The 219,369-nt window shown below is 40.8% G+C and overlaps 16 protein-coding genes across 38 annotated transcripts; 10 read left to right on the top strand and 6 right to left on the bottom strand.

Annotated features, from left to right (window-relative positions):
• The first annotated feature begins 2,764 nt into the window (after positions 1 to 2,764).
• On the top strand, positions 2,765 to 27,581 carry LOC125020833 (connector enhancer of kinase suppressor of ras 2-like). 8 transcript variants are annotated; one of them, XM_047606365.1, is made up of 22 exons: positions 2,765 to 3,258; positions 6,888 to 7,051; positions 8,813 to 9,015; positions 9,909 to 9,996; positions 10,693 to 10,734; positions 10,826 to 10,945; positions 13,392 to 13,451; positions 13,602 to 13,670; positions 16,171 to 16,317; positions 17,709 to 17,842; positions 19,057 to 19,259; positions 19,432 to 19,521; positions 20,337 to 20,527; positions 20,641 to 20,689; positions 20,803 to 20,981; positions 21,071 to 21,144; positions 22,277 to 22,348; positions 22,559 to 22,626; positions 23,485 to 23,585; positions 23,678 to 24,161; positions 26,117 to 26,316; positions 26,396 to 27,581. In XM_047606365.1, exons 1-22 carry the CDS (start codon positions 3,195 to 3,197, stop codon positions 26,441 to 26,443), a joined length of 2,850 nt encoding a protein of 949 aa, XP_047462321.1. In that variant the 5' UTR covers positions 2,765 to 3,194; the 3' UTR covers positions 26,444 to 27,581. The 8 variants fall into 8 exon arrangements, with proteins under 8 accessions (XP_047462321.1, XP_047462320.1, XP_047462319.1 ...); XM_047606364.1 differs by having other exon boundaries at positions 20,638 to 20,689; XM_047606363.1 differs by having other exon boundaries at positions 9,891 to 9,996; positions 17,724 to 17,842; positions 20,638 to 20,689.
• A 2,749-nt stretch (positions 27,582 to 30,330) lies between these two features.
• On the bottom strand, positions 30,331 to 31,780 carry LOC125021596 (olfactory receptor 1-like). Its single transcript, XM_047607718.1, has one exon. The coding sequence runs from the start codon at positions 31,778 to 31,780 to the stop codon at positions 30,833 to 30,835; it is 948 nt and encodes a 315-aa protein (XP_047463674.1). The 3' UTR covers positions 30,331 to 30,832.
• A 3,843-nt stretch (positions 31,781 to 35,623) lies between these two features.
• Positions 35,624 to 37,527, bottom strand: LOC125020838 (olfactory receptor 52N2-like). The gene is made up of 2 exons (XM_047606379.1): positions 37,391 to 37,527; positions 35,624 to 37,153 (listed from the first exon to the last, which is right to left on the bottom strand). The coding sequence occupies exon 2, from the start codon at positions 37,137 to 37,139 to the stop codon at positions 36,177 to 36,179; it is 963 nt and encodes a 320-aa protein (XP_047462335.1). The 5' UTR covers positions 37,140 to 37,153; positions 37,391 to 37,527; the 3' UTR covers positions 35,624 to 36,176.
• A 7,688-nt stretch (positions 37,528 to 45,215) lies between these two features.
• rnf167 (ring finger protein 167) lies at positions 45,216 to 51,291 on the top strand. The gene is made up of 10 exons (XM_047606372.1): positions 45,216 to 45,615; positions 46,556 to 46,686; positions 46,776 to 46,856; positions 46,938 to 47,075; positions 47,145 to 47,232; positions 47,332 to 47,422; positions 47,544 to 47,649; positions 47,828 to 47,921; positions 48,610 to 48,690; positions 48,907 to 51,291. The coding sequence occupies exons 2-10, from the start codon at positions 46,582 to 46,584 to the stop codon at positions 49,335 to 49,337; spliced, it is 1,215 nt and encodes a 404-aa protein (XP_047462328.1). The 5' UTR covers positions 45,216 to 45,615; positions 46,556 to 46,581; the 3' UTR covers positions 49,338 to 51,291.
• Positions 51,292 to 55,328: 4,037 nt separating this feature from the next.
• srrt (serrate RNA effector molecule homolog (Arabidopsis)) lies at positions 55,329 to 62,613 on the top strand. Of its 3 annotated transcripts, none has more exons than XM_047606369.1 (20): positions 55,329 to 55,434; positions 55,990 to 56,112; positions 56,306 to 56,434; positions 56,516 to 56,668; positions 56,874 to 57,062; positions 58,450 to 58,619; positions 58,753 to 58,937; positions 59,009 to 59,119; positions 59,207 to 59,366; positions 59,470 to 59,618; positions 59,714 to 59,775; positions 59,908 to 59,986; positions 60,329 to 60,520; positions 60,624 to 60,794; positions 60,940 to 61,093; positions 61,340 to 61,533; positions 61,701 to 61,857; positions 61,964 to 62,056; positions 62,136 to 62,238; positions 62,363 to 62,613. In XM_047606369.1, the coding sequence occupies exons 2-20, from the start codon at positions 55,994 to 55,996 to the stop codon at positions 62,436 to 62,438; spliced, it is 2,646 nt and encodes an 881-aa protein (XP_047462325.1). In that variant the 5' UTR covers positions 55,329 to 55,434; positions 55,990 to 55,993; the 3' UTR covers positions 62,439 to 62,613. The 3 variants fall into 3 exon arrangements, with proteins under 3 accessions (XP_047462325.1, XP_047462327.1, XP_047462326.1); XM_047606371.1 differs by having other exon boundaries at positions 62,136 to 62,249; XM_047606370.1 differs by having other exon boundaries at positions 55,362 to 55,434; positions 55,978 to 56,112.
• A 382-nt stretch (positions 62,614 to 62,995) lies between these two features.
• Positions 62,996 to 66,666, bottom strand: mogat3b (monoacylglycerol O-acyltransferase 3b). Of its 5 annotated transcripts, XM_047606376.1 has the most exons (9): positions 66,439 to 66,666; positions 66,134 to 66,259; positions 65,618 to 65,708; positions 65,366 to 65,473; positions 64,911 to 64,981; positions 64,343 to 64,547; positions 63,802 to 63,976; positions 63,535 to 63,719; positions 62,996 to 63,453 (listed from the first exon to the last, which is right to left on the bottom strand). In XM_047606376.1, the coding sequence occupies exons 3-9, from the start codon at positions 65,697 to 65,699 to the stop codon at positions 63,299 to 63,301; spliced, it is 981 nt and encodes a 326-aa protein (XP_047462332.1). In that variant the 5' UTR covers positions 65,700 to 65,708; positions 66,134 to 66,259; positions 66,439 to 66,666; the 3' UTR covers positions 62,996 to 63,298. The 5 variants fall into 5 exon arrangements, with proteins under 5 accessions (XP_047462332.1, XP_047462331.1, XP_047462330.1 ...); XM_047606375.1 differs by having other exon boundaries at positions 66,134 to 66,666; XM_047606374.1 differs by having other exon boundaries at positions 65,618 to 66,259.
• Positions 66,667 to 68,624: 1,958 nt separating this feature from the next.
• Positions 68,625 to 94,253, top strand: LOC125020832 (neuronal tyrosine-phosphorylated phosphoinositide-3-kinase adapter 1). 2 transcript variants are annotated; one of them, XM_047606359.1, is made up of 7 exons: positions 68,625 to 69,195; positions 82,622 to 82,861; positions 87,201 to 87,568; positions 87,647 to 89,581; positions 89,681 to 89,923; positions 90,773 to 90,876; positions 91,448 to 94,253. In XM_047606359.1, exons 2-7 carry the CDS (start codon positions 82,674 to 82,676, stop codon positions 91,877 to 91,879), a joined length of 3,270 nt encoding a protein of 1,089 aa, XP_047462315.1. In that variant the 5' UTR covers positions 68,625 to 69,195; positions 82,622 to 82,673; the 3' UTR covers positions 91,880 to 94,253. The 2 variants fall into 2 exon arrangements, with proteins under 2 accessions (XP_047462315.1, XP_047462314.1); XM_047606358.1 differs by having other exon boundaries at positions 68,628 to 69,195; positions 90,770 to 90,876.
• Positions 94,254 to 95,007: 754 nt separating this feature from the next.
• atp1b2b (ATPase Na+/K+ transporting subunit beta 2b) lies at positions 95,008 to 104,404 on the top strand. Of its 2 annotated transcripts, XM_047606380.1 has the most exons (8): positions 95,008 to 95,430; positions 99,177 to 99,305; positions 99,390 to 99,497; positions 99,702 to 99,907; positions 100,135 to 100,194; positions 100,433 to 100,459; positions 100,685 to 100,780; positions 100,915 to 104,404. In XM_047606380.1, exons 1-8 carry the CDS (start codon positions 95,340 to 95,342, stop codon positions 101,080 to 101,082), a joined length of 885 nt encoding a protein of 294 aa, XP_047462336.1. In that variant the 5' UTR covers positions 95,008 to 95,339; the 3' UTR covers positions 101,083 to 104,404. The 2 variants fall into 2 exon arrangements, with proteins under 2 accessions (XP_047462336.1, XP_047462337.1); XM_047606381.1 differs by lacking the exon at positions 100,433 to 100,459 and having other exon boundaries at positions 95,009 to 95,430.
• Positions 104,405 to 105,757: 1,353 nt separating this feature from the next.
• Positions 105,758 to 110,747, bottom strand: gltpd2b (glycolipid transfer protein domain containing 2b). The gene is made up of 4 exons (XM_047607923.1): positions 109,625 to 110,747; positions 107,542 to 107,600; positions 107,206 to 107,384; positions 105,758 to 107,071 (listed from the first exon to the last, which is right to left on the bottom strand). Exons 1-4 carry the CDS (start codon positions 109,692 to 109,694, stop codon positions 106,456 to 106,458), a joined length of 924 nt encoding a protein of 307 aa, XP_047463879.1. The 5' UTR covers positions 109,695 to 110,747; the 3' UTR covers positions 105,758 to 106,455.
• Positions 110,748 to 113,458: 2,711 nt separating this feature from the next.
• Positions 113,459 to 122,874, top strand: chrne (cholinergic receptor, nicotinic, epsilon). Its single transcript, XM_047607003.1, has 12 exons — positions 113,459 to 113,677; positions 119,280 to 119,413; positions 119,640 to 119,684; positions 119,819 to 119,928; positions 120,032 to 120,187; positions 120,299 to 120,399; positions 120,470 to 120,670; positions 120,859 to 120,973; positions 121,080 to 121,194; positions 121,289 to 121,496; positions 121,683 to 121,816; positions 121,923 to 122,874. The coding sequence occupies exons 1-12, from the start codon at positions 113,608 to 113,610 to the stop codon at positions 122,088 to 122,090; spliced, it is 1,557 nt and encodes a 518-aa protein (XP_047462959.1). The 5' UTR covers positions 113,459 to 113,607; the 3' UTR covers positions 122,091 to 122,874.
• Positions 122,875 to 124,573: 1,699 nt separating this feature from the next.
• Positions 124,574 to 142,743, top strand: pld2 (phospholipase D2). 5 transcript variants are annotated; one of them, XM_047607036.1, is made up of 25 exons: positions 124,574 to 124,810; positions 127,647 to 127,687; positions 128,247 to 128,407; positions 129,793 to 129,920; positions 131,141 to 131,283; positions 131,429 to 131,522; positions 131,951 to 132,016; positions 132,111 to 132,169; positions 132,265 to 132,510; positions 132,606 to 132,749; positions 132,840 to 132,923; positions 133,065 to 133,143; positions 133,265 to 133,375; positions 133,474 to 133,662; positions 133,753 to 133,909; positions 134,012 to 134,130; positions 134,601 to 134,714; positions 136,503 to 136,607; positions 136,960 to 137,048; positions 137,324 to 137,437; positions 137,984 to 138,030; positions 138,308 to 138,442; positions 139,293 to 139,446; positions 139,827 to 139,944; positions 140,071 to 142,743. In XM_047607036.1, the coding sequence occupies exons 3-25, from the start codon at positions 128,275 to 128,277 to the stop codon at positions 140,293 to 140,295; spliced, it is 2,853 nt and encodes a 950-aa protein (XP_047462992.1). In that variant the 5' UTR covers positions 124,574 to 124,810; positions 127,647 to 127,687; positions 128,247 to 128,274; the 3' UTR covers positions 140,296 to 142,743. The 5 variants fall into 5 exon arrangements, with proteins under 5 accessions (XP_047462992.1, XP_047462990.1, XP_047462993.1 ...); XM_047607034.1 differs by lacking the exon at positions 127,647 to 127,687 and having other exon boundaries at positions 124,575 to 124,810; XM_047607033.1 differs by lacking the exons at positions 124,574 to 124,810; positions 127,647 to 127,687 and adding an exon at positions 124,882 to 125,385.
• A 460-nt stretch (positions 142,744 to 143,203) lies between these two features.
• Positions 143,204 to 172,321, top strand: mink1 (misshapen-like kinase 1). 3 transcript variants are annotated; one of them, XM_047607168.1, is made up of 32 exons: positions 143,204 to 144,483; positions 149,595 to 149,660; positions 149,954 to 150,136; positions 150,226 to 150,336; positions 150,420 to 150,510; positions 150,600 to 150,730; positions 150,824 to 150,878; positions 152,874 to 152,952; positions 154,137 to 154,312; positions 154,440 to 154,509; positions 154,593 to 154,803; positions 156,572 to 156,679; positions 157,168 to 157,254; positions 158,946 to 159,122; positions 159,210 to 159,380; positions 159,700 to 159,966; positions 160,358 to 160,437; positions 160,555 to 160,658; positions 160,756 to 160,847; positions 161,121 to 161,144; positions 161,556 to 161,707; positions 161,862 to 161,979; positions 162,874 to 162,990; positions 163,255 to 163,366; positions 164,272 to 164,421; positions 164,966 to 165,109; positions 165,382 to 165,516; positions 165,652 to 165,752; positions 165,871 to 166,020; positions 166,106 to 166,265; positions 166,371 to 166,510; positions 167,171 to 172,321. In XM_047607168.1, the coding sequence occupies exons 1-32, from the start codon at positions 144,427 to 144,429 to the stop codon at positions 167,252 to 167,254; spliced, it is 3,903 nt and encodes a 1,300-aa protein (XP_047463124.1). In that variant the 5' UTR covers positions 143,204 to 144,426; the 3' UTR covers positions 167,255 to 172,321. The 3 variants fall into 3 exon arrangements, with proteins under 3 accessions (XP_047463124.1, XP_047463125.1, XP_047463126.1); XM_047607169.1 differs by lacking the exon at positions 157,168 to 157,254; XM_047607170.1 differs by lacking the exons at positions 157,168 to 157,254; positions 161,121 to 161,144.
• A 907-nt stretch (positions 172,322 to 173,228) lies between these two features.
• On the bottom strand, positions 173,229 to 182,767 carry gnb2 (guanine nucleotide binding protein (G protein), beta polypeptide 2). The gene is made up of 11 exons (XM_047607171.1): positions 182,077 to 182,767; positions 180,389 to 180,468; positions 180,246 to 180,284; positions 179,236 to 179,342; positions 177,408 to 177,471; positions 177,029 to 177,191; positions 175,802 to 175,868; positions 175,501 to 175,702; positions 174,649 to 174,865; positions 174,235 to 174,383; positions 173,229 to 174,192 (listed from the first exon to the last, which is right to left on the bottom strand). The coding sequence occupies exons 2-10, from the start codon at positions 180,443 to 180,445 to the stop codon at positions 174,277 to 174,279; spliced, it is 1,023 nt and encodes a 340-aa protein (XP_047463127.1). The 5' UTR covers positions 180,446 to 180,468; positions 182,077 to 182,767; the 3' UTR covers positions 173,229 to 174,192; positions 174,235 to 174,276.
• A 1,644-nt stretch (positions 182,768 to 184,411) lies between these two features.
• Positions 184,412 to 194,818, top strand: slc12a9 (solute carrier family 12 member 9). The gene is made up of 14 exons (XM_047607274.1): positions 184,412 to 184,878; positions 187,234 to 187,465; positions 187,568 to 187,702; positions 187,808 to 187,945; positions 188,051 to 188,353; positions 188,499 to 188,606; positions 189,638 to 189,749; positions 189,849 to 190,006; positions 190,080 to 190,162; positions 190,251 to 190,375; positions 190,861 to 191,053; positions 191,148 to 191,322; positions 192,587 to 192,733; positions 192,829 to 194,818. Exons 2-14 carry the CDS (start codon positions 187,270 to 187,272, stop codon positions 193,659 to 193,661), a joined length of 2,706 nt encoding a protein of 901 aa, XP_047463230.1. The 5' UTR covers positions 184,412 to 184,878; positions 187,234 to 187,269; the 3' UTR covers positions 193,662 to 194,818.
• Positions 194,819 to 196,521: 1,703 nt separating this feature from the next.
• hsd20b2 (hydroxysteroid (20-beta) dehydrogenase 2) lies at positions 196,522 to 202,436 on the bottom strand. The gene is made up of 11 exons (XM_047607275.1): positions 202,192 to 202,436; positions 201,062 to 201,108; positions 200,804 to 200,879; positions 200,584 to 200,694; positions 198,314 to 198,381; positions 198,172 to 198,216; positions 198,006 to 198,040; positions 197,828 to 197,909; positions 197,673 to 197,738; positions 196,867 to 197,016; positions 196,522 to 196,785 (listed from the first exon to the last, which is right to left on the bottom strand). Exons 1-11 carry the CDS (start codon positions 202,340 to 202,342, stop codon positions 196,651 to 196,653), a joined length of 966 nt encoding a protein of 321 aa, XP_047463231.1. The 5' UTR covers positions 202,343 to 202,436; the 3' UTR covers positions 196,522 to 196,650.
• Positions 202,437 to 206,593: 4,157 nt separating this feature from the next.
• On the top strand, positions 206,594 to 217,578 carry gucy2d (guanylate cyclase 2D, retinal). Of its 2 annotated transcripts, none has more exons than XM_047607854.1 (19): positions 206,594 to 207,013; positions 208,626 to 209,645; positions 209,766 to 210,067; positions 210,208 to 210,580; positions 210,691 to 210,775; positions 210,867 to 210,981; positions 211,106 to 211,225; positions 211,338 to 211,418; positions 211,592 to 211,768; positions 211,851 to 212,007; positions 212,100 to 212,249; positions 212,428 to 212,576; positions 212,660 to 212,823; positions 213,344 to 213,536; positions 213,644 to 213,818; positions 214,220 to 214,318; positions 215,057 to 215,151; positions 215,277 to 215,359; positions 215,545 to 217,578. In XM_047607854.1, exons 2-19 carry the CDS (start codon positions 208,781 to 208,783, stop codon positions 215,627 to 215,629), a joined length of 3,468 nt encoding a protein of 1,155 aa, XP_047463810.1. In that variant the 5' UTR covers positions 206,594 to 207,013; positions 208,626 to 208,780; the 3' UTR covers positions 215,630 to 217,578. The 2 variants fall into 2 exon arrangements, with proteins under 2 accessions (XP_047463810.1, XP_047463809.1); XM_047607853.1 differs by having other exon boundaries at positions 206,594 to 207,034.
• The last annotated feature ends 1,791 nt before the right edge of the window (positions 217,579 to 219,369 follow it).

Below are 219,369 nucleotides of genomic sequence, written 5' to 3'. Positions count from 1 at the left end.
CTTACCACAATGGCTGGTATGGTAGCTGGTGGAAAGAAAACAGGGTGTTAAAACAACCACAACACAAATCCGTGATTGCAATATTTCCCAAACAGTGCTAGATTGCTTAATTCGGTGTCTGGGATTATGAGGGGTTGTGCTCTTACTGCAGCACTCTTTCCAGCTGGCTGAGGCTCCTTTGTGGAGAGCGTGTGGGACACATTAGACTCATAAAAGGATCAGACAAGTTAAAAGATAATTGATCCACTGATCTCCATTTGAGTGGCTCAATGCAAGATTTATGTTAGACTTTTCTCATTGAAATTGTGTGCATTTCACAATATCACTGATAACATACATATTTTAATTAACTAAGAAAATTTCAAACAAAATTTTTACAATAGCCAAAAATGCAAATGTCATGTTTGCTGCCTCTAGGTTCTTAAATGTGGGAATTCAGTGCTATTCTTGTCTTAGATGTCTAGTCTTTCATTCTAGTGGGTTTTAGGGTGGTTGACTGGTTGATGGACAAAACATAATTTAACGTTATCAACTTAGGCTTTAGGATACTGTGATGACCGTTTCTCGTTGTTATCAAACAATTAAGGGGAACATTATAGGTGAACACAGCAAACATTATATGAAATATTACATGGGAAGGCATGAAGCCATAATTCGTTTGTACTTTTTTGTTGAGATACAGTGGATATAAAAAGGCTACACACTCCTGTTAAATGCAAGGCGTCTGTGACCAAAATAGATAGAGTTACAGAACTTTTTCCACCTTTATTGTGACCTTTAACCTGTGCAACTTATGAATAATTTAGGGGGAGAGTAGAAAAGATAAAAAATAAAATGATGTGGTTCCAGAAGGTCAGAAATGTTCGCATCTTGACATGACAATATTTTCCCACTCTTCTTGCAAAAATGTTCGAAATCTCACAGATTGTGTTCTGTGCACAGATTCAGGTAGTACGGGCCCCGGCGGGGCCATTCCAGAACAAATAATCCTATTCTGGTGAAGCCATTCTTTTGTTGATTTGGACGTATGCTTTGGGCCACTGTCATGCCAAAAGATGAAGTTTCTCCTCATCTTCAGCTTTGAAGGTTTTGTGCCAACATTCCCTCCACCTTGAGGCCCCAGAAGCAGAAAAACAGCCCCAAAGCATGATGCTGCTGCCACCATGCACTGGTGTAGTGTTGGTTTTGCACCAAATATACCCTTTGGAGTTATGCCTAAGTAGTTCATCCTTGGTTTCATCAGACCATAGCACATTTTACCACCGAAAAACACATTTGTTGTGTTAAACATGACATTTAACATGTGTGTGCAGATTTTTTATATCCACTGTATGAGACTCCATGTTTTTGTTGGGGGTTTATGGACATCTGTTTCCATCAGTCCATGGATACAAAAAAAAGAAAACTTAAATAAATATACAGTGTCAGCAAAAAATATTTGATTCCTTGAATGTTTCATGGCCTGTGGATATGTCTCCATCTACCTTGCACATCTGGACACTACAACTTTACTCCATCCTCATACCGTGATGCTGTCAGGAGCTTTTCTGGTGATGTGTAATGTTGGGAGTCCATCACTACAAGTCTAGTATGTCTCCCAAATGCCTATGGGGCATGCCTAGTTGAGATTTAATTTCTCTTTTTGTTTTTCTCGCTTTTAACTCCTTCGGAGTAGTCATGGATGTCTTGAAGGCCTCCCTCCCTAGTCTCCCTCAGATTTATTCATATGCCATATTCCTTCCCTTATTTTGATGGAGTTAACTGGTACGTTCAGTATGTTCAGTATGGTTTATATTCATAACTTGGCTTACACTTCTCAATAATATTTCTGAATGATATTTGTTATTGTTGTGTTGTTGTTTTTTTTGTTTGTTTTTTGTCTTTGTTGCGTAGCCAACAATACCGATAAATAAGTGACTGGACATTCCCGACACTGATATCTTCGTAGTAGCATACCCAGGTGATTTCCATTTCATTCACTGTGACTGTCACTCACTTTAAAGGGGATATTAATGTAATCACTTATTACATTATACCATATCATTTTACTACACAGTATATTTTTAATGAATTGACATTACATGTAACCTGTTATGGCAGTTTGGCAGTAAAGACCAATATATTTATTGACCATGATTCCATTAATGAAAGGATCACAGGGGAACACTTCCTAGACACTTAGTATTACTGGAGTGAAAATTCTGTCACTGCTGGTTATGTACATTAATATAGTTGTTTCTTGTATTAAAGCTTAGAGAGTATTTTGGGCACTTTCTTTTGACTAATCTGGAAAAAAATAGAAAGCAATGTTAAATCTCAAAATTGACTTGTGGATGAAAAATTGATTTTTGCCAGTATTGTCTGTAAGAACCAACGGCTGAAGGAAAAATGAATAGGATTACACAAATTTGTCCTCACAGATGTTACATAACTATTAAAAAGGGGCGCGGGCCACCATGCATTGGAGGAGATGTCCATTTGCCCTGCCTCTGGTAGGACAAAGAGTGCTTAAAGATTTTTTGCTTAACGCCATTATTTAATGACGTGGTAAGAATTTTAATGTGCTGGTTCACCTCTGCCTGTTCATTTTTGAGCTGCAGTGTAAATAGGCGCTTTATATGCACCCACCTTTTCTCATTATAACAATCATGTATAGCCTGGACCCATTTATTCCCACTGCTGCCTTGTGGTGGCATTAATCACCCCCCATACATACATACTTCTCATGGTGTGGGCTGCGAGGGCTATGACTCCATGTCTGTATACGAGGGAGGATGCTCAGAGCGAAAGCAACCTTTCCAGACACCAGTGAAGTAACAGTCTGCGCGTTGTTCTCTGCTCTGGATGCTACTGCTGGGATGTGTATTTTGGAAGACGGGTCGGGCAGCAGCCACCCAGCAGCATCCCCGTCACTGAGCCTGACACGAATGACAAGTAAAAGAGCGCTTTCAAGCAAGTGAAGAGCACAGGAATGTGCACAAGTCTGCCGGGCTCCTCTCAGGCGTCTCTCAGCGACATTTTGGACCTTTTGGACCTACCTCGATTTGTTTGGAAACACCCAAACCCAGTAGAGTAGAATTCGCAGAGCAACTGAATTCGTTTTATTTTGAATTTGCATTTAATTTCGTTGTTGGGCGGGGAGTTGGTTTGTTGGGAGTGTTTTCTTTTGTCAAGCGCCAAGACAAACTTCTACCATGGCACTGGTTATGGAGCCTGTGAGCAAGTGGAGCTCCAGTCAAGTGGTTGACTGGATGAAAGGTAGGCTTCAGGCACGATGATTGACTAATATTATTTACTATTGTGTTGCTGTGAATACAACTGTTCTGCGCATTTCAACACAGACTGACTGGAGATGCCAAAAGAGAACAAAACACCTGCTGAGCCTCGGATTTGCGCCTCATCGGCATGCAGCTCCTAAACGCTCTTAACCACAGCCTTAAATCATTTCATCGATCTCTCCTATCAGTCACAACGTGGGGACTGTTTGTCCTCGCAGACACCGGCGTTCTCCAGACCTAAAGACATTCAAATCGCTCCAAACGCTTTAAAACCTCTATTGTGTCCTGCGGTGGTCATTGTTAACGCAGGGCTGCCTCGCAGGAGGCTGGCAAACATAGCAGGGATCCAGTAATTACACATAAATAATTACCCTTCTTTCTGGAGCTGGAATCAGAATCTGTGTTTAGAAAATAAAGGGTTTAAGTTATCCGTTATTTCTATACGCCCGGAATAAAATAGGGAGATATGATAGCATCAGCGCTTGTGCAGCCATCTGTGCCAAATGTGGATCCACAGATCGTTAAGAAGTCACTGCTTACTTAGAGGAGCATCGTGTGAGACTGCCTCCAAATACTTTAAAAACCTCATAATGCACGAGATGCGCATAAGCAAGAGGACAAGTGTTTTGGCTCTTGTGTGTGACATTTATTTAGGCACAAGCAGCATCAAGGTGTCGCATCAGATACACAAGAAAATATTACATTCAGCTTAATACTGAGACACTTTCTCCCATGACAGAGATGTTTTGACTGTACTGTCATTAATGCAGGGCTGGAGAGGGTACAAACTGTAAGTGAGAAGAAATCCACTTGCAGTTATAATTAATTTATCATTCACAAGATTTAGTAGCTGTGCCAGATGAGTGGTTCCTTTGAGGGAATTTGTGTCCTTATTATGTCTCCAAAGAACTCTAAATGTCGCAGACAGCTGTGCAGTATTTACTTCCACAGCTGGTCACCATACTTTCAGGGCACAGATTCCTCCTTAACTCTGCTGCTTTTTTTGACTGTTTGCATTACAAAGATACCACCGCGAGGAAATGTGATAGATGCAAGTGGAGATGTTAGACTCAGTAGGTGGATGTTATCTGAGGCAGGGCATTCGTCTTCTAACACGGCAGTTGTTTCAGTAATATGTGTGTTGTTTTGCAGAGCCACGTGCTCACGTGTCAGGCCCCCGCCTTCTAGAAATGCTCTAGATGAGACATCTATAGGCTACAGATTTACTGCCTCAACAAACACGCACACACACTGCACATATGTCATAGTAATTCTAAGCCTGTGGGTCATTTCTGCTGGTTCAGATATGTCATGATTGCAGGGATCTGACCTCTGTCTAGTATCTGTTGTGCATTACAGAGTATACCTGAATCCGATGCGGCTTCTTAAAACAGGGTGTTATGGTGAGTGTGCATGCTCAGTATAGAAACAGGAAATATATAGTGTTATGGAGGATTTATAGATAGACAAGAGGGATGACACAGGCAGGAACAGAATAACCACAATTCAAATGAGATTCAAGATGATCTGTGGCTGGTGGCACAAATAAGAAATGCAGGGAGTGAGAAGTGGAGATTGGATAAGAGAGAGCGGATTCTTCAGTGTCCCACATCTCACAAGTGGAGCAGAGAGTGTTCTTGAGCCCAGAGCCCAGTAATGGTAATTTAAAGTGAGGGACAGAGTGGCACAGAGAGGAATCGATGGAACGGGGGTTTCATTCTTGTCTCACATCTATTCTCAGCCCAAGACGACTGGCAATGTTTTGTCTTTAGCATTCACGGGTTCCATTATTAGCATACCGCTCCATGATGTCACTGGAGGCCAAATGAGGGGACCCCGTGACCTTCCCCACAGTCCCACTCTCCACCCCCCGTTAGTGTTTTGTGTGAGCTAGACGCTCTATTCCCAGCTGTGACAAAGCTGCTTTAAAGAAGAGATTCTCATCACAAAAGAGAAAAGAATTCCAGCCTTGACTTAAAATTTGTTCTTGACATACCAAGTGAATGGTCTCTGTGCAAACACAAATCACATGTGCACACATTGCAGTATTTTTTTGAATTGTCTGGGAGTTTTAAGACCTACTGCAGACTTAGCTTACCCTCTTCTCTTACCCTTCTGAGGTTACGCATTAAACCCGCTCATGATTTGTGGAGTACATCAGTTTTATCTTTGCACGCTAATTCTTCCCTTGTCTGACACACACGCCAGTAGTGATCCATTACAAGTCAGATTAGTACAAATCCATCATAACATTGTAAACAAAATGAAATAGCTTTCTTTCTGCATTATCTGTGTTATTATCAGTGGATTATCTAGGATGGAGATCAGCATGTGTCAGCGCTGTGCTTGTAATTTCACTTTAGCCTTCTTGACAATCTGAGTTATTTTATCTAAATGTCTCCTGCTACGACCTCCCTTTGCTAATTTCTTTATTTTTTCCTGGGGCCAGGGAAAATCCCTGCCAAAAACCTGCTTCGTGGTTTCTGTGGCAACGTGGGGAATACTCCACTGACATAATGAGTCTCAATTAACTTGGTAAAAAGGCTGATTAGTTAAGCCCCGAAAAACTCTGAAACTCCCTATGTTTCCTCTCCACCGCTCAGCTGCCAGCTGAACCCGGTGTGAATGCTTGATCGGGTTTAGTCTCACTACTGAGTCGCATACGTGCGATTGGTGCGCAGCGATGAAAAGACAAGATGATCAAAGAGTCGTCTGTGTGTGTGTGAGAGAGAAATAGGGCCGGAGAAGATGCAAACAGGCCGTGTTTATAGAAGTAGCCAGACAAAAGCCACACTCTCTGTCTCTGCTGCTGAAAGGACAGCCAGTTAGCACTCAGCGCACATTCACCCATGATGTATTGTATGTATTATTTACAAAAATAAGTGTTAGTTTTTCCTCATACGAATGTGTATTCTGGAAAGTGTACAAATTAATGTAAGTAAGATTTTAAATCAGATCGATCGTATATTTATGATCGTGCACACAGAGAATGGGTATAGAAAATGTCAGTGCTCCTCAAGTGAATAACATCACCAGGTTACTCGTGTTTACTTTCGTGTCAAAGAATTTTTTTTATATATATATATATCCCTGGGTCTTTTGTATACAATTTTGTATACCAATGTATGCCAATACCAATACCAGAGTTTCCTGTCAGACATTTCAGAGGAATAAAACCAGACAGGAGGTGCGGAAACCGTTCGTTTTTGTCTGTCGCACTTAATCAACTGTTTCTCCAAAAGATTTCACACCTGCTGCAGCAGTGAAATATGTAAAACAAGCCGAGCGCGGATGCATAGCCCTTTTTAGTTTTGACTTTAAAGCTGGAAATGCAGCTCGGGATCGTGGTCAAAACATAGCTCTGAATGTGTGCGATTTCTTAAATGACGCACAACGTTTCACACTTGAGCACGACGACAACAACAACAACAAAAAAAAATAACCTGTGCTCACACTTTACAGACTTCCAACACACATTCTGGAAAAGAAATAAACCCTCTTAGAGCCTACAATTCAAATGAAGGTTTCTAGTGCTGTTTGCAAAGTGAATTTGTACCATTTTCAGTATTGAGCTGAAAGTTTTCCTGTTGTCCTGTGTTGTGTCTCCAGGCCTGGACGACTGCCTGCAGCAGTACATCAAGACCTTTGAGAAGGAGAAAGTAGGGGGTGACCAGCTGCTGCGTATCACCCACCAGGAGCTGGAGGATTTGGGAGTGTCCAGAATTGGCCACCAGGAGCTCATACTGGAGGCTGTGGACTTACTCTGTGCTTTGGTGAGTCCAAGTTTCCCACGCCGTCTTCCTACCGCTCACTTCAAACAGTCATAAACCACTGCTGTCAGATGAACTTTCTCAAGAACATTCGGTGCCTCCTCAGAAAAAAAGAAGATACTTTGAATTTGTAAGATTTCCACTGATCTCATCTTGGCTGTGTTTTTTTGCCTCAAGTCAGGGTTGCTTTAGGCTCCAATTTTTAAACATAACAGCAAATCTACCAGAGTTAGTAATCTGGCCAAAATATCCTCTACACGCAAATCTTACAACTGTCATTAGTGCTGACAAGGATTACAGCTTTCTCTTCAAGTGATTTCTGCTCTTATTCCCAGAAACACAAGTTGTCTGGCGTCAGCATGATGTTCTGCTATTTTGGCTAATGTGCTGCTGAAGTAGTTGGAGCATAGTATTTTTTCAGATTGTAACTCTTAGTTCGCAAATTACTGCAGCGGCCGGCGTTTAGTTGTGATTCAGAACACAAATTCTTGTTCTGGAAAATGCAACACCGAGTAGATCCTGATGGGAGACTGTAACGCAAATTAATTTAGACCTGTGGTTTATAACATTGAAAATGTGAGAAGGGTGTTCAAATAAATCCATGTGAAATGAAGTTATTTGAACCCTAAGGGCCACACTGAGTGCTTATTCTGCTCTCTGTGCACCAGTTTGCATGAGACAGATTTAGTCCATTTGCTCGAGCAGAATGAGAGTGTTAGTGCAAGCAACTTATCAGATGCCTGTTGAGCAACTCCAAACGGAAACTTAAAATTATGACATATTTCACCCCTTAAATCACAATATAGAGGGGTAAATATAGACATATTTTAGTATATATATTTAGGATATATAGTTTATGTCTTTCAAAACCTGCACCTGCTTTAAGAAGAGAGGATTCCGAAAATCTGCAATGCATTTAATAATATTTGCTTTAATTTTGCGTCGCAGGAGAAACAATGTTAAGTTGTTTGATTGATTTGTTTTGTGTACTGCAGTTTGAAATCTTTGCAAAAATTTGGATTCAAATTAGATTCAAATGCTTTTTTACTTTTCCAGATTCGTTTTCTTTGTTTGCGACCTCTAAATCCACACATAGCCGACTATCTGCTCTGATCATTAAGTAAATGTTCTTTTATAATATCCGGCACTAAATACCTATTTGCTGCTCTTACGCCACAATCATTGAGGCTCAAAGGACTATAAAATGAAGAGATAGAGAAATAGATGAGGAGCGGGATGGATGGACATGTGTTCACCTTTGAGAACTACAGAGAAACTAGATGGAGATTTAGTGGGACGAGGTCACAGATGCAATCTGAATCTAAAGTCCTCTCATCGTATGTGGCTGCACAGGGGTCCTGCTTCAGCCCCAAAGCTTCTTACATAACTGGGATTTAGTTTTAAGTCTTGCAGGCACTGCTGTATTAAATATGATTAGTGGCCCTCCTGCTGCACTCTATCCTCCCAAGTAACTCTGATGTGATAAATGCCTACAGGCCTGCACGTGCAGTTTGTCGTACAGGGTAATAAGTGTTCATCTATCCCTAGACATTCAAAGTGACAGCTGGTTTCTCACATGTTGTGTCATATGTGCAGCATCTCTGTTGTGGTGGGTGGGTCAGCCAGCGGTCTTATTTTTCACAGACCACTGTGAAGGCAACAATTGGTTTCCATGCTGGAGAAATTCTTCGAATGCGTCACAGTTAAAACAAAAACCGGCACACTGGTCAAACACGGTGGAATTGCTTCCCCCCCCTTTTCCAGAATTACGGGCTCGAGACGGAGAATCTGAAGACGCTCTCTCACAAGCTTAACGCGTCTGCCAAGAACCTGCAGAACTTCATCGCAGGCCGGCGGCGCAGCGGCCATTACGACGGCCGAGCCACCCGCAAGCTTCCCAACGACTTTCTTACCTCTGTGGTGGACCTCATCGCTGCTGCCAAAAGCCTCCTGGCGTGGCTGGACAGGTGAGATTTGCAAAAAGGTGCAACCAGTGAATTTGAACACACATTTGACACACATAAAACACATTGATACATTCATACACAAAGTGTTTTCCTGTTAAACTGGGAAACACTTTTGAAAACTTTCAAAAACAGTGGTCTTATGTACTTATATTGGGAAAGTGTTACATTGCAACATGCTGATTTTCTACTGACTTCAAAAAGAAACAGCCCAGTCCTCTTTGTCTGACGTCATGCACGAGTTTAGTCATGTGTTTTGGGTATTCTAGTGTTATTGTATTTTGCCAGATCCAGACCAGTTTTGTTTTTTTTGTGTAATGCCCATGTCCAATCAGCTTGCAAGAAAAGATGAGTAAAGGCCTTATATAAGTAGACTGGTGGCCAAAAAGACACAGAGCAAGTCTATTTATATGTCGCTTTATCCCCGGCTTCTCTACGGGATTGTGCCAATGTGTGCGTTTGTGTCTGCTTGCGCCTGATGAATTTGGAAGTTCGAAGCTGACAACGTTGAACAGAAAGAACACAAGTGACTTACCATTTCTTTTTCCCGCATAGCAGACGTCATTTCCAGCTTTAATGCTGATTAAAATGCAGCAGTCTGTGGTTCGTTTTTTAATGTCTGGAAATGCAGAATTTTTGACAAAATGACGCATAGAAAAATGTGTGGATTAAAATGAAACCGACCGCTGCCTGTGGGCATTGTGTAATTGTAGGTTTGTAACTGTCAAAAGAAGATCATAGTTCATTTTTGCTCTCTAAAGAAATCTGACTTTACATTCTCCAAAATGACATTGAACAGGAGAGGAACCCTAATAATATTTTGGAAATTTACCAGTGATTTTGTCTCAAAGGAAGAATGATCTAATGGTTCATTCCAGGTGCTCCTTCTTTTTCAGGTCTCCATTTGCTGCAGTAGCAGATTACTCCGTGACCAGAAACAATGTGATCCAGCTGTGTCTGGAGCTCACTACGATTGTACAACAGGTACTTAAATGGCATGTTATCATATCATATGGTTGAAAACCTGAAGCTTTTCACCACAGAACAGCTCCTGTTACTTGCACATGTTGCATCAAAATCTATATTCATAAGTACAAGTGAAAGGTTTAAAAAACAAAGGTAAACGTAATTTTGTTCTGTTGATGCTATTCAGTTATGCATATGGAACAGCTTCAGGTTATTTTTTTACTGAGACAAAAATGAGTTTCTACACACATTTTCTGGTTTTCTAAATTATAGTTGCCTGCAAAATACACATGAATTCCTTTTAATGTCAGTATATTCATCTTCACGTGGATACCTGTAAATGGGGACTGTCCTGTACGACTCAGAAAGATCAGCAAATAATGAGAGAAGTGATACCTGATATCTTTTAGCATGGGAGATAAAGTTTATGAGGTTAGGATAAAAACGTAAGTGGAAAGAAATTGAATATGGAAATAAGGTTAAAGGGAGGGAGCTGAAGGCTGAGAGAGAGGAGTAGAGGAAGAGAGAGAGAGACATGCCTCCGCATTGGTGATTCATTTGTTATGTGTTTGTGCATGCCTTGTGTGGGAGTGTTGGGGGTTATAGGTGCCAAGCTGCTTGGTTTCTGCTTATATCCTCCTACAGCAGAAATTCTTATAATAACTCCATTTTGACGAATTCTCTTGAGGTAACAGTTCTCTGATTGTTCCCCAGGACTGTTCTGTGTACGAAACGGAGAACAAGATCCTGCATGTGGTGAGTTGTGGGACGTTGTTCCTCTGGATAGAGAATAAACTTATGTGCACGCCCTTGAAGATCACATTTGTCCCTTATTTGTCCTTTCTAGTGTAAAACTCTGTCCGAAGTGTGCGACCACATTATCTCCCTGTCCTCGGATCCAATGGTGTCCCAGTCTGCACATTTGGAGGTTGTGCAGCTAGCTAACATAAAATCCACTGAAGGCTTGGTAAGACTATCCCTGATTTAGACTTTAAAAAACATTCTCCCCAGTATGGTCTGAGAGGATGCTCCGTGTTTTGTTGTTGTTGTTTGTTTGTTTTTGTTTTTTGTGTGTGTGGCATTACTGAAGTTCTGCAGCTCAGTGCATTTCACATACAAATATCATACACATGAATTATTAGCTTTATGCTACAGCTGAAAGGACTGAAGGAAAAACCTACTTGTAGAACCGACTGCAAGGTTGTATCTTATCTGACTTCATGTTAACATTAACAGTAGCTACTCAGAGATTAGACAATAATTAACCCCAAACTTTCCACCATTACATATAATTCCTTTGACGGATACAGATGGGATTAAAATGAAAACACAGTGCTTACCTTCTGATGACCCGTAAAGTTTAGGTTGCACCAACTTGTTTAAAACACCTGAACACATGAACATGTGTAAGAGCCACAAAAATAGATAGTGAAAAATGTCACTGTAATTACCTTTCTAAAGACTATTAGAGCAGTTTTCTCTTTTTTAACATTCTTCTCCAATCTTGAGTGCAGCCTTTCACTGAAACACTCTTGTAGTTTCCATGTAATAAATGAAGTATTCTGCGATATTAAATGTTGCAAAGTTCCATCTTATTGCTTTGCAGCATGTACAGTAAATTAAAAAGTTAGATATGTAGACAATGAACATAAAATAACAATGAGGGATGACTTTTTAGAGATAATGAGCCAGTCACATGCTGAGTAGCTAAATCACATCACATATCAATACCCTGAATTGCACCATCAAAACAGTCTCAGTCTACTCTTCATTAATTGTGATTTAGTCTACTTTAGATATCAAGATATGAAATTGTTTTCCAGGTTTGATGAAATGAACGCAGAGAAAAACTACCAAAAGAAGTAAAGTACAAAATTACTAATAATGCTGGATGACGGTGCCAGTTACAAAAATCATAACAGCATGCCTCTTGACAGCAAATTTTGTTGGATTCAAATATGGCACGTGCAAATTATCTTGCAGCATGTCTTCCACTCACTGCAGCTTAATCACAATACTAACCTCGGCTGGTTTACTTCTGCCAAATAAAAGTTTAAAGAAATATTGTTTTGGAATTCTAACCCTGTACACATACGGATGTTTTTTTCTTTTCTTTTTTTTTGAGCCTGAAGTGACCGAGTACACATGCTATTTTAAAGGCTCAGCTGACCCACATTACAAAAATACATGTCTGCTCCTTTACCTCCAGAGGTGTCAGATATTTCTGGTTTTGTCGCTCATATTTTGTAATATAACACCAGCGTTATGGACATAAATTCCATGTTATTTGATATTTCAACAGAAACCTGTTTTTACAGAAAGCGAGCCCTTGTTACAAGTGGTTAATCTGTTCTTTTGATTTTTTTTTAAATTGTCCTTTTAAGCATCAGTTTTATAATTTCTTATTCGGAAACAACTGGAATGTTGCTGTAGCATCAGAGAGACCGTGAGCTGCTGTAGCTGTCCCGAAACTGGGTTTTGCATAGCTGGTGGGCATGTGAGTCAGCTGATTAAATGCAACACGAAAATAACATGTTTGCCATGATGAAATGAGTGAAATACAGTGCAAGTGCAAATGGCAATGGAACTGACACAAGTGTGTGCACACTTACTCTTAGTAAAACTGACATTCGGTATCATAGAAGAGTTTTTTCTTCCATTCTGTCACCATCAGCACTTTGTAGGACTCCATCTTGGCACTGACCTACACTCAGGCAAAGGCTCCCTGCTCGGGGCAACAATAAAAGCCCCACCCCCACTGAAATGCTAGCATTGGGCATGGAAGATTTCTCATCCGTTCAGTGAAACTTGAACACAACAGTGGGCCAAGTGGCCTAAAAATAAACCTTCTCCACTCATGTTGAAGACTGGCATGCTGCTTCTACGTATCTGCGTGCGACTGCGCGTGTGGCAAATGGGGATGCACGTGTACTCGTGCATATCCGTGTGCATCTCTGGTTGTGTGCGCTTGTGTGTTTGTAATGCACTTTAGGCCCCCTTTAGTGAAAGCTTGGAGTTGTGTTTTTTTTTTTTTGTTTGTTTTTTTCAACAGACCAATGGTATTTGCAGATAAATTATCCTGCATGTTTGATTTAATCTGCTTGGAAGGGAACTTGAGTGGGACTCGTCACGTGGTATAAATTCAGATGGTGTCAGTGATATTTTGGGATTTTTTAATATAGAAAAAACCTCAGTGTCTTTTACTGTTGGTAAAAATAAACTGAGATTTGTACCCATTTTGTACTGTTTGTAGATCAAAACAAATACGTTTCTCATTTTTTAGGCCAAGATTTGGATAGATGCAATGACCCTGGTCTGTTGATTGTGCAGCTGAGCTGGGATGCATTGAGTTTGTGAGCCTAACAAGTTTTATTTGAAATCTAATCCTTTGCATCACTGCTGTATTCTCACAGGGTATGTATATCAAATCAACGTATGATGGCTTGCATGTAATCACTGGGACGACAGAAGGAGTAAGTACAAGCTACAGTGTGTTCACCTTTGTGGATCATTACATCACTGTTCTTTTCCTTGTAGTGTAATTTATATCATGAGTTGTGGTACCTATAGTGCAGTACTCTGTGTCGTAGCAATTAATAAACCTTCCTCTGTCTCTTCATCAGTCCCTGGCTGACCGTTGTAAGAAAATCCACGCTGGAGATGAAGTCATTCAGGTCAATCATCAGACAGTGGTAAGACCATATATGTTTCAGTTGTTTTATCTCAGGCATGTTTTTCATTTTTGCAGTCTGATATCGCATATGCATTTTTAGATGTATTTTTCATTTTCATTTGCATAGTGTTTATGCAAATGTATTTCATTTCTGCATACTCGTTTTGCATACATAGAACAACCTGACACAGATTGTGTGTATGGGCTCAATGCATGCAGTCTACAGCTGTAGTTCAGTATATATTGTTATTAGTTCTGTGGGTGGGTAGGTTTTGAAACTCTGCATGTTTCTATGAATTCTCCTTATTCTAATATAGGTGTTGGGTGACCTCACGTTGTTCTCAGGCGTGCCCAGCTTCACCCTGTACACTAATTAGTGGCAATAATTGTCCTTTCATTGTTTTCACCGCGTCAGACATAGCTGCTCAGAGTGCCACTTGCTGAGGTGCACATACAGAAGCATGGTATACATTCAGTGGGAATGAGAGGGAAAACATCCTGTGGGGCAGAATGCAAAAATAGCACCCTTTGTTTAAAATAATTGCTACTTGTGTGTGTGCAACAGCAAGATGTGTGATAATTACACAGCTCAAGTCAGGATCATTTCAGTCAGTCAACTCACCCACAGAATCCTGCCATTTTCATAGAGAATAAGTGGAAATTCAGAGTTGATTTGAGCATCAGGACTCTTTCATTTCACTGATGTGCCTATAGTTTAATGGCTGAGCAGAGAGTCCCTCTTGTCATTAATGATCAGGCCATGTATGCACACTGAAACGCCTAAATGGAACGTAGAGAGGATTTATGATATAAACTGCATCAGTGCTTTAATGGTTGGATTTGCTGCGGCTTCTCAAAGTTGCTGCTTGTTAATCATCTCTTATTCTGTTTCATCTGATGTCAGTAGGAGTATGAAACAGTACATTTATTTCTGAAAATCTAGTTGGAGAAACAGTAATAATTAAGACGATTATGTTTTATTTACTGTAAAGTTGTGGTGTGTGGTGCAGAACTGGGACACAGGTGTTCTCAGGCGGAGGCTGCGGATGGAGCAGTGAATGAATGATGAGTGAGTTTGACAGCTTAAGTGGGCGCAGTATGTAAACACAGTTGACACGTCTACTGATCCAGAACTGCGCTGTCACTCAGAATGACTGCCATCACCATCTTAAATACTGTTAAAGCATTTAATTTAATTTAATGTGGCTTATAGTTTAGAGCAAATTGATGAGGGCTGATTGATCGTGAACATCACTTTAAGGAGCCAAGAAGTTTTTTTGGATGGCGCATTGAACCTCAAAAGTTTAGAAACAATACCAAGTAAAGAAGAAATAGTGTAGGGATGTATGATTAAGGCAAAGCAAAGTTCACAGAATTTGGGCATGCCTTTCCATATGAAATAGACCTAGGAAAAGCTGCTGAGGCAAGTAAGTTACATCAACCAGAGGCAATGAAAGAAGAAAATATCCTCTGAGAGAAAAAAAAAAGCCTTGATCTGCCTTATCTTTGAAAACGCATGTAGATTACGCTAATAAAAAGCTTATTTGGAGCCTACTCGGCAATGTTCAGCACAGTGTCAGAAATAAATAACTCAAGGCAGCATTGATCGGGTGAATCTGTGTCACAGGAATCACAAATAAATGCTTCAAACTCTTAAATAACAGATGCACAACAATAAATGTGAACACCAATGAGTTTAACCAGGCAGATGAATCAAACCACTGACTTGATGTTAAGAAACAATCTAAAGCAGTAAGATCTTCACTAAGGTGGGGGAACAGATAGCTGAAACAAAAAAGGCTAAAACTCAATTATAGAACAAAACAGGTTTTAAAAGTGTCTGTTTCAGTCTGTGTTTTCCTTTAATGCAATTTCTGTATGAAAAATGTCTGTGTAGTGGCTGTCAAGGTGAAAAATGACTTGGAAGGGAACAAAGTGATTGCCAGGTCAGACCCTGAAAAATGCCCGGTTTCAAAGGCTGCTTCGAATATAAGTATGGAGTGAAATTCAGTGCAGTCAGCCAAGCGGGAGAGGATTTTTTCTCCACAAACTGGACCTGGCATATTTGGTTCAACGGCAGACAGTGTTTCTCTGGGCGGGATGTTTTTTGTGCCAAGTATCATTAAAACTGGGTTAAAAACTATGTGCGAAGCTTGCAACTGTTCACAACAGATGATCTTACCACAACATGATAGGAGGAGGAGCACAAGATGCCCCTTTGAATGCAACTTTGCAATTAACATCAACAAGAACCTCTGACACCAACAGTTCCCAACCACGACGACCCATGTGTATTATTAAAAAAACAATTACTACAAACCCTTGGATAAAATGACTGCCTTCCTAACTCAACCTCATGGAGTGAACCAAACATGGAGAAATCGTCCAAATCATGTGAGATTAAGATGTGTTAGTAGCTAAGTGGATGCCCATATTGAGCTCATTATTTCTGCAGTCTGAGTCACAGAAATGCCTGTACGTGTTAAGGAAACCCGCATCATGCTATTATTGTTTGCTAGGTGGGCTGGCAGCTGAAGAACCTGGTGAACTTGTTGCGTGGGGACCCGGCTGGTGTCACCCTAACGCTGAAGAAACGCCCACAGAGCACGCTCACATCAACCCCTGCTCTGTTAAAAAACATGCGATGGAAACCATTAGCTCTGCAAGTATGAACGCTGCTTTAATTCTACGCAGATGTGTTATGGCTCATCCCTGTTTCTCTGTGTTGCATCTATGTTATTTATATCTGTTTATATTTGTGCCCCCATCCTTGGTCTTGCTGAAAATAAGGCGGCGTGGATCCTGACTGAGCACCAAAATCACACATCAGCCCATGAATCGGCCAAAACGTAAAATAAAAAGTGGAATGGGGTGGTCGACTAACACAAAAGAACACTTCAAATAGCATTAGCTCAGTAAAACTCATGATGTCTCTGGTAAAACATTTTCAGAGAGATTATTTGTGGGTAATAATAATGATAACACAGCTTCTAAATTATACATACTTTGAGTTACGCTTGTGACTAACTGGTTGAAGGCTTCAGCATCGTCTATTCAAATGTTGACATTTCAGCCTTAAGTGGCATCTGTTGTCCTACTTTAGCCAAAGCAATTACAATATTGGGATCATGTGCCTGAGCCAGGATGGGTGGAAATGAGAGGGACGTGTATTAAAGTAGTCCAGCCTTTCTTTGAGTCCCATTCCAGAGAAAGTGTTTTCCCCCCCGAGGCCATGAAGCTCGGTCCTGCTCAGCCTCCTCCCCCTTCGCGTCCTCGCATTTTTCTCCTCCACCTAAATCTCTCCTGCTGGCATTTTTCAGGACAGAAAAGGTGAAAAGGGAATATAGAAACTGTAACATTCTCTGATCTGAGATGTGTCTAAAATTAAGAATGTCATTGTAGTGTGTTAAGATATTAATAAGAGCATTTCTCTGTCAGAGCCCTGCAGTAGCTCCTACTAACATAATGGTGTTACGATGGAGCACACAGAGCCACCAACAATACAGCTTTCTAAAACTGGTCAGCTTTGAGTCATGCAGCCTATTAGCATAGTTAGAGCAAAGACGGAAGCCCATGTTTTATCAGTGTAAAGCGGTCCTTTTATGATTAGATTACATCTCTGTGACTTTGCAGCTCCCTATGTTGACACAGTAAATGTGACAGGACGATTATACTGCGATAAAAGACATTTTAGATGCATTTATGATACATAAAGAAGGAACGATTTTTCTTTAACAGACTATATAGGCTACGGCCACATTTTCCTTGACCTCAATGAGAGGGACAACTAGACTGCACACCAACCTGTCTTCTTCTGTGCACCAGTTAGAACTGGAGCATCGGAAACGTACAGGACGCTGCTCATTTCACGGTTGAGATGCTCAGTGGCACAGACTGAACGGAACGATCGGTCCTTGTCTGACTAAGCCGCTGTAAACTCCGAATTTCATTCTGTCAATCACTGTTAACTGTTTGTCTTCCTCTTCCTCTCTGTCCGCCTGTCTCTCCCTGTCTTTCACACATGCTCACACATACACATGCACTCACTCACACACAGCCAATCTTCCCTCAGAGCCCCAGCAGCAGCGTTGCAACGCCCACCAGCACTTTAAGCACTCCATCCAGGAGGAGTAGCTGTGCCCTGCAGGACCTCTTCATCCCCCCTCCTCCAGCAGAGCCCTACACCCCCAGGTGAACGCAAGTGCATGTCAGACCCGTGGAAGTTCATGTGTAGTGCTTGTTTTTCCAAATATCAAAGGATCCCTGTAAAGTTTTGACCACCAGCAACACTATGGAGCAATGTTTTTATGTGCAGACTCTCATTTTATTTGGATCATCCAGAAGGACACACATGCTCATGAAGACTCTTGGCGCAATTCCTTCCATCAGTTCATGTTACTTCAATGACTGACAATGTGCAGCAATGCATCAACAAAGTAAACACTTGATAAAGAGGGATTTATGAAGATAGAAATACATTCTTCCTGTTCGTAAGACCTCATGGGTGCATATTGAGTCCAAACACAATGTAGATAACCCATAATCTATGGGTTATCTAAGAATTTATGAGTCTAAATAGTTGCAAGGTATTTTGCCATGAAATTTAATATAGCGTTAATTACCCCCAGAGAATGTATTCCACTGGCTTTCTTTTTCAGTTTAAATAAATAACTGCAAAACTAGTGACATTTCTGTTAGCCTCAGTCCTAACTGTGCTTGATGTAAATTTTAGCGACCCAACATGCTAAACTAAGCTGATGAACATGTAAAAAAGATACAAGCTAAATATCATATGTCAGCATCGTTGTGCACATCTTAGTATCACTAAGCTCAAATCACTGTTGGGTTTTGATTCCTGTTTTGTTGTCATGGAGATTTTGATTGGGCATTAATGTAAAGCCTTGTGATTTTCTGTATTTTTATTTGTAGACCAAAACTAACAATGGAAATAACAAGAATTGCCTAAGTAGAAACCACCTTATTTTTCCTCTGTAACAAGAGAGTACCTATTACAAACACGCAAACGAGTCATGCCTCGCACTGGGAGAGTATTTACAGCTGAATATACTCCTATTTGAGTAGTGTTTGCCAGAAACTGGAGCACATAGTATTTGTAGGAAGCAATTTATCCATTTTAAAAAATGCAGGTGAATACAAATATTTTATAGGAACAAATGGGCTTGAGCCTGACAGCCACTGGCAGTCTGGAAAAATGAGAAGATACTGAGTGCTGAACGGAGACATGGCTGGTTTGTTGACACCAAGAATCTAGAGTATTCCTGCTGTCATGCATGAAACTGGTTTTGACTGTTTACATGCCGAGAATGCTTTACATTTTCATGGCTGTTTAGTTCGTCCAAACCTTTACCAACATTGAATTTACCTCCTACTCTCTGTCACCAAAGAGATGATAAAGGAAATCTGCCCGATGAGGATCCTCAGTCGGACGTGCCTGTCGCAGAGGGCTCTGAGTCACCAAACTCCTACCTGGACCAGGAGTGCCGGCGGCAATTTCCTCTGGTGGAGGAGGATGCTATACTGTACTGTTATGAGTATGACCAGAACCAAGAGGCGTCCTCAGTCCGCAGGGGGAGCACTCCCACCTATGGTAAGACCTCACCTAAAGACTCAATCTCATAATTGTGACAGCCAAGCGCTGAAGGCCATGCGGATGTGACGTCTGTATGTTTTGAGGTGACTTTGCGATATCTGCAGCTGTGTGTGTGTGTGTGTGTGGGCAGCTGTATAATATTGACGTTCCCCGCGTATCCTTGCATCAGGCAGGCTTAGGCCCATCTCAATGCCAGTGGAATACAACTGGGTGGGAGACAACGAAGACATGGCCAAGCCGAAGAGAGAGAGCAGGAGAGGTGAGTGGGAAGCAGTGGGAAAGAGAGAGAAAAAAAAGGGAAGCAGAGAGGGACAGAGGGAGCAGAGGTGAGTGGGTGGATATCTCATAATATCCTCACCCTCTCAGATCTCCAAGCCAAAAAGTAGAAGGATGAGCTGGCCTGTCAAAACTGATAACATGCTGGATATCAGTTCCTGCCTCGATTTCCTCCATATGTTCATAATCCATCACTGCTCCCTTTTTTCCCTTCATCCCTCTCTCCCTGCTTCTCTCTTTCTTGCACTCCGCTTTGCTCTGTGTTTGGATATAAAAAGTACACCGTTGCTTTGGCAACTGTATAAATATATTTTCCTGAGATTTTCACATTTTATTGGTGTCGGTTGAGCTAGGTGGTAAATGGAGTGGGAGGAGACCGAATTGCTTTATTTCAGTTTTAAAGAAAACTTGAGTGATGTGTTTGTTTCCTCTGGGGATGGTGGAGAAATGTTGCTCCTTTGGGCTTTTCAGAGAAAAAGCGATGGCTCTATATTTATCTACAAGAGACAGTATTTGGAAGTTTTGAGGGCTTCCTGCCTGACAACTGATTCCTCTGTAGATGGTTTCCTATTGTACTGGAAGTCTTTTGAAACATCAGCCTCCACTGATCACAAACTGGTCAGTAGATTACTTTGATTTTGATCGATTTCAAAGATACTTTGGTAGGAACTCATTTGAGACTAAAGGGGGATTTTGTTAGGCTGAAAATAACTACACTGTTCCACACAAAGAGTATGAACATATACAGTAGTATCCTATAGGTTTATGAATACACAAAGTCTACTTGTGTCCCTGCAGAAAATTCCCTGCTACGTTTTGCGAGTGAGGACAAAACCCCTGGGGAGGACTTCCTACTGGGCCGCAGTCTGAGTCAGAACAGGAGGAAGACTGAGCGAGGAGGCAGCCCCACCCACTACACACTTGTCCCCGCTCTGCAGATGGAAGTCTCCCTCTCTACGTCCAGCTCTGACTCTGCATCCCTGTATCATGTCAGTCCCTTATTCCTGTGATAAGTTGCTGTCATAACTCTTCTTGAAGTAGGAGCACGTGGCTGCCTCGGGATTCTCTGCTTCCTCTCATCATTCTTTTTTTTTATTAGCAGGTGTTTGAGCGATCTTCACTGCTGTCAAGGTCTAAGAAGAAGAGCAAAGGTACCGGAGCATTTATTTACTCGAGTCCTCTTGTGTACTCAAACTCAAACACAAGCAGGTGTTCCTTGAAGTCTGTTTTTTGACCCCCTCCTCTTTTCTGCTGCCGCCTGCAGCTGGAAGTCCGATGTCTTCAATCAGCAAGCGGCGGATTTCCTGCAGGGACTTGGGTCAGGGGGACTGTCAGGGCTGGCTGTGGAAAAAGAAGGATGCAAAAACCTATTTTTCACAAAAGTGGAAGAAGTACTGGTTCATCTTGAAAGACACGTGCCTGTACTGGTACATGAATGAGGAGGTGAATATGATTTCTGTAAAAGAGAAATTAAGGCTTAATTCACAATAGGGGTCTTTGGTTTAACTCTCTGCTTGCTCTCTGTTTGCCAGGATGAGAAGGCAGAGGGCTTTGTCAGCCTTCCAGAGTTCAAGATTGATCGTGCCACTGAATGCAGAAGGAAGTTGTGAGTACCAGTTTTCATCAGACACAGCAAGGATCAGGGTTCCCTGTTTGCCAATTTCAAATTAAAGAAAACTAGACACGAAAACATTTATAGGATGCACTTCTTAGAACAATAACAAGAGATTTCATGTTGAATATTATGACATGTCAATCAATAGACAATCTTGTTCAAGTTACTGAAAAATGTTTATGTATATATGTAAAACTGTATATGGAAGATGGATGTAGCTACGGCCTCTGAAAAGTGAAACCAGTGCAGAAGTGTCTTCAACTAATGTGGTTCTCTAGTCAGCATTATTTTTTTCTCCTTCACAATTACAATGTGGTTGGCTGAAAAACACTTCTTCTTTTTAGTATGTTTGTGGTCATATTTAAAATAATCCCATTATTACGTTCACATTAGGTCACAAACATAGGCATGTTTGGGTCTGATCTAGGGGTTAGATCCACATCTCGCTCCTCCCGTTCATCCAGAAATTGGTTCTACTGGCTCAGGAAACAAACAAACAAACAAACAAATCAAAAAAACAATGCCAAATAAGAAGCTTTGGCTTACGATTACACTTTTGAGTTAAAATTAATTTAAAGACAAAGTAAATACATGAATTAAAACACTATTATAATTGTGATTAGGCATTTTACTGTTGTAGCTGTTAATCTGTCAATTATGAATGTAGATTCTGATTCCTTTAGTGATGGAGAAAACTTTGTAGGAGTTGTGAGGATAAAATGTGGCTAATGACTTTGTCGAGGATCATGAACACAAGTGAAATTAAAATTTAAACATAAAGAGAGCAAGCAAACATGTCACATGACAACTTGTGATATTTTCCAGCAGACACAAACTGTTTTATTCCATAGAGAAAGGACAGAGTACAAGAGCTCTCTTAAAAAAACAAAAATGCTAAAAACACGATTGGGTTAAATGACAGGCAGTTGGTGCCATCACCAGTCATACAGACAATATTCATCTCATGATGCAAAGTCCTGCTGTGTTCATGTCAGTCTGACTTAGCTAGTCTTAATCATGCATCAGCTTATCTTGACAGTGTATTCACACGTTAATGTGTGCAATAGATTCTATTAAAGATGGATACTTGTTCTTACATATGGCTAAATTGGTTCCCTTTCAGCGCTTTCAAGGCTTGCCATCCGAAGATAAAGACCTTCTACTTCGCTGCAGAAAATGTAGATGACATGTCCCGGTGAGTTAATGAGGTTTTGATCGCCGTGTTTCATACTCCCCCAGTCCCGCATTTAAACCCACCACTGCTGTCCGGAAATTGAATCCCTCAATTGGATTGCCCACTCACTTGGAAAAAAAAGAGTTGTTTTTTAAGGTGACACATACGAACACGAAATTTTTTATTGAATGTGGAGCTGCAGTGCGTCATAACTGTTATTCTCCCCCACAGGTGGCTGAGTCGCCTGAGCATGGCAGTGGCAGGCTACTCCGAGCAGGAGAAAATGCGCCAGGACCAAGGTGAGATTAGTCACAGTCTCTGTTCCTCATGCTGCAAAAATATATAAAAAATATATACATATAAATAACATGACGCTGTTGAAGAATTGTATAGTTCACTTTGAATACAGCACTTTTTTTCTCTTCAGGTTCAATAAGTTGCTATTTGAGTGTCAAAGTTAATAAAAATAATCAATAGATTACAATGAAATAAACAAAAATTTGAATGGCTTGAAAATCAGATTTATGCGAGTTAATGCAATCAATTAGTAAAACAGTATCTGATCTTTGATAACTAAACCCGATTTCTCGATCAGTTGCAGAGCTGTTCTTTCTTCTGCTGCTTCACAGCATCATCACATCATCCTTTATATAAATACTAATGTTAGGAACAGAATGGCATGCTTGTTATTTTCATATTTGTGCGTTCTTTTACCTCTTATAAATGGACAGGAAACAGCTAGATCTTGTGCTATTTAGAAGAACCTAAATAGAAAGCTTACTGAGGTGGGCGTGTGTGAGCAGATTTCTCACAGGTTGCAAGAAGAGAGGACCTTTTCCTTTATAGACAAGTTTCCAAATTAGATGCATAACACCTTCAGAAGACTTAACAGGAAGCTCTCATGTCTTAGATTCATCCTTCTTCACAGTCTCTCTGAACAGCAGACTTAGACTAATACATCTCACCTACGCTGCACAGACACGGCTGTTTTTGTTCCTCTATTAGTGCATCTATTCAGAAATTGATCGTCCTAACCTGATGCTGCAGTTTAGATAGGACAACATGTGTGAGAGCTCTAAACATGTACCTACTCTCACTAGAAAGAGGTTCTCCTCAATGCTGTTTAAACATATTAACACAACATTCACTTTGTGCAGATTACTGGAGTGAGAGTGATCATGAAGACATGGAGATGCCTTCAATGACCAAACAGGACAGTCCACCACCACCTTACGACACATATCCCAGAGCGTCTTCAGTGAGTCTGTTCACCTGTAGTTAAAGAATACAGCAGATGTCACCTTATTTGGAATGCCTCTGTTTTTACTTAGAGCCATCTGTTTCGTTTAGGTAAGTCCCTACCTGGAACCTAAACGTGGCCACCTCTCCTCATCTGACACATTCCAGTCACGTTCCTCTCATGAGGAATTCCACTCTGAGCCTCAGGAAAGCAGCAGCAACAACGGCGTCTCCCCCGGGCAGAAGACGAGCAGCCACCGAAACTCGTGGCAGGACCAGATGGAGAGCAACACGAGGATGCACTACCTCCAGACGTTTCCCGTGGAGGAATCCCTGCTACATGAGGATAGAGACCAGCTGGCGATGGAGTACCGCAGGCAGTCCACCCTGCCGGCGCAGCGCAACCTGCTGCAAGAACAGTACAGAGCGCTGCCTCTGCCCCTCAGGGCCAGTATCGATTCAGATGCAGGGGGGAAACCTCGCAGCTTCACACTTCCCAGAGACAGTGGGCTCCACGCTATCCTAGCTGCCACCGCTGCTGCAGCAGATCAGAGAGAACCGCAGCACTACCAGCTGGACCGAGCCAGAGACTCAGGTAGACAAGAGCTGTAAACACAAGAGTTGTACTTGAGAAATAGATGCAACTCACTTCCACAATTTGACATTTCTTTTCAGTTAATTAATTATTGAAATCTTTTTTTCTTTAGTAGAAATGTTCATTACAATCTGCCTTTTCATGACTACACTAATCAATTCCAAAAACCTGCTGTGTCTGAGACTAGACCCAAAAGTAAAAACAGATAGCTAGAAGACACCGTTGATGCAACAGTGGAAAAGGGATTGATGAACGATTAAAATGTCCATATTCTGTCATTCTGTCAAAACATCTCTCAGTCGGCAGTTCAGAGATCAATGCATTTTTTTAATACATTTGTTTAATTAAATGCAATAGTAGTAGATTCAAATACACACAGTTGGAATATGACAGGTGGTTCTTGAAAGGGCTGCTTGAGATGATCTAACAGGGGATAAAAAAAAGTCAAAGAAGACCATTAGAGAAGATCAGAGTCACACTAAACAGTATCACTAAATCCCTCCTGAATCGTCCTGATGTACGGACCTCTCTTGCACAGGGTTGGACGCCTATCAGGCTTTTCATCTGCACAGGGTTGAGCGAGTGCGCCTATTTGTCGTCCCTCGTTTTATTTAAGCCGCTAACAGGCAGTCAGAGCCAGCAAATGTCAGAGATTGAACACTCGCCTTTACTGCTTTATTGGACTGGATTTGAAGCCAGCCCATTTGCAGTCCTTCATAGACCTCCAGGGCAGTTGTCTAAGTGAGATAAAATTTAGTGTCTTATTTGACTCTGACTTGTCTTGTCAGCCAACACACACATGCAAACTTACACACATTCTTTCTCTCTCTTTTTTTCTCACTGTCTTCCCCGCTCGAGATTGTCGCCGTGCCTTTAAGCAGAGTTTTGATGGGGGGGAGAGGAGGAATTCTTTCAGACCATGTTAATGTTGACTTCTGAATGGGATAAAGAAACGTGCCCAGGGGTCCGTCCTTCTTGTCCTCATTTATCTCCCCACCGCTTGTAGTAAAGATGAGGGGGAGACGGAAAACAGGCGGCAAACAAAGCATGATACATTTCAGAGCACGGCCTCAAAGCTTCAGAATTCACCACCCGACCTCTGAAGCACAAAACAGAGCGACAGCAGAATCAGCGCTTTAGTGTAGTGTTAGTGTCATGCCAGCAGAGAGCAGTGTAGACAAACAGGAGACCAGAAGGAGGCCTAGTGATTTATCAGAATGATTTATGAGGTGCTTAGTGCCGTAGGTCTGAGAATAAATGTACTGCTCTCTCTGAAGAAAATACCATAATGAAGAGACACACTGCAGGATGATGCATTAAAATCAACTGAAATGTTCATCCTGTGAGTCTCTGAAGAAGACCATTCAATGCCTGAGTAAACAGAGGGGATCGTTTGCTTGGGTATAGTGCAGTCTGTCTCAGATTGTAGTACGCTGAATAATTTTTAAGTCTGACCATCATGTCATTTATCAATATTTTCTGACATTTGACAAACCAAAGAGTTTATTAATAACCAGGCGATTCATTCATAATTATCATTATAAAAAAAAAAAGTACAGTACGCACACGTTTCTTCAAATCACTGAAACCACCTACGGATGAATTTGGTTTGTTTGTGGTGCTCACAGCATGAAATGTTTGAAAGAAAAATCTTCTAACGCAAGATAAATCCATAGATGATATAGAGTCCTTGCACCAGCCACGGGTTAGCTTCAGCTCTCTTCCATCTACTGGTGCGGTTGTACGGACATGTGGGCAGAGGGAGTCTGGCTGTAGTTTCATATCATGGTGAGAAATTCACTGCTAAAATCATTTGGTTGAAATGTGTGGGTTCAGGTTAAAAGGGTGAGCATTTATGAGATAGTGCTGTTTACTTGCACCCTGTGGGAACGAGAGAAATCTCCCCCTTCTGTTCAGTTTAATGTGAAGTCTTTGCTGGTTCTCCTTCCTCCCAGGTCACAGACGAGAATGCAGAATGCAGACGGACTCTCTGGTGGATTTGTACCGGGCTCTGGAGCAGACCAATTTGTCCACCTCTGCCGACCACAGATCAGCCGGCCGCTTGGAGTACAAGCGCTCATTTGTCCGCCGAGTTAATGACCCCTTGCTAAATGACAAGCTTCACCGCCTGCGGATCCTCCACAGCTCGCTGAAGGTAGCAACGTCTCTCAACTTTTATTTTAACATACATGTGGTATTTACTGCTTACTAACATTGCTTTTGTTTCCTTACAGAATGTCCCTCTTCAAGACACGAATCGGTCGTTGGGTTTCTTAGGGTAGCCTGTCAAGGACTGGCTGTGTAATCTCTCCCTGTGCCTCATGCTGCCAGCTTCCCACTGCTGGAGATAAAAGGCACCGTCTTTTACCTGCTCGGCTTTCCATCCCATCTCCTTTCACTGCTCCTTTATCTTCTCTCACCCCGCAGAAGCACAAAGACTTGGTGTCCCTCATTGCCTCATCTCTCTCTGTTTTCTAATGAGGGCTGTGCCAGGAGGCAAAAAAAAAAGATGTGTGGTTTGACTAAACAGCTAATAGACTTACAGGGTTTATAGCAAATAAGCACTTTGTGTCCGTGTCAAAGATTCGTCAGAGAGATTTTTAACTCATCGTCACATGCATGGCCACCTCCCGTCGCTTCTGTCGAATCGTTTTGAATATTATGCTGGAGTTGTGTGCAGCCGCTCACGTTTTGGATGTGCACAACATTTCATTATGCATGTATGTTTGATTCCTGGGAATATTTGTTCTATGACTGTACAGGTTGTTAAGCGTATATATATATACATATATATATATATAAACATACATTATATATTTAATATTGCATCACGAGAACAGTGACTACACAATGTTTTGGGGTACTTTATAAATTGTAAATCCAGTGCTGTGCCTCAGTGATAGTGAATGTACGCTGTACTTTTCCAGGCGAGACTAGAGAAGCTATAGAAAGGAGCTATTCCTCATAACAGAGGCACAAAAATACAATGGTTGGCAATAATGAACTAGTATAGTAAATTACAAAGGAATGATCAGAATAGTTGTCTATTTTTGTATGCATGCTGTCTACCTGATTGTTTGTAGAACAGTTTTGTATTTCTAAGTGAGTTTGTTCTGGAGAATACTGGTGTCACCCCTGATGTCACCCACCCACACCACACCCAACTCCACGTGCACACAAGTGCAACAACCAATATGGTGTTTTTTAATTCTTCTTCAACAAACCGTTTTTTTTTTTTAAGTGTTCATTATAAAAAAGAGGAATAACTGTATTTATTAAGTGTTTAATGTACCAGCATGCTTTGTAAGACTAAAACACATTACCATGCCATTTGAAACTGACTCACATTGCACATCTGTGCCATATTGTAGCGACATTACTTTTTTTTTTATTATTAAATAAAGTATGGTATGGACACAGGTAAGAGACTGTTTTTTTCTCACAACACACGTTTTCTAATTTTCTCACTGCTCCTATTCTTTTATAAAGGTGCAAAAATAACACACAGATCATTCAATGTATCCGAAGCATCCTGTTTGCTAAGTCTTGTGATTCCCTAACAAAAACATGGAAGACGATCCAAAATTGAACGGTACCCTATTTCCAGTGTAATAATGTAGGGCAACATCCAAAACGGAATCTTATATTTCTAAAAGCACTGGAGCCAACTAGGGAATGTGACACAAAAATATATCTTTCTACTACTTCTGGTTTCAGATGCAGAGATGTAAAAACTCTAGAACGTTCTGCACTCCTTTAATTAATACAGGAAATCTGCAGCACGTTGTCTTGAGACTCATGTTTATTTGATGTGAGCTTTATTTTATTTTGAATATATTCAAAAGAAAAGGATAAAAAAATAGAAGGAAGACACATCCAGTATATTTGAAAAGGAATGGAAGGAAGTAAAACTAGTCCCACTCCTTCTCCATGAGTAGTTTAACGTAAATGCTTCCATATTTTATAAAAGGAAAATGGTTTCTCACTCTAAAAAATGATGTACTGGATCAACATAAAAATTTGATGTTTGAGTTAAACAAACTTAATTTTATTTGTGTTACAATAATAATAATGCATTGGTTTTTTATAGCACCTTATATTGAATACATTACCCTGGTGGTGTTAAAAACTAGTCAGAGCTGCCCTGAGGCAGGCTGACAGAAACATGGCCGCCTCTCCGACCCCCAGACACAACGGACAGACCAGGGATAGGGAATCAAACCGCAAAGTTTTCAGTTATTGGACAACTGCTCTTCCTCCTTAGCTACTGATGCACCTGAGGGTCCTTCACCAGAAATTAAGACTTATTTCTTTTCCTTTCATTCTATTCAAAAACGTTCATGGAATTGTTAAATTATTTTCAATTTCAATTTCAAGTTGTGCTTAGTAACCTCTATGTTGAATTAAGGAAGACGTATCTGTTGAAAATTATGTTAGGACTCTACTGCCTCCAAACGTTTCCGTGGGACTATTTATTGTCATTTAGAACAATGGGTTAAATTAAATTATCAACTCATTATAATGTATACACATAACAATGTTATGTTTTATGTTGTTATGTTTTTTATGCAGAAAAGCTCTTGATTTTGAGCTACACACTCAAAAGTGATTCATGGGGAGACCATGAATCATTTTTTAGAGTGTATGCCATATTTAAGTGATCTAACAAAATAAATAAAACAATAACAACAACGACCAACAAAGCAAGGTAATAACTCTTAATTTAGTGCGAGTCTTCCTGTTTCAATTATATATCAACTGAGTATTACATTTTTATACATAAGTCTGAGCATTGCTTTAGATCTATCTGTTACCCATTCCATAACTGAACACCACTTGTGAAACACAAAAGCTTTTCATTCTGGCCCATGACCTGTGAAATTTAAAATTAAAATCCCCAGTTCTAAAAATGTTTTGGATCGTAGATGGTAAGGAATTATTTTTGGCCCTGTACTTGTACTGTTTGACTTTTACTAGCTTTGACCTTACAAACAGTGAATTGGTGTGTTCTAGATATCCAACCTTATGAATGATTCTTTTTGTTAAATTGGTGAATGTAGTGAATAAATGAAATTTTATAGTTGTTGCCATTGATGGTCTAGATATGAGATGGGAATCGCTGTTCTCCAGATGACAAACTGTGAACCAGGAAATTTTGCATTTGAAAGAAGATGTAGGCCACAGTACTTTTTATTTCATGCGGTGTTCTTCATATAACGCCTTTGTTGACAAGCCTAGTCAACTCTGGCCAAGCACAAAGAAAGGAAAGACAGTTTTATTTGTTCCCCTTGGTTTTTATCCAAGATTTCCTGGAACACTATGTGCACATATATCATTTCTATGATTGTTTTAAGATGTTGCAGCTTCCCTTTACAGATCCGATAATCTGTGTAGAAAGGGCTTTTCATTATAAAATTTCATAATTTTCTGACTGAGCCTTTATCTTTATGCAGAGTCTTGCACAGCAGAATACTTAGAGAGAAGAACACTGAAGACCACCACAGTCAGTCATGCCGTTCTGTTACGCTCGACTACCACCTTCCCTTATAATAATACACGTTGCATAATAAATTTTGTGACTTGCAGATTTAGTTTGTTTCTAGAAATAAATGGTGATAACACACGATCAGCACATACATATTATTTGTACAGATTTCAGCAACCTGTAGCCTGTATTGTATCGTGTGACTACGCAATCATTGGCAAACACAGTGATCTTTCCCATCATGCTTCACAGACAATGCAAGAATGAAGATGTTCATGTCATGAGCTGCGTACTTTCATTTACACAGAAGCACTGAACGATAGAAAGGAAAATCTCAAGCAGAACATTTATTTTATTTATTTTATTAAGAGTCACACATAATGCAAAAAAAAAACGGGACTTCTGCAGACTAGAATCTGCATAATCACATTAAATATACAAGCCTTGAGTCAGAGTGAGAAAAATAACAAATGAAAAATCTGACCTGAAGTGAAGTACTAAAAGACCAGGATGAGTATGCATTAATCCTGTCAGTAGTCAAGGAAGATAACATACACTGCATACACTGAAAGACTGCAAAATGAATATGTAGATAAAGATTTAAACTGCAATTCGACACACACATTTAGTTATTATTATAATGCAATCATTTTGGTGATTTAAACAGCAGTGAGTACAGTAGGACAGTGGTCAGCTATCCCAGCCGTGTGAAAGGCAGGGTACAACCTGGACAGGTCTCTAGTCTATCACAGGGTTAACACAGACAATCATTCACACTCACACCTACAGCCAATTTAGAACCTAACGAGCATGTCTTCGCACGGAGGGAGACCCCACAAAGACACAGAGAACATGCAAACATGCAAAATCCACACAGAAAACAATGTGCTAACAGTGCTGACCACCACACCACTGTCCTGCCCAACATGATTCAAATCAAAAGAATTTAAACAGTCAAACAAATTAGACATTTGAGTGTCATATTTAAGTTGTGCTCTATTGGTTTATATACCTCTGCAAAACAAATTAAAAGCAGTGAACACAGAAAATCATGTTTTTAAATCATTACTGTGACATGGCCCAGCATGCAAGGAGGAACAGGCGCAGTGGCAAAGAATTCAGCCCTCCAAATGTTTTTCTTGCCATGCTGGACACACTTTTAACACACAACAGCATCAAGCCTCTGTCACGCATTAACAGTATTCGGTTGCATTTTTCTGCAGAGAAGCTTCAAGAGCCGTGCCCTTATGAGCTGATTACTCAAGCCGTAGATAGCTGGATTAAGGAGAGGGGGAAATATCAAAAAGTACAATGACAAAATCAGCTTGGCGTGATAAGACAAGTGACTGCTGTTGAATCTACCTTGTACTGTTTCAAAAACACACCCAAAAGTGTAGTTAATAATTGTTAGCAAGTGGGGGGTGCATGTCCGAAAAGCCTTGAACTTGGATTTAATGATGAATGACAATAAACATATCTTCAGGATGTGTGTGTATGAATAAAAGATCATGATGAGCTGTGGAAGTGCAAAAGCCACTACAGAGAGAAGACCAACTATGTTAACGGCAAATGTGTTTGTGCACGACAGTTTCACCAGTAAGTAATTGACACAGTACACCTTTTCTAGGACCCTGTCACAAAATGAAAGCCGAAGGGTAAAACTGAAAACACTGAGAAATGCCAGCATGGGGTACAGCCACATTAAGACGATTAGTTTAACAACTCTCTGTGACATGATTGTATGATAAGACAGCGGATAACAAATGGCTACATACCTGTCATAGCTCATCACTGCTAGAATTCCAAATTCAGCGATGGCATATGTGTGTATAGCATAAGTCTGTATCAGACAAGACGACACAGACATCTCATATGTGCCCGACTGCATGTTGACCAGTAGAGCCGGCAGTAGTGCAGTGCTGCCCCACAACTCATTCACAGAAAGGTTACACACCAACAAATACATGGGCTCATGTAGAGTTTTTTCGCGATAAATCACTCCGATCAATACAAGGTTTGCAACAATGATGATTATGTATATGATGAGGAAAATGCAGAAGTACACTGGCATCTGGTCTTCCATTCCACGGTATTGGGACAGATAAACAGATGACACTTCAGAGAAATTCCTCATCCTGCAACAAAAGTTTCTAAACAGACGACGTGAAATAGGTTTTACCTGTCTGTGCAGCCCCCTCCCACGTTCACTTAACAGAGCTGAGAGGCTTTAATACTTTCAATTTATTCTCCGGAGCAATAAGGGCATGTCATCTTAGAGGACGAGCAATGATTGAACAAGGCTCTGTCAGGTCCTCCAATCTTCTTATTTGACAGTTGAAAAGGTAGATTGTGAAGTGCTGTGTCAATATATCATTTTAGGCAGAGAATTTAATCTTATCCACATTATAAGTCCTGAATAGTGTGGGTTAAATATTCAGTTGAATAATATAGTGGCATGATTTGTATGGAGGGTTAAATGACATTAATTAATTAATTGATGAATTAAATATGGAATTATTTTATTAAATTACAAAATGAATTAATTGATTGATTGATTAATTAAGTCACTGTTGGCTCATACCATGAATTTATTTTATCTGTCACTGTGGCTTTTCAGCTGACCTTTACATCTTATTGGTTACCCTGCACAGCCAGACACGATATATCAATCCCAGAGAATGGATAAGTGTAAACTTTAAAATTGCTTTTGCCTTTCAATGTTCTGTTCAGTTCCAAAAACTTTTTTTTATTATTTGTTCCATGAAAACACAGCATGGAGCACTGTTTCCAAACTGCCACACAGCCCATCTAGATGCTTCCCAACTAATTCTAGACACCATGCAAGGCTGCAGTATCCTAGTTTCAGTCTGGTCAAAACCACACAGTCAGTCCACCTGGATCTTATCCTCCGTCTATTGCAGTTTACAGCGGGCTGTAAAGAGAAGTAATGTTTACCCCTCTGTTCCACTGTCCACTCTTCCTGCCACATATGCTCCAGTTTGTCTTTAATTATGCTATTCACTCTTCCCCAGATGGATGTTCAAATCTATAGCATTTTTTGATAACCCCTCCTTGGCCAAAGAATCTACAATTCCTTTTCCCTCTATTCCTGGATGGCCAGGAACCCACAGAAAACCACCAGATATCCTGACCTTTCAAGGCCCTTGACGTCCCTCCCTCCAAACCCTCCTCTTTCCATTCTAGTGCCTTAAACTTGCCAGCAAATCAGCAGAGAAAACTGACAAATTATATGGCAGTATCGGACATTTAATTTCAATCTACCACCAACCCAGATCTCCCAGACTCCGGGTCCATTGAACCATCTGTAAAAATCATATAATATTAATTAAACTGTGTCTGACATCTTGCAACAACATTACTAGGAACATTTGTCTCCATTTCTAGCAGCTGAAGATATGCCTCAGGTTCAGGAAGAAGCCAGAAGGGAATAGGGTAGTTATACTCACTTAACCTTGTTGTAGTCCCGTCTTTATTGCCAGCTGCTTATTCTCATGGAAGAAGTTTGATTTTCTGTCTTTGTCAACAAATTCCCAAGAAAAAGTGGTACATTCCTGCAAAGCTGTCTAACTAATTTACCCCAGTAGTGGAGCCCCAATGTCCATCTCCTTATTCTCAGAGGTAGTTCTGCCATTAATGCAAGGATAGGCGTTATGGTCCACAGCAGACTATTAAGGCTTTAGCTTGGACTCTGTCTAATTTACATACTAACGATTTAGCTGCTGATCCAAATATCACACACCTGTAATCTAAAACAGACCTTATCATAGTCCTCATGTGGCTATTAGAGTGTCCCTTTCAGCCCCCCAGTCACTTCCAGATAGGCTACGGAGAATATTCATTTCCTTTTCACATTTCTAAATTACTTTACATCTATATGACACTCCCATGTAAGCCTTTCATCCATCCATGCCCTTGTGAATTTATATGCCTGTATATTATTTGACTCATAACCAAAACCCATCTTGGTTTCTTTATCCCAATAATGAGAAATATACTGTTGCGTTGTGAACTATCCAGTATTGGTGATAGTGGTACCGCTGGAATAATTTTTATGTGTACCATTTGAAATTCTATTGCCTTTTTTGTGGCTGTCCACACAGAGCTTTTTGTTTACTTCTTTTCTTTTTCCCAACATGGTTTTAGGCTGTTTACGATGATCTTGACTGTGACCCTGTAAATTAGCCCAGTAACTCAACGAGAACAAGCTCAGGACGTCTATCCTCTTGATAGCATCCCACCTTGTCTTTTTAAGGATGGCTGAGAGCCAGTATTGGGCCCTGGGTTATGGATCTGAGAAATGCATCTTTGATGTCTGGGTTTGTTCCTGCTGCTATTAAACATGTTGTTCAACCCTTCATAAAAAACACAATCTTGATCCCACTGTTTTATCCAATTTTAGGCCCATCTCCAAGCTTCATTTTCTTTCCAAGGTCTTGGAGTATGTGGTATTTGAGCAGCTGCAGTTTCATATTAATATTGATCAAACAGTATTTCTGAAAAATTCCAGTCTGTTTTTAACCCAAGCCATAGCACAGAAATGGTGCTTTTAAGAATGTGATTTTCTTTTCATTTTAAATGACATGCTGATTCTGGTAACTTGCAGTCCTGGTGCTTTTGGATCTCCCAGCTGCCTTTGATATGGTCCTCCTATAAAGTCTGAATACTTGTGTAAGCATTAAGGGGACTGTTTTTAAGTGGTTTGAGTCTCACCTCACAGTCGGGAGTTTTTCTGTCCAGCAAGGCCAATTGCCCTCTGAGCTGTGTGTTGCCTCAGGGTTCCATTTTGGGCCTTTCATTGCATATGTTGCCCTTGGGGTCCTTGGGGTATTTCACAGTCATAATGAATCATCTCATTGCTTTGCAGATGACGTCTGCCAATAAAAACAAACCAACCAGCCTCTGTTCAGGTTTTGTTAAATTATCTCAGCGATATTCATGCTTGGATGGAAGTATTTGAACAAGAATAAAACTAAAATAATTTTCTTTGGTCACCAAAATATTTTTTATAGATATGGCAATGACATTGGCACACTTTATTCATGTTGCCATGGCTTTGCTAAGAACCGCAGTGTCATCCTGGACACTGGCATAAGTGTGAAAAACAGAGAAGATCTACAGTAACAACAAGCTTTTAAGAAAAGTTAGGACTTATATCCCAAAAAAACTTTTTGAGAGGGCTATTCATTGCCTCATTACATCACGCTTGAAACTGCTGCATTTCCAGTTTCCTATGGGGCAAGCCGCCCCCCGAACAGTCTCTAACATGAAAAAGAGTGCTGGCAACCACAGACTGGAATAAGGGCAGAATAAGATGTCTGTGTCCAGTCGAGCTGCATCCCTAAGAACTTATAGGTTTACACCCCTTCCATGTCCTCCCCTCTGATGCTGATACTGGCAGGAGCTGTTGCTTAGACCTCCTAAAGTCACATAATTAAGTGTATGCATGATTGTTTTGCACTTCTGTACACTACTTTTGTCAACCAAGGTTGTTTTTAAAGGTGCTTTAGACAAACTTTGACTTGACTTGACTTGAAACTCCAGATTGAGATCACTTAGCCAAAGCCAGAGGAGCATCTGTCAGCTCAGTCTGCAGATGTCCAGCCCTCTGCCTGTTCCACGGCCTAAATATTGCACATTACATGCTGCAGATTTTCTACAGTACATAATAGAACAGCATGTATTTTATCCTTTTTACCCAATTTTGCTCTCTGTTTAAACTCCATTCCCCCTCTTTGAATGAACACGTGGGCATTTGCCAACAAATGTCACAAATATGGTGGAACAAACTGAGGCGATAATAGATATGTGCATCTTTATTTTATTTAACATCTTCTAGTCTTCACTAAGTCCTAACATTCTGTCTCTGTCAAAGTTCAAAGGTCAAATTTTCCCAATTTATCATTTCAAAAAACAACAACAACAAAAAAAACCCTCACGATATGTGGACACTAATGGAATGAGTGTACGGACTACAAACATTTTGTCTTGTTTCCCATCTGTCTGTGATGAAGGCACATCCACATCCTCACAAGAAGGTTTTCACAACGTATCCTAAAGTTTAATATTTGAAGTTAAACATTTAACAAGCTTATACAGACAGATGCAAATCAAAATCAACATTTAGCTAAGAGTAAAATCCAAAACCACGTACACTTAGCCTCACATCTTGTACTGTATATATAAGTTCTTGTTTCCATGAATACATACAAATAAGACAAAAAAAGCCTTGATTCGGCAATCCCACTGCATGTTCATGTGCATTTTGTTTTCATTTGCAAATCTGAATATAGCATTGCACCACAGGACCTGTAAGTCATTTTTCTTGTCCACAGTGATAAAGATGAGAGGAGAATCCAGCAGAAAAGGCTGAAGAAACTCACCTCACCTAGAGAGAACAATCCCTTAAAAGCATTGGTATTAAAAAGAACTTAGTTTAATACTATCCTAAATGATTAGATTACAGTGACTAAATCACTAATAAACATTGTCATTGCAATTCATAATAGTACCTAAACTGTAGCTGCAACATTTGCTAACTTTGTCGGTAGGATCTTGTATCTGATAAAGGTCTTTACTATACAAACTCTTACCATATGAGTGCCCAGTCCGTACAGCATTGGGTTAGCGATTGATGGAATAATGACAAAGTATAAAGACAGGAAGATCTGAGTGTTCTGCGGCACATGACTCATATTAAATCTTGTTTGAATAATCTCAAACAAGGCACCGACAGTGTAGTTTATCAGTGATAACAAATGAGGGATGCACGTCTTAAGAGATTTAATTTGAGATTCTTTTTGTAATTTCCTACACACCCTTGCAATCTGCATGTAAGAGAACATGATTAACACAACCTGGGGGACAACTAAAAGCAGAATAAATACAAGTCCAACGATACTTATGTGCTGTGCGCTTGTACATGAATTTTTGACCAGCTCCATGTTCACGCAGTACAGCTTTGGTATGACTTTTCCACAGAAGCGCAGCTGTAAGGTTAGTGAGAAAAAACATCCAAATACGATCAGTGGGTACAGACTTGCCAGTGCAATAAGCTTGCTTATTTTTGAATTGGTCATGATGTTGTGGTAATGAAGTGGGTAACAGATGGCAACATATCTGTCATATCCCATAAGTGCTAGAATACAAAACTCCAAACACCCATATGTATGGAGGAAATAGACTTGTGAAATACACCACTTGATGTTTACTTTGTGTGTCTCCGATAAGAGCACAGCCATAAGTGAAGGTAACAAAGCACTCGCGCCATATATCTCATTGATGGATAACATACATGTGAAGACATTCATAGGTTGATGCAACTCCTTGTTGTGGTATATAATAGAAATTAGCAGTGAATTCAGAGCGATAGTTATGAGATAGAGCAGCAGGAATGTACTAAAGATCTCATATTTGTTGTTTTCCATAACAGCGTACGCAGTCATTTTGAAAGTCACTGCCGTCATGTTGTCCATGTTTCAGGATAATTCTATAATTGAAAAAAAAAGAAAAATAGAGCATTTGAAACATAAAATACCATCAGTAAAACTACAAAGAAACAGTGATGAATTAATTAAATAATTTTTAAAGAATTACAATTATGTAATGTGAGCATAATTGCATTGTTATGAACACAACCTAGAATTTAAACCACACACTTTAGTCTAAACTTACAGATAAATCTGCAGAAACATACATTTAGAAACTCTTACTGACTATACAGTACCTGATTGTCTTCCTCACCTGGCAGAAGAGTGTAGCGCTTAGCCTTAGCCAGCCTTTTAACATAGTACAGGTTCTCCTGTTCCCATAGTTACCAAAACACGACCATCCCAAACTTTCCCTCCTTTCCTTCCATGCTTGTATTGATTTGGAATTTAAAAAACAACTAATTGCGCAGCTTTCAGGAGTCTGGTATTGCACCTGTCTGGTTCAAATGTACACTTGTTGTAGAGGCCTGTTCATGGAATGCTAACATTGTGGGGCAATTTTGTTGACTTGGTTCTGTAGCACCCAGCATAAGAATTACAGAAATGTCCTCAACATTCCAAACCAGCACAACTAGAGACAGCAAAAGACTCAAAGGAAGCTGTTGCAGGAGGAATACTAATACTAATACTAAATAGTAATAATAGTGGTAATAATACTAAATACTAATACTTATAAAACTGCTGAATGCACAGTGGATGGTGTTAAATGTATACACAATTGAACTGTCCATACAGATTTAAGAGGCCGAAATAAAGACGCCGGATAGCTGAATGAACTAACACACGTCATGATGAAACTAGAAAAAAAATACTTTTTGGTATTTACGCCTGGCTTTCTGAAGTGATGAGACAGATGACTTGTAACAGGATATTGTATTTTTAAATAAAGGCAACATTTTTAAAATTGTGTGATGATTAAAGTCAGTAATTTTACATTTTACGTGTATTTGGATGTCAGAGTATAGTTTGGGGTTATCAGCAAGAACCACTGCTGGTCACATGGAATGAAAAAATGTCATACCATGAACTTGTAAACACATTAAAGGTCATTAGGCCACTTTGTGATGCCATTTCTCTAGAAAGCAATTAGACACCAGTGTTTTGCCACTGGTGTGGCCTCTTTGGACAGCACCTGGAGAATAGAGAGGAGAGCTGAATGGAAAACAGTAATGACTTCCCTTTGGAAAACACTGATGTAACACTCATCAAACTGTGTCTGAAGTGTTAAGACCTTTGACATAATGGAAAATTTAGTTTGGGTACTTCTAGTTATACCACTCAAACAAGAATGAAAGTGTTTTTCTCAAATAAAATATCTTGACACAGTGACCAGCCATACTATAATTTCAGGTTTATTTCATTTATAATGTATTTGAAAAGCAAACATACTTTATACAAGAGCATTTCAGGAGATACACATGTGGATAATTCACATTTGTGTGAACTAAAACAAGGTTACATTTACACTACTATTACTTTAAATACAACATACAATTTGAAAGCATCAATAGCCCTGTCAAAAGGCTTTTGGGAGAAAGGGGCTGCTAGAAAGACCGCAGTGTGTGCTATACAACTGCTCTTATATGGGTATTAGAACACTCATTTAACACTCCTTTAATCTTAATTTAGTTTACTTTTTAGACTAAAAAAAATTTAACCTAGCATTCAAACCTTCTCTCTATGATCCATATGTTTCTGTGTAAAGTTCAGTTTTCTAGCGTGCAAAACTACAAAAAAGAAAAAAACTAAAAGAAAGAAGGAATTTTAATCCTAACGTTGTTTACAAGTTGCTCCCTTCTGCAAATAGATGCGTTAGTGGCAGCTTATGACAGGCTGCCTTCTCATACGTTCAGTGTGGAAAAGAGAGTGGGCTTTGTGCTTTTTTTCCGACCCCAATTTCAGAAATCAGTGAGGGTTGACATTGTGCATGTGTTTTAAATCAGACGAAAAAGGCAGATTCCGGGGAATGTTTGTGTCTTGTCTCATGACAGCTCCTGGTCACGGGTTGGCCACAGTAATGTAGTTTTCTTAAATGTGATTAGGAGAGGCATGTTCTCTTAAGGATGCTTATAAAGCTAGTGACTGGTATGCTGCTGCGTATTATATCCACTCCTCCCATCTGATAAAAATTCAAAGAAACCCAATCCCAGTCCGCACTTTGGAACGATTCTTGTCAGACGCAAACATGTTCTCCTATCGTCTGGCTGTTTTGGCACTCTTGGTTGTCTTACTGGTGAATGGTAAGTCTTGATGGGGTACCTGTGGTTTTTGCAGCATGTATCTGCCCATTTTTATACTTACACAGCCTATATTCAATCCTACAGATCTTCTTTAACACAGTTTTCTTGTGTGATTACAGTTGTTGAAAATGAGGCTGCATCATTTCCTTGGTCTTGTCCCAGTCTAAGTGGGGTGTGTAGAAAGGTTTGCCTCCCAACAGAACTCTTCTTTGGACCTCTGGGCTGCGGGAAAGGCTTCTTGTAAGTGTTAATGTCCACATGCAGTATGTGAATACACTGCGTTAACGTAGTTGCTGAAGAAACCTAGTAACATATCGTGTCTTTCATTTAAGGTGCTGCGTGTCTCATTTTCTTTGAGGGATTCGTGTCTGGTCTGCTGGTCTGTCACTGAATTTCAGAAGTCATTCAGTCATGCAGACAGGCAGTCAACAGAAGTTGAGACGAACAGGAAAAACTGACGTCGACGATGCTTTCTAACTCTCATGTAACATAGTGGACTGTGAAATCTTGAATTAACTTTTTTTTTTGCCTTTTTTAACACAGCTTTAATGGTTGGAGTAAAATGTTAAAAAAAAAAACTTCACTTGTTTGTATTTATTCACACATATAGGCAATTTCAGATTTCTAAGTTCTGCTACTTTCCTTCAGTGTATCATGCATTTGTAAGGCATTCATCTGCACTGTTTCGTTACAAGTCTATATTTGGTTTTCATTCACTTTTGCTTCTTGTCCATGAACACTAACATAGGCTGTATCAAACATGTTTCTGGGGACACATATTATTAATTATGTCCCAACAGAATGTGAACTAAAGAGGACGATCCAAGACGCACAAACTGCGTGGACAGGCCATCAGTAAATATCACATTTTAAAAATTAACTGGTGAATCCTCTCGATTACTTATTTAGGGTCCAGTGAAAAAAAGAAATACATCGACTCGTATGGTAATTTAATGAACAAAATGTTTTAACGAGAAGAGGAAGTAGAGCTTTTTCCATGTGTGATCTAAAATACATTGACAGCTGCAGCAGAGCAGTATGCCTTATTGGTTGTCGTGATCATGCATGTCATAGCAAACAATTTTTTTTTTTTTTTAATTTTAATTTAATTTTAATTTAAAACAAATATTGACTGGGATTGTTGGGTACCACTGGCCTACAATACATAAAGCTCTCAAATAGACTCTCATACAGCCTACGTTGTTGTAACTTCATTTGCAATAGGGCCATTAAGTGCTCTCAGCGACAAGAGCCTGAACCATGTATACATAACACTGAGCCGTACTGAAAATTAGTAAAGAACTGCAGACAAAATCTACAGGTAGGAAAAAAAAGTGGACATGACATTTCTATTAATATACTTTAAAGATAGTTATATTGATCATAAATACATGTGCGTAATACGCACATTCTCAGGAGTATTTTTGAGTTTAATCTTTCTTAATGGATTTCTTTTAGACATCGTGGAACATGTTTCTCTGTTGACTGTTTGCATTATGTCATAATCCAGTTATATTTATTTGATTATGTTGACACAGTAATTCTCGAAACATCTAGTAACATAAGATGATGCAACTGGAAAATGGCAACTGGAAAGTGGCATCATTTAGCAAAACACTTCTATTATCTGTCTCTAATCACCTGTGGGTCCGGCCTGTACAGACAGCTCCGGGAGCCAGAGACATTGGCAAGTGTGGACTAACTCTCAGATGATGTAATTATGACTCCCAGAGGAAAGCAGCTTCGTTCATGGGAAGTTTAGAATCAGCATGTTTGACATGTTTTTTTTTTTGTTTGTTTTTTTTACCTTCAGACACAGTAAGGCAGGATTAAAACTTATTGTCACTCAAATGGATAGGCCTTGATCTTCTGATAAAACATGCAAGAAAAAAGACAATATGCCCACACATGTATAAGGGTATGTCGATGTCTGAGCAATTTAGAAAAACTCGTTAATCCATTTTCCATCCATTTTCCCATCCAGAGTTATTGGAGGGTTTGAAGTTATCTGAGCACGGAGTAGTAAACAAGACACTTAAGAGAGGTTGTGATCAAACGTTTTTATCTGCTTTCAGTCCACAAAGTCTAGAGTCCAGCTGCAAGAGCTGAAATAGTTTATTTAGTTACTTGCTAAAACTACTATCCAAATTGACCTTCATGCTGTTAATTTCCCCTTGTAAACATATGATTTCAAAAACTAATTGGCAAACTAGCAGTATATTAATGTTTCCTAGATAAGGAATATTCTGATGCACACATCCACAAGTTGCTTCAATAGCCTTTCTCTGCCTTCTCTGTAATAAATCCTACATTATTAGCCCCACTAAAAATTAAAGTGGAAAAGATAAAACGTGACATTGTTGTGGGTTTGAATCCACGTCTCCAACTCCCTACCAATCATATGTCCAGCCTTTCTGATCAGTCTGGTGATCCTACAGACGTCTTTTTTGCTGGTACTACTCCCCCAACAAACCACAGCAAAGTACAGGGCACTCGTTCAGGTATGTTATGCCTGTTTTCTTGCACATCGAGAGCACATGAGGGACCAGTAACCTAATAACTGGTTCATTCCCCCTGAAAATCCTCTGTCTCTGGATAAAGCAAGCAATAAGCTCTTTCTCTCTAAAAAGGACAAGATTGCAGAGAATCATAAAAGCAATGGGATATGGGTTTATTTTATAGAGCTGTAGCCACAGCCGCATGCACCACTAATGCTGTGCATGAGATTTACGTTTTGACATTAGCAGTTACCTGACTCCAATTACATGAGAGATAAGTGAGCCAGTGTCCTCAACTACCATTTGCTTTGATGAAGAACATCATCTGCTCATCTGTTCATAATCGTACAAGTTGAAAAGGATAAGGAAACTGAAACATATATAGCTACAGATGTTTGTTTTTTTTTTTGTTTTTTTTTATCAAAATGCTCTTCCATTGTTTCATGACCATTTTAACAGACTGGGAAAGGAACTGTTTCATATTCTGATGACTAACCTAACACCACAGGGCCATTATCTAATTGTGATTATGGATCATGGTGTACACTTTGCATGTATATTTATTGATGTGTGTGCTAGAACATTTGTATTAGCGTCTCCTTGCTGAAGAATCATTTCTCTGAATGCCTGGTGATCATCTACCCCAGCTAATTAAACATCTGAGTATATTTTATTTTTTCATTTGTACTGCATGTTTTTATTCAGGCAATCACAAAGACACAGTCATAGCAACAGAGTGACAATAGTGAAAGCTGTGTTTGTGATACTAAAAACATCCTGCCACTTGAGGGCAGCACTGAAGCAGCTGTGGTGGTTGAGCAGTCTGTCTTTTTGTACAGCATTGCCCTCTGATGGTTGCTCTGCGCATAGCTCTGCGGTTACATTTAAGGTTAATTTCCTCACACCCACAGGATTTCAAAACAAATCAGGAAGGGGAAGCGGGTTTACAAGAGGAAGTTGGAGAACCAGTTGCAGCAAGAGTCTGGAAGGGCCTTGAAACTATCTCTGGCCATAAGGGAAACAACTGGTAACCTGAGGGGAACCAGAAAAAAGTGAATGTTCTGAGTATATTCTTCAACAATCTCTGCTGTATTCTGATTGGATGTTTGCCACTCCCATCACTTCCATCAGCCTTCAGAACAGAACCCAGCTGCAGAGCACTGTCTCAGTGTGCTTTAAGATCAAAGGTCTTTCACACTTTAACGACCAACAGACACTCAGGTTATCAGGTAAGATCACCAAAGAAAGACCCCTCCCATGTCCTCTGCACTGTATCCATGTTATTCACTTTATTCTTATATTCATATTTATATCCTCCATACATGATGTGGAAAGAAAACAATATGCCATACTTTGTGTATTCTTCTATCTTTTGTTCCTTTAAAACTGACTGTCATGCTGACAACCTGGTGCACAAAGGAATGAAACATTACCTGACATCCTGGATATTGGATTACCTGACTAACAGACCATAGTATGTGAGGACTATGATGGGCTGGTCTCCAGTACTGGAGCCCTCCAGCAAACTGCCCTGTCTCTCTTCCTTTTCTCCCTCTGACTTGAGGCACCTCTCAAGCAGCTGTCATTTGCACAAATTCTCAGATGGCAGTCATCCGCCTCATCCAGGGAGGATGGAAAATATAGAGGATAATATCTTTAGACTTTGTAGTCTGGTGCAAGGAAAGGTGCCTCCGGCTAAATGTGGGTAAATCCAAGGAGCTGGTGGTGACACAATAACAAACAAACACCACACTCACCAGTGAACATCCAAGAAATGGACATAGAGATAATGGACTCTTAAAAGTACCTGGGTGTTCACCTGAACAAAAAAATTGACTGGATTAACTCTGTTAGGGCAGTGGTGATTTTGATTTGGAAATTCTGGTGGGGCTATGCAGAAAAATGTTATAATGCATAATCAGTACCGTCACAACAAAAACACAGTAGCAAGTGAGAGGGGGGACTACAGCACCTGACAACAAACAGATGACAACTAAATTTCAGCTGAATAATACATCACACAAACCATGCCAATCTGCCGACATATATTGTCATATCAACAGCACCACCAAACAGCAGTGTTCTAAATCTCACTATATACTAGATACTCAAGATCAAAACAATAATGTGACAAAAATAAAAAACACAATGCACAGCTCACACCCAATACACAGCAATCAATATACAAAGTCACCACAAACATTATACCACAGACAGTCATTTCAGCTCCACGGACAGGTAACAGCTCTGTGGGAGGCCAAATAAGTCCTAAATCATATACTATCTAAGTAGTCAACTCGATTTATCATGCAATGAATGAATGAAACATGAATTAGCTACCGGTATGTTAAGTTACTAGGTTAGCCGAGCTACCCAGACCGGTGCAGTCATGCATGCGCATGCACATGCAGCAGTTCACCAGTCCACAACACTGCCCCACCGAGCAGAAACAGAGGAGACAGAGCATCACAATGAACTAATCACACACAACTACGCTACAAAACGTGTCTACTGAGGGAAAACTCCAGCCATTTCATTGGAGACAGAGTTGTTGAATTTATTATTAGCAGTAGCACCCTCTGGTGGGGCCAGTCCATAATGCAAAGATGACACTATGCTAGGGCCATTTATAAATAAGGCCAGAGCACTCTGCTAATAACACCTCCTTCAGAGCACAGGGAGCACTGAGTCCTTTTGTGACTGTGGTGGCATTAGCCATCTACATTGGAGTGGTCTGCAGGGAGCATTCGGCAAAAAGTCACTGGTGAAGAATGCCAGATCTGTTCCGGGCTGCCCTCTTGGGCCTTACGGAAGTGGTGGGTGTTTGGAGGATAGAAGCAAACCTGTCATCCTTGATTTAATTTGCTATTAATTATTTAATGTTTACTTTTCCTTCTCTTGTGTGACCTGTGAATTAAATGATTATTTTATCTTAATCCACTGAACACAGTATACTGAGAAACAGGAAGCACATTTGAGACCTGTGTTTTCTGATCTGTCTAACACCGGCTGGCAGGTGGAATGCAGGGAAACTGGTTTATCTGAATATGTGCTAACCTTCATTTCCTCTGCACTTTTTCATTCATTTGCATGTGAAATATGTTGTTCTGTGAAGCTTTATACACTCGCCCTTTATAAGATACCATAATTACTCAATTAGGCTTTCATTAGACTTTTTCAGATTAATTAAAACCACGGGTGACCCTGGAAAGCTGAGAGTGTGCGTGGATTTCTATGATAAACGCGAAGCCTGCGGGATTTTAGATAATTTCTCTTTTTACTCTGGCCGCTAGTGGCGCTGTGGATCAAAGTGTGTTTGGAAAGTCTCCCATCAGTGCGAAGAAGAAGCGGGGAGCAAGAAGCAATAACAAACAAACATAGCCGAAGCAAGCTAATGCAAAGAGGGGAAACTTATTTCATGGGACGTCGTGTTTCTCTAACACCGACATATTATTGATTTATATTTCGATAGCTGTGTCTGAAGAGATGTACACGGATTACAAAAAAGACGTACACTAATCTGTGACGGGGAGTAAGTGTTACCTAACGTCTGCTAACACTAGCCAAACGTCAGCTAAATTAATCCTTCCAATCGTTTTCCTGTTGAATTAAATAACTGTCCAAGAAAAAACAAGGCGAGTCGTACATATGAGACAACGGGTGAGACCACTGGAATAATTTAGATTACAATCGTCACTGTGCTGACATCGGCAGGACACGGAGGTATGTATCACAATAACATCATGTAACTTACATATATTTAAGCAAAAGTTCGGTCTAAATGCTAACCGCAGCCCAGCAAGTCACTAACATTAATTGACAAATCGTTTGCTAACGTCGAAATGAAGTCGTTTCTCGGAGCTTGCTGATGAAGCTTTAGTTACATTGTTAACGTATTTAACATTGCGACAGAAGCAACTCCAAACAGCGCATTATTCCTTTACTCACTTCCTGGATTTAGCTACTAAAGCAAAATGTGTATGTTTGCAAGTTTTATGTTCTTCAAACAGTATATTGGGTTAGTAGCGAGCGGGTGTGGCCTAAATTACGCACATATATGCTATATACAAGAAATCAAAGTAACTGTCTATTTAGTTTTTACACATTTAGCTATGTGGGTGATTTCTGAATCTGGGCCAGTCAAACTCGTGACTTTACACAGGATCCGGGTAGTCGAAAGTTGAAATTTATACACTGACTGATTTTGTTTGTAAAATACTCAATAAGGTTAGCTGTTGTGGCACAACTTGACAGTAACTTGCCAAATTACTCAGTTAAGTTTAACAGATAAACTGTATGTTTATAGTTAGAGGTAAATATGGTCAATACAGTGCACTTAGTTTTTCATGCAAGCTGACCTTTAGTACGTAAAAAGGGAAGTTGTGAGAGGTACTTCGAAGTCTGGCAAAGTAAAGTAATAAAGTACCTATTATTCGTTTTGCTTTGCTAATCCATGAAAATATAGCTTGTGTTTATGCTGTGCTTGCGTTTGCATATCCATGTTCATATTTACTCAGGATTATCCCATGAATTGGCCCTGTATATTAATATGTTAATGCTAACTGCAGTTAAACTGCATGAACAGCTTCAGCCTAAAAACTGAGATGTTTACCTTCTGATAGGTATTAGCCTAGTAACCTACCCTGTTCAACCTATTTTTCAGATTAGTGCAACGACAAGCAACTGAAGATGGTGCTCCATAATGTGGGGTGCATGGGAACTCAATTGAGTGTCCTTGTACTGGTTTTCTGCAGCATACTGGTTTCCTCACCCACACACGCCTATATATATGCTGTAAGTAATCTTTGAGATTTACATCAATAAATATTATTTTATCCATTAGTTTCCTGAAACATACGCCTGTTGTTCTTTTGTTTTGGCAGCACTATAGCAACATGACCTCCATGTTGTTTGAAGACCTACCTGCCTTGTTTGGATCTTCACTCCCTAAGGATGGATTAATGGTAAGTGTGTTAGTGAGTTCATACGGAAAATCATGGGTTAAATTGTATGGGTTACATGATGTTTTTTACTATGTGTGACAGGGAGTTTTGGTGGCGGCCCGTCCTCTTAATGGCTGTACACCTATAGAACCTCCTCCTCCACTGCCAACATCCTACGATGCCAACACCACCAAATTTGTCGTTCTCATCAGACGCTATGAGTGCAATTTCGACATTAAGGTCGGTAGTGTTGATGTTGAATCATTTTAGGTGTCTAGACATTGGTCTAATGTGCTGAACTGCTTTCAGGTTTTGCATGCGCAGCAAGCTGGATACAGTGCAGCAATCATTCACAACTTGTATTCAGACACTCTGCTCAATATGAACTACAGCAACGGTAATTACTTAACATATGTACAATTTCAAATGTAATGTATGTTCACACACACGAAGACGATAAAGATTTAAATAAGGTTTTGTTTTTTTCTTCTTCTAGCCACTCTTGCTGACCAGATTGAGATCCCCTCTGTATTTACCAGTTTCTATGCATCCCAAATTCTCAGGAATTTCATCATTCCAGAACCAGGGTAAAGGGGAAACAAATATTATTATTTTTGAAACTAAGCAATACAGAACAATCAGCATTAGATTTGCTCAAACCAATTCATACTAATGTTTTTATCTTATGTATTATTTTTTTTTCTGCAGGGCTTATGTGATCCTCAAGCCGGAGTTTGCGTTTCCACTGTCATACTACCTTATTCCCTTCACTGGAGTTGTTGGCATGATTATTCTTGTGATGTGTGTCGTTTTGGTGAGTAGGCACACTCGACACGTCTCTTTATTTAGTTTAGCACCTGGAGAACCTATTTTAGAAATGATTATTTTGGCATAATGGGGAAGTCCCACATGAACACAGAACAAACCCATCAGTTGGTTAAATGTTTCATAAACGTCTTTCCATCCGTGATTTTACCTTTTGTACTGTTCAGGTTATACGATGCGTGCAGTACAGAAAAAGACTGAGGAAGAATCGTTTGTCCAAGGAACAACTGAAACGCATTCCAATACACAAGTTCAGAAAAGGTAAGAAGAGTTTTATGTGATTCATTGTTTTTAAAAATATTGAAAATCCTCTGATATAATTCCCAGCACAGTAATTTGAAGGCTGTGCTGTTTCTTCTTTCTTACACTGATCAGGCTTAACATTTTGACCACATCCCTAATATTGTGGTCTCCATTGTGCCTCTAAAACAGTTGTGACTCATCAGGGAATGGGCATGATGGACCTTCTGAGGGTGTCCTGTGGTGTCTGACAACAGGATGTTCTTAGTGGGGGCCTTTGGGTCCTATGGATTGAGGGGAGGGGCCTCTGTGGATCATCCCACAGATACTTGATCAGTTTAGGATCTGGTGAATTTGGAGGCCAGGTCAACACCTTGTGCTGTTCTTCATGTTTTGTTTTAGTTGTTCATAAACAGTTTTGTGTGTGTGCCTGTGTCAGGCTGCATTCTACTGGGGATGAAAGCTGGAGTGTGATTTTTATGGGGTTGACATGTGTTGTCTGGGGTGGTACATGTCTAAGTAACATCCACATGAATTCCCAGCAGAATTTCACAAGATGTTGTGTGTTGTGGCTGATATAGGTGTATGTGAACCTTTCGTTCATCTGTTGACTACAAAATTGTCTTTAAATCCATTGAATTCCACACCTTTCACATTTTGTTCTCAAGTCCCAATGATTTAAGTTACTAAATTTTCTTCTGTATATCAGGGGATGACTATGATCTGTGTGCAATCTGCCTGGATGAATATGAAGAAGGAGACAAGCTGCGTGTTTTGCCTTGTTCACATGGTAAATATTTTCATTTATATGCATAATGTGCACATCCTCAAACAGATAGGGGGATGCAATCATTACTGGAACTATAAAGATAATAGAGTATCTAATGTGTATGATGTGCTATTTGACCAAAACACTCCACAGTAGGATCTGTGTTCGCTTTTGAACACATGTTTGTTCACTCATTTATTACAATCAATAAAACTTTTATTGATTCTTTGTTATCAGCCTACCACTGCAAGTGTGTGGACCCGTGGCTCACACAGACCAAGAAGACGTGTCCAGTTTGCAAACAGCGTGTCACTCGGAACAACCAAGAGCACTCTGAGTCCGAGTCCGAGGAGGAAACCGGAGGCCGTGGAGAGGAAGAAGGGACAGAGGGTGAAGCTGATTCAGAGCGCACACCTCTGCTTCGGCCCTCCAACCCGGGGTCGCCCTCAGGGAGCCCAGGGGCCTATTCAGCCACCACCACCACCACCACCACCACTGCCCAGTGCCTCGCCTCTCCTGCACACTGCGACTCACCCATCGTGGCCTATGAAGATTACTACTCCCCACGGGAGGACACAGACTCAGAAAGCGATGACACAGGAAACGACAGGCACCACACCGATGATGACACCGCTCAGCTCATTGGTAGGGATCGAGTGGAGATCTGATGTAGCTGCAATGAGATTACCTAGTTTTACTTAACAAGGATCTTTCTATCATCAGGCGTGCTGTTATTGCGCGCTACTTTAAAATAGTTTGCAGATTTGTGGTTAGCTTGACCTTTAGAATACCTTCCACATTTTGTTGATTGTAAGAGAATCTTTTACCCATGAACCAGAGGAAGTCTGCTTGTAAGTGTCAAAGCACATGTAGCATTTGCATTAACGGTTTTTATCAAAATCCAAATTCTGTTTTCACTAGTACCCTTGTTGGTAACTGCACTTTTTTTTGATGCATGTTGTAATTTATAACTTCATCATGTCACATGAACTAACCACTAATGCTGCACAAAATGAATGGCCCACTTAAAAGTCCTTTTAAGCAAGAGTATAACTCCTCTGTTGAACGTGTATAGCCAAATTTATCACTCTCAAAGCAGATTTCAAGGTTTTCTTAGTAAGGTTAGTGCAGTTTGAAGGCTCTGTGTTTTTGTCTTAATCTTTTTATATGTGGGTCCTTTTACTAACCTTGGTCATGTCCTCAAAAGGATGTACAAGGGGAAGGAAAACATGTTTGTTTGTTTGTTTGTTTTTTATTTTAAATTACTTTTACTCAACTTTTCACACATTTTAAGTTGCATTTCTATTTTTTGTAATATAAAATCCATCTCAAATTGAACAGTAAGTAACGCTATAGTGGAATATTGCAAAGATCTTACATGATTCTGCTGCTTGAACATTGTTATATTGTTAATGCTGAGTTGACAACACAGAAAAGGATTTTTAGCTTTATCCAGTTTGTCAAGCTGAACAAACTCAGGTTTATAGCCAAAAAAATAAAATAATTAAAGGTTACTTGTAAGCAAATAATACGAGAAAACAATGTTTTTTGGACTAGTAAATTGTTTTAGCTTTTAGTTTTTCTTGGAATCTGTAAAACGTAGATTCAGAATTATTTAAATGATTTTTCCATTTTTATATCTATTACAGAATGATAAGAAGGAACTGTGGAGCCCTTGAGTTGTGTTTAGGAAAAGGCATTGCCTTACGTTGGCCTTGAGTTCATGTGTTTGTTAAATGTCTGGACACTGAAGGGACAAGACTGACACTCCTGTTTTACTGATGTTTTACCCATCCCGTCAAGCTGTACTATCTACCCACTGGTTTGACAGCTTTTATGGAAACTTGCTTCACCTTTATTTGTGCTTTGAGCAAGAAGCAGAAAGCCAGTGATTGTGCTGGTGTAATCAAATAGCCCGCATAGTCCTGCTTGATTTGCACGTGAAAATTCTGACAAGCTCAGCAGTGATCACACACGTTACTGTTTGCTTCTCCTCTTTATAAGATGTGTGTTGGCCTAAATGCACATTTTTATGGACACTAACTTTACTGGGTGGAGAGATTAAGTACTGTCAGAAAGGTGTTTCCTCTCTGGTAATGTTAAAATTCTGCTACCAGGGATTCACTTTTGGTAAGTTCCTTTGCTAGAGGGTAAAAATTAGAAGGAGGGCTGTGAAATCACAACATTCCACCTTTATATTTTCGTGCTGATTGCTGAAGACTCCACACCATCACGCTTTGATCGGAACTTGTCTGCATTGTAAAATAAAACCAGATGTTTTCCTATTTACAGCACGCTTCATTTATCTTTATGTACTGTACCCAGTTTGTTAATGAGACTGTTGACAGAGACAAATGGGAAAATATCATTCCCAAATTTAAAAAATTTCCTCCTTCTTTTAGAGTGTGCCTAGATTGTTACACTTCAGTAATAAATGTACAGTGTCAAGTGTAATTCTTTTGTGTATATAAGGGTTGAGAATCTTTAGGATGTCCAAACATGTTGTATGGAAAGCTGCATTTGTTGCGTGCTTTGGTTAAATGATATTGAAATGGGATTGAGCTGCCATTTATTTAGAAAATTACATGATCATTCTTAATAATAAAGCCACAATGGAAAATATTGTTACTGAATGTGTATGCTTTTAGCATATTTGTTGTAATTTTTAAGCAACATTGGCTGAGGCCAGTGTTACGGTATGCAACAAATCTCATACACACACATCACAAATGATATTTCAAACTACTCAGAATCACATTAAGAATGAACTACGTTTGCTGGAGTGCACACATGAATGTGCTAATGTCCAACTCGTATTGAATCAATGTAAGAAAAGTGGTAATTCAACTATAAGATCGTTTTGGGGGATGTCGTCTGTGGAGCTGTTAAACTGGATGGAAATGAAAAGACAAAAATGATTTCTGTTATATAGTCTAGCCCTATTTTAGCTTTGTTTGGGTTTTTGGTTGTAGATTTTATTATCATCTGCAACCTCTGCTGCTGATGGTCTTTATTTTGAACAGAATTAAAAAGAAGAAAAAATCTGACATAAAGGAAGCAATAATCAATGCCGCAAAAAAGAAACAACAACTTAAACAACAAAATTTTGGCCACTGATCATGCTTAACCCATGTTCAAAGTACGAAGAAGTAAAAAAATATATATATTCACTCCTACCCCTTTTCTGCATGATAACAATAAATGTACAAATTCAACACACACACACACCCACACACATAAAATAATATACCCCATTCAAAGCCATTTAATCAACATTTCCCTTCCTCCAGTCCATAACAGTTTAAGATATATATTTTTTGTACATCCTCTTGAATTGTGCAGTATTTGGGCTTTGTTTGAGTTCATTGTCCAGACGATTCCTTAAAATGACCCCACATATTGTCATACAGTAACTTTAACTGTGCAAAAAGAGAGTTTGTGTGTTCCATGTATAAATATAAAGTTTCTGTGAATAGGCTTCCTAACTAATAAAATGTTAAATAAGTTATGGTCTTTAATCTCAGTGGCACAAACTAATTAGAGCCAGGAAACTCTTGCAGCACACTCTGTATGCACATTCTCTAATAAGCTGTGAGACTGCAGTTTGTTTTTTTTTCTTCTGCAGTTTGATACTAATATAATTATTCTTGTTCTCCTTCCTTTGAAAGGGAGTTGTATAGGTTCACCATGGCATAATTGAGAAATTATTTAATGAAGTAGATTTAAATATAGTTGTACAATGGCGGCATATTATTAATATACAGTCAACTACCTGTGGGTCTAAAAGTTCTTCATTAAGACTTCCTGGATTATATGAATTAATTTCTTTCAGTCTTTTTTAATGTCACAGTTTTGTGTGCTTTTAGTCATGTTACCCACTAGGTTAAAGAAAAGGCCATTTATGTTGGAGCTGAATAAGCCAGATACAAGGTTTACGTACGTGAGCCATTAGCTGGATTATGGTGTGTCTGTGTGTGTGTGTGTGTGTGTGTGTGTGTGTGTGTGTGTAGGAGAGAGAGAATAAAGGCTGGTGAGTTTATTTTATATTGAACTGAGAAATTAATAATGGCACAGCAGTATTAATTTCACATTTCAGTGTTTCACACTAAAGCAAAAGAACATATAAAGGGCCTTCACAGGAAACGTTGCAAGCTTGGGATTGGTCTGCTGCATTTGGAAAACATCACAAATTTACAGATTTTGCTGGAGTCCAACCAGCTCAGTGGGAAAGATGGCGTCTCACTCGTCTGTGCTGAGATCTTCGTCACTGCTGTTCTTCACTCTTACTTTATTTGTGCTGGAGTCCAGAGAGATCCCTCAAGACCACGAGGTAATGAGCAAACTTATATTTACGTGTCCATTTTTGTTGTTTCCATTTATTTTGTCACCACTGAGATTTCACATTAATTTAATAAAAAAAAAAAAACTAACAAAGCAGGGGCAGCTCCTCAGTAGGTGGAGCAGGTTATCCACAAACCAGAGGGTCAGCGGTTCGATCCCGGAAATGCGATATGCTGAAATGTCCTTGGCCAAGACACTGAACTCTCAGTTGCTCCCAGTGCCACTGGTGTGTGAATGTTTGTCCTTGTGTGAGCGGATGGGTAGATGTGTCTGTGACTGTAAAGCGCTTTGAGTACCAATAGGTAGAAAGGCGCTATATAAAAACAAGGCCATTCATTTATCATTTACCATCATTATTTTTTGGATATATTTTTGTTGTAAGTTTCATGTTAATGCCGTCTTTCCTTTTTAAGTGGATCTGAAATTCCAACAAACACAAAATGCGTTATTTAAAATCTAACATATAATATAATATAATATAATATAATATAATATAATATAATATAATATAATACATTGATGATACACATTGGTGATAACACCAAGACCACCAAAAAATGAAATACAATGGTGGCTCTACATGTGTGGTCTACTGGGAGCAGGCTTGGTCGTACAGCCTCACAGCGGCAGGAAGGAAAGACCTGCAGTAATGTTCAGTTAATTCTTTAAATTTAATTATTATTTATATTCAATTTTTTATCATTCTTAATATTTGTGACACACAGCACTCAAAAATTAGTTCTGAAAATGAAAAAGAACAACAATATTCAAGCCATTTGGACTTCACTGTCAATAGATGTCATTATAATAGCATGAGCAGTTAGCAGTTCCTTTTGTTAGTTATTGTCACACACCGGAGTTTGCTGTTTCTAAAATTAAAAATATACTATAATAATATTGTGCGATGTAAAGATGGATACTGTACTTTTTTATGGCACTGGTTACATCTGCTCTGAAATCCACTGCATTACAGTATTTATTGAGTCATTAAGTATAGGCATTGTTTTAACTTTGTGTATATATCTTTTATGACTGTATTAATTGTATTATTTTATTCTTAGGCATGCTTATATGTAGGACTTGTTTTGTGCGCTGCTGGTCCTGAGTTCAAATTTTTTTTTCATGGGTAAGCTTGTAAATGACAATAAAGTAATCTTGACCTTAACCGTAACTCTATGGTTGGTTCCCATCTTCATAGGGATTTTTGGATAGTCCTTATGGGCCACACGTCATCTCCACTCCTTTGGAAGCCAATGGTGGAGCTGGGGAAGACTTTGCCTTCGGATCCAGAGAGGGCCATGCCTTTCCACAAGTGGAGTCAGCATTCATCATGGAGGATGAAGCGCAGGCTACTCAAGTGTGGCCACGCGTTATCCTGGATTACATGAGGCACCAGTTAAGGTTCAGAGGAAGGACAAAGAAAAGCACGAAGAAAGGATATATTCATCAATTTACTGTAAAATAAGAAGTAAAATAAAAAAAGATATCAGTCATTAAAGTATGAATGCCAAAGCCCTTCACAAGTTTTTATTTGTTGTTTGTTTTGTTTTTACGCATGTTCTATAAAACTTAAAATGTGACCATGAAGATATTAAAAATCTTAATTCAATAGTTCCTATAGAGTGGATATAAATAATAAAATGCTCTCAGTTATTCTTATTATTAAAAATAGCGCTGTCAAATGATTCATATTTTTAATCAGGTTAATCACAGGGTTTCTGTGGATTAATTTTGTTTAGTCACAGTTAAATTTCATTCATTGTTAATCTATATTTATTGTATGTTAATGTGTTTTCAAAACATCAACAACTTGAAACTACTTAACTCACTGGATCAACTACCCATGTGCACATGTGTGAAGGTAACTCTACTTGGACGAACTGTCCGAAATGTGTTGCCAGAGACGGTCAGAGTCATTCTGCACTGCAGATGGGTTAAATTTTTAATCAGATTAATCATGATGATGGATTAATCCACGTTTACACGTTAATTCACGCATGTACTCCACAGACAAGGACCTACTTACCATTCCCCATACCAGACTGAAAACCTATGGGGATAGGGCCTTTTGTGCAACTGCCTCTACCCTATAGAACAATATACAACATCCGCTCTGCTTCCTCTCTCATACTGAAAACATTCCTCTTCTCTATGACTTACTCTTCTTCTACTACCACTACCCATTCACACTCCCCACATGCTGTTGAAATGAGCTTTTAGTGTATATTATTTACGGACCCTGCTATGTCAAAGCGTTAAATTGAGATCCTGAGTTAGACTCCAGACCAGTAGATGGCGGTATGATCCCATTCCGTTAACCGCTTCTGTACAACCTCAAGAAGAAGATTCAACGGCGAGGAAGAGAGGAAGAGAGGAAGAGGCGCACGACGACCACGATCATTGTTCGTGGAAGTCACTTTAAAGGTATTACATTGTCTACATTTCGCGTGTTGCCAGGCGAAGTTAAACTGATAAGTAAACAGGTAGTCTGTTATTCAGGATGAGCCCCAACTTTTGCATGGAAGCCGCCTGCAGTGTTCATTTTTAGCTAGCTCACACAGCTAGCATGTTAGCTAGCCGCCTCAATTATCTAATCCGCACACACACAACTCACAATCTTTGTTTTGACTTATTTTTATGTAATTTGGTAATTTGGATATTAAGACCTCGATGCAAAATTAGCTGTGCTTGACAAATGCCCACGCTTCTTTAATTTACGGAAGTAGTGTCTTTCAACCATTGCATTTGTAGTATCCTTGTCCTTTTTTATTGCTTTTATTTATTTTTTCATTCCTCTCCCCACAGTCGTTTTAATTAGCACAACGTGTAGCTTTTGTGTGTTTGTATCACTTGTATGTGGTAAAGTACTCTTGCAGGCTTTTGTTTGCATGTGTAAGTACTACGGCATTATTCAACAGTGACTAAGCTTATTATCAGACCATCGTCAATCCATCCACAACATTTCAGCCTTTTTCACAGAGACATGGGGGACAGTGATGATGAGTATGATCGCAGAAGAAGAGACAAATTCAGGCGGGAGAGGAGTGACTATGACCGATCAAGGGAGAGGGAGGACAGACGCAGAGATGACTGGAACGACAGGTAAGAAAGCGTCACTCTTTGGATTTAGTTTGACCCCAAACTTTTTTTGGGGAAAAAAATTGCATAATCAAAAAGTTTTCAGAATTTTATTCCTTCAAGTGTTGTATTTAACTTTGTGCTTACATTTCATGTTTGTTAAATTTGTGTACGGTTTTAAATTTGTGCTCTTGTTTCTCTGAAATCAATGTTGCAGGGAGTGGGACAGAGGCAGGGAACGACGTAGCCGTGGAGAGTACCGGGATTATGACAGAGGTCGCAGGGAGAGATTTACCCCACCCAGACACGACATGAGCCCCCAGCAGAAACGCATGAGAAGAGACTGGTGAGATTAGCAGGAACACTGCTCCACAATCTTTACTACTGCCGTCGCATTTTACTTAACTGTTTTATCTCCTCCTGTAAGGGATGACCATGGTGGAGACCCTTACCGTGGTGTGGGATACGACTTGGGTTATGGTGGTGGAGGAGGGGGTCCCAGCTATGGACCACCACAGCACTGGGGCCATCCTGACCTGCACCTCATGCAGCCTCATCATGGCATCCCCATTCAAGCAAGGTGAGAGATGGAGTCAATTAAATGTTGTTTTACACCTCTGATTACTGACAGTATATGTTTGTTGTTCTTTATGTAATCTATTTTTAATCAAAAACACAATGTTATGAAGAATCGTGTCATTTGACATTCCACCTCAGACTCTTTGAATGTGGCTGCATGAGAAGATGTTTGCTTTACACATCCAAACTTGTCTCTCTTCTGCCAGGCTTGGTAACATCCACGACATGGACTTGGGTCCTCCTCCTCCAATAATGAAGAGCTTTAAGGAGTTTCTGCTGTCCTTGGACGATTCTGTGGATGAAACCGAAGCAGTCAAACGCTACAATGAGTACAAGATTGACTTCCGCCGACAGCAGATGCAGGACTTCTTCTTGGCTCATAAAGATGAAGAGTGGTACGATCTCAATTGATCTTTCTATATAAGCCCTAATTATGATTATTATTAAGTTTTAGGTAATCTCTATAGTCAGTCTATGATTTTTCATCACCAGGTGTTCACAGCTGCTCTGTTTGGCTAATTGACTTCATTATTTTAGATAAAACTTCTTTTTTAGAGAGAATCTAATAGTTTGGCCCTGGTCCTATGGTGGGTTTACATAGGGATATTACTTATACAGTGTAGCATATTGTTTACAATAAGAAAATTAAGCCCTGGGCCTTGTGCCATCTGTTATGGGACAAAGTTCTGTTAAGTAGCACTTTACATTGCACTTTTTACAATGGTGTAATTTTTGCATTACACCGTGCTGTTAATCATTCATTATTTTGTCAAGTATTTGTGTATAGATTCTGTTCACAGTCATTTAGCTGAATTCTAAAGTTAATCCTTTTGTTCAGTTTCATGTAGCTTTGAACAGAAAGTCATCCTCTTTCTTTGGAATAATTTTCATATGAATTGATTTACCATTGTATATTGTCTGTTAATGCCTATTACACTTACTTCACAGGTTTCGTGCAAATTGTTCTGTTTTGACATAACCCGCTTTTCCTCCCTTCATTTCTACTACTACGTTGACAACGATTTTTTCCAAGCTGAGAAAAAGTGGAGCTCATCCGCAAGAATCGGTTTAGATAGAAAGGGTATGCACTGCGCACAATGCAGTTGCTCTTAGACACACAGTACCAGGAATTTTAGATAGACAGCCAAGTAGTTTTCCGCACATGGAGATTTTTTTTTCTTGTTTTATGGTTTTTCTACACGATTTTGTTTTTATATTTGGATCAAATCGAATCCCAAAACCGAATTTGTGTGTAGACAGACACACCATTGGGGTGAAGTGGAGCGCACTTTCACAGAAGAGACCCCCCTCTCTGTATTTAATTGTTATTAAACTGGCAGAGCAAAAGGTAACTGTAGTCCACTCAATGATAAACATTTTAATGTGACATTTTGAATATGTTAAATGCTTAAATATATCTTTGTATGTTTTTTTTCCTTATTTTTGGTGAGTTAATCTGAAACTTTTTAATTTGGAATAATTAGTTATAAAACATGCATACACTCAAACACCTAACATATGAATGCAGAAAACAAATTATAATAATTTGGCCTCTTTTGAGTTTTCCCAATAAACCATTCCTGAATCTGGACTTCAAATACACATAATTTGTTTAAAATCTGGTTACAAGAAATTGTAATAATGCAAATAATTTTTATGTTTTCACAGATATTTTATATGGATGTATAATATGTATTTGTTCTCTAACTTTTGCAACCCGTTCATCCCAACCCCCCGTCATTCCCTCCCCCACTGTTTTGCGGACACTAACTCCGGACACAGGTTTAGGTCCAGGTACCACCCAGATGAGGCCAGTCGACTTAAGGCAGAGGCCCAGAGTGCCCTGCTCAACCGCCTGAACGTCTTTATGTTCCTGATGGAGAATAGCTGGTTTGATAACTTCTCCTTGGACATTGAACAGACTCCAGCCATCATCAAGGTTCTGGACGCAGGTGAGACCTTAGAGACATTATAAAGAATGAGCGGCTGCTGTCGTGTGGACCTAATATACTTATTTTTAGAATAATTAATGAAAAGATGCCATCATTATTTGTCGCCTGAACCGCACGCCCTCTTCTTTATCAGCTGTGATAAAAATGGAAGGTGGGACGGATCATGATCTTCGTATCCTGGACATGCCATCTGAAGAAGAAGAAGAGAGGGAAAAGTCGGCATCTGTTCCAGGTGGTGCTGAGCCTCCCAAGAGAGAGGACCTCAAATCACTGGGCAGTGACCGCAAACCCTCAGTAGAACAAGAAAAAAATGAAAAGGTGTGTGTTTTTCTCTGTTAGACAGTAGAGATTGTATAGTGCTGTGCTGATTACAGTGAACTGTGCCACAGGAGGAGAGCGACTCTGCCAACGCTGAAAGGGCTGCCACAGCAGAAGGGGATGATGTGAAAGAGGAGACTGAGAAAGAAGCTGCCAAAGTAGACATGCCTGAACCTAAGAAGGTTGGTGTTTAAATTACTGAAATGACTTGCTGACAAGTGACAGAAATAAGCCAACTAGCCATGATTGTTGTCATTTTCACTTGTTAGCCAAGAAGAAAGAGGAAGCGCAGCGGAGACAGCGATGACGAAGCCAGTGCCTCAGAGAGCGACTCCGACTCTGACTCAGACTCCAACTCTAACTGTTCTGACAAACCTGTGAAGAAGGAGGAGGTGGAAGACAAGGATGAGGAGGAAGAGGAAGGCGAAGGTGAGAATTCAAATAGCAGATTTCACTTTCAGAACAAATGTAAATGTTTATATACTTTTATGATTATTGGCTGAAATCATATTTTTCTTATTGAATGGCTCAGAGGAGAAACCAAAGGAGAACTCTGAGGAGGACAAGAAAGAAGAGAAGAAGCCAAAAGATGACGCTCCCAGACCACGGCCTCTCCACAAGACTTGCTCTTTGTTTATGAGGAACATTGCCCCCACCATTTCTAGGGCTGAGATTATTGCTGTGAGTTGAACACACAGCGGCAGTGTTCACGTTTCCAGAGCTTAGTGCACTAAAGTGTTTGAGTCCTAAACATTATATCTGTTTGTATCTCTCAGCTGTGTCGACGATACCCGGGGTTTCTGCGTGTTTGCCTGTCTGACCCACATCCTGAGCGCAGGTTGGTTTAAAAAAAAAAAAACAACCACAAAATAAATTCTTTTAATTTTCTAATCTAATAATTAACTGGTTTAGTCAGGGTTGTCTGAAGCAAGAAACTAGACACATGGACATGAATTCTGTGCTGTTTCAGGTTTTTCAGACGTTGCTGGGTGACGTTTGACCGTAGCGTGAACATCAAAGAGGTCTGCTGGAACCTTCAGAACATCCGAGTACGTCTGTTAACTGTTTCACATATGTTTTGTGCCTCATAGTGGTACGGATGGCTCTAGACAAGTAGAACCAAAACAGAATAGTTTTTTGTTCTGTTACGTTCTTTGTCATTACATTTTTTTGTATTGTTGTATCACCAACGTGTTGGAAAAGAGCATGTTGCTGGAATGAGATTTGCTGTTCTCATTTCAAGTTCGTGCATTGACTGTGATGATCCGTTTTGTCAATGTGTGCGAACTGCTGTTGTTAGGAGAGACAGGCGTTCAATTATAGTACTCGTGTGATCTCTCAAATAAAAATCGAGCCAATTAAAACCGCCTGTTGCTTTCTAACTTTGACAGCTGCGAGACTGTGAACTGGCACCAGGGGTGAACAGGGACCTGGCTCGGAGGGTGCGTCATGTTAATGGCATCACTCAACACAAGCAGGTGCTCCGCAACGACATCAAGCTGGCTGCCAAGCTCATACATGCCTTGGATGAAAAGGGGGCCCTGTGGAGCATTAAGTCTCAGGAAGAAGGGCAGAGCACTGAGGTATTAAAGCAAATCTCTCTTCTTTATGTGCGCGTATCTCTCTTTTACAGCGATCTTGCTGTTAGTGAGTTACTTATTTAAATGTGGTGTGTGATTTCCAAAGTTGCAGGCTCAGAACCCCATCTTGAAAAATATTACCGACTACCTGATAGAGGAGGTGAGCGCTGAGGAGGAGGAGCTTCTTGGTTCAGGGAGTGGCATGGATACTGAGGAGAGCGCCAAGGAAGGCAACCCTGCTGAGACCACTGTGGAGAGGGATGACAAGCTAGCCAAGGTCTGACTTTAGCAACCTCAGAGAATGAGTTATAAATTTACATGCTACATATTTCCTGATGAAAAAGTATTTTGATTTGATATTTTTATTTATACCGTCAAGTCTTAATGATCTTTAAATGCTATGTTTGATTTTTTTTCTCCAGGTTTTGGACCGTTTGATCTTGTATCTGCGTATTGTGCATTCCATTGACTACTACAACACATGTGAATACCCCAGTGAGGATGAAATGCCCAATCGCTGTGGCATGATCCATGTACGTGGACCCATTCCTCCAAACCGCATCACACATGGAGAAGGTTAGTGTTGCCCTCATCCACTTGAAAGACAAATGAAAGTAAGCGTGTTGTTTGTAAAATAAGGTTGACCACTTATCTTTGCATGCTGAAGTGGAAATGCTTGTGAACTATTGATTTTGCTAGTTAAACTTGGATTTGATGTTATTTACAAGTTCTAAGTAAAAACACATCTGGGACGTCTGTTGAAAGAAAGGCAGCACGTTGTCACACATTTTAACCTCTCGTTTTCTTGTTAACTTTAAACAGTGCAACAATGGCAGAAGATGATGGAGGAGAAGTTGATTCCCTTGTTTAGTTTGAAAGAAGTCCTGTCTGAGGAAGAGGCGTCAAAAATGGGCCGCAAGGATCCAGAAGAAGAGGTGGAAAAGTTTGTGTCTGCTAACACGCAAGAGCTGGGAAAGGACAAATGGCTCTGTCCTCTAAGTGGCAAGAAATTCAAGGTGAGTTTTCATAAAGCCAAGGATTCAGGACTGTACAGCTCAATAAGATGCTGTGGTTTTTTTACAAAAAATCTTCCAGCACTTGAAATGTTTTGATCATTTTTATTTGCGCTGGTAAATGATTAAAAGACTCGTATGTTATCTTCTATTTCCATATAAATTTCAAGGGCCCAGAGTTTGTGCGGAAACACATCCTGAACAAGCACGGGGACAAGATCGAGGAAGTGAAAAAGGAGGTGACATTCTTTAACAATTTTCTGATGGATGCTAAGAGACCGTCACTGCCAGAGATGAAACTCCCTCCTCTTCCAGGCCCAGGCCAAGGTCAGCGCAATGTTTCAGCTCATATGTTCTACATACTTCCTTAAGATAGTAAAAAATACTAGTGCACTGGAACTTGAAATAATGATATGTATGTTTTTGTTCCCAGGTTTGCTTTCTCCCACTATGCCATTCCCTCCTCAGGGCCCACAGGGTCCGATGGGTTTTGCACAACCTCGTCCACCACTCATGGGCTACGGTGGTATGTTCTGACTGTGCTTTTATAACATTCTGAAAGCTGGAATATATCATTTTAAATATCTGAATCCTTCTTTTTACAGCAGGTGGACCTCCTTACCCCCCCAACCAGTATGGAGGAGGCAGAGGCAACTATGACAACTTCCGTGGACAGGGAGGCTACCTAGGAAAGCCACGCAACATCAGGTGAGACCACTGTACGTGCAGTCTTTGCTCTGAGGACTCTGTGTTTTCTGCTGTTGGAGAATGATGAAACTCAATTTAAGGTCTTTTCTGTTCTGGCTATTTGTGTTCCTCCTTTCACTCTCAGAATGTCACGAGGTGATCCACGCAACATCATTGAGTACCGTGACCTGGATGCACCAGATGACATGGACTTCTTTTAGAAGGATCACTTAGCCCTTTCAGTCGTCACTCTTCGTCAGTGTTGTTTTGCCCGCTTTTCGTAGTAATGTAGGTTATTTCTTTCTTAAATATCTGATTTTGTAATTATTGTGCAAGTAGAACAAACTTCTGTATTGCTGTTAACTGCTTCCTCAATAAAGTTGTGATTAAACTACATTAATATGTATGATATGGATTTTCCAGTAAAATCAGGTTGTGTGTGGCTTCAGACAGATCAGAGCAGACCAGTCAGGCTCGAAGGACAAGGTACAGTAGAAGAAAGCCGTTTAGGAAGTCATCCCAGACACCCAGACACCTAACATCCGCCTGTGATTGGGTCATTTAATAACTCGAGCTTACACTATGCTGTACAACGGGGTTATTGAGCAGGGCTGTTGATGTACTGCATTCTGTGTAAATACACAGAAAAACATTCAATTTCATTAAATTGTTCTGTTCGTTCTAAATGTCAATAAGATGCATTGATTTATTTAGTTCATGAAAACACATCAGGTTGGGATTTTCTTTTTTTTTATAATAGCGGAATGAAAAAGAGACATTTTGACAAAATAGCAATTTATTAAAGCATTTTTCTCTCCAAGTATCTAGATCATTTATAAACTGATGAAAAACACATTTTAGAGACTGCTAAACCAATATATCCACCACTTTCATGCCTTTGCAAATACATCACTCCCATATAATGGCCCTCATGTCATCATTATTCAATACAAACAGCATAGTCACGCTCAATATATTCAAATACTCTAGCCTACAATCTTAAAGTGTTTTAGATCAACCCTGTCACATCAGACCCACTTCCAGAAAACCTTAACAGCAGTGCAATTCTTGTTTAAGACATCTAAATGATCCGAAGCTTGTGACTCTCAGACAGTCCGCAGCTGACCTTGTGTTCGTGGAACAATTTGGACAAAGCCTCCATATAAAGTCTATGATAGTGATCAACCTCCTCTTCGGTAGGTGTGGCACTCTTAGGCACTGAGATCGGACTTCCCACTGAAAAAAGTAGGAGGATAAAATGGTCACAGTGCACCAAATGAGAGGCCGTTTTTATATGAAGAATGATTAAATACTCACCCACGGTAGTGACAGGGGTCCTGTAGGGCAGGAATGCAAAGCGCTCGCCGACAAATAGGCAAGGGGCAAAACCCACGATCTTTTTAAATAAGTCCTGTAAGTTACGACTGAGACTGCCCTCTGAGAAAATCACCTGCTGAAAGAGTTCATTTTCTCCAAATGAGTAAACAGGCACCAGATCAGCCCTGTGGAGAATCATCAGGGGTTATAGGAGTGTGCAGTAGAGGAGAGTACAACAACAGACTGCTATTTCTCATGTGCCCTCACCCAAACTCGAGCGCCATCCTGACAAATCCTTTTCTTTCCTTTACAACCACTGTGTTGAGCCCAGGAGAGGATGCCAGAGACTCAGCAGCACCCCCTATCACAATCACCACTGCATTGCCTTTACCCCTTTTTGAAAGGAGGTGGACAAGGCTCGGTTTGCTGACTGGATAAAGACCTGATCACACAGAGAAAGTAAGAGCATCAACAGGTCGGCTGTGCAGGGACAAGAACAAAACAGAGGACTTGTCCAGTTGTGGAAAGACGGCCGTCACTGGAATTAGTCGATTTTTTTTTTTTTTGATGCAATGACGGTAGAAACTGGTCTGAGACTTTGCCACTTTCTGTATCAGTTGGGGGTTTATGCGCAGCTTCAATTTGCAATTTAACAAAGTGAAATTCTGTCTTTAATCCCCAGCACATATACAGTATATTCCAAAAGTGTAGATATGGTTTCTGCAGTGACATCAGCAATGTTTTGGTGTAACGATTCATCAGATGAATTGACCCAGTTTTTAATTCCCTTTGTTGATGTAATAATTACCTGCACACATTATATAATCCCTTAAGAGTGGTATCCTGAAAAGGCCTGCCAGTATCGCCAAGCGTGGTCGCACCCCAGGAAATGCCTCGGCGAAGCCACAGCTATCTGTGCTGAAGCAGCTGAAGGCCCCGACACTCATGATTCCATGCGGATGACATCCTAGGATGTAGTTTTTGTTTGGGTTCAGCTCAGCTGTCTTCACCAACTGAGCAAAAAATTTGACACAAAAGAAATGCTGATCACAGCTAGTCCCTTACACTTGATCATAAAAACCAAGCCCAGCTGTATCATATACTATCTGATTAAATGAGAACATTATGTGAACAGACTCTTGTAGGCCACAATTAAAGGCTCAATACGTTATCGCAAAGCTGCATCGCTGTATTTGCATTAATAAAGCGTCACAGCAGATAAGACAAGATTGAACACAGAAATAGATTCATGCACATTTATAGGAATTGTTCTGAACTGTATGTGGTGCGTGGTATTTTTTGAGATCCAGCCATGTCTTACGACAAAATATAAATAAAACAGATTATGAAAAGAACAAGTGCGAAGCAGAACTTACTTTAATTGGAAAAAAGTCTCTGAAGTGCTTCCATATCCTCCACTTTCTCACAAATACAGTTTTCCTGCCCCCTGATGGAGACGGAGAATCTTAGAGGCACTGGGTATGTTCCAGTTATACTGCATACTAACTACGCTGTTTTTCTGTCCAACTGACAAACGTTTCAATTTATTCTTAGCAGGTGTGTTAATATTAGAACAGTACAATACATAGTAAAAAAATATATATATATTACAGTGATGCAATGTGCAAAGAAAATGCAGGGGCTGTTTTTTCTCCTGCGAGCATCTGCTACATATTCATTTGTGCAATGCATCATGGGAAACTTACTATAGAGATTTTAACTTAATGTGTCCACCTTCTATGTAAACACACTAGTAACCTGTTTGAAATGATTACAGTATAGCATAGTGACACAGAGGATGCTGCTGTTTGTCTGGATGTGTGTCCTTTACCTCTTTCAGGGGTGTCCCAGTCCATCACCAGCCATGCAAAGTACAGAGTGGGTAGCGGCCACAGAGAGGTAAACATAAGATACACCATCAAGATGACAGCAGTCAGCCCTGAAGTTGGATGTTTGTCGCGCCATGTCGGGCATCGTGAGAGTCCGTATGTTGGGGGTACAAGACAAGTGTTGCGTAAGCTCATATTTTAACATGATATTTTTTGCAAATGCAGGAAGTGGTAAAAGTGTGGTTGTATCTTACCAAAAAACAGAAATGTTAGCACCCACTGGAGAACACAGATTGCCTCCAAAAACTCCTTCTGCTGGGTTTTTTCTTTAGCCATTCTTGGAAGCTGGAACCACATCAGTCAAACATTTGTAAATGCATTGTGACTCAGTAAATGTCATGGATATGTAACATAAATGATATAATGTTTTCCTTTAGAAATGATAAAGGTTGCTTTATGGAAGATGATAAAATGTATGTTAGATGTCATCATGGCAGAGATCACATTGCACTGGTAATCAGCAGCCTGTGCTCTTAATCTTCCTTTAGGGAAGACTTAAAACTTGTAAAACATGCAGCAGCCTGATCAAATGACTTACTCATGAACATGCTCACAGGCAAACGGAGACACAAGATTTTTTAAACTGCCACAAATAAAACTGTTATCAGTCAGACTAGTATAACCACAAAACACCGTTGGCTATGAATCATTAAGGAAATGAGAAACAGCTCTTTTGATCACACTGCTAAAAATAAAAGACCGTACTTTACCTGACCGGAGTTTATTCACGATTTAATTTGAATGAATGCAGATTCTCTGCTTGTCAGCACAGCCTAGCAGTATGCACTTTGACCGGATCACGGAAAGCTGCTGATAACAAATCCACTCCCCTGATACTTTGACACAGAAACCAACTATATCATTGATTAAAAACGACAACATTTTATAGTGGGATGCTTTTCTTAGTACGGGATATTTATATAATATGACAAGATGGTTTCATGGTTAGACTGACGTTACTTTTCCGTTTTGTTTTTAGTCACACTTGTCGTAAACAGGAAAACGCACCACTTACTTAGTACTGCGAATGTCACACAGCTTTACAGCCACAGCAATGCTCTTCCCTCTGATGATGGATATTTGCCGCGGTAGCGTAACACACATAAAGCAGAAGCTCCAGTGTCTCTCTTAGAAGAAATACTGACACGGTGTCATTGATCAACATATTGTCCAGGCTCACTGGTTAATCTCAATCAATTCCACATGCCCCACAGTTAGTGACGCTCAACACTTCCTGACTGTGTTTCACACAACAAGAGTTTTAGGAAGTGAAGGGTTGCTGCCTAGTCCAGCATTGGGGGACTTTTAAGGCAGAGGAATGAGGAAGCTGGTCAAACAGCAGCAACAGAAAATAACACCGCACCCTGGATGGGAATATGAAACAAAGAGGGTTCTTGTTGTGATCGTTTTTGTGTAAAATTGTTTTGTGCAAATGCCACAGAAATTTGAACAATTCAACTGCTTTGCATACACTCACGTCGCTGCCCTTTTACCTCATATTTGCTCCTGTGGATCAAAGATAAAGACTCTTGTGGAGATAGTGGCCACGTGTGATAGTGTGGTATAAAAATCAAAAAATTAGCTGCATGCGCCGCTGAGCACGCTTACTGAAAAGTGAAAGTTAGCAGAGTTTCCTGTCTATATCTCAGCTAAAAAAGGTCATCTGCTCCTAACCCGATCAACCAAATTTTTGCTGCCCTCAAATGGACATGTGTACAAGAAAATCCTTTTGGTATCATGACAAAATATTCAGTAAAGACTTTCGTACATAGTTTTCTATGTTGACACCTTAACATTTTTACTCAGACAAGGTGATAGTCATTTTGGAGAACGCCCTGAACACTCACCAGTGTTTTCCTTTGTCACCTCAGTGGATCAGACCAAAACCTTCTGCTTTGGCTAACATAATCGCCTACTACGACAACTCATGGTCAGTGTTAAACGTAATGATTTAATGGATTAGCATATTTGTGAATGTGCAGATTATTTTGATAGTTTTTGTAGTGTGTGTGTTTTTCTAACTGTCCACACTTGGTGGCACATTTGGGACTAACCCCAGGTTTTATGCAAGGATGTTCTCTTGAGGCTGAAACTGCACAGGACACCACTTAATCAAAATTGAACTTGAACTTTGGATTTACATGCGGCGGTGGCGGTCCAAAGATAATCACAGATATAAGCGTGTTTCTCAAGGGCTAGGGAGCGATCCTAATCTCTTACCCGGTTGTTGAAACTTTTTACAGTTTGTCTTTGGCCTGCTCACCTATCTAATCATCCCTCGACTTTAGGGGGCGTGTCAGCCTCAGGCCATGTGTACCACTTTAGTCACCTGACACTAACCCCCCACCCCCCCACCCACCTCCATCCCCCAACCCCCAACGAATTGTTTTGTTGCTGTTGCTCATGTGAAGTTACACTTTCAAGGTGTCAGAGTCAAATACAAATAGAATGAATTAATTTATGAAAAATATTTAAAGATATAAAGAACAAAAATAAGATATAAGCCGGTATAACGGAGGTAAAAGGCTACAATAAGTAAAAAGTGATAAGAGTGACCAACACTCAGCGGGAGGATTTATGAAGTTTGATGGCCACGGGCAGGAATGAGCTCCTGTGGCGTCCTGTGGTGCATTAGGGAAGGATGAGTCTATGGCTGGCCTGTGTGTTGTGGAGTGTGTGGCCGGAGTGGTACAGGATGGTCTTTCATTTACCAACACTCTCGCTTCTGACAATATTTGTGTTCTTAATTAATTATTTATAGAAACACTTGTTAAGGTGATTTTTCTTGTATGTGGATTTCTCACTCAGTTATACAGCTGTTTCTCATTGGCTGAAACTGCTGGTACAATTTTAAATGGTATACAATTATTCTATGATGGCTTAGCCTACTTTGTGGTACTCAGCTCTGGGTTTATGGCGAGCTTATTTTATAGTTATTAGTGTTTTTATCCCTTGTTACATCACTGACAGCCACATAGCAGCTTCGCATAGGTACGCTTGATTTTAGTGTATCATATTTATTCGACATAATTATCGAATAAATTTAGTCTAGATTTACCGAGGTTGGGAAAAAATGTTCCCGTGTCGAGAATCTGTTCTATTAGTGTACAGCTGATTACGTGCAGAGGATTTTTATTTGAGTCTGTTGATAAGGATCGCAGTTGGACTCAATGACACCTCAGCTGCTTTTTTTTTTTCGGAAAACAGCCACTAGTCTGCTCTCAGGAAGTACTGTATGAATATTAATATGGATGCAAATGCTCAGCGAGGATGCCCAGCGCTTGAACCAACGCGGCGCGCTGATATCTGCGCATTTTTGTTTTGACGTTTTTTTTCCCTCTCCCCTCATGCGTTCATGCCTGAGCTGGAAGCATGTTTTTCTTTAGCGGAGGTCGTCCGTGCGAGGATGATGTTTGCAGAGGAACATTTTGTAACGTCGCATTGAATTGCATCATGGTTTTCAATCAGATCTCACGCCGGTCAGTCAACGCCGAGGCTCGGTAGTACAGTGCGCTGTTTATCATAAAAATGGAAGACCTTTCACGTCAAGAAAAGGCGTCAGTCCGGTGATATGCGTCGGAATATCTGATTGTTCATCTCCGCGTCAATTGACACATCTGGGGAAGGATTTATTTTTTCCCCTCCTGTCTACCAAGACAGCTGTGTCATCAACAACCGGCGTGGTTTTGTTGTTGTCTGATTTTTACGAGTCTGGGCAACTGGATCGGCTCAGTCTACCTCTGCGCCAGCCATAGGCTTCACATTCAGTAAGGTAGGCATCACACATTCTTTAAAGCTACGTTTTGCCTCTCCTCGGTTGCTTGTATCATCTAGCCCGTGCAGCCAGCTGTCACAGTCGAAACGCACCGTCTGCCTAATTAGCAGAACAAAATATGATGCTGTATTGCGGAGGGACGTCGGGCCTAATGGCATTTTAACGCGTAAAATTCGTGGAATGGAAAGGTTGACAGTAAGCCGCCGGGCGCCCACAAGCCAAATTATTCACCCTTGAATCCTCACATCCCATATCGGTGGATGTGAGGCCCGTGTTTTGCCCCCCAAACACAAAAGAGGTAAAAAGATATGACCACATCCCCGCGCACTGTAACCCACAGCCCGTGTTTAAGTTCAGTCGTGACAAGCCCTTATAAATATTTCACCAAAAAACAAGCCCCCCCACCATCAGCTGACTGGTGTTGCCGGAGTATGCGCGGCGTTATTAAGCAAACATCTCCAACACAGCAGTGGCAGGGGTGTCACTATTAGGAGCCACGATCTGGATGGAAAACATCCGCATGTTTACGAATAAAAGAAGAGTCCTTAAATACAGGAGAACTGTGTATGTGTGTGTGTTTGTGAATAGGCGATATTACATTGATCATGTGTATACTGCTGAGGTGTAATGTGTGTGTGCGTGCGTGTGTGTGTTTGTGCAGGGCCAGGTGAGGATGTGTTGGCGCGTCTTCGAGGTGCGGGAGAGGCTCCTCAAAGCCGTTAGATGTCTTTTAAAAGGGAAAGCCATCTGGTGATTAATACCCCACCGACTGCCGCAGTATCCCACCTCAGATCATTTATAAGACGATTCAGAAGCGTCGAGGACTTCTGAATCAAACGTGAAATTAAGGCTAGTCAGCACTGTTTTCTCGCCCCCCCTTTCTCCGGGCGTGACAGCCACTCCAAGTGGCCATCACACCTGCTGAGAGATTTCTTCTTCACCACCCCACCACCACCACAAGAAGAGTGTTATTAGACTGATCAAATAAATTAATTTATTGTTGTTACTTCGCAAGCTACATGTGGGCTACATGGCTAGTTTTAATAAGTATTTTTCAAATTCAAGGAAAAATCAGACTAGGTTGCCTGGCTTGGCAACAGAATGATCCATCCATACTGAATATGCATATTATTCTGACATAAGCAGTCATGTGAGTCAGTCAGCTTACCGTCACAAAATAAATACAACCTGATCATCTAAAAGAACACTGCAAAAACACAGACCAGCTGTTCAAATGCAGACATAATACAGCGTTTTGTCTTTAAATATGGTGCACCAGCATGTTGGATCTGCTGGAAAATTGCAATTGAATCTAATCACTGGCCAGTCTCAATTGACCTTGGAGCTGAATATGACAAAAACTGTTCTTATGCATGCCTTTTAAGCTTTCCTGTTCCAGCAGATACACGGGGTTGGGATCTGATAATGTCTCTTGTGCTGTTTGGTTTAAATGCTCTGAGGTGTAGAAGAGAACAGGGATGGGTGAGAGCAGCTGTGACTTTGGGGTCATTGAGTGCAGGCTGTGAGCTACACATACTGTGCAGTGTGTCTTGAATGCAGAAGCAAACTGGGGCTTACACCACCTGTCATTGACTGTTGTGCTCTCCCGGTGTTCCCAAAATTCCTTCCAGATATGTGATTAAATCAGGAAATAGCGACTCTGTGTTGCAGCACAGTCAGCTAGTGCAATGCAGTATGAAAGTAAATGGAATATTTCCCTCAAACCCTTACGTCCTGACGGATTTCTGCCCTAAACTGGAACAGGGAGCTTTTAAAATTCATAAAAAAAATAACTGCTTTGACTAAATGAAATGGAACAGAGGTCATGGTTCTCGTGTACTGAATAAAAATAAAGACACTTTGATTTCTAATAAAAAAGAAAGGTTTCTCACTGCATTTGTGCTGGAAACGGATGATTCAGTTGCTCTGTCCGGCAGTGTGCATCAGGTCTCATTCCAAGAAGGGTGAGAAATTCAGTCTGGAAGACTGAGAATTTGTGGACGCAGAGAGGTCGAAGGATGGGCCACACTAGTCCAGAAACGAGAAGGACTTGTAGGAAGGGTGGAGCGTGAGAGGACTGATGGATGTGAAACAGACATGGCAGATGCTGACATTTTAAGCCCGTTTCTCTAGTCGAGTGGATACTACTGTCTGGATGAGCACTAATGGATTTTTCTTTTTCTCAGAACACCCAAAGAGATTGTTTCCATATAGAGACTGAAAAGGAGCAGGTCAATAGGTTAGTCAAAAATAATACAATTGTCTTCTACTCGCACAGGTATGTCAGAATAAATGCAGCTTTTGTTATGATCAGCTGGCTTTAAAGTACATTGTTATTTTGTTCTGGGTAGAGTGCAGGGCTCTTCCTTCTGTGGCTCAGCTTTATTCTTAAGACACCAGAGAGGAGGAGGATGATCCTACTGCAGCATGAATGACTGCAGTCAGTTCAAAAACATAGATCCACAAACTTTTCTTTTCTTTCTTCTATATCTGACTACTTATTCCTGAATTCAGTCATGCCACATCTCCTCTCACTCTACTTTTGAGTATATATCTGCATACAGAATATAGAGAGAATATAGAGTTAGATGATTAAAGGGCCGGTGTGCAGGATTTAGGGAGATTGTTTGTGGTTAATAACTAGGTTTATCAGTTCCATGATCACTTGTAAGTAGGAAATGTTATTTTGATTGTTGTTTTGATTGTTTAGTTGAAGTTGTTGAGCAAAAATAATTAAATACTGCTCCACAATTTCTACTGAAATGGAAGGATTTTCTTCATTTCTTTGTCGTATTTAACTATGAACTGTATTTGAAGGTTGTGTATTATTCTGGATTCTGGGAGGTTATGTCTGGGATATTTCACAATTGTTGTAAACAATTGCTGTAGCCTTTTTAAAGATATAATTTGTTTCTGACTTTCCAAAGGCACAAAGACAGTTCAGCATGTTTGTTTACATCACCATATGCCAACAGATGAGTAGCGAGATATGTTTCAGCATGAGACCCTGTGGCTTTGAGTTTGAGCAAATTCTGTAAAATAATCCGACCCTGAATTATAGTTGTTTGCTGAGTACTATGACACTTTTGTGTGTCGTATATATTGACAAAGTATCAAACATCCTTGAAACACAATTGTTTTTGTCATGTTACTATATTATGTTATTATATTTCTGGTGTACTAACAGTATAGGAATTCAGATATTTAGAAGAGAAAGACCATAAAGACCGTCATAGTCACTCATCGCTCTCCAGCATTTTGTGCACTGTCCTTCCACATTACTCACATACTTGTGAATGGTGAGGCTGAAAAGCTACGATTTCTATTCTTTTAGACCCCAGTGAAACTTACTACACATCCCCAAATTCTTCGCTCCTCCCTGGTAAACTTTATTGTCTTGGTTTAAAACACAGTTTCCATGACCTAGCTGAAACAGAAAGGTTACTTGCACAAATGTGATTTAGCTTGAATGAGCCACAGGAGGCATAATTCAGTTGTTATCACAGACTGAGAAAAAGTGGAAGGTCTATAAAATTACCTTGAATTGCTCTTCATGACTCTTGCTCTTCATTCAGACATTTCAATCAGTATCATATTGCGACTTCTGATCAGCTTCAATCTTAAACCCTTTGTGTCTAGTAAATCAAAGCCACTTTTTCATGTACATGAGTCGGTTACAGCACTGCATTATAAATAGGTCTAAAAGTAAAGGTTCTCTCTGGTGGCTTCTTGATTAAAGGGCATGCCATTTACCAGCGATGTGTACGAATCCAGCCTCGGACACTGTTAGATGCCTACCTCCTTTGTCTTTTGTCCAGCAATAGAACGAATAAAACTAAGTTTATTAGACTTCCTCTGTCCTTTCTGAATTACTTCTTGCTCAATACAGATACACTGAACACTCTCCCACAAATTACTATTAATCCTTATTTTGTAGCTCTGGTATTTTTTAATTTTTTTGTCTGTGATACACTAGACACAGAGTCTGAAGGAAAAAAAAGTCAAGGTAAAATTGAAATGGGCAGACAGCCCCTGCATCTGCTGGAGCGAGAGGAGGTGGAGGGGAGCTCCCTCTGCTGCCACGATGTTTAATATTGTTGCTCCCCTAGTGTGCCTCACATAAAAAGCTCATGGATATCTCCTGTTTGGCCAGAGGAGTAGCATGTATCCGGCCAAATTAACCAATGGAACTTTAAATCTTTCCTTTCTTTCTGGACTGCATGTATCTTGCAGCATCCAGTTTTCACTGCAGTGTGTAGTCAAGAGTAATGATGTGTGGTAATGATTTCCTTGAGGCAACTCATCTTTGTTCATTTCCCCTCTGTTTTCTTCTCATTAAACCTTTCAAAGTCATTTGCATGGTAGCATGCAAAATAAATAAAGTTGGGAGCCAACAGTTACTCCTCTCTTGTTGGCACAGAGGTCCCAGTCTCAAGCCACGGTAATCACCCTGTATTTATCTGTATCATGGCAGCGTCTTCCACTAACGTGCAACTATATGGGGCAGAGAAGAAATATATTTACATACGGTGTGTATTTGTGTCATTAAATGTATCTTTTTTTCTCAAGAAGCCTTTAGCAAAGTCATTTCAGTTTTATTATGTGGGAGCAGTAATTGCGAGATCTGAAATTACAGATGGCACTCACTGCAGCTTTTTTTTTTAATTATACATGTTTAGGCATGTATAAATGGACCATAGTGGTCCAGATTGTTATGTTAATGTCCCTGCCCTCATTAATGTGCTACATTTATGCTGAGAACCTTCAAAAGACCTTGAATAATGTTCACTATATCATTAGGAGGCAGCAACGTGTTAATTGCGCCAATTGCGTGTGACCAGCACTGAAAAGTAGATTATGTTCCACAAACATGGCTGCCTTAACATGTCACTGTATCCTGTTAAAACATTGTTCTCAAACTGATGGGGAGCATAATGGCCCGAGAAGCATCACACTGTGATAATTTATTGTCTGCAACACAGCGAAAGGTCACCGTAAACCAGCGAAAAACTCAGAGTACAGCAACAGCGTATGAAATAGGTGATTGTACACAGTGACTTCAGAAATGCAAATCTGAATTGCAGTATGTCTTAAGTGTGCTTTGTAAATGTCAGAGCAATCTTACTTTGTGCTGAAAAGAATCCCGGCTGCTCAGCTGGTCGTCATGAAAAGGAACTCCAACTCACTGATTTCAGACACAAATGAGGTTAAGAAGAACCAAGGCCTCGGTTGTGGCATTTGCTTTGTTATTCTCAACGCAGGTACTGTGGATCAGACAGGGGTTTTAAAAAGTCCTCTCTTAGACTGGCGGTGTTTGAAAGTTGACTTTGTATAATTATCCCTTTAATATTTCAATGTTACTGTTCAAAATGTCAATTTTTGATACACAAATATTAGCAGTTTAAAAGGCTTAGATCAACATGCCGAGAACAAGACACGAGCACTTTTATAGCCGATGTTGAAGAGATGCTAGGCTCTTGTCTCTTAAAGTCAATGATATTTTTCCCCCTGCTATTTTGGCCATGTGTCCAGCGCAACCACCAGAGTACAGTGTAAGAAAACACTGCATGGATCAGACACCATGCTGTGTGTAATCTGCTATCACCTGCCATTTGCCCCAGTTAGTGCCTTTTCATTTCATCACTGTCAGTGCAGCGAACAGCGGGGATGACAAGAATAAGAATTGCTCAAGTGAGACCCTGAGCTGAAAACCTGCCAGTCACCGCTGTATGGCCAATAAACCTGTGTATTTTGCTATTTCTCTTGCGTTTCAGCTTGCTTCACAGACATGTTTGATTATCAGCAGCTTTCAAAAGTACAGGTAATGTAGCTTTCACCAGCTAATTACATCTTTGTACTTGTTAAAATGTCCTCAAACATCTCTTCTATTGAGGTGCCATCATGCTGGCCAACACTGTGGGGTTCACATTACCAGGCCAGAAGAGACGTGATCTGTATGTAATGAGGTGAATGAGTGGGAGATGAACTGTGTGTGGGTATGTGTGTGCTCATTCTCTGCAACCTACGCTAGGACTCGCTTGTCGGGGGCTTTTAAGCATGAGGAGTAGGCTGATTCAAACGTTGGAAGACCACTTGTGGCCTACCTGGCTTTGCTGATCATGCCAACACTGCTGCTGCTGCTGCTTCATCTTTCGGTTTCAGTCAAAAGGGAGCTAGTCGGGTGCATCAGCACTGCTAATGTTTTCATTTTAGTGTGGTGATGTTTTGATATGAGTTTTCCACTTTTTGTAGGTTTTGTTACCACGGGCTCCATTTTTTTTTCTTGGTTTGCGTGCACTAGCTCTTGGAAGATGTGGAGTCGAGACCACTATGAGCTGCTGTGAGGCGAATCATATGTCTAGCTTACAGTGATGTTCAGCTGATCCCTGTTTTGCTTTGGGCTATTGGACTTTGCTTAATTGTTGCTGAATACTTTATGAGGTTTGTCATGTTGGAGCAGGGACAACCTACAGTGCTGCGGGCTGTTGTGTTTAGGGCTCCTTTTATAGGTGAATCAAACAAATGCACTGTGAAACAACATTTTAACCATGCATCCCTCCTTAATAGTGTATCATTGCATCATCGGTTTTATCTGTCAGTCTTATAGATAAATATGTAAAATAAACATTTGAATCAGACAACCTAACAGGCAAACTCATGGTTTCAAAGAGGTAATCCACATCTTAAAACAGCCAGAATTTAGTTAGGGAAGGATGCTGGCTTAGTCAAGCATGTGCAGCTGCAGAGTGGAGCTCTTCCCCCCATGCACAAGGATGAGCATTAAGGACTTTCAATTCTCAGTGTTTTCCCTGCAGCGCTATACCTCGCAGTCTGACTTTCAGCAGCCAGATGAAAACAATAATAAAACAGACGTCACATTTCCGTGTGATGTGATTGCTTTCTTTTTTTTTTTGCTTTTGATATTCTGACAGGGGAACTCTACAAAAATAAGGCAACCTTGAAGGGACCCTTGCGATATTTTGCGCTCTTTCGTCTTCCCACGTCTAGTGACAGCGCTCATGCTACTCACATTCTTAGCACACTTCTTCCAGTTACACTCTTCAGTCGTCATTCCTTCTCCTTGTCTGGCTTTTTGCGTCAGTCCTGGTGAAAACTCTGCCCTGGATGCTTCTTTTCTATGTGATTTCATGTGATGTTTATGCAACATTTTTTAACGATGCAATGTAAGATCAGCACAGCATTCTACAAATGCTTGTGAATCTGTACACTGCTAAGTGCTCATGTATGCTAAGTGCAGTAGGTCACCTTGGTTACTACAGATTACAGTAGGAGATGACGATGACAATGGCAGGCCAAGGCTGGAAGTGGAGTCTGGAAGATCACTGACTATGTTTTGATCAGGGAGAGCTTTTTGTGTGTTTTTTAATTCCTCATATACTGGCCAAAAGGTAAAACCCAAACCTACACTGAACTCCACTTTACACAGACTTGACTTATCAACACACAGGCGTCGAACACAATAGATTCATTTGTTTGTAAGATAGGATACAAACAATGAGCATCTCTGAAAGTTTGTTGTGACTCAAGGCTGTGTCCTGGTAGTACAGGACACGGAGGATCGGGGAATCAGGGAAAGCTTTTTGTAGGATATTTTTGGTAGCAGCCCATGAAAGATTTAGTGGTCACTCAATTCGTACAACACTAAGGAGGAGAATCCAAAGTGTGCGAAGCATTCTGCACATGAATGTTTAACTGAGTGCATTTTGGTTTTAGTGTTCAGTATTTAAGAAGGAAACACAATGGTCCAACAGCTCTGCTAGAATAGTTTTATTTATTTCCTTTGTAATTTGTATTTGTATTGTTCCGAGCCCAAAACATGAGAAAGAGATCACAACAAAATTCTAAAAATGTATCTACGCCTCTCATGTGCCTTCCATCACTGGCCTGGAATGATACATCTTTCTCCTCCTCCTCCTCCTGTCCATTCTCATCAGCCACAGGCATCTCACTGCACAATGCAATATTGTAGAGCATTCAGCACACAACAGTGGGGCAAGAAAAAAAAAGTTAAAACATCCTCTTGCATCAAAGCAAAGAGCTCCATTTAACCTTAGGGTTAAAATAGTGACTACTGGTTTAGTGATGCACAGTGAGGAGATTATCTGGAAAATCTTTTTCCCCCTACCACAGATACATATCTATATGCATGAATTCTGAACTGGCACAGTGCCTCTGAGCCTCATTAGCTGTTTGGACCAAAACATTAACATTTTTAACAGAGCTAGGCCCGAGGAAACTGGGGAGGTGAATAAAGCTACCACCAGTCTGTTTTCTTGGATCGTTGAAGACTCAGAAAGGCTTGAGCAGGAACAAATCTTACCCCAGGTGATTCTCTGATAACTGCTGCTTTTTATCCTGAAAAGTGTAATATAAAAGGTTTTTAAATGTGAAAATGCCATCCTGTTAACGGTGGGCATGCTACCCACATCAGAACCATTCTGGAAACACTGACTGGGTGTGGTAGAGCATAAATTATTTCATTAATCAAACGTTTTAGAACAGCTTCTCCCAAGGCAAGTCGAGCTTCTGCAGAATAAAAGTATGAGAAATCTGGCTAAAATGTTCAGTTCATCAGTCCATAAAAGGTGTAAAGCAACTGTACAACAGTACAACTCCATTTCTCATGGCTAACTTAGCCTAGCACAACGGCTGCAAAAGCAGCCAGCTTGAGTCTGTACCAAGGATAAAAAAGAAATCTGTCTGCCTTCACTGCTAAACTAATTAACTAAATGTGATGCAAGGTGTTAATTAGTAATCTTTAGAGAGGCCAGTAGGCAGATTCTGTTACCTTTGAGTCTCTGAGCTACGACAAGCAAAGCTAACTTAAAATGGTTCTGGCTTTAGCTTCATATTTACCATGCATATATTGGACTAGTATTGATCTTCTCATCTAATTCTCAGCAAGATATATTTCATTAATTGATTACTCAGTGTCCTTCAGTTTCCCTCCATTAATCAAGTCAAATAAAGCGTTATTGTCATTTTGACAGGACAGCTCATGTGATACCACTGCTTCCAATTTAGCACCATTTTATCAACATCATGCTTTTAAATGGTAAATGGTCTTATTTTTACAGTGACACATCTACCCATTCGCTCACACCAGCACACACACACATTCACACATTAGTGCCAGGCACTAGGAGCAACTGGGGGCCAGTGGATCCAGTATCTTGCTCAAGGACACTTTGGCAGGTGCCGCATTCTAGGTATCGAACCACCAACCCTTCTGTACGCGGAAAACCCACAGCCACGCTTTATCATCCTGACAACGCATTAGTTGTTTATTTAGTTGTGAAAAAGTAGATTAATGCCAGCTGTTGCCATGAAAATAAATCCCCTGTGGTTCTCAGCTGTGGTCAATATTTTCTGTTCTCTTTATAAAAGCTTCTGCTCAAGGAGATGATGACGTTCTTAGATTTTCATGTTGGTAAGCTAAAACAAACCAAAACCAGAAAATATGTGCCGTGTCTGCAACTGACAGTTCGTTCAGAGAGCATCACGCGGGGTTCATTTAAGCTAAATCAAATCAAAGCCATGAAGATGTCTCGTATGGACAACTCACATGGTTTGTGCTGAAATAAGCAATGAGCCGTTTTACAAAATGAATTCTGTGCTCATCGTCTGGTTTAGTCCAGGCTGTCCTGCACACGTTACTAAAGCCGGTGTCTGCGAAGCCGGTGTTTAGCCATAAACTCACCAGCTTGTGTGACAGTAGCTTGAGAGGAACCAGGTGTGATTTCATGCAGCTCCTGTTTTAGTTTTCCACTCTAAGTATTATCAGCTGGCAGAGAAACTCTGGCAGTTTACTCAGTTAAAATCTGTTTCACTTCGCTCTGCTGCAAACATATACACTTGAGTTTCATGCTTGATGTCTGGTATGATTATTTCTTGTATCCAGACTCAGGGATTCAGGTTGAATACATTTAAAAGCATTTATACACAGTGTCATGTCATTCCATGGAGTTTAATTATATAGCACCCGTAAAAGTGGCAATCTATGTAATGTCTCGATTCCGTGCAGCCCAGTACACCATGAATGTTGTTAATGGATCCAGAAGCTATTACCAGAATACAGATGCTATTACTTTCAGATTTTAATAATGGAGGATCAGGTGTAAGTGAAGCTGCAGTGAAGTTTAACCCAGAGATCATCACGTATGATGGGGCTGACGTCCTGCTTTGTGCATATTTAGTGGCTAAGGAAGAGATGCATGCTGACAGTGTTGCTAGGAGACCACACACAGCGACTAGTGAGAGGCTTGATTTCACCTCCCTCCCCCATTCTTGTAGTCTGGCTGCCTTTCACTGTTTTCCTATCCTCTCTTTGTCGCGCTTGCCTCCATTTGCTTATTCCCTCCTCTCTCGGAGTCCCTGTCTCAATATTCCCCTCCATCCATCTGCCCGCAGTACGTTTTCCGCCTAATCATATTTATCTTCTTCCTGGCTTGATGTCTCAGTGGCTCTCTATTTATTGGCTTCTCCCATTTTTTCGCCATGCCCCCTCCCGCCTCCCTCAGTCTCTCCTCCTCTCTCCTCTGTGTGCGCTTCAAGCTGCTCGTTCTGCTCCCGAACGTTTCGCTTCATCCTCGTGCGCTGCCTCCCTGTTAGTTTCTCTGGTTGGGCTGCGGCGCTGTGTCTGGCCTCAGTGCTGTGACTGTGGGGTCAAGATGCTATACAGTGGAGGTACGGTTATCCCGGAGACACCACAAAAGAACTCAAGCATATGCAGAGTGAATTGCATATTCAGTATTTTCAAAAGCAATATATACATACATTCTTTCTTTCATCCCCAAGAACCCTGGTTGGTATTTGTAACCATAAGCCACATCTTTGCAGATGGCTGGAAAATAGAAGGGAATAATATACTCTGAAGTAATTAAATATATTTTGAACATGCTTTGCTGAAATTTTGCCTCTTCGTTGAAGGCCAGGCTTCTGCTGTGATGTGTCCCTCCACTCTGCAGTGTTGGTCCCTCACTCCCAGCGAGGTGCTTCGACACTACTGGACCACTTGCTGAGCTGGAGGCTGGAGGGCAGAGGGCTGCAGCACAAAGCCTTCCAGGAGTGTTAACTTCAGCAGCACTGATGGAAGAAAACATTGTAGACACGGGACACCTTCTTCTAACTTTGTCCTTTCCAACCCAGAGATGAAACTCCAGTTGTTTACATTTCATTTTTCCTTTAGATAGTAATTTATTATCTCTCTTATGTCATTAGTAACCCACATTCAAATCAGGTGCAGCGCGTCTGCAGTCATTTCACACCCTATTTGTATGTGTGTGTTTATGGTGTATGCTGGGTTTGAGTATGTGTATGATGTATTTGCTTATGTGCATGAATGAGTAGTTTGCAGCATTGGTGCAGCATTGATGCAGTTCACGTTACATGAATCATGGCTCCATCTGCTTCCTGGTTCTAATGAGGAATTCAAGTGACTACTGACCCTACAGATGTTCATGAAATGCTCTAAATGCTCTGAATTTATTTGAGTTTCAGAGTGTCTCGCTGGTCTGATCGCAGCCATTTTATACAAGTGCGCTGCCTGTAAAAATCTTTGCAGCCCAATTTGATAAGATAAACCTGTAGGTGTAAGATGTAGGTCTCCTGGTTTCTTTTAGCTTGGCTAATTGTACAGCAACCCACAGCGTGTAATGCGACAATTGTGGGGCTGTCAGCTCAGCTGCCAGGTCCTAGAAACCAAAATCAAAGCTCCATTAAACAAAGGCCCAACCTACAGTCGCAGCTTTCCTAACCTAATTAACATTGAGTCAGCAAACATGGCAGCAGCGGTGGTCGAGGTTGTGGTCAGGGCTGTGGGATACAAGAATAGCAGTAGCCACGCTGACACGCTGGATGACACACTGGGCTGTGACAAAAGAATCACACACAGCTACACAGATCAACATGCCGCCTGGCCCAGGTGACAGTGCCTGCTGCTCCCACTGTGTATTTTTGTCTTTAGAGTCAGATATAGTTGAGGTATTGTGCTAACATTATTCACTGATCAGCTACAACATTAAAAGCACCGACAGGAAAAGTAAATATCATTGTCAAATATCATTTGTCTGACACAGACACACACACAAAAATCCTTAGCAAAAACTGTAAAAACATGAAAAACAGCACAAGGTGTTGACCTGACCTCCAAATTCATTCAAACTGATCAATTGTCTGTGGGATGATCCACAGAGGCCCCTCCCCTCAACCCATAGGACCCAAAGGCCCCCACTAACAAGTCCATTCTCTGATAAGTCACAACTATTTCAGAGGCCCAAGGGAGACCTATACAATATTAGGATGGTGTTCATAATGTTATGCCCGATTGGTGTAGATTCTGTGTGTGTTGGTAAATGTGATTCAAGTGGTCCTAAATGTACATAACATTAGCGGAGGAGTTGCTCTGCTAGAAAATGTGAATATCATGTATATTTTATGTCTATTTCCTGCTGCTTACGTCCTCAGTAAGATGTCTTTATAAGTATAGTTCAGACCTCATTACACTAGATTTGCATGTTGTTTCACTGTAACATGTTCTGAATATGCAACTGACTTTAAAAAGGTTTCAAACTGCGAAAGCATTTCCTTATTATGATATTTCGCCTTTTCTCCACTTTATAAGGCAGATGACCAACTGACCTATTTCTAACCACTGCAGTTGTCATCAAATAATCAACTAAGATTCAGTGTTGTTAACCGACAGTGCTATTCAACTCCACACACATATCCCAGAATCACCAGTGATAACTCTTTAGTGTCCACTAGCCCACTTTCATAGTGTTTCTATTTATGATGGAAAAACACTAGCATCATGCATCAGCTGACAGCTGCACTTTCCTTAGCCAATTGTGTTGCACACTCACATTCTCCAACATGAAATATCTGCCCCACAACAAGCCTGGCTTCTCATGGGGTAAGCGAGTAGGAAGCTGTGCATGCGCTACATATGACAAACCACATTACTGTCTGGCTAGCAGACAGGCTTAGATAGGCCATCCCAGGGCCTGCAGCCAAAGATGCTCTGCAGCTGAGTTACCATGCTTACTCAAATATTCATAACTGGATAATGAAAGTATAAATAGTTTTCATGTGATCCACTAGACGTTGGGGTAAACAAAACAGCTACCTCCATCATCATGCATCACCGTGTCTTTGCTGTGACGGCTGCCAGTTGGAGTAATGGGCAGGATTGTTCCCTGTGACACTGAGAGAGTGATGAACTATGACTCTTAAAGTTTTGCCAGTAATTTGGGTTTGATTATTTGTGTTTCGTACTGTGTTGCCACATCACAAAGCAATCACTGTCAAGCTTGTCAGCAGGAAGCAGGCTGGGAAGTTGTTTAACATGTTTTTTTTAAATGATTAATGTACTCAAACATTGCCCTTAATTCTTCTTGTTTAGAGGAGGGCCGTCTGTGACACACGTCCCCTTCTCCCGAGTCTTCTTCTGTACCATGAGCTCTGGCTCTGCCCAGGATGTGGCAGTCGAGCATTTCCTGCGTGACATAGAGAGGCGAAGCAAGCGGCTACACTGCGCTGTGATAGGCTGCGAGGAGGAGAGACCCCGCAACGACATGAACCTTCTGTATCGTAAGAGCCGCTTGGACTGGAGGCAGAGAGACCAAGAGGGAAGTAAAAAGAGGTGAGTGGATCAGCTCGCAGGAGCAGTGCATATATGGTATTACAAAAGGGTTCAGTTCAGTGGGAATATAAACCTCTTAGCCGCTATGGATGAGTTTCATTTAAAAATCTTAATTCCAAGTTCCACAGTTCATGAAGTCAGAGGGGTTCGCTTGAAAAGTCTCATATAAAGTTGCATTTCAGCAGTGCATAGTGCAGTTAGTATGTTCACAGATAAATGAATATGTTATCAGGCAAAAAGTCAGAGTGCATTTCAAACACACATTCCTTTAAATTGTGTGTATGGTCTTCCAGAGGAGATGGAGTGAATCAGGAGCCTGTACCTGTGATGTGCTTGTATGAAATTTTTATCTTATTTTGTTGTATTTTTGCAAGTAGAGAATCTGAACTGTCCTGCCGGTGTCTTAGTAAGAATGAGGAGATGCTGATAAACACAGCGCAGTGTGCGTTCAGGGCTCTAATTTCTCCACCGTTACAACTCAGTTAATTGCTGATGTATCAGGTCCAGCTCCTTTTATTGGGTGTCTGCCAGCACTAGTGAAAAATAATCATAATAAATCACTACACAGACTGCGTGCTGGTCTCGTCAATAATATTAATAATAAGGATGATGGTGGTAATTAAGCTTTGCTTAAATATTATTATACGCGTGGAAAGATGCCCATGATACTTACATGGCAGTGTGGGCATGATCATACTGTCTCTTATACAGGAGTCACCTATAATTCACTAAAATTCCACACAGCGTGGAGGGCTGTTGGAGGAGTTGGAGAACATCAAACGCAGTTCAGTCTGTTCGCAAGTGCCGTCCACTGTTTTCTGACTCACAACCGTAATTGGAGGCCAGTGTGCCGGCAGCAGAGATCAACGTCATGGCAGCATCAAGCCAGTGGAGGTGTAGGGCAGCAAGCAGGACAGCGGGACACAATGAGTGATGAAAGCAGAGCCGAGCGGGGCCATAGCAGCAAAGGTGGGAGGCAGGACACGACCGGTGATGATTGCGAACAGGGCAGGGTCAGGGATAAAACCGCACAGGGACGCGAGGATGGCAACCAAATGGACTCAAAGCAGGACAACGTTTTCAGGGATGGAGGGGGCGGGGTGGTGAAGGGCGCTGGCAGACAGTCTGAGATCTTGAGGCCCTCAGGAGAGAAATCCCATTTATAAAATAGAAAGTGCTGTGGAGGTACAGAATGGTAAATAGGTGAGTTCAAGTATGAGTTTCAAAAATGGAGACCGTTTCCTATTGCTAATACATGCAGACTGGTGGAAGAAAACCCCGCTATAAACCCAGGTTTTATTAACATTATAAGAATTATACACATAGTCTTACACATAGCACATAACACAAGTGACAACTTCTGGGCAGAAGAGCACCTTCAGACAACCATATCCAAAAAGTTACATGTTTAAATGAATACCATAAAAAATAATTATTAATATTATTACATTTTTAAGAAGTAAAACAGCGTTTTAAGATTTAATACCTCTATTTCTCCAAACCAAAGCCTCATTATCAAAGAATGTATTTGTCACATAAACACCAAACATCAAGGTTAAGATCAGTATAATATATAAATGACCAAATTAGTTTTGACCAAAAAAATGCAATCTCTGTGTTCATGTGATGGGTCACAGGGAATCATAAAAGTAAAGATTTGATGGTTGGTTGCCTCAGGGTAATTTACAACTGTGTGCCATATGTTAGAAAACAATAACATAATAACAACATTGTAAGAACAATCAGAAGCTTTGAGTTAAACCAGTGAAGGTTTTACTTTTTTTTTTTTTTTTTTAACAGCTACCAAAGATGAATCAGATTAGTTTAAAATCATGCTAGAGACAACCCATAACTTAAGGCAATTAATTAAAATGCCATGTCTTGTGTCAAATATGTCAGTGAGGTCCAACAGAATGAGGACGGCTTCAAGCTCAAAGTCAACATTCAACCTTAACCCATCTGAAACATCCCAGCTTAGATTTGCCCTCGAACCAGATTGAACGCTCTCGGAGATAATCTCGTTCAGCCGCTTAAACGTAACTCGCTCTTAAACTTTGCTCCAAAAAAGGTAAATTAGAAATGGGGCGATATCTGCTAAGGGCACAATTATCTAAACTGGATTTCTTTGGCAAAAGCTTTGTCACCTCACAGTCTACAAATCTTCTGGGAATATTTTGCACTCTGAGGAGGAGGCATTAAAGAGTCAATCTAAAAAGGAATCTACCACAGGTGTTGTACGACTCAACAGGAACGGCGGACTGCCAAAGACAACGATGTGCGTGTCTTTCTACTTAATGGTAATAGATAGATTCATTTGTGACCTTCATGGCTTGATGGATGCCATTCTGATATTTTATTTAAAGCATGAAGATCGTTTGTATTGCTTTGTCTTGAGACAAGTGATACCTCAAATGTTTCCAAGTATATTACCAATTTTGAATACATGCTTAATCAGTTTATCAGAGATTGGGTTTTTTTTTGTGATTTTAAGGGTGCAATCAGGGCAATGGGATCCCCCACTACGCTGTAAGCAACTCATTCCCTAGTACAGATCTTCATTTAGTGGGGTTTAGAGGTGCCAGGCAAGCAGTCTCACCCTGTTTTCAGTCTTAACTAAGCTAATCAGCTGCAGACTGCAGTTGAGTGTCGAATGAGCAGATATGACAGACATAAGCATGTTATTGATCTTCCTATTTAACTCTCTTCTTTGGCTACTGTAGTTTATGGGCTACATGTAAAGCAGCAAGAAAGAGAGAGTAGATAGGGAGCTGAGATTGCTGATCTCATTTCTGAAGTAGTTGGGAGCTTCTGCCTTAAGAAGAAATAATAATAATAATAATAATAATAATAATAATAATAATAATAATAATAATAATAATAATAATAATAAAACAACAACAGAGACTTCAAACTGCTAGAAGGAGACGCTCAGCCTCTGTTCTGGGCTAAATTTGGCCCTGTAGTATCTATGTCGATTGTGAGGAGTCACCAGAACATCTCCACTGGCATTCAAGGGCATAAACATACTTGTACAGATGCAAACACTCTCTCTAAGTATACCGCACACACTGCCTCACACATGAGCAAGAAGACTGGAGCCTCTGTGGTCTGTTTGATGAGCAGCCTCAGTGCTTCTTCTGCTGCGCCTGCAATGTTGAATACGAATGTAAGCTCCAATTGTCTTCGTCTGTGCTTCAGTGCCTCACAGGGATCACAGCTGATATAAAAGGAAACTGCCGCATGACTTGTGATTTTATGTCACCATTATGTACTACGACAACTCTCTTATGCTGAACCGTCGAGCATTTGTGCCATTTCATTACACACCCAGAAACTATTTCTAGATATATGAATATCTGCCCTGCATACAGGGCAGGGATTTATGTCAAGCAACATGAGACCTGTATTGAATAGGACACCACATAAGTGCAGCACCTGTCTCTGAAGCGGAGAAGCAAGTTATCAGGTTATCAGAAGCCATTTTTAAGCTTTTGATGAACTCACCAGAGCAGTGAACCTCACAGTTTTCTTTGAGCAGCTTTAAACCGCTCACAGTCATTTCTGAAATTCAAATTCACATTTAGAATTAGTTATTCTAATTTTTTAATGTTATTTTGCTTTTTGTAATTTCAGATCTTAACTATTTGTGAATATTAGAAATAGTTATCCACGGCAGATGACTGAAACGCACCTGGATTCAATGGTGATTATGAGATACTGAGTATATTTTACATTGTCAACATATACATCCAAGGAATGCAACTACAGCTGCTGCTCTGTTTGGCCGCAACATCTCGTCAGATATTCTCCCTTTGTCAGTTTTATTTATTGTTGTGAAAGCTGTATAATTGATGATTTCAAAAGTGAGCTATGAAATACCAGAAAATCACAACTGTTCCCATGGTAACAGATGAAATGCGTATGGCCATCCTGAAAGCAGCCTTCAGACGTGGGCTGAGGATATAACATGGAAAGAATACGGGAATTCCAGCAGCAGAGCGTAAACTAGTACTATGCTTTTGACAAGGGAATTGATTTTCTAATTGAATGTGTTCGAGCGGTGAGCAGATGTGGAGGAATTCAGATGGAAAGATATGTGAATCCGAAAGATGGAAGAGCCTCTAGGGCTTTCCTTTTGCAGCAAAAGCCCTGCAGGCACTTCTTTACTGCACAAATGATGTTTGAAGACCAAAGAGAGAATGAGGATAGAAGAAGGTCAACATAAATGAAAGTACATGAATGTTTTTTTTATTTTATTTTTTTATGTTACTATGATTTCTTCATGCCTCACGTGTTGTTCTACCACCCACGCCTTCTCAACTTCATCTCCAAATCGCAGCTCAACCCAGAACGACCCCTCAGCTACTGTCGGCAAAGTCAGAGACTTGGCTTCTTTCCGTCGGCACTTCCGGATGGGTTTCATGACTATGCCCGCCTCCCAGGACCTGTCCCCTCACTCCTGTGCCTCTGCCATGGCGCCACGCTCGCAGTCCTGTCATGCTGTTGGTGCCGGCGATACAAGTTTAGAGAATGGAGATTACTCTGACACCCAATCTCAACATGGGGGCCGTTGCCCCCCAGCCAAACCCAAACGTCATCCCAGTACTCGCCTCAGCTCCTCATCAGCTGACAGCAGAGGACCTCCTGAGACTCCACCACCCCCTCCACCCACTCACTCACAGTCAAAACACTCGGACAAGAAAAACGGTAAGAAATGTGTTAAGTGGTGTATATTCTGCAGAGAAAAGAATCTCTTTTCTTGACATGTATTTTTGTTTCCAACAGCCATGAAGAAGTCTGACTCTGGAGACATTGGTTCAAAGAAGGTTCCTCCTTTAAAGCCCAAGAGAAGTCCCAGTACGCAGCTTACCTTTGACTCTCTTCCTCCACGTGTGCCTGCTTCTGCAACATCGCTGCCATTCCAGGCAGCAGACTCTCAGATTCAGACAGGAGATGGAGACGATGAGCCAGTATATATAGAAATGGTGGGCCAAGTGTTCACCAGAGACAGCCAGACGGCCACGCCCCACCCTGTCACCCCTGTGGCCACTACACCGGACTCTGACTCAGACCAGAGTGAGGCCATTTATGAGGAAATGAAATATCCGATGCAGGAGGACAGAGAGTCCCACAGACACCTCCCTCCCAAACATGAGAAACTAAAATCGAAACATTTCCATGTCACGCCTTCGTCCTCCAGCAGCTCCTCATCTCTGCCACGCCCCTCCTCTTCTTCCCCTTCCTACTCCAAACCCAAAGCTACGGTGTCAATATCCCATTCATCTCCTCTGCCTTCCTCTGCATCCTCCACGCCTGTACCCCAGGTCCTCTCTGCCAGCCCCCACACGCCACGGGCTCCTACTCCGTATCTCTTGCAAGGGAGTAAATCTGAGTCTGAGTCCAACACAAAGATTCCAGCACCTTTCCCCAATCTTCTACAGCACCGGCCCCCCCTGCTCGCCTTCCCTCAGCCCGCTGCAGCCTCCAGCGGGGTCGGGGTGCAAAACAAGGCGTCTTCTGCTAAAATGGGAACCCAAACATCAAGTGTGACAACTCAAGCGAGCACCTCCTCCTCAGCTTCTTCTAACATCTCTGTATCCCTGTCAGGCTCCAAGGAGTCGTCAGGAGGAAGTTCATCGCAGCAGGACAAACACAGCAGAGACGCCCAGTTAGGCCCTGCTCCTGGACTGAGAGCCAGGAGCCACTCCACACCCCTGCCGCCCTCCTCCAAATCCACCTCCCCCTTCTCTCATCACCATCACCACCCTCACCATCGGCCCTCACACTACCATCACTATCGCAAGCCAGAGAGAGGAGACTCGCCCGCTCCAAATAAGAGCAACTCTCAGACTTCAAACCAGGCCACAGTCCAGACACAAACCTCAAGTACAGGCAAGGAAGGCAAGTCTGTCAGTTTCCTCTTGAAGTCTGATAAAGGAGAGAGGGATAAGGACAGAGACAGAGACAGAGACAGGGACAGGGACAGGGACAGAGACAGGGACAGGGACAGGGACAGGGACAGGGACAGAGACAGAGACAGAGACAGAGATCGGACTAGAGACAGGGACAGAGAGAGAGACAGGGACAGAGAGAGAGACAGGGACAAGGAGAAAGATAAGGATAGAGACAGAGATAGAGAAAGGGACAGGGATCGGGATAAGGACAGAGAAAGAGAAAGAGAAAGAGAAAGAGAAAGAGACAGAGACAGAGACAGAGACAGAGACAGAGACAGAGACAGAGATCGAGATCGGGATAGGGATAGGGAAGGAGGGCCACACTCCTTACAGATGGATATTTCTAACACCTCCAGCAGCCAAACGCCTCAAAGCAGCACCAGCTCGACCCCTACGCCATTATCGTCATCCCAGCGTCCTCATTCTCGCCCACATCTCCGCTCTCACACTCCTCATGGCCTGCCAGCATACAAACCTCCCTCTTCTGACAGCCCCCTGCTATGGACCTACCCCTCCGGTGGCTTCCGGAGACCGCCGGCTTACGATAGTTTGAGAGGCAGCTCTCAGACACCGTCTCTTCAGCAGCCCTCGAGTCTTACTGGTGTATGTGAGGGAGGATCCAAAAGCAATGGAGGGTCTGCATCCCTCCAGTCAAAAGTTGGCTTCATGCCTTGGGACAGCAGTGCCAGCTTAGCTGCAGATGAGGGGTCTTACTGGCCTATGCAGAGAAAATTGTCCTTCAGCCATGGGAGCAGAGAAACAGAGAGTAAGTCAGAGATCACTTTGGGCACAGAGTGCAGAGGCCAAAGGTATTTTGAAAGGTATTTTAATTCTCGGATATACTCATTCTGTTGACTTCTTTCAGAGGATGAAGGGCGGGCGTGGAATGGCAGTGCTGATGCGCTGTTGAGGATGGATAAGGACGAACTAGGGATGGGCTCTCGAGGAGGCCAATCAGGCATCCCAGTTCACTTCAGTGGTGCCACCAGTAGGGCCCTTGGTCACAGTGAATCGCTGGCCGGTGTCGACAGCAGCCCAGGATTCAGAGCTCTGCCTAGAGTAGGGCTGCCTCTTCCCTGCCAGACTTTTCCTGCCTGTCGCAATGGAGGTAGGCTGTACCCATAATCTTTTAGTCAGCTTCTAACCGCAACATCCTATTTAGAAAGCAATGGATTTACATGGAGCTTCTTTTGCTGGCTCTGACGATTGACATATTTATTGTCCTTGTTCGGCTCATACAAAATGTTTTTCTTTGAGAATTAAAGAATAAAACTCCATCCTCTCCTCTCCTCTCCTCTCCTCTCCTCTCCTCTCCTCTCCTCTCCTCTCCTCTCCTCTCCTCTCCTCTCCTCTGACTAAAGGCTAACTGCAGCGCCAATAAAAGAAGCGTTCCATAAATGGGCTCACATCCCTGAGCAGACACACATTCATGAGCACTGGCCCCATTTCATAATATTTACAGTGTACATTGTGACAGTCTTGTTGTTTATTGAATCAAATTTAATTTTGTGAGCTAATCATCTAAATGGTGCAATTTATAGCAGATAAGCCCATCACTGAAGTGATACTGGAAGATAGATCATCAGTTCTGTCCACTCACAATTATTTTGAACTCAAGTACATCTTTTGTTTCATTTCACTGATAAGTTTATTTTTGACTGTGCAAATATATTATTTTGTAGAAGATGTAATTATGCCTCTGTCACATTTGAAGTACAGATATGCAAAAATTGATGATTTTGGCAAATTATAAACCCTGAAATATTTATTGTTCAGTTATAAGAGTACTTTCGAAACTTTACTAGCTTTAACTATAATGAGCACACAATGTACAGAGGTCCTGGCACAAATCACAAGTGTAGTTAGGAATTGAGAGCGCTGTGTGCTAAAATGCAAAGTTATATTCTACTGTTCTCATTAGCAGGCACACAATGTTATGTTTGTTTCCCCACAGAAGTGGGGCGGCTGGGCCGCTCCTCCTCTGCTGCTGGAGTGAGACAGGTGGGTGGAGGAGACGTCCAGAGACAGAGCAGTCTACCAGCACGAGAAGCCCTGAATCAGGTGGATATGTTACGCCAAGCCTTATAAATGCAAACTCTGTTAACTTCATACATGGTTGATGTGTGTGAGTGTTCATTAATAGCATTCTCCTCATTACTTTCCCTTCTCCTGGAGACACTGCTTCTGCAGATCTATTTATAGCTGGTAAATATGCCCACTGAGCAGTATAAGGTTCTTCCTGCCTCAAAAGAAATGATTTATGACGTAGGTTCATGTATAATCAGTAACTGTGAGACAGTTGTGGATTAGAGAACATACTGTACTCTGTCTTGGAGTGGTGAGCTGCAGTCTTCTCGCAGCATATTTTGCCTAGTTTCTGGCTTCATCGCAAGTGCTGACGCAGTTTGAGTGTGCTGCAGAGACTGTCTGCATGCGTCTGGTCGACCCTCCCTCAAACTGCAATAGATGCAGCAGCGCTGCATTCTGGTGGCTGTCCATAGGAACTGCAGTTTTATTCAACATGTGCAAGGATTGGCTGTCACTTTTAAAAGCATTGCAGTAATCATGCAGGTTTAGGCATTCATATTATATCATAAAACACCTCATACTTTACTTTTTCCCCTGTGTTCAGCTGCACAGTCTGGCCCAGCCTCAAGCGCCCTGCAGTCCCAGCGGCCCCAACATGTCTCGGCAGCAGCAGCAGCTTCAACTTCACCAGCAGCAGCTGCAGTTAAAACAGCAGCTCCAGCAGCTTCAGCATCAGCACCACCTGCAATTGCAGTTCCAACACCTTGCCCAACTGGCGCAGGGGCAGCCTCCTGTCAGTGGAGGCTCCACCCCGTCCACAACGCAGACCCAGAGAGACGGCAAGCTGCTAGAAGTCATTGAGCGTAAACGCTGCCTGTGCAAAGAGATCAAGGCCCACAGGCGCCCTGACAAAAGCTTGTGCAAGCAGGACAGCATGCCCATCCTCCCTAGCTGGAGACGGACACCTGAGCCTCGAAAGACTGGCACGCCACCCTGCCAGAGGCCGCAGGCGGTCGTGTGGGACACGGCTATCTGAGCTGGAAAGACAGGCCAGTGAGTACAGCTCCTGAAGAAAGACAAAAAAAAAAACAAAAAAAAAAAAAAAAACACAAATATGCTGAAAGTAGATGAATAATGAAAAGAAGAAAAATTGATAAAGTAACTGGAAAATCCTCTTAAATGTTGTGGTGATATAATTACCACAGAGCAACAAGACACTTGTGTGATAAACTGATATGAGAGCAGTAATAAAAGTTACTGGGGTCTGAACTCGTTAGGGAAAACCTTTTTAAAAAGATAGATAAAGATGTGAAGAATAAGTGTTACAATCAGACTAAATTCATTTCTTACCCAGTTGGTTTGTACCGGCTCTGTACTGTGTACTACTCTGACGTGTTCCAGTTGCCAATCATTTTTGCCACAAAACACCAGTATTATTGCTACACAAAGAAGACACCAACTAAATAATAATGGGTGGGTTGTTTTCCGACGTTGGTGTTGCCAAATTTCTTCCTGACTACTTGAGACATAAAGGAATCATGTATTTTCTCCAACACTCATAAAAACTACTCTGTGGATGAGCAAAGGCAGAACTCATAGATAAGTTGTTGAAGTGTTTCTTGAAATCGTGAATGTATATGAGATGTCTTGGTATCAATAGATTGTCATTGTGGATGCAAATAATAATCACCGAGGAGTAAAAGCTACCTACTGTATCTGTTTGCATATTTGTAATGTAAATCTATTTACTTTCTCAACGTTTCTGCAATTTTATAGCAATATGTTCCCAAAGCTGGAGCAACATAATTAAAACTTGTGTCAACTAGCCTAACATACATATCTAAGACTTGAATAAGTCATATTTACTGTGTCATTCTCTGCATGTCATGATAGACATACAGTATTGTAAAAAAAAAAGAAAAAAAAAGAAAAAAAATCTGTGTAGAGATGATCATGTCAAATTTTTACATACAGAAGATCTTCACTATGATAATGTGTGGTTATATAAAAAGAGGTTGCTGGGGGGATGGGGAGGGGGGTCGTAAGGAAAGGTGTGACAGATACAGGCACATACTGTGCAGTCCAGCCAAATATAGACACAGATCAATGGTACAAAAACTTCATCACTCATGCTTATCCACAGTTGCACATTAGTGATTGTTCCACCACTGAAAATCAAGCACTGACACCCATCAACACAGACTGTGCAATATGGTGCAACTGATAAGACTGTGAGTATTGATCACCTCAAACAGAATGCTGGAACAATCTGCACAAATCATCGTATAGGAGAAATTAAACCCTAATGTACTGTAAATAGATATGTACAACTGTATTGAAAATGTAGCAAATATTTCCATTTTCATACTTGTAATCAATACATATTATGTAGCATATACTGTATAAACATAACTTTCTTCACTTGTTTTTTCTAAAAGAATTAAGTACTTTATCTGCTGCAGCCAGTCCATGCATTACTTATAGTTCTACTAATAAACAGTAAGCCCTCTACAGAAAGGCGCAGTCCAACATTTGTTAATTTAAATTTATGCAAGACTCCCTTTAAGCCGTGTTATTAATTCATTTACGCCCTTTTTCTACATTCATTTTTATTTGTGTACAGATTTCCACAGCTTGTTGTCTTGACAGTTTTTGAATACTTTGCTGCTATCTTGAACTACTGGTGTTGTTCATTCAACTACATGGTGGTACCATGAGAAACATTATCAATGTAGTGGTTATTGTTACATGATTTGTTTTCTTTCCGAAAAGCCACGTGAAATGACGTTTGTACCTTGAAGAGTAAGCCCTTCTGTAAAAGTATTAAGGCGCTTGAATGTCTCTTGGTTGTTGTTGTTTTTACGATAGTTAGCACCAAACTGTACAGTACAGTACACCCAGTGAAAAGAAGACCTATTTAAATGTTTGAGAGTCACTGCTTGGCCTTTTTTTTAAAAAAACAAACAAAAAAACAAACAGACAAACAAAAAAAAAAAAGTTATTTCTGTTCCACCTGCTTGTGTTTGAGGGTCAAAGTTTTTCAAGCTTACCGAGTCCATTTTCAAACAAACACACGTCAGGTTGAAGGAAATGGGCAAGTGCAATGCATGCAGAGATTCTTAACACTGAAATGTTCCAATGATCCTTAGTATTGTGCCCAATTTCATTTCAGATACTGAGTAATCACTTTACTACAATTCCTTTTCACAGACTGATATGGAGCCCTACCTATAATTTCCAAAAATAGTTTACAGAAGCTGTTGGTTTTTGTGTGTCTACTAAAACAGTGGCCATTATACGAGTGCCATACTATATTGATATGGTAAGATACGGTGTACCTTGGAAATCACTGTAGTGCTATATTTGCATTGATATTGTCATTGAAAATAAATTTTATATAATGAACTTTACACAACAAACAGAACTGTCCCATGTTTTCATGCAACGTGTTGTCTCAGAGTGGGGTCGGTGGGGAAGTGGACAGCGTGTTCCCACTGCGCTAATGCAGCAGGTGCTGCAGTGCCTTCTGTTGCAAAATGAGGGCGCTCCCACCATTCCTGCTGCGGCGGCTATGACAGTAAGAGCATCAGTATATCTCTCTCTCTATAGAGAGAGTAATACACCGAGTACAGTTTAATTTGAAAGAATCCAGACTAATATACTCATTTATAATCTGTAGAGTTGCTCTAATACTCTGAATAATTATCTGAAGCGTGATTCTCACTTGTTATGACCGCAAAATGAATATTAAGAAGATTCTCTCTGTATTTTGTAGCAGAATCTGATAATGCCATATAGACATATATATAATCCAAGATAAATGAATCGCCACAAGTGGTGCTATTAACCAATTAACAGACATTTTGTGATCCTTGAGGAAATGCCAGATGCATATCTCCTTGATTTTAATTTTTCCTCGGATGTGAGCTGATCGGAGCACACGATTTGCTAGGAGGGCTGTCTTTCAAGCGTAGGGCCGGTGTGGAGTGAGTATGCGGCGCAGATGATTGGCCAGACTGGAGCAGGAGGGCGCGTGTGTGCGTGCACGCGCGTGTGCGTGCGTGTGTGTGTGTGTGTGTGTGTGATGGTGGGGTGTGTGTGATGGTGGGGTGGGGGGCAGGCTTGTAGAGGGAGGCGGAGGGAGTGCTTTACCGCAGTATCACTACATTTCTGCACCACTCATCAAAACTCTGCGGCATGCAGACAAGAGCCGGGGGGGAGGGCACTTACTAGGTCTGTTCAGACTATAGGACCGCTGCCTCTTCTGGCAGTCTTTAAGTTCTTCTTTATTCCAAAGGCTTCTGTAGTGTTTTTACTTTCATTTGTGCTCGTTTAAGTAGCTTTCTTTAGCTGCCGGTCTTTTGCCATCACCGCGGTGGTGCAGCAGGGCTCTCTCTAGTCTCCTCTGCTGTCAGGGTAAATTGTTTTACACCGGCTCTTGTTGCATCAGGCAATCATTTTTATTTCACGCTCGGAGTCCAAACTTGTATGACAAAATGGCAAAGGATGGAGAAAAAGGCGAGTGGAAAGAGTATATATGGAACCCGAGGACGAGGGAGTTTCTGGGCAGAACGGCGAGCAGCTGGGGTAAGTAGTAGTTTCCAGCTACAGCAATGCAGCAAACACGGTGTCTCTGCTCCCTAACAGGTCTCTGTCATATTGGTTTAAGCCTTAATTAAAATAAAATGGCATGCCACTGCAGGACAGCGTTCCGTCATAATTGAACTAATATGAATGTGACTAATTGAACTTGATCAGTTTAAGGGTTAATGCTGTGAATGAGTCGACTGTCGCTGTCCACCGCGGACTGGTGCTCAAATCTGACTGCGGCGCCGCTCCCGTGGAAGCCGGCGGATTCCACCCCCCCTCCTGCCCATTTGCTTTATTTATTAATTTATGGCAATGCTTTCCCTGCGCATTGCGCTCTGCATATGGGTGGAGGCATGTGGTTTTATTTCACTTTGAATTCACAAGTGCTGAAACAGGTTCCACTCTGTTGCAAAGTGCATGTCATCGGTTCTTGTTAGAGAGTGCTTTGGCTAGCTTTAACAGGAATTCTGCTGCAGAGGAGGCTGCCTCTAGGAAATGGGCTTACTGAAGTTGGGTAGAAACTGCTTTGCGTGTCTGTAGCTTCATCAAACGTGCCTTCAGCATGATGTCATTCATTTCCAAGCTTTTCCCCAGAAGGTTCCGAAGGAAGAAGAGGACAGTCCCCGTCTGTGTTTAAACCCTGTTGCCATATTCTGTCCCCATTTTTCTGCCAAACAAAGGCCCTACAACTATTTGAAAGATTCATGAAATGACAGGGCGCATATGGCTCTGTTCTAATGACATTGGAGCATTTTAATCTGGGTAAAGCCGAGGGCCAAATGCTATTTGTATCACCTCCAACCCAGCCCCTCCCAGTGTGTGTAAATCAGTGAGGGATTTAATCCTAATCTAATGACTTCATTGGCTGATGAGGAAGGTATCAATTCAGGGCATTTTAACAAAGTAAAGGACTTTCAGGAACTAAGGTTGAATTTGAGCTTTTCAATTGGAACACAATCTCAATCTCAACTCTTACGTTGAGTGATTGGGGCTAGACTAGTGCTGAAATTAGTTTCAGTATAATTATGTTTCATTAATGGACATCGTGTGTCTGGAGGTGGGAATCATTGACTGTGTCTTCCTTTGCCGGAATCCTGGTACAACTTAATCCAGCTCAGTGTGTCCCAGGTGCTTTCAGGTCTGGTGGCCTTTTTAAGCTGTGCTCTCTAAGGCTCGTTAATTAGGCTATTTCTGTAGTTAGCCACTACACATAGGCCTGCTAAACTTGGCATTTCACTGCAGCACTTCCTCAATTCCTAATACTGTACACGTAGCCTGACACCATCGACTTCTTCCATTTTCTGTGCATGTACATCTTACTCCAAGAGTGGGACGAGGAAATGGTTTATGTAGGTTGTTAGTCTCTTTAAAAGACAAATATGTTGTTCACACTAATTATGCAGTATGCTCGTTCAGAGCATTAGATCAAAGACTTCTTTGAGGATGAAACGCAGAACATTTCCCTCCGTGTTCTGCTTTGTGTAAAGAGCATTAATGATGTGGAAATAGCCTTGATAAAGTACAGTCCTGCAATTTCAGTGTTACACACACCACCAGCTGACACCAGTTTAACATGGCTGAACAATTACCTCTATTTAAAATAGGAATAATGACTGCTCTGCGTTCCACTTGGAATTACAAAAAAACCCCAAAAGACTCTAAATACATCAAGGGAAAAGAACCTTCACATGAACAAAATAATGATGCTGCTCTTACTGTAAGACCGGATAATGTATACATGATAATAAATGGTTTTACAGTAAAAGAACCACAGTTCAAAGCTCCAAACCTTATTAAAGATTAGTTCAGAGGTCTGTTTGATCACCAATTCACAAAGCAATTAAACAGCGTGTGCTCCCAATTGATTCTGAAAGGAAAGAGACACCTCCTGCCATTATTGCTGAAGAGAGAACGGGACGCTGAACCATCAGCTCGTCCTTTTGTTCCTTGCTTTCAACTGCCATCTGCGAACAAAACCGAGGTGAAAGAGAGATGCTTGGCTGTCCATCATCAGGTTGGGCTGAGAGGGCAGACTGTAAACCTAACACCCACTTTGCCAGGGGGAAAGCCACCCCGCCTGCAGGCTTGGGCCTGTGTGCACGTGTGCACATCCAGTCTCCCCTGGGTGGTGTCATATTTGTGGTTTGCACAACATCCCCCCCAAGACGGTAGAGGAAAATACTTCAGTGCTCTGTTTTGTCACAGCTCCTCTCGCATGGCTCTCTCAGTGCAGTGCCTCCAACCTGGCCGCAGTCTAGAGCCTCTTTATATTTAATAACTCCTCTTGGGTCTTTTCCAATCTTTAGACAAGATATTCGCTTCTGTCTTACTTAGCCATGTACCCATTTTTACTTAGAGTCCAATAGGGCAGGCTATAAATCTTCAAGAGAGGCCTCCTTTGTAATTGGCCCCCAAGGTGCAGCTTCCTCTTGACATTTTGTTATGGATTCCTGCAAACCTGGCTGCGTGGGGAAGCAGATGTGACGTGGAGCCTGGTGACAGAGTGAGCGAGCGCCATGCTGGGGGCCATCCAGCAAAGGCACAGGGTCATGGCACTCAGCTGCTACCCAGTGTTGGCCTCAGGTGCTGATGCTTAAAATGGGGAATGTGTCATAGAACGTAATATGTTCTCTATGTGCACAGCAATGATAGCAACATATGACGTTTCCGTGCAAGAAAACTCAACGGGGTCATGCATCAGAGAGGGCTTATCTTATGTTCTATGTGCATGTGAACATACATCATGTAAATGTAACATCTGAAGGTTTAAGCGCTGGTTGGACTGTGAGCAATGAGAAGATGTCAATATTTCCAAACCTTTAAAGGAGTAACCACAAAGATTCATTAATGAGACAAAAAATATTATTGAAATGAAACATTGTGAGACATTCATATATAAGCCTCTTCTCTCGCCTGTAAACCCCTGACTATGTGGCCCAGTCTCCAGGGGGTCCTTGTTTTCTCTCCCGCTGTATACCCCTCTGTCACTGCTTCTTCCCCTCTGTGGACAGGACAACTTGATAATGAAATGAATCACCAGACATTCAATCCTGATTTAATTTCCCTTATTTCCAGCTTTTTGAGAGACCACAGTTCTCAACTGAATGCATGCAAGAGTGTGACAGAAACGAGTACTAACACCCCATTTATGTTTTTGCAGTTAATTGAATTAATAGATTACGTTGTGCAGTGAATGATGTTTCTAGCACCAGAAAGGCCGGTGTTCGTGAGAGGGAGAGTGAGACTGAGGCAGATGTTGCAGCTTGAACAAAGCGCCTCTAGTTTAATGAGGATTAACTGGAATCCCTTGGATATGTTTGGTCGAAAATTGACCCAGCGGGCGCAACACACCATCAGTGGCATCTGACTGAAATAAACTGATTTTATTACCAATTCAAATGGATTGATTTTTCATACTTACAGTTGTGTTTGTGCATTACTGTAATTGTGAAAAAGACTAATGCAGCCCTTTATGTATGAATTATATATATAAGTCTTCTACAGTAATGCCCAGCCACCACTAGTTCTAAAAGTCAGCCATGTTTGCGCCGTGTATTCTGGACATTTTTGATACATTATGTATCAAAAAAGCAGCCTTGCTTTCTGTGCAATGGAATAGTGAATGTTTGCTTTGATTACTATACCACCATAACATGATCGTCTACAGTTTGAGCCATTATGTGCATGTGTATATTTCATTTTTACTCACACAACTCTCACACAACTCTCTCTTTTCTCTGCAGGACTTATCCTTCTCTTCTATTTGATTTTCTACATCTTCCTTGCTGGCTTGTTTGCTCTCACCATGTATGTCATGCTGCAGACCTTGGACGACCACAAACCAACCTGGCAAGACAGGCTCTCCACACCAGGTACACATTCTATAGATACAAACTGCACTGACACACATCGCAGTCTGTGCACGGTGCCGTAAAACTCCCTGCTGTCACTCACAGGCATGGTGATAAGGCCCCGCACAGATGATTCCTTGGAGATTGTCTATAATATCCAGAACACTGAGAGCTGGGACATGTACGCTCAGGCTCTGGACAAGTTCCTGTCACGTAAGTCTAGCCCTTGTACTCTCATACAATGGTTCAAAATGCTTACTGCTGTGGATTATGTAACCATCCTGAATGAATTGTTTTTACCAAAATCCTTCACAGTCAGCGAGTAGAAGATTGCCTTGCACTAGGGCTTTAGTTGAGTCATAAGCCCTTACAAACAAAATAACCCTCACCCCACCCCCACTGCCCTCACCCCTGCAGCCTACAACAACTCCATCCAAGCCCAGAAAAACCACGAGTGCACCCCGGATCAGTACTTTCAGCAGGAAGACAGTGGCGATGTGAAGAACAACCCCAAGCGCTCCTGTCAGTTCAACCGCACCATTCTTGAGGACTGCTCTGGAATCACGGACCGTTACTATGGATACCAGGAGGGCAAGCCATGCATCATCATCAAGCTGAATCGGGTATGAAAGAAAAAGAGGGAAGGGAAAGGGATGGTGTTGCTAGGAGACATGGAGTGACTGAAATAATGGATGTGGTTGGGAATATGGGAATGATTTTATACAAAGACATTTGTTTTTTGGTTTCTGATGTATCTTACACCAAATTAAAAGATTTGTTCTGTTTCTCCTTGTTGGCATAACAGCGAAAGAGAAATGGTTGGATATCTGTTGTCTTTGTCTCTAACCAGGTGATAGGGATGCTACCAGGAAAGGATAGACAGGCTCCATATGTGACCTGTGGTGCAAAGGTAATTCCTGTTTGTCTTTCACAATCAAGATATAATTTGGATTTCAGCTCGTTCAAATCTATTGTGCCTTGAACTCATTCGTGATATGCCGTCTCTTTTGTCGTATCTGTTGTATTTGTTTTTGTATTACTACAACCGTCAGATATGCGCTGCATGCTGCCTTTGTCATTTGCGCCAACCTGAATGTATTGCTTCTTCTTTTTTTATCCACTGTGCTCCATTACTTGTCCACTTATAGAAATACAAAGTGGGGAAAGATGAATGGGTAAGAATAAATAGCAGCTGTGTAACGTAAATAGCAGTAGCTATACATTATGCACAGAGTAGGTTGTTGTTTTGCATTAAATAGAAGTAGACGGTGGACACACTGGAAAATGGGATTTAGAGAAGAGAATTAATGAAGACCACCATCTCCTCTCCTATAGTACATGTGGTGTACAAAATAATTAACCAGCCTATGTAACTGATGAAACTGTTTTTGCCCTCTCAGAGAGAAGACACTGACAAAATTGGACAGTTGGTTTACTATCCTCCCAATGGCACTTTCAATCTCATGTACTACCCTTACTATGGCAAGAAAGCTCAGGTAAGAATGTAAACAGTGGCGGTAATAGAAGTCCAGCAATGGTTTAAGACCAGTTTTAGTTATCAAACATGCACCAGTAACCAGCAGCATTTAAAGATGTCTTTTTTTACCTTTTTTTTTTTTTTTTTTTGCAGGTGAATTACTCTCAGCCTTTGGTCGCCGTCAAGTTCCTCAACATCACTGTCAATGAGGACATTAACATCGAGTGCAAGATCAACGCCAACAACTTTCCCGGTGGTAACGATAGAGACAAGTTTGCGGGAAGAGTGTCTTTCAAGCTGAGGATCAACACCAATAATTAAGTTGACCTTTTTCCCCTGAAAACTACTTCCTTCATTCTCTGCAACACAGCACATGCACAGAAAAAAAATGGCAGCATTCACACCCTTTGTAGCATTTGTTTACAAACCCCTCCCCTGGCATTGTGGGGGGAAGTCTCCAGTTGTGCGATGAGTTGAGGCAAGAGTAAAAGGGTGGTAATCCTGTCATTATTTCTGTCTGTGAGCATTCAGACAAATTATTTTCTGTAAATTAGTTTAAGGTGACGTCTATTTATACTGCATGACAAACTAGGGGATATAAAGGATGTGTTTTGAAAGTTTGCAAGGATCAGCAACATTACCACTATATTGCTGCTCCCCTCCCGCTGCCTCCTTATAGAGTGTCCCTCTATATATGAATATACACGAATCACAATACAAAATGTGTATTTCTAAAGTACTTATACGGTATCATAACCTTGTATCAGTACGTCTATTTTGTTGCACTTAAAAGAATAATCCAACAAACTAGCATATATCTCGATGGATGGATGCAGAGATGAAGCCATTTGCATGTGTGTATTGTCTTTAGTGTGCTACGAGGGCAGGAGGCCCCTGCGTCCCTCCTCTCTGCTAAGTTTGAAATAAGGCGATGTAAAACCACTGACCACCAGGAGGGACCGCACAAAAAGATGCGGCAAGGTCTCCAAAAAAGACACACAAAAAAAAAAATCAACATGAAGTTAGACAGCAGAGGTGTAGAAGTGTGAAGAGTACAGGAGAGTGTGTGTTTCTGTGTGCGTTTGTGTTTTCCGTTGACAGGTCCTGTTTCATACTGTAGGTCGGGAAGTTGCATGCAATGTGCAATATTCATTAAGTGGCATACATTATGAATGCTTGAGGCCATTCATCAGATGACGTTTATTAAATAGTAATCATTTTGGATCATTTGATATTCCTGCCGCTTGCCTGACCCGGGAGTGGCTAATAAAACAGATGTTATACATATCTGGGAGTTGTTCTATTAACACTGCTGATGCCTAAATGACATCAGTTATATTGCAGACGTTATAACAGTCTAACCTTAAATTAACAAGAAATACCTTAATCAAATTGGGGGCCCCAAAGCTCCCACATAGTTTCTTTTAGTCTTCCAGCCCAGTCCACCATGTTAACATCATACACGTGCAGCACAAATAATCCTTTTGCTGCACAACGTCATCATCTATCACACTAAGTTACACTAAGAATTGCTTTCTTGTGTCTCAGTTTTAACATAAATATTTAGAGTTTTTTTTGTTCTTGGGTGTATTGCATCTATTTTATTTGTACCAGAAATAGATGACACTGTGACATTTTTTTATTGTCTTGCACTGAAGTGTGCTATTTTTCCTATTTATTCATTCTTTTGTGAAGAGGTGAATTAATGTATTTACAGTTGTGGAGGAAGAGGAGGAGGATGTAGAAAATGTGTTTTTGTTCCCTTTGTTTCATTCAGATTCATGATCATCCTCTAAAGTGTTCATCCAGGATGTCAAACCAGTTGATATCAAAATGTAAAGTTGCGTCTTCTTTTAGAGGTTACTAGAGATTTGACCGACTATATGAATTGTTAGTGCACCCAAGCTTTGGTTTAACTGTAGTGAGTGACTTGCGATTGGTTCATTGACCACATAGTATAAACAAATGTTTTCATTAGTTTGTTTTGTTGTTAAGAATTTCACTGTTGTGTGAATGAGTCTAAAGGAGACACTATCATGATAACAAGGCCACCTCTTTCAAAGTCATTCATTTGAACTTATTTTTGGTGCGTAACGTGCGTTCACTGTGCTGCACAGTCACACAGATTTGTAAGAAGCTAATGTTGGCTGGAGAAATCTGTGGAGTCACACTTTCAAACTCAGGCACATTACCTTGGCACAGCCACAGAACTGGACCAGTTCGACTGTGATCCTGCCATGTCAGTGCAGCGTATGTGGAACACAAGCATCTGTTCACTCACATTAAGGTCTGGCTTGACTTCACAACTTAATTTTTCTCTCGGCAACATGTTTCGCAGCATGCTAGCGTCTAAATAATATAGAAATTTAAAGAAATTTGTTTTAATGTGCTTCCTTCATCTATATCTGAGGGGGTCATTCATAATGAAGGATGTGCTCTAACAGTTGTACAAGGCTGTTTTTTTCATTTGCATTTTCACTGAGTCTCCACTGACCGGTTCACATGTATTTCTCCTTTGGCAACACTTACTTAATTTCACAGTAATCTCTTAATCTGGTCAGCTAATCCAGAACAGGCACGCTGAACTTCTTTACCTACTTTGCTGCTCCTCCTCCTTGTGTCAAACGCCCGCTTCAAAACCCAACAAAGCGCGTTTCACTTCATTTCATTTCAATGGCCCCGAGCCACTTTTGCTTACAATTATTAAATCCAGTGATGTCACAGCTCGGCCAGTAAAATGTTTTGCTTCATCGCCTGATCGGACAGTCATGTTTTACTCATGTGCAAGATTGCTCCTTCAACCAAAGATCTTCCTGACAGTTTAAATTGTATTTATTTGTGCTGAGTTGACACATTCTCAGCAACTGATCTGAGTAAGAATCTCGTGCAGAGATACTAGAAGACCCAGCTTGTTGAAAGGCCTCCTCTTATATAATAATGATACGCACAAAAGGAACATTTCACTACGACGTAAGAGTGCCTCCTGGTGGACAGACAGTGTTGTTTCCCAGTGTCACAGAATGTTATTTCCTCTGGTCTCCATTTATCCGTTTTAGTTTATAATTTATTTATTTATTTTTTTTTTTCTGTGATAACTTGGAGATGTCCTCAAAAAGCAATATATTTATTTCTTGTGTGGCTGTATGACTACAAAAGGGTATAATGAAAACAACACATACCACCAAGAGCAAGGAAGGAAAGGGAAGGGACATATAGTGTATTATTATTCAAATGAAACAATATAAAAAGAATGGCTTTGTCTATAAAAGAATATTTTGTTGTAAAGAGGTTTGTTCGTTTATGTCACCATCTGATCTACCTTCTCAAAGCTTCTAAGACCTTGCAGTCAAAGTCCTAATGTAACTGCAAAGGGGCTCAATGCAAATGTTGGACAGCGTTTATTGAGAGTATTAACTCAATAAGAATCCCCCACCTTTAAGTTAAGTAGTCCACTTGCATAAGACTGCAGTGAAAAGATCGCTCAAGAAAGACACTCATGAAATTTGTTCCAATGCTCTCGCCCAAACGGATGATAAAATATTCTGGATCTTTATTTTTTGCTCTTACTCTATGTATATTTTTGCTCATGTTTACTGCAAACCAAGATAGAAAAATTAATAAATGTCATTTAAGGGAACTCAAATTTCCTTTCGCTTCTGCTTTGCTGTCATTGTTCCTTGTATTTCCTGTTGTTTGGTGTTACCATAGAGCAGTGTTCCTCAATTCCAGTCCTCAGGACCCACTGCCCTGCATGTTTCCCTCCTCCACCACACCTGATTCAAATGTTCAGCTCGTCATCAAGATCTGCAGTGGCCTCATAAGGAGCCATTCATTTGATTCAGGTGTGCTGGAGGAGGGAAACATTGAAAACATGCAGGGCAGTGGGTGCCGAGGACCGGAATTGAGAAACACTGCTATAGAAGGAGAGGGGGAGGGAAGGGTTTATTACCCATGGACAGACTAGATGACTTAATGGCAGTTTGAACCTTTTCACCGTGACTCATGAATGAGTCAATGAGTCAAAATCCCGTCATCATGGACTGTGTAGTGTCTCCTTTGCATGTAACTGAAAAGAAGGCCAAGGTAGCGTCAGGTGGATTTAATCTAATGTAATCTCATTCACCATAATCCCCGCAGCCTACATCTCCAGTGGATGCCAAATGTCAAATGTTAGCACACATGCTAAAAAAGATAAACGAGGGCCCTGTTACCACATGGTATGATCATTTTGTAAAACCAGTAATGTCTGCATTTATTTTAACACGATTATTAAGAAGAAGGGGATTTTCTGGAAATACAAACTGCATCCACCTACACACATCATGTATCAGAGGTTAATAATCATCCGGCTGAAAGTTAAATGCAATTTAATTCCACAAAGAAGGAAAAAGTAGGTTGCTCCTTTGGGAGATGTTTTAATACAGTGTACCACCAACTGCTTGACAAGATTATAGGTGAAGTGTACTTCCGCTTGCTGACCTTCACTCAGCTCCTCTCTCCTGTGTTCTCTCTCTGCCTTTGAGCATTCTCCTCAGCTTTCTTTTCTTCACTGCCTCTTCCTCAGAAAGAGGGAGTGCAGTGCAGGAAAAAAGGAGAGAGCCAGGATTACGTAGCATTAGAGGATTTTGCGGGTTTAAAATAGTTTGATCAAGAGTGGCACCGGTGACCGACGCTTGCACTTGCTTCCCTCTCTTCTACACATATGTACATGATGTATATTCCTAAATATTCTGCAGCACTATGACATTTTGTAATAACAAAAAAAACCCACCAAAGATGGTTTTAGGGAGATGTTACTCGTGTTTCAAAAACTGGTTTATGATTCCACCATACCGCGATAGTGGAAAATGTGTCTGCTTAAGAGTGTCACAGAGCAGATTATGTCCACCAACGAACAGTGTGCAGCAAACACTGGAACCTCTGCTGGTTAGTGGACAACATTACACATTAGTTCAGTGGCATTTAAATGTCAAGTCATTAAATCACTGGACCAGACTGTGTTGGAAAACTGCATCGTCTCTTGTAGATTTTTAATCATTCAGAACATGATACAAAAACTTTCAATGTATCTAAAACACACAAATGAATAATCCACAAACATTTACTTTGAGGCACCATATTGTCTTATAATTGTTTTATGTAATACCTTTTTAGTCAGGACAGATTGGTCCCTCTGAGAATATAGGGCTATAAGTCCTCTAGACCTATGAGGTAGCATATAAAATCACCAGGTATAGACTACGTTCAAAACAGTAGATATTTTTTTAGTACAGGAAATACCGGAAGATTACCAATCATGTTGGTGAGAGCAGGCACGAAACATTAACAATCCAATCTAAAAGAATTACCTCCCCTGTGACATATGTTACAGTGGATGATTATATTCATGTTACTGCTTAAATAGTTCACAGCTTAAATGCATTATCAGCTGCCTTAAAATGCCTCTAAGATGAGGAGAAGTCAAGGCATTAGCTCTTAAAATCTAATAAGGAATGTCAGACAAAACTCTAGTATCTGTTGATTGTCGACACAGCACTTTGGTTGATAGGAAAAATATGGCACATATCAATTTGAGCTGAAAAATAATCCAGTTCATTCGTGTTTCCTTGAGAATTTTACACGTTATCATGAGGACAGTGCAAAACACGGTAAACGTCCATTCTGATGGTCCTCTTTTTTTTTTTTTGTCTTTTTTTATGGCAAGTCCAGCATGCCATTTTCCTCCAGGGCTTCTTGTGTCCTGTCATAAACCCCGCCAATGGCCTCCACCACTCTGTTCAGCAGAGAACTGAACTGCTCCTGGTTTTGCACGCACACCAGCCTAAAGAAGAAACTCCGCTCTGGCATTGCGATGAAGGCCAGTTCAGCTGCCCTGCGAACAAACCAGGTGTGGTGGTTTGCAAGAGTGCTCTGGTAGGCCTCACGGCACAGCTCTGAGGGGCTCCTGTGTCTGCCGGTCTCTGGGTTCTCAGCCAGCTTCTCCAGGAAGAGCTTCAGCCAAAGCAGAGCACGATGTAGGCGCAGGAGAGTCCGGCACCCGGAGTCTGTCTGATGGTGGAAGTCCACGAGGCCTCGTTTCAGCTCCATCGAGATCATGGAGCGCACAGAGTGGTACCCACCAGTGTGGTGGGAGACCTCTAAAGTATTCTTTGTCCCAAATTCTGTGTTAACAGAGATTATTGAGTTTAAATCTGGCCCCAGCTCTCCTTCAGGTTCCTTTTCCAGCAAGGCCAGTTGGCGGATTATAGAGGTCTTAGTCTCTATTTCTTGGGATATCAGCCCCACCATTGGTCCCAGAGCCTCCATGAACCTGGAAGTAAAACAAAACAAATCAGCTTACAGAGACCAGGTAATACATTAGACCATTATTTATTTCATTCTTTCTTATGGCTGTAAATTAATTTATTTCTCTCACTGTGCTACTGCTTTATCAGAGGATCTTACTTCACAAGCTCATCCCAGCTGGACAGATACGGCTGCAGCAGCACGTCAGACGGGTAGGTTGATGCAGCCTGCAGTTGAGAGAGCAGCTTTGACACCTGGAAGGTCTGACCAGGGCACGCGTCCAGGACTAACGCACCCTCCGCCCCATTAGTCCTGCTGCTGTTGGACAGCTGGTTAAGCTGATAGTGGGGGGGATGGGATGTGTGTGAATGTGGGGACAATCAATGGGAGACAAAAGGAAGGAAGTAGACCAATGAGATTCATTCAAGCAGCCCATCTGCTTCATAAAATCATTCTTGTAATCTGCAAGCATGGAACCATTTCTTATACTCTTACCTTATTTAACTGATTATATCCTTTTAAACAAGAATCCCAGTGATAATCCAGACTTCCTTCTGGAGTGGGATATTGTAAAGAAAAGAAAGTCTTACAGTTAGTGTTTTTACACATCAAACATCAGAAGTCAATTATTGACACTTTCCTCAAGGAATGACTAACAAGTGTAGCTAAAAGGTACACTTGTTAGACAAGTTGTCACTATAATCGCATAGTCGTGTTTATCTTACGTTTCCTGCTGAGAAACTAGTCTGTGGAGAGTTTTTTAAGCTCTTTTCCCTTAAAACAACAATGCGAAAGCTGAGGTGAGTAAACTATAACTGTAAAGTTACCTGGCAACTAAATGTGAGCTAACACTTTTAAGAGTCAACAGAAACGTAAGAATCAGGTAAAAATTCAATGCCTAAAACAGCCCTTTTCACGTTGTTGTTTTAATACACAGAAATATTGTTTAAATCTGGGAGGATCCTTTATTTTACGGTTCAAGAGCAAGACAGCTGTATTACCAGATTAATTTGACACCGGTTGGGAAAAGGCCACCTCTGTGTTTGAGTTTAAAAGTATACTTTACTTGACTGTTTTAGGTACAACATTTGAATGCTGCTTGCATTTGTAATATAAATCAAACGTGATGGTACATAAGAGCAGAACACTGAGGGTGACTATTCAGGTTCTTAATGACTACTTTTACGTCAGTGAGGTTTGAAATCTAATTTGTAATCTAGATTCTTTTTTTTTTTTTGAAGTAAAATGCTTCTTCCACCACTCCCCATGTAAAAAGACAAGTATTCACATGACTGCAAATAACATTCTTCTGAGTTTTAATCCATTTTAATCTTATTCCAGCCTTAAACAAAGAAAACCCTGTGATCTTAATTGATGCCCTCAGCCTGCATCATGTGTGCAAGTTGTTGGTGTCAGTTTTAAGCTCACATAGGTTCACATGCCATAAGATCCATATGGGATTTCATTATGTTATATGAATGAATGGAGATAAGTTGTTGTTGTTAAAACAGGGTTCTTCAAACTCAAGTATTGGTGTTTCATTTTAACTGAGTGTGAATGTCTGGGTTCATCTAGTTCCTCTTATTCCCAGCATACATTCAAACAAATGTCAGGAAGGGGTCATGAACTTGTTCAGCGCAGCTGTGGTATGTAGACAAGAGGCAAGTCAAACTATAGTTTAGTTTCATATTTTAAGGCATTCCTTCGGAGGTCCCTCTGGGTTTCGGCTTCACACATTAGGGACCACCTGCAACAGGCAGGTTTAAATCAGCAGAAACATCCCAAAACATTCAGCTGAACTTCGGAGCTACTAAAACACAGTGCCTGCCTGACTGCCGTCAGAAATATCTTTCCAACTTGACAGTGGCCTTCTACCAAAAATGCTAGAGTGATGTAAAGGCCACAAAAAGAATCTAAATTTAAGCTTCCTAACTGAGTTACTGCAATTCTACAGGGGTGACAGGTCATGCTTACGTCTGAAAACCAGCACCAGAAATGTGAATTTAATCCAGAGTGGAACAAGAGATAACACGGTCTCAGTTTTTTTTTTTTTTTTTATGAATGGGCATTTCTCTTTATGAAAGAACTCTTTTACTAACCTCTGTCATTTGAATAGAATGATTTTGTTGGAAGGAAGAAGTACTTTAAAGTAAATAAAGTATAATTTAATTTTTAATAAAGTATTCTTTATTAAAACCTGAAAATATACATCATAGACATCCAGACAAGATCCCTTCCCCGAGAAACGTTGACTACAGAAGATCTATTTGCACAAGTTTACATTCTGATTATATTTTATATGCTCTGGCTGAAGAACAGTCATTGTACAATCCAACAACCCACTAACATGTTAGATCCCACACAAATATTTATGTGACGTGAAAATTTTTTTTTTCATCATGAAGAATATACCAATCGTGGTGTGACTGCCATGCTGCAGCCACCACACCATGTGACACATTCCTGATCTGAAGCAACTGCATATCAGACAAGGGAGGGATTGTATAGATTAATGATACAATGCACAGAACCCACACAGAACTCACTCATATGTACACACACACACACTAGTACTCACGTAGCCAGAGCGAGCCGAGGAACAGCAGCAGCACCACGATCGCTGCAGCAGCCTTGCTCTTTACACCCATGCTGAATTCCAGTTTGGGGTCTGTTAGTCCACCCCAGCTCCTTCTCTGTGTCTTTTACCTTTTAATTCCTCTGTGTCTCACATGGGTGCTTGTCCCCTTGCACTGGCTGTCACCTAAATTACCTTCTACCGGACTCCTGCCTCTGACCCCCTCCTACTCTCAAATCCTTCATACTCCTCCCCAAAACTTCAAAATAAAAAGTTCAGTCCTGCATGCTGCCACTATCAATGTCTTTTCTGCGTCTTGAGCTGCAGTTTTCCCTCATCACACGCTCTGGTCTGTTGCTGCTCTTTGACTCTGTAGAGCATGCGGCTTCTGTCTGTCCTGCCTTTGTCTGACTTTAGAGCTGCTATTTCTTGTTGTATTGCTCAATCTGCGAGTCCAGAGATCATCTGAGTGCAGCCAGTAGCTGATAAAGCAAAGCCAACGCAGCTTGTACGACAGATACCTCCTTCCTCCAGATTCATCTTCTATATATGCACTATATTCCGGTCAGCTCGAGTAAACACTTGCTGCCTCGCCTCTCTTCCTTCCACCCTCCCTTTTCCCTCCTCCCCCTTCTCTCTCTCTCTCCGTTTTTTCCCTTGCGCTTCCTCTCTCTCTCTTTCTCTCTCTGTCTCTCAGTCTATAACTCATATACACACACATATACGTACACACACCCTTAAGAGCACCCCATACCTGACCCTCAGTCCCGTCCAACACTCACTAGACACATTTGCACTATTGCCTGCTCTTTTAAAATGCTGTACTACATTCATTTGTCTGCTACTGTGTGCTTATATTGTATTTCATTGTGCATTGCTGCCATAGTTTTTATCTTTATACGACTGAAGTTTTAATTATTATTGCTTCCGAACCATAGAGCTGCTCAGTTTCATTGTATTACGCTGGAATATAACTTCTTATCGTATTATTTTCATTATGACCACCAATAAAGCAGTGCTGACACACTTTAAACTGTAGACCTGCTAGTGTCAGAGAGTATGTTGTGATTAATTAATCCTTGTGTAAAAAGTCATGACAGCCTTGAGTAAATCCATGATATTGATTTGTGACCACCAACTCTCTGTTTGGAGGTTGAATTGTGATGTGATACCAAATCCATGTTTGCCAATGAGTAACATCTAAGTAAGTTATCCTTGCTGAGAGGTAGCAAAAGGAACAAGGATGTCGATTTGTGCTAATTTAATTCTAGGAATGACAAAGGTCTACAGCTCTAAAGGACATAGAGGATGCCAACAAAATGACTCTATGTTGGAAAAATGCTGTCCTATCTTTTACAAAGGTTGGTTTAGATCCTGTAGCTAATTGCATTTTGGACTTTGGAATGCAGATTATTTAATGATTACTGAAGTCTAAAGTCTGCAGTTAAACAGGAGGGATGAGGGTGTTTCTATGATTATCACCCCTGATAGTACTAATCGTGGAAATTCCTGTGATTTGTCCCTATCAGTGGGGTTGCTGTTGCATCTATGGGGGAGGTGAACAGACGTTGAACTCAGCGTTCAAGCCAGACCACATGTGTGCTCATGAAGAGAGACTTCACAATTGTATTTTTCTGCGGAGGAGCGGGAAAACAGTGAAAGCAGGGGCATTCATTTCCTGGGAGGGGGCAGGTCACGGGGCTTTTATTTTGTGCAGCCAATGGGGACAATCCCTTCTGAAAAAGGCAGCAACTGACAAGGGGAGGCAGAATCCCTGGGAAAATGCTTGACCTATTCAAAAGAAAAATGAGCTATTAAACTACACAGAGCTTGTTCTCTTTTATTCGGATGCAAGAACATAGATTCAATAGATATATCTTACAGTTCTTTATGGTTGTTTTTGAGGCAAATTTCTAACATGTGTGCAGATGGTAAGAAGACACATTGTGTCACTTAATGTGTTTATGCATGGGCATTCAGCAGAGCATCAAAGGGGTATATTTGATACAACCGCATTGGAATTTCCCACTTTCTGGGCTGAGAAACGCATGTGGACGCAAATTGTTTAACCACAGCACTGGAACTACTTCCGCTGCAGTTGTAAGAATTGTTCCACAAATGTTCACAGGACAGACACCTTCCGAGCTGGGTGACTGGGTGTACTGACAGAAGAGAACAGATTTGAAGGCAAACGAGAAAATGATGGTTATTGATTTTTCGGTTAAGTCTTCTAATGCCTTGTGGGCTGAGGTTTGTCTGATGTTGCAGATTTCTGTTTGCAAAAGGCGTTCAGAATTTCATCTGAATCCATTAACCAATGATTAAATAGAAGAAGTGATGGGCCTTTGTAATATCACTTTGTATGATGTAAGACGTAGGCGATGTAAGTGATTACTGCTATGGTTTTAGACTTTTAGAGTTAGATAGACTTTAATGATTCACATGGGAAATTGCTTGGTCACAGCAGCTTAGTTGCACATGCGAGAAACACTCTTAATAACCACAAGTAAAAAGGAGGATATAATAAAATAAGATTAAAATAAAAATAAAATATAAGTAATATCTAGTAAAATAAAATAGAGTAACTTGCTACATGGCTCCAAAGCATACACAGCATACACTGCCTGTTAAAAGAAAGAAACAAACAAAAAAAACAATAAAAAAAATATTGGTCCAACCACATTGACTCTACAATGCTCTGAATCCCCAGCTTCACTGGACATGGCTATATTTATAACATTAGCTATAAAAACAGTTGTCCCGGCTCGTCTGACATTTAGTCACCGCTGATCTTTGTGTCAGTTATTTTGAAGAATTGACAAACCTTATCAGGTGGATATGAGAGAAGATTGTTGGGTTTAGCTGTACAGACAAAAAAAAGAAGAAAAAGTAAACCCTGTACTTGCCCAATTGGTTGTTGCGGGAAAAACCATTCACCTAAGCTGAACATATTGCTAGAAGATTTCTCTGTCTTCAAAAAATGCTGTCGCCTTGCTTTTGTTTGGTATTCACTGTCTCTGTGAGGCTGCTCTGCTCTGGGAGAGAACGGATGGCCTGGACAGCTTCAGACCTTCTCCTGTCACTGAGCTCCGAGTGTGAGACACACAATCTGCCTTCTGAAGGCTCCAGTTACCTTAAAGAAGCTCATCTCTGTTTCCCTAACTGTATATTTAGAAGTATATCACATACTATGCAACTCACATGGCACATTCCAAAAGTCAGTCTGTTGCCCTTGTCACTGCAGAGAGACATGACTTATATTACTCACAGCACCGATCAGAGTGGCAAATCTACATTTGAACTGAAGTAGTAAAACATCCTGAGAATAAGTCACGTGTTGTGCGAGCTGTGGAAATCAGAAAAGTTAGCTGACTTATCTCAGGGCAGATCCCGGTGTCAGTCTCCATGGTTTAATATGTTTTATGAGCATTGTCTGCCTCCAGCACTCTAACCCCACCAGTCAGCAGACAATCTCTCACTACCAGAGTCCTGCACTTAAAGTGGTAAGGGCCTGCTGTATGTATTAATACCCCAGAGACATAGCAGGGCTAGAGCACAGCCAATCACCTGTTTACCTTGCTGCACCCCCAGGTTTATGCATGTCACATTGTTTTCTCCAAACAAATGCGGGACCAGTGAGCGGTACCGACAGACAAGTGCATGACAAACATGCAGACTCAGTATCACCTACAGCTGGCACCATCACAATTGTTGTCTAATTTTGTAGTTGTTGACTAATGATCATAATGATGATTACTGTGGGTGACCGGAGTGTGACTTGACGTCCTGGTTTAGTGCGTCCAGCTGCTGTGTAATCTGAGCCAGGCATAGCGGCAGCCGGAGTGGGCGACAGTCAGGGTGTTTGGTGGGGGGATTAAGGGCTCTTCCTCCATGTCTTTACTCTCGCTCTCTTTCTTTCTCTCAGACTTTATATTTAAATATAGTGCAGTCGAGTACAGTGCAGGGCAGCGGAGAGGTCTTGGAACATGATGGCAGCGCGACAGTTTGGGATATTTTTTGGAGTTGCAACGACTCTCGCAGCTTTAATGGGTCTGGGTAAGTGGCGCAGAGGCAAACTTTTGGCACATCCTATCTGACAGGCAGGCGGCCGTCTTATCAACATAATGTCCATAATGCTTTCTGCCTGTCATGTGGAGGCAGTGAATCAGTGCTCAGAGACAACTCTAAAAGTCTTGCCATGGTGATTGTGGCAGAGTAAAGAAAACTTTCCTCACTGAACTCATGAAAGCATGTTAAACTTTATACTAATTTGAACACATTCTTAATCATTTTTTCTGTTTCTACTCAATATAGATAGGTATTACTAATATCCATCAATAATTATTCCATACTTATTGTCTGATGTGGCCTTTTGCACACATGTGCACTAGACCGTGGTCTTAATTTATGGACTTGTACATCTTCTTAAAAGAAAACCAAAAAAACAAACAATTGGTGAGTAATACAAAAGACATGCAAAGCATTAATACATTTTGTCCCCACCCATGTATATTTATTGCGTATTCAACTCGTGTCTGTTCCTCAAAGCAATGCATTCACATGAAGTAGATACTTTGTGTTTTGTTATGAGAACAATAGTGCCGCAGTACTGTAAAGATGACTTGCACAGATGCCACAGGGGAATAACATGGACCAGAAATTTGCTTGGGAGAAAAACTGACACCTGGATATGATGATTCTAAAATGTGATTTGGAGCGCTTAAATCATTGTTCAAATCCACTTATGGATTGTATTGGAAAGGTAAGACCAGTTTGGTGGACAATGCTCCTTGAGTCCATCTCCTTGAACAAGGTCACTAGTGTGGTTAGAAAATTCCCCATGAGAAGGTGTCACATTACACAGGAGCCATCCTGAATGCAGACAGTAAAGCAGCCACTACTTTCTTAATGAAAATAACCACAGGAATGTGGCAACCAGACTGACATCACAGTTACCATTTGTCCTCTACAAGTTGAAAGCTCACAATCTTTTTTGAGTCAAGTCAAACTCAGTCCAAGTGTGAGTCTAGGGATGAGAGTGTAAGGCCTTTATCTGTTCTTTTTTATGATTACGGCACAATGAGGCACCTGACCGATAACTGGCTGACACGGCTGAAGCGGGCTCCTCTCGAAAAGGATGCTTATTGGCAGATGAAACAGACGCTTTCTTCATCTCTCTTTTTGTCAACCACATTCAAATTGACTTAAAGATGAATGCATTGGACAATGGGAATAAGTCATCTAAGGTTAGCTTGAATTACATTTGCCACAGTCAAACAGTGATGTTGTAATGTTTACCTGTATGGCGCTGTTGGTGTGACCATAATGTCACATGCCTCCTTATCTGCAAATAAATAAAAGGTAAGACAAATCACAGACAAAAAGGCCGAGTAAATCACTGGATCTGAACAGTGATTTAAACACTCCAAACCACATTTTTAAAACTTCAGCAAGAGAGTGATGATAATAAAACCAGGCCGAAGCAGGTCTCTAGTTTCACATCACTGTCGAGTATCGGTTACAGGAAGGGATGAGGTCAAAGTACTCTCAGCAAATATAAGCTGCACTTTGCATCCACGTGTTGACATAACTGATTCTAGAAAGTTGACTGAATGAACTGTAATTAAAAGTACAGTGTGCACGGTGCAACTGATGGCACAGTTTTACTCTTTGCAGCTTATTTCTAGTCGGATGAACTGTGTCTGTTTTTCTGATCATATCAGAGAAAAACAATGTTTACAAAAAAGCTGGCCTTACTGCAGGGTTGCAGGGCTTTAAAACACAAACTGCATTTTCACATTCAGTTTTTTTCTGGTTTCTGGTTTTGTTGTGTGCGTTTTCATGTATCCAGGGAAACATTTCACAATATTTAATCACTAAAATTGGCAAAGCCTTTGCACTGTAAATTTTTATGGTATTTATCAAATATATATAGGGCCCACCTTGTTTTTGTAAACTTGTTACCTGCTACACTCACTAAAAATAAGTAGAACAGGACAACAACCAAACTCATTGTTTTTAACTTCTATCCTCTTACAAAAAGTATGGTTTTTGGATAAAGAGCTTTTTTGATCACAGATCGGTTCACTTCTACTTGCTGCCTTTTTAATTGGTTTCATTAAAGTTCTGAAGAAATTTATTAACAGAACTGAGTGAAAAGAGAGAGCGTTCATTTGACTAAACCGGGTAAAGCAAATGCTGCTCTTCAACATTTTTTCTGTCTCCACTGAGATACAGCGTTGACATCTGCCCACAAACAACTAAACAAAGTGTTTAAGTTTTTATGTTCAGGAAAATAATGAGTTAAATAGTTGACAACAGTTACTAAATGATTGTTTATGTTGTGAATCTATTGGTTGGAGCGTTGACATCCAGGCCATGCTGACAAGGCAGTATTACTGTGAAAAAACAAACATGTATTTTTGTATGGCTATCTCGGGGTCATGCAGTTTATCGGTGGTTAACTCACTGGGATTTTATGGTCTGAAACATTCAATAAAGTGAACTGGTTCATTTAAGTCACTGACCAGAAACACTAACGCAAGTCGGTGAGCCATTTCGGACAAATCAGTTAATTAGTTGTCTTTTCCCGAGTCTAACTCGTTTTGTGTACCTATTAGCAGCCAGTCAAATGACTCACGGATTCATGGTTAATGGAGATTTTGGTATCTCCAGGACCAACCAGTTCTAGTAAGGCTGAATAGGCATGAGAGGTTCACCTGGATCGCTGTCCTCTCTCACTGCTGGAGATGACCTACATCATGGTACAGGGTGCTTTCACCTCCAGTTTATCTCACTCAAATTGCCATTGGAGCCTTCTATATATTTTATTACAATATCCCACTGATTTATTGTTCATTCATGGTCTGTTGTGTTTTAAGTGTTAAAGTGTTATCTAATTGGCCATGTAGTTGGCATGCAAATTATGTCAGATTTTAATTTTATTTGATATTTGATACAATTAATCTGAACTACTGAGTGAATATAATTAAGTTTGAATGTAACGGTTGATTTGAGAAGGGTGCAAAGTAGTGTACTCTGGGGGTTGAATGATGTCTTATTGTTAAGTATGGTGAAATATGTGGTGAAATCAAGTCGACACTAAAGTAATACAATTGCAACAATTAATATTAACCTGAATATTATAGCGACAGGGGCTTTTCTGCAAGTTTAGTGACGCTTGAACATGGTATGCCAGTGGCATTATACCAAGGACTAAATTAAAAAAAACACGCTCTCCAACCTCAGGAACACATGAGATATGTATAGCTAATTTAAATGAACACCATCGGTAGCATTTAATAATAGATTAGTGCCGCTGGGTTAAAAAAAAAAAAAAATGCATTATTTCTCTAAAGCCTTCCCCATGTACTGCAGCTAAAGATCTACTACCTTCGTATTTTAGACCTTGCATGTCATGGTAGTACAGGCTTCATCTTTAGTCAAGTATTTCCACATGCTTGATGAACCTCAAGTTTGCTCCTCTCAAGTTTGTGTTCTCAGAGGTGCCCATGTTGTTATTTTATTTTATTTTTTCTCTTTACTTGTGGTCAAGAGCGTTTTTTTCTTTTTTTCTTTTTCTTTTTTTTTTAATGTGCATCTCAGTTACTGTGGCCAAGCAATTTCTCTTGTGGAAGTAAATCTAAACATAAGTCAAGTGATCATGACTAGCTGACATGATGCTTAGAGTGTCATGGTACAGCAGTGAAGTCGACTAATTGGCTCATCAACTAGTCTGTACAACCCCTAGTGGACGCTAAATGAAATTAATTAAACAAACTGAAAAAAAGTCATGTCATTGAAGTAGTAATAATTCAGTAGGATTTAAACTAAACAACTTAACTCTAATTCACCACGTTAAGTTTGCTTTACTTAGTTTTTTGAGGGAATGAGTTTGCATACATTGAAATGCATTTTTTGCATGCATTTTTTTGTTTTTGTTTTTTTCAAATTGATTGAGTAAAATCAATTTATAAGTTTTTACAGTGTGGGGGTGAGATTGTCACGGGTGTCATTACACTACTTGTATGTAAATCATCCCTTGGGATCCCTTGGGCTCAAAACAATGTGATGTTTTTCTGCTTGATTGGACTTGGCAGACCCAACGATGAGCTGCTCACAGGGGATGACATCTTTACTACATTCTTGTTTGTGTTACCCACATTTTTGACAAATGATGATTATTGGAGATGTCCCCAGTGTGACTTGAAGTCCCAGTTTAGAGTTTCCCAGCTGCTGTGTAATCTGAGCTATGGATAGTGACAGCTGGGAGGGAAGAGTCAAGGGTTGGAAATAAACTCTAGACTCTCTTGAACTTTATACAAAAATGTAGTGTAGTAAAGGAGTACACTGTCACTGTCACTGTTTATAGACCTGGCATCTCTCTGTCCTCTGGTGGTTGTTTTTCTTGCGCACGTGTGAAAACATACTGCCCAAATTTAGTTCAAAGATACTATAGGTTTAGAAAAGTATTTAAAATTCAAAAACGCGTGCACATGTATGCAGACAACAACAGCACATCATCAAATGATTGTCATCAACACAATACATCTAAAGAAAATATATTATCTGGAGGTTAAAAAAAGTTTGGTTTAATATGGGTTGAAGGAATGCAGGGTATGCAGGGTATGCAGATGAAGCCATGGACAGGATTGTAAACACAGTATTTATGTTCACAGTTTATCAGCATAACTATCATCAGAGTACTATATGCATGTATGGAAATGAGATACTCCAAACTTGCCATGATGTAAATTGAAAAGACTTTATGTAATCTTTATGTAAATATGCAATCGCTATAGCAGCCGACAGTTTTATGCTCCTCTGCTGATAATGAATCAAGGGATTCATTATCAGACTTTCATGTAACACCCTCAGCTTTATCTCCTACATGTACACTTTAGTCAGATGTATGTATCTATAACAGATGTATGTTTATCTTGTATCTCCTGCTGCTCTCTTCTCCTCTTTTCCTCTCTTCTATCTTTTTCTGTCTTTACCCTCAAGCAGATGGTCCCCCCATATGAGCTGGAATCTGCTGAAAGTTCCTTCATGTTAAGAGGAGATTTTCTTGCCACTGTCATCTTTGTGCTTGCTCTGGGGGGTTTCAGGCTGGTAGTTAGAAAGGGTCTTGAGACAACTTGTTACTGATGCTGTATAAATTGAATTGAGTGGAACTGATAACTGATTTACTGAAGTGCCTGAGTATTTCTATATTCTATTTTATGTTTTTTTCCAAATTGATTGTTGTACTTCAAACTCCACCAAACAATGAATAATATGACAAACCCTTAAAATGCAACATATGTCCAAGATTACATAAATGACTTTTGATGTCTTTGACTATAAAAACCTGTCGCCAAACATCAAAAATCTGAAAAGAGATATGAGTTTGAGGACTTTGTTTGTTGCCTACTTTTCCATTACTCTTCTCAAAACCCCTTACATTTATTTGCTGCTTAGACACCAGTGCTTCAGTATGAATGATCAAATGATGTCACGTACATTAATCAGTCAGAAGGACCAAACCAACAATTATTATTATTATATACCATTGAATAAAGCAATACTGTAGATATTTCTGCCCATGTCATATTAACCAGACATAATTCCACACCTAAACACTAATCCTCTATTTCTCATCTTTTTCTTCATGTAGTGCAATGTAATGAAGAGTCACAGCTGATCGGCGACTTGTTCAAAGGCTACAACAAGAATATTCGGCCAGTAGTTCATCCTGAAGACCAGGTGCAGGTTCAGATCAAGTTAACCCTCACCAACCTTATCTCTCTGGTAAGAACTCTTCCTGTTTGTTCCACACAAAGCGTGACTGCATTATATGAGCATTAGCAGAGGATTTAAAAGCTCTATACGGAAATGACATGTGACTCAAGTACACCATGATACCCACAAGATGATCATTAATCATCATTGTGGCCTACATTTTAACACAGTGTTGGTGGTTCACCATGTGCACAATCAGCACAGCTCAAACCATCATACTCCTCTTGTTCTACAGAATGAAAAGGAAGAGACTCTTACAACCAGTGTGTGGATTGAGATTGTAAGTTTTCTCTCTTTTGATTCATTTTGTTTTGTTCGTACAACTCCTGACAAGGCTTGACTAGCAGGAGGGTCATTTTCCAAAGCCCCTCTCTCTCAGTCACTGATGACCTTCCTCTCAAATGTCATCTACAGCAATGGGTTGATTATCGCCTCACCTGGAACACATCTAACTATTATGGCATTGATGTTATTCGTGTCCCATGCAGGACTGTTTGGCTTCCGGACATAGTCCTTGAGAACAAGTAAGGTCCAAACAAAGACGAGTGAAATCCTTCATTTCTCCCTGACTATGCAAAATTTAAGTTTGTGGTAACTGTTTCTGCTCTTTATCCTGTTTCTCTGCAGCATTGATGGCAAATTTGATGTGAATTACTATGCCAATGTATTAATCAGCAGCAGTGGGTGGTTGTACTGGCTGCCTCCTGCTATCTATCGCAGCACTTGTGCCATCGAGATTACCTACTTCCCATTTGATTATCAAAACTGCACGCTAGCATTCAGGTGTGCTGAAGATTCTCAAACCATGAAAATTACATATTCAGTGTGTAAATCCCAATTCATGACCCAATTCATGGTTTCTGTTCTATTCCACGTCCACTGCCTCAATTCCAGATCTCAGACGTACAGTGCCAGTGAAGTGGACCTCATGCTGGCTGTTGGAGAAACAGGAGAAACTATTGAGTGGGTAGACATCGACCCTGAGGCTTTCACAGGTATAGTGCATCTACACCCAGTACACCAATACACAACTGTTCTCCGACTCATTACATTTTCACATTTAAGAGAATGGCGAGTGGGCCATCGTCCACCGTCCAGCCAGGAAGATGATCAACACGAAGTATTCACCAGATGACCTGGAGTATCAGGAGATCACGTTCAATCTTGTCATTCAAAGGAAGCCCCTGTTCTACATCATCAACATCATCCTGCCTTGCTCCCTCATCTCCTCACTGGTTGTATTGGCCTACTTCCTACCTGCACAGGGTAAGTCAAGACACTATTTTTAAATTCTTGCGTCTCTTGAACAGTAAAATAAAATATATTCATTCAGTTTTAGCCAAAGCTCTAACTGAATACGACTAGTATAGTATTAGCCATTACATAAAAATGTAACAGCATTGTATGCTGCACAGACGTTGTGTCTCATAAACACTCTGTTGTCCCATTCACAGCTGGAGGACAGAAACTGACAGTGTCCATTTCTGTCTTGCTGGCTCAGACTGTCTTCCTGTTTCTTATTGCTCAGAAAGTCCCTGAGACCTCTCTTTCTGTTCCTCTCATTGGCAAGTAAGTCAGTGTGTGTTCTCTGCTGACCTCTGCTGGTTTTGTTTTTCTTCGACCCAAACACCCTGAGTCTCCTCATCAATAGCGATCTCTTCTCATGTCTCCTCAGGTACCTGATCTTTGTTATGTGCGTCACTACTCTCATTGCTACTAATCAAATTGTTGTGCTGAACTTCTCGCTGCGCAGCCCCAGCACTCATACCATGTCCCATACCATCAAACATGTAAGCGCACCCCATCCAGTAAAGGCAAATTTGTCCATTCAAGAGTTTTTTTTTCTGTTATGTGTCTGACTGTTCACATTTCTGCCTCTTGCAGGTATTCTTGGAAATGGTTCCCCGCGCCTTGGGCATGTCCCCTCTGGTGGATGACAGTGAGGTGACGACAGAGATGAATGGGTTGAGGGAGCGCCGCCGCAGCTCCTTTGGCCTACTGCAGAGGGCAGAGGAATATGTCCTGAAACAACCACGCAGTGAAATGATGTTTGACAAACAAAGGGAGAGACATGGTCTCACACGATCTATTGGTAAGATATTTATTTTGTAAAATGTAAAGGCTCACAATGGGCGCTTCACTGGAATTTACCCTCAGTGGATCACTGTGTTCTGAAAATGAATGGTTTATTTTAGTTTTTACATTCTAGTTTAATACAAATTTGCCTTGGGTAGTTTTGCAGGAAGCTGTCATCTAACTCAGTATCTTCTTTCTCCAGTGGACAATGTAGATGTCAGCAGTACGGCAAACCTGTATAAGAGTTTGGCTCAAGCTGCACCTGAGATTAAACAATGCGTGGATGCCTGCAACTTCATCGCCGAGAGCACAAGGCAACAAAACAACACTGGATCTGTGAGTGTCAATTTAAAAAATGTATACGCTGTTTCAGTTATATGTATGTATATTTTATATATTATATGTTTTTTTTTTTGTTTTTGTTTTTTTTTACTATATACAGGAAATTGAAAGCTGGGTCTTGATTGGGAAGATGATTGACAAGGTGTGTTTTTGGGCTGCCTTTTTCCTCTTCATCATCGGCACAGTTGGGATATTCCTAACAGGACACGTCAACCGGGCACCAGAGTTTCCATTTCCTGGGGAGGATAAGAAATATGTTCCGAGTTAAGAGGAAAACAAAAATCAGTGCTTTCTGTTGTTTTCTCTTAAAACCTTTCCAGGTTAATTGCACCTCGTGCTGTCTGTAACGGTGAACAGTCTTGCTCATTGTTTCTTAAAAGGCTAAAATTCACGTGTGATTGTAGTCTTTGCAGCAGGGCTTTGATAACAGCAAAGCTGCCTGACACTTGTCAGGCAGCTCAGGGGTTTCATTGAAAAGTAAAATTTCGTTCCACGTTTGTCAACTTATTGGATTTGGTGGAACTGACTGGTCAGGTCTAGTTAAAAAACACAATCACAATAATTATTACCATTACCATCATAAATATCAGACGAAATATTTTAGTTTTTGTTTTATGATAAAAATATCTTAGCTGTATGAGTTTAAGTTCCGGTCATAGGTGCATTGGGAGGAAAATGTCACTTGAGAGAGTGTAAAAACCTGTGTTTTATGTTACGTGGAGCTATAGATCAGGGCTGGACTGTGTTTATAAACAGACGCAAAGAAGATTTATTGACTGATTTTATTTATATGCTGTGTGCTACTGTTGCCTGTCTTCATTAGCTCATAAGAATGACCAGTTTAGTGGCTTGACTAACTGGTCATGTCTCCTTGCCCATATTATGTCTTACAGGAAGAACTCGTGCATGTAACAGCTACAACTCAGAATCAAAGCCTTATTCTTCATACGATGACTTATTTATTGAAAGGTCTTGTTTAGGGTAGATGGGTCAGTGGAGTCTTGATATTATTGTGCCATGTTTTTTAAATAAATACTTTATTTTGTCCATCATGACTTGTTCAATGTGTTTATTACAAAGTATGAGCTGTGTAACACATGACACATTAGGAAATATGTCCCACTGGGATATATTGGTTATATGGAGAAATTATGACAGGAACCTTAGGCAACAATTAGCAAAAGAAAAGTAATCTTTTCTTCATTGGTTTTATTTCAAGATTCAATATTCTTTATTGTCACTGTCTTGAGCATTCAGTAAAGATTCAGATGCATGGTTTCTCAATATATACATATGTAAAAAAGTATATGATGGTGATGGCTTGGGGGCAGAATGTGTTTGTATTTCTCTTCATCTCCAGTTGTTAAACATTACATCATTTGATATTTGAGAGAAAAATTCTGAAAAGGTCATTACACCATGTGATCGCGTAAAAACGAGAGGCACACATATTCGAAAAGTTGGAATTTTAATATTTCTGAACTAATTTAAAACCTTGATGCAACCTGTGAAACAAACGGGAAGACTGGGTCCTCAGCAGCCCATTCTCATTGTTGTATGTTTTAAAATTCTGAGACTTGTGGTGAGGGGGTGTTGAGCACTGCCTTGTGGTGTGGAGCTGTACTACATTGGGAAAGTTTCAATAGGGGGAGATACAAACAGCAAGGACATTGGCAGTTATAAAAATACACAAACAAATACAGAGAAAGCACAACAGCAGAAACACATAGTATGGGGGATTAGTATGCTGAATTTAGCAGGATGAGTAGGATTTAAATATAAAAATGAGAAGGACTGTTCCCTAAAAGTAGGTAATAAAACTTTGTAGTAGCGCAATCAAGAGCCAAAATGCCATAGTCATGTTATAACTGTTATTTATCATTATTACTGTGATTATCATCATCATCATCGGAATTATTATTATTATTATTATTATTATTATTATTTGCAGCAGCAGCAGCAGTAATTGTAGTAGCATAAATGTCATCGTCCATCGTCAGTATGGTACCTTTGTATTGTCAGTAAAAAGTCCTGTCCAATGCCTGTCCAGATTCGGCTCAGTTTTCTGTCTTAGTAGTCGTTTCGGGTCTCACTGCGGGATATATGGGAACCTGCCATAACCTTAAGTTTTGCGTCATCATGACGTCATGAAGATGGATGAGGATAGGGCAGTAGTTATCGTTTCCTGTCTGTCCCAGCGCATTGGGAAAAAAAGGAGTTCCATATAGTTCATAGTCGTTCGTAGTGGCAGTATTAATGAATGTAAAATCGAATCGTGTTATGTACCGCATTCTAATCTCTAGTCCGTGTCTTCAATTTGAAGACTGTCGTGGAGCTCCATGAAATGACCTGTTATGGAATGCGACGCAGCTGCTGGATACACAACTCCATTATAGTAGCATCCACGTTAGTATTTCCCTAGCGAGACTTTATTGTGAAATTGCTAACCGGAAGTTGAGTGCTGCAGATAACCAGCAGGTTTGGGCTCCCCCCCAAACAATCATCGACTTTCCTGCTGAAGTGAATGTTTTCATTGCTGGCGCCCGGTCTGGACATGCCAGTGTCTGTGTTATGCAGACCTCTCAGTCATAGAACAACGTACACCTGCTTGTGCCTGTATGATTTACACACACACACACACACACACACACACACACACACACACACACACACACAAATAGCCCCACTGTATCGCATCTTGACACGAACGGTTGTATCTTTGTCAACAAAAGGAGAATAGTGCAGCAACCATTTCCACATTTTCTGTTCCACTGGACACCCGATGGGTGGGACTAAAGAGCGCATCACCTACAGGGAACACAACTGACTGAGTCCTCTCCTCTCCTCTCCTTTCTCAGCGAACAGGGCGGGCGGCGTTGGGATATGTTTAAATCTTCCTTTTAGTTTGAGTGAATGGTTGATTTCTTAGTCCTGCGTGTGGAGTTGCTGTGCTTGGTTTGCTGAGCCGCGGATGGAAAAAAAAGTAAAGTAAGTACCATTCAAGGCCCGCATCAGACGCAAATTTCCCATCGCTTTGCAGTCGCCGTGTTGCTGGTTGTTGCCAGCCCAGCTGCAGTTTTTACATCTCACAGACACCTGAACACATGTTGTAGTTTAGAGCCATTGTCACCTGTCGCCTTAGATGGGCCACATTTTACATGTTTTGTGAGCCGTCGTGTAGTTTCTCTGAGGAATGCGGCGCCGTAGGAAATCAGGGAATGGGTGGAGACGACTCAAGCCCTCAGCCTTCCCTGCCTCCACAGCGAGAGTAACGTTACGATCCGGGCTGTGAAACGGACTTTACAGGTCTGCCAGGTTGCTCGTGTAGCCTGAGCAATGTCACACACATAATGGATGTGCGAACAACGCTAATAGAATTCACGCGCAAATGATTATTTTCTCTTACAGATTGTGTTAAAAAAGTTCTGATTCATTGTTGCGAAGTTTTAGGAACATGGCGAAACACTGAGCACGGCGACAAAGAATCGCTATTTCAGACGTGTCTTGATGCATACGGCGGATATCCGAAGGGCACGGCTGTCGACAGGAGTTGACTCAGCTCTGTAGGTACCGTCATGTGGGGAATTTTTTGTGACAGTGGTCGCCTGCTTCGTGGTCTGGTGGCATTCATGCATGATAGTTAAGGGACTTCTGATAAACACAAACCACAGGGAATAAAACACGTGAGTTTATTCAAAGTTCTTTTGAAATGCACGTTACACGCGAACACATTCAAGAATGAATGCACAGATAAGTAGCTTTTCCGTAAACTGAGCCATTTGTTGAGGTGGTTTTGCATTGAGTGCACAGACTCCTGTTTTAACTGTAACCATGCTCAAAGGGTGCATGTCATCATTGCAGAGCTTGACGAATTTAAGTAGTAGAGGTCAGGTCAGGTAAAAGCAATAGAGCAATAGAGTTTCAGCCTCTTTGAAGGCTGCACCATGAGGCTATGTGTAGTATTTACAGAAGATTATGTGATAAAATGTAATTATTCTGATATATTTACTGTAGCTTTCCTTGGTAGAGATATCATAAAATCTCTGTATGTTTAACTGTTCATCTGCACTGTTGTTTTTTTTTGATAACAGCAACCATAGACCTTGAAATCCCATATGCAGTACAGGAAGGGCTTAAAAACCCTCATGGTTCTTATTAGTCACATTAGCAACTGATTCTGTGTTGTTTTGTTGTTGAGAGGTCGATGACACGATTGATGAAATGAACCCTGCTCATACTGTTCACACAGGATGTGTTTTTTGCGGTTTCAATAACATAATTCTATTATTTGACAAACATTTTGTTCTGCAGGCTAGGCTAAACAACAGAAAAACTTTAGTGTTTTGTGTTATGTTAGAATATATCTTTGTTCACTAGTGTACCTAATCTTGAGTAGCTGTCTGTATGTTACGTTTAAGATATGAACTTCTCCCTCAGAAACACATTAACAATTTCATCACAATGTTCTAATCTTGAATTCGCAGATGGCCGTAACTGTTACCATGTTCAAAGGGTTCATGTCATCTGTGCAGAGGTTGACGAATTCAAATAGTAGAGGTCAGGTCAGGTACAAGCAAGAGTTTCGGCCTCTTTGAAGGCTGCACCATAAGACTATGTGTAGTATTTACAGAAGATTATGTGATAAAATGTAATTATTCTGATGGTATCCTATATTCAAATATTTACTGTAGCTTTCCTTGGTAGAGATATCATAAAATCTGTCTCTGTATGTTTAACTGTTCATCTGCACTGTCGTTTCTTTTTGATAACAGCAACCAGAGACCTTGAAATCCTGTATGCAGTACAGGAAGTGCTTAAAATCCCCCATGGTTTTTATCAGTCACATTAGCAACTGATTCCATGTGGGTTTGTTTGAGAGGTCAAAGACCTGCTCATACTGTACACGCAGGATGTGTTTTTTACAGTTTAATTCCCTTTTTGGCCAACTTGATTCAAGCTAAGTAGACTAGTTTCAAGTTAAACATGAAGTTAAGACTGCTTGACTGCAACAATGAAATCTTGTTAAGTCAACACTAAAGCTTTCTGCTTTAAAGATCAAACGTACAATGTCAGTCTGCTGAATGGCTGGATTCAATGATTAAACAGTTTCTGGTTCTCTCATGTGAACCAAGGCACTGTACATTTCATGTGTATTGGTGACAAGTACAAGCATGCTTTTCTTCTGATGGCAAAAAAAAGGGAGATTTTATTGGGAAGCACAGGCCTGTGAGTATTAGCCTAATGCCAGTTAAGCTCCACCTGAGATTATTGTATAAATCTGATAGATCTTGTAACTGTAATATGATCATTCCTAAATGAAACAACTGAGATAATAAGGTGTTTGGCTTAAAAGATCATTATCAAACATCTGAGTGTATTTTTATGTAGCAGTGAAATATGACAAATCTGTGACTGTTAAGTTGCACTCAATCAGCAATGAGATGAGCGGACACTTGAGGTATTTGTGGTCCTCCTTGACTGGTATAATATCATCCTCAGATATTGCAATCATCTGTCACATGCAGTTCGTTCTCTTTGCCAATAACCTGTGACTTTTACAGCACAAATCATGTTCCCAGCATTACGTGTCACTTCTGCCTTAACCACTTTTTTATTATTCAGGCCCCTGTTTTGTCCTGTCTTGCATGTGTTTTGCAGTTGGGGAAACACTGGTGTGGAAAATGGCAAGTCTCTTATCCTGCCTCTTTCCCTGAAAATGTTTTAGGACGTATAATGGACACAGTTTCTGTTTCAAACCCTCTCTGTCTTTCTCTCTCCTTCACACACATGCTCCCTCCCCACGGCCCATTGCTTCGTTTCCCAGGAAACGCTTTGCCATTCAGAGGCTTCCAAGCCATACAAAAGGTTTCATACACACCCTTTTTCCCCTCTCACTGGTTGCTGTCCTAAACTTCTCGCATGTCGCAATATCCATGACTTGATTAACAGGTAGATTCCACAAGACCTCAGGTATGTGGAGGCGTTTGTTTTTGGCATTTGACAGCGTTGTGTAACGCCTGGTTGTATGTTCGTCACATGCCATCCTCCTTGAAGATTAGAATCACTTAAAGATCCTGCACATCAGATAATTTCTCATCAGACTGTTAAACCTCATGACCCAGTTGCGTTTATTGTGACTCTTTTGTAGCTACAACAACTGTTTAACCTGTGACTGTGCACACTGCATGTTTGTCTAATTGCGGCTTCTTTTACAAATCTTACAATTTTTTTTTTCATTTGACACAAATAAACAGCTCCAGATAATCAAATATAATGTAACAGGACTTTAAAATCTTAATCTGCTTTAGTATGTATGAGACTGGTCTTTGTTTCTGCTTTGTCAGTAGTACTTTTTTCTTTTACATGCTGGTGTAGTGCCCACATTATGTATGCTCAGCAGCGAGAAACTCTGTTTCTGCTCCAGGGCAGCTGGCACTTACAACAACAGCACGATGGCCAGTCCAGAGGATGTGATCGAGCCCATGGTCGAGAGCTCAGCAGCCCAAAACCTAGACAGAAGGCGCTTCTCCAGCGACCTCCGCAACTTGAGTCCAGATGTCATAGATGGCCTCATGTCAACTAGTGGTAAGGAAGCATGCAGATACATGTGTATACTATTTGTGTATATATATGCAGTGTGAATATTTACTGTTGGGCAGTTACTTTTAAAAAGTAGTTATAGTTACTAGTTACTTCTCCCAAAAGGTAACTGAGTTAGTAACTAAATTACTCCACTATAAAAGTAACCAGTCACCAGGGAAAGTAACTATTGCGTTACTCTTCCTTTTTTAAGTTTAAATATGTTTAATAATTTGATCTTTTTCTTAGCAGATTTCATAACCCAGTTGCATAGAGTAGAATTGTATAGACACGTACTTATACCGAACTTTTAATATTTATCGCCCCTCAGACCTCAACCTTTCGCAAAAGTCCCGGGTCGGACCTCCCGCTGTGAGAGCTGCGTGTGTTTTTTCCTCCCTCATACGTCATCACGTACATTGCAGATACAGTTACAGTTGTTGATGACCTGAAGATTGGACCCGTCAAACCCCCGCTCTTTCTAAAGGCTGCTGATATTACAATAAATCACTGTGTCCTGTACAGAGCCCGATAAATGCCGCCAAATCCCCCTTTTCTTGGATGCAGAGCGCTGCTACGATCGTTAAAGTGGGAGATGATATCGCTATACAAGCTTTATACAAACACAGTCGCCGTTCGCCTATGCGCTTCCATTAACGGTCGTGTAACAACACATTTGATTTGTTTGAAACAAAAAAATTAACAACAATCTCTTCCTTCAGAGATCGGTCTTTATGGGAGTAGATCACAACTTGTTTTTGAGCTAAAGCTTCTACAATGGTACAGTCTGTCAGGCCTCTAGTCAGAATGTAACAGGCAGATACAACAACATCAGACCGAAAAACCCAGGTCGACCCGGTCTAGCCAGTGACAGCTCGCAACTTTTTCTCCACATTAAGCATTGCTGCCGCTTACCTCTGCTGGTTGGGTGTGGGTGTGATTTGTGTATAAACTGAACACTGTCTGTGATTGGCTTATCGTGAAAGCCTACTCCACCTTAGCCAATCATCACCTATGCGGTTGTTTCGCTCCTCCCTCCTCTCCTCGCAAAAAACAGTTTCCCGGCTCCCATGGCTGAGAACCAAGTAACGCGCCCATTTAATTTTCAGTAACGGAAACAGCGTTATAGAGAGGCTGTGGTTTGTAGTATGATGAATTGCATTGTGCTGCACCAACACGTTTCTATAATTTTGACAAACGCGTTTTAGTCTGTGGACTAGGCTAAATAACAGAAACACTTTAGCGTTTTGTGTTATATTAGAATATATCTTTGTTAACTAGTGTACCTAATCTTGAGTAGCTGTGTTTGTATGTTACATTTAAGATATGAACTTCCCCCTCGGACATGCATTCACGATTTCATCGCAATGTTCCAATATTGAATTTCGCAGATGGGCGTCCTTTCCTCGTGGTGCACCACCTTCCTGAAATAAAAGCTGAAGGTATACCTTACTTAATTCCTGGTACTCCCGTTACATGCAGAGTGGACAACACAGAGAAATACACCACTCGCTCAAAGGTACACCTGTTACGTTTTCTTCTTATTTATTTATGGCATACCATTTACAGTTTCTCTTTTGGGAGTCATAGAAATGTTCATATCGGCCTAAAGTGAAAACACAGCCATATGGCGTTAAATAGCCAGTCTTTAAGATCAAGACTGTCTTTAATGTTTAATGATATTAAAATTAAAAAAAAGGGATGTTTGAGCCAACTGGCTGTTGTCATGAATATAATATACCACTGGCAATTGCACAGGGAGTTTATTTGTGTTGAGTGTAACTCAGAGTATAGGTGCTATGTAATGGTGGAACAGACCAGTATAGTGTTTGATACTGAAATTGACTTTTTTTTTTTTTTTTTTTGCCTCTGCACTGGTGACAGTGTGACCAGTGGAAAAGTATTTTCGAGTAGTCTGGATGCAGTATTTCAAGAATGCTTTGAAGGAATTTCTTCATTCACATGGTGAATGAACAATTTGTTGGTCAAAGGTGAAGGTCAATGTGACGTCACATAACAAGTTTCAAACTAAAATTTGACATAAAAGCCTAACAGCATAGCCTGAAATACCCACCCTATCCAAAATTCACTGCAGCATTATGATGTACTACAAAAACACTTTTCTTCCAATTAGCCACATCTTTCGCTTCATTGCTTCTTTGCGGGAACATCCACACTCAGACACTGTGTTCTCTTCAGAATGGTGCCTTCTGCCAGGCTTGTGAACACCCTTTCTGCCAGTAAACTCACACGCTAATGCATTAGACAAAATGCACAACAAAAACAACAAAGCCTTAACAAAGTCAAGTCAAATTAATTTCCACTTTCCACAAAGTCCACTTTATGACTGTGACACACATACTGCACATTTGCACATTGTGTAATTGTGTGTGGAACCAGACAAGCGCCGCATGCTATGTTTTCTACAAAGTGACTCACTTAAAATGTAGAAGTATTAGTAACAGCTGAGTTATGTTTGGGTGGCTCAGTCAGTTTGCATATTCTTTCCATGTCTTAGTATCCGCATGCTCAGAGTTTTCCTCCCATAGTTCAAAGACACATATTGTACTCATTGACAGTATTTCAAACTGGTTCACATGTTAATATGTGAGCTGCATATACGGTATCAACAATATGAACATAGTGCAACAAAAACTGTTAAATACAGTTAATTTATTCTAATTGTAATTTCCACATGCCATCATGCTCCTGTGTATAATTTGAAAAACCTCCCCACAGGTCAGAGTAGGAACCCTGTACACGGTGCGGCTAACACACGGCCACTTCCACTGGACAGTGAAGAGAAAGTACAAGCACTTTCAGGAGCTGCATCGAGACCTTCACAAGCACAAGATGATGATTCACCTGCTGCCCCTTGGAAGGTCGGTGCGCAAATCTGTTTCTGAATCATGCAAATCCACCTCTCGCTCTGATGTATGTTTGAAATCTGATTGATGTGCTGCTTTGAGTTTTTACAGTCAGCTCTCAATCCCTCAATAGTTTGAATATTCAAATTTCTCTCAAAAGATTTGCAAAGGACAGGCATCAGCTGAGAACCTTGTCAGAGGAAATGCCCAGCCTGCATGGGACTGAGCGGACCAGAAGAACCTCCAACAAAATGGTACTAAATAATCATATTGTGCACATTGTTGTATTTATTCAACTTAACTTTTGTAGCTACTGTTAACCTTTGCACTGAGGGATCTACCTTGACAATTTCGTTGTTTCCAGAGCAATGACAATAAAGGGCATTCATGTATTCATTCATTCATTCATTCATTCATGATGGGCTCAGAGTTGAGGCGAGACTTTGTTGAAAACTGTCATTTAAAGAACGTTGATGTTTTCAGTTAACATTTAAAATGAAGGGAAATAAGACGCTATTTTAAGAAACACCTATTTTCATTCATTTTGTGACAGCTACATTTCAGCTAAATGTTAAATGACTCACAATTTCTATTTTTATTGGAAGGAATCTTTGTGCCAGTATTCGACAGGATGGCCCTTTTATTTTTCACACTCTTTCACCCTCTTTCTTTTGTGATGCAGAAATACCTTGAGGAATATCTAAACGCTCTGCTGGAGAACACATTCTGTAGGCATGACCACAGCATGGTACAAGTCTTTGAGTGAAAATAAATCCGAATATATTCAGAGAAGGTACATATAATGTAGTATGTTAACGTGTCTTATTTTATTTATTTTTCAGTTGGAATTCCTATCTGTCGGTGCTCTCTCCTTCATCACTGATCTCGGACCCAAGGGCTTGTAAGCAATACACTGAAGCCATGTATGTGCATGATTTAGATGGATGGAGGTGCATGATAGAGTTTCATTGTGCTACACTTGTGAACTTGTTTCAGGGAAGGACCTATCTACAAGAGGTCAGGAGGTCACCGTATCCAAGGCCTGAACTGCATCGGCCATCATCAGATCTGTTTCCGATGGTCACGCCGCTGGTTGGTAGTCAAAGACTCTTTCCTGATGTACATGGACCGAGACCATGGCAAAATCAACTTTGTGCTGCTCTTTGACCCGGAGTTTGAAGTTAAAGTGGGTCGTGCTCACACGGACACCACACATGGAGTCTGCATTGAGAATTTCACCCGGTGGGTTAGCTTCGTTTCGTGTGTGTGTCGTGAGAACTGTACACCAGAGGGTTATACTTTGTTTTCTGATGAATGTCTGGTTTGTTTTGGAACAGGACATTGATTATCAAGTGCAACAGCTACAGACAAACACATTGGTGGAGTCATGAAATAAACCGGCTGGCACAAACCTGTGACTTCCTCAAAGTGCAGCGCTTCGGTGGATTTGCTCCGCCACGAGAGAACACACTCACAAAATGGTCAGTGATGAAGTTTGTCTAATATGGACAATGACTACATTAAGCTTTAGCGTTAGCCCTCATTTAACTTTTTAAACCTTTTATTTGAAGGTATGTGAATGGAAGTGGCTACTTTGCAGACCTGGCTGATGCTCTGGAACAAGCCAAGGAGGAAATCTTCATCACAGATTGGTGGTAAGTGTCAGAACGATCTGGAACGTTCCGGATTTGCTCATCTACTGTACAACTGTTCATGTAACTTTACCGTTTAAGCTACTTTCCAACTACCTTCATTTATTATATTCCAAATGTAGAAACATATTTTGTTTCTCTCAGGCTCAGTCCTGAAGTGTTCCTAAAGAGACCAGCGACAGATGACTATTGGCGACTGGATGAGATACTCAGACGCAAAGCAGTAGGGACTCTCTCTCTCTTGTTCTTCTCTTTTAAGAATTTCTGTGATTTTCAAATGTCACACTACTTGTGCTGATTGCTTCACTAAATGGCATTGCCCTTCTCTGAACCCTTTTGCACAGGAGCAAGGAGTCAAAGTGTGTGTCCTGTTGTATAAAGAGGTGGAGGTGGCATTAGGCATCAACAGTGACCACAGCAAGAGGACTCTTATGGATAAACACCCAAATATCAAGGTCTCTGAATATTTTTATATATGGTGACCAGCTACACAATTGTAACTGCTGAATGCATCCTCGCCCCATGTTACAATTTTGACTCTTTGACCAATCAGGTAATGCGACATCCAGACCATGTGTCATCTATGCAGTTCCTCTGGGCTCATCATGAAAAGATGGTCGCCATTGACCAAACAGTAGCCTTTGTAGGGGGCATTGATCTGGCATTTGGGAGGTGGGATGATAGTCAGTACCGGCTGACGGACCTGGGTTTGACTGAGGAGAAGCCAAATGAAGATGTGGACGTAAGCATGTGTTACTATTAGCTCAATATATTTCCGAAATAAGAAGCAGAACCTAACCTGACGAACCTAATGGTTGACCGTGTTAACCAGGGTAGCAACGTGGCTGGTGGCTCAAAACCTTCTGAACCGGATGAGCAAGTAGAGCAGAGCACATATGATCTGACTAGCAACACTAAGCTGTGGCTTGGCAAAGACTACAGCAACTTTATCAGAAAGGACTGGGTCCAACTGGACAGACCGTTTGAAGGTACGTTATCTAAATCTTCTCCAGTATCACAAAGCAACACACTGGGAGTCTCTGAACGGTGAGATTAAAGGATTTCTTTTTATGTGTTATTTTCCCTCCCAGATAACATTGACCGCACTCAAGTTCCTCGCATGCCTTGGCGTGATCTGTCTGCAGCTATTCATGGCAGAGCTGCCAGGGATGTAGCGCGTCACTTCATCCAGCGCTGGAACTTCACCAAGGTCAGACAAAAAAAAAAATTGAGTCATGGTAGTACACTTAATGTCATAATATTATAAACAATTTCATTGTTTTAGAGACATTAGAGCTCTGCTGGGATCTTTGGATTTTTTTGGGTCTTGTACTTGCACGTCATGCTGTTCACTTCTGCCTTAAATTAAACAAATACATTGTTCTGATCTGAATTATATAGTTTCATACTACAGATATTATCATACAACTATCCAAAGCAGTTATTTCAGAACAGAACTGAGTGAATATAGAAATATAAAAATATTTACTCACTCTCTATATGGAACTACTTGTGTTGCCTTTGCCCAGCTGGAATTTTTTGGCTGTTGTGTTGAGCTTGTTATTTACTATGTTAAAAGTCCTACTTAAAATGTACAGTTATGTAATTTACTTTAAGTATGACTATTAATATGCATACTGCAGGTAATACATCCGTAATACATTCCTTTGTCTTCTTTAGATCTTCAAGAACAAGTACAAGGATGACTTCTACCCTTACCTCCTTCCAAAATCTCACTCTACTGCTGACTCGCTCTCGTTCACTGTTCCTGGGTCCAAGAAAGCCAAAGTGCAGGTATTTATTCACATTCACGTAAATGCACACAGACACAGAATATTTGTATTGGTGTTTTTGTGAAGACGTTTATTGCTACAATGCATTCCCTAGCACTTAACGTAACGTCTCAACTAAGTGGCCAACCCCGTAACTGTAACCAAGTCTTAACCATCAAACTGGTGTGAGGACTGGCAACAAAGTTCCCCCACTTTTCCTCATTTTCCAAATTGCCCTCACCCTAATGGAGACAAAGACTCAGTGGTTCTCAGTAGTAGACAAGAGGAAACACACAAAAACTACTGAAAAAATAAATACCTGTCCCAAGACTTGTGCAAAAGTGAACAGTTTAATTTAACATGTAGTTCTCCAAAATAGATCAAAATTGGGTTCATGTGCTTACAGGTCAGAAGACGAGGTGTAGGAAAAGAAACACTTCTGTGCTGTTCACAGTTTATTTTTACTCCCTCTTGCTCATGAAAGTCACAGCAGTTCTCTTCGTAATGTTGAGCTTTTAACCTTACTTTCAATTTCAAAGACTGATCCTAGGTGATGAAACTGTGCCAGATACAGCATTCCTTCTTTCCAGTCAACATGAATGCAGCAAACAGTGGCCTGCTAAAAAACAAGCTCCAAAAGGAAACCGGAGTTTCTAGCAAGAAGATAATCCCTAGTTCTGGGGCAACGTGAAGGCTTTACAGTAAGCCATGCTGTAAAGACTCTGATGCCTTGTGTGTATGTGAAAAAGAGACTTTTGTTTAACAAAAGCTACAAGCTCCATTGGGATCTTTTAAAAGAATACTTTCAACAATATCAGTGTTGGAAACCTTCGACTGGCTTTTGGTGCTGGTAGTCTCTAAATGGATAGAAAAAAGGGGGAAATGACTTTAATAACTGTTAACACACAAGCATTGCCAAGGAGATTAGAGGCCCCTACTGACTTCTACTCTATTTTACATTGTGTTTGCCGGGATAAAACTAACAGGAAATCAGATGGATGCCTTTACACTACGACAAAGAGACACTGTTCTGCCTTTTGAAATGCATCTATTCAGTATTTAGGTTTTTTTTGCTATGGCAGATGGTGGAACAAAAGTAAAGCCTGTAGATGAAAAACACTTCCAACATATTTATCCTGTTCAGTAAAGCCAGAGAAAATAAATGTGCTGCCAAGTACAGAGAGAGATTGCTAGTGGACACATCTTATTTGCAACAGGCTTCATGGGAACTGTGGTCCAGATCACGAGAGACAACAGCATCAGCAGCATAATGAGTCTAACACAACCCTAAAATAAAGCTAAAGATTCTACTGTACGTTGTAAAGATGCATTTATTTTGATGACGGAATAATTTAAAAATGAGACAACAAACACAATCTGACATAATTAACTCTGAACTGATAAAAATATTGTTCCCAGTCAACACTGAATGCTACAGCTCAAACAGTGCGTACCATTGTAACAACACAATTCTCTTGTGGGCGGTGGTGTGTAACTGTATCTCCCTCTCCCTATTATGTTGCAGCTTTGCTCTCAGCTTGTGGAGCTCCTTTATGCAGGTTTCAGGGCCTCAGTTGTCTCATTTTGTGTTCTAACAATTAGGCTCCATTTTTGTGTGTTCGCTATGTTCCTGAAACAAAACCTCTTATTAATTTATTCATTGGAAGACACATTCCTATTGTGTGATCATGGCGCTCACTTAGAAATACAGTAATGGCAAATAGGCACCTCTGAAAAGTGGTGAAACATAATTACTACTGCTTATCTGATTTATTTGAGTTATTTTGGCTTCTGTGTGTCATTTTCTCAGGTGTTGCGCTCTGCTGATCGTTGGTCCACTGGAACCTGTGAGAATTCCATCCTTAACGCCTACATCCACACAATCGAGAACAGCGAGCACTTCATCTACATCGAGGTAACGCACCATTAGCATAGCACTTTACAGACACAAACTGAAGTCTCAGAGTCCTGGCTAAATTATGTTGATTTGCTGTGCTGTATTACCAAGCAATCCAAGGGCAGCCATGGCAGAACGATATCACCTCGAACTGTAACCCATTCATTTTTGTTGTTTGTTTCTGCATGTAATCCTTCCATACAGTATTCCATTGGATTTCACATTACTGATAGATACTGTAGCCAGTCTGTGTCTGACTATGTGCTTTCATATATCCGACTGCACTCGTAGTTTCCTTCTGTGCCAGCTACGTACCTGCTTTGGCCCTCAGCTCATGCTGAGCCACCATCTGTCTTCTCTCTGCCCTCAGAATCAGTTCTTCATCAGCTGTGCCGACGGGAAGAATGTCCACAATGGGATTGGTGATGCAATTGTGGACCGAATCTTGCGTGCGCACAGGTCTGGTTTGAGTGCACCAGCTGGATTTAGGATGCATTCCATGCATTTTGTATTCATGCATTGTTAAACCTTAAATACATAAAGCAGTGTTTTAATTAAATTGGGTTAGAAAGTGGCTTTTGATACTGTGTGTCAAACAAAGCACAAAGAAAAGTCGACAATTATACAGTATGTGAGCTAATTCAAAGAAATCCTAAGTAACCAGTAAATGATTCATAGTCTATATAAAGCCCCCTCATTAACAGTCCATATGTTGATGCTGTGCTTTATTTCAGAGAGCAGAAGAAGTACAGAGTGTTTGTGGTGATTCCTCTACTTCCTGGGTTCGAGGGAGACATTAATGCAGGTGGTGGAAATGCCATTCAGGCTATTCTGCACTTCACTTACAGGTGAGAGCCTAATTCCCCATTATCGTTCTGTACTCGACTCACAGACCAGAAAATGCGCCATAACTTAGGACAAACACGGGATAACACAGATTTCTTCTGGCTCATATTATGTTGATGTGCGGCTGATATATACAGTCATCAGATCTTTGTACTGCTTATCTTCAAATATTCCATTCTGTGTGTTCAATATATAATATTTTTATATCCAGTTGGACACAAATATTTAGAATTTAGAAAATGAGAAATAATTGTTCCTTCAGTGGACTATTGTTATTATGTGATTGACTTGAATGCAAAGTTGTTTATACTTGCATAAATGTGAGGTTTCCATTAACCCAACTTTTTATTGTTAGAAAAGAAATATTGTGAAGAATAATGTGTTTGTGAAATTAAATCTGCATAAGCTGTTAATGCATATAATGCAATATTGCAAAGGTTACTTACTGTACACCTTGTGTATAGTTATATAATAGTATTGGTTTATCACTTTTATATTATTGTTCCATGTAGTGTAACAAACTAACTGTAATTCATTGTATGTCATAGGACCATGTGCCGAGGGGAACACTCCATTTTGTCAAGACTTAGTGAAGGTGAGTTCTTGGCCACTTCTCATCTTTGTTTCAAATAAATCCACCTGATGCCACAACCTACAGTCTGATCTCTCTTTAACACGTGTCTTTCTTTCTCTTCGCGTTGCTCCTTAAATCTGAAGCCACTGGTATTAGGTATCTGCCTTCCATTCTCAATTTTCATCCTTGACTTCTTTTCACATCCATTTTACGAGCCCACTTGTGAGTTCCTTGTCAAATTTTCCCAGTATTTTTGCATTAGCTTTAGTAAATAATGTGACTCTGCTCTGTTCTCCAGTGAAAGACCAGTGGACCGAGTACATCACACTCTGCGGCCTGAGAACGCACTCCCGGCTCTCTCAGTCCCTTGTCACAGAGCTCATCTACGTTCACAGCAAAACTCTCATCGCAGATGACCGCTGCTATATCATTGGTGAGTGAGTCATCCCCGGCGAACCCATTCACACACAGATTATCATTGTACCCTAAAGTCTGTAGCTAATCAGCAATGTACTTTCACAAAGTCATATGTGTGTGACAGACAGCTGGCTTTAGAGGTTTCTTGCATAATGTACTGTGACGTAATTGTGGCTTTCAAAGTAATTATGAAACTACAGTATGACAGTTTATTTAACTGTAGTGCAAAAAGACTTGTCACTGTGGTAAATTTAAAAACTGTGCATGTGAAGAAATATGTAGATAAAAATAAATGAGCAGGAGGATGACATTTAATAAAGTTTAAGCTCTTTCAACAGGGTGTACAGTCAGATGTTAATTAATTAGAATCCCATGTTTGAAGCTGATTCACTGTCTTTTATTTAACCTCACTTTGTAGTAGCTTTCATTCAGAGCGCACCGTTTACGCACTAGTTTCAGTTTGAATTCACACACTTGCTAGATATTCGCCTCGCTGTGTACTTTTCACTCTCCTAACACCATACTGGAGCGGTATGTAAACTGCTATGTAAACTCCTGCTAAGGTACAGTGAAGATTTTCTTTAGCTGCTCATTCACATGAAGCTGGCGAGCCATGGAGCGGCATTTATTGTTTTTGTTGTCTAAGAAGCAGTGTATTTCTCACCCAATTAGCTATGAAAGTGGCTCTTAATCAAAAATGCAACCAGGAATGGAATGTTGAAAAGTATAACTTTGGTTTTTGATGGTAAAACATTGCACAAAATTTCTCATTTCAAACAACATGTCGTATATCTTACAGTAGTTTGATAGGAATCATGCATATGGAAGGACAGACTGTAAATAAGTGCTCACCACATGTGTTCCAGGATCAGCTAACATCAATGACCGCAGCATGCTGGGCAACCGAGATAGTGAGCTGGCAGTGTTTGTGGAAGATGAAGAGAGGGTCCCATCCGTCATGGGAGGGGAAGAATACGAGGCAGGACCACTCACACTCGCACTGCGCAAGCAGTGTTTCAGGTCAGTTTATGTTGAAACAATGTAAGAAAGGTGGTAATACAATTGTGTGATCATTTGAGAGGATAGTGTTTATGATGCTGTTAAACTGGACAGAATTAAATACTTAAGTTTCTGTTATTTAGACTATTTGCATAAAAACACTAGGACAATAAAAATCCTTCTTCTTTCTTCTATTATTCAGCTGGATAAACCTTTTAGATTAATAGTTTTCACTGTATTGTGTGTTGATAACCAAACGCAAACTGGTTAAAAGTGGAACCTATCTGAAGAAAACATATTTTTTCAAATGAAAAACACACAGTTTATTTCTTACTACGCTATATTGAATACACTACGTGTGCTGATGTTTTGGCCACCGTTTAATTCCCCTACTGTAACAGTGTTCTCGTTGGAGCTGCTTCAGACCCCAGTATTAATGTTGACGATCCAATCAGTGATGAGTTCTTCTTCTTGGTCTGGAATGAAGCTGCTAAACTGAATGCAACCATTTATGACAAGGTATGTGTTTCTTGTGTGTACTGACAAAACAAATCATCTATCAATGAAGGCAAAGATGGCATGTCTTGCTCATCATTACATTTTGACCTTTTAACCACTCCTTCTTGTGGGCTCTTTGTGCTTCAGGTCTTCAAATGCCTGCCCTACGAAAAGGTCCACAACATGCGAGAGCTGAAGGAGTATACCAGTGTGGATCGCCTCTGTGACACAGACCCCGAGCAGGCCATAGAGGAGCTGAAGGCTGTCCGAGGCCTGCTGGTCCACTTCCCCCTGAAATTCCTGTGTGAGGAAAACTTGATGCCTGCACGGGCCACTAAGGAGGGCATGGCTCCCGTAGAGCTGTGGACATAACCACCGTTTACATCAGAACACTACAGGACAGTGAAGCTCCTCCTTGTAGTCTCAGCTCACCTGATATTGAGCACAGGACTAAAGTAGTTATAGCACTAACACTTGAACGTGGAGGAAGACGTCACTTTAACAGCATTTATTTGTTAATCATCTATGTTCTATATATTGTCTTGTTGACTTACAGTAGGCTAGTCTGGATATAACCACTGAATGATGATTGATAATCTCTTAGAACTGTAGAAGATTCTGTACCGGCCAGTTGGTCTATGATGGCAGTGCCTGCTTCATACCTTGTGCAAGCTGAAGTGCATGGCTGCAGGTAGTGGAAAGCACACGTAAATGAATGTATGAGTCAGGAGAGGATGCAAGGTTGTACTGGAAACCAAGCACCTCACATGATCCAGAAACATAGTGTACATTTATTAGTGCTAGATTTTTGGGTGGGTGGGTGGATGGCTCCTCTCTCTCACACAGTATTTCTATCTTTCTCTCCCTCTCCTCCTCTCTCACTCTCTCCCTCCGAGCCTTCACCTCTCACTGCAGTGCCAGAAAATCTGTCAGAACATTTGTGGTTGTTATGGTGACGGATATAAAGAGATGACTGGATTGTAGCTGAAATAGAGACTGGATAGGGCAGAAAAAGGACTGCTGAGAGGGATAAGTTACTAAATTGGGTGTACTGGAAAACCGGAGGTAATATGTTGATAGGCCTCACCATTTTTGTGGTTTTCAAACATGAGGTATAAATGATCAGGTAGAAAGAAACTGGTGGTGGAGGGGAGCAAGGACAAGATAATTAAAGGCTGCTAGGTGGATTTGGGGATTTACTGTTAATTGTTGCCTCTTTTTTTCTAGTTACCATGACAACCAAGTGAATTATTATTTCACCATGTTGTCAATAGTCCAGAGCAGAACATTCCACTTTCCACTTGCCTGGCCATTGCATTTCTCAGCTATTTACATGTGGTGTCCAGGTGCCATAATGTCTCTTGCATGCCTTTGTTACATGAACTCACAGGCACGGGTGAATTACATGAAGCCATAACGGTTTAACTGAGTAGCGACGTGGCTGTTACAGTTTCCACTGACTGTTTAGAATCTCATTTCGTAGCATCAGCAGTTTATATTTTATTCTTTAAGGGTGAATAATTTTAGGTTTTGTTTAATGTTAAATCATCCCCTGAAATGCGCTCAGTCCCCTCTCGTTGTAAAAGTAGACGGCCTTCTTTAGAAACACTTTGATTTTGAAATATCTTGTAATAATTCAACATACGCTGCCTTCCTAATGAAGAAACACGGAGCGTGGGTTACATTGGTGTCCAAAAAGGAGGGAGGGGAAACTGAAATATCTGTGACCTAGTATTGTACACCCTGTCATTTTTACATTGTCTAAGAGTTTGGAGCGGAGTTTTATACTATGCACCTGAATTACCGGGTATTTTAGAAATCAACCAGCAACATGACAACACATGAAACTTGTGACTGGGACCTTTTGTTTTGTAATATGTGGAGAAAAAGCTGTCCAGTGGTTTAAAACACTTTCTGGATTAAGTCCACAAATATGCAATCATGTTTAACTTCGTAAAGACTGATGTAAAAGCTTCTGATGCTTCTGCATGCTAGAAATCAACAACACTAACTTGGTGGTTCAAGAGCAGGTTTGTTTGTGAACATGACATATGACAGGTCCCCCATGTGAACACTGCCTCACTCTCCACAAAGCAACATTTACAGAGAAGCCAGTAAAATCATCTGTGTTTAGAAACTGCTTTGCTTGATTCGTACTCCTATTATTTAAAGGGGGGGATATTTAAAGCCACAATTGCCATTGCACACTGGTAGCTGGGTATTTGCTAGCTCCCTTTATTCAGCACATAAAGGTTGCCTTAAGTGATGTTCTTTATTGTAGGTTTTGCAGGTGTGTCTGCGATATACTGAGAAGTTACAATGTACTGTTATCATGAATTTAATTTTTTTTATTGGACTAATAGCCAGCATAACATTACATTTTTAATAATTGTCTGTTTGTGCACATCGTCCCTAACTGTCACTGCATGAAAACTATATTTTTGCAGATCTAGGTCATTATCTAAGACTTCTATTTCTATGGACAACTAACACTCAGGGGTAAAGAGATAATAAATACTCTTACTTATTTGCTCAAGTATAACTATAGTTATGAATAACTTGTACTTTAAAGTAAGTTACCTTTTATGTTTTCTCAATAAAAGTGTTTTTTTATGGAACTAAATCTCTATGTTTACTTTAATTGGAAATATGTAAAAAACAAAACAAAATATATTTTGATTAAATGACAGGCATGTTTTGATGGAGAATTGTAACGTCATTCAAACTGTTGGTGTAATCTGGATGAAGATCATTGTATGCATTGTTCACAACCACAAATACAGACACAAATTGGAATAAAGCTTGCAAGTTAACAAATTATGTGTGTGTATATGGGAGATTTAATACAAATATGAAATAAAGATTGTAAATGCTTAAATATATATAGAAAATTAAAATTCACCAGTTCAGTTTATTGCCATTTAGCCTCAGTCATTTATGACATACCAAAGTGGATAGTGAATTATTTGAAAGCATTATGAAGCGAAGGAAGCTTAACCTTAATGCACATGCTGTATAACTATAGCCATCATGACGCTGTTAGGAAGGAAGACACTTAAAAAGAAAACCAAGATAAGGAAGATAAGTCACGTTACGCTCTCATTACAAAAAACACATGATATATAATATATGTTCTGACCAAGGTCAGTTCAGGACTGGCAGACAGAGGCTGCTGCTGCGTAGGCTGAAGTCGACTGTAATGGTCCAGGTAATTTGTCCCTGATGAATCGCCGTAGCCATTGAAGAGGAGAAAACACTTGAGGAGTGTTGTGTGTGTGTGTTCAGCCAATCCTCAGTACAACCCCGCAGGACTACATCAAGGCAGCGAGTGGGAGGGAGGACTTGGGAAGCAAAACATGGCGAAATAACAAGTTTAGCTGATATCCGCAGTTAGACACTGCACGTATCTTGCAACGTTGGACTTCAACTAAATCAAAATAAGACGCCGGAGAACGACAGCAACGCCTAACTTGACAGAGACGAGTGCTCCAGCTTACAAGTATTACGGTGGCTGGCGAGAGAAAATAGTGCCTGCCTGCCTGCCTGTCTGTCTGCCTTGTGTTTCCCCCGGAAGGTTGGCACTGCTAGGCGCGACTGTCAACATAGAAAATGGATGAAGGAAAGTTTATTCTGGAAAAGACATTTTAGTTCGCTAGCTTAGCTACGTTCGCTGGTCATTTGACCGCGCACACCTGTATTGGAATTACCGGTCCGGTCGAAATTGAGGAATATTTAAATCGTGTTCACAAGTTTGACAACTGCAGTCGCGGAGAATCGTGCTTCCAGTGAGGCCTTTATTTTTCGCTTTTCCGCTCTTATTCTGCATTTAAGATTAATAATGACCGCCTGACAGTCGGTTCTGGTGCGGTGTGGACAGATCCAGACGCCATCACATTAGACGTTGCGTTTTGCCCCAAAAAAAGTACCATCGCGTTGCTGCCATAAATGTTATGTTATACTTTATTGTCGTGACTAAGGACGTTTAATTGGCACATCAGAGCGGTTTGATATTTTTTTCCAGCGACACGCATCGTTGTACCGTACATGACATTAGCTGGGATGTTGTACAGCAGCACAGACGCGGCGTCTTGTCAAAATGAACGCAGCAAGGTGTTCAACAACAGCGGAGGTGCGCTGCATTTAAAACCTGCCAGCGGTTAAATCGCTGCTAATGGCCGGCTAACGGAGTTTGTTGAAATCTCTCATTTTAAGTTGTTTTGGCGAGATATTGCTGCCGGCATTTCTGTAAAACAACTGCGGATAAAATTGAAGCTCTCGGCCAGAGTTGACGCGAGCTAGCCAGCTGGGTGCGTCTATCTATCTGCGAGGTGTTCGCTAATCCAAGTGCTACAGCGTTATTCCGCACCAGCTCCAGCATTTTGTATCGTTTGCTACGTTTTCTCCGTCGTTGGCCGTTTTTAAGCAGCCACCGGAATTGTGTACTGGTGCTTCTTGTCACATTACTGGCTAACTTGGAAGCTAGCGTGATAAGTTTCGCCAGCTATGTCTGAAAACGCCCCCACACGAAGCCTGGATGACATAGACCTCGCAGCTCTGAGGGTGAGTATTGTTATTGCAACATAAACCTGCTGCACTTTCATCCGTGTAAAATGATAGGAGAGGGGCATATTAGGTGTTGTGTCATGTATGCCAGTCCGCCTCTGACACAAGCACGACCATTTAACACCCACGCAACAAAGTTAGGGGTGTAGAGCCCGTGGCCTGGTGCTACAGGCAGCTATTCTCTTTGGCATCACAGAAATCCATCAAAGTTATTTCCTGATAATCAAAGGAATGCTCCAGCGCCAAGGCCAAGGCCATCCTCTTTCCCGTGATTATTTTTTATTACATTACATTCAGCAATGAAGATCACGTTCCTCATGTTATGGTGAGTCTCTTTTTATACTTTGAGCCACCATTTTTCCCCCAGTTTTTTTTTTTTTCCTCCCCCGTTGGTGCTTTTTTATATGTCAGCCTGACAGTTAGTGATCATCTAACCCTACCCTTGTGAATTTTTGTTTTTGGTCTTCTTGGTTTGGGAATTGTTGTGTTTGATTTATCAAACACAACATATCAGGCTCAATTGGTTTTGAATCATTCTTTCAGTTTGATATGATCTCCCCTCTAGATGTCATTCTTAAAAGCTGCCTGATGTTTTTTGGAACATTAGAAACATTTTCCAGGCATGAAATGAAATTAATTTAAAGAAGCAAACCTCTGCCAGCCAGAGAATCATCCTCCAAATATATGGCTTCCGAATAAATATTACAGTTCTGATATTTCCTTTTGAGTAAATATCTCCATTTTGACAACTTAAGTTTTGAAAAGGTGCATATTATTTTTAGCAGCAGTAAATCCACTCAAGAAAGACATACCCATTTACAAATGTGCAGATGAAGAAGATGCATTCTGCTTGTTGAAAATATGAAGTACAGCATTTTCTCACCTATCAATGAACACATTATGCACATGAACATCATATTGATTTTATTTTATCGTGTGATCTTTCTTCACAGAGTTTAGAGTTAAAGTGACCAAAATATTACTCAGTGGTAAACGCTGCTGTAAGAACTGAGAATATGAGGCAATGAAGCCTGTGGAAAAAGTATGTGCGTCACCTAAATTACTGTTGAGCAAGTCCTAGGTAAATAAAATGTAATTTTCCCCATTAAAAACTCAGAAAACTTTGTAGCAGCTAGTTTATGGGGCTCTGCAGTAGACCCAGACACTAAAAGCAAATACTTATTGTTTGGTCCTACCTTGTGGTTTCACAATGTTTTTTTATGTAATTTCTGTACACAGACAAATTTCATCCAGTTTTTCAAAACAGATGAGGGATTTTGAGGAGGCAAACACACTATTGTAATAATTTCATGTTATGATTTTGACATGCTGGCCTTCCAATATAAAAACACTTTATTAGGAACGTGTTCTCTGTTGATATGCAGGAAGCGTGTGACATACGATTTAGATCATTTCCAACACTGTGAAAGACCCTGTCACACACACAAAACTGACCCAGTTCTTCATAATGCATCTTACCTATATAAAATAAAAGAGGATGTCCGTTGTATTGTCCTAAATGTAAGCAGAATTGCATTCAGGAACAGGACCATCAATAGATTCACTGCTGCTGAGATGAGGAAATGGATACTTGCTTATCTTTGGTTGCTCATTCCTGGTAAGGGATTCAACTGATTAGAGATTTTGTTATAAGTGCTACAGAACAAAAAAGTAAAGTTACTGATGAATGTGTACTGTTGAAATTCAATTGATTTGCACCCATTTTAGTGAGATGTTTTTCTGCCTCTTTAGCCATATATGGCAAACAGATGAGAAATATTTTTGTGAATGGACTATGTAAAGGTTCACTGCAGCATTCTTGAAAACAAATATTCAGAGTCTGTGTAACCCACCATCACACAGTGTATGTATCCTCGCGCTCTAACAAATGTGTTGAAGGTACTAGCTAGTGTTCTTCTTGTTAGACTTTGTTTCCGCATTGTAGCTTATCTTGTGTGATACGCTCACCTGTTGAATAATGGAACTGTGTCAAACTATTGGCAGACTCATGCACTTTGTCATCCATGTGTGTTCATGCTTGTGGAATTTGTGCTTCTGATCAAGGTAAATAAAATGGGCACCAGTAGAAGTTCTTGTAGAGGATTAAAGACTAGTGGCTCAATCGCTACATTTTCAAAAGAAATGTGCTACAGAGTACAGAAGGACTCCAGCATTACATAACAACAGCTCGCTGCACACAGGCATCAACGACACATTTGTGCAGAAACACTTAATTCAAATGCCAACAGCACTGGATAAAATTGTGTCAACTTAACAAGAGTGTTGATTACACGTGACATAATAAATTATACGTTTAGAAATAGGACAACATAAAATCTCAGAAAACAATCAAATGTCAACTATTGTTCATTTGAAGCTATGTAAAGATATGTTTATCCCCTGTTTAAAACAACAATTGTGATAGTGTTTTGATCATATTGGTCGCTGATTAACAAGGAAAGCCAGTCCTCTTGAAATGAAACTCATGACTGAGTCTGATTTCCTTGAGTTGTCCTTAGCTGCTTTTTCTTATAATTCTTATAACCATAAAAGTTTGAGAAAGATTATTGCTGTATGTTAATAAAATGATTAACTAGTAATGAATCAGTATTGGTTTGCATTATGCAAAGCTTCATTTGAAACACCACTGATATGATGGATTTAGAGGGTTAAAAGAGGCACACTAATAATTTCATGTTATGATTTTGAATTTACATGCCTTCAAATTTAAAAACACTTCATCGTAAACTTGTTCTCTGATGATATACAGAAAGTATTTGAGTTGTGATTTAGATGATTGCTGCTGCTGTGAAAGACTTCTCTTGTCAGCTAAGTTGATACTCACGCAGGAAGTGTGTTGTCAACTTCCCCTTGGACTATTTTCAGTGTCTTTGAGAGGGCTTACCCCGATGAGCTGAGGTTGCTCTCTATATAGCAGGCTTTGAGCAGCTTGACATTTGATCTGGGGAAATGTGGTGTTTACTTGATTTTACGCCTTTCCATTGAGCTTATACATTAGCATAGCATCGTTCTATCCACACAAACTATCAGAGCTGCCATTTTTATGGTTTAAGCAGTCAGGCTGAAGCTTTTCTCTTCTAGTCAGTCTGTTGTTTTACTGCTACATTTTCATTGTTTTCGCAGTTATTGCAGACAATTTATTTGACTGTGTGCTAGTGGTGCTGCTCCTCGAACATAACTGTACCCTTCCCCTTCTTTCACCTCATTCCTCTCATCCCACTCTCCGTACTGGACGTGGGTGAAGCTACCGCCTCTGTGTTGCCACCCACTCTTATCATTACATTATTCCCTTCTATACCATAATTCTCTTGCCTTGTAGTTTACGTCACGATTGCCCCTCTTTTGTGTCCTTATACATAACATGCTTCAGAATGTGTGCAGTATATTTATGTCATCTTGGAGCTCTGTGTAACTGCATTACATATGTGGTCATTTCTCAGTTTTACTGCTAAATATTTCCTATATATTTTCTGTGTGCGTGTGTATGTATATATATATATATATATATATATATGTATGTGTTATTTTTCACATAAATTCCTTGTCCTGAAGGCACAGCTAAGGAAAATCTTTCCCTAGTTGTTGAAAGCAGAAAACCCATCATTGGAAATGGATGAAAGCAGGATAGGTCATGGTGTACATTCTAAACCCAAAGCAGCAGTCTCACCACCCACACATCTTCTTAAAGCCATATTGAAATTGCATGAAAGTGGAACTGCTTGTCATTTCGCCTTGTCTCTTGGGGGAGGGGGGTTGCATAATTGAGTCAAAGCAACCTACTCATTATTAGTGTCAGTAAAATATGTGTACACGGAACTGAAACATAAAGTGAACAAATCAGAATAGATCAGAACATCTTTCTACATCTCATTGAGTATATTTAGTGTATCTGAGTGTCTGCTTCTGGCGTATGAAGTTCTGTGGATGGGGAGTGAGTGGGTGGACAGGAAGATTGAGTTTGGATGATTTGTATGGAAATATTGGCTTTAAATAGCGTTAATGTGCACTGTAGACATTATGATCCTGTTACCATGTATGATTCCTTCTCTACAGAGGCCCGTATGTTTTTTATATATATATATATATGTTTTTATGACAACGTTCTCGATGTAATCTCTGGATTTACAGCTATGCTCATTTTAATGAACAACACAATTTTGGAAATTAAAGTGCAAAAGACATCAAATCAGATCATTAGGGCTGGGTATCACTACTGATTTCCTGAACGGATTAAACTCCAATTGATTGAGAGATACACTTTAGTTTCAAAACAAATACTTGCTGAAATTTGTGATATTTCCATAGTATTTTACCTTGAATTGGTACGTTTTGCGTATGACTTTTGTCCTCATACTTGTTAAATCCAGAATGCTACTATGAAGTTGTATCTGCTGTCATATTTCATCATCTTGACATGTGGACTAATCTTGTTGTGCGAGATGCGAGATTTATGCCAAACCCGTCACTCTTGACTGCAATGAGAGAATTCAGAAAATGGCCCATTATGTGAATTGATATCCGGTCAAATGAAGCTTGATTTGAATCAGCGAATTGATCTTTTTAAACCCCGCCCTACAAATGATGCAGACAGACCTAGTTTTATGTTGTGTTTTCAACAGTGCCTTGTATTCAGACCTGTTTGAATTCTGCCTTTGTGCCAATAAAACAGCTGCCAGATTGCAGAAGATCCTGGAACAGGTGCAGCTTAGATGGATTTTAGTATTTAAGGTTGACTCTGAACTGAAGAAATATTAATGTAACAACATGAAATGCAACCTCCACTTAGGGCTGGCATTGAAGTGTAAATGTGGAGGACTCAAAGAAGAACAAAGCAAGCTTCACCCATTTAAAAACGAGTATAAATATGGTGTGCATTGAGTGTAATCTTTTTCGTTTTATCCATTAACCAAATAAAAAAACAAACAAACTGAATGTTTTTTTTTTTTAACAGGCAAACTTTTTTAAGATTGCAATTGCAAGAAAGGTCTTTCTGTATAGCAAGACATAAATTATGAATGCTCTGCTGTATCTGATCCTCTTGTGTCTGTCTGTTGTATGACAAATGAATGTGCCCCTGTCTCCCAAAGGATCCAGCAGGAATCTTTGAGCTTGTCGAGGTCGTTGGCAATGGGACATATGGACAGGTGTACAAGGTGAGCGACGTCATATCTGAATTAAGCACTTTGTCTATTAGAGATTGAAACATTGGACGTGAAAGTCGTCACTTACACTTAGCTCACTCCTATGTCAGTACATTTTCCAGCCATCAAGCTATTAAGTTTAAAGTGCTGGTGACAGAGAGATAAGAGACTCCAGTTAAGGAGAGCAGCAAAATGACATGAAGAAGCAATTATCCATGCTTAATATTTTAGAAATATGGAGCTTGAGGTTCTTTTTAAACTTCACTGAACAGTATTACAGTTATTCCAACTTGTTCTTTAATCAGGGCCGTCACGTGAAGACGGGCCAGCTGGCTGCCATCAAGGTGATGGATGTTACAGAGGAGGAAGAAGAGGAGATCAAAGCAGAAATCAACATGCTGAAAAAATACAGCCACCACCGCAACATAGCCACGTACTACGGTGCCTTTGTGAAAAAGAGTCCTCCAGGACACGATGACCAACTTTGGGTGTGTCTTCTCTTGTAGCTGGTCTGATGGTGTTATGACAGTAAGCCTCATTAAATCTACTTACTAAGATTGTGATTGTGTGAACACAGCTGGTGATGGAGTTTTGTGGGGCGGGATCAGTGACCGACCTGGTGAAAAACACCAAGGGCAGCTCTCTGAAGGAGGACTGGATTGCTTATATCTGCAGAGAGATCCTAAGGGTGAGTGATGAAGGTCACAGATGTCTTAACAGGCATGCAGCAGAGGGAAGTACTTACTGACCAATTTTAACTTCTTTGAACAGGGCCTTTCACACCTCCATGCCCACAAAGTCATCCACAGAGACATCAAGGGACAGAACGTGCTCCTAACAGAGAATGCAGAGGTCAAACTTGGTACGTTGAAGTTTGAATTATTAAAGTAGGTCTCTGTGCGATCATTTACAGTCTCACACCTTTTATCCTGTGATTACGTTGTTCCGCAGTTGATTTTGGAGTAAGTGCTCAGCTGGACAGGACCGTTGGGCGTAGGAACACCTTCATCGGCACACCCTACTGGATGGCACCTGAGGTCATTGCCTGTGACGAGAATCCTGACTCCACTTATGACTACAGGGTAACAGCTGCAGCACAGCCTTTGTGTGTGTCTAGTATGTTGTAAGAGAATATCAGGGATGAATACTGACTTGGTCACCTGTGTATTTTGCAGAGTGATATTTGGTCCTTGGGGATCACAGCCATTGAGATGGCGGAGGGAGCACCTCGTAAGTCTATTCACTGTTTTGCAGACTCATTTTACAAGTTTGTTGAAACATGCATGTCTATGTACCAATTTCTCGTCATCTCAAATCCCATCCTAAAAGACCTTATGAATGAGTCTGTCTTGCATATGCAGCCTTGTTGTCTGTGTGTTCAGATGGACAGCTGACTCACTGTAATCAAGGTAGTGTAGTCGTGAGCTGGCAGTTGGCCTGTGGAGGCTGATTGCACAAATCTTCCCGGCCTGCTTAGTGGGGAGATCTGTCTGCCTAGAGATTTGGTGTGAAACCACAGAATCAAAGACAATCTCACTGAAGTGTAGCAGCTAAATTGTTTGGAGAAGATGGTGAAGGAAAATTTGCGTTGATGGCGTATGTATGCAGTGTGTTACCACATTTCTTCACTCCACCTCAAATCTCAATTTAAGTAAATTAGTAGGTAGGTGCCATTTTACTAATTCTTCATTCTTCCGTTTTGTGAAAAAATACATGTTCATGTGTAATGTATGATATCTGGAGAGGAGCTTTAATCCTTAAATTTTTGGGGCATAGTTTTCTTTTTTTAGTCAAAATAAATTTGTGTCAACATCCCATGGAAAGAAAGGCTTTATTCACATTGCTGATGGAGACTGCAGAGGTCCTATAGATCACGTTGCTGCTTCTGTGAATGACATATAGGGCGTACAGGCCAACCGCCAAGCTGCTTGGTGTTGATGTGCCATTATAAATTATGCAATGTGTACTTACTCACTCCATCAGAAGACTACTTCCACTAATAAAATTACTTATGTCTTATTATTAGATTAGCTGTTTGGTAGTAGTGTTAAAATATTCATTAAGTTATGATAGAAAATATCGGATGGTACCTTCAAAATGCACTTATTACTCTTTAAATAATTTTAAATGTATACTTTATGCTTTATTTAATTTTGCTTAATGGGATAAGAGATGTCCTGACACCACATTAAGGTTGGATAACCTGATAAATCCTATGAAAATATCATTTTTATTTTGTTGATTAATCAGCAATGAAAATGATCATTAGCTTTAACCTTGTTGTTTTATTCTTGCATATTAATATCAGTTGTAAGATTTCTAAAAACACCAATTGTTATTTTCAGTCTGTATTTTATCCCTTAGAATATTTGTACTGATCCCATGACCTACATTTGCTGAGACTGAATCTGTTAGTCGCCAGTAGCTTACTTTTCCTATTGAGCAACATATGAATTATTGAGCATCTTTTGGCACACTTTTTAGAATTCTGTTCACTTGCTTTGTTAACAGACACCTAAGTGTACCTTGGTTTATTTAAGGTATACTTAAAAGAAAATAAGAGCTGTCAGGACACTGACTAAAAGGTAGATATTTACATATAGAAATCTTGAACTGTCTTGTCTGAAAGCCTAAACAAACAAAACAATTCACTGCAGGTATGTAATTAAGTAGTAGATGAGACCCCAATAAACCTATTCCTCTGACGGGTTAATAACAAAACTTCCAACAACCTATCAGTGGGTGCTCAATTCCTTAAGTCAATGCATGTTGCACGAAACACACATCATCAGTTTAACTGTAATTCTTGTCATTTACTGGGGCCCTTAAAATGGTGAAATATATTTTCCCCTTGCCTTTGGCTGTCTTAGTCACATTGCATATGTCCAAAAGACCGAGTACAAAAGCTTATTTACTGTGAAACTAAAGCTAACCAGTCAGGTTTAGCTTCCTACCTACGCTGGGAACACAATGACTCACAGTCCTTGCTCTTACATTCAATATAACAATAAGCCCGAGGCACCGGGAAAGATTGGATAACAGCAGCTATAACCATGTTGGAGGATAGAAAAAAAAAAGTGTGTAATGGTGGCTAGCATTATTTACAAACTACCATGTGTGGGAATAGATGATAGTTTCTCTAACATTAAATGCGTTTTCCTTTGTACTGCAGCTCTCAGCATGGGCATGGGGATTTAACTCTTATAATCCCCTTTATTCCTGCAGCCTTGTGTGACATGCACCCGATGAGAGCCCTCTTCCTGATTCCCAGGAATCCCCCTCCAAAACTCAAGTCCAAGAAATGGTGAGTTAGCAATCATCTTACTGTCCACTTGAATTGCTAGAAGACATTTAACAGACGGCTTTCATACTTATTAAAACAACACATATTTCTTGTGAAATTATACAGAGACATTTGTATATAGTTTAACACAGAATCAAAAAGCAGATGATCTCATCATGGAATGTGTAAATTGCAGTTAAACATTCAAATTTTCATTAAAGCTTTACTTTCCATTAAGTTGAAGTAATTCTCCAATTATTCATTACCTTAATCCAGAAAATGAATGTTATCTAACAAATTTGGGGAAAAATAGGTCACAGCAGGAGCCATATTTGCGTGCGGGGTAGTAGTGGAGTTATTTTACTAATCAGGTTACACCAGTACAACAATGACTAGGATAATGTCATATAAAACGCAGCTAATGAGAGCAGAGCAGAATGAGAAATATTCAGATTTTACAAGAAGTTGGAGGAATATTTGTAGATTCTCGAGGTGGATGTTTTATTTCAGTTTACTCTGGGCCCTTCACTAAGATCCCAGTGTGTAAAGGTTCATGTGTTGAGGCAGAAGGTTGATCATCATTTTTGTCACTGATTCACAAGATCCTGTAGATATTTAAACTAATTTATCACGTTCTGTTTCCTACCCTGTGCTTTTTTTTTGCTCCCATTACTTTCCCTACTACTCTTTAATGGACCCACTTAGGGAGTTCATAGTCCCACCACATTCAGGATGAATGAATCTTCCACTTTCATAGCTTTCATAGCTGTCATTTACTGTTATACAGTAAAGACGTCAGTAGGGGCTTGACCCAATTACATGGTCAATGGAATTTAATTATTATACATTGAATTCCATTGGTAACTAACTATATAGAGTTACAATGCAATAAATATTATTATTATTTATTTTATTTTGTTATTTTTTGATTCTGTTACATTATTTGATCATGTAGCAAAACTAAGCTGGTGATTTCTCAGATTGATAATGAAAACTGAATCATCTCTCCTAGGACATTGCACAATTTCACTCAAGAGCAATGTCTTTTTGCTGGAGTACTGATGCACATGAAAATGCTGAATGTGTGAAGGTTGCCAAAAACCTTGTTTCACTTAAATTTCCGGGTCGTTGGATCAGGATTCTGGTCCCTGCCTCCCCATGTCCCTCTCAAGTTTATTATCCTCTAACCATCCCCTTCCTAACAGGTCCAAGAAGTTTATTGACTTTATAGAGGGCTGTCTTGTGAAGACATATCCCAGCCGGCCGTCCACAGAGCAGCTGCTCAAGCATTCTTTCATCAGGGACCAGCCCACTGAACGCCAGGTCCGAATTCAGCTCAAAGACCATATTGACCGTACGCGTAAGAAAAGGGGAGAGAAAGGTAAGGATTTAAAGGCTGTAACAAATGCCACATTTTTAGACCACTGACAGTGATCTGCTGAAGTATACTGTAAGCTTGTATGCCACAGTATCTGTTCATAATACTCTATATCGTGTTTTCTTTGTAGAGGAGACAGAGTATGAATACAGTGGTAGTGATGAAGATGATGAAAATCGTGGGGATGACAGAGAGTCAAGGTAATTGCAATTTATCTCTGTCCGGGCAATGTGAATCTTCCACTTGTGCCAATCATTCACCTGTCTTCAATTTTGGTCATCAGTTCAATCCTCAACGTGCCCGGTGAGTCCACCCTGCGGCGAGACTTCCAGCGGCTACAGCAGGAGAACAAAGAGCGCTCAGAGGCTCACAAGAGGCAGCAGGCCCAACTGGCGGCTCAGCGCCGGGACCCTGAGGAACACAAGAGGCAACTGCTGCATGACCGACAGAAACGCATTGAAGAGCAGAAGGAACAGCGTCGTCGACTCGAAGAGGTAAGGGGTTATGTTTAGGGAGTTAACCGTCATGAAAAATACTCACTTAATAAGAGACAGCTCACAGGTTTTGTATAAACTGGATAAAGGTGATACATCCACGCTTGGTAGAAATGGTAGATACATCGTTGAACTTGACAACCAACGTAATGGTTTCTCCTTGGTTCAGTTCTTGGTTCTAGTTTCAAACTTGTCACACAGACATGCCTCTGGTATCAGTCTTCACCCTTCACCCTCTTACTGTCATTTAAGCCCAAACAGACAAAGGAAGCCTACTGTATTTTTCATTAATTGAATTCATTTTAACATTATTTATGTCTTGAGATTATATTAGTAAAGTGTAAACAACAGGTGTACACATTCATAAAAATGCCACATGGTGCACTTGGTACACATGGTACACCCTATGTTTTGACAATAAACATTTTGTTGTCAGGTGTTTGTGATTTATTTGAGCAAATCTGATCAGTAGCATACTGCACTTAGTACCACAACAGATTCCTCATTCTATAATCATTTTACTCTTGTACAATTTACCCGTAGTGAACATCATTGTACATTATATATTATACGTTATTTATTATAAGTCTGTACGTTTTAAATTGAAAGCAAAACTACTAAGCAATGAAGATAAGAGTTTTGTCACCTATCCCACTTCTCTTCATTCACTCTCTTTTATTTGCTCTTTATCAAGTCCATGATCTTGACACCAGCGTTTTCATTGCCACTCCTTGCTTCTTTCTGAAATGCAAAACATTTATGTTTCACTTTCATTGTCTATGAACGTAAGTAATGAAATATAAAAACATGAAAGCATGATATACTTTGCACAGCTTAGGTTTTGAGGTTTGTAAAAGGAGACCTAGGCACTACATACAGAACATACCTGTACTCTGTACCATTGCCAACACATTCCTATCTCCAATTCAAAGGCCTCATGACTAAATATCCAAGTACTGATCAAAGGATCAGGTCACCTACTCTGACAAGTGTGTCTTCATACAGTTTTGTTCACTGTCATTCATAGTTACATAAAGGAACAACAGTAGGAAATGAAGATTATTTGAAGTGGGAGCCCAGCTCATAGACCTGGGCAGTATCTGTGATCTTTTCATCTCTTCACATTGTACTCAATATCCAGCTGTAGTACCTCACAGTACCAAACATGAAGCAAATGATTATTATCACATGTTGGTAATCTCAGACCTGGCTTGTCTTTATATGTTTTATTTTAAGGCCTTCACCCACAACATTTCTGGACAGAAAAATCTTTATTGTTGATTTTTCGTTGTCATTATTAAGTATATATGCAAATACAAATATTGGGTAAATATTGTGGCAGTTGAGAGAAAGTGTGACATATCCGCTGCATCACCCACTGTTACCATTTTCTAAAATCATGTCTGACATTACCTTTTGGCAAGTATACTGCTTAAGAGTTTGAAAGACATACCTATGTTACCTTGGGTTAGTTACTGTGCAATCTTTTAGGAGTTATGTGGGATTTGAATAAGGCACGCATAATTGCACCTGGTTGCTATAAATATCTTGCAGTAGTTTACCTGCATTAAGGAGGTATTGTCCTAATCTCCCTTTACCTTCCCAACGATCTTATCTGCTTCTCTTCTCTGCCCTGCAATCCTGCTCCCTTTACTCCCTAGATACAACTCTTCTGCAGGGGAAAATTTGCTTATATGCAGGTAAAATCGTCTGTGCAGCCAGAGCCTCTCTGCTCATTTCTCTTTTCCCTGTCACTCTTCTCTCCCAGCAACAGAGGAAAGAGCGAGATATGGTGAGGCAGCAAGAAAAGGGTCCCCATCGGAGACTTGACGATATGAGACGCGAGGAAGATAGAAGGCTGGCAGAGAGGGAGCAGGTAACCAACCACAGGAGGCGTGGGGCTGTAATCATCCAATCGGTGTGAAGTGTGGGTGTGTCCAACACCAACACTGTGCAAGTTGCTCTGGTAGTGAAAATCCATGAGTAGGTTGCCATAGCAGCAAGGGTCTAAATTAGTGTATTTACTCAGAGATGAGTTTTCTGTGGGTGCGCTCTCTGCATCGCTTATGCTCTGCTTCCAGTCTACCCTCAGAAAAACAAGAGTCTGGCGTCATAGCACCATAACCTAATAGGGCCAAATACATATTTTATATCTGGCTTCAGTCACAGTATACTTCTATATGTTTTAATCATTCTAAATCTAGTGATTTATCACAACCTGATGATGGTGTTGTTTTGTTTGAAGGAATACTACTTTTACAGTTATTACTGCATGAGAGAAACATTTCTATTCCTGGAATGACATTACATAACTCTTATCTGCTTCTTAACACTTATCATTCCTGCCTCCTCACTTTTCCTCAGGAGTTCATCAGACATAAGTTAGAGGAAGAGCAGCGGCAGTTAGAAATCCTTCAGCAGCAGTTGCTTCAGGAGCAGGCACTGCTTATGGTAATTAGTACTTACTACTCATTAATCATTTTTTATTTTGACTACAGAGGTTTCCATCTTCACCTCTTAGTTACAATACCTCATCAATAAAGGAGGTTAAGTGATCAGCACTGACTTATATTTCACCAATCAAGATGGCTTACTTCTGTTCTCATAAATCAAGCACTGCAGTGTTTATAAACATGCAATGACCTACATTTGTGGGGCAGTTCCGAGAGTATAAGTATCTTACTTACATTATATAGTAAAATTGCCACATTCCTGACATTATTGTTTTAGCTCCCTCCTGTGGAACGTAGGAGTTGGCTGTAATAAGAATTGAACTCTTTGTTCAGGTTGAGTAGAAGGAGGAATAATCCAGACCTAAAGTATAAACTGTATGTTGGAGGCAGCTGAGACTATTTTTCACATAACCCTCCAAAGATATACAACATTTTTGTCTTTATACATGTTTTAATAAGGACCAGAGCATGGACTCATCCACAGAATACTGCCCCCACTGCAGTTTTAGGGGGTCAGTGCAATTAACAGAAGATGATGTGTTCAGCAAACTCTTAGGAACAGTCCTCACAGCCGGAGCAATGTTCAGTGTATGCACCTCGTAACCAACTTTCTTTATAGCACTATTTTTGTATTTGTCTTGGAACACAGCATCCAGTTGTCCTCATAGAGCGTTTTCTACACAATAGATTCTATTCTAATAGATTTCTACACAGCCCTTACAAGTGTTGGTTCATAATTGTAGACATACAGTACATCAGCTCCCTGCGCTATTTTAGTTCTATCTGCAATTGCAAACAAAACACTTTCTGAAGCTATTTCAAAATAAGATGGTTTTCTGTTATGCATTTCATTACACAGTGAAGGGGTTAGCTGGCAAAATATCCGTCAATGGGCAACACTCAGTAGGAAATACTGGACAGCTTTGACTGACAGGTGCAGAAAATTAGTTACAGCTCATTAATAGCACTGAATAGAACAGATGTTATTCTCCATTCTGGAACAAGTATATTTAAGTGTAGTGATACATTTAAAACACCCCTTTTTGGGTGAGTACAACATATATTTAACTATGGAAGGTGTTTTTCAGTATTTGCATCTAAGCTGTTAGATATTATCCAAGTCATGGTACTTCAGTTTTATACAATATTTACATCTACATCTACACCTGGATGACTGAGAACCTTCACAAACGTATTGTATAAAATGTAACTTTATACCAGGCACTTGATCTAATTTCGGTGTTTTATAAAAGAAGTGCAGTGCAGCCTATATTGTGGTGACTCATGGCTCTCATTTTCATCTCAGAAGCTTTGACGTTTCTGTTTTTCCTTGCTTCTTTATGAATGCAGTGGCAGTATGCTTGGTGGCCCATGCCTACATCTCACAATGAAAAAACCAATAAGTCAACTGACTCATTTTCACACTGTCTATATTGAACACAAACCTCAAGTTACAGACATGATCAATATTCTCTTCATGTGGTTAGGTAATTGAGTGCTGTACTGAAATAGGAGTACTTCTGTATCACACAGCCCAAAACATTTATCATTTGACATCTACAATGCAAACCTCTACCTTTAGTTGAAAACTCATATTTTGCAGATGTGCTTATGAATGGTCTGGCCTGTCTGTTGAGTGCATTGTTAGGGAAGCAACATCTTGACTATAGTGTGTTTTTTTTTGCCCAGGAGTATAAGCGCAAGCAGCTGGAGGAGCAGCGTCAGTCAGAGCGGCTGCAGAGGCAGCTGCAGCAGGAGCATGCCTACCTGGTGTCTTTGCAACAACAACAGCAAGAAAAGAAGCCCCAGCTTTACCACTACAATAAAAACCTGGAGCCTAACAACAAACCCACTTGGGCCCGTGAGGTAGAAATTTCACCCACATCTGAAGCATTACACTCCACAGTCAAACTATTGCACCGTACAGAGTAAATCCCTCCTTTCCTTTTCCAGGTGGAGGAGCGAAGTAAGCTCAACAGACAGGGTTCACCTAAAATCTGTACCACCGTCTCTGACACTGCCATCCAGTCACGCTCCGACTCAATCAGTCAGTCAGGAGTGGTCCAGTCTGCACAGACTCCACCAATGCAGAGGCCAGTCGAACCCCAAGGGGGGCAGGGCAAGGTGGGTTTAAGATGCTGTTCATTATAACAACAAAACATACAACTGCTTATGCCTTTCTGTTTCTGAACCTTGAACTTCTTTATCCTTAACTGTCGATACCTCCTTATTTATGCCCTCTTTTTCTTCTTTTCCTCCTTTTTTTTCCTCCTGTTAACTGTTTCTACGTGTTACAAATTCACCTTGAAACTCAAACACAACAATGCATTCTTCAACACTTCGACCTTCTTCTCCGGCTGTCTTATGCACTCATTCCTTCTGCTCGGCTACTCCCCCTTTCTGGTGTGCTGCTGCTGCTGCCGCTGCTGCTGCTCCTGTGCAGTTCCAGATGGCTCACTTGGTCCCTCTGAAGCCTTATGCTGCACCTGTCCCTCGCTCCCAGTCCCTCTGTGACCAGCCCACTAAGACCATGTCCGCCTTCCCCACCCAGGATCCCTCCCTCACCCCCACACCCCGCCCCATGCACTCTAGAGAGCTGGTACGCCAGAACTCAGACCCAACCTCTGAAACCCCGGGTCCACAGGCACATCAAATCCGAGAGGATCGTGGCCCCTGGATCCGCCTGCCAGATGTAGAACTCCCACCCAAGGTCAGATTCAGTGGATGGTTTAGACTCGGCAGTAGGTGTACAACTCAAAAGAGAACCCCAGTTCGCACTTTTTCCTCAACTCTCTTATCTACAAATAAGGGTCATGTCAGTTGGACTACAGTTTGTCATTTAAAGGTTTCCCTTTTAAGAAATAAAACCCTGCCCTCACACAGTTACTTCCATCTCATTAAAACTGTTGACCGGTTGAGTGTTAGAATTACGTGCATTACTACATAAATTCACAGAGGTGTGGCTTGGACCACATGTCCATATACATGGCATCTGGAAAAGTAGTGTTATAGCTCATTAAGTGTTGTATTATGATTATATGAAAAACATCTTCATTTTCTTTCTACTGGTAAATGTGACAATATGATGTTTCTGTCCTCAGATTCCCCAGAGGACAGCCTCCATTGCCACAGCTCTTAACACCAACTTAACCTCTGGCATTAGGCATCCAGTAAGAGCCAGGTAATCAATACCTCTTAGATCAGATATTTTCCTCAATTAGAGTCTTTTTAAATGGTGGTAAGTTGTAATGACAACTTGAGATAACTGATTTGTATCCTCATTCTATCCTCGTGGCAGTAATCCAGATCTCAGCCGCAATGATCGCTGGGAGAGAGGAGACAGTATGAGCATCATATCCAATCTACCCCAGACTGGCTCTCTAGAGAGGCATCGTATTCTCAGTGAGTCCCTGCCTCCCCATTGCCATTTTTTCAGCCGATTCTTTGCAGCCTGATAACAGAGTTATAACTAGACTCTACCAATTTGTTTTATTTTTAGGTTCCTCTAAAATGGATTCACCCATTCTCTCTCATGACAGTCGTCATAAGCCGGGGGAGTCTCGAACCTCCTCCCGTCCTGGACGCCCTGCTGTAAGTGGTGCTTTCAGACAAAACTTACATTGGCTGTCTTTCACTAGCCCCTCCTTGGAAAATGTACTGAATGAGTCTGTGTCTCATACAAGCTGTTAAAAGTATAGAAATAACTAAATTGGTAATCTTAGCTTGATCTTAAATGCACCTGCTATCTAAATAGACTTCTAGTATACTAACTAAAGATTTTCTCTGTACATTAGCACTTCAGGCTCTACTCATGTATCTCCTTTTCTCAAATCCCTGTTTGTTGACTTTACATCAAATATGCAGAGTTACAAAAGAGCTATAGGGGAGGTTAGTATCACTGTGTCTTCCTGTGTTGTACGATGCTCATTGTTCATGCATGAGCTTGTATTTGCGTTCATTAGCTGTACAATATTCATACAGATAGGCATGCTCTGCACTATCGGGTAAATCATTTCCCGTGTTTGAATGAAATTCCTTTCCTTATATAACAGCCTTTTTAATGTATTTGCATTTATTCTGTTGCTGTTTGCCTCGTAACCATTCCAAGTAGCTTACCGATGGATTGCTGAACTCCTCTTCATAATGCCCCCCTCATCTTCTGTTGTGTTTGGGTTGTCTTTATGTCAGTCTGCATACATTAGTCCTGCCTTATTTTGCTTCTTTGTTCTGCTTATAAATCATGTTTAAGGTACATTTTAAATTAATTCCTAAAGTAAGCGTTGGTGGATGTGTGTGCAGGACCATGGCCTTTTTGCCAAGGAACGTGCTGAGGAGCCACCAAGGCCCCCGGTCAAGGCCAATGATTATTCCTCGTCTTCAGAGAGCAGCGAGAGTAGTGAAGAAAGTGAGAGTGGCGAGGGAGCAGAGGAGGAAGAAAGCCCCACAGATCGGTAACACCAACAAATACTGACAGTTCAGGAAGAAACAAAATGTTTTTTGCATCCGTATTATTTTGAAATATAGAATTCAGTGTTTCTGTCGAATGTCCACATTTCCCTTATAAAGCTGACAGTCTTTGCTTAGTCCTTGATTCTTTTCCTTCAGCCACAGGGACGCAGACACTGATTCAGTCAACACCATGGTTGTTCATGAAGATGAGGGCGAGGGGGTAGAAGGAGAGCAAGCTGGAGGCTATGGGGATCAGACCATGTTGGTGCAGAGAGTAAGTCATCTTTCTGTTATGATGCCTAAAATGCATTGGAGCTTCATTGGGAAATTAACAAACATGAGGATTAAAAAGCAGCAAGAGAAGGGTACTTGGTCCACGTTGTTCCCATCAACTCATCAGAGACAGTATGTTATGTTTCCTACACATGTTTAATAAGGTACTTCTAAAGTCTTATAGCATCTTCTAGCCACAGCTTATTTATTCTCATGTGTAGTTGGTGACTTTCGGGCCATTTTTTATTTTTTTTATTTCATACATTGCCTGAAGCCACCTTTATGCCAACTGCAGTTAGCTTGGCAGACATCTCAGTATTTGCAGAGACAGCCATATGACATCATACCTCCGTCGGTGGCTCATAATGAGTTGAATGTGAGAAGTGTCACCTTTGCTAAAGTGCAATAGTTGCACACAGAAGAAGAATTTTGATTACTTTCACTCATAAAGTGAAATATGCTTTCTGCTTTTAAAGCAAGTTTTCTGACAAGTCTCACTGACGCTGCAGCACTCAACACATTAGAACAGTAAAAGCTGTAGCTTTAGACTAGAATGGCCTGTAAATAATGTCAAGGACTCATTTCATGATGTTGTACAAATGAGTCTTCACAGTTTCCTCCTCCTTCCCTTGGTTTGCATAAGATATGGTTATAGAAAATTAGAAAGTGTAGCTTCCAAATAGCTTCATAAAGTAGACCCTGATTTAATCTGGATCTTTCTTAGAGATCATCATATATGTACAGTTTGTGAAAAGCATACATTTAATACTATCAAAAACTGAGAACGCAGCAGGGCAGCCTAGATCTATGTCTGACGCGTCATTATGTGCCATTACGTGTTTGTGTTCATATGTGTGTGTGTGTGTGTGTGTGTGTGTGTTTATTTTACCTGAAGACCCCAGAGAAGCGGAGCCATAATGGATACACTAACTTGCCAGATGTGGTGCAGCCCTCTCACTCCCCCACTGATTCAGCGACTCACTCCTCCCCTGGGAAGGACTCTGTTTATGATGTAAGTTTTGCTGATGCTAAGTATATCAGTCCTAAATTCCTAGTTTATTTTTATGTGTTCCATTTCGCCATCATTTGAGCCTTGAAGGGCCACCCATAACAGATCAGATAGTCACTTCAGTTTGTTAGTGCACTATCATCATCCTATAATGGTCTTGATGTCACAAAATCAATCTTTAATGTTTAGTTATACAATATAAAATCTCCATAGACACGATGTTTGCTCAAGCACTGTCTAACTCATCTACTCTCTCTGCTCCTTCAGTATCAGTCCAGAGGTTTGGTTAAAGCATCTGGCAAGTCTTCCTTTACCACCTTTGTTGATCTGGGAATGTACCAGTCACCAGGAGGTACAGAGGATAACATGTCCATCAGCGGTAAGTCAGAAGCTTTGCAAATGTCCAGTAGCCTCTCCTTGCAATTCTAGTAACGAGGAAGCTACACCTGAAATCAAAAGTATTGACTACTTTTGGTGCTATTACAACATAGGTTTTAGGACAATGCCCCTTATTAACAGAATATAATTAAAAGCAACAAACTATAACTTGTCTTGGTGGAACCTGTTGAATTAATTAGCTGTCAAATGATTAAAAATTTTAATAAGATTAATCACAGGGTTGCTGTGGATTAATTTTGATTAATCACAATTAAATTTCATTCATTTTTAATCTATATCAATCGCGTTTCATTTTGCTTGGGCAAACAGACTCAAGAAAGAAGGAAATATGACTGTTTCAACAAAACAACGTGAAGCAACTTTTTGTCTCCTTTTTTAAACCAACATTTCTTCACATTAATGTGGCCTTGTTCCTCCTCTTTGAGCAGCTAAGATGAGCTAACTTGTTGACATTGTCCGAGAGGAGAGCTGACTGCTTCTTTTTTAACAACAGTCTCACAGTGAACAGTGGTTGCAGGAGTGGCCAGATATTTAAAGTCAGCATTGCCAGCTTGTCTTTATCTCGATTTGCCTCAAGCTGAAATGCTAGCATAATCCCAGACTAATGTATGCACCAAGTTAATGCGGTATTGTAAAGTGGAAGTGCTTTGGTAAAGAGAAAACCCCTGGATCAACTGCACATTTGAACATGTACAGCATTAACTCTACTGGGACAAACTGTCTGAAAAGCGTTGCCGGAGACATTCAGAGTCACTCTGCTGCATATGGGTTAATTGCGTTAAAAATTTGAATGAGATAAATCATGATGATGGATTAATCCATGTTAACATGTTAAATTTGACAACCCTATAATTAATACCTTCCCCTTGGTGCCTCTTCGTATAGGCTCCAGGTTTGAGCAGCTGAAGATGGAGGTCAGGAAAGGATCCATGGTGAATGTCAATCCCACCAACACACGGCCCCCCAATGACACACCTGAGATCCGCAAGTACAAGAAGAGGTTCAACTCAGAGATCCTGTGTGCTGCACTCTGGGGTGAGAACAAGTTCAGTGCTAAAAATGATTAAGGTGGATGGTTAGCTTCAGCTCACTGATCATTAATTATTAATTAATTATGCTATATATACATTTGGAAATATGGTCAGTTGGATTATTGGATGTGCTGCACATCTATTAGTTAGTTAGTTTTTTAACTTTTTATCTCTAGCTTTTTCAAGCACACTGGTGGCAAACATGATTGAAACTGAAAACATTTAACTAAGAAATTAAATGTGTGCTGGTGTTGCACTTTTAATTCCGTCACTGTGACATTAAGAATTTGAGAGAGTGAATGAGAGTAGTAGTGTGCCATGTGATGACTCTTTTTATGTACAAAAGGAAAACATTTTCAGCACAGTTTTATTTGTATTTGACAAACTCAATCTGCAATTGCAATGGGAAATATAAGCACGGTAGACAAGAGAGTTACAACACAGGTGTCCTGCAGAACTGTTTTTAGCTGTGACTTGTAGAGAGACAGAAATTTCAATTATTCTATTCAAAAAAATATCTGTTTATTCTTGCATGTGTGTGTCCCCAGGTGTGAACCTGTTGGTAGGCACAGAGAACGGTTTGAAGCTTCTGGACCGTAGTGGTCAGGGCAAGGTTTACCCCCTCATCAACTCCCGCAGATTCCAACAGATGGACGTCCTGGAAGGCCTCAACCTGCTCATCACCATATCAGGTCAGAACTGTGGCTCACTGCCAGTCTGCTCTCACTACAGTTGGTTAAGGCTGACTGTGCTTTTTGGCATAAGATGACTCTCTGTAAAGGGATCCCAGATATTGGAAGCCAAATTGGGCGGATATTTTCAAAGCAATAATTTCATTTCGTATTTTTAACTTGGCAGGATACAGTATGGTAGAGTTAATATAGATGAAAACAATATTGTTGATATTTTCGTCAGATGTAGTAAGATCTGGTAATATTGTATGTCTCCTCATTTGTCTCTCAAGGCAAGAAAAACAAAGTGCGTGTTTACTATCTGGCGTGGCTGAGGAATAAAATACTCCACAATGACCCTGAGGTGGAAAAGAAGCAAGGCTGGACCACTGTGGGGGAAATGGAGGGTTGTGTACACTACAAAGTCGGTGAGTGACAGATAGTCGCTATTTATTGCTGCTGTCTATTCCACTCCATACAAATTCTGATGAATGCATTTGGCATAGTGAATTATTGATCACTAGTGTCTAATACCAGATGGCCTTTGTGGTTGTTCTGTGTAGTGAAATATGAGAGGATAAAGTTCCTGGTGATTGCTTTGAAGAATGCGGTGGAAGTTTATGCTTGGGCGCCCAAACCCTATCATAAATTCATGGCCTTCAAGGTAAGTCTCCCTTTTCCTATGAGCGGGGTCAGTTATATGGGATCAGTCTACATCAAGAGCATTCAAGTTTATCGTCTACTCACTCTCCTTTCTCTTCCCCTGTGCCCCTTTACACTAGTCTTTTGCGGACCTGCCACACAGGCCCGTCCTTGTGGACCTGACAGTGGAGGAAGGTCAGAGGTTGAAGGTTATCTATGGTTCATGTGCTGGCTTCCACGCTATTGACGTGGACTCTGGAAACAATTATGACATTTACATCCCTGTTCATGTAAGTGGGGCAACTGTCAGATAGCAGTGTTTGGGAGATATTAAACAAGATGAATTAACCCCCCCCCCCCGTTTGACTCTCACAGATCCAGAGCCATGTGACCCCACATGCGATTGTGTTCCTGCCCAGCTCAGATGGCATGGAGATGCTGCTGTGCTACGAGGATGAGGGCGTCTATGTCAACACCTATGGACGCATCATCAAGGATGTCGTCCTGCAGTGGGGCGAGATGCCCACTTCTGTTGGTATGAGACGAACCCAGCAGTGTGCACTTGGATAAAAATGGATGTCTCATGTGTTCAACTCTTAAGTAGCTCGGCCTCTATTAATGTTAACACGTTGCTCTGCAGCTCATATCTGCTCAAATCAGATCATGGGATGGGGAGAAAAGGCCATTGAGATCCGATCAGTGGAGACTGGCCACCTGGACGGTGTCTTCATGCACAAAAGGGCTCAGAGGCTGAAGTTCCTTTGTGAGAGAAATGACAAGGTAAGAGACAGAAACACTTGCATGAAAACTTAAGAACAATAACTCTAAGGTCACCAATAGAAGCCTTTTTATCAACAACTGAAGAAAATCAATATTAGTCTTCTGGCTGTACGCTAAATATGAAACTAGATTCTACAGCTGGTTAGCCCATTTGTTTAATCAGCAGAGAACCAAAGGATAAAAAGGGAAAGTTGTGGTTTTACAAGGAGTAGCATGTCTCCATTGGTTGCCTGGCAACTTCACTGATGACCAGACCTCAGATTGTCACTGCCTTCAGCAAGAACTGGTCCCAGGATATAACAAGCTAAGTTATTCAGCCACCAGATGATAACTTTATTTATGTAACTCATTCCTGAAATAGTGCTCAGTGTGCTGAACAATTACAGAGTACAAAAGCAAGTGGACAAGGACAACAGTTATATAAAAACCAGACGAAACAGTGGGGTTACAGCTTCCATACATGTGAAGAGCAGTGTTGATTACCTTAAGCTAAGCTAATAAGATACTGGATGTAGTACATGGACCAGAAATGTTACACAAGCTTTGTCTCCACTGTATCTTTTTATGACGGGTTCTCCATGTAGCCAGTTAATGTAAGTTGACATCATCATACAGTGTTTTTCTGATATGCTTGTCCTGTGTGCCTCTGCTGTTCCTCAGGTGTTCTTTGCCTCAGTGCGGTCTGGAGGCAGCAGCCAGGTGTACTTCATGACCTTGAACAGAAACTGCATCATGAACTGGTGAAGGAGCAGATGCTCTGGTCAGTGTGTGGAACCCAGCAGGGCTCATAGAAGGAAGTGCATCTGAAATTCTTGCTAACGCATGCACACAAATGTGAACTTCTCTTTCTCTTAATCTCTAGCCTGCTTACACTCAAGCACTCATGCTCCAAAGACAAACACACACAAACATATAGTCTCACAGACAAATACCCACATGCACCAACAATCTCTAAATCCATTCCAGGCCTACACTCCTTAAAATGCAGTTTCTACTGAGGCCCCCTGAAAACATTATCCCTGGAATCAAGAAAGATTTCTGAAGAGCTTCAAATGTTAATACCATCTATTAATTTGTACTGTATATATTCTTGTCTTGATTTAATTTACTTGGTGGACCTGTGTTCAGTCGTAACTATTTAGTTCCTTATTGTGAAGTATGTTAACATTCCTTGATGGTTCCACAGTACATTTTGAGGAAGGCATTATTTATCTATACTGTATGTCAAAATGAAGCTGTAAATAGATAGCGCCTGACTCTTAGAAATGAATCATTCAGCCGTCGTTCACACGGACATCAGATAAATATAATGCTGGAATGCCCATGTACAGTGGCCTGTGGTCCCCAATGTTTTAGGGCCCCTACAGTTTCAGGGAGGCTTCAAGGGAGGATTTAGCACACACATTAATTACAAAGGGACATTCAAGATCAGGGCAAAGCGGCTTGTTTAAATCTTTTCAGTTATCAACAGTAGACAGTAACCAGAAGTCCTGCTTTTCCTTTCTTTTTCTAATTAAGTTGCAACTCTTAATCACAGCAACTAAGCCTTGAATTCTTGAAAAGCAAAGACAATTTCAGATCAAAAATAAATAATAAAACTATTCTAAAGTCTCATTATGTGAAATTCCGCGCTTTGCCTTTTTTCCAGTTAAGGTAAAACCATTAATTATTTGTCTCATCAGGCTTGTATCTAAACTTTTTGTTTTATGAAATACACAAATTTGATATTTATATGTAGTGATTCTGTATTGGTATTAGCCTACTGGTATTCTTAATTTTACTGTAATTATATTGCCATTATATTGCAATATATACTCTTCTTGTGAAGTCTTTGACAGGGGGAGTTTGTGTATTTAGCTAGTAGTTACCAAGTAAGATGACAACTCTGGAGAGGAGAGATGGGACAGGAGGTTTGTCACTAAAGGAGGACGTTGTTTGAGAAATGTGGGAGGAGGCTGTGTTAGCCTCCTCCCACAGTGATCTACTCTACTGTATTATATTTTAGTTCTTAGATGATTTTGTTAGCGTGGATCTTCTTGTGAGACGTGTTTGTCCAGAGAATTGCAGTAGAACAGCTCTCTGTGTGGTATAGTTCATATTTGTCTTGGGCCAGTAGAAAGATTTAATGTGTGGGGACTCTGCCGCCACAGAGGACTCCAACTCATCAGGCACTTTGGAAAACACGGCTGGAACTCACGAGACTTAATATATTTTATATCTATACATTCTGCCAAAGTTCACACTATATTTTGCAACAGGGGTATGGTTCAAGGCCAAAGTAAGAAGAGAGTAAAATGGCGACTATAGATAGTGAAGAAGAAACTATTCCTGCTAATCACTAACCAAGGTTCCTATCAGTATAGAGATCCAAAAAGTGAATAATATTTTTTTTTGTGCTGCTTTTTTGTTTTTTTGTTTTTTGTTTTTTTCTTTTTTTTCACTAGTGCACACGGAAATTAACTGTGTACTTTGCTGCATAAGTGAGATATTGTGTGCTCTTACACCAGACAATACAGTAAAGTATGAGGGTGAAGCAGGAAGTAGCTTGACGAATGAAAAGTTTTGCTCAGTGAGTCGCAGCAGCACTTTCCTCTGTACAGGTGAATGTTTTGAAGTCACTTTAAGATTGCTGGCAATGAAAATTCTTTGGAAAGGAATCTTGGTTAGTGATTAGTGGATGGTCTGCTTAAGCTCACCCTTCAAGATGAGGATATATTTTATCAAAAAGAAAGCTTTCAAGAATGAAGCATACGTTCAGGGCTGAGAGTGTTTAATCAAAAGGTATACAGATAGATGGTTAACTAAATGGGGATATTATAAAACGACTTGTAAACGGGGATAGAAAGCACTTTCATGTCAGTAAACATACAAATATATCTGAAGAAGATACTTTGGTGTGCATGTAAGCCATTGAAATAGATGATACAGTACTGTATCAAAGTTGTTTGCCCCTTAAGTGAATGTGTTTTTATTCTTAAATATATTTTACGTGCCATGAACCACATTTCAAATTTCTCAATTACAATCCACCAGGCGCTCTGGCACCCATGCTTTTTATCATCAAAATAGTTTTTTTTTTTATCAATCTGCCATGTTTACAGTTTAAGCAGTGCCTTGGAGTTGGGAAGGTGAGAGAGTTTAGGAAGGGTTGTGAGTGCCCTACCCCCACTTGTCTCTTACTTGAAATCACATGAAGAAGAGGCACAAATATATTCGCTCCCTCGTTATGATTAGTGTTATGTGCCAGTTAAGTGCACTTAAGTCAAATCCAGAATATCCCTTAGATGGACTTGTTATGCTTGTTTGGCACCACATGTAAAAACTTAAAATGATAAACAGATGATAATCCATTCTGAAAGTTGCAATAATAAAAAAGTTGTGTAATGAATCCAGTGTAATGTATAACACTATCTACTCACAGTGGGAGCCAGCATAGAGAAAAGCCATGAACATGTTTGTAGAGAAAACTTAGTTGTTGTTTGCAAATCAAATTAAACTCACTGTATGATGTGCACTCAGAAAATGTAGGTTGATGCTGCAAAGACGAAATAATTCTTAATGGTGTTGACTGTGTAATCTCGTAGTGTGGAGAGTAGCTTGATATATTCTGAGAAGCCTATTTTATAAATCATGTAAATTAGTCTATATTGAGAAATAAAAGTGAATGTACATCTACATGACAGATTTGTATTTATATATAACGTGTTCCACTCTATTAATCTAAGCACAATGTATTTTAAGGCAGAGATCAAAGCTATAATTGAGTGTAACAGAGATGGATTTTTTTCTTCTTCATTTGATCAGTCGTTAAAGTCGTCAGCGTGAAACCAGTCTAAGGTCTAGTTAAGCGAGTAGTCAGCTGTGTGTATGTGGACGGATGCTGCAGAGCCTCTGTTGCGTTATCTAGACAGAGATAGAAGTCTGTCCTCTTGTGACCAGAAGAGTCAGATGTGGCTGTGATTCACACAATTGTGGTGACTCACAGATTGGTGTTGGATCTGGCCTCTGGTGTTAATTGCCTACATGGAGTTGACAGGCTGTTAATATTCTCAGGTGATGACGGGGATCATCATGAGGGCGTTGCGGTGCAGATGTAACGGGCCTAATGGTCCTCGTTGTGGAGCTCTGGGCTTTGGAAATGTACAAAAACAGGCAGCCTTTAGCAAGTGAAAAGCGCATTTATTAAGTATGTAGTTAAAAATATGGAGCCTGAGTCAATAATTAGTTGTTGACAACATGTATAATAATACACATCAATGCCTGTTTACAGGTGTTGGGGGGGTATTGCTGCCTCTGGACCTGTGCCTAGTCTGATAAATTCCTTTTTGTGATTAGGGCAGCTGTAACAATCGTAACATTTTAATTGATGATGACAAAAAATGTGATTAACTGTTTGTCACTGTCAAACTTGTGCAGCATTTCTTTAAATGGTTGGTTTCAAACCATCTTAAACTAATGCTGTATTTCTTTGGCTAAATACATTACAGTCACCATATTGCACATTGCTAAGAAAACATTTTGACAAAATAATGAATATGAAACGCAATGAATCAGTTATGAATCTCAACCTATGAGTCCAATCCAGTATTGTCTTACTATTTTTAAAAAAGTCTTAGTCCACCTTCTAGTTGCTTTGCAGTTTAATTAAATAAAATGTACAATGCACAAACAGTACACAGGTAGTATACAACTAAACACTGTAAAATTAAATTAACAAATTACGCTGCCTTTACAAAAAAAAAAAAAATGTTGAAGAAAACAAAAGCCATGTAATCATTTATGTCATTATCATAACTGCACTTCTCCAAGCATTGCAGTTATATTAAGTAAAAACTCTTAAGGCTCACTATATGTTTTAGTAAGTCAGGTTAAAAATATTAAGCTTGTTTTATTTTACGCTGCATTCATTTCTATAATGCGCTGCAGTTTGAAACACAGAAGAGCACTTGTCAATTTCCCTAAAAGCACCTTAAGATGTGAGAGCGTTTCGTTTGGTGCCACGGGGCCTTCAAAAGAGCTGAATCTCACAACTCACACAGGTTTCGGGAAATTTGCATCAGTTTCACTCCAGATTGGTCGCTGAATTCATGTCAGCAAGTCAGCTCTGAACAGCCAAGATGAAAACTGGTCACCAGAAGTTGGCGCTGCTGAGTTGTAGTTTTGGAGCATTATCCTGAGAGATGGTGTTTTATTATAAGCAATACATGCATTTAAACAAATCAAAACCCTGACTGTCCATCTCATTGTGACTTGCAGGTAGTGAATCTTCAGTGGCCTTTGGCAGACTACATGTAGGCGGATTTGTGTGTGAATCTTTCTGTACCTTTTATTTCGTTTGTGATCACAAGAAAGAGTTGCTTTTCTCTGTTGGTTCAACACAATCACCTGTTGCTTGTTATATTAGTACCATCCCAGAAACTGCCTTCACAAACTCTAAAGTATCTATAGACTGATGATAGATAATATTCTGACCAGGCATTCTTCTCTCATAGCTTGTATTTCTAATCACTACGAATGGATTAGCAGCTGTAGCTGAGAGTGTGGCAGATCAAACTTTGGGGAGCTCTAAGATGACATGGATCTTTGACAGAACTACGATATCTAATATTCTTTTTCAATGACTTTTTTTTTTTTTTTTAAAGACGTTAACATCTTTGCAATGTTATAGTGTGCGCGCGTCTGTGTTACTTGTGAGAGGTTAACTCCAGATTGTATTTCATAGACTGATAAACTTTAAACTTTCAAGAGATTGTGTTGAATGAATTCATGTCTTACTACAGATTGTTTGAAAAATAAAATACCTTGATCTCACTTAGTCTGAATCAACTGTCTTTCTTTGTACCGTGAAAGCTGTTTATGACATTGTATTTTAATTCCATCTCTTAAGCTATTATCACTAGAGTGATTATTAGTGACTCTCCAAAGTAATAACTGTCATACTTAATAATCCCTATGGCAGTGGACGAAGTAAAAATGTACTTCAGTGTTAAACCACATCATGGTGCCAGTATCCTCCTCTGGAACTTGTCCCTGTCACTTGATCACTTTTACTACTAAACTATTACACAGAAAACTAATTTTTATATTTATGATTATATTTATGTCATTTATTCATGTCGTTTTTGGAGACAAATCGCTTCATCGTCACTGAGTCAGAGATGAAGAGTGAGTTGCAGCACCCCCTTGTGGCTGAAGACGAAAACATCAATTTCACTTACATTCCCTACCTGAACCATGTGATTCTATTGTCAGTGATCAATAATATATTTATGAAGATACTAAATTACACATTATCATAATATTTAAGATCATAAGTGTTCAGGTTCTTACCACACATGTGATCAAACAGACAATGTTGATGGTTATATTGGGTTAAAACCATCCAAGTAGCCTGTTTAGATCAAAAACGAACTTATATTTGGTATTTTATGCAAGTTATTTTGAGCAGTTTTTGCCAAAGCATGCCAGTCTTGATAGATGTAGTGAAGTTATTCTTAAACAACTAAAATGTATCTTTTAAAAAATGAATTGCTTAAAATTCAATGATGAATGTGTGCTAAAATGTAACCAAGAAACTATACCCATGATATATTTTATATTTAGTGAAAATACCAGACGATACATGCTTGATTTTATTGACTGATTGATTGATTCCAGTGACTGACTGCATCCATACGTTATCCTAGGAACACCACCTTAAGAAAGGAACCACAATAACTGGCAGGAGAGTCTATTATTTATTAATAATATGTACAATTATACCATAGTAATGACCAGATAATACAGTGACGAAGTCAAAGTATGAATACTGGCTCCTGCCCACTGAGATGTGTCTTATAATGCTTTAATTTCTTATCTTTATCTCAGATTGTTTTGAGTTCATTTAATTGTATCAGTATTCTCTATTAATAAGTGTATCTGAGGCACACGGGGAGAATGTGAAGAAAAGAAGTGTAAAAAAACAAAACAAAATAATAATAAGCACAACAAAAAAACTAAAGCTTTAAACTGAATATGGGGGTTCTTAACTATAAAAACCATGACTACGTTATGTCCAGATGAAGGAATCAAGATTTTCCTAGGACTCTGTCGATCACGGGTCCATCCTGTCTGTGAGTGATGTGATTTGTTTCAGTGTGAGTCTTCTTTCACATCACCTTTTGCTGAGATGCTTACAGCACTGAGACAAAAACAGAAAAATTAGTCTGAAGTGCATTTTGGACATTGTAAACAAAGACAGAATTGTCCAATGACGTCTTCTCCTCCGCTTAACTTGAGGAGCAGTGTCTCTCAGGAAAAAGGTGTGCGTCTGTGTGTGAACTGAATGCATGTGTTAAAAGGCTTCAGGTTACAGTGGTATGTGTGTTTTTATTTGAGTAGCTGGACACTGAGCTGTATTTGGTCACATTTTACAGACTCTGTGTGTGTTTGTGGTGCGGTGCGGGGTGGGAGGTGGTGGTGGGGGGGGGGGTTGCTGTAGTCTTGCTGCTGTGCACTTAAATCAGCTGCAGGTCATGTGGGCATGTGTCATCTCGTCCTGCATACAGTGTTTCTGTTTGCGTGTGTAAATTCATACCTAAGTCATATATATTATGTACAGTACAATGTTTGTCTGTTGAATCTTACATACAGTGTGAATACAGGGTGCAAACTGTGCCCCAAGATAGGAGCTGTGTGTGTGTGTGTGTGTTTGTGTGTGTGTGTGTGTTTGTTTGTGTGTGTATGTGTGTATGTGTGTATGTGTGTTTGCTGTTTATGTGCATGGCTCAGTTCCAGATCTTAAGGAAGCTGTCCCAGGACCCAGTGCACACTGCCATGCCGTCATCCGTCACACCCAGGCAGCTCACACGATTGTCATGGCCGGCCAGGACTCCTACGGGAGGGACGAGGAAAAACAAAAGGTGACTTTGTTACTGTGAAATGTTTTGCTCTGCAGATTGCTCTGAACCTTTTTTTTTTTTAAACTACACAGAACACAGTGTCAGAGTCACATGGCAGCGCTTTGTCCTCAAAATAAAAACCCATATAATGAAACCGTCTCATTACTGCGAATGGAAAATTTGGACATTAATATTGTTGTGCTACAGCCATAATGATCGCAGGTACAACATAGATATTTGCAAGCCTGTTCTGCCCACCTGCTCTGTCTCCCTTCATGGCGTCCCAGATGTTACAGTTAAAGTCATCGTAACCGGCCAGCAGCAGGCGGCCGGAGCGGGAGAAAGCCACAGAGGTGATGCCACAGATGATGTTGTCGTGGCAGTAGAGGCTGAGCTCCTGGTCTGCACGCAGGTCGAACAGCCTGCAGGTGGCGTCGTCGGAGCCTGTGGCGAAGGCGCTGCCATTGGGAAAGAACTGAGGAGGCACAAAGGAAGACAGATAAGTGCAGGAAGTAAGCAGGAAGTGAATGCCCTTTTAAAAAAACAAAAAAACAACCATAACACGATACCTAATAACAGTGCCTATACACATACAAACACATTACAAGAAAGAGATTCTGTTCCATTATTTCCTTCATGTCCTAATATGACAGAAAACTAGTTTTGTGTTCTCTTCCATTGTGTTGAATCTGATCAGGTTGAGACATGGTTTATTAGAGGAACTGTCCACCTGCCACACTGTCAGATATCCCATATGCTGTTTCCTCCGGACAAGAGATGGTCGGGGTCTTAATGTTCACAGTGTTCAGATATGGTGTTAATTGATAATCTTGTTAAACCTGCAGTATGCTCCCAGTTTAAATCCCTCCCAAAGCTGGAGAAGAGACATTATGTAACGTCATCAAGACAAATCCTGCAGCTGTACTGTTAGACTGTTCCTTTAGATCATCCGGTGCTGACGGGAGTGACAAATATTCAGAATTTGATGGTGAATAAATGTCTAAAGTCTCAAGTATGTCAATAAAATCCAAATTTTTGTTGTTGTTCTTCTTCTATCATTTGTTTTACGTTCCCTATTGATACACAACTGGTACACAATTAGGAACTCACACAGATGGCGTTGATGTCCGACTCGTGGCCTGTGAAGGTCTGCCGGCACATGCTGTCCCTGATGTCCCACAGTTTGACCGAAGCATCGCAGGCTCCCGACACGAAGGTGCGGAGGTCGGGCGACAGGGACAGACTCATGACATCGCCGCTGTGGCCAGAGAAAACCGTGGTCTGCTGGCTCGTCTCAATGTCCCACAGTGCACTGGGGCAAGGAGCGCAGAGATAGTTGAAGATCAGCTCAGGAGCACATGCTGCATGTTTTTTTTTTTGTTTGTTTTGTATTTTGATGTGTGCGACTCACCACGTGGTGTCTCCTGAACTCGTGATGATTTGATTGTCGTCAATGAAACGGCAACATGACAGGTAACCTGAAAGTACAGAGGTTTGAGTTTAAATCTAACTTTATAAGCCATTATATAATTCTTGTGTTTAGTTAATGGGCCAAATCTCCTTAAAGCCATCAATTAGTTTCCACATGTATATGTTGCATTTGTGGCTCTACTACAACCTATCAAACCCTTTCTTTCAGTTCAGTTGTGCTTTGATAAAAGTCAGGGTTTAAGTTATTTATATTAATTTTCCTGGGGCTGCATTTGGCCCCAGTAATGTAAAGCCACCGATAAATTAGGGCCAGGGTAGGAGCAACACAAGTTGAACGCACTCATTATTGATGTGAAAGTGACTGGATACGTTAACCTGGACACTATGTTCCAATCACATCTAAACCAAATGGCCTCATGTAACCACAGCCTGGTATCGTGTATTTGAGAACTGTGGTGTAAAATCGGTTCATTGGGAAAATACTGGAGCCTGATAACCTGGTTTTTCTACTGGAAGAATTTGTTGCAAGTAAGGCTGTGAGAGACAAAAAAAATGTTCTGTGATCCATTATGTCCAAACAGTTCTGTTCTGATTGATGTTTTGGGGCATGTAAATACATCTATATGTTATCAGGCAATTTTGTTTAAAATCCAGTTAAACTGGAATCAGGCTGAAGGGATATTGTCAACAAATGTAAAAGGCAGTCGCTGATCAACAACTACATCTAACTTGTAGCCTCTGTCATCTTGATTCCTGTGATTAAGGGGTATATGTTACATCATTTTGATTTAAAGTATGTGGCTGGGGAAGGTGCTCTTTGGTTAGTGAAGAATTTTTAATTTTGTGGACAACAAATTAAAATGTCCTGACTTTGCTGAATATAAATCTCTGAACCTCTACAGTCACATATACAATCTGCCCATTACTGGCATGATGCTATCAAACTACAACACCGCACTGTTAAAGCTAGTAACATACAGCAGCTTCACCGTCTCACAGACAGGAGCTGATGTCTCAGCTCATTAAGACTGCCTGCGATTAATTAACCATGTTAATGAAATCTTCATTGTTTAGAGGTTTGGGAGCACAGCTTTCCCACGAGGCAGGGGACTAGTGCACGCTAGTTTGAAACGTCTCATCAGTTAGACTCACAGGAAGAGTTTAACATAAATGGACGTGGCTGAGAGCGAGAAAGATATTCTCTCACCTGTGTGTCCGGGTAGTTCCCTGCTGACCCTGACGTTGCCTTCACGTGTCTTCAAGCAGTAGATGGAGCAGATGTTGTCCAGGCCTCCACAGGCCACATAGTTCCCAGAGGGGGCATATGCACAGGTCATTACCCAGGAGGAGCGCAGAGGGATGGCGTGTATCTAAAAGGAGACAGATATTTGGAAGGAACAGGATGAAGCCAATTGCAAAAATTTGAAAAGGGACTAAAACTTGTGCACGTTTTAACATTGGAAATCTAATGCAAATATCCCAATCAGCCCTAGCAAAGGAAGCAGTGATGATCACCTCAACAAGTTTTTACTTTACTTTCACTTGCAGGTCAGATCAGTTATTCAGCGGATTTACTTTTTCTTTACCTTGTTAGTAGTGTAGCTGTCCCAGACGATCAGTTTTCCATCTTGAGAGGCGCTAACCAAAAGCCTGCAGAGAAAATTCTGAAATCTTTAGTTTTTCCCTAATATATATGCAACATATTGAAGCACCACAGCTGCACTCAGTACTTATGAACCTCCTCCTACCAGTCGAGGACATGTTTTGGCGCTCTGAGAAGGTGATATCTATGACTCCAAGGTGAAGATCTGTGGTTTTAGCTGCACAAAGTACATATCCACACAATGCAATGATGTAAGTTGATGAAACTGTTCAAATCCCAAGGACAACAATGGGTCAGCAAATGATACATGCACAGATAAAGTGGTGCTCTCAGCTAAACGCTAACAGGCTCATTATGACATCTTGATGTCAGCAGTCATATTACATATTGTGTCCACCCTCTTTGTTTAGTGTGTTAGCATGCTAACATTTGCTAATGAGTGCTGACAAATGTCAGTGATGATGGTGCAAGATTAAAAATTATCACCAATATTTTCATTTCTTTCTTAAGGGGCATGTCAATCCCAAATTTACAGTCCATATTGAAGTGACTGAGACATTAAAAAAAAAAAGATTACAGTCAGAAATAATGTTATTTCTCCCTTTAGAAAAGTGGGTGATCCAACATTAGTTTAACGACTCTTCATGTACCCCCACCATAAAGCAAATGAACTTTAATACATTAGGACCTACACCTGGGTCCTTTTTGTGGACTTCGGCTTAGCTTTCAACACCATCGTCCTGGAGTTTCTCCACCACGAATTGTCAGTCACTCCAAATATCAGTGGATCACCAATTTGCTGACTAACAGGAGACTGCAAAGCATCACATCCAGCACCTGGACTCTCACCATTGGCGCTCCCCAGGGTTGTGTTCTCACCCCTCTGTTCTTTTCCCTTTACACTAATAACTGCCCCTCTGGGGAACCTTCTGTGAAACTCCTGAAGTTTGCAGATGACACCACCATCATTGGACTCATCCAGGACAGCCCAAATCTGCATACAGAGGGGAATTGGAACAGTTGGTCCTCTGGTGCAGTCAGAACCACCTGGAGCTAAACACGCTCAAGACCATGGAAATGACAGTGGACTTCAGGAAGAGACCCCATCAACACCTCCTCTCACAGTCCTCAACAGAACAGTCCCTACAGTAGACACATTCAGGTTCCTGGGGTCCACAATCTCACAGGACCTTCAGTGGACTGAATACGACTCTCCCATACGACTCTCGTCAGGTCAGAAAGGTCAACTTGCCCCTGCTGATCATCTTCTACAGGCAATAATTCAGTCTGTCCTGACCACGTCCATCAGGGTCTGGTTTGGATCTGCCACCAGACAGGACAGGCACAGACTGCAGTCACAGACCTTCCCTCCATCCAGGACCTGTACCGGTCCGGGGTCAGGCCAGTACAATCTTCACAGACCCCTAACATTCCAGACACAACCTGTTTAGACTCCTCCCCTCAGGTCAACATTACAGAGCACTGTACGCCAAAACCACTCACCACAAAGACAGTTTCTTCTCACTGTAGTTATGGCACAAACTCTTGGATCGATGTATATGTTTGTTCTTATCCTTTATTTTTATTATTTCTTAAAGTCTAACTTATGTTGTGCAGATGGTTCAAGATTTATTTTTTATACTTATGAGTCAAATTCCTTGTATGTGCACACATACTTGGCCAATAAGACTTATTCTGATTCTCAACCTTATCTGGAGTTATCCTATCAAAGCATGACCAGTTCCAAGTCTTCACCTTCAATGTGGCTACTTCTCTGGTTAGGTCATTAAAAGGAAATAATGTAGACTCACCGTGAGTCTGTACCCCAGTGCATGGCATAGATCTTGGCAAGATGGCCACGGAGGGTGCGTCTTGTCCGCATCTGAATCCGCCCAACAGGATCCAGACCAGCAGTTATCTAAAGTTGGTAAAGAAGGTTAACCAAAGGAAAGTTAATTTAAGTAATTTTTAAACTTATATCTTGTGCCCAAATCATGTGCTAAAAACTAGAAGTTCAGGATGTGTTTAAAACTTCAGATCAAATTATGGACAACTGGACTCCACAATGATCCATACAAACAAGTATGGATTTGGGAAAGTGGGTTAGCCTCAGTTTCAGTTAGCTTTAGGTCATTTCAATTATGACAAATGTAGCTAAATAAAAGATGATAATGGTAAGAGCTTTACTGAGAAGTAAAGTAAGCCATATAATACTGTAGCATCCGACCGGATGTTAAAATGTTGACAAGGAGTGATTGCAAATATTCCATTTGTTTTATTGCTATTTATTGTTGGAAGTGAAATAGTTACTGTCGGCTGTAACTACGTTAAAACAACAGCATGGACAAACTTATCTGACAGCCCTCCAGAACTTGACTTAAGAAGTAAGTTAAGGTATGACTTCATCAAAAAATACAGTATAAATTAATATCACCTGACACAAAATGTGAACCATAACACCAGGTTTCTGTGCCTGGATTCCAGTTGTTTCTTCCTAATGTAGTGATCCATTTACTTCTCTTTTCTTTGGCTTTCAGGAGCCTGTAAAAATATATCTCCGACTGCTTTTCAGATCTGTTGGTACAGTCAATTACACAACAGCACTTCATCTTTTTTTATTTAGTTTTACAGTTTAGATGGTATTAAAGCCTATGATTCAAACTAATGTGGCTAATCTCCATGCTCGACGGTAACCACTGGAACTTCTCTAACTGTCACATCATGTGCATACCCTCTATAGATGGTCATCAGTAATCCCAACAATGCTTTTTCATCTTACAATTTTGTCAGCTATTTATCTTTGGCATGTTGAGGCTCTTACCTGTGTCAGGGTTGAGTCTCCACATGCTTTCCTGGCATCCTAATGAATGTGAAGTCATAGAGAGTGACACAACACCACGAGTTAGAGAGCATGTCAGTATCAAAATAACATGAAAATTTTAAACACAAAAACGGTCAACTCACTCTTATCTGGTTCCGAAGCTGCTCGGCCTCCTGACGAAGCTGCTCCAGCTCACTCATTTTCAATGTGTCGGAGCTGTGACCTGTCGGTTGGGGCACAACTTTAAATATCACACTGCGATTTACATAGACCAACATCCCAAATGAAAAGGAAATGACTTCCTATGTATATTACTCACACCCACTGTGGTTAGAACAGCGTCACGATTTTATAATCCTTTAAACCAGGGGTCCACTTTCTTAAAAGATGAAACAATTAGGTGAAATAATTCACTTAAAATGCAGCTTAACCCCAATTTAGGGAAATAAATAATGAAATAAAACCACACATTTTAATCTCTAATGTTTACTAAACCCTCAGTGAGAAAAATACTTGTAATCTGTTTATGACTGTGAAACCCCGCCTGGTTTAACTGAGGAGAATTATCTGTAATGACTAAGCTGCTATCGAGCAGCCGGCATCTCCACCAGGCAGCAGATAGTGAGTGAACGCTCCCTTTAAAGCTGTGCACATACAGGTCCGCCAAACTTCCTACTAATACTGGATACAGTCATCCTTCATCCGAGGCACCGGTTACTGTAACAGGGAAATGTATTCGAGAATGGAATGAGACTCTAATTTCCTACATTACTACACAATGTGGATGTGTTCTTGTCTTGTGGGATCACACGGTTTATGTCACATCATGCTGCTAGCAGGAAGCAGTTTTTCATGTTCCTGACAGAGGAGCACAGTTACACATTCAAATATTCCCCCAAACAGCGAGCCCGCATTTGCATTTGAGGAACAATTCAAATTCCTGATAACACTCCCATCATGCATACAGTATGCAGCGCAAGGGGGGGTTGGGGGGGGGCAATTAGCTACAGTATGGTTCCCTGGAGGGACCTGCGACCAGATGGATCACACGGCACTGATGGAAGCCAAAAGGGGCTTCCGTCGTGGGTCTCAGTCTCCTGGCACAGCTGCACAATTAGCCAATGAGGAAGAAAGAAATGAAGAGATGATGGAGATCAGGACAGGATGGATCAAGCCAGATGCTTAGATACATAATTTTTTTTCTTTTCTTTCTTTTTTTTTTTTTTTTACAGCTGAACTCAGTGAATAGAGCAGGAGAGACTGTGAGGTGCATGGCCTGCAGTAGCTGACACCATCCCCACTTGGGAAGAGGGTAAAAAAGCCTGTGGCGGCCGTTCTAGTTTTGGGGAGCACCTTTTATAACACACGGAAGAAGACATTCACAGATGCAAAGAGGGGCTGGCCCCACCCCTTAGGATGCACGTCTGATGTGTAACCACACTAGCACGGCTACATCTGCAGCTGGAGGAGAGCGTAGGGCAGGCTACAAGCAGGGCATGTTTAGAAAATGGCAATGCCAGAGACTGTGCGCGGATGTGAGCACAAGCGGCCACATCGGAGCCACCGGGAGAAACAAAAATGAAGTGGTACATTTGATATCACTGTTTGCCGCATTTAGAGGTTCAGAGACTAGCGAGCTACACACTGATCAGCACAGTCACGAAGGCCTTGGCCACAACTCGTTTTAAACGCCCAGCTCCTAAAATGCGGATGTAGCTAAATGCATCGGTTCAAAAATGATGCCATGAATGCGCACAGCATCGCCCAGCCATCTTACAGCGAGCAGGCTGACCTGCGGCGGCTGGCACGGCGTCTGATAATGGGTGGCTACCTGTTAATTCTCCCGATGATCTCGCTGCTTCTCGGTTTTTTTCCCCCGCCGTTCAAAAAATGAAACCAAAAGTCCCGTGGAGGATTTTGAACTAAACGTCTCCTCCACTCATTAAGTTCCAAGTTGTCACGACCGGGCTGTTTCCAAATCCTTCAGTAAACAGGCAAACGGAGGAGGAGGATGAGGAGGAGGAGGCGGAGGGGCTACACACACATTTCCATTTCTCTGCTGTAGAGGAGATCCTGAAAAAGATGAGATCTGCTGCTGCTGCTACTGCTGCTGCTACTGCTGCTGCTGCTGCTTCTGTGTTGCCGTTTCCTCTGCGAAGAGCTTTGTCACCCCCCCTTCTTTTTTTCACGCCCGGCAAGTTAACAAAATCATCGTTGTCCAACGCGCCGCAAACAGACGTAAATTGGCCCCAGCTCGGTCCCCGGCCCGCATCAAGGATCGTCCATTAAACACTATTCAGTCCGTCTCACTCCGAGTCTCCGTGACGTGATCCTCGCTTCCTTCCTCTCTCTGGGTTCCTCCTCCCTCTGCCGACACTTCATCAGGACAGCCTCCTCCGAGTCGGCTGCGAATTACTGAGCAAAATCTGCAAAGTGCATCATAATGAGATCAAGAAGAAGCTGATTGCTGCAAGAAATCAAGCCGTCAGAGGATCGACTAGATGGATTTGTCTTCTTGTCTAATGAGTAGAGGCCCTCCCTCTCGGTCACTATCAACACGGTTCCTGTTTTTTTTTTTTTTTTTTCTCCCTGACTATCATCATTCAGAAACAGGGTGCCCGGATCACGCGGTGAGCTCTTACAGGATCTTCAGATCCGGGCATGAAGCGTGGTTCAACCGCACCCATCTCTTAGTAAAGTCACTGACCCCATCTCTGCTCCTCTGTGTGCAGACCACAAATGGATGTTCCAATTTTGTCAGGTCAGAAGGACAAACTGTGACCGAGTCGACAGTTCATTGAAAATGAAGTGTTCTCATTTCCGACTATTTTAGGCTTTGCGGCGGGTCAAAGCGGGGCCGGGTTTGCACATCACATTTTACAAATGTACAAAGAATACTGTGCATTGATTCAGGGCAGTGCAAACACAGGTACCAGAGCGTGAATTAACTTCTTCAGGGTGCAATTGTTGTGTGTGTCTACTAACGCTTATTCAATCAGTGAGACTGGAGATGAATATTATTATCTGCAGCCTGTTTGAAAAAACATCCTCTCACAACATGTGGGTGTTGACATCCTGTCCTGATATATTCCATTAGTCCGGCAGTGCATAAACACAGGATCCATCTCCAACTATCTATAGGCCCAGTTAGGTAGTTGTATGTTTGACCCTCTGAGCGGGATGGTGTCCAATGTTTGGAGTTTGACACCACAAAGTGTTAATCTCTGGAAGAAGTCAACAGTCAAGTTATATAAGGTGAGATGAAAATCATTTTTTGCCAGTGGGCAGGGCAAGGCCTTTAAAAAAATACAAGTTAGATACAAAATGTTAAAGGATAGAAAAATGCATTAGAGATACAAAATAAAGGCAGTGGACTTGTTTGAGGTTACTTGAAGATACTTCATCACTCATCCAAGTCCAAGTAGACCTCTTCTTTGTTTTAGCCATGTTTTTAGATAGGCCTATACCATGACCCAGAGGAAAGAGAACCTTATGGGCATTTCTCCAGTGTCTCAGTATTAACAAACATGATTTTGCCAGAGTTTCCTCTGGTAATAATTTGAAGCTTGTGAGCAAATGTGAAAAATAGGTGTTACATTTTAAAAAATACAGTATTGTGATTTACTGACATTGATTCATCAGCATTTTTTTTATTCTCAGTGGTCAGTGTAACCGTTTAACAGTCCAGCAGGAATTATGGCCCAAGAACATGAGTCTATATCATTTTTGCATGTGTAGTTAGAGGATAGAGACCTGTAAATCGGTTCTGATTAGATTGTGCAGAAATTTGAGCTGGTGCTGCAGCATCATTGTCTCCAACAGCAGATGCTACATGGCATTAGTTACTAAGCACATCCATCAGCAGCATGCAATCATATCTGTCCCCTTTTCACTATTAGTACTGGTTTGATTTCCTGGTCACAATGCATGTAGATTTGTATAGAATGCAGCATATATATATATATATATATATATATATATATATATATATATATATATATATATATAGTACAGAACACTTTGTCATGAAACCTTACCCAACAGGTTTTCTTGTAACATATTGTATGGATGTCATCTTTGTCACGTGGTGACCCCTGGTGGGGAGGAATAACATTGCAGTCCACGCTTACAGTTCAACTACAATAGAACCTGGTGTTCACAGTGTGTGCATGCATAGTTCGAGTGCGCATACAATACACGAACAAATGAAATGAAGTCTTATACTGATGTGCACTTATATAGGGCTTACATCTGTTTACCGATCTGCGAAGCAGGGTTGTGGTTATTTGAGGAGAAAGCAGCACCTTTGCTCATATTTGTGGTGCGTTCTCCTCCCCTTCTGGCAGTCACATGGGCCGGCTCTGCTCTCCCGTGACACTTCTGAACAAATAACAGAGAGGACGAGGCGTGCCGTGTCTGTTGTGTTTTTATTGGGCAGCACATTTCTTACAGCATCCAGCTCTGTAGCGGCTCATCTCCGTTATCAGCTCAGTCCAGCGGCGTAGTCTACTGTCGGTCACATCTGATCTCATGCTATCGCTGCGCAACTGACCCGGGACATCTTCACTCACCATCAGAGGACCCACTTAAAAAAAAAGGGTGTCCGCAAGCAGGAAGTGAGTTAAGGTGTGAGGTAAGCTTGAGGGTTCTCAGTTTTTGAGCGGGCTAGGAAGCGTGTAATGGTGTGTGATGTTGCAAACATCCTGGATGTTGCTGTTCGGTTTAGATCCGCTGATCTGTTTGGTTACAGGCGGATGATCCACCGACCTGCTAACTTCCTGCCGTCGAGTCTGAAGCGTAAACAGACGTGCCCCCAAATATACAGCTGCATTCATTATCCGCGCTAAAATAGCTCTTTAGCCCCTCGAAGAACGGAAAGTTGTTTTTATGCCGCAGTTGCTCCACCCTCGTGCAACGCAAATCTCACGAAAACGGTGATTTATTTTTGTCACCATGTTTCTAAACGGGGGTTCGGGGACCCTTGCAGGGCCCCACTGAAGGCTGCCTGCAGCAATGTTCTAAATATCGCTACCATTTGTTACTAAGAGCATCCCCGTAGAGCATGCTCAGCATCATCAGTAACACAGGAACTAAACCTCTGCGAAGTTGATCGAGCAGTTCAGTATTTCGTTCGCCTGATAGCATGATTTTCCTAAGTCACATTTGAACGTTTTTGAAAAACAAGAAAAGAAAATATTTTTTTATTTGATATTGTAAGTGATATTGTAAGTGTAAGAAAATTACTTGGCCATTTATGGTATTAGGCTAACGATTTTTAGGTCTCACTTAAATTTCAGCTTCCTTGTTAACACCACTAACCACTAACATCATCGTTATGGGGTTGAGAGTTTCTCGAATAATTTACTCGGTATTGTGCAACAGTGACAAGAAGAACCACCCACATATTAGGCCTACTGAGCCCGTAGTTCACTGGAAACGTAAGTAAATATATTAAATCGGGTCTTCATGAATGATTAGATTTTCTAGAGTTATTGGTCACAAATGAATTAAAATGTTTACTCTCATTTCCCAAAATTCAATCCTCAAATCCCTCGTTGATATATTGATATATACGTTGATCAGCCACAACATTAAAACCAAGCAGTTAATAGGCATTGGCATTGGCATTCATGTGGATGTTACTTTGACATGTACCACACACACACACACATACACACACACACACACAAACATGAACAGCACAAGGTGTCGACCTGGCCTCCAAATTCACTAGATCCCAAACTGATCAAGTATCTGTGGGATGATCCACAGGTGGCCCTCCCCGCCCAAAGGCCCCCCACTAGGCCCATGTCAATTCTCAAAACAACTGTTTTGGAAGACCTAATATCAGGATGGTGGTCATAATGTTGTGCCTGATTGCTGTATATATGCATGTGATCACATGAGGCAATGAAAAGCAGCAATTACTCATGTCTGTTCAGCTGGAAAATGTGAGTCATTCTACTGGAGAATATGTCTAAACATGGCAGTCATCCACGATCATGGTATACTCAAAATTGTAAACTTGTAGAGTTTCATGAATATGTTTCGCCACTCATGCCAGTAGCCGCGTTCAGTTCTGTCTGTCTAAATGGTTGCAAAATTCTTCTGTAGAACACAGTGAATTGCTCTTTATTATTATGATCACCATAATGATCACAAGGTTATGCGTCCTACATGTTGGCCCCTCATGTCCCTCATGTGATTCCAGTGGCTTACTTAACGGGTCATAGAAAATGGTTTAGCAGCTTCAAGGATGAAAACTACCTCCTACAGGAAGAACGCAGAGAGTAAGAAAAAAAAAGCTGCAGCCACCTGAGCACAAGGTTACTCCGCTCAGCTGAGAATTCTGCTCTTTGGTTGGAGCTGCATGCAAAAACAGACAAGCAGCTGCGAGTCAGCTGACTGCAAATACCGACCTGTAGTGTGAGCGGGAGCTATCATTAGGAACGCAAACCTGACACACAGGTTCTCTTTGAGCCGTGTCAGTGATCTGTAGTCTGTTAAAATCTTGTGTCTTAAGATGTCGTTATGTGATGGTTAACAATGAAATAAAAGGGCAGACTGTAAAAAAAATCTTGTATTTTAACATTCTTATCTAGCTTAGTTTTTTAAAGTAAACGGTGTGAGGTATTTATAAGGCAGTGCAGGACATGTGTTACTGCGCACATGATGACCTTCATTCTTGTGATCTGCTGGAAAGGGAGAACACAAGGGTATGAGGAGGCAGAGTATCTCACTGTGTCCTTTAAAAGAGAGGGAACAGCACAAGTACATATCTGAGACAAAACTTTTTTTGAAGTGGGCTGTATAAGTGATCCCACGCCCTTTACTATATATGTTGGCTTTATTTTAATCAACAGGTTTGCAGGGGAAAGCAGAAGCGTTTTTAAACACAACACAGGCTAATGTAACTGTGATTTTCAATGTTAACACTTGGCCCATCGCAGCACATTAGAATCTGAAGTAGAATCTTTCTCTTTCACAGGGCCAGCAGGCTGCTCTGAAGGTCCTCTCAGCAGCCATGTCAAGCGAACGTACCCCCCTGATCACCTCAGGGGTGTGTGGTCTGACTGTAGCATGTGGCGCAGCGTCAGAGCCCACCACAGAATCCAGCTCCGGAACACCGAGCCAGGACCCCCGGAAACTGAACACCTTCTTTGGGGTGATGGTGCCCACCATCCTCTCCATGTTCAGCATTGTGTTGTTTCTGAGAACAGGTTAGAGAAATAAGGCTGCTGTGGACGTCTGTATGTCCTGTTACAGTTCAACTGAGTGATTGTGCTGTAGTGACTAACAGGTGGTGTGATCTCCCTTTGCAGGGTTTGTGGTTGGTCATGCAGGGCTGCTGCAGGGCCTCTTAATGGTGGTTGTAGCCTACACCATCATATCTCTAACAATCCTTTCCATCTGTGCCATTTCCACCAACGGTGCTATACAAGGTGGAGGAGCCTACTGTATCCTCTCAGACTAAATATATTTTAATTGTATTTCTGTCTTGAACATTACACGCAGTTTCAGTGATTTCATTTGAAGCGTTAGCCTTAACAAAGTGTGCCTAGATATGATAAGCCGATCTCTGGGGCCTGAGTTTGGAGGAAGCATTGGTTTGATGTTCTTCTTGGCCAAAGTGTTTGCGTGTGGAGAGTATGTTCTCGGTCTTGTAGAGGCGATAGTTCATGTGTTTGGGGCAGATCCTGGTAAGATTTGGCACTTGTTTTGTTTCTCATGTGTCTTTCCAGCTAAATAATAAATCTACTACGTTCACACTCCTTCGGTTTTCTGCTCATTTTCCTCGGTTTTAGAATCGTCTGCGTCCGAGGGAGTGCGGGTGCTTCCTCAGGGTTACTGGTACACAGTGCTGTACTCCTCAGTAGTCCTCCTGCTGTGTCTGCTTGTGTGTCTGGTGGGCGCCCACATCTACTCCCGCACTGCCTTCGTCATCCTGCTGGTGGTCACTGTGTCCTTGCTGTCCATCTTCATCAGTTCTGTGGCGGTCAAACCTCTCAACTTTGTCATCACCCACCAGGGACCTGGTAACCAGACCCTGCACTACAATGCTAGCTACACTGGTTACAGCATCACCACGCTGAGGAACAACCTGGGCCGTGAGTACTGATGAGAGTGAGGATATGAAAGTACATTCACAAGCAAAGCTGCATGTGTTTTTTTAAATTTAGGAGAATCTAATAAAGGTCTTGTTGTGCTTCTGCTTTTCTCTCTCTCTCTCTCTCTCTCTTTTTTTCTTTCTAGCTGGTTACTCTTTGGACTACAGCACCAACTCTGTCATGTCTTTTGCCACCGTGTTTGCTGTCATGTTCACCAGCTGCACTGGGATCATGGCAGGAGCCAACATGTCAGGTTAAAGCTTGTTGTCACATAAAGACAAGACACTTTACTTGAATATATCCAATTCGTATAGTGTTGTATCTGTTAAACTTCATGTCAGGGGGAGACTGGAGACTTTTTAGTCCACTATGTTAATATGATAGCTTTAGTTACTAGCTATCACAGGTTCATATATTCATTGGGGCATTTTCTGCACAATGAGTACTTGTAATTGTCATATTTAGGGCAGCCTAGTTATTATTATTATTATAACCCTTATTTAACTAGGTTTGTCCCATTGAGATCCAAGAACTCTTTTGCAAGAGAGACCTGGCCAAGAATGGCAGCACATAAAGTTTCAACACAGTCACATTGATCAAATACATATATATACAAATACAAAAAATGACTCAAAACCTCAGTGAAATCTTGAAAATAGAGAACCCAGTCAAACATAAGAAACTCAAATATTACACTTATTCAAATACTATGTATTTGTGTATTAGTTTATTAAAGAAAATGAACCAATATTACTTACAGAAGTTGTGAGCTGGAACAGTGCACCTCTAGGACTACAAGTTAATTCTAAGACCAAATTAGAGTCCATATGTTCAAAAAGAGTTGTTTAGATTAACCAAGTCAAGGTCCTGACCATAACTTAACAGAAATGTGGAAAAAGTGACAACTAGCGCTGAGGAATGGGTCACACCAGATGCTGGAAACAAGGGTTAGCTTACATTTGCAAGTATAATATTTCTGTAATTAGTTTGATTGGGTTAATTTCAGAGTTGTTTTTAAAGGGCCCATAACGTTTAAGCAGCGCTGTACATTTATTTAGCTATTCTACTTCTCTACTTGTACTTTGTTAAGATTTTAAAAGCAGAACTTTCATTTGCTGTGAGTGTTTGTTTCCACCATGGGGTTTCTGCTATCACCTCTGAATCGTGTGTCAAATGAGAGATGCCATAATTCATTTCTTGAGAGCACACCCAAACATGTACACGCTGTAGCAATCTACATACAGACATGCACACTCTGATGTTTGCTGTCTGCCATCTCTAAAGGCGAGCTGAAGACTCCGAGTGTTTCCATCCCTAAAGGCACCATTGTGGCTGTCTGTTACACCTTCACCATCTACGTCCTCCTCTTCATCCTGGCTAGTGCCACCTGTGACCGGTCTGGAAATGACTTTCATCCACATTTCTGATATTCACACATAATGAGAGTCGACATTGAAAATAGTACATGCATAGTCATTTACCTGTTTTTCCATAGGACCCTGTTGATTCAGGATTATGGCTTCTTCCAGCGGATCAACATTTGGCCACCGCTTGTCACTGTCGGGATCTTCTGCGCCTCTCTGTCAGCTGCAATGTGTGCTATGATCGGAGCTTCCCGCATCCTCCATGCCCTTGCGCTGGATCGCCTCTTCGGTGAGCCTTGAGGCTTGTTCTCTGCCTTCATTGTGTAGTGAGTCACTTTCTGAGTCCTTTTCTTCCTTCACAGGTTTGCCGTTAGCTCCAGCTGCCATCACATCAAGCTCTGGGAATCCGTGGGTGGCAGTACTGTACACCTGGGGCATGGCACAGGTGACTTTCTAGAGTGCACAGTTATCTATCTTTTTTTTTTTGTTATCTAACCTCTTAACCCTTGGTTTGTTGTGCATTTGTGTTTCAGTGTGTAGTTTTCGCAGGAGAGCTCAATGCTGTAGCAAGTCTGGTGACTGTGTTCTACCTGCTTGCCTACGCTGCAGTCGACTTGGCCTGTTTGGCTCTCGAGTGGGCGTCAGCACCAAATTTCAGGTAATACAACAGCAAAATAAGGAAATTGTGTGCCTTTTACTGGCTCATGCAGGTATAGTTTTCAACAGCTTGTAACTGGATCCAACAATGCAGTCAGGCCAACAGAATAGAGAACTTCTCTTGGTTTTACATGATCATGAGTTGACTATTTGAGGAAATTATCTTAAGAAATCTCACAGACTTCCCTGTTTTGGACATGTTATGGATCAAATGGTCTCAGTAAACGGATGCTCTAGATGTTTTAAACATTCAGGGCCTAAATCTAAGGAGAGAATGGTGCCATTAAAATAATCTTCCATTGCTCACTGACATTTGACATTACTTTTAGTACGGGCTATAATAGTGACATGTATCACTGACACAACATCATATAGTTATGCTCGGATATAATACTGTTTTATGAGTCAGGAAAAGTATTATTTATTGCCTCTCCCCGCTGCTGTTTTTCATGCGGCCTCATTATCTCGTCTCTGTGTGTTTAACAGACCGACCTTTCAGCTCTTCTCCTGGCACACCTGCCTGCTGGGGATTCTGAGCTGTTTGGTCATGATGTTCGTCATTAACCCGGTATACTCCTCAGGCAGCATAGTCCTCCTGCTACTGCTGCTGCTTTTCCTCCACTACAGATCACCCACCAGCAGCTGGGGCTATATCAGCCAGGCTCTCATTTTCCACCAGGTATCTGGACTCGCTGAGACACACGCGAAAATTAAAAACAAAAAATGAACACGCCGTACGGTTCGTCAACGGTACTATTTTTTCTTTGGTTTAGGTGCGAAAGTATCTCCTGATGCTGGATGTGAGGAAAGACCATGTGAAGTTCTGGAGGCCGCAGGTGTTGTTAATGGTGGCCAACCCTCGCTCCTCCTGCCAGTTAATCCTGTTTGTAAACCAGCTGAAGAAGGGAGGACTGTATGTGTTGGGTCACGTGCAACTGGGAGATCTGGGTAATGCTCAGTGGGTGGCTTGCTATGGCCATCTGCTGCTAACAGTATTAAATTATTCTTATCTTTCAATCATTGTGCTTTGTGGTTTCACCCCTCGCTGAAGCAGAACTCTCAACATAGTCAGCTTTCATCTACTGCAGAAATTATTCAATCACTGCCATGTTGTGATTATTTTTTTCCCCCCTATAATAACACAATCTATGCACTTAAATCTAATGCACTTAAAAATACACCAAATTTGTCTCAAAGCATTCACTTCATGTTTTGGTCTACTAAACTATATGACTGAAGTTGTGTCTTTTATGGCAGGATTCTATATAGTGCAGCTTTGGTAGCCTTTACACTGGTATGAATCAGCATTTGATCAGTTTCATCACTCTGAGAGAAAATAAATAGGGTACGCAGGGAATAAAGAAGTAGGCTGTGCATGGCTGAATTCATATACCAGCTCTGACCGGCAACCGGTGCTATCATGAGGAGCTTCCTCACAGGCTTTCACTTTCCGTCTGCTGCTGCTCATGTATTGTTAATTAAGGTTTTGTCTTTACTATAGTAGCCGCAGACCGGGTATCATTTGTGAGACTGATCAAATATCCAACTTGTCATTTCCAAAATAATAAAATATGTTGTGACTTGTTGCACTTGAAGAACCCAAAAAGAAGCTTGCATACATATTCTTGAATTCATTTACAAATTCACAATTTGCCAGTCTGCCCCCCTGTGGTGATTATGATGCATTGCAATACTTAGGAATAATGTAACTATTAATCACTACTTGTGGTAGAACTAAACACATTTCCTTTAAGTACTGTTCTTAAGTACAACTTTTATGTGCTTTACTTTAGAGGGATTTCATTTCGTCCAATTTTATTCTTCTATAGTTACTAATCACATTTGACAATAAAATTAATTCAAATTAAATTACTTAACTACCTAATTACTTAATTAAGTTTTATCTGAATTAAAAAAAAAGAAAAGAAAGGACACATTTCTGAAGAAGTATTTACCGCAGAAAGAGTATGTCTACTTTGCAGGTGCATTACACTAGTGACACTATTTTTTTTTTTTTTTTTTTTTTTAAATGCAGGTGTCAGAGTTGAATATTTTTACCCTTTCGTGGTAAAACGTTTTACCACATTTTTTCTGTTGCTCTGTACTGACAGTTCTGCTTCTCAGTGGTGTTACATCACTGAAACAAAGCCTTTTATTGCATCAGTTTTTGTGTTTGTGAAAAAAGTTGATCTGTGCCCTTCCCGTGGTTTAGACACCCTGCCGTCAGACCCAGTCCAGCAGCAGTACAACTTCTGGCTGAGCCTGGTTGATAAACTGGGAGTGAAGGCCTTTGTGGACCTGACACTCTCTCCCTCTGTGAGACAGGGAACTCAGCATCTGCTGCGCATCACAGGCCTAGGTTGGCTGTTTTCTCTTTGCCTTATCGTGCTCACATTCAGTGCAAGTGTACTTAGTGAATCTTGACGGTTCTGATTTTCTGTATGTCTCTCCAAGGTGGAATGAAGCCCAACACATTGATTTTAGGATTCTATGACAGCTGCACTCCTGAGGATTTCTTCCTACAAGACCCTGCCTTCTGTGACTCATCAGTGGGACGAAGCAGTGAAGGTGAATATAATTTTGGGGTTGACTTGCCTTCATTGCAGGCCCATTTCGCCCCTGTCCGACATGTTGAGAGCCCCCGTTGGCTCTCCCCAGAGGAGTACGTTGGGATCATCTCCGACGCTATTAAAATGAACAAGAACGTGTGCCTCGGCCGATATTTCTTCCAGTTAGAGGGAGAGGGTAAAGATAGTAAGGTTGACGGGTCAGAACGGACCATAGATGTGTGGCCTCTCAACCTGCTCCAGCCCGGCAGCCGCGACTATGAGGACGTGTGCAGCCTCTTTCTGCTGCAGATGGCGTGCGTGCTCAATATGTCCACCAAGTGGCGCCATGCAAGAATGAGGATCTTCCTGAACGTGGAGACTGAGTCCAGTGACCAGGGCTGGGTGGTAAATGAGGAGACCTTTCGAGAGCTGCTGAGGAAACTGAGGATCAGGGCGTCGATAAAGATTGTGCCGTGGGACTCTGTAGTGCAGCACCACACTGCATCAGTCTCCCAAGATCCTTCGGGAGCGCTGTCTGAGGACTTCTTGTCCGCTGTGAACTGCATGTTGACGGAACACAGCTTGCAAGCTGCAGTCCGCTTCCTGTATTTACCTCGCCCCCCTGCTCATCACAGCCAGGCACAGCGCTACGTAGCTCAGCTAGAAGCAGTAACCAATGGTTTAGGGCCAACACTCCTGATTCATGGTGTCACCCCAGTCACATACACTGATCTGTGAGCATGTGTTTATCTGTTGACTTGAATGTAAGTATGAACTAATGAACACATAATTCCATGAAAAGTGAATGCTAGTTTGAACTTTTCATTATACTTCCATCCACTGCAGCTTCATCGAAGCTTAGAAAAGATCTAAGTTTCCGTGCAACTTGAGGTTTTTGCATCCACATAGGATATTTTCCTATTTTCATATACTTGAACTGGCTTTGTAATTGAGCCAAGAGCTAAGGGAGCATTAATGTTTGTGGTTGTGGTTTATGTCAAGGTAACCTCCTTGACCGACTTGACTGACTTTCACTCACATAAAACCAGTACAGGTTTTCAAGCTCACTGAATATCATAATGTCTACATATCATTTCAGGGCTCAGACTTGGAGTCAGTTCTCCTGTTCCTAAATGGTATTGTGTCACTGCATAGTTATTGTAAATAATTTAACTTGTTTGTATTTTTTGCCGCTTGCTTTTTTCTGCATCTCATCTCTGCTGGTTGGCGGACCAAGTGAACCAAACAATCCTGGATCCGATTTATTTATTTTTATTTTTATTTTCCGTGCACTTATGCAAACATGTTGCCTTTTCCAGTGTTAAACATGTATCTTCGTTCTACACAATGGAATCTGTGTATTTGACCTTAGAATGAGTAGCAGCATTAGTTTGTTGCTGTTGTTTTTTGTGGATTCTTGTTCTTTACAGGTCAGGCTGTCAAAATACACCAAAGAGAGTTCTAGTGATGGTTACGTTGGAGGTGCTAAACTGAGCATTATGATCCAGTCTCAGTCAGGATGACGATACTGGCGAGCTTGAGACTGACACTGGAGCAAGTCGTCACATTTCTTTTATACGATATTTATCTGACCACATTTATAAACGGTGTACTGAAACATTACCGCCCTCTCATCATGTTTTGTTTGCTGTCACTGAATGAGCGTCTTGCACAACTTGGCCGAGTCAATGCTCGATGAGAACTGCTGGTGGAACACACTTGATACTAACATACACTAACAGAGCGTACTGTACACAAAAATAGCTGTTTGCCACTAACTGCGCTGTATGACACATGCACTGGGTTTTGCTATCTTTCCAATTGTTACATTGTAAATTTGTTACAAATTATGTATTTAAACTATTGAATAAATGAATAAAAACAGACTGTATCTATATGTAGATACAGTGGGGGAAATAAGTATTTGATCCCCTGCTGAATTTGTAAGTTTGCCCACTTCCATAGAAATGATCAGACTCTGGTTTTTATGGTTGTTTACTGGTTATGGGTATAGACAGAATATCAGTCGAAAATGCATAAAAAACACACAATCTAAAAGTTATAAATTGTTATGTATTTTATTAAGGGAAATAAGTATTTGATCCCCAAGCACAACACAAGTCAGTACTTTGTAGAGAAACCTTTGTTGGCAAGCACAGCGATGAGACGTTTCTTGTAGTTGGTCACCAGGTTTGCACACAGCGCAGGAGGGATTTTGGCCCATTCATCTTTACAGACAGTCTCTAAATCCTTCAAGTTTCTTGGCTGCCTCTTGGAAACTCGGAGCTTCAGCTCCCTCCACAGGTTTTCGATCGGGTTAAGGTCTGGAGACTGACTAGGCCACTCCATGACCTTAATATGCTTCTTCTTGAGCCACTCCTTTGTTGTCCTGGCAGTATGTTTTGGGTCATTGTCATGTTGGAAAACCCACCCACGAGGCATCTTCAGTGTTCTTGCTGAGGAAAGAAGGTTTTTGTCCAAGATGTTACAGTACATGGCTGCATTCATTGGCCCCATAATGCGGTGAAGTTGCCCTGTACCCTTTGCTGAAAAACAGCCCCAAAACATGATGTTTCCACCTCCATGCTTAACCGTGGGTATGGTGTTCTTTGGGTCATACTCACGTTTTTTCATCCTCCAAACACGGCGGGTCGAGTTAATGCCAAATAGCTCAACTTTGGTTTCGTCAGACCACAGCACTTTCTCCCAAGCCTTCTCTGAGTCATTTAGATGTTCACTGGCAAACTTAAGGCGGGCCTGTACATGTGCCTTCTTGAGCAGGGGGACCTTGCGGGCACTGCAAGAGTTCAATCCATAACGGCGCAGTGTGTTGCCAACTGTTTTCTTGGTGACAGAGGTCCCAACTGCTTCCAGATCATTAACAAGCTCCTGCCGTGTTGTTTTAGGCTGCTCCCTCACCTTTCTCATCATCATCCTCACTCCATGAGGCGAGATTTTGCGGGGAGCTCCAGACCGAGGACAGTTGATGGTCCTTTTATGGGTCTTCCACTTGCGAATAATGGCACCAATAGTTGTCACCTTCTCACCAAGCCTTTTGCTGATGGTTTTGTAACCTATACCAGCCTTGTGCAGGTCTACAATCTTGTCCCTGACATCTTTTGACAGCTCTTTGGTCTTGCCCATGGTGCTGTAGAAGTTGGAATGTAAGAAACTGATTCTTAGAGCAGGTGTGCTTTATATACATGACGAGTTAAGATCAGGAGTATTGGTAATTAGTTGACTGAGCACAGCTGTGTGCCACATGCGCACCAGCCAATCTGTAGGAGCCTGAATTCTAAGTGAATTGTTGGGGATCAAATACTTATTTCCCTTAATAAAATACATAACAATTTATAACTTTTAGATTGTTTGTTTTTTATGCATTTTCGACTGATATTCTGTCTATACCCATAACCAGTAAACAACCATAAAAACCAGAGTCTGATAATTTCTATGGAAGTGGGCAAACTTACAAATTCAGCAGGGGATCAAATACTTATTTCCCCCACTGTATATTATTGTTATCATGACAGAACCCCAGTTAATAAGACCTTTGAAGTTTTCTTTATAGCTAAATGAAATGGCAAGAAAATAAATGTTAAAATACAACAGTATGTCTGTATTGTGCAGCATTCTGTGATAATATACTACAGTGAAGATAATCCATTGAAACAGACACACAAGAATGGTACATTTCAACATTAGTACACATGCAGGCAAAAGACTGCTATTGCTTTTCACTGAGCCTCTCCGTTTCCTTTCCTGTGTTTCTTTCACTAAATTTTATCAGATTTCGTTGTTTTATGATGAAGAATGTTGACATCCGAAGCCAGTCCGGCAAGAGTGCTGTGAGAGCCACGTCCTGTGGGATGTTGTGAAAGAGAAGTGTTTAGATATTTCAGCTGATAACTAGAGTGTGTTTATACACAGTCATGCCTCTGACCTGCAGTGCGTGGGACAGACAGCCGCTGGTGTAGACAGAGTGACCCACGGTGTTCAAAGCCTCGTGGGCAAATGCCGTAGCACTCTTCACAAACCAGTTGACTTTTAGGTTGTGCGTCATGTTAGTAGACACCATGAAGGGGGACACACACTGGGGAAACATTAACTGAGGTTGGACAGGAGGAACTTCCATTTACACAATATCATAACAAGTCTGAAGTAGGAACAGCAGCGGCCAAACAACACTTTTCGGCTAGTGCAATGGTGTCCAAATTAAAAAGAAGAAATGAGTTCACTACCCTGAGTCAGTAGGGGCAAAGGTTCATTTTATAAGCTGCATGTTTGTTCAGCCACTGAAAAGGTAGTGACCTCAGATTGGTTCATTATATGTGATGTAACATTTATCTTTCGTGTTTGGCTGATACACCAATGTAGACTCTAGAAAAGCTCTGCAAACTTTCCTCATGTAAATAGTCAGACTTCAGTTGTCATGTTTCTCTTTAGTTTCACCCTCTTAAACCTGTGTCCATCGAGTCATACCCACAGTGTACTTTAATTACAGGTGAACTCTCTTTCCTCTCTGTCACTCTGCACCAAGGTCAGGTTAGGTACTCAGCTGGTTTCATTTACAGTTCTTTTCAGTCCAACATGATGACCGGAAATAACCTGCTATTGTGCAAATGTTACTCACACATACTCACAAAATATTTTAAAAAAAGGAACATTGGCTTGACTCATGACAATCACTTGGGTTTTAGTCATAAATAAACATCAGGTTTCAGCTTTTGACCTGTCATTGCACTTTACCTGCACAGTAACTCCCTTTGACTTGTACTCCGCATGCAGACACTGAGAAAAATATGTTACAAAAATCTGAAATAAAGAAGAAAACAAGCATATGTGAGACAGTTATCTGCTCAGGGTGTGTTTGAGAGAATGTAAATGACAGAATGAATAAGTACCTTGGTGGAAGAATAAAGAGCCAACAAAGGCTGTGGACGGACGCTCACTTCAGATGATATATTGATGATCAACCCTGTCCCTCTGGGGAGAGGAGGATGGGGGACAAACATCTATAAATCACCCCCTACTCCCATGATATCAGAGCAAATATAAACATTTGAATTTATGCATCTGTACCTTTCAACCATGTGCGGAAGAACCAGTCGGGTCATCTGAGTTAAGATGACATAACACAAAAACATTAACAATTTTTTAGATGCAACAATAGTCTGTAAAAGGAAGCTGCAGCAGATGTGAATCCTTCATTAAAACCACAGTCACATGGTTAAAGTAGATGTCTTACGTGAGGGACAGACAGCACGTTACAGTTGATCACCTGAGTGATTTTCTGAAAAACAAGCAAAAACACACTTGATAAATCAGAAAAACTGAATATGTCAGAATAGTTTTTAATCCGAAAAAGACATTTAAAACACAAAACCTACTTGTTCAGCATCTGGTGTTTCCAGAAAGTAGGCAAAATGATCAGTATAGTTCATTCCCACATTGTTAACTGTAGATTGCAAAGACACAAAGAAGAACCCTTGTTAATGAGCAAAAATCTTCCTCGTAGATCCTTAACTGACAAATCTAGTCCCCTGTGCTTCCACAATGCAGCCTTTAATGTCAGCATGGCTATATTCTGGTCTGAAAAGGTTCAAGAGGAGATCAGAGGGAGCACATTAAATAAACTACAGGGCGAGAGAAAAGGAAACTCATGGATACGCTGCTGATTTTGAAGAAGACGTTTATATTTTGGGAATTACACATGTCTGGACACTTGGGTGAAGAGAGGATCAGAGCTGTCAACTGATCACCACCTAGTGGTCAGTTGGATCAGATGGCAGGGGAAGATGCTGTGCAGATCTCGTAGGCCTAAACGTAGAGTGACGGTCTGCTGGGAATTGCTGTTGGAAGAACCTGTCCAGATGGTCTTTAATTCCCACCTCTGACAGAACTTCAACCGCATTCCGGAAATGTTGGGGGACATTGAGTCCGAATGGTCTCCGGGAGAGATAAGATCCGCAATGCTCTGGATGTTGTAGGGCTGTCTTGGCTGACACACCTCTGCAACATTGCGTGGACATTGGAGGCAGTGCCTCTGGAGTGGCAGACCAGGGTGGTGGTCCCCATCTTTGAGAAAGGGGACCAGAGGTTGTGTTCCAACTATAGGGGGATCACACTCCTCAGCCCCCTTGGGAAAGTCTGGAAAAGAGGGTCCGATCAATAGTTGAATCTCAGATCAGGGAGGTACAATGCGGAACCATGAACCAGCTCTTTTCCCTCACTAGGGTGCTGGAGGGAAAATGGTCCACATGTACTTTGTGGATTTGGAGAAGACTTACCAATGTGTCACCAGGGGCATCCTGTGGGGCCTGCTCCGGGTTTATGGGATGAATGGACCTTTGCTAAGGGCTAGTCAGTCCCTGTACCAAAGGAGCGTGAGTTTGGTCCGGCTGTAAGTCAGACTCGTTCCCAGTGAGGGTTGTCACCTTTGTCACCAGTTACCATAAATTTTATGAACAGAATTTCTAGGCACAGCCGGGTGGTGGAAGGTGTCGAGTTCAGTGATTGGAGGATCTCATCTCTGCTTTTTGCGGATGATGTGGTCCTCTTAGCTTCATCGAACTACGACCTGCCTGCAGCTCTTACTGGGGCAGTTCACAGCCAAGTGTGAAGCAGCCAGGATGAATATCAGCACCTCCAAATCTGAGGCCATGGTTCTCAGTCAGAAAGGGGTGGATTTCCCACTCCGGGTTGGGGAAGAAGTACTGCCTCAAGTGGAGGAGTTCAAGTATCTTGGAATCTGGTTTACGCATGGGGTAAAAAGATGGAGCAGGAGAGACAGAAGGATTGGAGCTGCGTCTACAGTGATGCGGTGCTTAACTGGTCTGTGGTGAAGGGAGAGCTAGGGCGAAAAGTGAAGCTCTCAATTTATCGGTCGACCTACATTTCAAACCTCACCTATGGTTATGAACTTTGGGTATTGACAGAAAGAACAAAATTATGGACACAAGCAGCCAAAATGAGTTTCCCCCACAGGGTGGCCGGGCTGAGCCTTAGAGATAGGGTGAGGAGCTTGGTCACATGGAAGGAGCACAGAATAGAATCACTGCTCTTCCACGTCAAGCGGAGTCAGTTGAGGTGGTTCAGGCATCTGGTAAGGACGCCTCCCAGACACTTCCCGTTAGAGGACACGATGGAGAGATCAAATCTCCTGTCTGGCCTGGAAACGCCTGGGGGTTCCTCCAGAGGAACTGGTGGAAGTAGCCAGGAAGAGGGACCGTCTGGACCTCCCTGCTGAAACTGCTGCCCCTGTCACCCGGACCCGGATAAGCAGATGATGACGACAATGAAAACATGTTATAGTTTCTTGACGAGAGCTAGATGAAAAGACTGGTAAGACTCTAATAAATATTGAACATGAAGCTACCAGTATCAGTCAGTTATCTTAGCCTGGCATAAAGACCTAAAATACGTGGAAAAGCTAGCCTGGCTAAAACTTGAAGGTGACTGGAGTCTTAGATTTATTGAAAGAGACTCTTTCTATGCTCATTCAATACTATATTACGCTTATTTCCTGATGGTATCTGCAAAGAACGACTTATAAAACAGAGGCCCTCTACTTTGATCATATCTCACATAGTTCTGATGTCATAAAGCATATCAGTAATTTCCTATTGCTTTTTCTCTGCTTTCTCTGTGGTCCCATTACCCAGAATTCCAATCTCCAGGCCTTGCAGATCCTCCGCTATAGCAGGGTAGATGGCGTGGCCATCCGTGAAGTCCGCTTGGACCGTACGAGTCTTTCTGCCATATTCTTCCTCTAAAGGAGTCAAAGAATATTTTGGGATTATTTATGATCTAAAGTAATATGATCTGAAGTAACAAAAACACAAATGCAGATCATTAGCATTATATTTAATGTGACTCACCGATCTCTTTGGCAACCATCTGAAGCTTATCCGCACACCTGCTAATCAAAACTATATCCAGGCCTCTTCGTGCCAGCTAGAAGGTGAAATGCAGGCAGACAGGTATATTGACTGTCTTAACCTCACAACCAGGTTCTGTGATGGTGATATCTGAGACTCTTTGTCTAAAGCATGTATGAACACATTCCCAAACTGTTCTTAGTTCTGAACTTAAATTTTGGACCAAGAATTTGTTGTAGAAGGAAACTGGAGACTCACCTCCATGGCATAAGCTTTACCAATGCCAGATGTGGCACCAGTGACAACTGCACAAAGAAGAACACACACAGAAATCGGTATTACAACCATTTTATAGTACTACTTACACATACATGCTGTGTACATTCTGTACATACAGATATATAGATATGCACCAATCAGGCATAACATTAAGACCGCCTTCTTAATATTGTGTAGGTCTCCCTTGTACTTCCAAAACACAAACCTATGGGTTGAGCAGAGGGGCCTCTGTGGATCATCCCACAGACGCTTGATCAGTTTGGGATCTATTGAATTTGGAGGCCAAGTCAACATCTTGTGCTGTTCTTCATGTTTTTTTGAGTTGTTTTTTTGTGTGTGTCTGGGTCAGGCTGCACCCTGCTGGAGATGGCTGCTGCCATCGGGAAGTGTCATTGGTTTGGGTTGGGGGTGTCTGGTCCATCTTTTAAATGGTGGTACATTTCTAAGTATGGTCAATGTTATTTACCTCTGGAGTGGGGTTGTGTATAATATTCAAATCCTGATGTGAATTCATACAGTGGATTGGTTGTGGACCAAAACATTGTGTTCTCCTGATGGCAAAAAGTCTTTTACATATAAGAATAAAAGCTCAGAGTTAATTATTAAACTACATCATGAAAATACAGGTCTTGTTTTACCTAGTCCCAACCTTTCAGTCACTTTTCCAAATTGACTGTCTTTATCACCAGTATATCTTTTTCTCAAAACAATAGTTGAACCTCTGATGCACTCGACATTCTCATTTACAAACTATAATATTCAAACTGGTTGCGTTTCCAAAAGCCAACTGTTGGCTAAGAAGACCCAGTTGTCAAAGTGTAAAGTTTAGCTTTACAGTTTGTGAGGAAAGATGCACGCTGTAGAGGAAAGAATATCCAAGATGTTTACACACACAGCGAGGCGGAAAAGCCCTATCAAGGCGGAATGTGAACAACTTATCAAGTACATAAATCTAGACAGAATTGCATGTTCTTGTTTGCAATAGATGTTCTACACAGACAAATGAACAAGCATTCACGAACACTGCCACAAACATGGTTAGCATCTCGTCTTGCTAATAAGGTAACCCGTAAAAGAACATGAAGTGTAATGTTTATAGTTTACTTCACCTGCCCATTGTCCATGTTTCCTTAAATCAACACGCCAGAGCTCAGATAAAACATACTCTCTGAATCCACACCAGGATCTCCAGGTGATTTTCATCAGGAAGAAAATTACAATAAATCCTCCAACAATGGCCAGTGCATCAGTGTAAGACATCTTGCAGAAGAATTCCTGAGTGAGCTGGATATCCTTGTACAATGTTGCTCCCTGTGCACTAATGTTTAAAAGCTGGTTTATCCTAATTTTATAGTAGAGGAAATGAAAACATTTTTTTTATGCACTGTGCTCCTCCCACATTGTTCCACCCATCACTGCATGTTGCTGTCATGAGGATGAGGATGAGGATGAACTGACAGACCATAAACACCCCCGGACCCCATGATGCCATTAATCCTTTAAAAGGTCTCTGCAGACTGAATTGTGAGCTCGGAGAAGTTTCTTGTTTGAAGATTCCCTCTAGTTTTGAAGCCTGTGCTTTCATACACTCTGGACTCCAGGAGTATGGAAATACGTGTGCTACTGTGGAAAAAGAAAATTGCAATCATCACAAATGCTGCTAACAAGAAAAGAGACTAGATGTTCAGTAGCTTGCATAATGAATGAATAGATTAATTAAAACAAGTTCACCAAATGGAATCTGGAAGACTCTGGACTGGACAAAAAAAAGACAACTTAGCAGCAGATGCAGATTCAGACTCCTCCAGATCTGTACACAATATCATTGCATTTAAATGATATCACTTGATAGATTACACTTGATATTGATAGTGTCATTAAATCTGTTAACTTCATGCTCCCTTTGTAAAGAGTTTTATTTTGTAGCCTCCAAACCCCAAGACGACAAACTACAATTTAACAGCTGTTTATGCAATCTGTATAGTGCTCTCCAAGATGAGTGGCTTGGTGTGTAAACTTGGTAACATGCAGAAAAATGTCCTGTCCCCGTTGTGCGTTTGGTGCATGCATCTAATCACAAAAACCCAAAACAAAACAGTGATTCATCAGCTGGCTGCAGTACAGTACAGTACTATATTGCTGACGGCTGATAATTCTCTGCTGCAGTCACAGTCTGCCGTGTTTTCGTGCGAGCAGAGACAGTCCTACCCATCCATGCAAAACCAGCGTATGCATGTTGATAAACTGATAATGCCCTTGATTAAATGTGACGGCATTCATCATAGATGTCATACCTACAGTACAGTCATGTGATCCAAGTCATGGAAAAAAGCTTATCAAAACACAAACTGCATTTCTCTGATAAACCATCCAGGCATTGTGGTTTGGAGGAAATGTAGTCAGAGCTGAATTCACAAACTCTGTCTTACCTCAGAAGTTAACATGATGTGCTTTGTAGCATAGCGCCCCATGTCTAACAGACACATGAGCACAGAGGGCCATGTCAAACTGGGGTAAAGAGATAACTTGTTTTAAAGTGAGTGCTGTATCACTTTATTAGATGCAACTATACTGACTGTCAAACAAAGGAGCTAAACTCTTGCTTGAAAGCCTTTTTTTTTTTTTTTTTAGTACAGATTGTGTACAAGTGTCAATCCATCATCGATAAACTGCACTCATAGAGGGCTGAAACTGCTACACTCACAGCCAATGTAACTTGAATGTCTTACCACTGAAGGAGGAAACCAGAGACCCTGGAGAAAACCCACAGAGAACACGTCCCCAGCCAGCCAGCAGGTTCAAACCAAGCTTCTTCTTGCTACTACCCACTGCACCACTGTGCAACTTAAACATATATTAAACATATTTAATTGTTTCTACAACAAGTGGATTATTGGACATAGACTGAAACACATGTATGTTAACTTCCTAACGTTAAAAACATTTGGATGTTTAACCAGATATAATATAATATAATAATAACAAAATATAATTTCCAGAGTCATCCCAAAGGGATCAATAAAGTCATGCCTAAGTTTAAGATATTTTTTGCCACTTTGTGAAAACACCTACCACCACTAGAGGGGGCTGTAGTAACCTGACAGGTCACAGCTGGACCTGTCAATGTCGGTACTACAAATATAATCAATATGAATGAAATATCATTTATTATATGTATTATACCTATTTATTGTCTATATTGTTGTGCTTTGTCTGTATTTAAATGTCAAACGATTAAAGCAAAACAACATCAACAACAAACATATCAGAAGTGTATTTCATTACTCAGACAGTACATGTGTAATATCACCACATCCTCTATTTATATTTAGTGATGTAATTGTACATTTTAGATTTTTAATGAGTTCTTAAGTGAATATACTATATAGGGTTAACCACAGTGACATTTTTCTTTTATTGTTCCTATCAACACTTATCCGATCATTGTGGGTGAAAAACATCTTCTTCACTTCCTGCCTGCATTTCTCTGATCCTAACACTGAGGTACCTTTCGTTTCCAGACAGTCACAGCATGCTTTTTTTTCTTTTCTTTTTTTTAAATCAGCTAACACCCATTGTAACTACAGTCATGCTCACACATACTTTTCAGAAAGGTTTCCCTGCTTGTCAAGCTCAGGTCCCAGAAGCCTAGAGTTATGTCACCGTTGAGGGCCGCTAAATTAATTGTCCCGATCAATCGAGTGAGGTCATAGACAAGGCAAGCGTCTAAGCTTCTTTACTGCTCCTCCCACGGGATTTTCTCTGCATCTGATTATTTAACTTTGACAAATGGTTTCACTGGAGAAGGTAAATAGTTCCAGGAAAGACTACAGAGTATAAACTGTCAAATCACACTGCAGTTCTGCCAGTCGCGTGACCTAGCATGTGCCAGTATTATACTATCTGTTAAAGAAAGACAAGCTGTATCTTAAAGAACAAACAAGTCCCAAAGTACTTTTGTATCCCTTCATGCACTTTAAATGGCCTGGATTATATGTAATACCAGTTAATCTACTTCAATAGATAATATAATCTTGGTAGTCATTTAGGTTCAAAATAATTAACTTGAAGAACTAAAAATAATAAAAAAATTATAGGTCAGAAGAGCTGGGTACTCGCATCAGGACTATGAATGGTTGCTGCCTCTACAGTGGGTCAAACTTGTTCTTTGCTCAACTGGACCAGGCAAGTGTCTGACCTTGCTATGGTTGAAGAGTGATTTCTGTCAGGACTCTGTCAGCCATGCCACTAAGAGGCTTGCAAGCTGCAGATCAGTTAGGCACAGCCTCACCTGACTAATCTGATTACTCCGGCATGGCTTCTATCAGTGTGCAAGGCAGGGCAAATAAGAACAAACACAGCCTCGCACTTATATATGTAAGAGAACACCTTGATACTCGTTAATCTGAGCAGAGGTCACTGGAGCTATTTATATTAGCATCATCTGTGAGCATCTTTAGCATCTTCGTATTCAAGCGTTGTTTCGTAAAGGTGGGGTTTCCCTTATCCTCGAGGCTTAGATTCCAGCTGTAGCTGCACACTAAACTGTGGAGTTTGGCAGGTCAGAAGGAGCAACACCAGATCTTTGGTGGCTTACCAGAGATAATATATATATATAGCCCCCTACTGCAGCTCATACAGTTTGCCTTACTTAGAATTGCACCCAGATATCACATCCAGATTTTGCAGGAACTAGTGATGTGAGGAAACACTTGTGTTAAGGACAGGTTGTTACCCTATTAATACCTACTTACCAAAATCATTTTCTGTTTTTAACAGGTTATGGAAGGAATAAATATTGCTGTAATCCAAACTGTACATGGGTAGATGATCACACAAAAGACCCATTTTACTGGCGTGTGTGCTACATTTCTTTTAACATCTTCAGCATATGTTGATAGGACTAAGGGAAAGAACATGAGGTCTCATAAGGATTTGCAGAAGCAAGGTTGTATAAGGATACAGCAGGTATCACTGTAGTCACTCCAGACTCCAGGTTATTTCATGCAATTCTGTTATTTAAAACAGTTGTTAGCGATAAAGCAGAACCTTGGGTTGAAGGTGATGTTTTACAATTTAATGCAAAATTCAAAATTAGTGAAGTATCACTATTTTTTCTTTTTAATTCCATATACTTAACCCTCAAACCTTTAAAAATGAATGATGAGTTCCTTCCACAATCATATTGTTTATTCAACTATATTTATAAACCTGAGGATGTTTCATTTTTACAGTTCTTCATTTCAAACAGAGCCAGGAGGTGGTCCAATGAATCACTCCAGTTCTTCTGAGTTCTGATTTATTATTATATTATTTATTATATATTATATGCATACAACTTTGAGGGTACATCAGCACCTAAATTAGCATACTGTTCAGAGGATTCACAGTGTTCATGGGCTCTTACTTTCACCTTCTTTCTCTTCTCCTCAGCCCTCCCCACACACACTCTTCCCACACTGGTATGGATTAAAAGCTAAAGTAAAAGCTAAAGAAGGTTGAGAAGTCAAAGCTTGCCATTCCTGCCTACTCCAACCTTGTTAGCTCTACCCAGTTCTCTGCCAGTCTATTTTTTACCAATCCAAATTCTGGATCAGGCTTCTTCTCACGCATTGTCTCATTGCTCTGTGGTTTGGGGTGAGTCCCAGTCCAAGATAGGAACGACAAAATCAAGACTGACCGTCCAGAAATGTGGAGATTTTTTTATTTTCAACATTGTCTTTCGGGAGCTTGGAAGAAAGAGGAGATAATGCAGTTTTTCATTTCAATTTTGTGACTCTTGGATTACCCATGGTATATTTTCACAATAAAAGACCAAAGATAACCACTCCTGCTGTGTACTTCAGTATTCTTAATCCACCGGGAGGTTGCCGGGTGCCATTCAGCAACAGACTCCAATACCAACTGGGATATGTAGAAAAACTACTCCAGGTCAGAATGGTCTTCTCTTCTGTGAGTAACATTTGATGTTGGTTTCTGACGTATTTTTAACTGTAGAACTGTTCAGACCTGTTCGTAGGACTATTTCCTCTGTAAAGGAGAGCCTTTTGTAACACGAACGGATCTCTAATCCCTCACAGGGACTTTCATATTAGAAACTATCGATTTAATGTAAGTATAATTTTATGAATTAACATCAATATACCATTTTTTTCAGTAGCATGTTTAGCCACAGTATTAGCCACTTTAGGGAGCTCGCTGGTTGCTGCTAACATTATAACGTTATGTTTCAGCTGTACTTTTTTGTTGTTAAATGGGAATTTTGAGACTCTAAAGCCACATTGGTGTAAAAGGCCTAATTTAATTTCATACATGTAACAGCCTTTCAGAAATCATTCCTGGTAAAATAATATTTTAGAACTGAAACAACAAGTAAACTTTCTTTTATAATAGAAAATTAGCCCCGTCTGCATTGGGCTCTGTGGATAGAAGACAAAACTTTGAAATATCGTTAGCCTGCCGTCAGCCATCATTTTTTGACTTTTTGTTAAAATATCAACACCAGTACCAATGTGCTTGCTAAAAAAGCATTTTTTTCCTGTTTTCCGAAAACGTTCAAATATGACGTAAACAATTATACTATCTGGCTAACGGTATGGTGTCTTTTTGTCCTTATGTTAAAGTCAATAACTAAACATTTATGGAACTGATTCTCTTCTGAAATTCATAATTCAAACTCTGCCAAATTCGGTTCAACAGATATGAAGCACACCAATGCTACCTCCATTTTAGTCAAAGTAGTAACAGGCCTCTTCAGTGAATGTGCCACATATTTCCCACTACAAAGAACTCCACTGTGGAAGGGCTCAGATTGTCTTTATAAAACAATTTACTACTGGAAGCTGAACTTCCATATACATGATATGATTGATAGTATTAGCTGCAGGTAAAACTTTTCTCACCACTAGCATGTTGTAAGGCCTATTGCAGTGCTGTCAATGTTAATACCAACAGGACAGCCACATCTGAATAATAATATTATCAGGTTACACTACTGTGAATTGCAAGGTTTAGATTATAAAAATCAACATCAGACATAGAAATCTTAATTTTGAGATATGTTTTGTTGCTGATACAAATTTAGATGTAGGACATTGATTGGAGTTAAAGAAGTGAAATAAGCCTTAAACTGATGGCAGAGATTAAAAGAGAATGATTGAAAAGAGAACCCTAGACCAAATAAAGACATCAAGGCCAGATTTAGCTCCACGTTACTTGGCATTTGATTTAAACTCTATGACTCCTCAAGAGCTAATCAGCTTGTTACCCACATAACATTAATTCTCAAAGGAACAGCATGGGGACTCTGGGCACTGTGTCCTCAGCAAGACAGGTGGATGCTGATAAGATTCAAAATCACATTCTGTTAAAGATAACAGCTCAGAGTGATGTGAGTTCAGGTCAGTGATCATGTCTGTACCCAGGTGATCGAATAAGTCCTTTCTTGGCTGCATCACTTATGGAGCAAACCCTCATCCCATTGAATGTAATGCAACAAATGTTCTAATTCTTTCTACCTTTTCTCTTTGTTTCTCGGGGGCAGTGATGGCTTGGGCCCAACGCGTCACTTGTCCAACTTTGGACTAAAGGCCTCCAGTGTCCTGAGGGAGACAGTCTCATTAACAAAGACACTCTTACGCTGTTTACCATAAACTCTCCACTTTGGTATCTGAAGCAATTAAATAGCTGTGGAATAAAATGACAAATCACAGTGACCCACGCTGTCTGCACAACCTCTCCTACCACCCACGATGGCAACACAACTCCATAAAAGTCAAGAGAAAAAGACATTTACGGACAGTAGTCACTAACAGTTTTAATGGGTGCAGTGAGTTTGACTCATTATCAATATCACCACTGTCTTCAAGATCATCTAAACCACAGTTGTCACCATCCACCACACAGTGCACCAGAAGTTGGTGGGAGAACTGGTTTCTTCTGTTCTTACTTATGTTCTCATTTCTCCCCTGTCAAACATGGGCAACCACTTTCAAAGTGGCTCTGGTTGGTCCTTGGACGTGTGACCTATTATACTCTAAAGCTCTCCCTGACTTAGCAGCCCGCCTCGCCACCTCGCGCATAAACAAGGACCCCTACCTCAACAAAGGCTACTGGTATGACTACACGCTAATCAATGAGGACTGCAAGTCATCTCGTGCCCTTGCTCGTTTTGGTGATCTGGAGGGTTATGGTTCTGCTTTCCTGGGCCCAGCCAACCCAGCTTACTGTTCTGCAGCTGCTTTGTACACAAAAGAGTGGGATGTTGGGATGCTCTCCTGGAGTTGCCTCAAGCCCAACATGAAAAAAGGAAAGATGTATCCTACCTTCCTTAGGCCGCTGCCACTGTCCTCCCATGTACTTTTTACTGTGTTGCGGTACTTTCGTTGGGCCCATGTGGCCATAATCTCCGAGGACACAGACATTTGGGAAGCAACAGGGAAGGAGCTGGCCTCTTCACTGAGAGCCCTTGGCCTCCCTGTCACCCCTGTTGTGACCATGGAGAGCGTCAAGGAAGGACCTCGCAAGGCTCTAATGAAAGTACGCGAAACAGACCGGGTCAGAGGTGAGCTGCACATGAATAAGACTAAAAAACTGTTAATTTTGAGCAAAATCAAGAAACATTCACATATTTATTCCAAATGTATAACGTCTGAACCCTTTTAAAACCTTTCTTTTTCCTCAGTGATAATCATGTGCATGCCCTCTGTCCTGATTGGTGGCCAAGCCCAGTACCAACTTTTGACAACAGCCTTGACCATGCGTATGATTGACCGTGGCTACGTGTTCATTCCCTATGACACCCTTCTGTATTCACTACCGTACAAAGACACATCCTACTACCAGCTAGGTAATGATACCAAGCTGCGGAAAGCCTATGATGGGGTTCTGACCATAACTATGGATTCTGGAGAGCGCAATTTCTACGAGGCCTTCAAAGATGCCCAGGACAGCTATGAAATACGCAGCAACACTCCACCAGAGCAGGTGAGCCCCCCCTACTGAACATGTCACTCTGAGATTAAAAAAAGATTTAAAAAAAAAATTGAAGTAGAGAAAAAATAAGATAAGTATAACATCTCATGTATATTAAAACAAAAGTGTCACATTATTGTCTCCTCTGTTAGGTTTCTCCATTCTTTGGCACCATCTATAACATGTTATACTATACGGCAATGGCTGTTGAGCAGGCCCGCGCCAGCAGCGGCCGCTGGGTAACTGGAGAGATCCTGGGCGAAAGTGAGGGTGGCTTTGAATTTGAAGGCTTCAATCAGCACTTGGGGGCTGGCAAGAATGATGAAGGCATGCAGGCTAGCTATGTAGTCCTGGACTACAGCGGAATGGGCAACTCGATGTACTCAACTCATTCTCTTCAGGCTGCACATACAGATGGCAAGACTGGAGGCTTGAAATATCTTGGCCGTTCGATCCATTTTGCAGGCAGCACTCCCTACAAAGACTCAAGTTGCTGGTTTAGCCCGTATTTTGCCTGTAGTGGAGGTAAGTGCACTGGGATTGTCTCCATATGAAAAACATCTAAGCTCATAGGATTTCCGAGTGCAGTGCTTTCAAACTTTCTGTCCTTGTGTTTTTGTCTTCTCTTCCTTAAGGCATAGATTCAGTCACGTTATTCTTTCTTCTGCTTGTGTTCACTGCATTATGTGGAAGTGGACTGGGTGTCTTCATTCAATTCAAGTATGGACAGCAGTTTATGAAAAGAAGTCTCATCCAGTTCAGCTTTGTGTGTCTTCTGCAGTATAATATGATTGTTCCTTTGCCTGTGCAGGAAAAGTGGTAGAGTTGGCTTCAGCTTTGGAGGGGGTGGTGGTAATGGTGGGTCGTCAAAGGTAGTCCTGACCCTCGATGATCTGATTTTCATCAATACTCAAGTCAGCAAACGGGTCAGTGGTGTTCAGAATCCATACTGAAAGTACTTTAATGTGGTTTGCAAGTATGTAATGTGTGGAAGTTGTCACCTGCTCTGATTTGACCCGTCCTCTTTGAACTGTGTGTGTGCGTAAGCAGAAGCTAAATGATGATAGCATCATGAAAAGCCAGGCGGATATGAAGACACCTCACCACTCGGTGTCGGGTCGCAGCTACTTAGCTTCTACACCAGACAGCTCAAATGTCGCTGTGTTTGAGGTGAGGGAAAACTAAAATGACACAATCAATAAACGCTTGTTCAGACTCATGCATTTTGGATGTTATGGGTACAAAGACATGCAAAGACAGTGTTGTTTTGCTCGCATCCTAGGGTGACTGGGTTTGGCTGAAGAAGTGTCCAAATGGATCAGTATCAAGTGTCAATAGCAACACTGAGGATTTCTTTGTCAAGGTAAATAAATGCAAGATTAATTAATAATTATTAGAACAACAAAATCCCCACCAGGACACAGTTCAGAACACAGTTTGTCATCTTAAAATAAAGCAAAAGCTTTGGATGGTTTTTGTATCAAGCATGATGATTTTCACAATACGGCTGTGATATTTTCATTGTCTTCCTCACAGCTGAGAGACATGAGGCATGAAAACCTCAATCTGTTCCTGGGGCTGTTTTTAGACTCTGGGATCTTTGGTGTGGTGACCGAACACTGCTCCAGGGGAAGCTTGGAGGATTTGCTCAGCAATGATGAAGTGCGTCTTGATTGGATGTTCAAGTCTTCCTTGTTAATGGATTTGATCCGGGTAAGAGAGTCTAATTGATCTGCTGAAGTTTCAGTACAGTATATTTTTCATGGCTTACATATTCCTTCCAAACTGTCATCAGGGAATGAAATACCTACACAATCGTGATATCACCCACGGGCGACTCAAGTCCCGGAACTGTGTGGTAGATGGACGCTTTGTGCTGAAGTTGACAGATTATGCTTTCAATGACATCTTGATTGCACAGAACATTGACATGGGCGAGGAAAAGCCAGAGGGTGAGAACATATGCATCCTCACACTTATTATTTGAGTTTGCTTGTGAAGATTATTTTTAATAATGGCCTTGCAACTGTTTCAACAAAAAAAGATTTGTACTGGACTGCTCCTGAGCTGCTGCGGAGTTCCAGTCTGAGGAAGAAGGGCACTTTCTCCGGGGATGTCTACAGTTTTGCCATCATTGTGCAGGAGGTTATCTCTCGCTCACCACCTTACTGCATGATGGACATGCCTGCAAAGGGTGAGTGACATGGTACTAGTGACCATGGAGGACAGTAACATGAAAATGGAGCTGAAGACGCTTAACCACATCTGCCATTTTATCAGCAATGCCATTACCTTTTTTTGGTAGCTGCACAAGATGTGTTTGTGTCTGTATTTCCATGTACTTCTAACGTCTAATGTTGGTGTGTTGACAGAGATCATCAGCAAGATCAGAGATCCTCCTCCTTTGTGTCGACCTGTCGTGTCAGTGGACGAGGCCCCGCTGGATGTGATACAGGTTATGAAACAGGCCTGGAGTGAAGAGGCAGAGAAGAGGCCAACCTTTGAGGAGATCTTTAAGCAGGTAAAAACACAGGCAACGCTTGTTCACATGTTGTTCTGTAGCAAGCTGGACATTTTTCTTGACCCCTCTTTTTCAAATGACAGTTCAAAAACATCACCAAGGGAAAGAAGACCAATATCATCGATTCTATGCTGAGGATGTTGGAACAGTACTCCTCCAACTTGGAGGATCTGATCAGAGAGAGAACGGAGGAGTTGGAGGTGGAGAGACAGAAAACTGACAAGCTGGTGGCTCAGATGTTGCCCAAGTGAGTGATTTTCATTGACATTACACAGTCATGGTGGTGTTACGGCCACACATCTACAGTAAGATGTAATAGTAAAACCAGACTGTGTACGTCCTCATGGAGGTCAGAGTCTGCATCCTGAAATTATTAATGGTTCATCTGATTGTTGCTCTCTGTCATACTGCAATGAATTGAGGTATTATGTGAGAATCTCTGAATGGACCACTTCATAAAACTGTTAACAGTCTATGTCATATCTTTGTAATTTGTCAAGACCTGTTTCTATTAATGTATTTCATAAGGCCCCAAATATATAAATTTCCAAAACTAAATTATATGTATCACTGGTTAGCCAGGTTAGCCACAGCCCAACTGATTATCAGAAATGTTTTCATTAGATTATAATTTGATGTTAAATTAGATCAATTATGCCTCAATGAACTCAGATGTGTTCTTCATGTTCTCCTCAAGCTCCTGTGAGAAAAGCTGTTTCTGTGTCAGCACCTCAGAGCATCCTCCACTCATCATGTTCCTCCTTTAGGTCTGTGGCCCAGGCACTGAAGACGGGCAAGCCTGTGAAACCGGAGCATTTCAGTGAGGTCACGCTGTACTTTAGTGACATTGTGGGTTTCACCACCATCTCAGCTCTCAGCGAGCCTATCGAGGTGGTCGACTTACTCAATGACCTGTACACGTGCTTTGATGCTATCATTGGTCTGCATGATGTCTACAAGGTGAGTGTTGAGGGGTCCAGTGTCTGTCTAAAATGAAAACATAAGATGATATTCAAACTGTACATGCAGTGTACCTGAGTTCAACTTTTCATTTCTATGGCAAACAGGTGGAAACTATTGGAGACGCCTACATGGTAGCCTCAGGAGTCCCCACCAGGAACGGCAACCGACACGCAGCTGAAATGGCCAACATGTCTCTTGACATCCTTCACTGCATTGGGACGTTCAAAATGAGGCACATGCCTGAGTTAAAAGTCAGGATCCGTATCGGCCTGCACTCTGGTGAGTAGTATGTTCCTCCTCTCTGTGTTGTGATAAACCCTAATCACAATATAACGATTCCTTAAATTCAGTCTAGAAGACATTATGGTCAAAGTCAAACACATGAGTAATGGCAAGTAATTGAACACAAGCTGCTAAGGCAAGGAGGTATTTTTACTTCCTTTATCCGTGTCTAGAACTTATCCCTGGAACACGGGAAACTCTATCCACTTAGTGCTGTCATCCAATTAGCACGCTGCATGCCCTGGCATTCTCACTGTTTTCTATGAATTCCTTTATGTACACACAAGTGGTGATGCACAGCTTAGGTGTAGTGTTTGAGTCACTTACCACAACGTAAATGGTTAAATGGGGTTTTATTCAAAAAACCTGTTTTTGTGTGTGCATGCTATGTTTTGCAGGCCCAGTGGTAGCAGGAGTAGTCGGCCTTACGATGCCTCGGTACTGCCTGTTTGGAGACACTGTCAACACAGCATCTCGAATGGAGTCCACAGGGTTGCGTGAGTTTGTCATGTGTCATTATTTAAACAACACGATACATCCTTTTATCGTGATTTTGAAATTGGCACAGAATGTCGGAGGACAGGTGTGTGGCAGTCAGTGTGCATGCTGCTTGAGGCTAAACAGGGCTTTAAGAGAGCAGTCGTCACTAATCCTTTAAGACTATCAGCAGAATTAGAGGACACTTTGAAGTTTCAGAAGAAATGTCGTCAATGACCAAGTTTACCTGGGTTACCCTCTACATGCTGTGCTAATTAAGAATAAATGTAAGCATTAACCATTAAGTAATTATTTAAGGTTTTAAAATGTAACCCTCACATTTGATAGAGTTTCTTGAAGGAACTGCAGTAATAAAAGCATTCAACCAAGTACAGCTCGTTTTCTTTAAATGCTGTATTTCATCAAATCTAAAATCTATCTAAAATATTAGTCATGTACGTAGGCATGTTGGTTTTGTATTTCTACTATTGGAGAGAAATAATAAACGTGTAGTCTACTGCCACCAAGTGGCTTAATATTAAAAAGACAACCCAATTTCAGTCTAGTCTCTCAGATACAGAATGATTTAATATTATTTATTTGTCTTTACATGGTGTATTTTAAATGTCTCATTTGTATTATTCTATACAGATTCTGTCTGTTTATGGTCACAACTTTTAACTTACAGACTGGTCCAGCAGATGAAAATTAAATATGTGCTTGTAGTGTCTCACCTTACTTCTCCTGTATTTCCACAGCTTACAGAATCCATGTCAACCAAAGCACAGTTGATATCCTGAATAGCCTAAAGCTTGGATACAAAATCGATGTCAGAGGCATGACAGAGTTAAAGGTAAATAAAATCACACAAAAAAAATGACAGTCAATATTTGTATGATATACACAGAAGACATGTGATGTGATGTCTCTAGTGAAGGACTGGTCTTTTGACAAAATGGAAATTATTATTTTTCCCAGGGAAAAGGTATTGAGAACACTTATTGGTTGGTGGGGAAGGAAGATTTCGACAAGCCTCTGCCTATTCCTCCAGACATCCACGGGTAAGAGAATGTTTCTGTCACTACTCCACATATGTAAACTTGAAACTTGTAATTTAATCCTTGCACTGTGTTAATACGCTGCATGAATTTAGATTTTTGGTGTAAATGACCTCTTTGTGTGAAAGTATGATGAATTCCACTCTTTCCTCATTGTGTTGCATACAAAGCTGTATTTTCTGTTACAGGGGAAGCAATCATGGAATCAGTTTAGAGGAGATACCTCCAGACAGAAGACAAAAGTTCCTGGATCGACAAAAGAAGATGAACTAACCTGTGGTTTGTCACGGATGTCCAAGATTACTGATGTCCATTACCGTAACAGACAAATATAGACACATGTGAATGAAAAGAAGAATACACAATACAGAATACAGAAACTTGGGAATTCACACTTTTATGGGTTCACAGAAATCATTTCTAGACTCAAATATTTGTTCTTGCATATTATCATTTACTTCATAGGTTTAGCACATCGATGCCACAATAAACCCAGGGCTCCAAGATGCAAAAATGTGCCAGGCAACTGTCCACACTGTGCCTGTGCATCAGTTGTTTTTATAAGAGTAGAGGGACACTGCTTAACATGCATACTAAGGTTGAATTACAGCTCAGAAATGTATTGGTTTTTATTGGATCACAGTGTCACATGTAGTGATGGTGTGCTCCATGTACTCTATGTATTTGTGCTTTCTAAAGATATCGACACCCCAGTGGTGGGTACTAGTGCTGCTTTTCATCTGTTTCTCTACTAGATTCACTTTAGAAGCATTAATAACAGCACAGCATGAACAGATGTGTACATTTTATAGTCAATTTTCAACTAGAAAGCCCCAGACAGGTCGGTCAGGCTTTGGAGCTCAAATCAGGGATAGCTTTTGTGGCAACGGTACTTTTCACACATTTAATGAATATTATCCAAAAACTGTCAGTATGTTGAAGCATCAAGTCTGTTTATTTAACATTTCATTCATTTGTTAATAGTGGTGTTTCTCGTCACTGGCTCTTTTAACGTGTTATTCCATGAAAAGTCGGTGGACTTTATCGCTTTTTTAAACTTACTCTTTCAGTTATTACATAAAAGAATGTGCTCTAAAATATAGTTTTCAGTCCTGTTTTAATGATAAAAATACAGACTGAAAATTCACCCTGGGCAAAAATCATCTCCAAAGCTGGGAAACCTTTAATGATGAATAATTCTCAGAAAAGTCCATGTGTCTAACATCATATTGTTAATTGTCATGTCCGTGCTTCTCTCTCTTATGGTGTTATGATACTACATACAGCGTGCATGGCTGAATGTGCTGTGGGTTCAACATGATCTTAACAGGACAGCAACAGAAAGACCCTCCTTAGTACAGTAGGTCTGTCACTTATGCACAAAGCGCTGGAGCTAACTGACTGAGATGATCATCTCCAATTACGTGCTTCAGCAGATTGAGCCTTTTCATGTGTATCGCCATCTTGTGTCAGCCAATAACTTCTGTTTGGATCAACAATCAGCTGCTTAATCTGAAGGCCCACTGAGAATAAGTGTTCACCTCCGTCCTAATTGTATGGATCATAAGGGGGAAGCATACAAATAAAAAAGAGGAGGTCTTAGTCTCTCCTATTCGGCTTGGTGAAGTGTATATAGTGTACATTTGTACATATGACTTAATCTGTATCCTGTAGGGTTAGGGAGTTGTTTTTTTCTGCATGGTTCCTAAACCCCCCCTGACACAAAATGAGATCTCAACAAAACATGAGGTTTTAATTACAGTACATTCAAAAAGCAACAAGTCACATTGTCCCCTCACTTGACTGGCTAATTGTCTGCCACCGAAGCAAAGGCAAACATTTCCTTCGCAGCTTGCTGCTGACCACGTTTGAACATAAACTCACAGTAGCTCAGTGAATAAAGCAATAAAAATGAAGACATCTGACGACTTGATTATCAGGTTGCTCGAGGTGTAGTTTTTAGCAGCAGTGCTGTTTTCTCAACCATAACTGAACCCCCGAAAGAAGAAGAAATGCCGTGCTCTGAATCAAGGTTTTTTTTTTTTTATGGATGTGGATGGGCTAAAGAACAAAATGAGTAATTCAGTTGTATAGATGAGACCTGCTTTTCTAGATTTTTAATCTGTTTGCCAAATAGATACATATCGTCAAAACTGACCAAACTGTCCATTTTTGAAAGTGATCTCAATGTGTTTCTGTAAATAAATTATGGTTTTAGTGAAGCAGTGTGTCTTGTTTGTTTTACAGCCTTGAGTCTGAAAGTGGAAAAGTAAATTAAAATAGACAAGTAAGCTGGGTACAGGCATTTAAAGACTGCTTTGATGTATCTACAAATTGTGTTGCTACTTGAAACTGGAAAAAGCTAACATGGAGTATCAGCAATATTAAAACTACTCTTATTTTGTGAAGAAGAATCAGTGCTTCAGTGGATGTCACACTTCACCTCTTCAACACAAGTCTCGGAGCCAGCGACGCTAACAAGCTTTGGATTGGCATACGTAACTTACTTGGGCTGGTGTGACTCCGCTTTAGTGAGTAGTGGAACAATCCAATAGAAATGTTAAGGGTGGCTTTACATAACGCAACTTCTGTGCAACACCCCACACATCGTAAACAAATTCAAGCATTTATTTGCTACTTAAGCATTTAAGTTACACTGTTGCATGCAAGAAAATCCCATTTTAAAGGTGACTTTGTGAGATGTTTGAAATGTTTTCATCCTAATCTGAACAGATTCTCACTGCTCTGCTGGCAAGAACTGTCCCTGAGGACAAAGTCAGCCAAGAAGCAAGTCTTACTTCTGCCACTAACAGGGGTTGCCATGAGGACAATTTGATCACTTTTGACAGGCTGCTATGCCAAACCCTTTTTGGCACTTTGGTGGTGCAATCACACCCTTCACATTCAACCGCAGACTGTCTTAGCAGCTACAGTTTGAGGGACTTTGTTTTGTTTTTGTCTTCCGTAAGATGGAAGACCATTGATGCTGCGGAACATTCTGTCTCTGGGTATGCATCACGATGTCAATCAGTCCACATTAAAAAATGTTAAACGTGATCATATTGTGTAGGGAATGCTTATTTGGACATCCTAGCATCTATAGTTCCAAAGTGGTAAACCCATTAACATTAGAGCAATTAACACAACATGCTGCAGGACATAGCCTGCATATGAATACATTCCACTTGTGTTGATCATCATGAATTTAATTGGATTTACTACACTTAATTCAACCTGTAATTTTTCCAACTGGTTGTGAGGAAACCAATTAGAAGAAGTGGTCTTTCAAATCATTTTATTTGGATTTAAATTGAACTAAATAAACAACTGGACTAATTGTACCCCAATAAACCCTATTCCTATCAATACATTGCCTGTGTATATTCTTGAATCTCTCAAACGGTAATGTACCCAAGTATGCATTTAATGGCTGCATGACGTTCCTCGGCACTACCATATATTAGGCCGATAGCTGCAAAAGCTCCGACCTCTCAAACAACATGTTCTGCAGTTGTTTCCGTCTTCTCTGTGTACAGTCAGTGGGGAAGAAATTCGTCAAACAAGCTGAATAATAGGGCACGAGCTGTCCAATCTTCCACGCAATCGTGAACGAAGTGTTCCTCGGCTGAACACCGTGTTCTTCTGTGCACCTCATCAGCCCCGGAGCCCCCCTGGCATTTGACTGGCACCTCTAAGCCGGTGCCAGTCTAGCAGAAGCCGAATCAAGTTAGCCGCAGGAAAGCCGGAGGACACCGGAAATCCATTAGGTCTTCCTTCACAACAAAATTATTTTAGGCTGTTTGCGGTCAGACAGTTTAACACTGTGGTTTTGATAAGAACAAACAATTAAGGTTATTAGAATATGTTATGCGTATTTGTTATGCTCAGCTCAGTTTGTGAAAGCAACAGGAATGGAGCAACAGATTATATTCGTCATTGCTGCAGTATTTCGTTTAAAACAGTTGCAGATGGCTCATTGTAATTCTGTGTCTTTTGTCTTATCTCAATCAAGG

This window comes from Mugil cephalus, chromosome 15 (genome assembly GCF_022458985.1).
Source record: "Mugil cephalus isolate CIBA_MC_2020 chromosome 15, CIBA_Mcephalus_1.1, whole genome shotgun sequence".
In the NCBI taxonomy this organism is placed as follows: domain Eukaryota; kingdom Metazoa; phylum Chordata; class Actinopteri; order Mugiliformes; family Mugilidae; genus Mugil; species Mugil cephalus.
Note: the sequence above shows the minus strand (reverse complement) of the source record. Positions and strands in the feature narration are given on the sequence as shown.

Coding starts and splice junctions, on each gene's coding strand:
- LOC125020833 (XM_047606360.1), top strand. CDS start 3,195: ATGGCACTGGTTATGGAGCCTGTGAGCAAGTGGAGCTCCAGTCAAGTG. Junction 22,349..22,558: donor AATGTAGATGACATGTCCCG/GTGAGTTAATGA, acceptor TCTCCCCCACAG/GTGGCTGAGTCGCCTGAGCA. Junction 24,162..26,116: donor GGACCGAGCCAGAGACTCAG/GTAGACAAGAGC, acceptor CCTTCCTCCCAG/GTCACAGACGAGAATGCAGA.
- LOC125021596 (XM_047607718.1), bottom strand. CDS start 31,780: ATGAGGAATTTCTCTGAAGTGTCATCTGTTTATCTGTCCCAATACCGT.
- LOC125020838 (XM_047606379.1), bottom strand. CDS start 37,139: ATGGACAACATGACGGCAGTGACTTTCAAAATGACTGCGTACGCTGTT.
- rnf167 (XM_047606372.1), top strand. CDS start 46,582: ATGGTGCTCCATAATGTGGGGTGCATGGGAACTCAATTGAGTGTCCTT. Junction 47,076..47,144: donor AGTGCAATTTCGACATTAAG/GTCGGTAGTGTT, acceptor AACTGCTTTCAG/GTTTTGCATGCGCAGCAAGC. Junction 47,233..47,331: donor CAATATGAACTACAGCAACG/GTAATTACTTAA, acceptor TTCTTCTTCTAG/CCACTCTTGCTGACCAGATT.
- srrt (XM_047606369.1), top strand. CDS start 55,994: ATGGGGGACAGTGATGATGAGTATGATCGCAGAAGAAGAGACAAATTC. Junction 56,435..56,515: donor AAACGCATGAGAAGAGACTG/GTGAGATTAGCA, acceptor TCCTCCTGTAAG/GGATGACCATGGTGGAGACC. Junction 59,776..59,907: donor GACCCACATCCTGAGCGCAG/GTTGGTTTAAAA, acceptor GTGCTGTTTCAG/GTTTTTCAGACGTTGCTGGG.
- mogat3b (XM_047606373.1), bottom strand. CDS start 65,720: ATGTGGTTCCAGCTTCCAAGAATGGCTAAAGAAAAAACCCAGCAGAAG. Junction 64,982..65,365: donor CTGGGACACCCCTGAAAGAG/GTAAAGGACACA, acceptor CGTCTCCATCAG/GGGGCAGGAAAACTGTATTT. Junction 63,720..63,801: donor AGGATGGCGCTCGAGTTTGG/GTGAGGGCACAT, acceptor GATTCTCCACAG/GGCTGATCTGGTGCCTGTTT.
- LOC125020832 (XM_047606358.1), top strand. CDS start 82,674: ATGAGCTCTGGCTCTGCCCAGGATGTGGCAGTCGAGCATTTCCTGCGT. Junction 89,582..89,680: donor TGGGAGCAGAGAAACAGAGA/GTAAGTCAGAGA, acceptor GACTTCTTTCAG/AGGATGAAGGGCGGGCGTGG. Junction 90,877..91,447: donor CACGAGAAGCCCTGAATCAG/GTGGATATGTTA, acceptor CCCTGTGTTCAG/CTGCACAGTCTGGCCCAGCC.
- atp1b2b (XM_047606380.1), top strand. CDS start 95,340: ATGGCAAAGGATGGAGAAAAAGGCGAGTGGAAAGAGTATATATGGAAC. Junction 95,431..99,176: donor CAGAACGGCGAGCAGCTGGG/GTAAGTAGTAGT, acceptor TTTTCTCTGCAG/GACTTATCCTTCTCTTCTAT. Junction 99,498..99,701: donor TCTGGACAAGTTCCTGTCAC/GTAAGTCTAGCC, acceptor TCACCCCTGCAG/CCTACAACAACTCCATCCAA.
- gltpd2b (XM_047607923.1), bottom strand. CDS start 109,694: ATGGGTGTAAAGAGCAAGGCTGCTGCAGCGATCGTGGTGCTGCTGCTG. Junction 107,601..109,624: donor CCTCGGCTCGCTCTGGCTAC/GTGAGTACTAGT, acceptor ATCCCACTCCAG/AAGGAAGTCTGGATTATCAC. Junction 107,385..107,541: donor GATATAATCAGTTAAATAAG/GTAAGAGTATAA, acceptor CCCCACTATCAG/CTTAACCAGCTGTCCAACAG.
- chrne (XM_047607003.1), top strand. CDS start 113,608: ATGATGGCAGCGCGACAGTTTGGGATATTTTTTGGAGTTGCAACGACT. Junction 113,678..119,279: donor CGCAGCTTTAATGGGTCTGG/GTAAGTGGCGCA, acceptor TTCTTCATGTAG/TGCAATGTAATGAAGAGTCA. Junction 120,671..120,858: donor CTACTTCCTACCTGCACAGG/GTAAGTCAAGAC, acceptor TCCCATTCACAG/CTGGAGGACAGAAACTGACA.
- pld2 (XM_047607033.1), top strand. CDS start 125,330: ATGCATACGGCGGATATCCGAAGGGCACGGCTGTCGACAGGAGTTGAC. Junction 131,284..131,428: donor CACCTGCTGCCCCTTGGAAG/GTCGGTGCGCAA, acceptor TTCTCTCAAAAG/ATTTGCAAAGGACAGGCATC. Junction 138,443..139,292: donor TGACCGCTGCTATATCATTG/GTGAGTGAGTCA, acceptor CATGTGTTCCAG/GATCAGCTAACATCAATGAC.
- mink1 (XM_047607168.1), top strand. CDS start 144,427: ATGTCTGAAAACGCCCCCACACGAAGCCTGGATGACATAGACCTCGCA. Junction 159,967..160,357: donor ATGTAGAACTCCCACCCAAG/GTCAGATTCAGT, acceptor TTCTGTCCTCAG/ATTCCCCAGAGGACAGCCTC. Junction 160,438..160,554: donor AGGCATCCAGTAAGAGCCAG/GTAATCAATACC, acceptor TCCTCGTGGCAG/TAATCCAGATCTCAGCCGCA.
- gnb2 (XM_047607171.1), bottom strand. CDS start 180,445: ATGAGTGAGCTGGAGCAGCTTCGTCAGGAGGCCGAGCAGCTTCGGAAC. Junction 180,285..180,388: donor AGCTTCGGAACCAGATAAGA/GTGAGTTGACCG, acceptor CACATTCATTAG/GATGCCAGGAAAGCATGTGG. Junction 174,384..174,648: donor CATGAAGGGAGACAGAGCAG/GTGGGCAGAACA, acceptor TCCCTCCCGTAG/GAGTCCTGGCCGGCCATGAC.
- slc12a9 (XM_047607274.1), top strand. CDS start 187,270: ATGTCAAGCGAACGTACCCCCCTGATCACCTCAGGGGTGTGTGGTCTG. Junction 189,750..189,848: donor GCTAGTGCCACCTGTGACCG/GTCTGGAAATGA, acceptor GTTTTTCCATAG/GACCCTGTTGATTCAGGATT. Junction 190,163..190,250: donor ACACCTGGGGCATGGCACAG/GTGACTTTCTAG, acceptor TTTGTGTTTCAG/TGTGTAGTTTTCGCAGGAGA.
- hsd20b2 (XM_047607275.1), bottom strand. CDS start 202,342: ATGTCTTACACTGATGCACTGGCCATTGTTGGAGGATTTATTGTAATT. Junction 200,695..200,803: donor GATGGTTGCCAAAGAGATCG/GTGAGTCACATT, acceptor TGACTCCTTTAG/AGGAAGAATATGGCAGAAAG. Junction 197,739..197,827: donor CTCTTTATTCTTCCACCAAG/GTACTTATTCAT, acceptor TCTTTATTTCAG/ATTTTTGTAACATATTTTTC.
- gucy2d (XM_047607854.1), top strand. CDS start 208,781: ATGACAAATCACAGTGACCCACGCTGTCTGCACAACCTCTCCTACCAC. Junction 213,819..214,219: donor CCGTATCGGCCTGCACTCTG/GTGAGTAGTATG, acceptor TATGTTTTGCAG/GCCCAGTGGTAGCAGGAGTA. Junction 215,360..215,544: donor ATTCCTCCAGACATCCACGG/GTAAGAGAATGT, acceptor TTTCTGTTACAG/GGGAAGCAATCATGGAATCA.